Source organism: Clarias gariepinus, chromosome 25 (genome assembly GCF_024256425.1).
Source record: "Clarias gariepinus isolate MV-2021 ecotype Netherlands chromosome 25, CGAR_prim_01v2, whole genome shotgun sequence".
In the NCBI taxonomy this organism is placed as follows: domain Eukaryota; kingdom Metazoa; phylum Chordata; class Actinopteri; order Siluriformes; family Clariidae; genus Clarias; species Clarias gariepinus.
The window spans coordinates 9,505,877-9,793,500 of NC_071124.1; the positions used below are offsets into that span (position 1 = coordinate 9,505,877).

Genomic DNA, 287,624 nt, shown 5'->3' on the forward strand with positions numbered 1-287,624 from the left:
TATTAACGATTATTATTTATTATTAACCTTTTAAGACACAAAGGTCAGCTGTTCTGGAACATTTCTTGTAAGAACAGTAGAGTGCTGACTATAGAACTTATAGTAGAGGCGGCACAGTGGTGTAGTGGTTAGCACTGTCGCCTTGCTCCTTTAGGGTCCGGGTTTGATTCCTGGCCAGGTTTGATTAACGTCTCTGTGTGCATGAAGTTTGCATGTTCTCCCCTTGCTTGGTGGGTTTCCTCGAGGTACTCCGGTTTCCTCCCACGGTCCAAAGACCTGCTAATTGACATTCCCAAATTGCCTGTAGTGTGCAAAAAAGTATTTAGTCAGCCACCAATTGTGCAAGTTCTCACAATTAAAAAAAGATGAGAGGTGCCTGTAATTTTCATCATAGGTATTCCTAAAAAATCCAGCAAATCACATTGTAGGATATTTAAAAAATTTATTTGCAAATTATGGTGAAAAATAAGTATTTGGTCAATAACAAAATTTCATTTCAATACTTTGTTATATACCCTTTGTTGGCAATGACAAAGGTCAAACGTTTTTTCTAAGTCCTTAGAAGGTTTTACACACTGTTGCTGGTATTTTGGCCCATTCCTCCATGCAGATCTCCTCTAGAGCAGTGATGTTTTGGGGCTGTCGCTGGGCAACACGGACTTTCAACTCCCTCCAAAGATTTTCTATGGGGTTGAGATCTGGAGACTGGCTAGGCCACTCCAGAACCTCGAAATGCTTCTTACGAAGCCACTTCTTCATTGTCCGGGCGGTGTGTTTGGGATTATTGTCATGCTGAAAGCCCCTGCCACAGTTCATCTTCAATGCCCTTGTTGATGGAAGGAGGTTTTTACTCAGAATCTCACGATACATGGCCCCATTTATTCTTGCCTTTACACAGATCAGGATGTTCCCTTGGCAGAAAAACAGCCCCAAAGCATGATGTTTCCACCCTCATGCTTCACAGTAGGTATGGTGTTCTTTGGATGCAACTCAGCATTCTTTCTCCTTCAAACGCGACAAGTTTAATTTTTTTACCAAAAATTTCTATTTTGGTTTCACCTGACCATATGACATTCTCCCAATCCTCTTCTGGATCATCCAAATGCTCTTTAGCAGACTTCAGACGGGCCTGGACATGTACTGGCTTAAGCAGGGGGACACGTCTGGCACTGCAGGATTTAAGGCCCTGGCAGCACAGTGTGTTACTGATGGTAGCCTTTGTTACTTTGGTCCCAGCTCTCTGCAGGTCATTCACTAGGTCCCCCCGTGTGGTTCTGAGATTTTTGCTCACAGTTCTTGTAATCTTTTTGACCTCATGGGGTGAGATCTTGCGTGGAGCCCCAGATCAAGGGAGATTATCAGTGGTCTTATATGTCTTTCATTTTCTAATGCTCCCACAGTTGATTTCGTCACGAAAAGCTGCTTACCTTTTTCAGATTCAGTCTTCCCAGCCTGGTCTACAATTTTGTTTCTGGTGTCTTACTCTTTGGTCTTGGCCATAGTGGAGTTTGGAGTGTGACTGTTGTTGGTATTCACATCATGAAACAGATGCCATTAATACAGGTAACATGTGTAGGACAGAGGAGCTTTTTAAAGAAGAAGTTACAGGTCTGTGAGAGCCAGAAATCTTGCTTGTTTCTAGGTGACCAAATACTTGTTTTACCGAGGAATTTACTAATTAATTCATTAAAAATCCTACAATTTCAGGATTTTCTTTTCTTATTTTGTCTCTCATAGTTGAGATATACCTATGATGAAAATTACAGGCCTCTCTCATCTTTTTAAGTGGGAGAACTTGCACAATTGGTTGCTGACTAAATACTTTTTTGTCTCACTGTATGTGTGTGCCCAGGGTGTACCTTGCCACATGCCCTAAGTCTCCTGGGATAGGCTCCAGGCCCCTGCGACTCTGAAAACAAGTTCAAACGGTATAGCTGATGAGTAAGTTAGAACTTGTAGTACTGTATAACTGAAGCACCACCCCATTTTGGTCCTACTGTGCATGCATGGTTAGGCAAGCATTTTTCAGGATGCTGGCTGGAATTGCACACGCCTCATGAATGGACTCCAAAATGTTCAGATCTCACTCCATGTGAATTTTTTCCTGTGCGGCTACACAAAGGAGAAGGTGTACAAGAGAAAGCCTTGCACACTGCAGGACTTGGATGCATGGATTCCCAAACAACTTTTTTAACAAGACAGCATATCTCCGGCCACTTGAGGAAACCGGTTGACATCACCGGTGCATATGTGGAACTTTATAGATTTGCTTTCATTTCCCTATTTATGAAAGTAATGAATAAAGTTTGTATTAGAAATATGGACTTTTTTACCAGGGGATTTTTTTCTCCCTAATTGAGTCAATTGGGGGGGGGCTCCCACTCTAAGGCCACTACCACCTCAAGTCAGTGAGGAAGACTGTCTCGCGTTTCCTCCGAACCACAAGGCACCAGCTGACCCCATCTTTTAAAACTGCTTGCTCACGCACCAGAAGGAAACAGAAATGGGGGTCAACAAGCCTGAGTGATTTACCAGTTCACCAAAAAAAAAATCTATGTCCATAAGTCCCTCAGATTGGCACCTTTACCTAATAGAAAAAAACATTTACAAAATGCATGGCTAAATAAATAGGTTTTCGGTCTAGACTTGAACACTGGAAGGCTATTCCATAACTTTGGGATTGGTAAGAAAAAGCTCTGCCCCTGATGAACTGTAGTTTTTATAATGTGTAGTACTGACAAGCAGCCTGCACCTTTTGATTGAAGTAGGCATAGCGGATTGTAAGACACTAGCAGTTGGCATGAGACCATTTTGAAGTGCACTCATATCTTCTGGTTGTAGTGAGTTCTTAGCTGAACATTTAGACAGTAAGGCATTACAATAATCCAACCTAGAGGTAACACAAAATTTATTTAGCTGCTAAAATCAACTTTTTTCTGTGTGCCTGAACAGCCAGCTAATGCATTGTTTAAACCAAAAAATGTTGTTGGAAGTCAGTGACCACTTGGTGAAGTTGTATCGCTAAAAATTGACAGTACTGTATAAATCAGAGTTATTTAACTTTAAAAGTAAGAGTGTTTCCACACATAGTGCACACATAAGCAAACTACTTGTTAATGAAGCTAATTAGGAGAAAATTTATTTAATTTGCTAGGGGTCATGAAGGTTGAACTTTGGGACAATGAAAAAAAGTCATGTGGTTTGATATGTCCAGACTTACCCTATTCAGAAGGATGGGCTTGGCAGGGTAATAAGATAAGAACTTGAAGTGATCCACCCATCATGTGCAATATGGTGCCTGTGTATAAGCCTCTGGTTGCTTTTGTTGGTCAGGTCTAGGCTCAGCAACGCTATGTGGCAAAAAAAACAAACAAAAAAAACAGCTGACAATCTGAATGTACTGAATGATCAGATTATCACATTAATAGATTTTTTTTGTCGCTGATGGCACGGGTATATTCCAGGAACTCAAAGTGTAATCTACTCACCTTTGCTCTCTCTGGCACTAGATGGAGATGTTCTTAAAAAGCAGTGTGATGTGTCTTTTTTGGGCATGGCAGTATACAATATTTTATTGTACTGTATTTTTTTTATACAGTGGTGTGAAAAACTATTTGCCCCCTTCCTGATTTCTTATTCTTTTGCATGTTTGTCACACTTAAATGTTTCTGCTCATCAGAAACCGTTAACTATTAGTCAAAGATAACATAATTGAACACAAAATGCAGTTTTTAAATGATGGTTTTTATTATTTAGGGAGAAAAAAAATCCAAACCTACATGGCCCTGTGTGAAAAAGTGATCGCCCCCCTTGTTAAAAAATAACTTAACTGTGGTTTATCACACCTGAGTTCAATTTCTGTAGTCACCCCCAGGCCTGATTACTGCCACACCTGTTTCAATCAAGAAATCACTTAAATAGGAGCTACCTGACACAGAGAAGTAGACCAAAAGCACCTCAAAAGCTAGACATCATGCCAAGATCCAAAGAAATCAGGAACAAATGAGAACAAAAGTAATTGAGATCTATCAGTCTGGTAAAGGTTATAAAGCCATTTCTAAAGCTTTGGGACTCCAGCGAACCACAGTGAGAGCCATTATCCACAAATGGCAAAAACATGGAACAGTGGTGAACCTTTCCAGGAGTGGCCAGCCGACCAAAATTACCCCAAGAGCGCAGAGACAACTCATCCGAGAGGCCACAAAAGACCCCAGGACAACATCTAAAGAACTGCAGGCCTCACTTGCCTCAATTAAGGTCAGTGTTCACGACTCCACCATAAGAAAGAGACTGGGCAAAAACGGCCCGCATGGCAGATTTCCAAGGCGCAAACCACTTTTAAGCAAAAAGAACATTAAGGCTCGTCTCAATTTTGCTAAAAAACATCTCAATGATTGCCAAGACTTTTGGGAAAATACCTTGTGGACCGACAAGACAAAAGTTTAACTTTTTGGAAGGTGGGTGTCCCGTTACATCTGGCGTAAAAGTAACACAGCATTTCAGAAAAAGAACATCATACCAACAGTAAAATATGGTGGTGGTAGTGTGATGGTCTGGGGTTGTTTTGCTGCTTCAGGACCTGGAAGGCTTGCTGTGATAAATGGAACCATGAATTCTACTGTCTACCAAAAAATCCTGAAGGAGAATGTCCGGCCATCTGTTCGTCAACTCAAGCTGAAGCGATCTTGGGTGCTGCAGCAGGACAATGACCCAAAACACACCAGCAAATCCACCTCTGAATGGCTGAAGAAAAACAAAATGAAGACTTTGGAGCGGCCTAGTCAAAGTCCTGACCTGAATCCTATTGAGATGTTGTGGCATGACCTTAAAAAGGCGGTTCATGCTAGAAAACCCTCAAATAAAGCTGAACTACAACAATTCTGCAAAGATGAGTGGGCCAAAATTCCTCCAGAGCGCTGTAAAAGACTCGTTGCAAGTTATCGCAAACACTTGATTGCAGTTATTGCTGCTAAGGGTGGCCCAACCAGGTATTAGGTTCAGGGGGCAATTACTTTTTCACACAGGGCCATGTAGGTTTGAATTTTTTTTCTCCCTAAATAATAAAAACCATCATTTAAAAACTGCATTTTGTGTTTACTTGTGTTATCTTTGACTAATAGTTAAAAGTGTTTGATGATCAGAAACAAGTTTGTGTGACAAACATGCAAAAGAATAAGAAATCAGGAAGGGGGCAAATAGTTTTTCGCACCACTGTATATTACCTTTAGCAGGTGTGTGCTAATACAGCTAAATAAGTGAACAATTGATAATTAATATATCTACCTCCCTAATCTCCCTAACAATATCATCAAATTTATGGCTCCTGCACTGAGCATCAAACCCTCCCGCATTTAATCACCAAAGTATATCGTTCCCTATAAAGTTTTCATTTAAAAATTGTCTGAATTTTTAACAAAGGCCACAGTAGTTGTACTATTTCTCCCCAAATCCTCTTACATCCTTAGATTTCGCTACAATCGATTGCTTATGAATTTAATGTCCTTCTGATAAGGACCTTCCTCAGTTCATTTTGATAAGGACCTCATCTCGGAAACTTACAATAGGTGTTTTTCCAAAACTCCTCTATATTCCAGGTATTCACAAGGGTACAACCCATTTCTTATTGCACCGTTGTTTTTCTGTGTATGCTGACTGTGTGTTCAAAGGTAGACACATCCTTCCATGTGGTTCTGCTCTCTCAGGTGGCCTGCTAAAAGAAACTGTGTCTCCCTATGGAGAACAGAGCTGAAGTAAATTTCCCACAGGTACGGTGAGGTGTACATCTACACTCAAGTCAACTCTGCACTGAAACAAGCTATGAGCTGTTTTTTTTTTATCTAGTTTTCATCTGTGTTTATCAGTACATAATTTAAAATGTGAGATTAGGGTGGTATCACTGTGGCGTTTACCTTCCAGGGACAAGGTTAATTTTCCTGTTACTCATCTGTGTGTGTGTGGAATTTGCATGTTCTAACCATGCTTGGTGGGTTTCCTCTGGTTACTCTGATTTCCCATAATGGGCTGGCACCCCATTCAGGGTGTACGCCATTTTGTGACCCAAGTTCTCTGGGATACAGTAGGCTCCAGGCCTCCCGTGACCCAGTAGATAATAAGTGGTATAGACAATAAGTGAGTGAGAGAGATATACAGTAGACTAGATTTTTTTATTAACTAATCTCTGTTAACTGATCGCTCTCTTTGCTTTCAATATAGAACAATTAATTCATATACTGTATGTATAACTGCATTTTTCATGGTTGCGGATTTCCTGGGTGCTCAATAAAATTTAATTAAATTTTAGCGCCTTTAACAGTAATCAATGTTGTAAAGCATTCTTACAGAATTAAAAAGAAAATTAGGGAAATGAGCTTGAAAAGTGTAAGAAAATATGTATGAATCCAAATTATCAGTTACTAATGAGCAAGCAGAGGCCGATGGTGGAAAGGGAAAAGCTCCCTGATATGGCAATAGGAGGAAACTTTGAGAGGAACCAGACTCAACAGGGAACCCATCCTTATTTTGGTGATATCAGAAAGCATCTGCAGTCACACAAAGTGTTAAGTGGCTGGAAGTTTAGTATCACAGGAAAGGTGGTTAAATACTGTATGAAGTTCCCTTTTGTTGTTTTGTTGATATTGGGGTTTGGGTTGAAGTATTTGAGTTAAACTATCGATTGACTGCAGTCACAAGCCATAAGAAAACAGCTGTCTGCATCAGCCGAGTCCAAGACCATCTTCATGGTCAAGTGGAACTGTCACCACATGCATCCCAAGCAATGAAATCTCCAACCAGAGTCGGGAACCAGCATGAGTCAGACAGGTCAGGAGGGCAGAGAGAGTCTGGATCACTGGCAGCACACAGGTACCAGGCACACACACGACCAGTTTTTGGTTCTAATTTACATTTAGACATTTGGCAGATGCGCTTATCTAGAGCGACTAAGATTTTTATCTCATTACACATCTGAACAGTTGAGGGTTAAGGGCCTTGCTCAAGGGCCCAACAGTGGTGACTTGGTGGTTGTGGGGTTTGAACCTGGGATCTTCCGAACTGTAGTCCAATGCCTTAACCACTGAGCTACCCTTGGCCCCAGTCCGTTTCCAGTCCAGACCGTGTACCTGACCAGTTTTATACACTCAGTAACCTATAAATCATTCACACTTAACAAACATCTAACATAAGGCATGAACCAGTGAGAAACAGGTTCAGATGATAACAGATATTGTATACTGATGACGCTGAATGCTGAGTGATTGGAACAGATAAGAGGCGAAATGAGGTTGCTGCTGTGGTTGTTCCATAAACAAGCAATTTTTAAATAATAAATTTAGGCACTTTGCAGCCTGTCACAGCAAAACATTTTTTGTCACTTTTCTTTAATTCGATCTCTTACTCACCGCCTATTCCGCTTTATCCACGGTCGCGAGGGGCCTGGAGACTATCCTAGGAGATTTAGGTCACGACGTGGGGTACACCCTGGATGGGGTGCCAATCTATAGCAGGGCACACACTACAGGCAATTTGGGAAGGCCAATTAGCCTAACCTGCATGTTCTCGACTGTTGGAGGAAACTGGAGTACCCCGAGAAAACCCACCAAGCACAGGGAGAACATGCAAACTCAATGCAGACTCGAGGTGGGAACTAAACCCAGACGCTGGAGGTGCAAGGCGACAGTGCTAACCACTAATCCACTAATTAGTCATAACATTATGACCACCCTTTAGCCACATATATTCATTAAAAAAAAAGAAATCACAAAATAATTTATATTTATCTAAAAACCAAGCTTGATTTTTAAACCATTTTCATTCTTTCCTCATGACAGATTACAAATGATTGTTTACAGTCACTTTAATTGTGATTTTTCAGGGAAAATACAGATAAAAATGTGGCTCCAGGAGCTGCATGCTTTTTCTGTCTTTTAATTCTGAGCGTAAACTTATTACTGGAGCTTTTCATAATGCAGTAACATAACCCAGCTCTAAAAACTGCAGAAGAGAAATTTTGGTATGATTTAGTGTCCCTGCACATATTCGTGGTTTCCATTTCTAACCCATCCAGTATTTTTTTTTAATCCACAAGAAGCACTTGGTGAGGAGGTGAGTCAGGTGTTGAGGTTGGATTGGTTAGAATACTCCCAAGTAATCCCGCATGTCCTTATCAGTGCTCATTAAGCAATTAGACCTGCACATCATTAGTTCAGGTGCGGCACTGATCTCCTCTCTCTCTCTCTCTCTCTCTCTACCTTTGCTGTTTTTTTTTTTTTTTTGCGCGCGCGGGAGGCGGGCACCTCGGCTCCTTTAAGGCGCTATGGGAGGGATGAGCGGGCCGTGGAGGAAGAGGAGAGAGGAAGGAGCTTTCTTACCCGTGATGCTGTGAGCCCGAGAGCGCGAGCGCAGCAGAAGCCAAGGCGATTAAAGCGGATGCGGGAGGAGATGCATGCGCGTGCGTGTAGCCTGCGGGACGGCGAGAGGCGCGTGAAGATGGTCTGAGTTCGGCATCCTGCGACCGCTCGCTCTCTCCCGCCGCTTCTGCTTTTATCCGGATTTGGTTTATTTTATTTTCCCCTATTTTCCCCTTTATAAAAGAAAAAAACAAACAAACAAACAAACTATGATTTATTTATCTTCTTCCACATCCCACACATGCTTGTTTTAATTTTTCCTTTAAATGCGTTTGGCTTTTTTTCCTTTCCGCCCCCACCCGGTTTGGTTTTCATTTCAATGACGCGCAGGAGTGCGTCTTCTTGCCTCTTGGTGTTGTTTCCGAGTTTTCTTTCCCCCTTTGCGTTTCTCCTGGCGCAGAGACGTTTTTGCCACTGAACGACCCGGACTCCGACTCCGACCCGGACTGGGACTCAGACTCCGCGTCGCAAGCCGCGCGCGCAGGACAAACCCGGGACTACACACGACTGGATCGCGGAAGCGCACGACGCACGACGCTCGTGCCCAGCGCGCGCGAAAAAGATAGCACACGAAGAGAACCAGACCGAATCTTACCATACCATCGGCCTAGAGAAGTGGCAACAAACGAACGAACAAACAAACAAACAAACAAACACAAACAACAGTGGAGAAAGTGAGCGGAGTGCGAAGAGGAAGCATAGGCTGGGGATTGAACGGAGCGGGGCATGTGGATATTTGCATTTCTCTTTCTCCAGAGCATCTCAAATGGTTGGTCACATTTATTTATTCTTCATAAAAAAAAAAATCTCATTATATGAAACCTAATTAAGACTTAATCTCAATTAGGGTTGATTAGCATAAGAAATGATCAATAACGAGTAATAATAGGTGTTCCACCATATTCGTTTAATAATCTAAATTTAAAGCAGCCACAACCTCAACTGCAGCTCTAATTACTGTCTACCCGACACACACACACACACACACACAGAGAGAGCGTCTTCTAGGGGGGATTTGGCGCTAATTACACAGGTTGCGCGTTTCCTGCCATTCACTTTCCGCTCGATGGCGCGTTAATGGACCCGAGCTCCTGTTTAACACCTTAAGTGATTTAGATGGTATTTGATGATGCGTTGAGATTTCGGAGAAACATTTTATTTAAATTGGAAAAAAAAAAAAAAAAAGCATGGTGTAGCGGCCTGGCCGGTGCCTTCCCCACGCATGGCGTGTCTGCTGTCCTGTCCTCCCTCAGCCATTCCCACTAGTATGAAGTTCATTACATTCTTTCAAGTCCTTGCATTTCCTATGTATTTTTTTTTAAGCAGCAAAACTGTCTGCTAATAATTGCTATATAATGTACATATTAATAATGCCGAGTCTACCATTTCAGCTGATGGGGTGAAAAAAATCTTGCATTCTGTGTGTAAGTAATCACTAAATCATGATATGGATAATAAAAAAAAAGACTTCTTGTTTAAAGCAATGTCGCTTTGCTATTTGTAAAAGGTGTGCGTATGTCTATCCTACCTATATACATGTACATAAAATGGCTTATGCATGCACAATCTAATCCTTGTGGAAAAACACACATTTTGTCATTTTCAAGCTTCTTATAGATAATTAATCAAGACATAACACAAGGTCGTAGATCAATAAAACTGTAATTTTACGAGCCATTTTTTTAGCAAGTTAAAATGAGGTGAAATAGGACTAAGACTGGAAAAAAATGGTTAAATACGTGTTTTTGTCTGGGTGTGTGTTAGTTATATATATAGTACCCCTGCATTCAGGACCAATTGTGTGTGTGTGTGTGTGTGTGTGTGTGTATGCATGCAGTGTCGAATTAAAAGGCAGAATCTTATGCATTGCACGACTTTTAACAAAAAATCAAATATTATATTGGCGAAGGAAATAGAATGTGGTGATTATTTTTTTTTGTCTATCTGCAACCGATGGTCAGTGGGTATAAACATGGTTGGGTGTGTACAGAGACCAAAGGAGGGAGTCTCCTTGAAAAATTACACACAAACGTTGCAGAATGGAGGTTACTATGCAGCCTCGGGAAAAAAATACCATGTAGCCAAATGACGGTGGGTTTGAAGAGATTGAAAGTGAAATCAGATTTTGGTGTAAATGAAAAAGATATGGCTGCGGATGTGGATACGGATACGGACATGGACATGGCGGCTGTCTTTTGGGACAGTAGCATTGGGTTGTATATCTGCTCGCATTGTGTGGTATATTAACTGCAAAAATGTGAAGGAAAAAAAAAACAGTGCCTCTGTATTCCCCTGCCTCAGCTGCTGAATCTCATAAAAGACCAATAAGGACAGATTATTCATCATACACCAGGTTAGACAGCGGGATGAGAGTCATGTGAGCCCTTGTCTGTTTGTACATTCTGTACATCATGGTGTGTTCCTATTTTTCCAGCAGTAACCAGTGTGAAGTGTGTTCCCACAATGCCTGCTAAAAAGGTTGTGTTTGTGTGTGTGTGTTTAACACATCTTCAGAATAAAGTGTTTGAAACAGGTTGATAATTAGGATAAGTCTCGTTATCAGGAATAATGTATAAGCAATGATTTTCCATTTCTTATGCTATAATGTATTGTCAGCTTGCTCTTAGAAGCTGGCCTGTTTTCTTATTTTTTTTGTGGATCAAGCCTATTCTAGAAAATTCTAGATCTCTACAAGGTTGCACATGCTCCTTGGCCTGTCTCTATGGAAACCTCCATTATGAATGCCATGGCTGGGTGTTTCATCAAATAAGGCCATAGCGAGAATGATCCTAGAAGTGCAATGTACATGTAGAGCTTTTATCTCTGCACTGCCTGGTCATAATAAAATCAGAGTAAAAAAAAAACTAAATGTGAGTAATCAGATAATTCGTGATATACATTACACAACATTTTTCTTCATGACCAAAGACTGCTCAGATAGTTTTTTTAATTTCTGTTTGTTGGTATAAGTAGCATGAAGGTGGAATGGTGTGGAATCACAAACAGTGCTGTCAGTCAGAGCTGGGCAATGTAGCAAAAATAGCACGTTTATGTATAGCTGTTCCACGTTTATGGAAAAATATGACATGTGTCATGATTTTTTTTTGTTTTTGCGAACATTGAAAAACCGTACATGTAAAAAAAAAAAAAAAAAACGAGAAATTTTTCAGTTCAGAAGGAAGAGGAGAAAAATCCAGACAATGGATGGAAATAAAGATGCTTGTTGCTGTAAGTAAAAAAAAAGGAACTGACAGGTTATAACAGAAAAGATGTTGTGATGTAATTTATCATAATAACAGAAAGATGTCTGAACTGTAACATGTCGTCCACATCTGCTTTCAGCATTTAGCTATACTAATCAATAGAAGTTCGAATAGATCCTACAAAATAATTATGCTGTAAATTTAAAAAATAAAATAAAAAATAAAGCTGTCTGTGGTAGAAAATAGAGCATGCAATGCATAAAATCAGGAAAATTATAAACACTAACAATCATTTTAAAAATAAATATTTCATTCCTCTGACCAGACCAATTCATATTTATACTGTAGCACAGAAATACTTATCATCATCCTTTTTGTGTTCACATTTCATCACAATCTAATATATATATATTTTTTATACATTGTCCTAGCTCTAATTGAGATGTTTTTTTTTTTAAACCATCAATCCTTTAAACTTTTGCTGTTTAACTTCAGGGTGGATTTCTTGCACTGATTTATTTATTTTTTTAAATATGTCAGTCTAAAATGTACTCAATGCTAATTTTGATAGACGCATTACAGGAGCTTTGGGAATTTGCCCCTGCTTTAACACCGAGCAATGCTTCAGGCAAAGTGTGTTCAAATTTGAATGTGTACAATTAAACGGTACAATCGCTGTCTCGGGAGGGGAACCCAGGCACCAAGATGTTCCAGATTTGCAGCTGAAATGGTATCAGTTCCAAGCTGCAGTAAGATAAGTAATGGAAGAAGAGTAACGGTGGATTATAATCACACGCTAATCCTAATCCTAATCTGAAAACATACCCTGTTGTTGTTATCGGAGATTATCCAATGCAGTACGGACAGCATCTCGTTCCTGATGAGATAAGTAAAGGTTAATAAGTAGAAATAGCTATAAATAATCTGTACTATAACACAGGCTTTTTGAAAATGGTTTGAAATTAATATCGGCGAACAATTTCAGGTGGAAAACACCAGCGCTAATTTGACTCCATTTGGCTGCTTGGAAGTGCGTTTCGTGGGAGTTAATCTACTGGGGGCAATTAAGCCACTGTGCTGATTAAGGGCCCATCTGTTCAAGTTTTTGCAAGGTGCTCATGAAAGTCTTATGCCTTTCAATCCTCTATCTATTTAAAGATTCTCCCAAGTTAGCGTGGCCTCATTCAGGTGCTGGATGGAAAGCTTACACAGGCTAATTGGATTAAAATCAATTATTGCAGTGTTTGCTCGACATGCTGTTTGCGTACGACCATGTGTCATTCGTCTTTTCCACAGATCCCACTGTTTGAAGTCAGCACTAGATCTCCATGAACAATTATTAGGATGTCTCAGTTATAGGTTTGGACAATCAGTGGATTGTTTGCTTTGTTATTTACGTAATATCCACTTATCATGACCTGTTCGGTGGCTTAGCTTGGTTAATGGCTGTAGTGGAAATCAGTGATTTACTAAAGGAGAGAAAAGGAATAAGAATAAGGGAGAACCTTGCTAAAGAAACGGGTAACATTAGGGTTTGTTCGATTTGATAAAAAAAAAAAAATCACATTGCGATTATTTAGACACATGTTCCAACCGCGATTTAAACTGCGATATGGAACTATTTAACGTACCTTTAGGTATTCGATTCCTAAAAGATATTTTTCGAGGCTGAAAGCAAATAACAGATCCAATGATACAGTATTTTTAAAAACGTTTAAAAGGTTTTTAAAAAATATAAATTCTTAAATTACTGACAAACCTTACATAATTTTTTGACTATGCAGGCTTTACCTTTAAATTGCAGGCTTTTGTGATAATAATATGCACATGTCCATATTGCATGTTCGATATTTATGCGATTAACTGTGCAGCACTAGAGAACATGTTAGAATTGGTTGGGTATTTTTTACACCAATTAGGGCATGAAATTGCTGTTTGGTTACATTATTTTCTGTATGCAGAATGTTTCTGGTTTTATAAATTTTCTTATGAAGCAAAGAAAAACAGGATATCTTCTCTGTAAAAGGCATTTTATGTCTGGAATCTCTAAACATTTTTAAAGCTAAAAGAAAAATATTTATTTATTTTTTAAATGTAAAATTAATATATATATATATTTTAATTCATTTTAAATTCATCCTGTTTTTGGTTATATTGCCTTCTTCATGAATCATTATATAATCAACAGGATTAAAAAAAAGATTAAATGCAAAATAAAAAATAAATCAGCACAGTTTTCTATTGTTTTTCTATACTGCATGTATTCATTTATTCTAAACCTTATTAGCAGCCTTATTTACCTTACATCATGAGCATCAATAAAATTATCACTTTTTGTCAGATTATACACATGGCATTGAGAGCGGGTGATCTGCCTGGTTATACACAAATATAGTACATACATGTATATGCACCAATTGCCAAAACCTCTTAAATGCATTTAAATGTATTAGCTAAAGATGTACTGTAGGTTTGTTACAAAAATAAAGACAGATAACAGTATTACAGTATGAAACATTCACATTATTTATGAAAAGTTAATTATCTTATACCTTTGCTTATTACTTTGAGCATTCTTTTAACCAAAACTTATAGTTCACTCCTAGTCCAGTTCATATCTAAAATCATAACAAATACTGCATTATTATAAAATAATTAATAAACTAAACCTTCAGTAATCTGGATTTATGTGTGATCATTTAGATCATAGAAGAGGCGGTAAAGACTAGAGCTAGATTGCGTTTAAGATTTGCCTCCTTTCTGCTTTTCAAGTTTAATTTATTGAGCTTTAAATGAATTCAATGAGACTAAAATCACAGTGAATCCTCGGTGTTATGTTTACACTTTGGTATTTTTAGATGCAAGTAATACATGAAAAGCCAAGATATTCCAAGATTTAAAAAAAAATAAAAATAGCTCTGTTTTAATGCTTGGAATGAAATAATTAAAAAAATTTTTTTTTAGCTGACTGTGTGCTGACTGTGTCTGACTTAGCGTGAATTCGTGTGACCTGCAAAATCAAAATAGCAAGAAGATTTAAGTCAACACAAAAAAACAACATAGTATAATGCTTAGTCTAAAACCAACAGGGTGACACTTTCTTTAGACAAAAATTAAGGGGGTTAAACTGCGATATTTAACCTTTACGTGTACCATTTTGTATTTAAACATATCTATCTAGGCACAAATGATCTTATTAAAAGGATGTTTGCCAAGTCAAAAATTATATACAGTATATAAAAAATTCAATTATTAACAAACTTTACATAAATTTCTGACTTTACATATCTTACCTGTGGTAAATTGCAAGCTTTTGCGGTTAAATAACTGCCCAGGTCCATAGTGCGACCTCGATTTTTGTTCAGTTAACTGTGTAGCATAAAAGCAACGTTTTTGTGATTTGATGCTTTGATGCTATACGCTTTGATTTTGAAGCCTTTGATCATTTTCACATAGGTTTAAGGCACCTCACTAGCCTATTGAATCATTTAGATTTCAGTTTAAATATATACAGTATATACACAATAATAATCAATTTATTATCAGGTGTAATCTACAGGCTTTTCAATTTCTTGCACTGGTCAATCCAAATCAGTTATATAAGAATCAGAATGAGAGTTAGAAACAGAATGCCTGAACACACAAGGAACATGACTCCGGTTCTCACTTTTCACTCGTGCAGCCATACACACATTAATTATTAATGGGAACAGTTAACATCGAACGACAATGACAGTAAATTAGTTGTAAGTAACTCTTTCTAGTGTGGGGAAACACTGTGCCACCTTTTATTTACTGTTTACTAAAAGTTATAATTTATTATTCATTCATTCTGTCTATTCATTCTGTCTATTTTTAACATTTTATCCCGTTACAGTGATCCTTTTTATATGACACAAACAAAGAAAAAATTAAGAAAAAGAAACCCTAGTGAATATAGATGATAGAGTTGTCCCTAATGATTTTAGGTTCATAATCATCTGATTGCCTCTAATGTGAGGACAATTGAAAATATGGCCATAGCTGCCAAAATCCAAAATCATCCTTCACCTCCTTGCATTATATTCTACAAATATCCTTCAATAAACATTACCATCTGATGAGGATCGCAGCGAAACGTTACATTTTAAGTGTGTTTTCGCAGTTAAACGTCTCATTAGAGCGCCAGTTGCCCGAGGTTTATCGTGTGTTCCTTCCTCCTCTCTATCATCCTTTCCCCAGAAGTGATTATGCTAATTGCTGTTTGATCAGATGATTAAATTATAATTCGATTAATCCGGGCTACTAAATGCTTTGAATACATTTGTGTCTCCGTGGTTGGCTGGTCCCCCTCTCGTCCAAACTAGAATTCACAGGCGCGTTGGACTGAAGGAGAGCGAGCGGAGGAGACGAAGAGGGGATTAGAGGACAGCTAGGTTGAGGGGAAGACCGTATAAAAAAGGGGCAGCCATTATGTCTCCTGCTGAAGACCCTACAGCTGCAATGCTGTAAAATGGGCACACAGGAGGCACTCGAAAGCTGTAGACTTACTGGTGTTGACGTGTGTGATATATATATATATATATATATATATATATATATATATATAGAGAGAGAGAGAGAGAGATAGAGAGAGAGAGAGAAAGAGAGAGTTTGATATGTGTGTCTGTGTGTATATATATATATATTTTAATATTTTTTATATAAAAAAAGAGCTATGAGAATGATCAGCTGGATGTGTGGAGTGTTATTGAATTAAAGAAAGTAAGTAGTTAAAATGTAGTTAAGACCACGTTTACATCAGCAGCCTAAATAAATCAATTCCAATAGTTTTAGCCTAATATAACACGGATCTTATATGTCGGTGTTAATGCACAAATCTGATATTGTGGATCATTTTCATATGTGGTCCTAGAGCAGCGGGTAATAACCTATATGTGGTCATGCGACTTAAATGAGAAAGGGTACTTCGGAATTCCTGTGACTTTTTACCTCTGTGAATCCCTAGGGCGCTCACTGACGTCAGTTCTAGCAGTTCTAGCAATAGCTGCTAAAATAGCTGCAGCGAGGCATCTGGCTTTTTTCCTTCTTTTAGGCCTCACATCCGTCATTTTCGTCATTTGAAATAAACGAGTGGTCGCACAAATATGATGTGTTTTGACCCAGATGGCGTGAGCAAAGACATTGATGTGTGCATGTGTTTCATTTCAGAGGACATACACGTCCACATTAGAGTCAGAAAAAAGTCACGTGTTAATAAGAATGTGAACTACCACGACATGCAAATTCGATCTGACCAAAAAAAACAAAAATAAACAGTATGACTTGTAATGTAAATGTAGCGTAAGTGAAAAGGTTGGCCTCATTCCAATTAGTGAAATAGTCAGAAGAAAGCGGTTAAGATGATTTCATTACAGAGAAGATAGTAATTGGTTAAGAAATTGGTTATGTTATGACAGTGAATGACAGATGACAGATGAGATGAGAAATATGGGTTTAATGTTTGGCAAAACAAAACGAAATGTGCTACATTACCATATTTTTATTCATTTCCATGAATCTATTTTAATTTGCTAATAATAACTCAAATAGCCAATTAGTTCACATTGCAGCATTTTAAAAGTTATGAGAGCTTGAATTGTCTAGCTTTACTCAGATGTACAGTCTGTTCGTTTAAAGTCCTTTGTTCTATGCAAACCTTAGCTAGCTATGTTAGCTAGATTAGACTAAACTTCAGCTTTAACTGAAAACTCACCTTTTTAGTTAAAGGGAAATTATCAGTGTATAAAAAGTCACTTCAGGTTACAGTCTGGACATTGGGACAACAGTTTGGGACATCAGTTTAATCAGGACGGTTTATCTTAGCCGCATTTATTTTCAAGTAAAAACTTGCTTGCTATTAAGCGCGTGCAGGGAATCTGTTTGATAAAAGTTGTTCTGTTTTGAGTTGCTCTTGTTAGGGGTCACAACAGATCAGTCAAACAGTCTTTCTGTCGCACATTACTCGTTGGTCTTCCACGTGCCAGGCAGAATTACTTTCCCTGTACTAATGTGGCACTTTTTTGAGAAAAATAACGACTTAACTCCCATGACGTCACATAAACAGCTAGTTGTCAGCTTTAAGAGTATGGAGACTTTGGTTTGAGGATGACCAGGTCGTGACTGGGTTTAAACCTTTTCTTTGAACTTAACCTTAATTATTTTAATAATAGTGAAGGGTATTTAAAGAGTCCTAGCTATTTTTCTTTTCTTTTTTTTTTTTTTCTGGGGGTGTCCATCCTCAGATTGACTAACAATCTAATCTCTCTCTTAAGGAAAGCAGACATTTCTTTAGAATTTACACTTCATGTAAGCTTAAAAATGGGTCTATTCCAATCTCACAGGAAAGAAACATTTAATATATCCCACATTAATAAACATTATCTGGAATCGGGATTTAATATGTATTAAGTTGTGTTTTTTAATTAATTCTGTGTTGTGCTGAGATACTGCAAGAAAGATTTTTTTTCTTTCTTTTTTTAATTCTTTTTTTTTTTTTTTTTTACATTTTTAAAAAATTATTATTCTTACCTGTTTAAATTTATTATTAGTTATGAATTTAGAAAACATTTCATAAACCTTATTATTGTTATTATTTGCTGTAAGAAATGATTGTGTAATTCTATTTAGGTCTTACATTTTATAGTAGGATAATTTTACTTTCAGTGTGCTAGTGTTAGTGACAGTTCTTTTCAATTCTGTTATTGGTGTTTAATTTATTGATGCCCTGAATAAATGAATAAATAAATAAATAAATTTAACTAGTTTTCTAAACAGATAAAGAAATGTCTCCTAACCATGTAATTTCAGTCAGGTTCTCAGAAAAACGCGAACACTTTGTGGATTACAGAAATGTCTTATCTGTAAGTGTATTTTGTTTATTAATGCCAAGAAGACTTAGATATTTAAATTTCAAAATCAGCTATATCTGTGCATTTTATTTCAATATGTTAGGAAAGATAAGATGTTCTTTGCACAAGCCATCAATGACCTTAGATACTATGAGTTATCTTTAAAGAGCTTACATAAGATTTCTGGATAAGTACATCTAGAACAACCTGAGCCTACAGCACTGCATGGGAACATATTACATCCACGTGTAATATCTACAGTACATACTGTAGAAGCTCAATGTGGCTAAGGGTTTTTATCTCTACCAAGTTTTACCAAACCATGCACCGTAACCCTATAGTCACGTTCCATGCAACATAACCTTATAAGGGCTTTTTGTGTATGATTTAATAGGTTATGGGGTTACAGGCTTTACACCTTTTTTACTTTTGGTGCTGGAGTTTTTTTTTTTTTTTTGAGATGTTATATAATTTAGTTTATGTTCCAGACTGAATTCATATTGATGATGGGGATAATATCAGCTTTATGCTATCTGCTATGACGGAAGAATCTTTTTTGTATGGCATAAAAATCTGTTGATATATTACAAAACAGATTTTGATTGTTTACATTATTAAAGGGTGGCTTTGTTGTGTGTGCATGTATTTTTGGCCACAACCTACAAATTTGCCCAAGTAATTACTGACATCCTTCCTGGAGAATGTCCTCCTTAAGCTCATTACCTCAATACAATACATTTTCTTCAAGATGAACTTCGATATAGATATAACAGGCATGCACATATACACACCCTGGTTATTACATCAGTATGTTGGGACATTAGCATGTTTAACTTTAACGAGACTACCTTTAACATTTATTTATGATCATTATAACTGCAAATCTCCTGAAATTGGGTTCGAAGATGGAATCTGTTCTGAATTTGCAGTTAAAAAAACAGGTGGACTGGGCACTCGCCTTAGCAAGTCAAACCAGACGGATGTGCCCGAAAGACATGGAAATCAGCACCTGCACCTCAACAAAGGCGACACTGAGGAGCTAATAAGCCTTCCTTTCTCTCTTTCACTGAAACCGCAGTAGTCTGGCTTGGCGGTGAGAGAAACGCATCCCTATCCGGAGCCGAATTGGTGCACACTAATGGCCCTTGTTGATCCACGCTGGCACCAATGAAGACCGGATACTTACTTGTGAAGATGCTCACATTAACCAAAGAGAGCCAGTTCGTCCGGACTCGGGGCTCATAGACTTCTTCTGTCTTCTTTGAGCCACTTGATAAAAGCCTTTTTGTGACTTGACAGAGACGGTTTTTGACCTCACACTGAAGGTGTTTCAGCATCCTAATCTCATTTCTATTCACAATTCACTGATAGGCCTTTCTTTGGAGGACACCAGGATTTGACTGGTTTGATTAAAAACAGTCCGATAAGACTTCACACAGGCTAAATCCATAAGAATGTGCTTATCATGGGTTAAAATCAGGAGCAACAACATGATTTTGAAATAATACTGGTTATGATACTGATTAGATCATATTTTCAAAGTAAACTGTAAAATGTTTTGCGTTCTAATTAGAAGTCCTGTAGGCAACACTCATTCTTTATCTTTGAGGTTTGTGGTAGCCTAAGTAGTTGTTTTCTTCTACCATTTGCGTTTTGGCATCTCACTAACAGACTCGTTTGTGCAGCTCAAACTCCAGCTCCAGTCAACGCACTGCAGTTTCTACGTGCTCTTAACGAGCCGCTCACGTTCATCCGTTTAGAATGTGACAACGGGAATCAGAGCTCCCCCATCCACACACCCCCCACAGTTAACATCAGAGCGCCGATCTGTCTACACAGATCACAGACGAACAGACGGCAGGCTCTTTTTTTTGTCTGTCATGTCCTGCTTAATATTCATGAAAGCAAATTGGGAAACAGTCATTTGACAAGTGCCTGCGCGAGCTCAGGCCCGTGGGGGAGCTGCACGCAGGAAGAGTGTGCACGCGTTGGATGAAACGTTGTCCTGTTCACTCCAGACCTGTTCCTTGTCCCTTATCCCTGCTAGCTCCCACTAGTCCTTGCTCAGTCGACCTAAAGATCCCTTAGGCTGTGTGCTGAGCATCGTCTTAATCACCCCAGGCCCAGGATCTGCCTGATGTGGTAGAACATCTACGCCATAGTGGCATCGCTGTTTATCAGCCTTTATGTAGAGCAGAGAGGCAGAAACCAGGCCCAAAAACATGAAGTAACAGGAAATGTCCAGTACATGATTCCTATGTAGTTATTTGGATGCCATGAGGATGATGCAATTAAAGATATAATTCATCATTTGTGTTGATTTGTGTCCCATTGCTCCACTAACCCTGTCAATTTTTTTTCATTTTAAAACTGTCACGCAAATTCCCGCCTCATGCTTGAAGATCCTCCTGATACCCACTCATCGTCTATACCCACTCATCGTCGCTGAGGGCCTGGAGCCCAGACTTAAGGCAGAGTACATCCTGGACAGGGTGCCAGTCCATCGCAGGGTACACACACATACATGTTCATTCACATACAGCAGGCAGTTTGGGAACGCCAGTTAGTCTAATCTGTGGGAAGGAAACCCACCAAACATGGGCATAACATGCAAACTCCATGCACACAGACCTAGTCCGGGAATCAAACCCAGGCCCGGGAGGTGCAAGGCGACAGTGCTAACCACTAAGATAAAATGTTCTCCGTTCTTCTTCTTCTTCGTCTTCTTCTTCTTTTATTATTATTATTATTATATCGCACATAAAATTCATATATTTTCTTTTTTATTTTTATAAATTAATTACATGAAGCCAGATAATAACAAAATAATGATAAAGCTAGAAAGGTATATGATATGAATAAAGCGCACAGATAGATGCAAACACAAAGACTGTTGACAGGAACAGGAACTAGACTGTGAACTGTAATCACGACTTTAAGCAAGCATAAAAACATGCTAAACACAACAGAAGCAAGGCAAAGACACAGGCTGTGTTCCATTCCACAGTGTACAGCACTTTAAAGGGTTCTCTCATGCTCCCTGTGTAGAGAATGTCGATTAAAGGAACGTCCTTCAACAAAATCCCTCTATTCGGAACACCCTTTGTCGCCACCAGCACATACGTCACTTTCTCTGTACGTTACCCTGGTAACATAAGCACCTCAGATATCTGTTGCTGCTATTGTGGAAATTACACACTACTGAAATTAAATACTGAATATTTATTGAAACAAAACTGATACGATTAGCAACATATACTATTTAAATGTGTATAACGTATGCACCAATTATTTGATTAAATTAAAAGATGTGTGGAGAAATAATTATTTTATACAGATAACTAGTCTATGTAATAATAAGTACTCATTAATTACATTCATTTTTTTTTTATATTATCTTGGTTACAAATTCTTATTGTGCCATATTAATATTGTGTTATCCTGAAAATAAATAAATAAAATTATTTTTAAACTGAATTTTTATCTCCCACTTCAATGAGGAGCAATGACTGATGGGAAAATTTAACAAGTCTACTTCTGGCAAAGTGAACTGACCAGTTTCGCTCCCAGTGGTTTGAAATTGTACTTAATATGGCTGATTTTCCGTGCAGTCTAAATCGCATGGAACTAAGTTCAGGCTACTTAGAATGCAGCTAAAGTGAAAAACCAGGTGTACGTACAGGGCCTTCCTAGAGCCAAGATCCAACTCCCAACGCACAACAAATAAAGTCCCATGAGGGTCCTGGACAGTCATTAGAAACCAGGGCATCTGACCCCATGAAGCAAACGGGGGGATTGATGTCGGTTGTGAATAGGGATGTAATAGTGCGAGTATCTATTACCTACCTTTCGGTACAGGGCTTTAGTTCGTGTTGTGCATGTTATGATCTTAGGCACTTACAGTATAGTCAGTCGACCGAAATGTAAATAATATAAAATGTAAATAAAATAAGGTTTCATTTTTAAAATTTGCGTTTAGTTGAAATGAAAATAGTAAATGAAATAATTTAAAACACAAAGTACTTGTTTTCATTCTTCACGAATATTGCTCATGTCTTTTGTTCGGGAACATTTTGGTTTTCCGATGAACTACAGTAGCAACGGGCAAAGACAAGTGGATGAAACAAAAGGAGTAAAGTTGACCAATATATTAGCCAATCAGGAGTACTTGACAAGGAAAGTGTGCATTCATGTCTTTTTATTGTGCCCTTTTTTTCCACTTTACTCTACTGAATGTACCAAACCATGACGTTTGAGGACGATTACACTTCCAAGATAGTTGGAACTATCTTCCATCAAAGTTCCCTGTGCAAAGCAGTGGAGCGATGCCCGCCAGAAGAGTGGTGAAGTGGCACGAGGTCCTGAGTCAGGCAAAAAGGCAAGGCTATCAACAGGCGAGTGAGGTAGATAAACGTTCTCAGCAGGTCAGTGTTAGAGACAGAGGCTGGCTAGACACATGATGCCTCCTTCTTGTCTTCTGGCTTTGCTGGGGATTCTGCTTTGTTGGCCTCTTGTTTAGGCAGTGCTGGTATGTTATTGATTGTAGTGTTCTGATTGGCACACTTGCTTTACGAGGGCTAAATTCTTGTCCGTTGGTCTGGACAGGGCTAGAGAGCCACTTTCAGTGGTTGGCCATGTCCCTTCGGCCGATATACCAGTGGGAGGTGTAGTCCAGCGCCTTCCTGGCGCTTCCATGAGAAATAGAACAATTTTTAAATGCAATTAAACCATTAACCTGGTTACAGGAACATGAGCACCCAAGGATCACCCATACCCGTGCGAACCAAAGGTCAGATTGTTCTGTCTAATACTACAACAATAATAAAGCATAACTTACTGAAAAAAAGTCTGTGCTGGCCACAATAAAAAGGCACCCAGTGCACCACAGCCTGCAACCTCAGTGAACGGGGTCCTGCAAACAAAGAACCCGAGGCTACTCCAAACTTCCCAGATATGTGCTGGTCACAATAAAAAGGCACCAGAACACCCAATGCACCACAGCCTGCCACCTCAGTGTATGGGGTTCCGCAACCAAAGAGGCCAAGGCTACTCCGAACGTCCCAGATCTCAATCCAACAAATGGAGTGACCCGGACAAACAAGTCCAATCAACGGAGGCTTAACCCCACAACACAGACCACCTAAATAGACCACCCCAAGAGGGCTTGTGTCGTCATGCTCTGAGGTGGCACAAGGGAGGTGATGTATGTGGGCCAGGGGTAGCTCAGTGGTTAAGGCATTGGACTACGGTTCGGAAGATCCCAGGTTCAAACCTCACAACCACCAAGTTGCCACTGTTGGGCCCTTGAGCAAGGCCCTTAACCCTCAATTGCTCACATGTATAATGAGATAAAAATGTAAGTCGCTCTGGATAAGAGCGTCTGCCAAATGCCTAAATGTATGTATATAAATGTGTTATGTCTGAATTTTACTTGTTTAATTGTCTAAATTTTCAGTTCTATTCCCATTCTTAAATCTTCCATTAGATAAAATGAACCAAGCACATAAAGCTTTATAGAAAACCATTTAAGTATTGTTTCTAATTTGCCGTCCCCCCAAAAACTTAAATAGTCTGGTGTAGAACTGTTTCGTACATGCATGAGTGCAGCTTGTTTAACTGATTCAAAATAAGCCATTTCAACATTATAGTGCCCTCATTCCACCAAAACAGCTTGTTTAGTTGCGTGTGCATATGGTGCATACCATATGGTTAACAGTGATAATGTGCAATCTAAGACCGATTAGCTTTAATGCTCAACAGCAGTGACAGGATTCTGTAATAAACGATAAGTACTTGCTCAGTCACACACACTGCGTTTTTATGTTCTTTCCTTTTTTTTTTTGCAAGCAGTCCTATTTCATGCAAGGATGGTTATAGTGTAATTAAATGATGCTGTTTTTAAAATAGTTACACATTTTGGTTAAGTAACAAGATTGCAGATTGAGTACAAGGATTTTTCGATGTCCTTTCTCCCTTGCTGTTGAAATATAAAGAAACCTTTGACTATAAAATGGTGAAACTGATCTCAGCAGCCCAGAAATATGACAGATCAGTGAATCGTAATGTAACTCAGAGCCAAGATTAAGGCTCGCTGTTTAATGTCGGCTTAACTTCATGGCATATGCTTTTCTGTGCTAATGTATATGCTAGTTTGTGTAGGTGCACTTAATACAGTCTATTTGTTTTCATCTCATCGTTGTCCATATAGTTTGTTGGGTTTTGTCACAAAAGCAAGGGTAAAAAGCATCAGCAATGCCATTTTGTCCACTGTGATTAAGGATGCTAGATATATATTGTAGTAAAAAGCCAAAAATTGCATTGAACAACAAGTAGGGTCAAACAATTTGTAAAGATGGTCTTTGCTAAAATGTATGAGGGGAGTTTAAGTGAAACCAGGATTTTTTTTTGTGAATGAATGCGTCAAACTATTTGACATTTACACAAGACAGCACAGTATGGTGATGAGACTCTTAGTCGCAGTAAAACATTTGAATCGTGAAAGCGTTTTTTTCAGAATGCTGTATATCTGTGAATGACAATCCTGAGCCAATGGATAACTTGTCGATGGATAACTTGTCGCCCACTTGCAGAAGAGATGCATCTTTTTGTGGAAACTGAACACACTGTCATTCATGAGCACTACATGCACATTACAGGAATGTGGCTGGGAGTTATTGCCAGATCTCCCATATAATCCTAACCTTGGTCAAAGCTATTTGCACATGTTTGGGCCACGAAAGGAGTTCCTGGGAGGCCAGCATTTCAGATGTAAGCCATTTAACCCTAGATGGGATGCCAGTCCAGAACAGGGCACTTATGCATATACACATTCATATATTCATTTTTTTGAGAACGCCACCCTGATGGACATGATGGATGTCCACATAATTTAAAACCTGAAAATCTAAGCCAAGGAGTTACAAAGCCTTCCGTAACTGCAGCAAAATGTCATTGTCCATCTGTAAAACATTCCATCCGGGATATGAAATTATTATCTTCTCTTAAGCACCTTCCAATAACACCGTGCAGCTATGGCAAAATAGTAAGCTAAAAGCATTCCTGCAGAGTCCACTGTGAAGACAAAGGTAAGCTTCCTTTGTTGTGGTGCAGCATCAGGAGCAAAAATAGGCAGAAGATGAGGAACTTTCATCAGACATGGATCAAATGTAAGACCTGTTAGTAGAAATGCAACAGTGAATTAAAAGTGCATAGTTCACCGAGGCCAAACAGAATTCAGAAACAGACTCTAATGTGTTTCAGTAATCAGTTCCAGCAGTTCATTTCTGGACTTGATGGCCACATCAGCAGACAATGCTGGTAACTTGGCAATGAAGAAGAAAATTTAAAGTGGAAATCAGCAGAAGTGCACATGTTCAAGGCTACAATTATGGCTAAAGTTTGAAACCTTTATCAAAGTTGGCTAGACAAAAGCTTAATCTGTTTTGTGGTAGATCAGCCCATGTGAGTGCATACAGTAAGATGTCTGTTTTTTTTTTGTTAAATTTTTTTTCTTAAGAACATTTGGAATCTGCAACTTGATTAATAGACGGGCGTACAGTACTTCCTTTAATGACAGATGCAGAAACCCTGTACTCGAATCATTATTAAAGCATTAAACATTCGCCTCCTTCTGTCTGAGATAAGAGTAAAATATGTGACACATTTATGTCTTAGCTCATTATTTAAAGACCACAACAGCAGATGGAGTGGGCAACACAAGGTGGCTCTTTCCTAGAACAGGTCATGATCAAATATCTAAAGCAAGATATTTCCAAAAAAAGCCAGCAGATCCTAGTGACAGTCCTGAAATCACATGGTGAAGTGGCTGGATGGCTTTCTCCTTCGCAAATACAGCATTGGAGCTTTTTGACACCAGACCAATAGTACAAGACCCAAGCCCAAGAAAAACTGACTGAAGAAATAGTACATGATTCATTTTTCTATACCAAAAATGGAGCCAGGCCAACTAGCTTCTACCTTAAGGCTGAATCCCAAATCCCTCTCTAACCCCTTATCATGGGCCCTTATTGGTGTTTGAAACAAGTTCCTAGCCAAGTTCATTATCTATTAATTGGGAAACTTGAAATGTACATGTTAGGTAATACTGTATTGCCTTGTTTGTATATCAATTCTCATTTGCAACAAGAATATCCTTACAAAATGAATGTCCTTATTACCTTCTTTACCCATCATGCACTTGTTGCTCGTTTGAATAATCACAATGTGACTATACATGAAAAAAAATCAGCAGGACAGAAGATCTCATTTGCTAGGTTACTCTCTTGTCTGTGTGGCAAAGCATCAGGTAATGCAGTAGGTAATCAGATAATCACCAGGTAATCCTTTTGTGTGTTTTTTTTGGCTACTTTGAGCATAATTATCAAGAAAAGTAGGTAGTAGCCTAAAGTCAGTTAAGTATGCTTTTGCATCCAATGTTGTGATTGATACTGTAATATGGTAGCCATGTGATTGCAAACGATCTATAGTCTATACAGTACGTGTGACTCGACTACACTACTAGTACTAGCGATGAGAAAACAGGAAAACTCCAGGTCCAAGTTACATGGAAATCACCTTGGCCTTTTTTTCATTTGCAGAGCCATCAGAAGATTAAGGTTATGTTTTGGTGTAGATGGGAAGATGACCAATTACTCTGTTGGGGTTTATCATAGTAACCTCAAGAGCACATTAATGAAAGCAGCCTAAAACACCTGGTTAGATCTTATGTGCAACTGCTTGCTTGGTTTAAAATCCAGGCTGTTTGACAAGCCTTAGGTTTGCACATTTAATTGCATTTTCTTTTCATTTCTTTTCTTTTCGTTGGTCCTTATACAATTGTCTTCTACTATTTTTGTAAATATTCGATGACCTCATTATTTTTACCAAAGCCAATATCAACTCTGCATAACCTCTAAAAAACAACGCAGTATTTTAAACCAGTTTATAACTTGCTGTATACATATTTTTCACATACTTAACTGTTGCTTGCCTTGCTTTTAGAATTCTGGACTTAAACAATGGCTGAATATTCACTTTGAGGTTGGCTAGGACTGGCAGGCTCTCAGGCTCCTGGCATAAACAAACCCTGCTCTCTTTTATCATCAGTACAGTGAAAAGCACTTTGATTCCTGCAGTCAGAATTTTACATCAGTGGTGAAGAACAGCCTTTCCAAGGGTCGATACGCTTTCAGAATGAGCACTGGTCCTCCACCTCATCATATCACACCAATCTTGTTAAAGTATTTCAACAGCCCAGCTAAATTGTTGAGTATTGTGACCATAAATTCTTTCGCCATGTATTATATAAAACATGTGATCCCTTTTAAATATGTATCAATTTCAAAACAATGTCCGCCAGAGTAAAGTGGTTACATTTATAATGTAAAGAACGGGCTTGTTCTACCTCCTGATGTTGTTAATTATGTTTCCTTCAGTACTATGCTTGTGGGGAGTTGAAGAAATTAATATAAAAAATGTCAAATATAGAGCTCCAATCCATTACATGCTTGTTAATAAAACTTTATTACTGGTATATCTAGACTATCAAAAATAACAAAGTTTGCACTAGGGCTATGTGACTTTGCAGTCGACTTAATCTATTTTTTTTTTTTTGGTCAATTTAAATAAATATTTAAATATACCACATTATTTGCACACTTCAACAAATATTTTATTTTCTTCTTCTCAATTTACTACGCTACCTACTGGACTGAAGTATGGTGCAGAAGTTTGTCAGGAAAAAAATATGATCACTTTTCATGAGACGTGACCTTTAAACAATTGGCAACAGAAAAAAAACACAACATTTCAGTGTTTCTTAGAATCAGGATCTGACACTTTTATTAGTGTAAATAACATATAACAGCTTTGGACGGCTTTGTGCTATTGATTTGAATCGAAAAATGCAACGTCCAAAAATCTAACTGAACTGGATCAACAGTCTACCTGTGATTCACAACCATCGTTGACTGATGCAGTACTTATGTAGCAATAATGCAGTTTTTTTCTGGCTTCATGTTTGATTAACAGTGCTTGCACTGTAGATCTATGGCTACAAGCAGAACGCTGACGTGATTACTACATCTGCTACTCATAAGGAGATTCTCTTTTTGTTGGCTTGACATCAGCTGCTACTGTACTTAAGATTGCCTTACCAAAGCTAAAGTGTAGGAGCAAGGCAAGACCAAGATCTTTGTGCTTTCCCATCTCTGTGTGGTCTTGAACCAGACTGGTCTTGCACCTGAGGCAATGGGACTTAACACCAAGCATGAAAAAGCTTCTTCCCTAGAGTGTTCAGGTTATTGGGATAAAGGCAGATGCTCTGGACTCTCTTGATTAACTTTCGTAATGAGATCTCTATTAGTTGTGATGCAAACCAACTGTCTGATACAGACAAATACAAAATGGGAGATTTCAAACATAACCATGGTCAGTAGGACTGCCAAAACAGAGAGTGAAAAAGAAAAGCCAGGGGACGAGCATCACATAGAGACATCCTATGTAACCTCAAGGTCATGAGCACAAGGTGATAGATCCTTTGTTGGTTCTCTGTAAGGAAATCAACACAAAAAGTCTTACTGGGTAACATAAAAAAGTCATTTTCATAATAAAATGTCCACAACATTTTCTTTATTTGACAGACATTTCCAGTATGTTTTTCCTGGAAGCCATAAAAATATTGTGAGGGTTTTCTTTTTGCTGTATGTCACAGTAATGTAATTCTTTTATAATTTTCCCAGTTTTTCCAATAAATCAGTTAGACTTGTAATCTCAGTGGTTTACCATCACATTCATCTCCTGTAATAAGGCCACTTTTATTTACCCATCCCTCCAAAATTAAAGCGTTGTTCACAGATACCCTTACTATTCTAAAGACAATTGTTTTATTGCTAGGTTGAACTAAAAATAGGTTTGAAATCTTATTTAATAATGGATGCACCTGATGCATTATTGAACAGTGTCACTTTAATGTCTTTATGGTTCGGCACGTGAATAACGATGCCAATTTCGAATATCTCCTCAGGGTGCAGCAGCAAGGTGATGAGTTAAGACATGGCTGGTCTTTGAAGAAAGATCATAAGGATCATCGGGCTGTTTTCGTTGGACGTTTGTTGATTTACAGTAGTTCGGTTGTGAGGTGTGCCCCCTGTTAAGTGAATATTTTGGGTTTTGGTCTCGAAAACATGTCATGTCAGATGTCAGCATAAGTGAAGGTGAAGTTTGTGTGACACTTTAGTAACTTAACCTCGTTATGTACTTTGCCTTGTGAAATGGTTTGTTTAATTCTTTGTATAAAATGCATTCTTTCACGAAGAAGTATGCAAAGTCATGGGCACTCACAACACATAAGCACTTCACAACACATGAATCTTGAGGGAGATGAGCTATAATAGCAGAAGGCCACATCGGGTTACACATCAGCCAAGATCTGTGATTAAAGTGTTAACTGTAATTATCTGTGTAATAAACAATTAATCAAGGACAGGTTGAACAGTGTTGAAGATAATTTACTGTGTAGTATTGACGCTATTTGGTGCAAGCTTAAGCTGTTTTTAAGTTTATCGTTGATAAAATACCATTTTTTAATGATGTTTAATTTAATTTTAATATTAGCAAGTGCACTTTGCGTGTATATTTAATATTTATTATTCACAGATTGGGAAATGCTGTTGTGCATAATGGCATGGCTTCTGTTATGGGAACCTCAGTTGCCCTTGATAAAAAGCTCTGCTTTTGACACCAACTACATCATTGGGCGAATAAGTCTGTAAAGGTTTCGAAACTCCTCTGAATTCTAAATGTTCTGAACTCTATTAGAACATGAGATGAGAAAGCATTATAAACATGTTTGTAAAAGTGAGTGTATTCCCAGTGCCATCAGTCATAAGTTGTTTTGGATATGTATTTCTGTCATGCCTACTGTATATTCATCCATGTTCATGCATTTTAGTGTATATTACTTTATGAGTGCATGCGGCTGAGGGGGAAAAAAAACGGATGGAAACGGCCGCAATTTGAAACCTTGTTAGAAATTTATGAAGTGCTAAAATGCTCTGTCCCCAGGGAGAGCGCTGCCAGATGTCACTGGCGAGACATTTACTGCCAAGCTGAGAGGAAAGCTCTGATGGTGGCACTGTAGTATGTCCACCGAGTGCCTTTTGAACAACAGACAAGCTAAACAATTAGCAGCTGGGGAAATCGTTTAACTCTTCTGCTGGTAGTTTCGCACATTAGAGCAAGACAGGCATCATGCTCAGTGGTTTTGAAACACTGAGGGTTCCTTGGACCAAGGAGGTTGAACCATGACTTTTTACCACAATTGAAATTCCATTTTCATTTTTAGGGTTATTTCTAGAACATCTGAAACTTTAAATGTTGCTACTAGTTTCATCGCAGGTGTCTCATGAATGTTTACTTTAATGCAAATACAGACAAAACATCAAAGACAGATGTTTGCACTGTGTGTGTAGCTATGCTAACTATTAGTTGAGCTAACACATTAGCTTGTTTCTATCTAGCCGTGACAGCACTGTACATGGACAGGAACCGCCGCTGTTGATCAAAGGAAGCTAGGATACAAAATACACACATGCTTTTTCAGAAAACATCCTAGCAAGCCACTGAGACTACATTGGATGAAACTGGTTAATAATGACTGTTAATAAGCTTTGATTTATAATATGTATCTAGAAAATGAAACATGCATGCTATGTAATGTAGTGCATGCTCATCATCTAAATGTCATATTCTACAGTTGCTCTTAGTTCTGAAGGTGTATGTTTTTTTTATTGTTACTGTATTTATCCATATAGGCTTATATTCTTTTCATACAGTATGCCCTGACTAAGATCTAAATCAAATGTACATCCATGCTGTAAGACTATAATTATAATTCTAACCATGCACTACATAGCATTTCTGTTACATTTTGTATTCTTTCTAGATACAAATCATAATCCAAAGCTTAATCAGCAGAGATATTTGCATGGTACGTTAACTAGAACAGTTCAAGAAAGCATGAAATTGGTACATACATACTGTACATACTCCATGTTACATGAACAAAAACATAATGGGCATGAGCATGCATGAAATAAAAATTGCTTTTTATTTGTATAAATGAATTTTCTATGGATTTCCATGGATCACAAACTCTGTATCTATTCACTGTAACCAAAATATTCATATACAGAGATGACCAAAAAGGAAACAGTACAGAAATGTTTGCATAAGTAACAGCAAGAAATAGAAAATAACAGTTTCAGCTAGCTAGCTACTTACACTCCATCCATAAATTGATTTTGTTTTTTTGATTAAGTAGTCACAACCATTATCAAATCAGGACACTAAGAGACTTTTTAATTATTAGACATTTTGTGAATGTAACTAATATAGCAAGTATATAGCATATAATTAGGTGTTATAGCATCTGACTGAAGATAAAGTTAATAAGTGTTGGGGATTTAATCTGCATTTTGTATTATATATACATTTGTAATATACAGTATACTGTACAGATATTTAAAATATAATTTTTTTAGCAGCCAGTTAATGTAACAAATAGATTTTAGCTTCTATTCTATATGTTTAAAACTTGCTTAAAATAACAAGGAGCTGCTGCTGTGAATGTTAATTATCTTCACTAACCCTCGTTGGTGCTCATTGGTTCTTGCTGCATTGAACAATAAAAGAGACAAAAAATAAAAGCTACTTGGCTGAACCGCAAAAATATTTATGAGTTTTAAATCAGGGAGAATTCTCTAACATTACGGAAACCCACATGTTTCAGGTATATCAGCCCAAGATCAGGGTGTGGTGCGTCTGATAAGCCACCAATCAGAAACAAGGTTAGAATTATAGACGATGTAGAACCAGTAGACGATGTAATGCAATAAAGTATAAGAAACAATAAAAATGCAATAAAAATATGAACACTATATTATTGTCAGTACTTACAGTAAAGAAAAAATGGTATCACAGATTTAAATTTTAAAAAGTAAAACTCATATTCTAGATTATTACTTGGGGCCTTTTTTTGTTTGTTTTTATTTTAACTATTACAACTTACAGCTCATGAAAATATCTCCAAAAAGAATATTACATTTTGAGTTTGAGTTCATGCAGAATAGGTACAGTCTATCTCTCGGGTTAGTTTAGTACATGTAACCACGATAAGTGGAAATCAGAGCTGGCCAAATATTTAGAAAAAGAAATATGACACTGAACACTGAAAAATCCTACTGTACCTTATACTAGTGTTTTTAACTGTACATGCAGATAAACTTTTTCACACTTTTTAATGTGATATGCACAAAATAAATTGAAAGTGGTGTCCCAGAGTCCATATGAACAAATGATCAAATATTTAACACTGCAGATCCAGTCTGTCACATCGATCTATCAATGTGCAGTTTCTCATAGAATTCACTTACCACTAAGATAAAAAAAAAAGAAATATGTTAAAAATATTATGTTTTTACTATTTACAGTCATGACATTACTGAATGAATAATAATTGCAAGCAGAAGGACCTCATATAGCATCATATAGCATTTTGTAAAACAAAAGTGTTTAGAATGACAGATCACTGGACTGTAAGTTTTTTTTTCAAGGAGAAAAAGGAGGAGATTTTTTAAAGACTTTTTTTTACAATCTTCAGATACCAAAATTATTTTATTCATGATTTTTTAGACATAAAGGTATTATCAAGATTGTAGCCTAATGTCATTGTGCAGCACCACAGATCATTCAGTTTTGAAGATTGTTTGGGAAAAGGCTAACATGTATATAATATGAATTAATATAATATGAATCCAGATATTCATATGAATTAGATATGAATTCTACTGAACTTGACTCAGGTCAAGTTCAAAAACTTAACCTGAGTAGCCCTCTATTGTCATAATATGACTAATGCATGTACATTAATGCACTCTCCTCTTTTTCTGTTTTCAGTTTTTGGTGAAGATCTACATTCCAGCTTATATTTTGTCAATGCATCTCTGCAAGAGGTAGTGTTCTCCAGCACTACAGGGGCACTTGTGCCGTGTCCGGCAGCGGCCGTGCCCCCCGCTACGCTGCGCTGGTACCTGGCCACTGGGGAGGAGATCTATGATGTGCCAGGCATCCGACACGTGCACCCGAATGGCACGCTGCAAATCTACGGCTTCCTCCCCTCCAGCTTTAGTAACCTAATCAATGACAACACCTACTATTGCACAGCGGAGAATCCGTCAGGGAAGATCAGGAGCCAAGACTTGCACATCAAGGCTGGTGAGTTTTTTTAATATAAAAAAAAATAAAAAATTATGAACTTGTTATAAATAATTAACTTGAATGTTTTCCTAATTGGTCAGAATAAGCAATTTGGGCAGTTGTTTATATCCTATAGATATTCATACAGTCCTAATAATGTACACTATCAATTCATTATGATTAATTAATCACAGCATGCATTTCACTAATACAATTTATTTTAATTAAAACAAAATGAAAAAATATGAAATAGTATACTGTTATATTTCATTTGCAATAAGAAATATTATATATATATATATATATGTTTATTATATCAGTATAATTATGTACAAACCATTCAATATTAAATCAAACATAACATAAAGATAAAAAATAGTAAATAAACAAACATAATAACAGAAGAATATGTGCATGCCTTTAAAGTAAGCAACATATTAAAAGACAGACCGGTTTTCTAATGTAATGCAGGCTCCTGGGTTTTGCAAGAAAATAGAAAGGAGCAAGTGTGACCTTCAGCTGTTTAACTTACAAAAATGCAGAAATCTCTATCCAACACCACTGACTGTTTTCTAAAATAACTTATGGAATTTGTTTGTGTGCGCAGTACTGTAGGTAAGACAGCTGTTAGTTTTTACTGAGTGTGCTTAATGAGATTAAACGATTAATCTAATAGTTACAGTAAATAAAAAAAATTCTGTTTAATGTTAGCAATTGTTTGTTGCTTCTTTTTTTGTAGTATTTTGGGAACCGTACACGGTCCGTGTGGCGGACCAAAGAGTCATGAGAGGCAACACAGCGGTCTTCAAGTGCATTATCCCAGCCTCAGTAGAGGAGTACGTCACTGTTGTATCATGGGAGAAAGACACTGTCTCACTTGTCTCAGGTAAGAATCCAGACGCAAGTAAAATGAGTTAGATATTACTATTTTTGTACCATTTTTGTACAATTCCATGAAGAGAGATGTCATTTCAGAAAAGATACAATTACAAATAAAGTACTGTTGAAAGATCCTCATTAAATAGTTTATGAAAAATCATATTTATTCACCCAAAGAACTTGAGTATACTCTTACTGTTTTGAGGGTTATTGCATTTTTACCTCTCACTATATTACACTTAAAATCGAATTTGATGTTTAAGAACTCAGCGACAGAACATAGGCATGGTTAAATAAATTTAAAATTAAAATGATAATGAAGGTCACTGGGCCATTTTTACAGTTTAAAACATATCTTTCTATAATGTGAATTCTAGTAAACCATTAGATTGTGTGAAAGTTCTGCTGGTGTTTGTTGATGGAGATCAGTATGCGGACGTCAATCTGTGCATTTGGGTGTTCATATATGTTGTGTATTGTCAAAGTTATCGTTATATTTAATATGCATGAGTTTTACTCAATATATGTATATCGATATATGGAATTATTATTATTTATTTTTTTGGGGGAATTGAAACAACCGGAAGCAATCATATGTGTATTTCTCTGCCTAGGTGACCCATTTCTTTTTCTTTTTTCTCTTTCATTTTGGCTCAATATAACCAGTTTATATGGTTGGTTAAAATGAAATAAAATGAATTTCATCATATTACCTACTGTAGGTTGTGCTGAAAAAGGGATACTCCATATTGCAGATACTTTGTTTTAGTGTTTAATGTGACTTTATTGGTTTTATTTTATACTAATATTTCTCCTTAGTTTAACGTTTTTACATTATATGCTACAGGGAGTGAAGGATCTGTTACTCATATGATACATTTTATACAGTTCAATACAACTGCTACAGTCCTTCATATACTAAGTATCTCACTGTATGTCATGCAACTAATGTAGGACTATTGAGACAATACAACTATGTTGATGGTTATTTAAATAATTATTGAGGAAAAGTTAACGTAACATTCCTGATTTGTTAAATATAACACTGAAAGGTAATGTATACAATTAGGAAGGTGCAAATAATGATGGTATTACTGAATCGTGTTTCCACAGAGAAAGACTGACACTTAAGGGGAATATTTGATATCTGATATAAATAATAAATAAATATATACATTAAATTACATTACATAACTTAGTACACATGCCCATGTCTAAGTCCCCACAAATGGACCGCGGAACAAATCGCGGAAGTAGCTCACGTGGATTGTACATAAAATATACACGGCAGTGAACCAGATATTAATATTTATAATTATATACAATATTTCCAGGATCGAAATAGCCGATCCCGCTGCGCGATTTAAAGTTTAATGACTTGAAGTTTAAAAACTCGCAAGAGTTTAATGAGGACCCAAAAACACCAAACCTGTTTGTTTGGTTTTTTATGCTTTACATTTTATATTTGTGACAAAAGTTTAGACTCACTGTATCAGACTTACGATCGAATCTGACTTACAAACGTGCTCCCGGAACGGAACTCATTCGTAAGGCAGGGACTTACCGTAATTCTTTTGATTTTTAGGTAAAGTTAGTTAAAGTCAATCGTAAGTTACTCAGCTGATCTCAGGGAAAGCTTTAGTATTTTAGCATTACCGCAGATACTTAACTGTAAAACACAGCGGAGAGCATTGCTTTACATCCTAATGCATACTGTATATAATGAAAGGCTGAGGATTTTAAATGTTTTTATTAACCCTGTTCATTAGTTAGAGCCAAGCAAGAGAAGAATCCTAAATAACTCTGGTCTGATGCTTTGTTTTTTTTTGTTTTTTTTTTAATTACTATCTATTCTCTTATAAGTTCATGACTGAGAGTCATGAAAATGTCAAAACTTGGTGCACCTGCTAAGGAAGAATCTTTTAAATTAAAGCACATGCTTTTTAATAAGTGTTACAGCACAGTGTTTAGTAGTAAACATTCAGCAAGGGAAAAAAAATGACTAATACTGATTTCATGACTAAATAAAATGGTAGTTTTATTAAATGAAAGAAATCCACAGTTAATAAAGCAGTAATTATGAGCACTTTCTGCATTGTCTTGTATTGCAATTGCATTATGCTGCATTGAACAGGATGCTACACTAAATTAATGGCTCTCGAGTTCCCTGAATGTGGTACAGTAGGTGCTAAGAACCAGAAGATTATCTGAGACCACATGTATCTAAGTTACTGGAGCTGGAATTAAACCAGTGCCACTGGCAGCATACATAGAGGGAACAGACTGTTAAGCTGTGCAAATTTGCAGTGAAAAAGCATGCTCTGTTTGGGGTCATTTTACTGATTTCCTGAAGTAATAGGTAGTTATTAGATTCGTTAGCGTACATTTGGGCAGCTGTTGGGTTTCCACATGACGTCGTAGTGCATTTAGGTGCATAGTGAGACAATGATACTCGGGATTTTTCTCTGGGATTTTTCAAGATTGAGTGGTCAGTGAGATAAAGGCAAATATTAAATTATGTTCTGTTATTTTGTATTTTATATCCAATGCTGGGATTCTTTATGCTTCAAAGCTTAGATTAGAAACCAGGAGCTTGCAAAACTGTATGTGTCAAGTTTATTTCCTCAAACCAAATAATGCGAAAGAAAAGCATTTGCCTTGTCGCCATCAGGTTGCCGGTGAGAGCAGAGCCATCTGTGCCCAGGAGTTAAAAGGAGTAAAGTTATTTCCTGTTGTCTGGGTGTTAAGAAAGGCACATGGTATGTCTCCGGTCACTCACTAGCTATTTGTGGGTGTCTGTGAGCTCATGTAAGTACAGTAGAAGTGATGGCTGAATTGCTATGCATCTTATGTCCCTTGTTGCCATGTTTCGAGTGCTGGTTAGTGGGTATGAATTGGCAAAGTGAAAATAATAGAAAAATCCATTTATGGTCAATGTCTTTATAAATGAACACATTTCTTTTGCCTTTATTTCAGGTCCATACTATTGTGTAAAAGACCATTACAGTGAACCAGATAGATAGATAGATGGCTGGATGGCTGGATGGCTGGATGGATGGTTGGTTGAATAGATAGATAGATAGATAGATAGATAGATAGATAGATAGATAGATAGATAGATAGATAGATAGATACAAGTATAGCTACTTGCGACTGAGATATTGGGGTTTTCATGTATTGTATGTTAACGCCTACAGTAATGTCTCAGAATGTTCTAATTGTAAGCCATGACTGATTCCAAGAATAGCAGAATGAAGTTACGGTTTGAATTCCTAAAAGCTCATTATTATATACTGCACAGTATCATGTAGGAGTCTTGAGTCGCCCATTTTCACCTAAATGTTTTTCACAGAGCCAGACCAGGCTTCCTGAAGGACTTTTTTTTGGCTCTCATGTTCAGTCCACTCCCTTTACTGATCAGTTTCTGAGGAATAATTACATTTTGTTAAAACACACAGTGACCTATAAATCATTCAAGCATAAAAAACATCTAATGTGAGGCATAAACCAGTAAAAAGCAGGTTGCTGCTGATGACGTTTAACTTTTGTATCATTTTTAAACTGTATCTTTAGATCCGGTCGTAGTAAACCATTTGTTTCAATTTCTTAAATTAAATTTAAAGAAGTGAGGGGTCGCTAAAGACTTTTGCACTTACTGTATATAAATAGCAGAAAACAATTTGGTGATGATGACGTTTACATCCTGTTGTATTTATATACTCTAACAATATTTTAATAAACCTTGATAACAACCAAAGAAAGTAAAGTATTTAATTAATATTATACTTCTAAAAACAACTTTCTTGTTCCTGCAAAATTGCTGGATTTCCATGACACTAAGATTGATGCCATGATGATACATACAGTTCTTGGTTCTAGTCTTCACATGACCGTTAAGCCACTAGTCAAATAAACCAGTTTAATTCATCATATGTAATTCTGCTTAAAGAACAGGCAATATTTCTCCCACAGATGCATAGACAGGATAAAATATTCATCTCTGCCGTTACTCTGGCATAAATCAGCATTTAGAATGGACGACACGAATTATCCAGCCGTACAATCCCTCTGACGCTGGTGATTTTCCAGCAAATCATGGAGAAGATGAAATGCATAATTACATGGACGGGCTTGTCTTAATTAATGAAATGTGATTGAAAATATAATTACAATATGAATTACCTCTCAAAATAAGGACTGCTTAGTAGTCATTTGAAGCGGACATGCTGCTTTAAATGTGAATGAACGGAATCTAATGATGCCACTAACTTACCATTAACCTGTCATGCATTTAAAAACTGAGCGCGATGGGCGCTTTCGAATTCACGACCACGCGCCCGTCTCCCGCCCCTCTCGGGCTTTTGATAAACAATTGACCATGCTAATGAAGAGATGAAAGGGCCTGCAGGTGAAAGGGGTGTGTGCGCTTTCTGTTTGGAGTTTCCTGAGTGTTGTGCGCAGTCTAATGCATCTCACAGGAGCTGCTTTATTTTGTGCAGAAAGTGGCATAGGAGCTGAATATGGAAAAGCAACATGATGGATCTCTCTCTCTCTTTCTCTCTCTCTCTCTCACTTTTATTTGCTGCCCTTTGTGGCTTTTGTTCTCCGACTCATCCATTTGATCTGGTTTATTGTGCGGGATTGAATGATGCAACACGAGTATTGATGTTTTTGTTTCGTATTGTTTTTAAATGCTGGATCAGATGAAAACGAGGTGTTCTGGACAACATCCCAAACATTTCTCTTTAAGGTTTATTCGGCGAATAATTACCATTACATAGCCTTTTCTTCTCTTTTTCAGTGCAATATATTTATCCTAGGTTAGTTGGTACGATAAATGAACAAAATAAAAAGGATCGTGCTTTAAAATGAAGTGTTGACTAGTTAATAAAGCTTGTGTGTTTTTTAACTAGTTTGCCTAAGGTTTCGGATCAGATTGTGTCAAGGATGTGATTATAGGTTATAGGACTTAGAACGACATAAAGCAAGGAAACTCTTGCACATTATCATGAATAAAACCAACAGTGAATATGTACAATCTTGAAATAAAATCTTGAAATAAAATATGCTATATTCAGTTATTAAATTAAAGTGCAACATAAGCCATAATGAAATTGATGACTAAAAGAATAGACAGCTTGTATATGTAAAATAAAGTGTGAGCGATATTTAGAGAAAACATCTTAAATTTAGTCAAATGTATCAAATGTTTTTAATATCAGAAATACTAAATAAATAGTAAACCAAATTTAAAATATATTTAGCCAAAGTATACTACTTTTTAATCATACTTTACATATTTCTTGTTCTATTGACACATGAGTCATTCAATAATCTAGTGTAGAGTACACATATACATAAATAAAAAAAAGTAAATTAAACAAATAGTGGATCAAGTTAGTAAATTCCTCCAGTGTAACATATCTGCTTGATGAAAGGCTTAAAAATTAACACTTTATTATTTTTTTTGTGTTAAAAGCGGTTTCACTAATTGGTATATCTACTATGTTATGAACAGAACAAAAATGATTTACCCCAAAGCCAAGTGACCTGCATCAGGATCAGCATAGCAACACGCCCTGTGTCTCCTCTTTATATCTACTGTATATAAAACAACTGGATGTCTTAAAGGGGGAGATTATAACAGCTGTTGATAACGGTAATGATGTAGGAATGGTGACTGATTATTACAACCCATAATTTCAGTGGCACGACTCGCCTGGCTGACCACTTTCATATTGATCATATTTTAACAAATAGCTTAATTAAAAGCATAAAGAATCTGTGGACATTAACAGTTTACATAATATAGTTGACGGTCAGTTAATACTCAGTGACAACAGCTATTATAGATCAAATGTATGTTATATGTTAAATATAATAAATGTTTATATATATACTTTTTTTTGAGAGAACATTTACCCCAGTGTGTTTGAAATGTATGCCACAGTGAGGAATGTTGTCAGCAGTTTGTGTGTGTGTGTGTGTGTGTGTGTGCCCAGCGATGGATTGGCACCCCACCTCGTGCCCTAAGTCTCCTGAGATAGGCTCCAGGCCCCCCATGACTCTGTATACAAGATTAAGTGGTATAAATCATGAGTGAGTGCGGAAAAATTATTATTTTAAAACCAAGAAATTTGAAAAAGCGGACATGGAAAAACAGTCAATTTGATGACATATTGACAATTTCCAATCTATGTTAAGCATGGGATGCACATAATGTTTGTGTGATCATATAACATGCTTTCTCTTAAAAGGTAAATTATTAATTTTTTAATAAAACAAACATGTAATTTATCTTATTTCTAGAATGAAATGCTTACAAAAAGCAAAATCATCTGTGCATATAATATGAAATGTATGCTGAAAATTTTAGAAGAATATGCCTAGGAATAGGCATAAAAGTATTACTTTGCTATTATCTCATGTTAAGAAAGTGTACTGTAGATAAAATTGACTTTGATTTAAGATATTGTCCTCGTAATATTCATTTTTTACTTTAAAAATAGCGGAATTTTTCAAACTGAAGATAATCACAGGGTGATTTTATTTACAAATTATGTTGTAACTAATAGGGAGTAAGTGGCAATTTTAGACACCATTGGAACTATTTGTTAAAATACATTTTGTAGTAATTAACTAGGTTTTGTAAACTTTAACATAGTGCAATATATTTTGAAACAAGATAACAATAGAGCTTAATCTCGGCTGGTGCAACAGGTAGAACTGCATGGCTGGAGTTAAGTTTCAAAATTGACTAGGAGGGGTGTTCATGTTATACTGGGACTTATGAAATTTCTTGTGAATGAAGGCATAAAACCAACTGGCATTTACAGAAGACTTCAAGCACAGTACGGAGATGAGACTCTTGAAACAGTGTTGCAGATCTTTTAAAGAATGCTGTGTGTCTTGAGAATGAAGATCCCAGCTGAATACCTCTGCAGTCATTCTTCTGAACATTCAGTAAGTGGGAAATTTATTAATAACTTGTCGCCAACTTACAGAAGAAGAGATGCATCTGCGGGAACACAATTGTTCACTGCCATTGCTTGCACTTTACAGGAACTCGGCTAGGAGTTATTGCCTCTTCCACTGTACAGTCCTGACCCTACTTTAACATGTTTGGGCCATTAAATGAGTTCCTGGGAGGCCATCGTATCAGAAGTAAAGCAGGCAGCTTAATCATGGCTTTGGCATACTTTGATGGCATGTATGGCCCAGTATAATGCTGGAATAAGTGCGTACATACATACTTTATATGAATGTATATTTGCAGTCAATTGCATATGTCGCATGGTAATAGCTGATTTTCATTATTTCCTTTTCTGTTAAATTGATTGGTATTGTTTGTGATGTACCAGCACGCTCTTATAAGGTAGAAGACTTCACAAATATATAAGTGAGAAATTTTCACCTCTTCTGCAGTGTCATCGCAGGCACAGGCTACACATTGGGTTGTTAGTTCTGCAATATTTCTGACATTGGAGAGCCATCTGGATGTGTTGTCGCTGTCTCAACATCAATGTGTTAATTAACGACACACTTTTTTTGTCCCATCACAATTTCAGCAAAGTAGCCTTCTATATTAGACTACAGTAGGAATCAGACCAGACTGCATGGAGTAAAAGGAATAAAAACACATCTGTTTTAAACTGGAAGATAAATGAAACATCTTCATTTCCATAAAACGATTTTTTTATGATAAATGGTTGGTGACACTCGTAATGGGTTTGACACACAGGTGGCGCCACAGACACACAGGCACTATGCGAGGTCTTAACGGAAAAAGGGTAGTTTTGTTTAGAAAAGCAGGGACCGAAAGGGTTTAAGGAGGGAGGGCATGAAAAAGGGGAAGGAAAGTGGTGAGAGTGTGCAGGCGCGGGTCTGGAGGCAGTGCCCCGCTGGCATGTGGGCACAAGGCTGGTGAGCGATTGTGGCAGGCCGAGGGGCAGAGTGGGACAGCTTTTCTGCATGCTTCCTCTAATGGCTCCTCTCACTGTCTGTGCTGGCCTTAATGAGGCGATCAGAAGGCGACATTTCATTTTACCTTTAAAGTTCCTGGGGCGCATACCATCACCCCGCTCGTGTACCACTCATCGTGGTTTTCAGTCTGCCAAGCGACTCTGCTCTAAAAGAGCATATCATAAGATAAGCAGATCGTTTTTATAACACCCAGGATCCATTAAAGATGATTATTTACCAGCCATGCCCTTTCCACCCCCCCCATTTCTGATCTCTTGGTTATGAACTAAAAATGTGTCTTAGAAATATCTCGGGGCCTCCGAGTGGCACAGTTGTAAAGTGCTCTCCCTATCACCGGGAGATCGCAAGTTCGATTCCCGGGTGATGCTGTAACCTCACGCAGCCGAAGGCCTAGAAAGAGCTGATTGGCCGAACTCCCTCAGATGGGAGTGATGAGAGGTACTCAGTGCTCCCACATTAATCACGGCTCTACAGCCAATCAGGGACGTCTGTGAGTGCATGCAAGCGAAGGAAACAGATAGCCCTGTCCTCCAAGTGCGAGTCCAACAGTGCGTGAACAAGCAGCTCGAAAAGATGCGGCCGGCTGGCGTCACTCCCGACTGAGTGGTAATAGTAGCTTAATGTGGGAGCCCCCTAATGACTCGGTGGAATTGGACACGACTAAATAAGGGAGAAAATCTCAGAAAAATCCCCAAAAAGAAAATGAAATATCTCGCTTTACTCATTCTTGAAAATCAAACAGGAACAATACTGTGGCATAGCCAATGGGCAAAAAGTTAGAGGGTTAAAGTCCAGTGGTTTCGTTGACCTTCTGTTGGAGAGCCTACTGTCACTGTTTGTCTAATCACATGCATTCATGTCAATTATTTTCACCAGAATGGAGACTAGCTACATGGTAGACACATTAGGTCGGAAAGCAAAGAGTGTTCACAGGCTTTCACAGATGATTTGTTTTATTTACCCCCTCTATTTCGTAAAAAAATAAAATAGACTGCCAACACAGTGTTTAATGAGGAAAAGGACAAAAGTAATCATCTTATTTATAGCAGCAAACAAATCACTTCATGTTTAAGCATTAAGCAAATAACTATTTGTTGATCATGATATGGTCTCGACTTCATTGCTGCTGTCTGCAGTCAGCCTCAGCTGTTACACAGGCCATTGCACATCCCCAGTTCGGGCATTTGGCCACAAATTTGCTAGATACGAAGCATGGAACACAGGTACCGCAGGCGTAGTTTGCTCTAGGAAATAGGCGAGTAAGAAATCCAAACACAAGTGTTTTCATCACTGTGCGCGAGACAGAGGATTTGTGCACTCGGAGACCAAAGTCAGCACAACCTTCAACACAGAGCGGGAGAGGAAAGAAGCCACCGAAAAAAAGCTCTTTATTGCTCCTTGCTCAGCCGAGAGTGACACACGCACAGCAGACAAGGCAAGGCGGCACTCGGCAACTCAGATGTTGTGCAGAGTGAGCGCACGAGGCCAGAATATTCCTGTTGTAAATAAGACACACCATCGACTGCACCATACAGGCACCAGTGTTCTTTTACATTCTTATTCTCTCTCTCTCTCTCTCTCTCCCATACACACACTTGTTCCCTCTCCTTCACTTCCAACCTCTGTGCCTCCCTGTGCTGGCAGGCTTGGAAGTAAATTAGGTCAGGGCTCAAGGAGAAAGTGTGATCTCCCCATAAACAGCAGCGCTGCAGCCACCAGCCAAGAGTCAGTGATTCACTAAACAATGCACACAATAAAAACAATCAGATGAACATGCACATGTACAGTATGTTTAGAAATATATAGCATAGATGAAACATTGTATACTGTGCTAATATCTTTCATAACAAAAAATGTAACTTTTAAAATAAAGTTACAAATGTATCAAAGTTACTTATGAATATTTAAAATAGATTATCATACTTACATTGTGTAAGAATTACTTTTAATATCCAGGATCAAAGAGGAGACTATCTACAACCTTGAGCATAAAGAGCTGGTCACAAAAGAGTTAATTGAAAAAAAAAAAGACATAAACACTAAAACTGCCATTAAGTGTAATAATTAATTTGGTAATGGTAACTTGCTTTCTGTAAATATTTTATTTCGAACAGTAAATTATTACGTACCAATAACTACACGCTCACTGATAAAAAAAAAAAAAAGGGAACAAGCAATATCTTGAAAAACAGAAAAAGAACCTAAAAAACATCAGTACTGCCTTGTGCATCATTAGTAATGAAGAATAGAACTGGGAATACAAAGCAACAAAGGAACTGAGAGAGTGAGAGAACAATAGAAGGAGATGGTAGGATTTTGATTTTGCTTGGAAAATGGCGTACCTCAAGGAACCATACCTGCTCCGGTTTATGTTTGTGGTTTCTATTAGTGCTGCACAATCAGTTGCATAAAAATCGCAATATGGACCGGTGCAATCATTTCATCACAAATGCTGCAATTTATTGCAGGTAATATACTGTACACATAGTTATGTAAGAGTAAAGATTTGTACTTATTTAAGACCTATATAAGTATTTATTTATTTTGGTAATAAATAATTATCTTAATAAAATCATTCATCCAACTTTCTGTCAATTTAAATAAATATGATTGGATACATGGAAATAAATGATACATTTAATAATTTAACAATATCTGTCTAAATAATCGCAATGTGATTGTTTGGGATCAAATCGTACAGCCCTGATTTATACAGTATCTTAAGTTAAATTGATATTGAAATGCCAGTAAGACAAAAAAAAAAGAGCTGAATTGAGGGGTTCTTGCATCACTTTGTGCTCCTTAATAAGACTGGCACCTCATGTTGGCATGTTGGATGAAAATGATTACTGAACAAGATGTGTAGGCCACTAGGAACTCTGCGTTATTCTTTAATAAGCACTGATGGGTTTATGGAATGTTGCTATTTGGCAGTGCATGTCAAAGCAGGACTTTCCTGGCTTATGGATTACACCCCACCGGTGCACTGGACACAGTCCAGAGCCCAAGATGGCAGCGCTCCAAACGTCAGATTAGCAATAACTGTGGCATGAGCTAATTATGGCTAGAACAACCAATTAATTTCGGTTTATGAACTCCTGTATGTTTTGGGCTCGTGTTTACCTCGGGGCGGGGGTCAGCTCTGCTCACCTCTGTAAATGGAAGTGACAGGTGTTCTGGGCCAAGGTGGAATCTTTCCATATGTTGTTTTAAACATGGAGGGAAGCATGGGTTGATTTGGTGAATGATCAAAAGCAGCTTCTGATGTTACCTTAGAAGCATGCGGTGCAAAATAGGCTGAATGGAAAGGAGGGAAGAAAAGGCTTGTAGGCATGGGTTCTGTTCTATCTAGACCATGTGCATGCTATTTAAAGGGATGTCTATTGAGGCTAGTCTCAAAATGTTTATTATTATTATTACTTATTCTTACATACTAAAGATTCACTATAAAGATAATTTATGTCATACTAATGTGCCACATTGGTAAATGGTAAGAAATCATTAGCAACATTGTAAGAAAGTAAGAAATCACAAAGTAATCAATCATTAGCAACATTGGATAAATATGCAAAGTTATGGCTTTTGCCTAGTGTACGAACTGATCCGGGGCAAGGTGCTAAGGACATTCAAGTCAAACTGTTACTTTTGTTTCTGCAAAATAACAGAACACAGTTATGAGAGTCAAAACTCCCTGCTGAGTTCCTGTGATGTGAATGATTGTGATGATCTGTCCATTTTCAAGAATCAGGCGCTACACTCGGAATTTTCACAGGAATGACATCACCACACTGTGATTGAAGTCTTCTGTAAATGTCAATCAGTTTTACAATTCCATTCACAAGAAATTTTTTCACAAGTTCTGATTTGACTTGAACCGCCATTGTTTTTACCTGCAATGTAAACGTTGATTTAAGCAGAAAATTCTAAATTTAGTATTTAAATTTAAACTGGAAGTTTTAAAATTGAAATATTTATTATAATCCTGGTATAGGATTTTATTTATTTATATTTGTTTTGGTATCATATTCAGTTACATTCTTACCCTTTATGCAGACTGTAACCGAAACCATATGTTGATATTTAGAATCATTATAATTGTGCGCAACCAACTTGATCGAGTTTAAATGGCTTATAACATAGTAGTACATCATCCAAAACAACTTAAAAAATGAACAACTAGAAAAAAATATTTTATTATCTGTTGCCTAACCAACTCCATGTGCCGAACCTGAGCTTAGGTGACTGGTCTATGTGAATTTTCTGCGCTTCCCATATCTGAGTGGGCATCTCTCTGGCTTTTCTGGTTTCTGCTCAGCTCTCTAAAGACATTCTGGTACATGAGATAGCTTGCATACTCTAAGATGACCCTGGATATGAACAAATTTGTAAATGTACAGTGTGTGTGTGTGTGTGTGTGTGTGTGTGTGTGTGTGTGCATGGTCTAGTCCTCCATATAAGCTATATTCATTTCTTACACCTAATGTTCCAGAGCACTCCTCATGTGGTTGGTAAAGATAGATCAGAACTGGACAGCTAAATGTAACCAAAGGCACATGCACACTTTCCTTACTCAGGCATGCTGCTACTGTACTTATATACAGCACGTTAATGCAGTGATTCAGTTGCATATCCAGTATTTTTAAAACAATTGAAATGCATTTAAAACACATTTATTATCTCTGACGTATGCCTGTAAATGCACTGGTAAGTATTTAGAAATGTTAGTATGTGGCTTCAGGTTACAAACACTGCGCCATTCTCGCAAAGACTTTGCATTATAACGTGTATTATATCCTTAATAGGTCCTTATAAACGTATTATCGACTAAATACCCTGACGTTATAAAATCATGCTATGCTCATATAGCAAAATCTTATGGATAGTCTTTAAAAGCATTTAGAATATCCCGGATTCAAAGGGAGCGTTCCCAGACTCTGTAAAATATATTGAATTGCATTTCTGTCTCTGCTCTGTTGCTGTAAGCATTAGTAGACACTTTATAAAACTCAGAGGTGCAGCCTACCAAGGTGAGGTTTGCTGTTTTTTATTCATTAGCTCGCGATGTAACAAATGCAAAACTATTTAACATTCCAACATTCTGTACATTCCGTATTATGTCTAGACATAACAGTGTTAAATGTTCTGTTCAGGATGATTATGGTTCCAGTAAGTTACCCATACTGCACCACACTCCACCATGGCTTGCTTAAAAATGAAACACTTGCATCATTTGTTCTGTTGTCAAATGGTACACAAGTCGCACATTAACATTCAGGTCCTTTTATGGTTATTTTCATAACCTCACCGCAATAACTGCAGACTGTCTGAAATGACCTTCCATCTCTTTCATACACAATATTAGTCATCAACCTTAGTGACCTTATTACCTCCCCTCACTCTCTCTTTTACTTTCCTCTTGACACTCGCTATTCCCTGCGGCCACTTACACTCCCCCCGCTGTCGTTCTGTGAAGGTCGGGAGATCCGGGATGCACTGTACTGGTTCCATTTTGTATTATGCCGTAAAGGAACGTACGTCAGATACTCCATCATTTACTTTGCAGTTTCTAGTGAATAAAAATCAGCCAGGAAGAATTTTTTATCATGCTCATAGGTTTCATGTTATGAGCACCAAACTAAGTGTTTGCATTAAAAAGCACAACCCTTAACACTTACAATGATGAAATGTATGTGCTGCATGTAAAATAAAATGTTCAAGTCAAACCAGGATTTTTGATTAAACAGAATAACACAACACAGTTACCGTATAAGAGTTGAAAACTATCTTTATTTGTCCATATAATACCTTGATACACCTACATACAGGTAAAAATAATTCTCAGTACGCCAGGGCCATGATCGGACTTGCCTGCTGAACATTAGGAACCCTGGCCTCCCAGGAGCTCCTTTAATGGCCCAAACAAGGTCAGGACTGTACAGGGGATGTGGCAATAACTCCCAGCCGAATTCCTGTAATGTGCAAGTGGTGTTCGTGAATGATTGTGTGTTTAGTTCCCACAGACAGATGCATCTCTTTCTTACGTTATCGGCAAGAAAATCTGTCGATTTGTAAAGATTAGGAGTTCCACTCTCCGAAGGTTTATGGGAATGACTGCAGGTGCCTTTAAGCTTTATTATTACTTTTGATTTAACATTTGCATCATTCAAATGTTTTATTTCAGCCAAGAGTTTCATCACTTTACTGTACTTGCAATCTTCTAAAAAAATGGCCATCAATTTTAATCTTTCATTCACAAGAAGTCTCGGTTTGACATGAACGCCCCATATACATTGAGAGCATCAACCTTTACCAGGTTTGAAACATTGCTATACATTAGACACGTATTTACAGTGTGACTTGTTTAATTTGGTTATGTTTTTAAAGTAAGAGGGAAAAGTAAAAAGAGCCATTCTGTTGCAATGTTTTGTCTTGTAATAAATAAACAAGTATCTATATGTATATAAATAAAACAATATGAAAAATGCAACCAGGTGCATGGTGTTTAAATGGAGATCAAATTAAAAACATATTCAGCATATTTTATTGTAATTCTCTTTTGCAGTGTGGAAGATGGTAAGTAAGAGTATTTTTAATTTAACATAAAAGTGCCTGCTGTGGTTTCTAATAATAACACACCGCGCTGTGGAGAGAAAACACTAAAACTATCAGACTAAATGAAAAATGATGACATTTTTTACTTAAAATTATTAAAAGGAATGATGTGAATAATAACCTGAGCAAGGGCTCAGTATAAAGCAGTTAGTAGTGTTTATACCCTACTATTGTCTATCTTCAGAGCATGTTTTCCACTACAGAATCTTAAATAGTTTTTTTTTTTTTCAGGCTTTATGACAACATACAGTACTGTACATATTACATGACAGTATTATCTTTGACTTTGTGATTAGTACTGATGTTGATTTTTTTTTTATTTAATTGCCTGTTTAACCGATTTTTATTTCAAATTCAGATCTCTTTTCTTGAAAAATAAACTTTTTTAATAAGCACTGACAGTCATTACTAATTTCAGGCCTAGTGTGGGCGCTCCATCAACCAATCAAAAGACTTCCCAATGATGGTATACTTTACTCAGCCAAGTTTGGCACACTTTGCTTGTGTGTCAGTTTTCGTCCTCCCCCAGACCTCCTAAGGCAGGTGTAACTGTTATCTGTTTCTCGAAGACACAAATCAGCATCATGTTTTCAAGGACATTTTGAAGGACAGGGGTTCGATTTGGTTAGTAAGGCGTCTGTTTCAGACCAGTAAACAGCGCTTGTTACTAAATCCATGCACATGCATCCTTCAGCTCACAGCGACTGTATAATACGCATAAGCTTCCTCATGTGGAAAAGTACAAACAGTTGACATTACCCTTATGGGTTGTAGTGGTTTTAAACAGGAGTCATATTTTGCACTTAATCTCTGCTAAAGTACGGCTGTTGTTAAAAACAGAGCGCCAGTCGTTTCTACGGCAAAGCTCGCTGCTTCAGGAAAAACATGACAATAAACAGAAAGGGGTAGAGACAGAGAGAGAGAGAGAGAGAGAGAGGAGAACAGAGGGAGGGAGAGCAGGAGCTCCCGTTTTCCTTCTGGAGTAATTAAGTGGAAGTGTGGCAGGCAGCTTGTCCTGAGCGTGCACTAGCTCAGCAATAAGCCAGGCTCTTGAAGAAGCTCTTTTCAAATCAAATAGTCCTCTGGCTAATGTATGATTTCTCAGTATTCAGCAATGTGGCGCCCTCACATTCCCTGCACGTCTTGTTCAAAATCTCTTAATTGTTATCCTCTATATCAGAGAGTCATATTCAGTCTTTGGCTTGAGGACCGTTTTGTTTCATTCCTCCTCCTGACCCGACTGAAGACTTATAGAACAGACAGTGTCACCAGGTCCAAAGCTCTCAGTGGCATTAGAAGCTAAGCTAAATGATGACCATTCCAACGTCTGGCATATATCACCCTTACCATGTAGGCTAAAGAGGGCAGATAGTGTTTTCGTCCATTGGTGTTACGCTGTCCTTTGATGCTTTATGAGTAGCAGTACACGAAGATGATATTGCCTGGCTTCACATGTCTTGGAGAAAGCACATGTTCTGATAGCAAAATACAGTAAATGTTGTTTCTGACTTTTCATCACTGTTTTTTATTCTCTAAAACACAAGGTTGTCTATAACATTGTTTAATTTGAAAACATTATGAATTATAGAAGGATTAAATGTAAAAGCATGACATTTAGCTACTAGATTTTCAAACAAGCAATGATACTTCCTGTGACACACAGTGGCTGTCCGAAGTGGGTAAAATGTTTTCAAAGGGTTTTTGGAGAATATCGACGCTAAGAAAAAGATGGAGACGTTAATGTCCTCGATACCGTCTGTGAAATAGGACATTCGCAGTTGGGATGTTATTCGAACACCCTGTTATATACTTAACAGAACTATGTTGGATACTGTAGTGTAAGCACTGCGGTGAAACAGAGAAATAATTTAACACAACGTAAAATATCCACAAGCAAATTTGTGTATAAGAGACATACAGTAAGATGCATGCATTGTGTGTGCGAAGCCTTTGGTTAAATGATGCATACCTCAAGATCACAAACAAAGCATGACTTTGCTGTATATTTTTATTAAAACTATATATACTGGAATTTTTTATAAATATTGTGCACTTTAACCCAAATAATTTCGACTAAAATATTTTGACATTTGTGCTTAAACAACATTGTGATTCAAAGAAAATATGCACAAATGTTCAAATTTAGTTTTAAATATTTCTTTCTTAATTAAAAAAAACTAACAAAAAAAACCGAGTCCTTCTGAAAACTGCAAAAAATGGAGGTATCTCAACTTGCTGTCAAACTGTTTAAATATAATCCGTCGTGCTTCTTGGGTGATATCTGTAGTGATACAGGAGACAGTTGGATGGGGAGCGGGAATTGGCAGATGTCCAAATTGGGGATGAAAATAGGGAATAAAAATAGTCGTTCCATCTCACCCTACAGTATGTGTCTTGCAGCTGCGTGTGGACTGTGGACTTTCCTTCTTTCTTATGATAACAAATTTCCCAAGAATTTCCACAAAAAGTCTGAAAGCGAAGAAAGTTAGCGCATAACAAATTAGTGAGTGTTAGGGCTACATTTGTTAGCTAGCACAAAATGGACAAAATGGTGTCCAGTAATTTAAATCTAATTCAAAAGCTTAATATGACTGTTTTCTACAAGATAAGCATTTAATTTATTTTAAAAATCCTTCCATGAGGACAGTTCCGCATGTCTGTTAAAACGTACTGTACAATGGTTTGGGCGCGGTTGTTCAAAGAAGGCACATTTGTACTCGGTTGTGCCATCTTTCAAATGTGACTAGAGGATACAGGTCACCATTAGCAGAGCGCAGATGGGTCATGCTACCCAAAGATTTTGCCTGAATTGATGCACTGCTTGGCTGTGGCTGGACAAATGACCCCGGATGTACTACACAAATGACTCCTGCAGCCAAAAGCACCAGTCAAACGCGGTGTTGTTATAGGTCAGGTTAGTATGAATCACCCCAACATGAAGTAGAGAAGTCTTATGAATCAGTGAGGGAAACTTAAAACCTTCCCCGTGAGGTGTACCCCGCGCTTGTACCCGAAGTCTCCTGGTACGGGCTCAGGCTCCCCAACATCCTGTAACAGGATAAGCAGTATGGAAAATGTATAAATGAATAAAAATATGATTTTATTACTTATTAATACTGTTTATATTCATTCGTTATATTTTCCTAGCTCCATAATAGGGTGCTGTGGACAATAAAGAGAGGCATAGTTCCTTCACCTGACCTGATTAAAGAAAAAAACAAAATAAAAACGTTGGTATATCCATCTATAGAAAAAACATCTTAAGGGAGCCAGGGTTTGTTTTAATCATTCAGTCCAATGTTTCCAAATCTGCTGTTAAAATACAAAAAGCACAAACCCCACATTTTATCAGAACTGACTATTATTCTTTTCTTTCTAGTGAGCCCTGGCCTATTGGTGAAACAATATTGTATTTTGGCCAGCAGGGTCTACTAATATTAATGACATATTAACGTTAATTGTGGCTTTTATATAGATGCATGTAAAAAAATGTTGAAGGAATTGGGATTTTGTAGTTGCTGTGATACAAGAAGAAAAAACACTTGGATGTTGTAATATGCCAGGTTACATCACACTACCCCATCAGTTCTTCTCCACCACACCCTGTTTGTGTGTGTGTTTTTATTCAGTTTATAGCACTACCCAAATATTGGTATAACAGCAATATGGTTAATTAAACAGCTTCGCCTGCCGGAAACGCGGCCCTCGATTCCAAGTCCGTTGTGGCAACATTAACGCGGAGACGTACAGTACAGTAAATTAACAGTCGGATGAAGCCACTGTGTCAGCCTGGCACTGAGACGGTCCAAATGTTCCCTTCTTTAGCATGAGGCAGCGGTGATTAGCGCTCATTCCTGGGCTAATTGTGGGGTTACTGGTTCAGTGCTTTTCCACATGAGCCTATTCACACACAGACGATGCAGGCCTGTAATCACCCGCATCAGCCATCACTGAAAATGTCTTTAGTTTCTAGCTGGCCTATATTGAAGTGAAATATCACTCTTGCAATTTGCAGACATTTCCAGGCAGCGATTATTTATCTGTATTTATTTATTTATTTATTTATTTTTAAAATGAGAAATCGAAAAGAGGTTCTGTTTTTAACGTGACAAACTGCTCCAAAAAAAAAAAAAAAAAACCTGTATTTAAACCCAAACCATTGGATGATGTCATAAACTCAACATTAAGGAAACATTCTAGAGAAGACCAAAATGCGAAATTATTCACCAAGTTTAATTTTCCACACATTAGGTTTTGTTAGATGTAATTAAATGTAATGTATAATGTCTATATACTGCTTTTGTAACGGCACTTACAGTATAAATGACTGAAAGATTTGCAAGGCAGTATTCAGCAGAGCACCATTTTAAACTGCCACACGTACATGCACACACACACACTGACACACACACACACACACCACCTCATTACCTCCTTTACCTCTGAAACAAGCAAAACCGTTTTTTTTTTTTTTTTTTTTTTCCCGAACCATCTTTTGTGAATGCCCGGCAGACAGATAGCCGGGTGCATACAGTAACTAGCGATTCTTCTGAAGTGGGAGAAATCTATTTGCTTGTGGAAGCAGCTTGCATAATCCTTTAGTTACACTTGCCAGCTGTGAGCAAAGATATGGTGCAGTAGGTTTTTTCGCACAAGTATCATTGGGAGGACAAAGAAATGAAAGCGATAAGCATGCATGTTCAGGGTCCTTTGCATAATCCAGGCTAATCCATAATCTGAGCTCCAAAAAATATCACTGAAATATAAATGTGCGTGCGTGTGCGTGTTTATGCGTGTGCGTGTTTATGCGTGTGTGTGTGTGTGTGTGTGTGTGTGTGTGCACGCTCACGAGAGAATAATATAAAGCATTTTAATCAAAAGATTTTTTAAAGTACCTGTCTGTATTTCAAATTTTTCTCTCAAGAAAGATCTTGTTGATTTAAGTGTGCGTCTGGCTTGAGCTCTCGATCAATACGGCCTTGGAAGTGTCATTAGTGACGTTTCAGGGGGAGTAACACGTCTGACGCTGCGATTGGACAAGGAACTAAAAGGCAGGACCCGACTGCAAATGGAGTCCGGGCCACGACGGTGTGTTAGCGAGGATAGGAGGGATGAGTGCACAGTCTTACCCTGATTCTCTCTAAAACGATTCCATTTTACATTTCAAATCATATTATTCTATTAATTGTCTCTGTAAAAGTGCTCCTTCTTTTTTTAAGCTGGTGTATGCACCATGGATCATTTCTATTGTTTTTTTTTTCTTTTTCTTCACACCAACAAAAATTCTAACACCGATATGGTTTTCTCACTGGCACCCGAAATGAAAATGTCATTCAATGGAAATTCCAAGCGAATACCTGCGAAGTTCATTTTAGGGTGTGTGTCGGGTATGTGTCGAAAAAATGACTCAGTGCGATGCATTTATTCTCCTTGATAAACTGCCATCATCGCCGACTGTGATGTCTGTGTCTACGCGTGTATGCGGCTCATCCTTGGTCTGTGTGCATACGTGTCTGCGTGTGTATGTGTGTGTGAGAGAGGCTGTGCTTGTGCACTGCAGTATCCTGTAAATTGAGGACATCAATATAACAACAATATGGACCTTTCTGCTGCTATTCAGCCCCTGTGACATGGCTAGTGTTCGCTGATAGAATTTACAGACATCAACCAAATGCAAAATGAAAAATAAATAAATAATAATAATAATAATAAAAAAAATAAATAAATAAATAAATAAATAAATAAAAAAAAAAAAATATATATATATATATATATATATATATATATATATATATATATATATATACACCCTTTTTTCTTTTTTTTACAAGATGTCTCCAAATAAGGAATCCTTTTTATATTTAAGGTATTATAAAATATCCCTAATAAAATATGACCAGTATATTTTTCACACAAACAGACTGTGAATCAGCTCACGGAACACAATAAAAATATGTTTTTATAGTAATAGCCAGTATTGCGGTAGTAATTAAAAAATCTGATATTTTGCAGTCCGAGAGTTGATTCTCCTTGTTTACCTTCATTTTTAATAGCTATAAGTAACGTATTGTACGGTAGTAGTGCTTTAGAAAATGTTCATTACCATTTAAACTAGTTATGATTCTTCATCACTTTGACTGATTTACGTTCAGATCTTCCTTTGAAACATGAGAGAATAAAAATAATAATAATAAAAAAATTTGAACCTACCCATGAATCTAGTAGAATTTGAAATGAAGGCTTATAAAATTATTATTATGAGATTTTTGCCATTTTCCATACACAAGGCTTCTGGGTGGTGCTACTGAAAGACAGATATTGCTTTTCTCTCTCCCCTGTCAATCAGAGTGCGTGTGTGTGTGTGTGTGTGTGTGTGAATGAAAAGTAAATAGTCCACTTTATTTGCATTTATTATAGTTATGGTTATTTGCTTAAATTTATAGTCTGGACTCAAACGAAATCAGCCCCAGTGTGCCTTCTTCATACCCGCCTGTGTGTTTTTCTCTCAACCTTTGGTATCACTGTTGTGCTTATTTCCAGAAAAAAATTAAATAATCTTTAAAAAATATTTTGACCCACTCAAAATAAAGTCTTATATACCTTATATATATTTCTTATCCATGAAGGCAGTAGCTAGACTATGATCAGGATCAGGATCACTCGACTAAGTTGAATCCAGTGATTAGCAGCTGTATGGTTTCAGCAGCCTTTTTTATTAAACAGATACATTTCTATATTTATGAAAATAGTTTAGCTAAATATGTTCTGTTGTGATTATCTAACCCTATGCATATCAAATCAATTCAGTTTTATTAACATAGCACTTTTTTAACAAAGGTCATTGTCATAAAGATGTCGCGCATAGCTATACAGACTAAAAAAAATATGGAAATGAGTTTGAAGCGCGTGATGGAAATTCATATAAATCATAATTATCAGATTGTCCCCGATGAGCAAGCTGAGGGCGACAAGAAAAAACTCCCTGAGATAACAATGAGAAGGAACCATGAGAGGAACCAGACTCAACAGGGAAGCAAATGATTTTAGTTCATTAGACCAGAGCATCTTTCCCCCGAATGGATAAAGTTCTCTTAGATGTTTATGGACTTTTTTAATGTTATTTCTACGCTCTGGTCTGAATAGTGAGCTTAAAAAAATTTACAAAATAGAATTTGATCAAGAACGTATGCATTTATTCTCGAAACAAAGCCGAGCTGCTTCCAATCAATCATGGTGGTTTATTCTGACCTTCATTACTATGACTGTTTTTTGGACCTGGACCTTTTAGTCGAATGCTCCTTTTAAGACTAAAGTAAATCAGCTTCGTTGTGAGCTGGAAATGCTCACCCTTTTCTCAGACTTACCCTTAGCAAGTACTTGATTTAAATAGTGAGTCATTGAGATGAACACCATGCCTCCTACTGTCATGTCGTGATTTCCGTTACATGTTAAGTCAATCGGGCTGAGCGGAATCTATGGAAAATGTCCAAAACAATGCTGGTATTACATGCACTGTTAGGCTGGACAAGCCTTAGCGTCGACACTTTGTTAGAAAAGGTATCTGTCGTGTCTGATTAGGTTTAACCCTTTAGACAGTGTCTGGTATTTGCGTCACTCCTTCTCTTTGCTCTTCTCCTTTTCTTTCCTCAGCTTATGAGTTTCAGGCAGCTTGCTAGGACAATATACCCCCCCTACAAGGCCTACCGCCCTTTCCCGTGGGTGCTGTTTCCTTGGAAACCATGTCAGGGTTGACTGGGGGAGTGCAGATGGATTGCCTTTTATCAGGTTACACGATTGGCCCATTAAAAAGATGCAGGCTGCCACTCTTGTGGTGGACCCAGTCTCATCCAGACTGCAGCCAATGGAACATGCAAATCCAGATAGTATATGGAGATGTGAAAATGATTACAGCTGAAAAAAAAAAAAAGGTCATGAATACCTGAGCATTCTGCATTTTAGAGAGAGCACCTGATGTTGTCGGAACTGGACAAAGAAACTCAGGCACCTAATCAGGGTTTGAAAATGATGGTAACCTCATTTGCATTGGGCCTGAGTGGAAACACTGACAGAAAGTAATCACCAGCCCAGCACTGTGATATTCAAATATCTACTCATTCTCAGGGACAGCAAAAATAAGGAGCAGGTATCAATTGAATTCAATATCGTTTTCCTCTCACATTTTAACTCAGTTACACGGAAATGCCTGATTATGATTATGATTATGAGCTATGACTCTGTTTTTTTTTGTTTTTGTTTTTTGTGGTGACCAGTTCATGTGTGAAAGTGATTCCTCATGCTATTCCCTGTAAATAGTGAATCAACTCTTTCACTATTTGATTCCTAGAATATGCCCGTGCCATCAGGTAAGGAACAAAACATCCAATGATGTGAGTGATAACCTGGTCATAGTGTACACTCAGGTCATCAGCTGACTTGATTTTATTGCCACGAAATGTTGCTGAACCTAGACCTGACCAACTGAAGCAACCACAGATCATAACACCGTCTCGGTTAGTGTGTGCAGGGTACACTATACATATTTGCTTCATGCGCTTCCCTTTTTACCCCGGCACACCCATCGCCCTGGAGTAGGGTCAGTCTGGACTCAGCAGACCACATGACCTTTTTCTGTTGCTGCAAAGTATAATCGTTATGCTCCCTGAAGCCTGTTTAGTCTCAAAGCTGTAAGTTTTAGTTGCCTTGAGTATGTGGAAATGCTTTTATTTCATGATCAAAGTGTTTAAGTTCTGATGTGAAAGTTCTGTTTAAGTTCTGATGTGAAAGTTCTGTTTTAGTTCTGATTACAGTCATTCATGATGTTTTTAGACCACATTTCCCTAACAAAATTAACAGTTCAGCACACTTTGGTCAAGTTTTAATAATGAGTTGGACCCATTACCTTCAGCGATCTCCTTAGTTGTTTTCTTTGCTTGATGCAGGCCAAGAATTTTACTTTTCTAAAAAAGTTTTTTTTTTTTTTTTTAAATAGTAATTATTGGGAACAATGGTTAAATTAACTTTATTCTACTGGATGTTTATATACACTCACTTGCCATTTTATTATGAACACCTGTACACTTGCATTGCATCCATGCAGCTTTCCAAACAGCTAATCATGTGGCAGGAGCTCATTACATAAAATCATAAACCGGTAAACACAAGCTCACAGAATCTGGTTATTGAAGAGAAGAAAAATGTTCTTGTTATTGTTCTTGGCTGGCATGAGGGTAATGATGTGCTCTTCTGCTGTTGCAGATTATCACCCTTAAGGTGTACAGTATGCTCTGAGATGCCTTTCTGTTCACCACGGTTGTAGAGTACTCATTTGAGTTACTGATGCATTCCAGTCTGGCCATTCTCCTCAAACTTCTCTCATCAACCCCACATTTCTCCTTGCAGAAGTAGCAATAATGGAGTTTTTTTATTGTTACAGCTTTTTCACACCATTCTGTTGTGAGTGCTATGAGTGAAAATCTCGGGAGACCAGCCACTCCTCAAACCAGCCAGTCTGGCATCAACAAGCATGACATGATCAATGTTACCAATAACACATTTATTTCTATCCTGATGTTTAATGTAACCCTCAACCGAAGCTCTTTGCTTTTTTGATAGTAATGTCAACAAGCAAACTGATGCAAGACAAACTCACCATTGTTTGTGAAAGTAGGATATCTGAAGGACGTTACTTCTAAAGTGACATAATAAATGACTTGTTTAAGACCAATTAGGTGATTTAAGACCCAACTCAAAAGCTGAGCTAACATCAGGAAGTCGTTATGCTCAGACAGTTGTTATGGTAACGTTGACACAAGGTGCTCCTCTTTGCGTGCTCATACGTGTGGTTAGGACTACATACAGTATATCTTGTAACAGAATGCCGATTAGAGTGCAAATGTAATCAGTTCATTTGGGATCTGTGAGTGGAACGGCTTCATTCATATTTATGAAATTATTTGTATCTAAATTTATCCGCTGGTGACAGTGATTCCCATTAGCCAAGTCACTTAGCTTGCTCTTTTGACAATAATATATCTTTTCCAACCTCATCTGCATGGCCGAACAGTGGCTTTTTTAATGCCTAATTAGGATCTAATGAGTGGTCATATTATGGAGAGTGCCTGGGTTCAAGCCTATTAGTTGCTTGGCTGCCCATAACATTTCATTCCTCCCTTAGTACTTCCGTATTGTGGGGCATGATTGTGAATGAGATTCTCTCTCTCTCTCACTCCCTCTCTCTCTCCCTTTATATTAGAAATGCTAAAAATAGCCCCCCATTATCCCGAACGCTCGGTAGAGTGTGTCAGCAATCAGTATAGCAAGCATGCTGTGCAGAAATTACAATAGCCATCTCTTATGCACATTTCTTCTCACTAAAGCTTTGCCCTCTGGAGAGACAATAGGGGCTAATTTATAGGAAAGAGAGGCTTATAACCACATTTGATCTCATCTGGTTTTATATTGTTTTGTGAAGTACACACTGGCTTAATATCTCCAGCATGATGTTTAGCAAAAATCTGGGACAGAAGTGGTTGTTAAGTTAATCAGCGAGATTGGTGCATTTTAGTCAAATGTGTTTTTACATTTATTTATATTTCTTTTTTTTCTGGGATTGTTTGCCCTTTGACAAAAGTAACAAAGATTTTATATTTTCCTATTTTATTATATACACTCATCAGCCTATTATCCAATTAGTCAATAGCTTGGTGAAAGGTCAAAACCGTTTTGTCAGTCATAAGATTTTTTTATCAAACAAATCTATCATGGTTTGTCGGGGCCAATGAGATGGTTTGAGGATTCAACAAACTCCTGATCCCCTTAGAATGTCCATGCAAAACCATTTTATATAGAATTATACAAAAAACTAAAACATGTAGGCAGAAACTTCCTGTTAATAAACGAGGAGAATAACAAGACAGGATCTATAATGTAACTCACATAAGCACTCTTTAAAACCATGATGAGCAGAAAAACGTTACAACATGCTGACCCTTGAATCTGAGGGCCTACAACAGGGGCTTAAACAGATTTTTTTCATTAATTTGACCTGATATTAGTGAAGCCTCCCTTGGTTTATTACTCAGCTTTGAGTGGCGTGGCTCAGCAGTCGCTCATTTAGATGATCACTAAAACATTGCATTTGGTGATAGGTATTTAACTAGGAGTATACACACACACACACACACACACACACACACACTTCAGGCGAGCTCTGCTATCTGCGTTATTTTGTTGCAGAAGTGGTCAATACAGGTTTGTTGCACTTTGAGGGTCTTCAAACTCTTAGCAATTTTTTTTTGTATTTATATAAATAAAAAAAAACCAATAAAAAAACATTATATACATATGGTACTATAACTACATTAAGTAGTTACTGTTAAAACCTAGACAAAAACAGGCAGCAGATCTGTAGTAAACATTTTTTTGTTCAGCAGGCAGTGTCCCTGACCATGGTCCTGAAACATATGTTTTTCTTGAAAAAGACTATAGACAAAGCTTTAATATGCTTTGATGGACGTTTGCCGGTTTCAGAGTCTATAGCAATACCTTTGGTTGCATATCTAATGTAGAAACATTTTCCATCTGTAAAAATATGATAAAAAATCTCACTCCCACTCATAGCGAAGCTAGACTTTACACAATTTCATTTAAAGGCTTGAAGAAGTAGCTATTTTTATGTAAAGATCATAAGGCACCCAGTCTTGGTTAAAAATTTAACATAAAATTACACTAACCTACACATCACAGAACAAGGCCCACAGGTTAAAGGCCCAGTATCACAAAGGAAATGAAAGTTAAAATAATTTTAAATGGTATAGGGGAAATCAACCAAGGGCAGCTCATTCATTTATTATTATATTTTTTTATATTTAATACTTGATCCTGGTCCTGCTGGGTCTGGAGCATATCCCGGGAACACTGGGCGGGCGTGTCTGTTACACTTTACTATACTGTACATACAGACAATCAAGTTTTTGGGACTATTGAAGAAACACATGCATGGAGTTATAAGTTTGCAGTGCTTCCTGTTGTGTTGCCACCTACCTACCTCAAATATATTAATTTAAGAAATTGTGCAAACAGTCAGTCTTATCAATTACGTTTTATGATCTTGTTCAGCCACTTCTAACCTATGTCTGGTGTGTTTACTTCTGCCCGCTGATGATAGCTAATGGCAAATGCTTTTAAGTCCTTAATAAGCCTAGAATTGTTTACCAGTGATCCCAGTTGAAGCAAATGGCTCTCTGGGGGTGAATGAGAGTCCCATAGGGCGTCAGCAATTAGCAGCAGTAGAAGGAGGCTGTTCTGGCAGCTTTTTTTTTTTTTTTTTTTTTTACATTTTCTGATTGTAATTCTGTAAAAGAAACAGACGTTATTGCCCCAAGGCAACAGTTGACATTGCATTACAAGCTGCAGTGCTGCTCAGCACTCACCATTATTCTCATGTATATATACATCATGACTAAAAAGAAAACCCTGTTACTAATTCATCTACATAAAGGACTACAGTAGCGCCTCAGGGCATGAACAAATGAGAGCAGTTAGCAAAGCACCCTCCCTCCCTTCCTGCCTTACCACCCCTCCCTTGCGTGCGCACCCACTGTCGACTGCTCTGTTAACTTGTCACTTGTAATCGCCAAAAATGCAAGGAACCATATGCCATGCTGTTTGTTGGAACAACCACCCCCAACCTCCCTACACGCTGCTGGCATGCTACTTCACTAGCGATTGGTGGCACGTCTCTACAAAGGGACAATCCCTCGAGCAAAGTGACAGGCGGCACGGATAAAAGCGTCGCCTGCTCCTCTCTGCCGTGTGATTCCACGATTTGCCATCTGTGATCCGAACGGAATCCCTGCGTTCACTTTCATTTGTTGCATAATAGAGGAATGCTCCGATACTGTAATGGTGGGAAGCATGGCACGTGCTAGCAGGCACCTCAGGCAGCGTCAGAGATTCCGGTATGGGGAATTCCCCGCTCCCGTGCGATGTCATGGCGCTCCATAGCTGGCTGTCCTCATTTGCAATCAGTTATGAGACATTAGCTTCTGCAAATTGGCCGAACTTGCAAAATGAGATTGAGCTAGGCGACAGAAACGCATATCTAATGCCTGCTGTGCATGACCCATGCACATTTATCGTCAAGTGGTTACAGTGGAAGCTGCATTCTAAAAGCCCTTACTCCTACAGCATTCATGTAGGACTCTTATATCTGTGTGGTTGGTCTCTGTGTAGCATGACATTAAATAGATATATTGTATAAATATCGTCTGAGATCCGTCCATCCTGCCCGGCTACTCATCACCCTTCTACTGGCGAAGTCTAATGAATGTTAATGGTGTGCTGGAACATAAAGAGTGGGTTGTGCAGACATTCATCTGGCAGCTCAACGCGCATGCACGTGCATGGGAAGGCTCATAAAACATGGCAGTGTGGGCCTTCTCTTGCAGCTGCTACTTAATCTGATTATCTCTTATTTAGTCTGAAGAGAATTCTGTCTCACTCCTGGACCTGACCCAACTTGCTCAGTCGACAGAACCTGAGCTATGAGCATGAGCACTGCTTCATCGTATATAGTCACTCATCTGGTCATATAGTGCATATAGTACACATTAAAGGCACAAACAATGTGTATGAGACAAGGAAAAAAGGGGATAGTGGGTAATTAGATATTAGGAGGACAAAACAGATTACAGTAATCAAAAGCCTTCACTATACTGTATTATGTATAATATTTACACACACTAATTTAAATCTGAATACACAGATCCTTAATGGTTCTAGGCTAGTTAACAGGTTCTTCATCGCATTAGCACTTTAAATAGATAAAATCGTCATCCTACATTATACATCAGTTAGTTTTAACCGAGTAATCAGATTAGACGAAGAAGCTTTCCACGAGAGGTCAGTCTGTGCAGCTGCCTGCCAAAACACACATTCAAAACCAGTTATGGAAGCACTTTCAGGAAGAAAACACATCTAATAATGTTATGTCATCTTAAACAACACACTTCGTCTCCTTAGTAATTGCGTCTAAGTCGTTCTGAATTGCCTCTGATCCGTCCATATTGTGTTCTGTCCACGCCTAATGCGAGCTACAAGGCTAACTTGATTCTAACACAAGACTGAATCACAAATCTCTATCTAACCCCTATCTAGGGCCCTACTTGGTGTATGGAACAAAGGTTTCTGCACCCTACATAGTGCATTAGCACCATGTAAATGTTGTAATTTTCTTAGCATGATTTATTCACCTGCAGGATTTATTTTCCTCACCTTTTATTTGTTGGTAATGAATAATATTCATGGAACTGTTGTATAAAAGCTATATTACACTCAAAGTGCTGTAAAGTCAGGTTTTGCTAGTGAGATCCTGGGAGCCAGCTTATTCTTTTTAAGGAAAAGAAAACAATCGCAGTGACTCATTCTGAATTCTGTTTTCTTTATGCGCAGCTGCAATGGGATTTAAAGGAGCGGTTTGTTATGTTTAGTGCCCTCTGGTGCTTGTGAGCCGAGCTGCAACTGCTGTGAAAGCACTGAGCAGCCTTTCCCTTTTCCCAGCTGACCCCACCCGCTCTGCTGCATGAGTTGCCTTTGAAGAAAAGGGGCAGGGCTGAGCAGCTCTGTTCTTGCTGGTGCCAGGGCTAAAGCCTGAAATGATTAAACTTACCACATACGCTGCATGCCAATATTGCACAGTTTCTCTAAAGCGTATGTGAAATAAACCCGAGGCAGGTTCATAAAGACAGGGTTTTGTTTCATTTAATTAAAAGTCTTGACATTTAATAGCAAATGTGTCCTTTTAAAGGTAATTTTTGTTGATTGTCAATAAATAATTGGACTAAGATTTTGTTTCTTTCTTTATTTATTTAATTAAACATACCATTTTAAAGTGGTTGTTAATGCGCGCAGCCAGGACCAAGAAACTATATACTATATGTTATATTAAAAAGGAAAAGGAAAGCTGATTGATAATGTAATTTAAAAAAATGTAAAAGAAACTATTATGCATACACTGAAATATGACAGAAAGGCAGCTGCATTCCTGATTGCAAAATGCCTTACAGGTTTGTCATGTTTTTTTCCCCCAAATATCACACATGACATATCAAATGACAGCAAGAACAACAAGATAAAAAACTAAACAAACAAAAAAAAAACACTAAACTTACTTAAAATGTGTCAATTTTGTGTATTTTTTCACAAAATAATTAAACAATATGTGTTAATTTTTCTATTTAATCTGTTCATCCGAAGCATTCTCAAAGAAAAGTCTGAAACAATAAACGATTTACTTTTCACTGTTCGCATTTACTATACCCTTATACACTTATACTATACACTTATTATGATGCAAAATAAAGATGAAATGTAGGGGAAGGTTCACTCTGACATGACCTTACATGGCGGATGCATGAATCTAGAGTCTGGACTAAAAGTCAATTAGCTTCAGTCTCATTTCTTCATACCATGCTTCATATGACAACTTGGGGTGCCATTGAGCTTGCAAAACACTCTGCTTTAAGGCATTTGCTAACAGACATGGATGTGAAAAATTAACCTAACAGTGATGTCTTTTTTTAATTAAAAAAAAAAATCTTTGCATGGTATGAAGCTTAACACTGGTTCCCCATTTAGACCAGTGCTACATATAGCATGAGTCTACAGTATGTTCTACAGTACACAACTATATACAGTAAAGGTAACCCTTAACTAATGCCAGAAGCATGACGGGATATGTTTGTCTCTGATTTTGAGATTATCTAACATGTGTTTTCTTGCATTGGCACCTTATTGTTCCTATTTATTTGTCTCCTTGTCTTCCTTGCCCTCACTACATCTGTTAGTTGTTTCAGACATTGACTGTAACTAGAATTAAAAAGGGACGCTTTTAGCAACTACATTTGATGATGTTACGTTCGCTCCATTACACAAGCAGAAAGTAAGTCCAACCTCTTACAGTATCACTGGTCAAAATATCATCATGGGTTCGCGTCATGCAACCACATGCGGTTACTGTACATTTTATTACATTTTTTATATGTATACTTATAGTTATAGCTATTAAAAGATGTAATTTAAGGCAACAGATGGGTGTGTACACTCAACAAGCATACAGTACCTGACACATCCTTAGATCATCGACGCAGCATGAAGGTCATCCGCTACGGCAGGGGACAGTGTCTCCATTTCATGCTGCCTCCCGAGTCGTGCTCTGTCCTTCTGCTTTGCCCCCCGGCATCACATGGTCTTTTCATACCGGCCTGGAAAAAACACCAAGGTGACGTAGAGGCCTAAATAATAAACATACAGTACAAGCAGATGCAGAAATATGTTTTGAAAAAGTTGACATGGGAAAAAGGTTCCTGAAATCACATAATCAATTGAGTTAAATACACTGGATTCATTGGATGCGTCTCTGGAACTATGAGACTTTATCCCCAAAAATCTGAACCGATCATCCGACATGTCGTAATTCTTTAAAGAAATACCTAATAATTTGGTGCCCTGCATGCGGTGTTGAACTGAAACATGCATGGTACACACGCACACACACAGCACAAGCATCTCAAAGGAAAACACAGCGTTTCTCTCGCAGTTGCTTTTCCGTCAAGACCCTTGAGTGAAGATTCTCCAGAGCCGATGCTAACAGCTAGTCTACTAACACTGCGTTCCAGCATATGGGCGGGTTGTTACAGTTTGTTTATATATGTGGGCAAATAATGACGTAGTGTAAAAATTTGAAATGGTTGCTTCTTACATAGATTTCATGTTGAAAAAATAAGGGGTTAATGCACAAGCATTTTTAAGAGGAATGCAGTCGATATTATTTCTAGATTTCGTGTTTTTTTGGGAGGGATCTCATGACGAGGCCAGGCTGTGTGCAAGTTTTTTCTTTCTAATTAGTAAAAAAAGAATTTTACTTACATTTAAAGAAATCTATTATAATTTATAGCAACAAAAAATCTATTGAGTAGGCGATTAAATAATAATAATAATAATAATAATAATAATAATAATATATTTCTATCACCAACAAACAGTAATTAATTTCCAGTTTGTTGGTGTATCAAGGTATTTTGGCCCAATCAAATGGAGTTTTTAAACAGAATGTGAGGGGTGGTGTAAAAATTGTTAGTCATGCAAATACTTGATCTGACAGTTTCTTTCTAGCGGGAATAAATAAATTATTTTTGCATGTTTGCCCAACATGGGAGTAACATTAGATGACTTGATGGGTTCCAAGGAAAATATTTCGCTTCCATACCTATTCAGTAAACAACTATGAACAACTTCTTTCCATCTGTCTTTGCTTTTGACTTTTTTCATTGGCCCCTACTGTAACTTAACCCTAACTGTTTGGATGTTGATGAATAAATGCATCATCCAAGTTTTAATACAAATAGTTACAGATACTAAAATCCTAAAATGAGCTGGTTTACAAAACTGGTAGTTTACCCACTTAGTTATATAAACTTGTTTGTAACTACATATTCTTCAGCAATAATTTAGATTTCCTGTATGTCTTGTCAAGTGCACTTTAGGACTAAAGAAGCTTCAGTATCTCCTACATCGCTGTAAAAGAGACACATTATCCCAGCATAGAGATGCTAATGGCACTTTAAAATGCAGGGTTAATCTAAAGAAGACCTGTGGTTGTCTGAGTTGGAAATGACGTGATGGTTCGTATTTCACCTAATAGAATATTGTTCAGTGGTTACTCTGAAATCCAACCTCAGACCACACTGCTGGAATGGGATTTTGTTTCAGACCTCTTTATTTAATTCATCCTAGGCACTGGAAACCCAATACACTCCCATCTTTCCTTGCTAGGTATGCATTTATTTTTAAAGAAATGTCTGCTTGTGATATTTTATAAATATTGAAATTACGGTATACATATTCTTTTTTTTTTTTTAACCCTATTTGTTTGGAAATTTAGAAGCCACTTCAACATTGTTCATTTGCTAATTGTTTGTGACCGTCCATCCTCCTTGAGGTTATTGTGTAATTTAAATAATATTTGAATGTTAGCAATAGTTTGTTGCATTGAATTTGCTCTATAAGTCAATTAGTTTTCTAATGATTATCTTTTATATAAATCATATGCATAGTGGTCATTCACATACAGTATACACCGATATACAGCCACAACACTAACGCCACCACCAGGTGAATTAAATAACAATGATTATCAATTATATACCAGATACAGTATAATAAATATATATATAACTGGTAACCGAATTATGGCCAGTCCCGGCTCAGCCAGTGCAGCACAAATTGCTACATAATTCCTTAGCGGTCAAAAATTTCAAGGTTGTTGACTCTGTCTCCAAATTCTCCAGACAAACACCTCTGATCCACAGACCCATCCGAGCCACACAAAGCACCTAAATGATGCACCTCTAACTTCCCTGGGCCAGACATGGCCAGAGTTACCCTGGTGGTGGTTTTGGAAGGTCGCTTATGCTCAACTCTCTTAAGGTCCTACCACAGCATTTCAGTTGGGTTGAGGTCCGGACCTTAAATACACGAAGAGCCATTTGGAAGACCCACCAAACCCTTTTGACATCCAAAATGAAGATAACAATGCATACAGTATGTCGTTTTTTTACCTTTATACTATGTATAAAAAACTATAGTGTGTTGCATTTATGAAATCAATGAACTGCTACAGAGAAAAAAAAAATTCTGTATGCAACAAAAAACATTTTAAATTCCAAAAAAGGGATGCTGGATTGAAGGTTACTTTTAAATAAAATACTCAATGTCTATATGAATCCTCCTCGTAGTTATGAATTTTCTACCTGCAGCAAACCAAAAACTGTCTGCTTATGTGTGCCACCATTCTTTTATCACGTGTACTAAAGAATAAAAACCGGGGGTCAAAAAGCTCAGTAAATTACATGCCGACGGGAGTCACACATCAGCAGTTGCGATACATATTTTGAGCGACAAAATGTTTTTCACACTTTTAATTTTAATGTTATAAGATCACCATGTTGTTGTTGGTTGTTTGGCTGCTCCCAGCAAGGGGTCGCCACAGTGGACCATCCGGTCCGCACATACAAGCTTGGCACGGGTTTTGTGCCAGATGCCCTTCCTGACGCAACCCTCCCATTTTATCCGGGCTTGGGACCGGTACTGCATTTAGTGGCTGGGGATTGGGCACTGGCTGGGAATCCAACCCGGGCCTTTTGCGTGGCAGGCGAAACATAAAACACCTACCACTGAGCCACTAGTGGGTATCACCATAATCTATCATAATCAAATTTAAAATAACAAATTTAAAATAAAATACATTTAAATTAAATACTCATCATTTATTTTCCAAAGCCACAGGAAGCACCAGCAGAGGGATGAAAAATCTACATGCGGCTCCAGAGCCCAGGTTCCCGACCCCTAGATTAGGCCATTAGAAAACTTTAATTCTTTTATTTTCTTTTTACTGTAGATTTACTGGTGGGCTTCAAATTGTTGTTCTGCTGCATAACCGAATTTAGCCCAAGCTTTAGCTGTCAGACATTTGCAACTCAGTGACTGCAAGGTCCCAGGTCTTGTGGCAGCAAAACAAGCCAAAATTATCGTCCCTCCACCGCCAGTCTCAGGTAATTCTGCTGAAATAATGTTCGTTTTTTTTGCCAGATATTGTGCTGGGAATTGAGGACAAACAACTCCACTTTGGTCTCATCTGTCCATAGAACATTGTTTCAGAAACCTTGTGGTTTGTTCAGATGTATAGAAGTTTGCGAGCACCAGTCATGCTTCCGTTTTCTTGGACATGGGAGGAAAGCCTATGAAGCAATGCATCCATCATGCAAAGTGGCCACTGTACAAGCCCTTGAAGGCAGTGATATGATCTGGTGTTGCTTCAGTTGGTCAGGTCTAGGCTCAGAAATGTTATGTGGTAATAAAATGAAGTCAGCTGATGACCTGAATGTAGCTATTTAACTCAATTTTATTTGTCATTGTCGCAAAGCAGGTTTACACAATCAAAATAATTATTTAAGTCTGTATGGAATTTGAATGTGTATGAATCAAAATGGTCAGATTGTCCCTGGTGAGCAAGCCGAGGGCGACAGTGGCAAGGAAAAACTCCCTTAGATGGTTATAAGAAGAAACCTTGAGAGGAACCAGACTCAACAGGGAACCCATCCTCATCTGGGTGAAACAGAAAGCAGGAATTAATCTGCATTCATACAGTTATCACGTCAGTATAAATTTTCTTCTGTAGGCACGTACAGTAGGCATGAAGTGAAAGACTATTTCTGGGAGCATGAGGAATTATCATCTTCAATGGAAGTCATTTTTTCTTTTGGCCTGGTAGTGTGCAGTTACTGTAGTTTGCGCCAGCTTCAGTAGACAAAGGCCAGCCCTGTGAGGATTCTAAGGCATCCAGAGAAGGTCCAGTTCCAGCTGGATTCTGCTTCATGATGGTTTGGATCTATACATGCTGCTTCCTGAGCTCCCAGTGATCCAGATCCCCCTCTACCATCTGCACCTGCTGACTCATCCCTGTGCTGAACTGGACTCCATGTTAACTTAGACAACTTCTGTTATATTGAGGATGGGTTCCCTGTTGAGTCTGGTTCCTCTCAAGGTTTCGTCCTATTGCCATCTCAGGGAGTTTTTTCTTGCAACCGTCACTGATATCCCTGGCTTGCTCATCAGAGATAATATCATTATTATCTAGAAAAAAATTATTTTTTACTCATACACACTTCCATAAATTTTCTTTTCATTTTGTGAAGCTGCTTTGAGACAATGACCATTGTTAAAAGCACAATATAAATATTAAAATTGAAATAGTTTACAACTTACATATAGTAACATTTCTAACATACAGTACATTTCAGTATGAATGCAGTAACAGACTATTAAAGGATAAACAGTGGCCTAAAAGTCGGTGTGTGTAATTTTTAGCCATGTAATGTAACTTGGGGTGGAGTCAATTTCCAGGCCAGAAAAGTATAAACAGTCTGAAAACGTCCAAAAAAAGAAAAAGACTACCAAGAGAGATTCCGTTACAGTAGTACAGTAAGCGTATTATTCCTTAACTGTATTTGACATTATCTGATTAACACACAAAAAAAAGTGTAAGGATTTTAATCCGATAATGAAGAGCGTGTTTTAATACTGTGGCGGAACACCACGCGGGATACTGAACGCAGGCAAGCTGAAATCGCGTGCGTTGGTGGGGAAGAATGAGTCGGCTCAAATGGAGGATTCTCCATCTTGCTCAGGAGTGTATATGGTGGGTTAGGGGGGGCCGGGGTGGTTTGGTGGGGCGTTCGGAGCAGTTTTGCTTTCATGGCGGTTGCTGTGACAGCACAGAGGAGTGATCGCTCAGGCTCCATTTTTCCATGGCTGACGTCTTTGTTACGTTTCCTCGCTTTTATTCCTGCCACATGAATAGGATACACACTAGTCACACACTTGCCGCATCACTCTTATGTGCCACAGATTCACCAGCTTTTCCTTCCTTCTCTCTCTCTCTCTCTCTCTTTCTGTCTGTCTCTCACTCTCTCTCCATATCCCCCCTTTTTTTTTGGTTGTCACAGTAACCATCTCACCTTCTCTCTCCAGTCACACATAATGAGGTGAGTGTGGTGAGAGAGAGAGAGAGAGAGAGAGCAGGCGAGAGAGTAAAAAGAAGAGCTAGAAGGTGTTAGCATGAACAAAAAAAAAGGTTTATTGAGAGGATGCCAAATATGTGTTTTTTGTGCATATATTCTCTCTCTTCTCCACATATTGCATGTTTTTTTTTTTTTTTTTTTTTTGAGTGGAAATAAAAAAACCACAGTGCTGTCACCTATTCCTCATGTCTCCTGACTGGTGTGTGAGGCAGAGAATAGACAAAAAGGATAAGCGAGAGAAAGCAGGCAAAGGGGGAAAAAAAAGAAAAGGAGCGAGAAAATGAAGGGAGAGGAAAGAGAGGGACAAGAGCGTCAGTGACTTAGCATCTGTGGTCTTGTCATCTTTATGGTGTTGTTATTCAGTCTAGAAAACCCTCACAGAGCTCTGTTTTTCCTCCCACGCACACGCGCACACACACACACACACCCTTCTGTGTCTGTCAGCGCCTTGTACACTCTGTGGCTATTTTCTAACCAGCAGCCTGCCTTCAGACAAAAAGAAAGCACTGCAGCTCATATGCTTTCTCTCTGCGTGCTGTAATTGCCTTTAACTCAAAGGCAATAACATAATCATTAACAGTTAATCACTATGCACTCAACACAGTTATGATGATGATCAAAAATTGCCATAAAATCCAAAACTGCACCTTGTGCTCGTTATTCTGCGGTGCTGGTTCTGTACATAACATTTAAGACTTTATTAAGCGATTTAATTGCGCTGAAGTGATCTGAAGTTTTTATAGATGCGACATATGCTGTCGTTCATCAGGAAGGAGCTTTCAAAAATATATATATATACAGACTTACAGCTAGACTCAGTGTAATAATACATACAGCGTCTAATCTGTTACGACCTGACTGGGGAGAATGAAATTCTGTCCTTATCTCCAAGCAAAACAGCCACCACGCCAAGTCAGTGATGTAATATTGTACAAAGCAGGTTTAACCATTGCCTCACCTTGTATTTTTATTTAATTTTTTTTTACATGTAGTCTTGATTGTAGGGTTATTATTTCCTGTGTCTTTAAGCTTTTAGCTTGTAACATAGAGGTTATGCATTTTAATATGTTTAATGGACGCGTTAACAAACCTTAACAACAGCAGAAGAAAAAACCTACACCGATGTTAAAGGTAGGTCCTTATTGGACATTACATGCTCGCTGCTGATTGGCTATAGCGTGAATCAGTCTGAGAGACTGTGGGAATACAGAGATGAAGGTTATTTCCAGTAAAGCCTCGTTTACACTGCAGGTCTTGATGCCCACTTCTGATTCGTTGCTTATATCTGATTTCTTTTGGCCGTCTGTTTACACGTTCTTTTAACTATGACCCATATCTGATTTAAGTCTTTACACTTGCCATGATGGACGAAGGTGAAATATGCTTGACGCTCTGTGATATATGCAACGTTCGCGAAACGTCACTATGGTTTTGAAACGGAGGCAGAGGGAAAGACGCTATAATTGCAGCCTGTGCATATGTTTTATTCACCAAAAACTGATTTCTTAATGTTTTTTAGCCCAAATAAGCATTAACACAAGGCGGGGGGCTTTTTCCTGTTCCATGTCACCTGTGATGTTATCATTTCACACGCGCTTCCACCGGAGAATAACATTACGTCTTTAAACCGCGAAGAAGTCGCTGTTTTAATGACGTACAGAACACAATGCCTCAGGAAATCCGATCTGTCTGTTTACACGACAATCACATTAGCACATATCTGATTTATATCTGATTTATTTCCACATGTGAAGGAGGCCTGAAACTGATCTCGAAATATCGGAATGCATGCGTTTTTTTTCTGTTTACATGGACATAGAACATATCCGATATGTGTCACATAAGTTCAGTTTATATGCATTTCAGGCCCAAGCACCTGCGCCGTCACCGCCTGTATTTGCTGAGCCACTCAGGCACAACCTGAGGGAGAGGTATCTATTGATATGAGGTCACAATAGGGGAAAGATCTAATTGGTTTGTGGAAAAGGACAAAAGCAGTGAATATCTTAAAATTAATGTCTAAAAATGATTAAATGCGTAAAAAAGTGCCATTTTTATAGTAGATCTCCTTTTAGAGTTAAAACAAAAACTTAGTCATACTTACATTTTGAATATTCTTCAGGGATTAAGAATAATTAAGGGCAACTACTTTTACACACTTTCCTGTGTTACTCATAAAAATGATACTTTTTCTACTCTTTACAGTACATATTAATTAGACCTTTAGATCATGCAGTGCAAAATAATGTAACCTATGCAACTTTTCGTAAATAGTCTACAAAACTACTAAAAAGAAAGAAAAAATGATGTCATTACCATTTCACTTTCATGTACAACCAAAACGTACTTTTGGCTGAGTGAAGAAAGTGTTGACATACCGTACAGTAAGAAGACACACACTACAAATTGGCTATTAAATTAGTGGCTAGCCGGTACCTGTTTTTCCCTACATTTTACCTACATTGATTTCCTGCTTTCTGTACATACAGTAGACTGGTGGGTGTTCATTAGAAACTCATTTAAAAACCATTGTAGCAATCTAGCCCTGCGGTGGAATGGTGTCCCGGTGTCTAGTGTGTGTTCTTGCCGCACTCTCAGTGTTCCGGGGAAAGAATTTGGATCCTCCGCAACCCAGACCAGCGTAAAGCTGATGTCTGACAGCTGATTTAATCAGTTATCTTATTCTGCCAACAGAAATTCTTCTGTAACTGGCGGAACAAGCTTACCACGACTAGTGGAGCTGGTGACCCCTAACTAGTGTAACTAAAAAGGCGAAAGTAGTTTAAAATTTAGTACTATGTAGGCAAAAGGTAAGGAGAGTTAACCATGCAGTGGTGGGCAGTACTAACAAATTTAATAGATTCATTTGATATTTTTTCCTATTCCACTTAGAAATATCACATTCCATGTTTGGGGGTTGAATACCAAATGGCGTTAAATGGTAAGCTAGTGCACTAGGGTAAACAAGTCCTTGTCCCACACACCAAGTTGCGCCATTTATCAGGGGTCGGAGAAGGATTTAGGATTTAGTCTTGTGATAGGATTTGGTTACTTTGTACTGTAGCTTGCATTAGATGTGAATAAAACAACATGGAGGGTTAGGAGACAGTTTGAAATAAAGCATTTACTAAGTAGACAAAGTGTTGGCTTCTTGCTAAAACTGCTTTAATGACTGGTTTTAAATGTGGGTTTTGGCAAGCAGCGGCTCTCCCCATTTCCCAGTACAGCAGACCATACTGACGTAATTACAGTCATAATGGTGACCATCAGTTAACAGTTGTTAGAACACCTGTAAAGCAGAGCGATAAATACAATTAAACGTCCCAGTTCTTTTATGCTATTTTATCACAACTTGTAGAATCCCTCTCTTCCAATCAGATTACACATGCAGAACTTAATGTTGTATAATGGAAAAAGCCTGTATGGCAGTTCTGCCTAATGTTAGCTATTCTACTAGCATATTGTGCGAAATAAGTAGAAAGCTTATTTTAGATGTTTCTTCAATGATTAGATCAGTAGTATCTCTTATTTTTACTTTTTTTTTAAATGCAGCCTCAATGCAGCATGTTAATAAAATTACTTCTATTGTAAGTAAGCTAGTTAGCAATAAGCAGAATATTGTTTTACCTGTATGTATTTCTGTTCAATTCATGCCAATTCTTGTAGCATTCCGCATGTACTGTAAAAGACAGACACATGCCTTTGGTCCATGTTATCGGCAAACCAAAGAATATGCAATATCCATGCGTTACACTTGTTTGATGCAATCATTGAATCAGGACAATATTTACTGTCACCTGCATGTTTTAGCATGGGGAGTCAAACACTTTCCGTCTTTTTTTGTTCGTTCCTCACGTCAGCTTAATTAGTCGCATCTGATGTTAATTACATGAAGTATAGGAAGTAGCAATCTGAAGTAGATCAAATTAGGTGCTATACAGAGCCTGAAGTGTGTTATTTCCTCTGTCTGTGAGGAGACAGGCAGAAGTATGACCTGCGAGAAGGATGTGCCTGAGTATCGTCTTAGCTACTAAACTGGAACTTAATAAGGAAAATCGCCTCGTTGGAATAGTTACATGGCTGTTTACTTCCCAGTGAGAGGCGTCTCTCCACTCAGCATGCAACTATATTGCATCAGTGATTATAACTGTCTGTAACTGTGTTCTGGTTAACAATGACGCAAAAATGAACTCTGCTATTTACAATTATTTTTATTATTTTCATTTGATTTTTTTTATCCTATTTAGTGCACAAGAGCTAACAAATCTACTCTGGGATTATGTCTCGCCCTCTCTTTTTAAGGATGGAGAGGAATTCTTTTAGACTCCTACACTAGGATGGTGTTATCTTGCTGAAAGTACTGTACTTTCGTGAATCGAAATGCACGTGCATAAACCCACGTTTAAATGTGGGTTTTGGCAGGTAGCTGCTCTCTTCTCAGTTCTGCAGACTGTACCGACCCACTTTTATGGCACATGGTGCTACCGACTGTAACACCTGGGACACAGAATGATATACATTATATAGTTCAACATCCCAGTGCTGTTATAGTCCATTATCATCACTGGTTGAAGGCCTCTCATCCAATTTTTTGGTTGGAATTAACTGTTGCTTAATAAATGGTATAAAACGCTTTTGTCTTTCTCTCTATCACACACACATACAGTACACACACAATATAGACACTTTGCAATAATATATTTTTTTCTGTTTATAATTACTTACAAATGGTTTTCTGATGCATGTAAGCAAACACCCCCACTTTCACTATTAAACATATCTGTCATATCTGTTATTTCTAATGCAACATCACAGTCAGTCATTCATTCACAGTCATTTATTCATTTTTTCATTCATCCTAAAAAGCTTTAGCACTTTTAGGTTTTAATAATGCATTAGACAGTTCTTAACCCAAGTCCAGTAAATGTAATTTTTTTCTGTGCTTAATGCAGGGCAATAATATTGTGTATGTATATAATCGTATCGTATCATTTTGTTTTTTTTTAATGTATTGTTTTAATTATACATGTACAATATACTATATACATTTACAGAGAAAAAATCCACTTTCACGAAAGTAAAATTCTGTTTTAATGACCCACTAAAAATAAGTTATTTTCTGCAATTAAATTAATATATAAAACTGTATATATAGTATGTAGTTGTTTATTATTACAAGCCTGGACCTGGAGCCTATCCCCTGAGGGTGGACAGGGTGCCAATCCATGCATTGGGCACACACACACTACAGTCAATTTGGGAACACCAATTAGCCAATTAGTAGGGATGCACCGAAATTTCGGCCGCCGAAAATTTTCGGCCGAAATAGCATTATCGGTTTCGGCCGAAACGTAAGAAAGCGCCGAAAATAAAAGCCGAAATTGTCGCCTCGCCTCTCCCATCCTCCCGTCTCGTTCGCGCTGTCATTACGCATCAAACACGGAGTATGTCGGCGGTTTGGAAGCACTTGGAAGCAAGTTTTGTTATTGTTAAACAGCCTTATTACTGTTATTTATTATCAATAACAGTTTGATTGCTTAATTAATTTGTAGTTTTTTTAATACAAACAAAAAGAAAATATTTTAAACATGTTTTTTAATGAAGCCATTTTCGGTTTCGGTATCGGTTTTCGGCCAAGTGCATCCAAAAATTTCGGTTTCGTTTTTGGCCCAGAATTTTCATTTCGGTGCATCCCTACCAATTAGCATATCTTTGGACTGTGGGAGGAAACCAGAATACCCCAAGAACATGCAAACTCCATGCACACAGAGACAGAAATCAAACCCGGACCCTGGAGGTGCATGGCGACAGTGCTAACCACTACACGACCACCGCCTCTTACTAAACCACATGATTCTAATTCTGTCATTACCAGTTTTGTGCACCGAAAGAACAATAAGGCTTTAAACAGGATTAATCCAAATTTTGAAATACTAAAGATTTACATGTATTGTGAATGCACAATTTTGGATTAAAAGAAATTTATGACAAACTGGTTCGAGAGGACATCTCTTGAATGGTAAACTCCTTGCAGCAGCAATCAGATTGTAAGCGCTGTCTGTTCCTATAGTGCTGACCATGTCTGTCATCTTCTTTTTAACTTGACTAGTGAAATTGTCCGGCACATTCTTCAGCAAAATCTTTTTCGTGTCTTTTTAACACACCCAGAGTGAATGAGTGAAGTTGTCATGTGTCATTGATTAGATGCGCTGTTACACCGAGGTAGTTATGGATACTTATATACTCTGCCGATATCCAGTGGTCTCTAGTAAGTGCAAAAAAAGTAGCTTCTGCCAACTGCCTCACTTTCACAGGCACAACCAGTTTTGACAGATTGTCATGTTTGTTTTTTTTGTCACATGTCTGTGTCTACATTATGCTGAACAAAGCTTTGATAACGCCTACACCCAGCATTTTTTACCCAGCAGAGTGCCTGCTATGAAAGGTCAAATGGTTTTAATTTTGGTTAATTTGTAATAACTGGGTCTCCATTCACCTGACGAGACAGGCAGAAGAAGATGGTATGAGGGAGTGAAGGGAGCAGAGGGAGGATTATGGTTCCGGGCATCACAGCAGTCCAGGAGGGTGCTGAAGGCAGCCTCCATATGTGCACTCCAGGGACTCACAGTGGTGAAGGGAAATGAACAGGAAAACATATAGTGAAGTCATAGGAAAACAGCTGGAGGCTTGTAAACATGCACCAACCTTTATTTAGCAACAGTAAAACTTAAGCAGATCCTTGCTTTTTTATTGATTTGATTGCGCAATGCAAAGAATCATATGTCATTATGTACAGGATGGTCATGTGATATGGTGGAGTGTAAGAGTTATTTCCTTCTCTGCGTTCTTACACAGCCGGTTGAGTTGATTGAGATTTAATGAGTTAATGGCATAGAAATTAACACAGATTCCGTGTAATTGATCCTGCCGGCTGTAACTAAGCACTAACAACCTAAAATGGAAAATAAGTTTATACAGCTGACAGAAACACATGCAGGACCTTCAAAATAACCTGCAAAAGAAGAATCATGCTTGTTAAATGATGGTTAATAGAACTGGGAAAGGGTTTGTGTTGTGCAAGCATAAGTGTGTGTGTGTGTGTGCGCACGCATGTGTGCGTCTATAAGCAGTATTAGTAGATTTAACAACCAGGGCTTTGCCAAAATCCTCGAGGGAAGAGTGGGGCATTGTTGAAAGTTATATCTGAAATATTTCAAAGGATCATACCGCTGAAGACTCATTAAATTTCAGATACTGGGCTGATATGAAACTGCGTACTTGCATATATACAGTTTAAATACTGTATAAAAATATGAATAGAGTTCAAGTCAAATTGGGACTTTCGATTGTGCCGAATAAGAAAACCTACAGTATATATAATCCCCTGCTACACTAATGAACCTTTATTTCATAGCGTTTCACTAGTGCTTAGATACTATCATGATAGAAAGTTTTCTCAGTACACCGGAGTCGTGATTGGACTGCCTGCTTCATGTCTGAAACTCTGGCCTCCCAGGAGCCCCTTTAACCAGTTCCTGTAATGTGCAGGTGGTATTAGTGAAGCAGTGTGTGGGTTAAACACAGCATCTCTTCTGCAAGTTGGCTACAAATTATCTGTTGATTTTTAAGGATTAGGCGTTCCACTCGCTGAATGTTCACAGGAATGACTGCATTGGAAGTCATCTTGGCTGGGATCGTCATTCACAGACAAATGGCCTTTAAAACGTTCTTCCATTTTTAAACGCACCAAACAAATGTTTTTTTGCAGTTAACATTTTCATTGCCACATTGTGCCTGAAGTCTTTCGTAGCAGCATTAATACAGTACATTAATTACTGTACATTAATACAAATGCATTAATATACTGTACGGTGTAGGTGTAGTGTCATGGGTAAACCCTCGTTATAGTCTACTGTATAAAATTCTTCTGGTAACTTTGTCACACTCGTTCCATTCTATTTTTATGCAAATCCCAGTAGCGTACATTAGGTTTTTTGTTTCGATCTGAAAACTGGTCTGTCTTGTACTATATACGTAACAAACATATAGAAAAAAATTGGTACAGCCTAAGACTTTTGCACAGTACTGTATATATATCTTGTCTCTATGGCACATAGATAGCCAAGAAACAAATCTGACTTTAGTGTGTGAGGATATCACACTTAACTAGCAAGGTTTAAGACAGACTGTTGTTTTTACTACTGCATTCACAAGTGAAAAATAGTATGCTAAGTACAGTGAAACCTTGGATTACGAGCACAATTTGTTCCAGAAGCGGGCTCGTATTCCAAAACATTCGTAAACCAAATTAGATTTTCCCATAAGAAATAATAAAAACTCAAATTATTCATTCCACAGCCCCAAAAATAAAATAACTACATAAAAATAATTAATACAAAATTTAAAGCAACATCGCTAATGACACTCGCGTGAGCGCATACTAACGAAATCACTGCTGTAAAGTAAACAAAAATAAATAAATAAATAAAATTAACCTACACACTTTACCTTTAAAAAGAATCACAACAGAGCAGAGTTTCTGTGTAGGGCAGGGAGTGTGCGTCTGCAAGAGAGAGAAAAACCCTTGGCTCAGTTTTGATCACGTGACGCTCGGCGTCAAAACAAGAAGCGTTTGCGTGATACATGATATATGAAACCAAGACTTGCTCATTTTTCAAGTCAAAATTTATTAAAAATCTCTGCTCGTCTTGCGGAACACTCGCAAACCACGTTACTCGCAATCCAAGGTTCCACAGTATATTAAATCCTAGCATGCCAAAGCATACTTAAGTGTACTTGCTCCAGACTAATGACTAGTATACTTGAAGTTTGCTATTTTGGAACAACTAATTTGTACTACTGTAAGTGTATTTAAGTTGTAATTAAATTGTACAAAAGCACAATTTTAAGTGTATTAAGTATACTTTTGTGTGCCAAAGTGGAACAACTTTAAGTATACTTAGTACACTTAAAGTATATGGCTGTGTGTGTACTAACGTACATACCTGACAGTAATTTCAAGTATAAATTTAATGTATGATAAGTACATCACAGCATTTTTTACTGTGTTACAAATACATGTTTAATATAGTCTTGAGTATATTTTTATTGCAGCAGTAGCTGTTATACATCTGGCCAATGACAAATACTAAAAAAGTACACTTTGTGGTTAATATCATACATTACACACAATCTTCTATACTTCAGTATTGCAAATTTGTTACCAGTACAGTAAAGGTGTTTGGGATAATTTACAAATGCTGAATGCATTTTCTACACTATAACCAGTTTTTGACACACATTACATTAGTTATTATAAGGCAGATTTTTTTTTATGAGTTCAACAGATTTAATTTGAGCACAAGGTACTATAAAAAACAGTACTGTAGTTTATTTTGTTCATGTTGTGTTGTGCAGATTCCGGTCTCTGATTGGCTGTAATAGTTGCAGTGTTATAATGCTGTTGTAGTTTGTGCAAGTGCTTTATGATAGTCAGCGCACAAAAGAGGGAAAATGCAAACACATAAATTATTTTGAACACGGAAAAGTGATTTTTAGCGCGCAAAAACGAGTTTGAGAGCGAGCGCGAAAGAGAGATTCAGCGTGCAAAAACATGTCTAAAGAGAGTAGTGCACTAAATATAAGCATGAATAAATACATATGAATAAGTACGTTTAAATTTAACTGAAAATGTACTGAGACTACCGTATATTAAAAATTGTGCATTCTTCTCCGAGTGCCGCAGTGGTAAAGTGCTCGCCCTATCATCCGGAGATCGCCAGTTCGATTCCCGGGTGCTCCCAAAATCCGGGGCGTCTGTGAGCTCACGCAAAGGGAAGGAGCGGATAGCGCTGTCCTCCGAGTGTGTTACGCCGCTCCTAACGATGCATGAGCGAGGAGTTCGAAAAAAAGGGGTCAGTGATGTCACATGGTTCGGAGAAAAAACACGTGATAGTCTTTGACCCACCCGACTGAGGTGTAGTAGCTTAATGTGGGACCTCCTAGTGACAGGGAGGAACTGGACATGACTAAATTAGAAAGAATAAAACAGATATATAGAAAAAATATATAATGCGTATTCTAATGTATACTTTCTGTACATTGGTACAACAATTATTTCAAGCATATTTTTTTAAATATACCAACAATAAATTGAAAAACATAGTTTAAATAAGTGTATTTGGAAATTAGACCAACCTTTCACGTAAAGTATATTTTCCTATTATATATTATTGGAAAATGTACTATAATACAATTATTTTGAAGTACGTTTAAAGTTTAATTCCGAAATTTAGTAAAAGCATGATGTGAGTATACTTTTTATATATATAACTTTTATATATTAACTTTTTGTTAGTATATTTGCAATGTACTATCGAAGATTTCAATATATTTGTAATACACTACAGTAAAGTGTATTTCTTTTAGCTACACCAGCTGCTTTTACAGCAGAACATTTTTGCAGCTAGCAAACATCCGAGAACAAAGGGGTACATAATATGTTGTGTTGCTGTGTTGTTTTTTATGGTAAAAAAAAAAAAGAATTAAGTTCCACAATAAGATCAACATTACCACACATACAGTATGCACGTACATTAAACAAACAAAAAAAAAAACGCTTACTGTACTTAAATTTTACAGCGCATAGCATGTAGAGTGTTAGCAATACATAGTGTTGCAGCTATGTCAATGTGAATGATTTAGTGTCATGAATCTAAATGACAGGCCAGTTAAAAGACAGGTAGTACACCATGTTAGTCGTGGAATATGTGTGCATTCATGTAGGGGGGTCCAGTCATATAAGGAAACTGAGGTTAAAAATTATGCGCCACATGAGCCAAGCTTAAGCAAATAGCTGCCTTTATCAGCGGTGTCCCTGCCACAAGCAGGCAGACACACCAACACACACACACACACACACACACACACACACATACGCGCGATGAGGGAAAGAAAACAATGTGCGGCAGATATGACATTCACAAAGGAAAAAAAAAATGAAGAGAGAGACAGAATATTTTTAAGGAAGGTCTGGTATATTTTCTGCCTGCTTATCATGAAACACATGCTTGTAAAAAGGAAACAGTTACAAATAAACAACCAGAAAACACTGAAAGAGGAATAAGGGTTTAAATGCTATGAATAATTTCTCATGAAAATGTAAATGGAAAGCATGCTATTCTTTACCTGCCCTTCATAAGTTCACTTCTGGGTGTAAATATGATTCTGGTGCTTGTCTTCAAGTCCTATATAAGTATTATTAGAATAATAAAGATGCAGTAATTTAATGTCAATAACAGTATCAAGAATTGTGTAATTTTAACATATCTAATGCTGGATCTAAAAAAAAGGACAAAATACATTAAAAAAAACGTTTTTGAACATGCCTCGCACTTTTTAAATCAGTGTTAAATACATACCATATGTTGATAGTTTTAAACAGTGGTAATTATAAAACTACAAAAATGTGTTTTCTGACAATAATGCATCTATTTATCTACACTCCCAGGTAAAAAAAATAAATAATAAAATACAGTTTTACACCAGGTTTAGCTTTGATTATGATTAAAAATCACTATGGCATTGTATCAATAACCCTATGCAATATCATACATTTATTTTTATGAGAACGTGCCCTAATGCCTCAAGAACCACTGTTTCACAATTTGACCCCTGGAATATGTCTATGCCATCAGAGAAGAAAAAGTCTATAAATGGAATAATTTGGTCGTTCAGTAGGTTGTCAGCTGACTTCATTTTATTACCCCATGACATTTCTGAACCTCGATCCGACCAATTGAAGAAACTGCAGATCATAACGCTGCCTCCAGAGGCTGGTACACTGGCCACTATGCATGATGGGTACATCGGTTCAAGTGCTTCCCTTTTTACCCTGACGCACCCATTGTTCTGGAATAGGGTAAATCAGGATTCATCAGACCACTCCTTAATTGTTTAAACGCTTAATTTGCTTGATGCAGGCCAATAATTTGACCCTTCTAAAGCACATATTGCCCATTATGAAGCACTATGTCTTCTGACATACTGTAGTGGTTTAAGAAATGAGAAGCTGCTTGCCGCATTAGGTAAGGTTAAAATAATTGTTGTCAACTGAAACATATTAATCACTGCAGTAATTATTTAATCAAAGGCTCTTAAGTATTTATTTATTTATCTATTTACTTATTTATTTAAATCCAGATGGTGACTTTTTATGATGGCTAGATAACTGGGCAGAGCATGTCTGAAACAGCTGGGTTGTGGTGTTGATGGTACGCACTGGTTAGGACATACCAAAAGTGGTCTAATGAAAGAGCTACTGTAGCATAAATTGCTACAAATATGATATGATAGACTTTGATAGAAAGGTTTCAGAATAAGACACAGTGCATCGCAGCTTGCTGAAAATGGGCCTGTGTAGTTGCAAATCAGTCAATGTTTAAAAAAGGGTTGATCCTTGTCCAGAAGTTGACCATGGAGCAACAGGAGAATGTAGTCTGGTTGCATTACAAGAAGAAGGAGAGCCAGTGGAGGCAGTGTGATGCTCTTGACAATGTTTGGCTGGGAAACCTTGGGGTCTAAGCTAGTCATAAGGTCCTGGCATTTATGTGAATGTTAAAACACCTCTTCCTGGCAATGGTATTCCTTAATGGCAACTGACTCAAACAAGTGTTCAGGAATGGTTTGAGGAACAGGACACAGAGTTTAAGGTGTTGACTTTCACGTTGGCGTTTAAATTTCTCAGGTCTCAATCTGATCAAGCATCTGCAGGATGTGATAAACTAAAAGTCCTACATACCGTATGGATGCCTCACCTTGCAACTTACAGAGCTTAAGGGATGAATTTTGGTGCTGATTTGTGTATAAAAAAGGCATGTAAAAATTACATACCAGTTCTTATATGAAGGCATCTTCTTTCAGGTTATTTTTAATTCTAAATAAAGGGACTGTCTTGTGTATTACAGTTAATATACTATTCTGGCTTTGACCTTTTGTTAATGTCATACGTCATACAGCTTTAAGTCTCTCTTGGATTATGTGACCCGACAGGAATTTTCAGTTTTCATTTACAACTACCCGTTGGCTCTTTCGGAAAGCAGTATGGTCAAAGATCATGGAAATTGTGGAGGTAAAAAGTGGGATAAAAGACTGAAACACAGTTAATGATTTGAGCAAATAAACTTGAAATGGAGGAAATGCATGATTTCTTATGGTATCTGTTTCGATGCACTGTACACTAACAATTGCACTGTTTATACTTAAGATAATTCGTTTCTTTTAGTCATGTGCTTTAAATTGGGTGAATTTATGTAAAGGCGTATTAAGAGAAAACAGCAATTAAGAATCATTTCCATGTAGAGCCTGTATCAGACCATTAGACAGTACTGATGAAGCAAGTCGCCCTCAAGGGTGACCCCAGTTCTCATCTAGCACACATGGTTTTGTGAGATAGCATTCAGACGACAGGGGCGCAACAAGAGGCACATAAAGTGCCTGAGCAGATGATTGCTCCAATCAGGTACTGAGGTGCAAGGCTGTGCTGAAAATAACCGAGGTCCTGTCAGACAGACGGGAAAAGTGCTGGTAAGATAGATATGGCCCCAAGGTACCAGGATAGTTTAACGAGTTCCAGCATAACGAAGTCCCATGTGCTGTTTGATTACTCTCCCTTATTTTCTCTCGTGCTCTTGTACTCTCTACTGTCTTTTTTCTTATTTTTTTCCCTTCCATTTTCTTTCTGTCCTTGATCCTCCTGTCATACTGCCTCCATTTCAGGTGGGCAAGACTCTAACATTTTGCAAGCTCATCTGCACACTGGAGAAGGGGGAAGGGGCATCAGATATTGCTGTGTGAAAACCTTTACAAATGTTCATAATATTCATGTATAGATTAAGTATGCGCAAATGACTGTAGCAGAAGGGCTTCTACTGTACAGTACATTACTTTCATTTAAAAAGTATGTAAAATTTTGCAATCAGCATGTTAGTATTTGTGATCCTAAGAACAATCATGTTTTATTAGATATAATGTCACTAGATAACATCGTTGTTAGAGCATAGCAGGTGAAAATACAGTACATTGGTATATTGTGAATAGAATAAAAAAAATATATATATATTGTCCCTGTTCGATATTCATTTTAATTAAATTCTGTATTTTCAAATATAATTTAATTTAAAAAAAAATTCTATAAAAATTAATTTTAATAAAATATGTAAAGGAAATTAAATTATAAGTATCACATCTTCCTTTTTTGTGCAGCTGCTACCTACTGATCTTTGGAGTGTGGAGCAGAAGTTAAACAAGCTACACAGCATTTCATTGTTTATTAGATACTTTTATTATATAACAGTCTAGGTACTGTATGATTCACAACTCCAATGTGTAGGCATTTTTTCTTAAACAATATCTAGTCTTCATTTTTATCTTTAAATTTAGAGGACTGTACATGGTCATACACTGTAAAGTATTATTATTAGGCTGGGAATTACCAGGGACCTGCTGATATGATGTTATCACAATTAAATTTGTATTGTGATTGTGTAAGTATAACTATTTTATAAAAATGCGGATTTAATATTTTTTAGATTTTGTAAAAATTCTAAACAAGCTTAGCTAATAATTTGCTCCAATTATACGAGATGCTTTGCTGGTGCGGATGTACAGTATGAATGATTTAGAGTACACTACCTGTAGGATTATAGAGGAACATTTTACCACCTTAAATGTAACCATTATACATTAAAATAGTTGTTTTTTTAAATTTTGTTTAAGGTAAGTGTGGCGATACATACTGTAAATTGCCACAAAAAATATGCGTAATTGAATTGATTTTATTTCCCACCTCTATTAAGTTTACTGTATACTGTATATTTTCCTGAGACATGTAGTTATGTGTTTCGTAATGTCATCTTTGCTTTAAATTCTAAATGGCTAAATTGTTCTGTATTTGTTAGGGGTTTGGGGTTACCCACTGTTGCCATGATGATGTAGGCAGCTGTCAACACATCACTCTAATAGTGACAAATGGTACTCATTACATCAGCGTTAATTTGCCCTCTCGATCAGCCTGGGATGCAGATACTGAGGCTGAGCTGATCGAATTGTCAGCGTAATTACTGGCATAAGACCTTATTAAAAGCCTGGGCCTCTGGATCTAGTGTCAGTCACTATAGTCAGGCTTATCACTCACTGGCATCTCGCTACTGCCAGAGATATTCTAGACATTATTTTATAGACATGTCACACAGTTGTCTTGCATAATCTTATTTTCGGAGACTAGACTGCAGTATTTCGTTACAAAAAATTGTTTTGCTATAAGTTGTTTTAATTAATAATAAAAAATATGTTAAATATATTAAGAAAAAAAAAAAATAATAATGATTATAATAATAATAATCATAATAATAAAAACATGAACTCCAATAAGCGAAAAAAAAAGAAGCCAAATCTGTGTCTGAATTCTGGATCAGTCACAAAGACAACACCAGATCCCAGAGTCTATAAGGCAATGCACTAACTAGCTTTACCTAGCTTTACTTGTATAATACTTTTAGCAATACACATAGTAACAAAGTAGCTTTACAGAATTCCAGATGTTGAACTGGGTCTCTCACAAGCAAGTACGTAAACTCAGTTTGTGTTTTATAAAAATTGTTTCTAGGATCATCTTCAAAGTTTGTAGCTGGGTTAAAAATACAAACAAATGCCATACTATAAGAATATTCTGTTAATAAAGTGTATATAAGCGACAGTCCAATCAGGAAGGACCAGGAGAAAAGAAGATCAGAAAATATTTAAACCTGTGTCATACTCCAAGGCATGACATGATGCATGGAGGAACAGTAAAAACATTTGCTTGAGTAATCAAGATTTAGAACAGGTGAACACATTACTGTAATCAATTCATTTCTGTGGAGACAGGAGCAAAATTAAGAGAAAAGCACGTTATAACAACCGAACATGAAGTGAACTCCAAAACATAATTAAACAAGAGCAATGCTGGTCACGCTGGTGTGAGAGGTCCTACAGTGGTAAGCAAAAACCAAAGAAAAAAAAAACCTGTACATATTTTGAGTGGAATTAAATACATTACAATATACTGAAGAAAATATTATAAGGGAAAATGAAAAAACAGTACTAAATGTGGACTTGGATTATGATGTTCAGTATAATAATGGTGTGAATAAATGCATGGATTTGCACAGGATAATCTTTAATGTGTCTCAGTGATGCATTCATTTGTGCATAACAGTACGAAATTCAAGTATTTTTACATGCCTACTAACCTTCAAGCAATCGACATGCCAGGATCTGATGTTGAGAATTTCAGGAGGGTGGAATGCGTTGAGTCACTGCAGTGCATTTAGATCAGCCTCAGAGCATGCCTTAGATATTTAAAGGCTCAGAAATATCTGACTTCTCAGTAAAACAGAATGAAATATATAGCTACACTATGCAGGCATAAGTGATTTATTTATTATTTTACATTTACGGTTAAAATCCTTATATTTTGTGTAATGCTTTCATATGCGAGATAATTTTCTACCAATGTGAGAGCTTTAGTCTTGACACATTAGGATGACATTCATGTTCGTAATAATGTGGTGTGATTCAGCTATACAGGCATTCCAGTGTGATTTCAGTGAGGGTTGCTCAGAAACAAAACGTTTGAAAATATTAGACCTTAAAGTGTGACATCACACATCAAAATGATATGTTCAGGAATAGACACACTGAGCTGGAACGATCACTTTCATATTCTTCTTGAATATGTTGCTGCTTTGGAATAACTATGTATGAGACTTGTAATTGTTTAAACAATATCACACAAGAGGAAGTGTTTTTGAGCTGAATCTTGCACGGCTGTGATGCGGTTGTTGGCGTGGGGGTCGGCACTCTGTAGCTAAAAGTTAAGGAGAATAGTCCATGGATGTGGAGGCAGTTCTTCACATTCTTTAAGTTTTTAAAAGTAAAGTGTACCATCACTTGTTCAATATACCAAGTCTTTTCTGTCTTTCGGCTCTTCCCTTTCAGGGGTCGCCACAGCGAATCATCTGCCTCCATCTAACCCTATCCTCTGCATCCTCTTCTCTCACACCAACTAACTTCATGTCCTCTCTCACTGCATCCAGAAATCTCCTCTTTGGTCTTCCTCTAGACCTCCTGCCTGGCAGTTCAAACCTCAGCATCCTTCTACCGATATATTCACCATCTCTCCTCTAAACATGTCCAAACCACCTTAGTCTGGCCTCTCTGACTTTATCTCCAAAACATCTAACATGGTTTGTTCCTCTGATGAACTGATTTTTGATCCTATCCATCCTTGTCACTCCCAAGGAGAACCTCCACAACTTCAGCTCTGCTACCTCCAACTCTGCCTCTTGTCTTTTCTTCAGTGCCACTGTCTCTAAGCCGTAGAGCATCGCTGGTCTTACCACTGTCCTGTACACCTTTCCTTTCATTCTTGCTGATACTCTTTGATCGCACAACATACCTGAAACTTTTCTCCCCCCATTCCAACCTGCCTGTACCCACATCTTTACCTTCTTTCCAGACTCTTCGTTGCTCTGTCCTGCACCTTCTTTACCTATGCTCCCTGTAGCCTCACCGTTCCTCTTGGGTTCCTCTTATTTACACACATGTATTCCATCTTACTGTGGCTAACCTTCTTTCCAGTCATCTGCAAACATCGTAGTCCATGAAGACTCCTGTCTAACCTCATCTGTCATCCTGTCCATCACCAGAGCAAACAAAAAGGGGCTTAGAGCTGATCCTTGATGCAGACCCACCTCCACCTTGAACTCTTCTGTCACACCTACAGCACATCTTACCACTGTCTTACAGCTCTCATACATGTCCTGCACCACTCTAACATACTTCTCTGCCACTCCAGACTTCCCCATACAACACCACAGCTTCTCTCTCAGCACCCTGTTGTACGCCTTCTCTAAATCTACAAAGACACAATGCAACTCTTTATTACCTTCTCTGTAATTCTCCACCAGCATCCTCAAAGCAAATACGGCATCTGATGTACTCTTTCTAGGCATAAAACCATATTGCTGCTCACAAATGCTCACCTCTGCCCTTAACCTAGCTTCCACTACTCTTTCCCACAGCTTCATTGTATGGCTCATTAACTTTATGCCTCTGTAATTGCCTCAGCTCTGCACATTTCCCTTGTTCTTAAAAATCGGCACCAATACACTTCTCCTCCATTCTTCTGAAATCCTCTCACACTCCAAGATCTTTCTAACAAACTAGTTAGAAAGTCTACTGCCACCTCTCCTAAGCACTTCCATACCTCCACAGGTACTGTGATATGTCATCAGGACCAACAGTCTTTTCACTCTTCATCCTCTTCAATGCCCTTCTCACCTCACTTTTATTAATATTTGCTACTTCCTGTTCCACAAGTCACCTCTTCTACTCTTTGTTCTCTTTCGTTTTCCTCATTCATCAACTCGTTAAAGTACTTCTTCCATCTTCCCATTACCCTCCTGGCATCTGTCAGTACATTTCCATCTTTATCTTTAATCACTCTAACCTGCTGCACATCCTTCCCATCTCTATCTTTCTGCCTTGCCAACCTGTACAGATCCACCTCACCCTTCTTACGATCCAATACGTATATAGCCTGTATACACTTCTGGACTTCCTCGTTCCGCCACCAAGTCTCTTTGTCCACTTTTGCTTTACCTGATGATACACCAAGTAACATCCTACCTGTCTCCCTGATCACATTGGCGGTAGTTGTCCAGTCAACAGAAAGCACCTCCCATACCATACCTGTCTCACCCATAGCCTGTCTCAACTCCTCCCTGAAGACTACACAACATTCTTTCTTTCTCAGCTTCCACCACTTTGTCCTCTGCTCTGCCTTTGTCCTCTTTACCTTCCTCACCATCAGGATTATTTTACACACCACCGTTCTGTGTTGTCTGGCTACACTTTCCCCTACCAACACTTTGCAGTCACTAATCTCTTTCAGATTACAACGTCGACACAAGATGTAGTCCACCTGAGTGCTTCTGCCTCCACTGTTTGTGGAAGAAAGTATTTACTACTGCCATTTCCATCCTCTTTGCAAAGTCGAATTCTGGGCCTCCGAGTGGCACAGTGGTAAAGTGCTCGCCCTATCATCCGGGGATCGCTGGTTCGATCCCCGGGTGATGCTGTTACCTCTCACAGCTGGAGACCTAGGGAGTGATGAGAGGTACTTTGTGCTCCCACATTAATCACGGCTCTACAGCCAATCAGGGGCGTCTGTGAGCTCGCGCTTTCCTCCGAGTGTGTTACTCCGCCCCTAACGGTGCGTGGGCGGTCGGCTGCAGTCACGTGGTTCGGAGGAAACACATGACATGATAGTCTTCGCTCTTCCGGCTGAGTGGTAGTAGAAGCCTTAATATGGGAGCCCACTAGTGACAGTGAGGAATTGGCCATAATCGATTATAAAAAATGATCGAGGCAAAATCTTCTGCCTCAAAGCTTATTTTTAGGGATGCACCAGAAAATTCTGGGCCGAAAACGAAACCGAAATTTTGGATGCACTTGGCCGAAAAACCGATACCGAAACCGAAAATGGCTTCATTAAAAAACATGTTTAAAATATTTTCTTTTTGTTTGTATAAAAAAAACTACAAATTAATTAAGCAATCAAACTTTTATTGATAATAAATAACAGTAATAAGGCTGTTTAACAATAACAAAACTTGCTTCCAAGTGCTTCCAAACCGCCGACATACTCCGTGTTTGATGCGTAATGACAGCGCGAACGAGACGGGAGGATGGGAGAGGCGTGGCGACAATTTCGGCTTTTATTTTCGGCGCTTTCTTACGTTTCGGCCGAAACCGATAATGCTATTTCGGCCGAAAATTTTCGGCGGCCGAAATTTCGGTGCATCCCTACTTATTTTAATTAATCTAAAAGCGTGCGTTATGTTTTTGCGCAATTATTTGTTTGGCCAGTAAACATCGACGAAGAAGAAAAAGCGCTTACGTCACCCAAAATAAGCGGAAGGAGACGCAAACAGTTCGCCGTGTATTGATTTGATGGAGCGTTCTGTTGCGGGCTGCAAAATGAAAAGGAGCGATAAAAATATCAGCGAGCCGAGGGAAGACAAGTGTTTTTGTATCACGACTTAGTGTTTTTGTATAAGTATTTATTTTAATGTGTGTGTTATGCGCTAAAATGCCCCCTGCCACAGATTGCCCCCCCTACCTAATTTCTATAAAATATATTAGGACACCACAATCAAAAATTCATATTATTATTATCAAATATATTATATTATTATTATCATCAAATATATTATTAGTATTATAATTAACCCTAGGCACGTGACAAATTAATACACGAAAAGTAAGACATGTAATACAGTACAAATTCTTATATAATGTTATAAAACTAAATAAACATTGTTTATGATAAAAAATTACACAAAACGATTTTTATTATAAAATAAGCATGTTATAGGTGAACATTATTTAGCGCATAACAGTATGCATTCATTTTTTTAATACTTAAAGTCATTTAAAGTACCTTTTTTTGTTTGTTTTTGCATCTGAGAAAAGGCTTTAAAATAAGAATGTATGGCACTGTAATGCATTTAATTCATCTCAGGCAACTTTAAGCTATTCCTTGTATTGTGAATAATGACAATGTTTTTTTGGGGGGATAAAATGCTGTATGCATTTAAAAAAAGGAGATTTTTATAAAAAGAAAACCAATTAATCTTGTTGCTGTTTAATTAAGCAAAAGTAAATTTTATCCGATTACTCGATTAATAAATCGATAAAATTTTTGGTAGAATACTCGATTATTCGATTAAAATATTCGATAGCTACAGCCCTAAAGTGAATGTATAAAATGTCTGGTATATTGTACGTGTGTGGGGGTGTGGGAGAAATAAGTCGCACTGAGTTCACAGTCCGAAACAGCTCTGATACAAAATGGCGTCCGCTTTTATTCGCGCGGTAAACACCACATAGCGTTATCCTCCCCCTGACATTTTTGTGGGTCACTTTAAACAAGTTCAGCTGATGCCTCTGTGTCACCGGATTTCCGCATCTTAAAGGCGCAGTTTAGCGAACTAAACCACCAAACCACCAAACCTGAACTAAAGCACCAAACCTGTTAGTTTGTTTTTTAATGCTTTACATTGTATATTTGTGGCAAAGTTCAAATTTTTGGATATGCTTGGATATGACAGATAATCTGTCTTAACAGCTTATCATTGTACTGTAGGTTGTGATATAGGTACTGTACTATAGGTATGTAGGTGTTAGAACCTATGCACATGTAAATATAGTTTCTAAACTGTAAATACTTCATATTAAGCATAATTTTAAAATGCAAAACCTTTGCAGACAGGTGATTTATCTATATTGTGCTTGTTTTTTTTTTACATGTATTTTTATATAATAAATTATCTGCACTGGCATCCACCTCCATCATATTTCTGAACCCCTGTTTTACAACATTTAACATTATATATAGTTGTGCATCCTAATGTATTATAGGTCTTTAATTCTACACTAAATAATACAAATAGTATGTGGTATTATCTACAGTAACAAAGCACAACCAATTTATTTAAGTTGTGTCTTGTGATTGAAGACCAGAATAAAAGTGCTGTGCCTTTGTCAGCTGATCTGGAGTTGTTAGGGTGGGGAGTTTCAGGTTTAAGGATCTTAATTAGCAATGATAAGGCTTCTTATCCCCTGTACAACTGCCGTCTGGATCTGGTATTTAGCTCTGATTAGTTTCAAACAAGCTAACTGGAATTCCAAGAGACAATCATGACATTCTATTGCTGTGTTCTAATGTTTTATAGAAAAAAGAATTTACTTAATTAGAAATTCCTGGTAAAATTTCCAAATGCTTAAAGAAAATCAGTAGAGCTGTAAATCATAGGTAGACTGTCAGTTCGATTCAATTCAAGCTTTGGGCATTGCGATTTTATGCTTAATTTAAATTAATAGCAGTAATGTTTACTGTCTGATTTGAATCAAGCTGCTATATTATTACATTAAAAAACTCTATATATTATATTGTATAGAGTTTTTAATGTATTAAAAATTTATGTATTTAAAAGAATTTAAATACCTTGTAACTTCTTGTTGCTGATTGTTCAATGTAACATCTCGTACAAAGTGACATTTTCTTCCTTGGCTGCTCCACACTTCAGTCCTATAGGTGGCAGTATTGTACTAACCACACATAAAAATAAAAATAAGAAGAATGATACTCTCACAAAACCTGAGTATTTGTAGAAGATTTTATTTATTGCACAATTCTGTGGTATTTTTAAGGAACGTGTTGTTTTTAGATATTTTAACACTTGAAGTCATTTTAAAAATTTGTTTATTGATTCTAAATTAACAGTTGATAGCATTTTACCAAACACTGAGCACATAAAATTCCTGTGTCAGTTCGCTAGTATTAATCAGCAGAAATAAAGAAACCCTGTTTAGACTGTTTTTACAACAAGATCCTTTCATGCTTCAGTCAGCTGCTTTTAGGCTTTTAGGCAGAACTCTTGGTTTGTGCCTTGTTTTTAATCATTTACAGTATGTGATGTGCTTGCACTGTACTGTAACTGAGCACCTCGATATGATATTGGTTTACAGAATAAAACCGATGGCTGTTAAATGCTTAGGAATGGGAATCTGGTTATTACTCACATAATTAGTAAACATAATCCTTACTAGTCTCCTTGGCCTTTTGACACTGAAACACATACCCTTAATGTAAGGTTTATTTTATCAATAGTAGTGGTTTCTCACACATCTAGCTTTAAATGAGGAGCCAAACCCCCCATAGGATATCAAATCTTAAATGCCCATTCCTAAGTAGGTCATTGCTTACAATAGCTGCAGACTCTTTTCCCCCTCTCCTTCCCTCCCTCCCTCCCTCCTCATCTTTCACCCTCACACCCTATATGCCACAAGCTGTGTTCGGCAGACTGCATGCATCAACACACAATTTCAAGCTGCATTGGCTTTTACACAAAGCTTCTGAATGAACGGTGCAGGAAAACCTAGAAAAATAATGCTTTTTCATTATAATCATTATATTCTTCTTACTCAAGACAAGCTGTTGAATCTCAGTACATCAGACTTTATACTTGAGGAAAAAGCTAAATGTAAAGTGTGTGCCTTTAACTGGAAGAAATGTACATAAAATCAGTATTTTACATATCATCTTTTTTTATTATTATTATTATTTAATAAAATATTGTAGCATAATGGTCCGGTTGTAAATATTCTATGCGTTTGTGCACGCTAAATTAATTATTAAGATGACTGAATACGATTATACTGATTCCATCTTTCTGATGTGTCTTTTCTTTTTTCTTTCAGGATCAAGATTTCTTGTTACATCCACAGGAGCCTTGTATATTTTGGACGTGCAGTCAGAGGATGCGGTGAACATCTACCGCTGCACCACACGGCATCGCTACACAGGAGAGACCAGACAAAGTAACAGTGCTCGATTACTTTTATCAGGTGAGGAATCAATTTGTCTCATATGATGAACAAGTATGTTGCATCTGCTTCCACGACTAACCATGCAGATTTTTTCATTTAAAAGTATTCAAGTTTTGTCATATGCGTATCAGATGGAAATATCGTGCTATCCTCTGGCCACTCTCAGCAACCCATGTGATCAGCTACCCTGGTGGTCCATCAGTGAAATATCACATAACCAGGTTTACATACAGTTCTGCTTATGTTTGTTCGGGACCCCCAGGGCAGAACTAGTGGAAGCCATATGTTAGAGTCACCAGGAGGGTTTGTAACACATCCTGATGGAGTACAGACAAAATAGTAGAAATATCCTAATTAAGATGTCTTTATTGAGACACAATGAGTCTTAATACTATATTGTAATATTTTTTAATTGAGGCAATGTATACCAAATAGCCACAACATTAAAACCCAAACTGTTAAGGCCAATATACAGTAGTGTAGGTTCCTCTTGTGCTGCTGGGGCAACTCTGGCCACTCATGGCATGACTCCACAAGACCTCTGCGGGGATGCTGTCATGTCTGACACCAGGAGGTTGGCGGCAGGTTCTTTGGGTACTGTGGGTTGCAGGGTGGGGCCTCTGTGGATCAGACTTGTTTGTCTGGCGCATTCTGTGGATGCTTGGTCTGACGGAGATATGGGAAATTTAGAGACCAGAACAAGAACATTGACCTCTTTGCCCGCTAAGAACTATATGTGGTGATGCACTGGGTGTTCTAATACCTTTCTGTCATAGCCAGCATCAATTTCTTTTGTGGGATTGCGGACCAGACCAGTTGGCATTTGGGCCTCCCATCCATATAGTAGAAGAACCTTGGGTGTCCATGATCTTTCTATCAGTTTACTGGTATAGCATTGATAATTATTGTTATATAGTGTTGTGGCTGAACATTATAGAATGAGAGTTTCATTCAACTGTCAGAGCATTGACAAGTGAATCTTTTAGGCAGCTAGTCGACTAGTCGAAACAATTCCTAAAACAAACTGACACGATTTCTCACTTGGCTGCATTTAAGTGCCGCATAGTTGCAGCATGTACACTCACAAGAGTGGCTGATGCTGGAGTTGCTCCCATGGGCCAGAGCATAATTTCAAGGTTTGTGCTCAGCTATGCCACAGTGACCTGTTTGTCTCGGACTGCAGGGCATGGCTGGCCCATCAGTAACATTAACAGGTGAAACAATGATCTTTTCAGATTCAACAGGGGTATCAACACAATGATTACACAGTCTGCCAGAAGCACTGCTGCGTCATCCACATCCATTATGCCCAATAATGCAGCAACACATCCTCGTACAAAGTGCTTATTTTTGTCTCTGCCCTGTTCATGAACCGCATCAGACAGGGAGTTTTCTGTTTGTTCACAAAACAAACTAATGCTCTGCTCCTGTGGAGATGTTTTCATCTTATTTTAACTACCTACGTTGCTTATTAAATCCCCTTGAAGGGCACTATACAGTCTCCTACTTTGACAAGAAAAAGGTATGCTGGACCAGTATAGGGTAGGCACACAATCAGAACAGCCCTAACAAAATGAATTCATGCCCCCAAAACACACACCCCATTGCAGGTGCTGCAGGGAGAGTTGTACACGCTTGATGCCAATGGACTTCACTGATCTTAAAGCGGAAAAATCTCTTATAGCAAGTATATGTATAAAATTAGCTTTCTGGTCTATGAACACTAGCTTTGCAGGATTATGGTTATGGCTATACTGTATATGTTTCATTTGCAAATAACTTTGTCTTTTTAATCATCGCTCAAGTTTAGGGAATCCCATGTGGGTTCAGGTGGTCCAAGCTGGAGAGTTACAGATGTTTAGTACATTAAGCAGTATTGACAGCAGGTTGCACATTTGAACAGTTCATAAACAAATCATTTGATAGAATAGAACCAACCATCAATCCCATCGCTCCCAAGTGGCCATTGAAAAAGTTCCAGGGAGACCAGCGTTTCAGACGTGAAGCAGGCAATTTGTTCATGGCCTTGGCGTACGTAGAAAGTTTTCCCAGTATGCAAGAGCCATGGACGGATCACAATTGAGTCATTTCACATTATGTCACTCTGCTCACGTTACCAGCCTAAAGTGACACATCTGATTTTTTAGGGCTGTTTGTATGCACAAATCTGAAGTTTTAAATATTGTATCAGAGTCACTGAGTGCATATTTTAAACCAGATACAGTTTTTTGCCTCCGTGCATGTATGGGGTGCTCAGAGATTTCAGATTTCAAAATCTCAAACATATTTCTGCTAAAATCACATTCATTGTTAGAAATAAATGAGTGGTGACACAAACTCATGACGTGTTTGAACTCCTGACATAAGGGAAGACGTATGGTAGCCGTTACGGAGGACAAGCGTCAACATTAGAGACAAATAAAAGTCACTTTGAATGCCATTTATCATGTTATATAATCATATTATAAAGTATATATATACTCATCTAATGTTGTATTAATACTCTCATCTTATAATTTACTACATTTTATTATCTTTATAAGTTATTAATAATTTAACTACTGACTGCAGACAAAATTTTCTTTTTTTGTTTCAAATGATGACATTTAGAAACAGAACCCACTCACTTTATATCTCTCTTTATCTTTGTTTCCCACAGAACCGGTGGATTCTGCTCCAGTGATTCTGGATGGCTTTGAAAGAAAAGAGGTCATGGTTGGTCATCGGGTTGAGCTGCCCTGTAAGGCATCTGGTCATCCACCACCACGCTACCGCTGGCTAAAGGATAACAGCCCCCTAGAGGCAGATAGTCGCTACCACCAGAGTGTCTCAGGCCTCCTGATTGAGGCCACACGACCAAGCGATGGAGGCAACTATGTGTGCGAAGTCTGGAACAGCTTTGGCAATGCTAAGGTGGTGGGACGGTTGGTCGTCAAACGTGAGTTCCGAGTTTGTAGTTGTTTTTTTAAGTGAAATATTTAATAATGATAAAGTCTTAGTTTTAGTCTCTACTTCTCTACTTCAGGTACTGTAATTTTCCTTTCGGGGATTGTGCTAGCCATAAAGTACTAGTGCAAGTCACAAGATTCAGGCTGGATTACGGAAAAATGGCTAATTTGATGTGTTTTGTCTGTCTGCGTCTTCCTCTCCAGAGCCCCTGAAAGCAGTGGTGAGTCCTCGTAAGGTGAGAGGTAGCGTGGGAAGTCAGGTGTCTCTGTTCTGCAGTGTCACTGGCTCTGATGAATATGAAATCACCTGGTACAGAAATGGAGAGAGAATCCAGTCAGGGCCCAATGTCCGCATCACTGGCCTCAGCCATGAGAACCTGGTGATGGAGGGCATGGCCAAGAGTGATGGAGGAGCTTACCAGTGTTTTGCACGTAATGGCAAGATGTCCACACAGGATTTTGTACAAGTCATTCTGGAGGGTGAGTTGTTTTCTTTTTCACACCATACACCAATTTGACACATTTTTTTGTGTAATGGAAAGAAATCTTCTAGAAACTCTCAATGTTTATCCTCCTTCTAAATGCCTTTAAACACAATCACCTACTCATCCAAAAACCCACCTAGTCGCTTAAATCTAAAAAAAAAGTTGTGTTTTTCAGTTTGGCAATAATATGTGGGAACATGGGCCAAAAACCCTCAGTGCTTTACATGGTGTATCTTTTCATGTTAATCTCTGTGAAAAAGCATTACTGATATCACTTAGCTCAAGACTGACATAGTGTCAGATATTACAGTAGTGATCATGTGCATGAAAAGATTAGAGTCTATCAATAAACAAGTTACAAATAACACAAACAACACAGCATGATATTAGCACATGTGTACCAGAACATTTAGGCATGATTCACAAAATAAAAACTGGTATTTCAAAGAAAGCCACTATATTAAACCCGTTGGAAATAATAATAATAGTAATACTACTACTAATAATAATGCAAAACAATCCACTGTTGTAATTCTTATTTAAATCATTGAATTGAATAACATTTGTTATTTACTGCAAAACATTGCGAAACATTTGTTGTTATATATGGTTAAATCTAAACTCGATGTGTAACATGTTACTTGTGGTATTAGCAGTATCTGTACTAACAGTGGGTTTCAAACATTACTAGACTAGTATAAAATGCTATAAGCTGCTAAAAAAATGCATACAATTTGAAAAACAGATTGACAGTTTCATATTTCATAGTATAAAATAGTGAGTAATCTGAGGCTTTCCACAAGTTGTGGTGTAGAGCAAAACAGCACTGGGCTGTATAACTATATCTCACGTCGCATCCCAGATTTCTACATTTGTTGTAGAAATTACACTGTAGTATTACACCAACTGATGGTCGCAAGCATTGGTGAAAGTAGGTCGGTACGGTCTCCAGTACCGTAAATAGGGAAGAACAGCTACCTGCCAGGTGCCTTCTACCTGTCTTGGAAGCAGTTTCAGCAAGAAATCACATCCGATAATGTTACGTCATCTTAATACACAACACATTGTCTCCTCAGTAATTGCTACTAAGTTGTTTTAAATTGCTGAACCATCCGTGTTGTTCTGTTCATGGCTAACACAAGCTACAAAGCTAACCCCTGATCATGTTTTGGCAGAGCAAAATAACTGGTTACATAGGCAAATCCCTCTTGTACCCCTCATGCCCACAACCGCATCACAGCTGTGTTGATATTCAGTACAACAGCACTCTCTCATGTGAAATTGATCATTTGATCACAGGATCCAAAACCTTTGACATACCTCAATCAGAAACCATCAGTGCTATGCAGTTTTGATTTTCAAGATAAAATGCTGCCTCTGTTCAACTCTTACGAATGTCAACGCACTACAGGGAAAAAGTAATAAGCTAATAGCAGAATGAAGATGTACTTCTTTATGTTTCAGTCTTTTAAAACAGCAACTAGTAGGGTTTTCTGATTGGCTTGTTTCCTAGTTGGGAACTAAAATCAAATTCGTGACCATGACCTTACATCTTACCATGCCCATTCTTGTACTGCTGAGGAAGCAGAAAAAGCAAACTCGATACATAGTCTTGACCTACTGTAATTGCACCTTAATGACAGAGGAGGCAAGAAAAACACACCTCACAAAGGAAGTATACAGCATGTTCAACAAACTTTTGTAAAGGACAGTACTAGGGACTGCATACAACCAATGTGCCTACAAAGCCCACTAGAGAAGTGCAGGCAGGGTCCGCTTTGGCACAATCCAAGGAGCAAGAGCTTAGAAAGTAATAGCGGTTCAGCTCTTCAGCACCATTGAGAAAGAACGTACACCGTTAATAAGTTTGAGCACAACAAAGATTCCATGGCAATGCAGGAACTGCAAAGGGCCCAGGTTCAGATTCCACCAACACCAAGTTGTCTCTGTTGGGGCCTTGAGCAAAGCCCTAAACTGCTCAGGTGTGATGAGATTAAAAAATTTAAGTCTTTCAGGGAAAGGGCATCTGCCGTGTCATGCATGTCGTAACTGTAAAGAGATGCTATTATTGGCTGTATCTATTCTCAAACCTTTAAGCTCATTTAAATAGATGGCCCTCCTTTCTTGCAAATGGAGCATTTGGAATGTCAGATTGTAAGCCCAGTGTATGACATAGTCATGGATCATTTGTTTCGAGCATGCTCTAGGCTGCCTTGTCAAAAGTAAAGCTTGATCCTTTACCTAATGCAGTGCATCAAATTCCTGACCCATTTGTGGTATATCAGCATGAGCTGGAATAGTCCACATTGTAACAGCTTTCTAAAGAAAATTTCATACTTTTAACTTCATAGAAAGCAGGAAAGCTTCGACTATAAGAGCACACATAAGGGCTTCAAACCAGCACACATAATGGCTTCAAACCAGGTTTGCAACTAATGCCCCCAGAAGTGAGAGAGAGAGACCTCTTTGGTAGTACATGAGAAGAAAGCATTGTAGGTAGATATGTGTTGTGCAAAACCTATAAATTTAAGAAGTTAAATCTTGTGAGAACACTATGCTACATTTCTAACCCCAATTCTTTTTCCTACTCTAACACACCCAGTTTACCTCTAAAAGGGCTGTTATGTTTGTTTGATAAGGGCATGGTGTTCTCCCAGATCAGCCTTGGGAGCCTATTCTCTAAGCTATTGTTTAAAAGCCATGGCAACACCTCATGCAAAATCACTGGAGGTCTGTTAACACAACTTGGAAGGCATGTTTGGTGTCATTGCCTGAATCTGGTTAAATAGTTTTCTCCACCTGATGCTGGTGTAATTGGTACTGTATGGAGGTTTAAGATGCAATAGGTAATTGTCTTAACATGGGACAGGATTTTTCTTTATGTCGTACGTAGAAATTAACCCAAATTGGCTAATTAAGAGTGTTATACTGAATACACCACACGCCACATTGTACCACAGCAGCAGAATGCAAAGGTACTGTAGGTCAAGATAAAACAACGACTAACCCAACACTAGTGGGAAGTTTGATGTTTATTTTTAAAGTTGATTTTTATTTCTTTCTATATTGTAAAACAATGCTGAAGGCATCCAAAATATGCAATGATCTCCTTGATAGTAAGATGTGTTTGCTACTTATGCTCTATAAAGCCTTCATATCGGCTCTAATCTAAGGTGCTGTTAATTGGTGATTTTAAAGGCTGGTAACTCTAAATGAACTTCTCTGCTGCAGCAGTGGTAAGTTTTGGTTTTGCTTTCCTGGAATGGTCTTCATGAGAGTTTTATACAGTTTTATAACAGTTCTTGATGGGTTTTGCAAATGCACTTTACAGAACTGTTCTTGCAGGAATTATTCCAGCTGACCTTCATGTATTAAAATAACAACTGACTGCTGATATAGTTGTTACTTAATTACAGTACCTGAAGCCATATACGTTATTTCATAGTTTTAAAATCTCCAGGATTGTTCTAGGATGTAGCTAAAAATTTGGTTATTAGAACTTATTAAATGAGAAGGTTTCTCCAAAACTTTTTACTGGTCCTTTTGACACAGTCGACAGTGCTATCTGCTACTTAAACAATGGACAGTGATATTATTTGATCAGTTGCTACTGAGTGCTAAGTCCAAAGCATCATTTACAGTTTGGTCTCAGATAAGTGCACTACCCAATTAAATTACCCATATTGACTGTGAAAATGGAGTTGATAATAGAGACATAGGCAGAGATTTTATATAAGACAGAGTTTTTTATTTTTATTTTTTCCAAGACATTTTATGATTGCAAAAAAGGAGGTGGAATACATCCCATTCTAAAGCAGAAATATGCATATTTATATGTTCCCGTTGCTTATTTTATCTGTGTGTGAGCCACAGTGTTCTCTGCAGCCATGTCTGTTCTCTGATAACAGCTTTGTGCAGCATCTTCAGACCTGAACCAGCCTCATAAACAGGCAGGTGTCAATTACAGTGTTCACTGTTTCTGGCATTTTCAGGTGGAAAGATTAATATCGCACCGACCAACTGAAACATGTAGACAGGTTTTCTAGCACCCAGGGATGTATAGAGAGTTTATGGACGTTGCCCAGAGCCCTTGAAACACTAAGGCTTATGTAAAATTTCTTATCTAAATGTTTGACTGCTATACAGACAGTTTTATGAGTAAGAAACAAGACGGGTTCACATCTAGAACTCTGGGGCTAAAAGTCAAGTGTAAAAAGTGCTGTCGAAACTTGTGCAGTTCATTAACTTTACCCTTGAGAAGATATTTTTAATGAAAGACAGTGCAGCCTTGATAGAAAACAGTGAGGGAATTGCAAAGGACCACACCTCTGCATGGTGCAACCTTTGGTGGGGATTTTGGTGAGAGCAGATCTAGTAATACAAGTAGGAATGTGGGATCTCATTCTCATGAACATATACCTCAATTAAAAACTTTGCACATGCTTCACAGCTCATGCCCCAGGCTTTGACCTGGAAGTCGAACAAAATGCAAAACAGAGGGAAGAAGCCGTTAACAGTAGAAAGCCGTAGTCTAGCTTGGCATAACACCATAACCACAAGGCACAGCAGGCATCTCATTTGTACAAAAAGTAAGGTCTACAGTATGTACACTCAAAAAATATATAAACGCAACACCTTTGTTTCTGCTTCGATTTTTCATGAGATGGACTTAAAGACCTAAAATTCATTCCAGATACACAATATTACCATTTCTCTCAAACATTGTTCACAAATCAGTCTAAATGTGTGATAGTGAGCACTTCTGCTTTGCTGAGATAATCCATCCCACCTCACAGGTGTGCCACATCAAGATGCTGATCTGACATCATGAGTAGTGCACAGGTGTACCTTATACTGCCCACAATGAAAGGCCACCCTGGAATGTGCAGTTTTTTGCTTAATTGGGGGTCTGGGGACTCAGAACCGGTCAGTATCTGGTGTGACCACCACTTGCCTCATGCAGTGCAACACATCTTCTTCGCATAGAGTTTATCAGATTGTCAATTGTGGCCTGTGGCATGTTGGTCCACTCCTCCTCAATGGCTGTGCAAATTTGTTGAAAATGAGTGGGAACTGGTACACGCTGTCGTATACGGGAGTCAAGCACATCCCAAAACATGCTCAACGGGTGACATGTCTGGTGAGTATACTGGCCATGCAAGAACTGGGACATTTTCAGCTTCCAAGAACTGTGTACAGATACTTGCAACATGGGGCCGTGCATTATCTTGCTGAAACATGAGGTGATGTTCATGGATGTATGACACAACAATGGGCCTCAGGATCTCATCACGGTATCTCCGTGCATTCAAAATGCCATCAATAAAATGTACTTGTGTTCTTTGTCCATAACAGATGCCTGCCCATACCATAACCCCACCACCACCATGGGCCACTTGATCCACAACATTGACATCAGCAAAGCGCTGACCCACACGACGACACACACGCTGTCTGCCATCTGCCCTGAACAATGTAAACCCAGATTTATCCGTGAAGAGAACACCTCTCCAACGTGCCAGACGCCATCGAATGTGAGCATTTGCCCACTCAAGTCTGTTACGGCGACGAGCTGGAGTCAGGTCAAGACCCCGATGAGGACGACGAGCAAGCAGTTGAGCTTCCCTGAGACGGTTTCTGACAGTTTGTGCAGAAATTGTTTGGTTATGCAAAACAATTGTTTCAGCAGCTGTCTGAGTGGCTGGTCTCAAACGATCTTGGAGGTGAACCTGCTGGATGTGGAGGTCCTGGGCTGGTGTGGTTACACGTGGTCTGCGGTTGTGAGGCCGGTTGGATGTACTGCCATATTCTCTGAAACGCCTTTGGAGACGGCTTATGGTGGAGAAATGAACATTCAATGCACGAGCAACAGATCTGGTTGACATTCCTGCTGTCAGCATGCCAATTGCACGCTCCCTCAATGCTTGTGGCATCTGTGGCATTTTGCTGTGAGACAAAACTGCACATTCCAGGGTGGCCTTTTATTGTGGGCAGTATAAGGTACACCTGTGTACTACTCGTGATGTCACAGGTACACCTGTGTACTCTCAGATTCTGCATATTTCTGCACACTGTTATGAGGGGTGCCACAAGGGATTGACCGTTGTGCTGTACACCATGGGCTTTAACACATAGAAGAGGGGCTTAATTTTTATTAACCAGTGAAGTGCCAAGCGCTATGCCATAGGATTGATTCTTCTTGTGATCTTAAATGGGCCAGTGTACTGTTGGGCCAGCTTTCTCAAACTCTCAAAAGCTAGACTCGTTGCCCCAACAAAAGGGGGGCTCCAACCGTTGCTTCTAAACTTTTAAAGGGTTCTAAACTTTGCTTCCAAAGAGTTGATCTGCATGTGGCAGCCTGTACGGTGGCCCTGTCCTTCCTCCAGGTCCAACGACACCTCTGTACTAAGTATTGCGCCAAGGGGACCCCAACCCTTGATTTCTCTTCTGGAAACATGAAAGTGGGATACCTGAATTGACACTCGAAGGGCGACATACCCAGAGAGGAATGCCACAGGGTGTTACGGGCATACACCACCCACATTAGGTGGTTGATCCACGACGATGGGTCAGAGGAGGCCAGGCATCTGAAAGGGGTGCCCCAGGTCTTGCTTTATCCTCTTTGTCTGTCCATTGTACTCTGGATGAAAAACCCGAAGTCAAGCTGGCTGTGGCCCCGATTAGTTTGCAGAGAGCCCCCAAAACTAACTTGCCTATTGTGGACCTAGGTCTAAGACTAGGTTGGTAGAGAGGCCACATGCGGCTGGCATGTTTGGTAATGGAATGGATTTGCAGGCATTCAAATTTGCATTACGCATTTAAGAAGCGATCTACTACCACTAGTATCACTGTTTTCCTTTAAATGCAGAAGAGGTGGGACCATGGACGTGATGGTATTGGTTAATGGACGTAGTGGACTGGGTGGCCAGGTGCAGGGCTCTTTATTCTGTGAGCAGACAGAGCAAACCACCACATAGGTCTGACCATGTAGTTTTCTCAAGATCTGGTGCTTGTTGCTTTGCCTGCCTGATTTGTTGCTTGACCATCCAGCATACCGGAGCCAAGATACAGCGAGCTGGGCAAAGCTTTTCACAGCTTGGTCCTTCTAGGACTGTCCCACTTGTCCAAGGGCATTGGGCCTGAGGTTCTATGACCCCAGCACATAGTCGAATTAGGTGAAAAAGAGGGACCATCTGGCGTGTTGGGGGTTTGGGCGTTTGGTCAACTACATGGTCCACATGGTCGGTCCATATTACCACTTAATGTTTAACCCTCTCCAGCCAGTGTCTCCACACTTTTAGGGTCAACGTTATGGTGAAGAGCTCCCGATCTCCAATACCATATTTTCTTTCATACTGCAGTGCTCCTTAATATTTAAAATCAGTGCAGTGGTAGCTCAATCGGGTAAATCTGAGGATTACTGATTGGAGGATTTGAGGTTTGAGCCCCAGGCCCTGCAAGTTGACATTGTTAAGCCCTTGAGCAAGGCCTGCTCCAGGAACACTGTATCCTGACCCTGTGTTCTGACCCCAGCTTCCTAACTGAAATATATAAAAAGATCATGTTAAAGTGCTACATGTGACAAGTATTTGAAACATCATCATCAGTTGGTGCGAAAATTCCGTTATGAGGGGCCAATTCAGAACAGCGCCACTTAATATGTTATTAAATGTGGAGGCCCCAACACAGGATGCAGAGGTTCAACTTGGATTTTATGGCCTCAAAGCCCCGCTGAACAATTGTTCCCTGCTCTGATGCGGATCAAGTTATAAATAATGCGCAGGTCTAATGCAGTAAAGTGATTGGTTTTTGCAAGCTTTCAGTGGCTGAATTTACCAGGGTGAGGGGATAGCAATCTTTCATGGTTATGGCATTCAATCCTTGTTAATTAATGGCGTTGAACCTTTTGCTCAGAAAAAACCTACGCCAAGTCTCAGTAGTCCCTGGAAACTGTTGAAAAATCAATCAGATGAAAACTGTCCGAACATGGGGTTCGAATCGTCTTTAGACTGCATGGGTCCTCCGAGGTGGACCTCCATTTCTGGCTCTTTAAGTGCAGGGAACACCTTGGCCCTATAGCTGCCTGCACACTCAGCCCGGTGCTCACAAAACAATTTTTGTGGCCAGCCTATAGAGCCCCTTTTGGGTGTGGCCAGCTCGTACTTGAGCCACTCCGACAATCCCTGGATGTGAGCAGCCATAAGTGCTAAGGAATTCCACGCAGAATCAGCGGCCCAGGTGGAACTCTACCATCAAATCTGCGACAGACCGACCTCCTTGACGAATACGAAGCAGTTGAAAGACTACACCACTAGCCACATGCGGGAAGTAAAACGTAGCCTTTAGGCATCTAGGGTGGAATGCTCCGATAGAAAGTTCTGCCATACTGCAATCGCCCATTCTAGCACCCTGCCTGTCAGCAGGGACATTATGAAAGCAATTTTAGCCCTTTCGGTGGGAAACTTAGATGGTTGTATTTCAAATACTGTACTAGTGAGCCCTGCAATATGAAAGCATTGCATTTCTCTAGTTCTCTCCCATATAGCTGGGGGTTCGTAATCTGGTCACAGCCACCAGACCGTGGATGTGTTTTAGGCTGTTTGATATGCCCTTTATCTCCGAAAACAACTTTATTAACACTTGCTTATCCTTATCTTTCGCACCCGCTCTAAGTCCACGGGCTTCTCCTGGGTTCCTTCCGGGCCACTTCCGGATCATGACTGACCAGATTAGACCAGATTACCCACTCCCCAGCTGTAAGAGGAAGAACCAGAAAAATGCAATGCTTTTATACTGCAGTGCTCCTTAATATTTGAAATTAGAGCAGTGGTGGCTCAATTGGTTATGGATGTGGGTTACTGGGTTACTGATTGGAAGGTCTTGGGTTTGAGCCCCAGCCCCTCCAAGTTGCCACTGTTGAAGCCTTGAGCATTCTAAAGGAGCGCAGTATCCTGATCCCAGCTTCCTAACTGGAATAAAAAATTATTTCAAAGTGCTACATGTGACAAGTAATTAAAACATCATCATCCTGAGCTGGTGCGAACATTTTCTTATGAGGGGGCCCTTCAGAACAGTGCCACTGAATATGTGGAAGCGCCACTGAAGTGTGGAAGCCCCAACACAGGTCCGGGAGCATTGGGCAGGGGGAGTAATTGTGTGTGCATTGGCGGGAATTAACTGGTTGGGGAAATCAACACAGTAACAACAGTAGGTATCACATGCCCCTCTCACTTTTTATCAACTAAAGTTTATTTATTTTTATAAGTCCTTTTTTCTCCCCTTTCTCTCACTCTCTCAATTTTTTTTTTTAGAAACTGTGCTTATTGTGAGTGCTTTATGTAAACCGCCACCTTTATTCTCTGTCTCTGCACCCTTGCTTGGGCGTCTTTAACTCCTCTCTCTCTCGTTTGAAGACGAGACCTTGTCTTGGTCCCTGCGCTGGCGGGGCTGTGACTTTGCCTTTGTCCTGCATGGAAGCGACTTTGTACCATAACATACCGTGTGCTACCTAATGTTTGCATAAGGTGCACAAGTTTTTGGGGGCTTAAGTAGCCTACCAGCCAGGTGTCACATGTTTGGCCTGATTTCTGCCGTTGCCTAGCTACCATGCCTAGCCACTGCTCTGCATATATAAAAAATTGCAGATTTGCTAATAATAAGCTACTTGTTCCTCACTTACAAAAGAAATTAATAGTTTGAACCGTTTCAACATTAGCAGAGTACTGTAATGAGATTTTAAGTGATTCTTTGCTAAGATCATTATCCTGGTTATTGAGTGATTTTCACCTTAAGCACCACCTTGCATGTATTTTCTATACTTAGTAAGGTGAGACTGGGTGATTGTCATTATTTATACCCAATTATAGGTTACAGAAATAATATACAGTGATGGAGCAACGTGTTAAAAAAGAACTGTGTACCTTTTGTTAGTACGTAGTAATGTAGCATTATTTTTAGCGTTATTTTTCAGTATAGTAACACAGTCATAGTAATGTATTAGTTTTTTTTAATAACTATTAACACTGATGTCTTTCATATTGTCTGATCAAAATCACTCTTATTTGTGTATCATTAATTAATTTATTAATTTCTTATTATAAAACAAAAAACGATTATGGCAGTGGGAGCCTTTGTTTGTTACATGTGAGGTCACTGTTACATTAATGAATTGCTTCAAAGTAGTAGTTTTGCTCTTAGGAAGGACTCCAGTTCCAAGAGAATGCCACCATGGTTGCCCTCCATTTTGCAAGAGTACCATAAATACATACAGTACTGTATATAGTCCATTGTAGTCCGGTTTGAATCTATGAACCTAAAACACATAGATAAAGTATAGGTTCGAAATATGAAATGTTTTGTTGTTCCTTATTTAACCACCTTAACTCCCAAATATTGAAATAAAAAATTCAGTTGGCTACGTGAGATCCACATAGAGGGACTAGTAAAGGGGGGCTGTTTAGGATGTGAAAAGGACTCTATTGAAATACTGCCTATATAATGTTTTGTGTAACGTTGAGACAAAGCTGTGCTTACAGTAGCTTTAACTTGAGATGATCGAATCTTCAGCCAGAAGATTCTTACCTGAGCCTGGTTGCTGGGGCAACTGTGTCCCATGGCAATGGAACTGAGTAAAGAGATATTGATCACCCATAATGATGTGGAGTGAGTCTGCACAATCAGAGAGTGGTGATGAGCTATGACTTCAAAGGCATGAAGCTTGGATAACAGTCTTTGTTTTAACGTCTTGGTTGAAAGAAACAAAGAGCAATACATTTCTGGTTTAGAAGGGCAACATTCTTTTTTGAATTATATGATGGTTTGTTTAAACCCACTGTTTTTATTTTTAATTTATTTACATGTTTATTATTTTTTTTAGTTTTTACCCATTACCATTTTCTTATGCTTGAGTTTGGACTAGTGGTTGGCCCCGTGGCCTAGCAATATCAGGGTTAGGGTTTGATTCCCATGACCCTGTACAGGATAAGTGGTGTAGACAATGTATGAATGAATGAATAAATGAATGAATGAGCCCTGAACAATAATTTCTCCTGATACACATGCGATGAATATGCACTTACATTCTGTCTTTAACTCAGTAAATGTTTAAAGTCTGACTATTAAATAGTTTTTATGTATATATTTACTTGCAATATGAAGGATATGTTAGCTTTAGAAGTCATCTTAAAGTATATTATGTTTTTCTCTGTTTTGGTATTATTAAACTCTGTAATTCCAGTTTGACTATGTAAAATTGTCAGGGCAGGTAAAGGCATTTATTACATGTAAAAAAAAAATAATAATACAAAAACAAAAAAAAGTTAACACCAAATGCCTTTCCTAGCTTTTTAGGATTAGTTTCAACTTAAAATTTTCTAAAAGTCAGTGAAGTGATTATTATCCATATTAGGTAAAAATGTTCCCAAAGTGTTTAGATAGATAGATAGATAGATAGATAGATAGATAGATAGATAGATAGATAGATAGAGGTACATTCACTCAAAAAAATACTTATTGTTCTAAAAAAAGAGGTACTTGAGGTACTGATACTGGCACTTGCAAGTTACCAAATGTGGGTCTTTGCCTAACTAAGGGTTAAAGTATATTTTACAGCAGATACACAGTGATGTATATGCATTATCATTTTATTTTTTTCCTAGTATAAGGAATTAAATTAAAACTGATTGGTTACATATTAAATTTGGACTTTTAAGAATGTGAATATTGTTGCATTGTTGCACTGCCTAAGAATGTATTATATTAATAGTGCTGTTTAGTGTAATGTACAGTACATTTTAGTACTCCAGTCACATCTAGAATGATCGGTCTTGTGCATTGTGAATATACAGTATCTAAGACACTCATACTATGAAATAAAAACACAACAAAAATAAAACAATACTTGTATATATACAATTTTGCATAACAAATCACTGTGGAGATGCGAAAATGTTTGAAATTTATTTTATCTTCTCTCCATATCTCCTTCTCAGACGGCACTCCAAAGATCCTGTCAGCCTTCAGCGAGAAGGTGGTGAGCCCCAACGAGCCAATCTCCCTAGTGTGTCACGTCAAAGGCACCCCACTCCCCAGCGTAACGTGGACACTGGATGATGAGCCAGTCATCAAGGACAGCCACCACCGCATGGATCGCTTTGTCACAGTCGAGGGTCACGTGCTCAGCTACCTGAATGTCTCACATACACAGGTCACCGACGGCGGCGTGTACCGTTGCACCTGCAACAACTCTGCCGGATCGGTCTCCTACCAGGCGCGAATAAACGTAAGAGGTGCTTGTCAGATCAGCTCCTCCGACAAAAACAAACAAAAATGCACTCACATTACACTTTATGAAGTTTGTGTTTAAGATGTTTTTTCTTTCTTCAGTTCCAGAGAGGCAGTCAGTATATTCATGTATTTGATGTTGTTTTTGGAATGAGCTTACTTCAGAGTTGAACTAGTTTTTCAGCTAAACCTACCATATATCTTTTTTATAAGAAAGGATGTTATTAAATATTTAAACACCCTAAACAGCATGCTACTTTGGCCATACTCCAACCCAACTGATTACTTCAGTCAAACAGTTGCTACAATGATGGAAGCTCAGAATTGCACTGGATGTCCCAGTATGCTATACCAGTGGTTCTCAAACTTTCAGGCCAGCGACCCCTAATTAAATATCGACAAGATCTCGCGACCCCCACTATCAAAAACAAGCAATAAACATAACAAGCTGTTCACAGTATTTTGACTACATTTACTATACATCAAAATAATTTTGGCTTACCTTTTAATAGGAAGGGTGTACTTGTTTTTTTGTTTTTTTTGCTTGTTAAGCAATCATGTGTTTTGCCGTGCCTCAGTTTTGCTGGGAAACAGATTGAGGGAAATCTACATTGTCAATAGTAGAGCAGGTGAATCCATACTTTATGAGTTCTTTCTGATTTTCGACGTTTCCTACTTTGGTCTGACGGGGTCTTGCTCTCATGCTTTGTCGATGTACATGGTTCCGATGACTCCGTCAAACTGTCCACAATTTCCTCAACATTTTTAGATTTGCGAATAACAAATGTATTCATTTTGGCAGTTGCGGTTTTAACGTGCAGTTGTGCGCTGTAGCAATAACTAGTGAGCCAGTCGCTGCACAGTAACGTCATATCTTTGAGTCGCAAATGAATTTTTTTTAAACACTCACCCTCAATCAGTAATAGCTTTACAAATCAGAAAATATTTATTTATAGCATTTACTTGTAATACTGAAAAGTGTGTATTATAATCACAAAAAAGACATCTCCCTCTCGCAACCCCATCGAAATTATTTCCCCAGTTTGAGAACCACTGTGCTATGTCATTACAATTTTTAAAAAATCCAAAATCCAGTATCTCAGATCAATCAAAAAAGGATTTACAATACAGAATCCTATGAACAATATGTTCACGCACAGTGGGGCAAAAAAGTTTTTTGCCCACCAATTGTGCAAGTTCTCCCACTTAAAAAGATGAAAGAGGTCTGTAATTTTCATCATAGGTATACCTCAACTACAAGAGACAAAATAAGAAAAAAAAAATTCCAAAAAATCACATTGTAGGATTTTTTTAAATGAATTAATTGGTAAAATAAGTATTTGGTCACCTACAAACAAGCAAGATTTCTGGCTCTCACAGATCTGTTACTTGTTCTTCAAGAGGCTCCTCTGTCCTCCACTTGTTACCTGCATTAATGGCATCTGTTTGAACTCGTTATCAGTATAAAAGGCACCTGTCCACAACCTCAAACAGTCACCCTCCAAACTCCACTATGGCCAAGACCAAAGAGCTGTCAAAAGACACAAGAAACAAAATTGTAGACCTGCACCAGGCTGGGAAGACTGAATCTGCAGTAGGTAAGCAGCTTGGTGTGAAGAAATCAACTGTGGGAGCAATTATTAGAAAATAGAAGACCTACAAGACCACTGATAATCTCCCTCGATCTGGGGCTCCACGCAAGATCTCACCCCATGGGGTCAAAATGATCACAAGAACTGTAAGCAAAAATCCCAGAACCACATGAGGGGACCTAGTGAATGATCTGCAGAGAGCTGGGACTAAAGTAACAAAGGCTACCATCAGTAACACACTGCGCCGCCAGGGACTCAAATCCTGCAGTGCCAGACGTGTCCCCCTGCTTAAGCCAGTACATGTCCAGGCCCGTCTGAAGTTTGCTAGAGAGCATTTGGATGATCCAGAAGAGGATTGGGAGAATGTCATATGGTCAGATGAAACCAAAAGAACTTTTTGGTAAAAACTTAACTTGTTGTAGTTGGAGGAGAAAGAATGCTGAGTTGCAACCAAAGAACATCATACCTACTGTGAGTCAGTGGATACTAGGACTGCAACCGTTTAAACATAACCTATTTCCTGGAGACGTCTGTGAATGGTAGCTTTTGATGCACTGATCACAGCCTCACTCCACTCATTGTGAATCTTTCCCAAGTACCTTTAATCAGCTTTGTTTGCCAATTTTATTAAGGCGTCAGTCATTCCTGTTGCTTTCCATAAATTTAAACTAGACTTAAATTCAAACATACAGTTTTCATACTGTATAAATAGTAATTTACTCAAACTTGAGAAATTAAATAGTTTTATATTTTAAGATACTGGATTTTTGTTTGAGATTCGTGAGCCATAATCTCAAAATTAAACAACAAAGTCGTAAAATAACACACTTTACAAGTAATGAATCTAGAATGTAGGAGATTTAAATTAAATTACTGTATATCCACAAATAATCCACAGTATAATTTTTTTTAGATACTGAATGGATTGTTCAATTTCTCATCTGTCCACCTTAAGACCTTAAAACAGACAATATATGTACTATATATAATATAGTTTGGTTGGTACATCTGCAACATCTGCACATTGGACCAACAAAGTAGATGTATCTAATAAAGTGGCCACAAGCTGTAATGTTAATCTACTGCATTTTTTATAGTTTGCAAAATTTGCATAATGTTAACATAAGGTATTAGGTTTATATGCTGATTATACCGTAATTGGCATTATAAATAGTTTGTTATATGAATAGTAATTTATATAACTAATTTCCATGATGAAATTTTATTGTATACACAGCAATCTGTGTGTAACAGAACACAATTGTAATTTTATCCCTGTGCTCCAGTACAATAGAGTGAATGTTATTAGATTCAGGTGAATAATGCCTTGTAATTTTAATTTAAGCTCTTTTTTTATATAGTTTTTTTATTTTAAGTGCATAAATAGTTGGCTGCTAAGTTGTTTCTGTATTTAAACTGCCTGATAACCATGATCAGATTAGAGAATAGACTTTATTATACAGTAATTATATTTTAAAATGCATGACAGTTCTAGTTCAGGCACTTCTAAGCTTTGAAACTGTTTAGTGCTTAGTAGTGCAACTCAAACAACAAAGGGTCAGCATTCAACACGAGCATAAGCATGTTGACATTCCTGATGTTTTCTTTTCCCTAACAGGTCCTGCCAGTATCCGCCCAATGAGAAACCTCACTGCCATCGCGGGGCGGGACATGTTCATTCACTGCCGCATCATTGGCTACCCCTACTACTCCATCAAGTGGTACAAAGATTCCAACCTCCTCCCGTTTAACCATCGCCAGCGTGCCTTTGAGAACAACGGCACATTGAAGCTGTCTAATGTGCAAAACTCGGATGAGGGCGAGTATACGTGTTACGTTCTGGTGGACCCCGAGAAACAGATCCATAGGAGCGTCCACGTTACTGTAAAAGGTCAGCCGGCAAGAAGTGCTTAGATATGTGCTTCATTTCTTAACAGGTTTAAGAGGGAAAAGAAAGATATCAGTTTATTCTATCACATGAACATAATACTATAGGAGAAGGCTGTTTTGACAACTAGTTGGATGAGATGGGATTGAGGACTGGTAAGAGAGAGGATGGCTGGAAATTAAAAACACTTTAAATAAGCTAAGCACAATCTAACCAAAGTATTAATGACATTTTTTCCTGTTTGGCATGTCTGGTATATGGAGCGAACGCGAACCAGATCGAGTAAGCCATTGCAGACGTAAATAATTTAAAATCACAAAATACTGCTGAGTTTCTAGTTGTGTGTGTAGTAGTATATCTCACATCGTTCGCTTATTATATTAGCAATAAGATCTCATGACGTATTGCATTGCCCAACTCATTAAGCTATTGAAAGAGATTAGATTTGGGCCTCTTTCCGATATCTCAACCAGCCATCACTAAATTCGACAATAAGGACGATGACTATAATCGTCCTTATAAAAAAAAGGTATGCCGGTGTAATGGTTTATCCACGGCACCATAATCCAGTCCAACTTAAAAAATCATCGCCATCCGTATGCGCTCAAGTAGCATCGGCAGCATCCTCTCAGTCATCTTGTTACTCTTTTGAGTGGATGCCATCAGTGATGGAAAGGGGGGAAAAAAAGGAAAAAAAAAAAACATCTCCACGATTGAGTTAGCTAATTTGTTCATGCTTAAAATTCTGAAGCAGCTAGGAGGGAATCCCTAGAGTCCATTATCCCCACTTTGTTGTGAATTAAATAAGCAGTGAAGTGCTGCTTTAGTTCAACGTTATTTTAACTCATTGATTCTCGCGACAGGCTGATGCACACCATGGCTGGGTCCCCTGAGAATGCATTATGCTAAATTTGCCGGGAAAGGAAATAACCCTTTTATAGTTGTCTTTTTCCTCTTCACTGCTCTGCTTCTCCCCTCATTAGCTCACATTATGCCTCCTCCACGGTGAAATCTGCAGATTTCGAGCCACAGCGGCTTGTGTTCCAGGCAGAGCGGGACCTCGTACTTGAAAATTGCCAATTATATTACATGTGATGACATGTACTTGGTGTTTGTCTCGTCATCACATGGTATCTTATGGTTTTCATAGCGTTCAGTGGTAGATTCTTGATAACACTTAGAATCAAGATTTGTAGTAGTTTTAAATAGACTGCATAATGAAATGCTCCATTAATTCACCACAAACAACTAGAGGATTTCCCTGTTAACCATGAAGTACGAGATAAAGCAGTATTATTCTACTGCTTATAAAAGGCCTTTACTAGACAGTAGGTTATATTTGTAGATAAGGTTATATTTATGTATTTAAATATATACTGATATATGATATTCTTCAGAAAGTCATAAAGCTTGTGAATACAGTATAAAATAGCATGTAAAGAATAACAAGCCAAGAATATAACATGATCAGCTGGTTACAAGTTGATTTTGCCTACAGTAGCACATCTGAAGAGTTACGTTAAGCAATAAGGCATTAGTTATATAGGCATTTACTTTAGGCATAAGGCTGCAGGGTGATGAGTGATCACATCCATGTACAGTAATATCCGGAATTCATGATTGCAATTTTACTTTATACAGCAGGTATACGAATAAAAAAATGAGTATCATGCAAATTACATTTCAGACGCCCTCTCCCTCCACACTCATTGTCTATAGTGCCGTATCCTGTATACAGGGTTGAGGCGGGGTACACCCTGGACAGGGGTGCCAATTCTAATTAGTCCACACACATAACACACTCATACACACACTCATTCATACACTGCTGTCATTTTGGGAACGCCAGTTAGCCTAATCTGCATGTCTTTGTGACTGTGGGAGGAAACCAGAGTACCCAGAGGAAACCCGTCAAGCAAGGGGAGAACATGCAAACCCCATGCACACAGGCGGGAATCGAACCCGGACCGTGGAAGTGCAAGGCGACAGTGATAACCACTAATTCACAATATGGCTAAATGTTTAATCCTAGCTCTCAAATAGAACTAGATTGTGAAAAAGCAACTCTTTATTGGTAGAACGTTCTCCACTAAGAAGTGGAATTTTCCCTGCCAAACATCATCACAGAAGAGGGATACACACGTTAATACATCTGAGTGTGGTTCTAGGAATTATAGCACTCTAGCAATGCCGCTTAACTAATCAAATTAATGGACCAGAAACAACTGTTTTATAATTGCTGCCTCTCAATTTATCAATGACTTATTTTATTTTATGAATTAAGTAATGACTTGTGATAGTAGTTATATGTTACATTTTTATATTGTTACATTTAATGTTTTGGAATGTCCATAAAACAATCTAGTTCTTTGCATTATAGCAACCATGAACACTCCTTGCCTTTCTTTGTCTAAAAATGAATAAGACAAGAATGCCACAAAACATAACACTGGCTCGAAGACATTTTCTTCAGTAAATATTATTTTCTGTATATTAAATAACAAAACATTTAAATGTGTTCATCACTGATCATGGAATATTTACAATCATGACAATGAGTGTATTTGGATATGCTGGTGAATTCTCCTTCAACAACCAGAGCCATGCTGTTGTAGAAAATTACTAAACAACTTCTGACAAAACAAATAAATGTTAGTAATAATAATGTTCTACTAAATTCAATGTTCTTTCTCGCTCCTCAGTTCCACCGCTGATCCAGCACTCAGACTCCCAAAGTGCCTCCATTGGTCAAAGAGTCTTCATCCCCTGCGTGGTGACCTCCGGCGACCTGCCCATGTCCATTACCTGGCACAAAGACGGCAAGCCGATCAATGCCAGCTTAGGAGTCACTATCGACAATATCGACTTCACCAGCTCACTTCGCATCTCCAACCTGTCCGAGATCCACAACGGAAGCTATACCTGTATCGCCCGCAACGAGGCAGCTGCAGTGGAGCACAGCATTCAGCTTATTGTTAAAGGTCAGAGGGCAAATGGAAATGAATAAAAAACCAAGCTTTACAGGGGTAGCAGTAAGCCAAAAGATGGAATCTAAATCGTTTCCACAAATCTGTTACATTATAAGTCTTAGATTATTGAACATCCAACACACAATTTTCTGAGAATTTCCTGTGAACGTTTTTAAAACACGAATGAGTTTTTTAGGAAACTTGGGAAGTAGGAGCCTTGTAGGTGGCAGTGCCCAGGAGGAATGTAGGATGGCTGTTGTAATACAGCTGTAACAATGTGGTGATGACGTTCACCTTCAGGACAATGTCGAAAGAATGTTGTTTTTGAAAGTTTTCATATCTAAAAATCACTTTTATAAAGAGTTAATCAATACCTTATGATTAATCCAAGTTAATTATAGAGTAAAATCGAGTACTACACATTTCTGTAGTTTGGGTAATCCTTGTATTGGGTATATACTGTACATAATAACTGATGTGGACTCTTTTTTTTTTTTAATAGTCCCACCACATTTTGAGGTGCAACCTCGGGACCAAGATGGAATCTATGGGAAATCTGTTATTCTGAACTGCTCGGCTAAAGGAAACCCGATTCCTACAATTGTGTGGAAACATTCTAAAGGTAACTAAAACATCAACGATGTAGAAGTGTGTGTATACTGTAAAGGCGTGTGTGTGTGTGTACAGTTCTGTGCAAAGGTCTTATCCACATGCAAATAACTTCTGTAGCGCAAGAACACCTTCAAAAAGGTTCTGCTTTCAAAACATACTATACAAAGTAACAGTAATTAATCAATTAAAGTCAATAATGATGTGACGGCCCTTTGCATAAAATATAATTTCAGTTACAATTTGTACAGTTTTATGAGAAAATTAGCTGCTCAATTTTACTGAACCTGTGCAGAACCACCTAATAATTGACGTATGAAATCACGTGATCCTTTTTTTCTTTTTGCCTTTTTTGCGACGCTGTGTTCCCCAGGTGCGGGAGTTCCTCAGTTCCAGCCCATCGTGCTGAACTCAGGATCTCGGGTGCAGTTGTTGGAGAGAGGCTCACTGCTCATCAAACATGTGCTGGAGGAGGATAGTGGCTACTACCTGTGCAAAGTCAGCAACGACGTGGGCGCTGACATCAGCAAGAGCATGTACCTCACCGTCAAAAGTAAGCAGCTTCATCCAGCTGTGTGTGTTTGTACATTTAGTAAAATATTTACATTCATTAATGTTGATGTGTTTATAATATTGTTCAAATGGGCATTTAAAGTTCTAAAGCTGATTAGTGAACAGGACATGAGGACACTTTGTCCATTTCGTTCTTTATCATGTGTCTTCATTACCGAATTGTGAAACAAAAATATAAGTAAATGATAATGTAATAAATATTAAGTTATTATATATATTAATTATAATATATAAGATAAATATTGTACTTTATTTCCTGTAAAATATATCATAATCAAATGAATTGTACTTTTCCAGGCCGATGATTCGTGTGTGTGTGTGTGTGTGTGTGTGTGTGTGTGTGTGTGTGTGTGTGTGTTCAGCATTACATTGCTGGCCTGCAGGCAGCTTTCAGCCTCTTTGAGTGTTGTGGATGCACTATTGTGCTCCTCAATAAATTATATTGTTAAGGAACAGACTTACATCCCCTCCATTACTCCTCCACAACTCAACTCAACACTGATAGCTATGACAGACAGAATACAAAAGAAGGATGAGTTGTTATTTTTTGGGCTACAATTTATCTAACCATGATCTAAAACATATTGGTTATCACTTTGTTTATTGAGACCATGAGGTGACATGAATCAAAGGTAAAAACATGTAAATTTGTAGTAATTTTTGTTATTTTAGGAGTTACTTTAAATGTTTGTTAGACAAATATTGCATTTTGGAAACTGCTTGCAATCAAAGGCTATATAAATTTTACCTTCCCAGCCTAAAGTAACTCATGGATCAGATGTATATCCAATCCGTGGTGATGTGAATTGAATTCCTACGGTCAGATAAGGATTCACTGCAACTTTCTTCGCGTCTGCGCATGTGTAGACTGCTCGCTGATCTCATTCAGTATGGGGATTTTATAGTCATGCTAGCAGAAGATGCTAACACTAAAGCTAAAGGGAGATGTCTGGCTTTCTAACTTCCTCCGGATCTCATCAAATATACCAACTAACTGCTCGAATCCAAAGCATATTCAGATGCGTCCACATTGGAGTTAGATAAGACTTGCTTGTAATTATGAATGTGAACCGTAATGACATGCAAATATGATCTGACCAAAATATTAAAGTTGTAATTAGCTGTAATGTAAACGTTGTCGAAGTGATGATACCTGTGATATCTCCAAAACCGATTTTTTAAAATATTATTATTATCATTATTAGCATTATAATGTTATCCTGATATACCTAGATAATAATAAAATAATTTTTAGGATGTGTAATTACCACATAGAATTTTTTTCTATGAAATAGAATTTTGTGTGTTTTTTAAGTGTTTAGTAAAATTGATATAACTTCATGATAATTCTTAAATGTTTTTGTTTTTATGAGCACACCAAAATGGTTTAGTTTCCACTAAATACATATCCAAATGTTCTTCTCACACATCAGCAGTAAGTCAAGACCAACAGTTTTTATTTGATAAACAGAAACATATTATACTTTTTAATCAATTTATACTTAGATCTAAGTGTAAATCTAATTTATATTATTATTTAGAATATTATTATGGGATGTCAAATATCATTTCTTTTTGGTTTTGTTGGTTTGAAAATTGTAATATCTAAATGTTCTTCTGGGGTGACGTCTAAACTTGAGTACAATTTGTTTCCCCAATTGTAATTTGTTTACAGCCTGTATATGAACTATTAGAGAAAAATGGAACATTATGCATTAATTTAAGGCTGAAAAAATAGTTTGTATATAAAAAGTGGAATTACATTACAGCTAAAATTACTGGAGTACTATTGGATCTATTGGGAATAACACATCTCAGGCTGTGCTGTATCATTTGTGGACTTAACAATTATTAAGTTAGCATCTGTTATAAAACATAATAAACGAACGAACAAATAAATAGATAACACTTTGTGATTCAAAATCCATCCTACTTACCAGTCGCTTAAAAATTAGGAAAGAAATATTAATATAGAAATATAGGGAATGGATGAGCACTATTTTACCACTTATTCATTACGTTGCCCAAAAAATTATGCTAATATCCTGTATTGTATACAGATTTTTACCCATCTTTATTTTATTTATTTATTTTTGCTTTCTATTTTTCCTTCTTTTTGTTTCCTTTCTCGGCTGCTCACTGTGAAAGCTCTTCCCTCCGCCTGCAGTATCAGAAGGGAAAATGTGCAGCCTGTGACCAATTGTGCATGGAAAAGGGGGAATCACTTTGGCATGGCAGCGTGTTACACACACACACACACACACACACACACACACACACACACACACACACACACACACACACACTTACTGCCCCTCCCAGCATGAAGAAAAATGCATTTTACTGCACTCCATTGGACAGCAGGGAGGAGGTTAGGTGATACCATGTGAGTGTTTAGGAGGGGGTGGAGAGGGTTGTACATAGCCAACTAAGGCGCAGTGACGTGGCCTACTTTTCCCAAGGTGCCCCTGCAGCTGTAGTAAAAAGAGGGGTATTCGTACAGCTCTGCTTGGGAACAGATATGACCACCAGAAACGCATCACACCAATTGATTCTGCTGTGGCCTAAATGTAAAAATACAATAAATAAATAAATAAATAAAATAAATCACAAAATATCTAAGCATTGTCCATCTTTTTCCCATCTGGCACCTCAGGCTAGTAGCTCCATAGATTTTATTGCAATGATTTGTTTAAACAACAATGAGCTGGTTGGTTTTTATCATCGGAAGATAAGCTCTGCATTTTGTTCACGTATTATTCCCAGATCTACTGTATGCCATCACCATACAGTACATGTACTCCCTAGTATGCTAGTAAGGCTGATTTACTCCAGTGGTTGAAAAGCAACAGAAACTTACTCATTAGCTGTAAACCTGGTACTATGAGGGAACTCCGGTTTGACCCAAATGGAACCTGACAGTGGTGTAAAGAAAATGCTACAGGTAGTTTAGGAAGATCTTGACGATCCTAAATGACTATCGTGTCATCCTACTTGTGACTATTTAACAACAACCATTGAAAAAACCTGCTTGAATAATTTGGTAGGCTAAATAAAAATGCAGGAGGGTAATTTAGGCTCTAATGGTGTATATTGCTAATAGTATGGCTTAACAGGGGGTGTGGCCAGATGGGTGGCACAAACACGCCTGCATGGACCATCAACTCACCAATTAACTGACCTAAAATGCTTTTTTACTAGCCCCAGGCTGTTGCTTATGTAAAACCCTGACCTAAGTTATATATTATTAAATATGCACATTATTTAAATGGGTGCATTCAAGGTAGTGATTTAATTTCAGAACTTTCCATATACAGCCGTAGACAAAAGGTTTAAGACTAATAGACGAACAGTGCCTTTTCCGGCATGATGGAGCATCGTGCTATAAGGCAAAGGTGATAACTGAGTGGCTCGGGGAACAAAGCATCAAAAGTTTGGGTTCATTGGGTTTAGGAAAGTCCCCAGACCTTAATCCCATTTAGAACTTGTGGTTATTCCTCAAGAGGCAGGTGGACAAACAAAAACCCACAAATTCTAACAAACTTCAAACAATGAACAATGATTATGCAAGAATGGGCTGCCATCAGTCAGGATGTGGCCCAGATGTTCCCAGATGTTCTAGTGCAAATCTTTGCATAAACTCAATGTAATTGTCAATAAGTTACAAGTTATAACTTATAAGTTCTTATACTTACAGTAAGTAGCAGACTTTAATATTTGTGTCATTTTCAAAACCTTTGGCCACAGCTATAGGACTCATGTTTTTATATTTAAGTTGTAACCACAAAAAATTATTCCAGACCACCTAGGTCTTACCCACTCAAGCTCCATTAGGAGTCTTGTCACCTACGGTACCCCAAGCATGTCAAACAGGAATAACTGTATATTTTTTTAACATAGTGCGTTTATTGTCATATACATATTATATGATTACTGCTCATCTGTTTAGAAACTAGCAGGTATAGGTTTGCTGGAGAGCTGGAGCCTATCACAGGGGACTGGGGGCTCTAGGCAGGGTACACACTGAACAGGGTGCGAATCTATCACAGGGCACACACTCTTACACTCGCTTACACACCAAGGGCAATTTGGATATGCCACTTAGCCTAATTCGAATGTCTTTGGACTGCGGAAGGAAACCAGTGTACCCTGAGGAAACCCACCAAGCACGGGGAAAACATGCAACTTCCACACACACAAACCCAAAGATTAGTTACCTTTTATTTTTTCATGTTGTGTTATTCTTTTTTATCCTCATATATACATACAGTAGCTTGCTATAAATTTAAAAACCTGTTCAGGTGCAGCTGTTCCTCTCAGACCACCAGGTGGCACCCTGCCAAAGCCTTAGAAATAAACTAAATACTCCGGTAGCATGAGTGCCCCAATGATGACAAGTGCTTTAAAAAATAGAAGGAATTAGTATTATGTAAATATGCATTAATAGACAAATAACAACAGTTAAGCGTGATAATCATGAAATCACCATCAGAATCCAAAAAAATCGTAGTAAAAAGTAGTACGGATCATTCTCGTCGTAAATCATAAAGCATATCAGGCTAAAGGCAAGAGCGGACACAAGCTCATCCCTCAGTCAGTGATAAATAGTATCTCAGCCTTCCAGACACCTGCCGTGACATTTTTATCCCCACTCAATGGAAATCAAAAATGATTAGTTGATGTTATTATGCTGGTGGTTAATCGGACACACACAGCCTTCTGTCCTGCTCCTGAAATCCTAACAGGTGTGTGAGCTGTCTTGCTTGGCCGTGTCTACCCAGCCACATCACAACTGATGAAGATCCAGATTTTTTTTTTCTTTTGATGTTTTAAAATCCTCAGTTTTATCTCCAGTTAACAATTAACTATATACAGTGCTTCAGAAGGAAGTGAGGAAGTGGAGACAGACAGACAGACAGACAGATAAACAGACAGACAGTTAGTTAGTTAGTTAGTTAGTTAGTAAGTAAGTAAGTAAGTAAGTAAGTAAGTAAGTACTGTAAGTAGTGGTTATAAAAAATATATATATATACACTGAGGTTTTATTAGACCGAACACTTAAAATGCTATTGCTTGGGGATGAGATTAAATTTGTCCAATGTTTTTAGTTAATTTATGTGCAGAAAATACATTTTATTTCAACATTTTTATGAATTTGTGTGCATGAGATACAGAAGGAGGTTTGCCATTTCCACACCTTTATCATTATCATTGTAATGTATATTCATGTTGTCAAACATTAACTGATCAAGAGATGATGTGGCTGGTCACCAAAGTAGACACTAAATGCTGAATAAGCTGCACAATATAGAGTCCATGACATTTTGATCTGGCAAAACAATATAAATAACTGGAGTTGAACTATCCTAGGAATAACTTTAGCAACTGTATAGCTGTGTAAATGCTTGTCAGATGTGGGTAAACTCTGGTCAGAGTTGGATGAACTCTAGTCAGATGTGGGTAAATGCTAGTCAGGGGTGATTAAATACTAGTCAGAGGTTGACAAACTCTCCGTTCATTAGTTAAGCCTCCATTACAGCCCTGGAAAGAAACGCTTCTGGCAAGACAGCATGTAGGTGCACGTACAAGCTTTATTGCTTTTTCAGATGATTAACAGCACAATTTACTTATTCTTTCCTCTCATTGAGGACGTTATAAACACGGTTTAAGTATTTAGTGTATACGTTTTCTAGTTCTTTCACTTGTTTTACTAAATTTTGTGCAAAATGAAATAAAACGTGAAAACATGTCAGAGATCTGGTCGAGTGGAGAAAGCAAACCACTGTCATGTGTTCTGGGATTGTACATGTTCAGAATAATGTTGGTTGGCAGTAAAAAAAAAAAACCAGTTAAAAAATGCTTAAATCAAAGGCCAGTCAACATTAGCAGGTTCAATATTATGCGCGAAATTTTTGTGATGGAGTTTACATCTACACTTATGTTAAGACTCTTCTTCTTTATAATTTTTAGAAATGCTGGATTGAGTTTAGCAAACCATTTGGAGAAGACTTTACTGTATGTAGAACAGTACATGGGATCACCCCTGAAACCACAAGGAGTTAGAATGAGCTCAAGACCTTAACAGAAATATTCTGTATGTCATTTTGTGATTACAGAATGTTTTTTCCCTTTATTTATCTCGTGTATTTTGTTCAATGTTAGAACAGTAAATGTGTAAAATCCTTGTAATTTTCTTAGGCCCGAACAAAATGAAAATTACAACAACAAAAAAAAGAACATAGAAGTTAAAACCGAATATGACCACGATGGCCCTTGATTTAGATCTTAATATATGCTGTTATTTTTCAGCCCATTTCAGTGACACATCTGTTATACGCTTTTTCATTTATATTTGTTTTTTTTTTCAGTAATGCTCTGGAAGGAGAAAACTAAGTAAAAAGACTAAAATATACTAAACACAGATTGTCTATTTAAACTATAATTACACGACAGGACAGATGCTAGAAGTGTAAAGTAGATTTTTTCAGTTTTTTTTTTATTATTATGGAAACTATACAAATTTCCTTTTTGGTATAACCCATACATAAACGTGACATATGGGCAAACGGTACAGTTTGTCCACATATTCGAGAATATTCGAGGTTTTCGTATATGCCATTTGAAACGTATACCTCAGTACCACTTTCATATATTCTATTGTGATGTTTGTGTGCCACCTATATGTTACAATTATATTACACAAGGCCAAATTATTTTAAACCAACTTTATTTTTTTTTTTATTATTCTAAACTGGATGTATTTTCTCAGTGCTTTAACATTATTAGTTTTTTATAGGCTGTGTAGTGAAGGAACAAATTTCAAATAAGTTAAACAGCAATTAATGAGGCAAGGTCAATAATGACCAGCATTTGATGCTTTTTTTTCTAACTCCCAAAAAATGAAATAATAACAATAATAATAAAAATAAAATACACTTACAGATTTTATAAGAAAATAATTAGTAGTGGGTGCATGATTTCTATTCAAACTATGCGGAACAAACCTTTGCTGTTGTTTCATCAGGTTCTTAGCAAGCATTTACTGTATTGGTTAGACTGGTGCAAACAGCACTGGAAATCATTAGTGAAGGGATCACATCGGTACAAATACAACATGTCTTAGAACTCCATAAATTTCACACACGGCTTTCCCAAAGGTCCTGCTTAGTTTGTTTAATAGTTACATGGTGCGCTGGCTGCTGAAACAAATAAAGGAAGACGGCTCCGTGTGAGGTTATAGCTGCCATCAGCGCTCCTCTTTTTTACGAGCTCATAATATTACTAGATATTAAAAATATAGATCAACTTAGCTGTTATGGGAATACCGTTTAGCCCCTGCTTGTCTGGAGCCCCATTTCTGCTGACAGTGGAAGCTGAATCGAGATTATTAGCAGTCCTTTGTTCTTAGTTGCAATCATCTTACTTATTAAGTTAGCTCCCAGGGAAGGAGGAGTTTAAGTTTGCCTGAAGATTCTCTCCATCACTAAGTTTATGGTTTTGCCCGTGCAAAAATGTGTCATGGTTTAGAAAATTTGTAAATCTGTTGCAGGCATCTAATTAGTTACACTAGTGAATTGATTCATTTTTTAATTGTGTTATATCTCTAGACATATTAATATTTTGCAGACATTCAATTTTAATGAACAAATTGCATGATAAAGATTTTATTTTTGTTACAGTATATAAAACATAGTGTGATGGTGGGGCAAGGTTTTGGTTCCTGCCCCGGGTGTGTGGAGTTTACATGAGGTGTATTTTGTTCTATTCCAGAATATAAATTAAGCATTATCACTGTGGGTTTCATGTAAAAAAAAAAAATTGTGTTATTCTTACGTTTTAATCAGAGCCTTGTAAAAATTTGTTGCATCAAAAGTCGGACTTTGCTATTGTTGTTTTTGTTATTGTTGCTTTGGTGTTTCCTGCTAATTGTTTTGTGCTATGAAAATGACAAATATGTTTTAAATTGTAAAACTTTTCTTTAAAAGAAGTACATTTTAATACTCGCCTGTGGTTTAAATCTTAAATACGTTTTGATATTCCATCTATTTAATATTGTTTAACTTAAACATACAAAATTTACCATTATTTATTATTATTTATTTTTGCTTTATTTTTTTACTCACATATTTTACTTGAATGGAAATGCTGCCCTTAAGTTAAATATGTTAATACATGAGCCCTTTTGTCAGTATACATATACAGTTGATATGTTATCTTTATGCTTTGTGGGTTTTTTAAACCACTCTTCTATGCAGAATTGTTCTAATTCAACCACAGTGGAGGGGTTTGAGCATGAATGTCCTGCTTAAGGATCTCAATCAGATTTTGACGAGGCCACTCTAATACCTTAATTTAGATTTTTTATTAGCCTTTCGGAGGTAGACTTGCTGGTGGGTTTTGGATCATTGTTGTGCTAAATAACATGTGCTCTTGAGCTTGAGGTCACAAACTGATGGCCAGACATTCTTTTTTAGGATTTTCTGGTAGAGCGCAGAATTCAGGGTTCCAATAATTATGGCAAGTTGTCCAGGCCTTTAAGCTGCCAGCGTACCATGATAATTAGTTTGATGATCTGATTTAAGTGTGACCTATATGCAAAATAAAATAAAAAAATCAGGAAGGGACAAATACTTTTCACTGGACTATACACACACAAACATGTACTGTATGTATGTGATATGTGTCAATTAAGTTTAACAGATGTTCTGCAAAAAAAAATCATGTTCTGTCCCATGTCACCACTGTGTGGGGCTCAAGAGTTGTATAAAGATTTAGACTTAAATGTTCATGGGCTCATACTGACACACTCGATCACATCAGCATACACTAACCTGCCCCCACCTCCGGCCCCTATCCACATCTCTGTGTGTGTGTGAGTGTGTGTATCAATGTGTGTGCAGTGTAGCGGAACGAGAGCTACATGTCTACACTCATAATTTAATCATAGCAGCGCTTGTTGGATGGAAAAACAGTGAAATCGTTCTCTTTCTGCTCCAAGATAAGAAGTTCTCTGGCAGAAAAGCGATCCTTTGAGATTGTTTAAAAAGATGCAAATAATTATTTTATATTGTTTCCTATTACAACCTTATAGTGCTATTGTACGGGTCATAATAGTGTGTGCTTAGTTGTGCTTTGTTCCCCAACCTCACCCAACATTAGATGCTTAAAAAAACTCTTATTTTTCAAATCTGACATGTGAACTTAAAAATAGATACTAAATTTTAGCTGTCAGGGTAAAACACCTGGCACTGATGTGGTGGGTGCATTCTAGGGGGTGCATCAACCTTTCCTTAACTGCACTTAAAAAAAACAATCAGACCTTAGGGATCACAGCTATACGTTTGAGATAGGGTTAACATCTGCAGGCTTTGTACTGTGAAAAACAAAAACAGTTGAACTTGACACCTGACAGTGAACTTAATTTGCATGCATGCATGTTACTGTAGTGTCACAGAAGTCCTCAGTTTTATCTTTGGCATCTTTGGGTGAGAAAAGGAGTTCATAATATTAGCAACTCTGTTTTTTTCCGGCCATATCGATTATAAGAGTCCAATGCAGAAGTGCCAAAATGTACAGTTCCTCGAATGACCAGTAGCAGCTATCTCCAAAAGTGAGTCAGTTACTATGTAACCCCATGCTAAAATGTCTAACTTTACAACAGAAATAAACATTTTGTTTTCCGTAGCTATATTTTCCATCCATGACAATTTTACAGAAGAGAACTTTTCTGTATCTCATTGGTTAAAATTATTATTATTAACGTTAGCCACCTTAGCATTTTACCTAAGCTAAAGCTAAGCTAGCTAGCTTGAGGTGACTGAGGTATGTAGAAAAATATCCAACCAACAGCCAGACTCTGTTCATTCTGCCCATTTCTAAATTAATTTCTGTATTTTTTTTTTATCAAAACTTAATTGGTTTTAAAAAGGATTTCAGAAGCAGTCAGGATTAAAATTAGTATAGATGATTAGAAATTTTAGCCTATTGGCTAACATCACACACACGGTAACAGTAGCAATAGAAAAAGAGGTATAGAGCTCACTGGCACCACAAAGTGTTAGGACTGCGAGTTCGATCCTCAGCTTACAATTGGCACTGCGTCCCACCTGTTCTCCCTGTGCTCAATGACCTGCACCATGCCATCTGATGAATTGTCCCATCTGGGGTGAATGCGCCTACCTCTAGCCCAGCATTGTGAGCTTAGAGGGTACAGATCCATCACAACCGTGGCTTGGTTGAAATGGTACCTGAAGATGAACAAACATGTTAGCTGGCTAAACACTGCAGTGTTGATTGGTACATCACTTTAGATTAGGACGGGGCTTAAATCCTCTCTAAAGCCCAGCTCTCTACAGATTGCTCTGAATGGGTAGTTGTAGTCAAATCATGGCTATACCAGGGTGTGTCGGGGTAGCGATTTGCACCCAGCTGCTTTGATCTAGGTAGGGTTAAAGCTTTTTGTCACCCTGGAGATGTGAGATGACCACCCTACCCACTGTGCCACCATAGCACCATTAGAAATGCATAATGTGGTAACATTCTTGTAAAGAATGTTGCTGTTAACTAAAAATAACAGAATTTAGAATAATAATCATTTTTCTCTCCTCTGTATAAAATTGTGTTTTCTTGGTGTCACTCATGATACCTTTCTTTAAAATATCCACTTTATTTTGTTTCGTAGAGCCATGTTCTTTTGTTCTTGTGTTTTGTTTCAAAGAGTCTTTTGCTGCTTGAATTAAATGCCACTTGTGACTAATTGAAATGATAAAGAGGTCATTTTAAGACGGAAAAAGGGCAAACCTGCTGTATGCAAATGAAGGTGGTGTGCACGCAATGATCATATCATGCAGAAATGTTTGTGACAGCGCGCCACTTAAACCATGAAATAAAACATGGTTGTCATATCGGTAATGGGAATTTAAAAATAAATCTCTTAAAGTGTCTCACTCGCTCTCTTTCCCTCCCTGCCAGTTCCTGCCATGATCACATCCTATCCGAACACCACTCGAGCAGAACAAGGCCACATGACAGAGATGAGTTGCACAGCGCATGGTGAGAAGCCCATCAAGGTTCGCTGGGAAAAGGAATCTCACATCATCAACCCTGATATAAACCGCTATGTGGTGAGCGTTAAGGAAGTGGCTGATGAGATCATTTCCACATTACAGGTGAGCAAGTCACAATGTCATCACAGAATACAGAATGCATACTTGTTACCATAGTGTATATGGAAATGTTAACATTAACTTAAGTGCATCCTTTATTTTCTGCTTCCTCACTCAGATCTTGCACACAGTCAGAGAGGATTCTGGGTTTTATTCCTGCATTGCCATTAACTCTTACGGTGAAGACAAGGGAATTATTCAGCTGATAGTACAAGGTAATGTCCCTGCAATTTAGATCTTATTAAAGAATGTTGGTTAAAGGTAAAAAGCATAAATATATTGCCTTACTGTAAATGCATGCTACAGTAAGCCAGGTGTCTTTGTAACCTGTTGCATCCTAATAGGAGCCTGTTGTTCTGTCAGGGATCCAGGAAGATTTAAGATTCTTTATTGTCACTATACTACTGTAAGTACAGCGGAATTAGAGAAGGAGTCCAGGATGAGGATTTTGCATATGATGAAAGGGAGGAAAGGATGCAAGCATATGCTTTATTTCACTTACATGCATAGTTCTAGTTATTAAGCAATTTATTGGGACGCAGGTTGTGAACTCTAAGTATAAGCTTATATTAAACAGAGTTAGAAACAGAGACCCAGTGTAATAGGGGATATGAATCATAAGTATAATGTCACTAACACTGTGCTTTGTTCTTCTTCCCACCCACAAGCATCAAATGTAACTTAATAGCTGTCATGAATAAAGAATTTTATTGATTTTGACATTAACATACTTCTGTAAATGCATGCGAATGTATTGCAAAATTCTTATCAACATTGTGCAATGCTATAATTTTATTTCAATTAATGTATAAAAGTTTAGTTGTGTTTGATTTTCTTATTTTTGTCAAAGCCCAAAATGCTATTTATGCATATTATACAGTAGGACATCCTTTTTTGTCTTTTATAACCTCAGATCGTCCGGACCCTCCCGAAGTGGAAATAAGAGAGGTGAAAGATCGGACCATTGCGCTGCGCTGGACAATGAGATTTGACGGCAACAGTCCGATAACAGGATATGATATCAACTACAAGAACAAATCAGGTAAAGAACATAACTATACTGCTTCACTAGTAGGTATCAACTCATTATATTTTGATTTTGTAACTGTGGACAGGGGAATTGGTTCAGTGTAAACACCATGTTATAACTGTGTTCTTCTTCTCCTACAGCCTCTTGGGCTTTGTCCCAAACCACCAAAGACGTCTCACCCCAGCTGAACCAGGCCACCATCATCGAGTTGCACCCTGCTTCCACCTATAACATCCGCATGTTTGCTAAAAACCAGATTGGAGAAAGCCCTCCCAGTAACGAGTTCACCATCACTACAGATGAAGCCCGTGAGTGGCTTCTCAGCAAGCATGTCTACCTACTCTGTGTCCTGCTCTTTTCTAAGTATAGCCCGAAGATTTATGATATATACTACAGTATGTTAAATCAATTGTAAAACGGATCTTAGTCCTGCAGGCAGCAGTTACTAGTGTTTTACATTATTTAAGTGATTGGATTTATCTTGTGTTTCTCCGCATGTGAGCTGTTTCCTTCCAGTTATCACTTCTATAAAGACGTGAAGATGTTGCCCTCTAGTGGAAGCTTTTTTTATGGAAAGCATTTATCTTTTATGTAAATCTGTTTTCTAACCAGCTGTGATGTTTGTGATCTTTGATTTCCACAGCCCCTGATGGCGCTCCCCAGGATGTACAGCTTGAAGCAATATCATCCCAGAGTATTAAAGTCACCTGGAAGGTAAAAACTCCATTCTTATGGACTGCTCCTGTAAACTGAGTAAACAGAGCACTGGTTGTAATTGAAAAAGACAAGTTTGTCTCAAGCTGGCTGGTGTTATCAAGCTACGTAAAATTATTTTTGTTTGTTTGAACTATGCAAGTTAAACTTGTTTGTTCTTTTTAAAAAAAATCTGTTGCACAGTCCTCAGTTTTTGTAAATCAGTTTACTTCTTACTGTATGGCCTGACAGATGCTCACAGCTGTGTTGATGCATATTAATAAAACAATTCATTATGTTAATATATTGTTATGTCAACTGTTCCATCACAAGGGAAATGTGTATTATTATATTATAGCATCACTTTGAAGGACGCTGTTTCTTTATTAAATAGAAGGAAGAAAATGTATTGGTAAATTTATAATTTATCAGTAATTAGGCCCCTGTCACACTATGAGGAAGGCCATGAAGCTTCCTTAAAAATGTTGAAGAACATAGTGGGAACTGGGAAGAAATGGAAAAATGTGCATTCATCCAGTTCATACTACTTCCTAGCCACGTCGCTATCAGGTTCTCAATTCATCCATGTTCTCACAAATTTTTTTGACCAGGTCAGATCACATGCTCACCTGGTCCAAGAAGATCGAACCAAATTATTAGTATGTCTCATCAGATCGCACAGCGCTCTTACTGAGCATCTACTGTACACTGCGACACATGCTGTGCTTTTCGTCATGCAGTGATGGTGTGATGACTTTATATATAGTATTTATACAGAATTTTCTGAACTTGAGATGGATGTGCCGATAAACTACTTCATTGTGCGTATGTGCGTAAATGTGGTAGGCACTAGAAGAAGTGGAACCTTGGATTACGAGCATAATTCGTTCCGGAAGCGGGCTCGTATTTCAAAACACTTGTAAACTAAATCAAATTTTCCCATGAGAAATAATGAAAAGTTAAATTATTTATTCCACAGCCCAATAAATAAATACATAAAAATAATTAATACAAAATATAAAGTAAAAATTAAAAAATTATCCTGCACTTTACCTTAAAAAAAAAGTGCAAATAAATCCAGACAAATAAGTGTTTCTGTTTGTGCGTGCAGGCGCTGTGTGTGTGTGTGTGTGTGTGTGTGTGTGTGTCTGTGTGTGTCTGTGTGTGTCTGTGTGTGTGTGAAGCTAAAGTAAAAAGCCCCTCCTCTCTCCCCCTTCTTGTCTTACACAGTTACTCTTTCTCCGCTCTTATCACACACGCTCGCACACAACGGAAACCCAGTTTTATCGGACAAATAAACAAGAAATCTCCCTAATGACACTCGATTGAGTGACACAATAACGGAATCACTGCTGTAAAGTATAAATAAAACAAACTAACTTGCACTTTACCTTTGAAAAGAATCGCAATAGAGCAGTGTTTCTTTGTAGAGCAGAGAGAAAGAGTGTGTGTGTGTCTGTGTGTCTGTGAAGGCGAAAGTAGGAGGGGTCTGTGTGTGTGTGTGTGTGTATGTATGTGTGTGTGTTTGGGCGGGCACGGTGTCCAATGACGCGCGTGCACACAGACACAGAGCAGGCTGATACAGAGAGAGTGGAATCAGAGAGAGTGGAGTAAAATGGATCTTTAATCTCTCTCCTAAGACTTGCTTTTGCTTTACATGAGCTGTACACACACGCATAAAGACACAAAATAAAATATGTTTTACACACACACATGGTCATAATGTTATAGTAAACAGTACACACATGTACAGATGTTGATTATATCTGTAAGAGACGCGCACTAAGACCCAGCAGGGGAGACGATTACCCACAATTCCTCAGCGCAAAAGAGAGAAAAACGTTGGCTCAGTTGTGAGCACGTGACGATCGGCGTCAAAACAAGAAGCGCATGCAAGATACATGATACTCGGTACTCGTAAACCAAGACTTGTTTGTTTTTCAAGTCAAAATTTATAAAAAATCTTTGCTCGTCTTGCAAACATGAGCATAACCGTGTTGCTCGCAAATCCGAGGTTTCACTGTACTATGAACTAAATGCATGTGTCTTTCACAATGTGGTATGGACCTACAGTGGCCTACCTTCACATAGTACCAACACAGTGGCATCCCAATGACAACTCCGACAAAATGCTGTCTTATCTTTCCCATCTGTGCCCTGCTCGTAGCACATTAATGAAGTCATGAAGAGGTGTTAATAAGGCTGTTAACAGGTAAATGCTGTTTTTTGGTAGTACATCCTCTTTAAGTACTTCCTGCGTCTTGCTATGATCACGTCTTTTCCAGGCTGGCATGGCAGGTCCACATCAAGGGACTACATCCTTACCGGTTTCTACTGAATCCATTTTTTTGGAGATGTACTGGGAATGTGGATCTGTGTGATGGGGCCTTAGTCAGAATATACTGAATAATGAATATCGAGCAACTTTATTATTTGTAATCATTATTTAGGCATAGGTGCCAGCCTTCTTACTACTAATCCTTCCATGAAATTGATACAGGCAACTAATTAATACAAGCATTAATTTATGTCATTTTTTCCCCACTCTCAGGCTCCCCACAAGCACCTTCAGAACGGGTTGATCCGGAGCTATCAGGTGTGCTATAGAGAATACAGCACAGGAGGAAGCCCCCAGTACAACACCATCAATCTGGACACAACCGGCGACATTGAGGCCATTACTCTGGACAACCTGAAGAAATACACACAGTATGAAGTGCGTGTGCAGGCTGCCAATCGTGCAGGAATGGGGCCCACATCCGAAGAAGCCATCATCACCACACTGGAAGACGGTTAGTCTGGCCATATCACCTGAATATCACAATGAGGTGTGGCGTCAGATTTCAAGTTATTACAAAGGTCAAGAAGCAGATAAATTAAGAAAGAATAAAGCTAAAATGTTTATAGATTACACACTAAGCCGTTGAAGTTTTAACTTAAATTTTCAATATGTTTTTCTGTATCACGCCATTCAGGGTATCTATTTTATTTGTAAAAGGTCATAAATAAGAGATCAAAATAATAGCTAAAAGACAGATTTGTTTAAACTTTTATTTACTATATCAGAGGTTCTGTGGGTTAAAGTTTCAGTGGGTTTGCATAGATTTGTTAGTACTGTATGTGATAGTATTGTTTTAAACTTGTTAAGTTTTTGGGCTCTGAATCCCCACCAAACACCCAGTTTTTTAGATTAAAAGTCTCACTCTTTTTTTTCCAGCCAAAGGAAACCACAGTTTCATGCCAGTTCTTTACCAGGAATCATTTTGGCCTATTTAAATAAACAGTCAGCTTATCGTGCGTAAACCTTTTGACTAATTGGAATATTTAAGATTTTCCCCCGAAACACGGAAGTGCTTAACTGCTGGTGTGCCACACCTCCCTCGTTCAAAACCGCATCTGAGCCAAAGAAGCCACGCTCCTTTAGTGCTGTAAATCTGCACTGGGGTCCTGCTCCTCTAACTCTCTGCCTCGGCTGACAGAAGCTGTAATAAATCTTGCTTCATGCAAGTGTTTTTTTTAATTACCTTTAATATGAACAAAGTAAAAGCCCTAATTGGCATGCCAAAGAAAAATATATAGCATTCTTACAAATAACTACTGTACATCGGCCACTACATTATCAGTTATATAGCAGTAAACTGATAACAGGATCATAAGCAAACACAGCTCACCCATGCGCTTAGGAAACAAAGGCCACTCTGTCCAGTCTGATTCTACAAAAAAAAAAAAACTGTGCAGCACAAATCAGCAAAGAATTTAATGCTGGCCACAAGAGAAAGGCATCAGAACCCCCAGTGCACCACAGCCCTCTGCACAAGGGGCTCTGTTATGGTTGATCAGTATACAGTATGTTAACACAGTTTTATTTCTAATGTTATAAAGGTGATATCTCCATAGGTTTCCTCTCTTGTCATAACTCTCAGCACAACTCTTGTCAACCCTTCTAGTTCCAAGCCGATCTCCTGAAAACGTTGTGACCACAGCCACGACCCCAGAGACCATCTCTCTTTCCTGGACTCCTCTCCCAAAGGAGGCGCTGAATGGCATGCTTCTTGGTTACCGAGTCATTTACTGGGCCAACTTACCAGATGGAGGTGACTCATTCCTGCATACATGTACAATAATACAGAACATAGAGTACAGCATATCACCTCAGGACATAAAACAGGACATGCATGAACAAAACAATATAAGATTTAATATGCATGCAATTGCATATACAGTATCAGGCAAACATATGGTAGAAGGCTTTGTAGGATCCTCACTAACCAAGCATCATTTATAAGTTCTAGAGATGCGGGCTTGATATTAGTCAGTAGACTGTTTCTCAACGAGATGTTTTATTGCTACTCTACCCTGACCCAGTCATACTAGGAGCCGCCATGGTACATCACTAAGAATGAACCAGTGATTAAATAATACCTGGTCAGGGGTGGTCATATAATATCCTTCTACTCTTGGACAGGGTAGTAGGAGGTACAATAGGTATCAGCTACTGTACAGTAGATGCACATTATAGTGGCCAAGATCATGTCTAGATAAAAGGCTGGAGGTAGAATTTAACCTTTATTAATGGATCTCATGACACTACTAGTCCATTTATCACTAAGTCATATCATGCATTCAACTAAAGGATACATAGAATAATTGTGGAATTATGAAAAGTGTAAAAACTCTGCAAACAGCCTGATCCCTAATAATAATAATAACAATAATAATTAAAAATGCTAATTTTATATATTTCTTTTTATTGATACTACAATTGGTGTAAAGTTCTAGAAGCATGTGACCTGTAAAATGTTTTACTTAAATTGTTTTTTAGTACAGTAAACACATTTGTAACCATGTAAAATTCATGTTGCAATATCTCTCACATTTTAGAATAAAACACTTTTTCAGGGTTTTTTTTTTATGTAAAATCTCAATTGGCCAAGTTCAATCTGAATGACAATTAAAGATCATTGAAAGATTATTCATATTATTATCTACTGAAAATATAAATGTGTATGCATATTTACAAAAAAAAAAAAAGCATAGACCGGAAGATAAGAAGCATTAAGTATTGTGAGCACTTTTTAGCACCAATATCATGTTTTACCTAATAGGAAGTTCTATAGGAAGAAGGAAAGGGTTTCAAGAATGGCCTGTATCTCAAATCAAATGAGAATAGCATATAGTACACATTAGTGGCTTTTAATTCACAGACTCGTCAGGCTTGGAAAGAAGCAATATAAATATTTTATAGACTTATTATTCATTTATAGTTCATTAATAATAATATAAAATTCTACTGCTTCATTTCTAGTTTACACCTGAAGAGGAGGCTGTTTTTTGTTTTAATGCCTCCAAGATTCATGCAGGAAATCAGAAAACTCCCAGTGGCTGTGTGATATTGTCACTTACATTTTGCTAACGAGTCACTCAGATAAATAGAGTTTCTTCTCATCTTATCACCTGTGTCCTATAATGAAACATATATTTTTATATATATACTGTATATGTGGTCTAATCCTGTGTGGTCTGTTGGTGTTGTGTTTTAGCTGTTCACAGAGTAAAATCATTTTTTAGTTTTCATCCTGTAGTAACATGACATGCACGCATGTCCTCACAACAAGCAACATACAGTACTGTAGTAGTGAGCATGGACCATGGTTTGTTTCTGTCTTGACTCAGAGCTGGGTGAGATCAGGAACATTACAACCACAAAGGCCTCTCTGGAGCTGGAAGGGTTGGAGAAATACACCAACTATAGCATCCAAGTGCTGGCCTTCACCCGGGCTGGGGATGGAGTTCGCAGCGAGCAAATATACACAAGGACCAAAGAGGACGGTGAGGAAGGAAACACACACACCTATACTTATACTCATAAATTCATAAAAATAAAAAGTAATCTTGTTTGCGATAAGTGCTCAGCTGTATTTGTCCTGTTTTCTTGACATTTGTAATGGCACGATGCTTAGGCCTTAAGTTTTCCTTACAACAGAATTGTTTATTATTATTATTATTATTATTTCTTGCCTTATGTAAACATTAGATTATAATCAATGCCCAAAGGCGTCCAGCCTGGCAGAAACTCACATGCCACCAATGCGTAAAGATGTTCCACCCATCACCCTCTTTACAGGTCACTCAAGTAAATAAATGATGTCATGAGGGTATTCCAGTATTTTGTTGGTTACAATGGAACTCTTTAGCAGAGGATATTTTAGGCAGAAAAGGCTTTCTGTCTAGTGGACAGATCGGTTTTCAGTTGTACAGTATGTTTACTGAAAGTGTTTGTGTATATACATATTTTTACACATATTGTGTAGTTTACAAAGAAGTAAACTTCTCTCTGCGGCCGAACTAGTAGATTAGATATTGCCGTTTTTTACTTAGATTATGCTTTAGTAAGCAGCGAGTGTGAGTCAGAGTGTGGCTACAGCAGGAGCAGCGGGATCAAAAGTGTAAAGTGCTCGCTTCATCTTCCAGAGATCGTGAGTTTGAATCCCGGGTTCCCGCTCCCAGTGGTGCACCAGCAAGCAGTTTAGCAGGAAAAGATGTGGTTGGCTGGCGTCACATGGCAAGTGATAGCCTTCGCCTCCCTGGTTGGTGGTTGTAGCCTTGATGTGGGAGTTGCCTCATTATCCCTAATTATTTTTTTAAATAGCCGGCCCCAGGATTCTGCACATTATAAAATATGTGGCAGTTTAAGCGTTTACATTATAACACAAAACTCCCTATTGGTTACAACTTTTTATTTATTTTTTTAATAATTGCAATTCTGTCAGTAGTCTATTTTAGTTAAACCATGTAAGGTGTAAGAAAAAAATAATTCCAAATGTTGTCCTGTTCCCCGAACAGTCCCAGGTCCTCCAGCTGGTGTGAAGGCTGCGGCTGCATCGGCCTCAGTTGTCTTCGTCTCCTGGCTTCCTCCATTAAAACTCAACGGAATCATCCGGAAGTACACAGTCTTCTGCTCCCACCCTAATCCCATGGTGCGCAGCCAAACCACAATACTGATATGTTTTCACTCAATTATCATCTTGTCTTTTGTGAGCTATAAATTGAAAAGCTCTGAAATTCTGATGTCATTTTTTTGTTAAACATTTGCCTTGATATGGCACGTAACAAAAGCAGCTCCTTGTATACGTTTCTGTAAAGTTACAAAATATACAATAATCTCACTGAAGAAAGACTTTTAGTAATGTACCACTATATAATGTTTAACAAGCTCTTTAAGAGATCATGCAAAAATAATATCTACTTATTGGAAGGCTACAGGAAGTAAAATAGTGATTATAATTAACGATTAATTATAAGAAGAAGAATTATTGCTTCACCTCTACACACTTATGAGCTGAGTCTGAACAACCGGAGAAACTTCACACGCCCTCAAATATATTCACACACACACATGCACACACACGCAGCCATGATGTCTGAAGATCTCTGTTTATTATCAGGGAAGTGAACATATTTAAGCATTTGACCAGGTGCCAAGTGTCACATAAGGTTCTTCTTGTACATCAAAAGAACCCGTTAACATGTCAGTCATAGGGAGAACATAGGAAGACAGACAGATAGGAAATGCATTTGCATTTTCTAATTAAACTAAATACAGGCTGTGGGAAGAGTTACCATATAAGGAGTCAGAAAGCACAATAGGGAGGTTGTTTTATGGGATTAGGAACTTTCTGCTTATACTACAGTATAATACATTTGAGATATTATTACAAGTCAAATCAAGTAGGCTTTTATTGTCATTTCATCCATATACAGTTCCGTACACAGTGAAATGAAACAATGTTCCTCCAGGAACAACATAAATTCGCAAAATAATTACAGTACCAAAACTGTTTTATTAGTACTACAATACTTTTGTATTAGTACTAATACTAGTACTAATATACAGTGTATTTTGAATATTACGTAATGCTCCTGTGATCAATAAGCCACTTTCTCTCTACTCCGTATCCTTTAAGGATTCGCAGTTTTCCTCTATACTACATAAACCGGCATACAGTACAGAGTACCACAAACTTATGGTTGTAGCTTTGGAATTTGGTGATGAGTATAACTGGCTGAAGAAGAAAATAACACACACTAATGTAAACCGGAATATATAAACTAACATCCATCCTGTGCTGTTGTTGGTCCTCCACACTGCAGGTCAACAGCGAGTTCGAGGCCGCGCCTGATGTGTATTTTCGTCGTGTGACCAATCTGGAACAGAACTTGAAGTACAGTATTTGGGTGGTGGCGGTGACTGCAGCCGGTCGAGGGAACGCGAGTGAGATCATCAGCGTGCAGCCGCAAGCTAAAGGTACAGATGTAGAGAAATTTTGCATTGTGAAAAGTGACGCTGACTAAGCTGAAACCTTAACTTGGGACAGATGTTCATCCAGGTGTGATATATAATGAATTTTAAAAGGAAGTTTCTGTATTCATGAAAAAAGGTGAAACACTGTAGGCAGATCTAAGCATGTAAGATATGTGCAGAAGAATTTTACTGTAACTTCTACTGTATATAGGAGTATTTAGTACAATTCTGTCAGTAGTGGTATAACATTGCCAGTGGCTGTGGATGTTCCAATGGCTTACTTAGTAAGTCTAATGTTAGTTAAAAGTGTGTTATAATTTTTTTTTACATTGTTTAAAGTACACTGTATAAGAGTTATTAGTAGTTAAAAAATTGTACTAAAAGGAAAATAGGACCCAAATGTTACTGCATATTAGTCTTAAACAGAAGAACATTGTAAACATGATTTTAAATGCAAGATGTAACTGATTTAATTTCATTTTCTCTATTAGCTCCTGCTCGAATTCTTACATTCAGCGGCACAGTGACCACACCATGGATGAGGGACATTGTCCTACCCTGCAGAGCTGTTGGAGATCCTCCTCCCACCATCAAGTGGCTGAAGGGAAAGTGAGTGTATTTGAAGGCATCTTATCACATCCTGAAATGCGTAGATATAATAAAAAGTCATAATTTGATTGCATATACAGTATTTAATGCAAACAAGCCAGGGTATTCACTGGAGTATGTCTAGCGGAAGTTTGCATTCGTTTTGTCTTTCAGCAACGGGACACCTGCTCCAGTCTCTATCGATGGCCGGCGCAGTGTCCATGGAAACGGCAGCTTCGTGATCCGCACTGTTAAAGCTGAGGATTCTGGGTACTACACTTGTATTGTCAGCAACAACTGGGGCTCAGACGAAATCACGCTTAATCTACAGGTTCAAGGTGTGTGTGAATTTACTTTATACTATTTTTTTAAATCATGCCAGAACCATCAGCAAAAAGATATTAAAGAAGTGATTAGTATAAGTGTGACCCTCATACAGAACACAGAAGTGACTGCAGCAGGACAGTAGGGATGGTTGGCTGGAACCAACATCCATGCCAGTTTCAACTTAAATCACTTTTCTTACCAGTTCTGATGCCCAGTTTGAACTCCAGCAGATGGTCTTGCCAACGTCTACATGCCGAAATGCATTGAGTTGCTGTCATGTGATTGGCTAATTAGTTATTTGCAATAACAAGCAGTTGTAACAGGTGTACCTAATGACGAGGGTGTGAGTTTGTGCATGTGTGTAAATAATCAAATTAAGCACACTTTACTGAGTCTGTGCTTCATGATCTTTTAATTTTGTATTGTTGGTGTTGTTGTATGTACTTCCAAAATACTTTGGGATTTGAGTATTTTAACTTAAAACTTGAAACCTAAAATATCATTTCTTGCTGTAGTACCTCCGGACCAGCCCCGTCTCACTGTAACTAAAACCACCACCACATCTATCACTCTGTCCTGGATTCCTGGAGACAACGGAGGAAGCTCAATCAGAGGTAGTGCTCCTGTGCTCGCTGCTTTCACTCTCGTCCTTAAGCAATAACTACATTCCTTACTTTAAATATTAACAAAAAATCACTATGTCTCTTTTTCCTCTTGCTTCTGCTATCATTAGCAGTGGCTTCGCTGCATTTTATAGATATGATGCACTTACAGTAATGCACGAGTATTTTGTCTACATAAGACATGAGATACACACACTGTGTTTGGGAAGCTCACAGTCAGAGCATGAGTTTGGGGTTTTTTTTGGTATTGGGTCGTCCACATGCCATCCGGCACATCAGCATTGGGTATTCAGCACCCTGGATATATGTCCATGGCAGTTATTTAAGGGGCCGGGTTTCCAGCTTAAGTGCAAGAAGAAATTGCAAACTCCACGCAAACAGACCCGAGGCAGGAATCGAACCCTGACCCTGGAAGTGCAAGGCGACAGTGCTAACCACTAAGACACCATGTCACCAGAGTAACAGTTTACTATATTGTATTTTCATAACCAACACGCTGTATTATTGATACGAAATTGCATAACCAAATGAACGCAAACACAACTGCAGGCTGATTTATGCCTCAAGGAAAACATGAACGAACTTTTGCCTATCTGTTTGAAAAATATTGTCACAATAGTAAAAAATCAATTTTAAAATCATTAATGTAATTATCTGCGTTCTGCCTTTAAGGTTATATTCTGCAGTACTCAGAGGACAACAGCGAGGAATGGGGCAGCTTCCCCATCAGCCCCAGCGAACGATCCTACCGGCTAGAGAACATGAAATGTGGTACCTGGTACAAGTTTACCCTGACTGCGCAGAACGCCGTGGGCCCAGGCCGCATCAGTGAGATCATCGAGGCTAAAACCCACGGCAAAGGTAAGAAGTCGTCAGGTAGGAAGGTCGTAGAGCTGCACTGTATCATGGTTAAGATGTTATTATTGCATAGAACGCTGAATTCCAGATGGACATTTTGTAGTATCTACTCAAGTTTTCAAGAAAAGCTTGATATCAATATTTGTACTACTGTATTTGACCAGCAAGGGATCATACGTTTTTCTACGTAGACGTTTTTCCTGTGAGTTTCAATAAGGTTTTTGACTTTTGAAATATATAAATTTATTTTTTTATAAATCTAAATTTCTTGAAGCACCCTATACTGGTAATAAGTGGTATCACAAACATGAGTGACTACATACTGTATGTGAACATCATATTCAAGCTGATTCTCTTTTAGTTTTCCAGAAATTTTCAAAAAATCCATAGTTTTCAATATTGCACCTATATAATATACTGTAATAATTAGGAGTATATCAAAACAGAAGCATAAGTATATAAATCATATTTTGCACATTGTTTTTTAATTTAGGATTTCGTAGTGCACATTAAGCCTTTTGTTTGCATAATGCAACTGTTTAATTTTCATCTATCACTGGATTGCCCAAGTTTGGTGTACGGACTGCCTCTAGTGGGTGCGCAACGCAAAACAATGTACCGGTTGACATTTAACACGTAAAAATAAATACATAAATAAAATAAACTATTTGAAGTGTATTTTGTCTGCATTTATTTAAAAATAGTATTCAATTTCAATATAACGTAGTCAAAGAAGTTGACCAGACGTGGACCGAATATCAGTGAGGCACCCCTGACGTTAATGATATTTAATCTTGAGGCATTTTTTATGTCGCTCTAAATATTGAAATATATTTCCCCCCTTTTAATTATAATATATCTCCGAACCTGTGCGTGTTCCTCAACTCACTTAGTCTGTGAATGCATTTGACTTTTTTTTATTATATGGTCGTTCCCCTCAGCACTACTTATGGCCGTTCTAATTATAATCCATTCCTTTGCATATGATTAAGGGGCAATAAAAAATATGCGTCCTTTAGAGCTCACCTTCTCATGGTTTCTCTCTTCTCAGAGCCACAGTTTGCCAAAGACCATGAGCTTTTCTCAAGCATCAACTCCACACGCGTGGAACTCAATCTGATTGGCTGGAATAATGGCGGCTGTCCGATCAGCTCGTTTATGCTGGAGTATCGACCGGTGGAAACAACACCATGGACCACAATGCAGCGCACCTCTTTGCCCAAGAGCCATGTGCTGTATGACCTGCAGGAGGGCACGTGGTACGAGCTGCAGATGAGGGTGGGCAACAGCGCGGGTACTGCTGAGAAGAAGGTGCTGTTCGCAACGCTGAATATGGATGGCAGTAAGTGTTTTACCAAACACCAAACAGAGAATTTTGAAAGAGTAATGTAATTAGTACTTTTTAGTACCTTTAGTACTGATAAAATGGGGCAGACCATGGCTCCCAACCTGAATTGTCCAAAAGAGAAACTGATCATGTTTCCTAAATAGGAAGGAAACACCTAAAATGAGTAGAGTAAAATGGATACTGGAAAACATTGCAAACTCAAATTCCCATTTTAACCCAAATCTTCAGGTACTATTGCTCCACTGCTGAAGATTGTGGACCCCAGCCAGGAGAACATGCAAGGCACTGAGGGTCTGAAAATGATGGTAACCATCATCTCCATCCTGGTGGCCATTGCCATGGTTTTCATTGTCCTGCTTGTTATGAGGAGGAGAAGGAGGGAGCAGAGGCTCAAAAGATTACGCGGTTTGTGACCATACAAAACCTAAAGCGTGAAAGCATGTTATGTATAGCGTTCGTTTCATATGTGTTTGTCTTATAGAAGCATTCTCTTCTTTATTCACAGATGCAAAAAGCTTGGCAGAAATGCTGATGAGGTAAATAAACCTTAGCATGCTCGATGCATATGAAGTCGTTATAGTTATGAAAACTTTTAGATATAACAAGTTTAAATATGTGTTTTTAGCAAGAACACACGAACTCCAGATGCCGTGAACAAGCAACAACAAACCCTCAGAATGCACATCGACATCCCACGAGCCCAGCTGCTCATTGAGGAGAGAGACACAATGGAGACGATAGGTAAGATCTTACTTTACAAGCGCTTCCCAGATTTGAACAGTTTCTCCAACTGTTCATAATCTCCTTAATACCTAATTCATAATAAGGGAACCTAATTAAAAATACTCCATGATTCGCTCCTGCTTCAAGGCCTGCATTCAACATGAGTTCACTTCTGGACTACAATATCCAGTTGCCTTTGGATATACGCACAAAAGTTATCCAGGACACCTCCTTATAGATTAATTCAACTATTGTATTGGGAATGTTTTAAATCTTATGTACTTTGCATGCGTGTGCAAAGGCTTTTTATTGCACAGAGTGATCCATCTTAACATAAAACCTTCTCACTGAGTTCTTGGCATGCTGGCACTGGTTATAAAGACCTGCTTGAGGCTGTCAAATCTCTCAGTTCATTTGGGACTAAAGCTGGATTTGTCAGGCATTTTTAGGAGAGAATAACTAGCATGGGAGGAAAAGCATATGGTAGATGATGATCTAGGCCTAGGACATCTAGACCGGTGCCTCCTGTCCATCAGGCTACCAGTTAAACCCCCAACAGGTACACTGTCCTCAGTGAAACTTACCATGCTTAGTGTTACTTGAAGAGATTCCTTCCAAGTAAAGGGATCCTTTTGGCAATATGCCTCATTAATGGACTTGGGGTATATGGACCATGCTGTGTTCTAACTAGGGGATGTGTTCTGATCTTGCAGCACTTTATGAACCAACCTGTAGCAGCACCACATTGTACCACAGCCTGTAAGAGAAGTAAGCTTTTTCCAATGCAGCGCTGCACTCTCGTTGACCCCCTTTATTACAAAAGAATGAGCAGGTATCATGGTGATTTTCACTGGACCTGATGCCTAGTTTTAAATGGCCAAAAGGATATAGTTACCTGACCGTGACTACAATATGGGCCATTCTCACACTCTTGTCAGAACGTTCGAGACCCATGATTGTCTAGAATGTGTCTCTATGCTGCAGCATTAAAAATGTTCTTCATTAGAACTTAACTTGTTCCAGCATGGCAATGCCCCAGAGCACATGATCAGTTTTCTGCCAAAGTTGGTTTGGAAGCACTACAGCGCCCTGCACAGGGCCCTGACCCCATTCAACACGTTTATGATGAACTGGACTGATTGCGTGCCAGGTCTTCTTGCTGAACATCAGTGCCCAACTTTAGTGGCACTTGCTTCTTGGTCGAATTGCCAAAAGTCCCCAGGCAACATTCCAAAAACTAGTGGAAAGCCTTCCCAGTAATGTGGAGGTGGATACGGGGTGAATAAATCCATATTAATCCCATGACTTTGGAACAGGATGTTCACCAAGCACATGCGGGTGTCTGGACAGCACATTTCATATATTATAGGAGACACAGTGGTAATGCTTGTTCATAATGTTAAGGTCATTGCAATTTTTTTCTTTTTCTTCTACATCAGCCTGTATATACTGTATACTAAAATCAGTAAATGAAATCAGAATCATTTTCCAGGTATTAAATAGTTAATACTCATTGTTATAAACGTACTGAATACATCAGTAAATCTTGATTTGTGTTTCTCTCTCAGATGACCGATCAACAGTGCTGTTGACAGATAATGATTTTGGGGAAACGTCTAAGCAGAAGTCCTCCACAGTCACACACACGGTTCATTATCAGTCATTGTCCCAGACAACTGGCCCACTGGTGGACGTCTCAGATGCTCGACCTGGTACAAGTAAGTTCTGATTTTAATAAGGCAGAATTATATGACCTTAGGGAAACTATGTACAGTATTGTACCTTTAGCATTAGTAGTACATCCTATTCAATTCAAAGATGAGATCAACAGTGTGCTGGCTTTAAGTTACGTAGACATTCGTTTTAAATTAAATGTTTATTAATCATGCTGTTGTCCCGTAGATCCCACTGCCCGCCGTACAGCTAAAGCAGGTCCTGCAACACGGAGCCGCTACGCCAGCCAATGGACGTTAAACAGACCTCATCAGCCCATGTCCTCACACACACTCACTACAGATTGGAGGCTTCCCACCCCACGTGCCACAGGCTCAGTGGACAAGGAAAGTGACAGCTATAGTGTCAGCCCCTCTCAGGACACAGGTATGAGATAAAAGAAGTCCGGAAACATTAAAAAAGATTAGACGTTAGCCATGACTGGACAGACGTAAAATTAGAAAAGGTTCAACATTTAAATTGTGCTGCTAAACCCGTCTGAAACATTTACAGGTTTCCTATTCAATCGCTGTGCATGTGTGTGTCTGTGTTTATAAAAACCTGTATTTTTCCTCCAGACCGCGCCCGAAGCAGCATGGTGTCCACAGAGAGTGCTTCCTCTACTTACGAGGAACTCGCTCGAGCATATGAGCATGCCAAGATGGAAGAGCAGCTACGCCATGCCAAATTCACCATCACAGAGTGCTTCATCTCTGACACATCCTCTGAGCAGATGACAGCCGGCACCAATGACTACACAGACAGTATGACATCCAGCACGCCCTCCGAGTCTGGCATCTGCCGCTTCACCGCCTCTCCACCAAAACCACAGGATGCCAGCCGGGTCATGAACATGGCCGTGCCCAAAGCACACAGACCTGGTGAGTTTAAAAACATCATTGATATGAAGATGAAGATGTGTTCATCATGTTGATGTTTCTCTTCCATACTCAGCATTGGATCTAGTCTCAGGTCACTTCCTCTCATTTTAGAGCGGAAGTGGAAGAAAATTTCTTTGATATCAAACCAGATGCCGTTTAAACTCGATTTATTAAGCTACATTTCACATGGGCTCATCAACACTGGCCAATAGAGGATTGGAGAATGTCTCCTGGTCTGATGAGTGTTGATTTCTGCCGTGACATTTAGATGGTAGGGTCACAATTTGTCAGAAAAAAAAGCATGGATTCACCCTGCCTTGTATCAACGGTTCAGGTTGATGGTGTAATGTTGTGGAGGATATTTTTTAGACATACTTTGGACCCCTTAGTAATAAATGAGCATTATTTAAATGCCACAGCCTACCTGAGTATTGTTGCTGGCCATGTCTATCCCTTTATGAAGGCAGGATAACGTGCCACGTCACAAAGCTAAAACCATCTCAAACTGGTTTCTTAAACATGACAATGAGTTCACTGTACTAAAATGGCCTCCACCAGGGCACAGCCAATCCAACAGGGCACCTTTGGGATGTGATGGAACAGGAGATTTATATCATGGATGTGCAGTCGAAAAGAATCAGCAAAAACTGAGATTCTAACTTGTGAATATGGACCAAAGAGAATGTTTCTAGCATCTTGTTGAATTTATGCCACGAAGAATTAAAGCATTTTAAAAAAAAAGCAAATGCGTCCAACCCAGTCATAGCAACATGAGCCTAATGAGGTGGCCGGTGAGTGTAGTGTGAGATTATACAGGAGGCTTATATCACTATCACAAGCAACAAAATGTTCAAAAACCATGATTAACTACAGTATTTAGGCATAAGACCCTTAGGTATACTTTTTCATTTTATTTTATTAGTCACCAGGTTGTTGGCTAACATTTTAGCCATGAAACAGTGTTGAGTTCAAGTGTGCATGTATTAAGTCAAGTCAAGTAGGCTTTTATTGTTATTTTAACCATATCCAGTACAGCTCAGTACACAGTGAAATAAGACGGTGTTCCTCCAGGACCAAGCTGCTACAAACATGTGACATAAATTAACAGAAACTAACTAGCTAACTAGGACACCTAATTATATATTTCGCCAACGAAAAATAAAGATGGAAATTATTCGTTGACAGCATTTTTTCCTGGGACTAAGACAAGACAATGACGAGACGTTACAGGTATCTATGAGGCGCCGTATACGGCTTAAATCAAACTTCACTCAAACATACAGAAACGCACGTCTCATAGGTGTGTGTGTGTGTGTGCGCGCATTTGATTTGTAGTTGTTTAAGCAGTTAGTAGTATATGTGTGTGTGTGTGACTGTTTCATATATGTGTGTGTACATGCCAGTGTTTCATGTGTGTGTGCATGAGTGAAGTTTCATTAAAATAAATATAATTAGCAGAAAACATCAGATGAAAAGATGCTTTTTAAAATGTTAAGATAATTATTTTGTGAAAAACCTTTAAAAAAGTGTTTTGGCTAGACTAGATTGACTGTAGGGTTAATTAATAATAATTTTTTTACAAAAACGTTCCGTTTTTATTGACTAAAACTAGACGAAAATACTTACAGGTTCCTCAGGCTAAAACTTGACTGAACAAAAATAGGATAAGGTTGACTAAATATGATAAAAACTAACAGGGACATTCATCCCAGGACTAAGACTAAGACTAAGATTAAAAATAGCTGGCAAAATTAACACTACATGACCCGAAGGAACAACTAAATCACAAGCTGTGCCATCTAACATGCTTGGTTCCTGCTTGGTTTTCATGCCCTGCCATGTTAAAGTAAGTGGCACTAACCTTCTAGATCATGTTACCTCCGCCTCTCAGCTGAATATCAGGTAGCTTGTTGAGTTGCACAGACTCGCCTAATTCAGGGCCTTTTTAATTTACTAAGGGGCAGCTCTTCGGTTTGAATGCACAATAAATTATTCAATCACAACCTCTAAGCTGTTTTGAATCACAAATTAAAAGGAAGTTCCAGACTCCTTTGATGTAGGTTATACAATTTGATTAAAATTGTATCATTTGAATCCTTTTTTTTTTCATAGATATATATTTTTTAATTATTAGCCTTTAATTTACAGACTTCAGACAAAGCATGCCTGTTGGTGTGCGCGTTCTCGAACTCATTAAGCATTATCTCAGTGAACCCTGTCACTCTTTGCCTACCTGCATGACTGGGTGTATCGATTGCTCCGTTGTTGGCTCTCTGTGTTGACAAACACACACACACACAGACACACCACTGTGTGTGTCCATTTGCGTCCATGGAAGTGACACACAGCCTGGGTGTTGGACTCTCGGGTTACCCGTCTCAGATTAGGCCTCATTGTGAAATGTGTCACTGTGCCCCGTGTGCAGGGGGTGAACAGAGGCCACTGGTGCTCGTTATCGGAAAAGGTTTTTGTCTGCCCGTACAAAATGGCAGTTTACTGTCACAAAGGACTCATTGAAAGTGAGATGGAATGAGCACACGGCCTTTTTATGACTGACTGGTGTGACAAAACACCGTCGCTCCCTCAATGCCTGAAACCAGAACAAACCAGTGCACTTGTTCTTGCAGGACCAGGATTAAATCAAGGCTGAGGACTGTTAAACCAACTGAGAGGTGGTGGTCTATGGACATGTTATTTATAAGAAAAACCAATGTATAAATGTATAAAGAACCAAGATTATAGTTAGTGACGTTTTGCTGATTAATTATATGTCCAGAATTAAGCTCTTCTGTATCTGGTTTCTTTTACATCCAAAGGCCGTAGTATTTTTGAAGTGTTATATATATACTCATCATCTAAATAATTAGCTTTAACCTCTTGGGTAATTAGAGAAATTCTCCTCTGGCAAATAGAACGATGACATGCCGCTGAAATTTACTCATTTCGAACATTACGGCTTTAAAATAGATTAGATATGACACCTAAGAAAAAGCGAGCCACACAGAACATTGTGTTTCTTTTTATTAAAAAAAAAATGTCTAATTTTGGATTTAAAAGATTTTATTTAAGAACTTGCCACGTCATTTAAAACTGGAGTTCATAACATTGCCTCCAGAGGCTTGTACAGTGAGCATGATGCATGTTGGGTGCACTTCCATTCTTAGCTAACTCTTAGAGCGTTCTTAACCCATCTGTAGGACTCTTAGAGTACAGACAGTGTATACACATCATGGGAAACTCTTCAGTAAAAAAAGACTTTTCATCTATCTGTAATCAAAAAGGCAAATCTCTGTGGTATAAGAGGAAATAGATGGAACACAAAGGGACATGCTGTTACTGAACATCCAATACCATGAGTTAACAATACTGTAAGTGAAAGTAACTCTTAGTCTTATTGGGACTTAGTGCTACAGTCTCACCTACTGTAAGTGTAGTGTCTGTAACTTCTTTCAAAGATCGTAATTGTCATTTAGATTAAACTTAGATTTTACATGAAAAAACATTATTGTGAAAAAAGTGTATTATTCTAATATGCAAAATTAAGGTATTCAAATATGAATTTAACATGGTTACAGACACTACTTTTTTTATTTCGGAAAAAAAAATTCTTTATTTGCAAAACAATTTTTACAGGTCATATGCTTCTATAAGCTTACACCAATTTTAGTATCAATACTCATAAAGAAATATGAATACAGTAATTTGCAATTTAAATTATTATAAAGTAGTTTGCAGCGAGACAATATAACACTGAAAAATTGGCATATTTGGGGCACGTATAAAATCATCTCTTCAAAACAGCTACAGAAATCACAACGTGAAATTTTTAGGGAAGAAAAATAGGTCACTTCTATGTTGCATAAACTTCAGAAGTAGCTTCTTTGGCAAACTAATTTTCTATATTGTATAACATAAAAACAAATTAAATCAGCACCCATGCTGTGTTATGGCTGATTGTATTGATGTATGTGTAGCGTCTATATGTACATACAAAACCATTTTGATTTTAACCTTTTTATTGTCGTTTTAAACATATTCGGTTGGGTACACAATAAAATGTAAAGCGTTCACAATAAAACCAAAGTGCTACATACTGTACATACAACATAAATGAACAAAACTAACTAGCGAACTAAGACACCTACTTAGCTGACTGGCTGAGGCAAAACAAATGAACACCATAAATTAGCAAAAAAACTACTCGATCTATACAAAACTATGCTATGGGAAAGACAATATAAAGTGCATATGCAAATGTACAAACTACACAATCCAAAGCGCTGTGATAATGAGGTAATGAGTTGAGGTAGTGCAAGTGATGGCGGTGGTATATACTGTACAAACCATGTGTAGCTGTAATGTAACATTATAGCTTTGTTGATATTGCAATGCTTTCAAAAACAACTCTTTAAATTAGAAAGTTTCCAGTAGACAGAGTTTCCAGCGAGCTAACCATGAATCCTCTGTACAGGAGGCGAACTGGTCCACCTGCCTCCATATCTGCGCATGGACTTCCTGCTGAACCGGGGAGCTGCTCATTCGAGCCGGGAAGCCACAGGTCAGACGTGTCTGGAGCCACAGAGAAGTCGCACAGCGAAGCGGCCGGCCGTGTTAGCCCCAACGCCCTCCGAGACGCCTTCCACTGCAGCTGCCTCCTCCGGCCCACCCAGCAGGGAAGCGGTGCAGCAGTGGCAGCCAGGCTCGGCCTCCACGCTGCCCCACCGCGAGCCGGGGGACCTCGCCCAGGCCGCCAAACTCAGCAGCTCCCAGGAATCACTGTTAGACTCTAGAGGACACCTGAAACAGAGCAACAACCCATACGCAAAGTCTTATACACTGGTATAACACAGGACTATAAAACATGGACCATTGGGCACAGCATTACACATACACACACATGCGCACACACATTTGCACACATGTACACACACACATGCACATACAAAACACATTTACATACTCACACACACAAGCACACAAACATAAAAAAGCTCTGCTGCAAAGAGGAGCACTTTTCAGAGACATAGATGAGCCCTGTATATACATATTTCAGAATTCTAAAAGGCAAAATTGATGTTCTTTGCATCTGTTTTTTTTTTCTTTTCATTACGTATCACTCCCCTGATATATTCTCTTCTTTTTTTTCGCACTCAGCATTTCTCTCAACTTCTTTTCTTTGTCATTATTTACTTTAGCTTGCATTTTGGAATCTTTATCATTATTTTTAAGAAAAAAAAACACCATTATGAAGATTGCCAAAATTATTTATTTAAATTGACAGAGGTACTACTTTTGAATTTATATCAAGGATAATTCTATAGTCATTATTATTATTATTATATAAAATAGATGAAAAATATCAAAAAATAAAAAAGAAGGGTGGAAGGGTACAGAACACACTGGGAAAGTGTTCTATTCTTTATCCATTATTTTGTTTTTTCTTTTTTTTTATTGTTGGGATGTGATCAATGAATGATTAGCGTTTTACCATGGCATCATGTTCAAAGATTAAAGAGGAAACGAGTGAATACAGTGAGAGTGATACGGACGGAAGATGTGTGTCCGGTTTCTCCGATCTCTTCAGATTGTCGAGCTTTCCGAGGACTGCATGGGGACCTGAAATGTTGAGTAAAGTGTCGGGTCTAAAGAAAAAAAAAAACGTTTTTATTTGTCATACTAAGGAGTTCTATAATGATGTTCATATAAATATAAAGAGATCACTTTTATTTGTGGATAATCCAGGGAAAATGGTTTGGTAAATAAAGTCCTTAGTCATGTTTGCACACATCTGGTTTGATTTGGCAATCAAAATCGGGTTCGCTTGTTTTTTTTTTCTCTCCCTCTTCATGTGTTTGAGTACCTGGTATGATCTCAGCCCGCCTGGCACCAGCAGTGCGGGACATTTTGAAAAGGTGAAAACTTATAAAATGAAACACCACTGGCTCTACGTACAGTAGATAGTAAGAAGGGGTGTAATGATATAACAGTTTCAGACACAGAGGCGTCTCCGTACATACGTACAATAAGTGTTTCTGGAATTTGTGCATTAGGTCTTTATTTTCAGTTGGCAAAAAAAAAAAAATAATCCACACTAAAAGTACTGTAATTTAAAAAAAAAATTGTAGTATATGTGCTTTCTCATTCTGACTTTAAAACATAAAGCTGTGCATTACAATATTAGACAGTTAATGACGGCTGTCACAGTGGTGTAGTGGTTAGCACTGTCGCCTTGCACCTCCAGGGTCTGGGTTCAATTCCCAGACAGGCTTGATTTCTGTCTTTGTGTCTGGTCTTTCGGTACCTACTGTATCTCTTACGAATCACCAGTCACTGCACGCTGCTCTTCTTACAATGAAAAGACGAGGCATCCATTTTTACTTGCACCGCTGTTACAAATGAACTGATGTATTTTCACACCAGCACAGCAGTGACTGGAGAGACAGTAGCCTTGAACAGAAAGCTATGATAAGACCGATGATGATTTGACTCGTACACATGTTATCAGACAAAAAACATGCCGATGCTTAAGGAGTTTAGGTCCATGTCAAAATTTCAGATGGTTCTTATTCCCTCCAAATGTTTTGACATTCATATTTGTCACTGTGCGGGTAAGGGTAATTGCAGACCTGGTTGCACTTCTCCTCGAAAGTTTCCTATGTTTTTTGACATGCCTGCTAATTAAACTATTGTTTACATGCATATTGTATCTTGCTTGCAGTATGCATGTAAACCAAAACAAATGCAGGACACGTGAGGCAGCCATCACACATGCGTGTACATATAGTTTAAAGTAAGTATATTTCCAGCCTGAATCAGTGACAAAAGGATTCCTGACTGCAGCTGTGTACTGTACGTGTGTTTAGTCAAATTCAAATTTTATTTGTCACATGCACAATCATACAGAGTACAATATGCAGCTAAATGATTTTTGCGACCACAGAGTCGCGACGGCAGCCACCTAACCGGCGCCATCATAGAAGATAAGGAATAAGATACATTAGGATAACGAGGGTAAAAAATCCCCTCCCAGACTGTCCTTCGAAAGGGCAGTGTGTGATCAGGGGTACAAAAAATACCTCAGCATCAAGCACAGAAAAACATGTAATCACAAGACATAAACATTGCAACGATGAGGGTACAGGGGATAGGAAATGTCCAATGTAGGCAAACAGCTCCAGTCCCTGCAGCTAAAGAGCGCTGGTCCCGATTCCGCCTGCCCACACTGAAGGGAATAAGCACACGAAGGCGTTGGATATGGGGAAGGTAGAGTGTCTATCTGTAGCTGTTCTGTGAGTGCGTGCGTGTCAGTTGTAAGCCTGTAACATCCCGTAATAGAATGCGCCAGGTGTCCTTGAAGGCGGGGGGGGAGTAGGATTCCAGAGTGTCTCGTTATCTTGGTCTTCTTTGACTCGGTGCAGATGCATAAATGTTTTGGTACTCAGCACTCACTGGTCGTCAATTAAAAAAAAAATCGAAGGCTGTTTTTTCAGCTACAGATAGTATTTAACATGAGGATGCAAGAGCATTAAAAGATATTCTGATTTGAGATTTAAAAAAAGCAATCTACTTTTTTTAGAGGAGAGAATGTAGGTTTGATTTAAATGCAAAATTTTATTACACATCACATGATATGTGTTTTTATAATATATGTTCTTTATGTAGTCTGCTGAACTTATCGTACAATGCACAGACGTATTGCATTAAGAAAATCATATCAAATGATATGATATGATATTATATGCCATATCATTACACCCCAAATCGTAAGACCTGTTCGGGTTCAAATATTTAGAAAATAAAAAAGGGGAGGAAAGGTTTAAATTGAGCAATATGAAGTCAACTGATTTACTAATAATTTCTTACTTCCTAAACATCTTGAAGTACTAACAGATAAGACTGTATTGAATAATGCAACGTGAAAAATAAATAAGAATAACATGATTGATAATAAAGGGACAAACTAGTCTCCCTTACAAAAAAAACATTAGTTGTAGAAAATGGATCATGTTATTGATCTGGGTACCAACAGATGGTGCTGGATGTGCTTGTGAAATATTTATAAGAGGAATTGATTGTTTTTGGATATTAATATTCCAATATATTATTATTAATCGAAGGAAATCATTTATAAAATAACCTAAAAGTAATTATAATCATAGAAATCAAATAAGTGCATAGTTATACTTGCACTGACCTTTTCATTGGGTATACCCATGTAGACAACCTGCTGAAGTTCAAACTCGGTATCAGAATGAAGAAGAATGACTTTGAACATGGCATGCTTGTTGGTGCCACCTGAGTATTTTTGAAAACTGCTGATCTCCTGTGATTTTTTTACACACATTCTCTAGGGTTTACAGAAAATGGCCTGAAAAAGAGAAAATGTCCAGTGCGGAAAGTTCTCCGAGTATAAATGTCTTTATAATGCCGGAGGTCTAGTAAGGACGGTCAGCCTGGTTAGAGCTGATAGAAAGGCAAAAGTCACTCAAACAACATCTCAAAAAGGGGTATGTTGAAAGGCATCTCTAAATGCACAGCACATCGAACCTTGACACCGAGGAACTACAGCAGCAGAAGACCACACTGTGCACTACTCATCTTTGGTAAGAACAGGAATCTCAGACTACAACGAGAAAAAAAGAAGATTGGAAAAACTTTGGTCTGGTGAGTCGCGATTTCTGCAACATTCTGATGGTAGAGTATGGTGAGAATTTGGCGTAAGCAACATGAAAGCATCCTTGCTTTATATAAATGTTTAGGCTGGTGGTTGTAGTGTTGTACTGTAGGCCCCATAGTACCTGAGCATTGTTACTGACAATGTCCCTCATTTTATAACTACAGTGTACCCATCTTCTGATGCCTGCTTCCAGCAGGATAATGTCCAATATCACAAAGCTAAAATCATCTCAACTGGGTTTCTTGAACATGACAATGAGTTCACTCTACTCAAATGGTTTTCACAGTCAACAGATCTCATCTGAGATCTTTGGGATGGGGTAAAACTGGAGATTCACATCATCGATCTGCAGCAATGGTGTGATGCTGTCATGTCAAAATGGACCAAAATCTCTGATCAATGTTTCCAGCACCTTGTTGAATCTTTTGCATGCTACAAAGAATTAAGGCAGTTTTAAAGACAACAGGAAGTACTAGCAAGGTTTACCTAAGAAGTGGCTGATGGGTGTATAATATTTCAGCACTCTATATAGAATATATTGGAACTACATGTTATATATTCTACTCATACTGTATGTTGTTTTGCCCACAAGGATAAAGTTGTAGCTCAGAGGGCACAATAATGTTCATGTGACAAGGCATTACAACTTATATAGGATGGTATAATATAAGCATTAAGTGGAGCAAACTAATTTAATCATAATGCATATTATTCAAGTAATCTACTATCATATTAAATTATACTATTTTTCCAGAGGGTACACTATACTGGGTACGCTTTCCACTGGATTTTTGGGTGTGGCTATGGGGAATTAGCGACTAGAGCATTGGTGAGGTCAAGCAATGATGTCTATCAAGGAGACCTAAGACATGTAAGGTAAAGTAAAGATGAGTAAACTGTACAACTGTCTATTAAGTTAAATAACCAAAATTAAGTCTCATTTACAGTTTTTGCCTATTGCTTACACACTAAAAGTGAATGCTTACACCAAAGCCTCAATACCTAAACTTCTAGGATCTTATCTTAAACACAGTGTAACAATAGCTTAAACACATGTTCAACTTTGCACTTTGTTTACAATTCTGTAACACACTTATTGCGAAACACTACACACGTTTTCTTACATTAGACACTTTGTTCAAAAACTAAATCACCTGTTATCACTGGGAAAACACTCTGTTCAAAAAGCAAAACTCATCTGGCAATTGTACACACTTAGATACACACCTGAAATCACTTTCACAGAAAACAGAACACCAATCTGTCTGAGCCTTAGCACTACAAATAGACCTCAGGTGAGACATTTAGAGAACTTTGCAAGCATGGAGGCAATGAGAGTGAGAGGAAGATGAGGACAAAGACAGAGAGGAGTCGGACGTGGAAGAGGACGAGGACAAAGACGAGGACCAGTGCGGAGACGTGTGTCAGATGACATCAGGGCTACTCTGGTGGACCACGTGATCAATCATGGCCTGTCCATGAGGGAGGCTGGGCAAAGAGTCCACCCCAATCTCAGTCGCTACACAGTAGCATCGATAATATGGACATTTCGACTGGAGAACAGGTATATCTTCAAGTTTCTACTCCAGACTGTACCTACTGTATGTGTCACATGATTCTGTATCATATTACAGTATTACTGTACTAACTGTACTACATAAATGTACTAAATGGGTAGAAATACCATTGTGATGTTACAGTACTGTGTACAGTTGTGAAAAAAAAGTACAGAAAGTACATTATGTGAAAAAGAACCTAACCAATGACATCTTGTGGTGGCATTTTCAACAGAATGGTTAGACGACCGCCTCAAGGTGGAAGGAAACGGCTCTTCACTGAACAACAAGAGCTTGCCATCATTGAAATGGTGCGAGAAAATAATGCAATCCGACTTCGTGAGTGGCAACAACGCATAATTGCTGAGAGAAATGTATTCAGCAATATCAACAGGGTCAGCACTTCTACACTAAGTCGCATCCTACAGAAACATAGCTTCAGAATGAAGCAGCTGTATAGGGTGCCATTTGAGAGAAACAGTGTCAGGGTCAAGGATCTGCGCCCTGATTATGTGCAGGTATGTGTCACTTTACTTTACATACTATATGTTGTGATGTGGGAATGAGGGTTTATGCTGCCTCCTGCCCTGCCTGCAGCTTGTAGTTTTTGTCTATAGTGACCCAACCCAGCCCCTACTTGTGTGAAAATATATACAATATGGTTTTTTTTACAGTAGTAACACTATTCCATATTTTCTGTTACAGACAGTTCTGGATTTTGATGCCGCCGAACTGCCACAGGAGTTCATCTACGTGGATGAGGCAGGCTTCAATCTGGCCAAAACCAGGCGTTGGGGCCGTAACATAGTTGGACAAAGGGCTGTTGTAAATGTCCCTGGGCAGCGTGGGGAAAATATCACCGTGTGTGCTGCTATTAGTGTCCAAGGAGTCCTGCATCACCATGCCACTCTAGGTCCCTACAATACAGGACAGATCATTGCATTTCTAGATGCACTAGATGCAGTTGTGCAGGACAGACCAGAGCAGTCCAGGTTTGTTGTCATCTGGGATAATGTTAGTTTCCACCGGGCAGCTCTGGTCCGAGATTGGTTCAACAACCATAACCATTTCACAGTTTTATACCTGCCCCCTTACAGCCCCTTTCTAAATGCAATCGAGGAATTCTTTTCAGCGTGGCGGTGGAAAGTATATGATCGGCAACCACATGCCCGAATGACTCTTCTGCAAGCAATGGAAGAGGCATGCGGAGACATTGAGATAGGATCAATCCAAGGGTGGATTCGGCACACAAGGCGAATATTTTCCCCGATGCCTAGCCCGTGAGGACATCGCCTGTGATGTTGATGAGGTCTTGTGGCCAGATCCAAACAGAAGGCAGGATCCATAAGCCCACCCCCCCACCACAAACACACATGCACGCACGCACACACGCGCATGCACACACACACGAATAAAGTATATGTTTTTCCCCCAAGAGCAATTTCTTCAGTGTTTTTTTGTTTTGTGATAAAAAAAATTTTATTTCCGTAAGAATGTTTGTTTTTTTTGTAAAAACTCTTGTTTAATTACTGCAGAAATTCTACTTTTGAGTTTTACAGAAAACTGAGTCTGAGCAAACTACAAACACGAAGACTGCAGTGTTTTATATAAAGCTCATCAGTGTGTTGTTGCTGATATGAAAGAGTAATTCAAATGGTGCTTGTGTGTATGGTTTTGTTGCAAGAATTAGATTTTTAGAAAGGAGTGTAAAGTTTTGATTGCAGTGTTTCATTTTGGCATAGATGTGAGTTGTTAATCTCCAAGTGCTATGTCTGATGGGTTTGTGTGTAGAGTTTTGACATAATGGGCCAAATTGTGCAAAACGTGTGTAAGCAATAGGCAAAAACTGTAAGTTGGTTGCTTTTTTGCTGAAATATATTCTGAAGTTGGTACATACATGTTGGGCACCATATGTTGCACAAATACAGAAATCACAAGAATAACAGCTGATGTTAAAGTCTGTGAGTTTTATCCATGTGCCATTTTTTAAATGAATTTTTCAGTAAAAAATAATCTGTTACACTGAGCCCACATTTTGAAATCCGATTTGCTCTCTATCCAGATAGCATAATTATACAATAGGAAAACTCCACTTCAGCACCACTGGTGAGGACAATTAGGTTGAGGACAGAGGATCGAGATTCACAAATAAAGGAGGCTAGTCTCTGGTAACGCTTTTTTTTTGGGACAGGTTCGATTCCCACCTCTACGTGCATGGAGTTTGCATGTTCCCTTGTGCCCTAAGTCTTCTGGGATAGGCTCCAGGCCCCTGTGACCCTGTATATACGATTAAGCAGGATAGACGGTGAGTGAGTGAGCTGATTTGAGACAAAACCTGTTCGTCCTCCGGTCAATCAGTCATCATGACCTTAATGGACATGCTTAACGACTTTATTGTCATTCATTATTTGACAGAGCTGCTGATCCCCTATCGTAAGAGTGCTTATCACAAGTGCATTAGAGGATTGAAGGTGGGCTCCCATGCTGAGAACACACTCCTGTCCAGCAGGTGGGGGCATTGTTGTGCTGTGTTGCTGCTATACTGTAGATTTCATAACTTCGGCTGTTTGCTGTTGTGCAACATTCTTGTGTGTGTTTTCAGCAGTGTGCAGTGACAGAATGTTAAATGAATATTAACAAAAAATTGGTGTTTTCGTGTGCATTTTGCCTTTTTTTTCTTTAAAGTTTTTGGCTGGGAACTGGCAACTAAATGCGGTAAATAATTTTAGCTTCAGAACGTAAAAAGTCCTGACAAAGGTTTATTCCATCCATCAACTAAACCAGTTGATTCTAATTAGCACCACAGTTCAGCCAGACGCTGGTTTTAGAAAGGGATAGAACAAATATATGGCAAGACCAGTTTTTTGGCCAAAATTCCTAATATAACAAGCGGTTTCTCCAAAGTCAACACAAAACGCTATTTTAATGACTACTGCAGTATTGAAATTATTTAATCTTGACTACTTAGTAAAGTCCCTTTAAGCTACAGTATTATGACCTGCTGCAAACATGATGTAGAGCCAGACACTAGCATCTGGCAGTGTGTCTGAGGAACCTTAGCCCATTCCTCATGGACAATGGCCTCTAGTCCAGTAAGATCCCAAGCAGGAGACTGTTATGGCCACTCTAGAACCCTCTAGGACTTCATCTCAACCAACCCTGGGTGGACCTTGAGGTATGCTTGGGATCATTGTCCTTTTGGAATGTCCAATAACACGGACGTTTCAGCTTCCCCAAGGATCATGGCATTTTCCTGCAAGGTTACTTGATTGAATCGCTTTTGCTCCACATTGTCTACATGGTGCAGATTTCCAGTGCCAAAGGAAGCAAAACAGCTCCAGAGTATCACTGAGGGACAATCATGCTTTACTGTGGACAGGGTGCACTTTCCCACATATGCTTCATTCCTTTTACTCCAAACATACCGCTGATTCATAGGCACAAAAAGTTCAAGTTTTAGTTCATCAGAGGATAGGACAGAATTCTAAATCTGTCTTTTTACATGGTTTGTAGCATATTGCAGCCAACTTCACTTGTCTTTTAGTATCAGTAGCGGGGTACGTCTTGAGGGGACCTTTGGTGGTTAGTTGCTTGCTTTTTGCCTGCTGCTACCAAATCTTTCTGTAGGTCCTTTGCAGTAAATCAAGGGTTTTTCAACATGTACCTCCTCAAAAATCTGGTAGTTAAACTGTTTCTTTAACTTTAAACTTTGAACCTCTAATGATTTTATTCAATGAGTTGAATAATTCTGAAACTGGAGTAATCATTAAAAGGGGCCCGTTGTGTTGAATTTGGAGAAACCACTTGTTAGTTGTGTTGAGCTATTTAAATAGCTTTTGTTACACTGATTTATTAAAAACAGCTAAGTGTTTTAGCATGTGCCTAGCGGTTTAGCATATCCAGACAAATGGCAATGTTGTGTCGTCCTATAAGCCCCGCCCCTGATAACCTACCCCCCCCCCCCCCTCCCCCGTTATTCCTGCTGTTATACCCCTATCTCACTTATGCGGTTTGACTATGCGAGGACCGGCTTACGGCCACCGCGAGAAACTGCGTAGGTGAGATATGGGTATTAGTAGTTAACAGATTATGGGCCAAACTTCGCTGAGTGATGATGGTAGAATAATTATAAAGGTCTTGACTGAAACAACATGCATGAGGAATCACAAAAGAGTTTTAATTTTCTGCAATGGAAAAGTGCTTAAACTAGTTACTTTTATCAAAAAGTAACGCTGTAATGTAACTGATTTTTTTTTTAATGTAATTAGTTACTTTAAAAAGTAACGTCCCCCAACACTGGTCCCTGGTTCAATCTTAAGCTTGAAGAAAAAGACAAAGTCTCTATTTGTCACATATACATTAAAGCAAAGTGAAATTATTTTCTTCACATTTCATCCCAGCTTGTTAGAAAGAGCAGAGGGCCAGATATAAGATTGTGCTCCAGTAATAAGGGCCTTGTTTAAGGGTCCCAATAGTGGCAGCTTAGTGGAACTGGGGATTGAAACACAGAGCTTCTGATCAATTACTGAGCCTTAATCTGCTCAGCTACTCCTGCTTGGTAACTTCATGAATCTTTTGTGCATATTCTTTCCATGAGTTCTTTCCAGTTTTGCCTCTCCAAGCCAAGCTGGTGGTAACTGGCTACTTGTTCCTAATGAATGAGAATGAGTGTGTGTATTAAGGTGTGTATAGTATGCTGTTATAAATTAGCCTCCCATACAGTATGTATAAAGATGAATGAATCAATCAAATGGATTAAATTAAGTGTTCATTATGAACCGAGCTAGAAGATTTTATTTATATAGCCTGCGTTTGAAGATAATAATAAAAGACACAGGTATTCCAGAGACTCAAGGATATTTATTAACAGGTTTACTGATAATCCTTAATTGCATGAGGAGCAAAATACAAAAATAGTTCAAGGTTTGTCCAAGCTTTGACCTCAAACAGATAGAGGTAGTAACAGATTCAAGATTTACTGATCAGTTTAAAAATAAAATTCAGTTAAATTGAACAGATCTGCACAACAGATTAGGATTTAGGATTAAGATTAATAATTTATTAATTTATATCTAGTGTATTAGGATTTAAACCAGAAAGTATGATAACTCTATTAACCGTTTCATTTTTGTGCTGTTTTATGACTTCAATGGTTTGTTATTTTGTACGTGTTTTGCATTCGACCTTTTAAACAACCCTCTTCAGCAATGTATCATGGCTATAGTGCCCACTAAAATATAAATGGTATTGAGGTAATAGTAAATGTGGAACGTAGTGATCCCAAAACCAAATCTGCAAATGGGGAAAAAAGAGAGAAATTTGTCAACGCCAATAAAAATGCTCTCGTTTGGTAAAATTAGCGATACATTTGCAGGTTGTAGGAACACAGGAACATGAGTCTACAAGAAAATGTTTCCATAGTAGTTGACTTGCATAATACATTTTCTTAGAGGTTGAAAGGTTATGACTTTGCTCCAGCTCCACCCCCTTCCTTGAGTCCGTATAGAATGAAGTTTCTTTCACATGCAGCATCACACCACATCTTCCTGGTGCGTCAATCAGAAGAGGTTCCCTCTCCAGCCACTAGGACTTGTCTTCATTCTTCTTCTTCTGGAACCTCCTGAACTGGGATTGAATAGCAACAGCTGCCTTTTCTGTTTCAGGGGCGTCCATGTCGATGTCGAAGTCCTCTGGGACATCCTTTTTGGAGGAATCTGGAAATGAAAAAAAACATTTTTTTTTTTAATTCCCAAGCTTTATTATTTCATTTTGTCTGCAAGGTTTTTATATCATTGAATTAAATAAATAGATGAAGTGTGGTCAGGATCAGGAAACGCAGGTTAAAGCTCAGTTAGACAATAACCTTTTTGCTTTTTGCAGAGGGAAATAGATCTCTGAGTATATTTATACACCATCTATTCTTTACAGTCCTGCTGAGCACATCCTGAAATTACATAATATGTTGATCTTTTGTTTTTCCAACGGATCATTTAGCATATGGCTTTTAGAACATCTAAATGAGGACCATATGCTGAGTTGAGCACATGCTGTTTAGGAAAAAGGATGCTCAGCTTTATGAGATCACATTATCATAATGATATGCTAAACTTAGGAGAAGAATTGGATAAGCTAAAAGACGAACGTTATTGTACTAAGCATCACTGAGTTTATAAAGAGTGGGAATAGAGACAGTATCAAATAACAATGTCTCACATGTTTAAATTTGCTCCACAGTGTTGACTTAAGAAAATTTAAAAATGGAAAAAGTTAGTATACATTAAGGAATGCTTATAGCTTTTTATCTGTATGTTATTCATTCTCACAATGCAGCTTAAATATCTGTAATAGTGGCAGCTTACAATCCACATTTACATTTATAGGCTCAGACATTACATTAAAACATTTATGTGATTTCTTCACTGATTTGGATTTTCAGTGATTTTAATTTTCAGTTTTTAATCGAAAATGTCTCGGATGGAGATAAATTATAAGGCCGGGGAAGAAAAGAAGGTCAACAGTGTGTGTGTGTGTGTGTGTTTGGGGGAGATTATTTGTTCTGTATTAAATATATGCAGAGATTGAAATAGCAAAGTACAACCTTTTCTGTACTTAAGTCTTAAATTTTAATCTAATTTTATCTAATGCTTTCTACCTTTATTTAAGCAATATCACACGAGAGGGAGTGTTGGTGTACTGGAAATCAGCCCGGCTGTGACATGGCCGAAGATATCACAGCCATGCTGATATTGAGTACAACAGCACCACCTCAAGCAGGAGACTTTTATATCATTATTTTTATATCACAAACACCATTAATTCTCAACACCTTAGGATTGGTTTGCTTATTGTTTGCTTTACCAATTTATTTTGCTCCACCAATAGATATCCTACTGCAACTAACTAACCACAACTGGTGAACTTGAGGTCCGACAGTTACGAAGACAAAGTCAGTTACAGAGCCATTTTACATCATTTTACAGGCGTACGGCCTTCTTTAAGATGTTTGCAAATGTTCAAATGTTTTATCGACAGAATCTTCTGTAAATGGCAATTGTTTTATGCCTTTCATCACAAATCTCGGTTTTACAGATTATTGTTCAGAAACACCTTCAAGAGGAAATGGATTTCTGGATTTCAAGAGGAAAGAGTTTCTAGTTGAGGATTGGTCTTAGCCTCGATTCTTCCATAGATTCTTCCGTGTTTAATAAATTCTTCCATTATAAATGGCAAAATCAAATGATACAATTATTAGATGGACATTATAACCTGATTATCTAATTATATAATCGCCCCATCACAAGCTTTTTAAGCCAACCTTAATTAATACACAAATTTCTGTAATCATGTTACTTCTGTAAATTGGTTTAGCTTACTTGGTGGATGTATATGTACTTCTGACTCACCAGAAATGTGATGTAGTGAACAGAAATAAGTTGTTTCCTAATTGTTTGATTTAAGATGCTATAACTGACTTAATAAATAAATGCATAGTATTATAAATATGAAAAGTTGTGAAATTTGGCATGTATAGAAACTGTACTGTGAACTATGAGCCTCAGTTGTATTTTTAATAATGGAAAAAATATATTATAAAGTACATTTTTATCCTCAGTCTTTAGCTTTAACAAATTTCTTAAAAAACATTTTAACAAATTAATTAGAGTGGTAATCAAATTTATTTTAAAACGCATCATTGTATTCTTCTATTGAGTACACTTTGTATTATTAACCATGCTATTTAGCATTTGATTTATTTGATTTATTTCCTCCAGGTTTGTGATCAGAAATCACAATTAGTGCAATGAATTTAATTAATTATTTTTTTTTTATTATGAGTATTTGAGTCAAGAACTTCAGTGCTTTTATTAACTATTAAAATTCGACCATAATCATCATGTTCTGAGGGTCTCCCTGTTTGGCTTATTTAAAGAAAGTAGTGGAATTGTGGGGAATGTTGTAGTGGAGTTTGCTACGTCACATCAAAAACAATTTGAGTCTACCTGAGTCTACTGCCAGCACATCAGCATTGAAAACGGCTAGCTGTTCTTCCCATTCTTTAGCCCATAAACATGATCTAGGTTTATCTAGTATATCACGGCCACTGACTTTGCCTCACAGGTTCTTGCCGGGAAAGCAGTTTACTTGATGGACATTGAGGAAACGTAATATTATTGATCTGTCTGCTTTAATCTAAGCGTGGCCCTTTCGAGCAGCATACATGTACTGTAAGAGCTGCGAATGGCATGTTGCCAACACTGTAAATAACTGTAGTAAATGTTCTCAGAATCGACTGAAGAGCTGGATTGGAGCCAAGTTCTCTGAATGCCAATGCCTTCACTTAAAATCTGTTTATTTGTATTCAATCAGTTTTTTTTCTTCCCTGGACATTACACACATAATTGGCGCTCAAGCGCAAAAATAACGTTACATTTTTACCTGAACTGAGAATTCCTGCTGCTCTGTAGGATGTATTACAAAATATATGCAGAATTCAATTGTGCATTAATTAGTTTTTTTCCCTGCTTCTTTGAAATAAATGCCATTAATTTAAAAGCTGAACAAAAATAACACATTCAAGCCATTTCCTAAAAATTAAAATACAATGTTCATTTGCATTTTAGTATTGTTCATACTAGGAGCTGTTCATGCTGTGAAACTAATAGCTAATGATGAATTATACATAAGGGTGTTTCAAAACTGCGCTTTACTTAATGAACATCAATCACATGGCTTCCTCCTATTGAGACAAAAAGTCTGCCAAACAAAACAAACACATTTGGCTTACTAACGATCCCACTTAATTGTATTACAGAACACCATAAAAAGCCCACTGAGTGAAGGATGTGATTGCACAGGCATAGCTAGAGATGCATTCTTATTATACTTAAATGCCATTTTATGTGCATCATGGGTATCTCCTGGGTATCTGGCTCTCACTTACAGATAGCAATTTTCTCATGGCCTACTTTCCCCAGAGTCACAGTTGCTTTATTACACCATGTGAGCTCTGTGGTGGGTTTGAATGACTTTTACATCCTAAATATTAGAACCTTGAGCAATTTGTAACCCAAATAATGAGCATTTTTAATACTTTGAGCAACTGACTCCAAATATTAGAGAACAGCAAAACCATTTACAGTACTTGTGTTGTTGAGATTTAACACGAGATCGGGTTATAAATCCAAGACCTCAAGTAGGCACCAATGAAGAATAATGCTGAGTTGGAGAACCATAATTACAGAGTTAACTACATAAACTATGCCTTTGAGAGTTTTTGGAATTTGGTGTTATTATATAATATGATATTATATTATAATATTATATTATATGATATAATATTTGCTCTTAACATTCTTATTCCCTGTAATGATATAGTATATTTCTCTCCATCAGTGACATAACACATCTTACTGAGACGCCAAATACTGCAGCAAGTTTCCTTCAGCTTCTATACTTATATTATGCATATTTGACTAGAAGGAAGGAAAAAAGTCAAGAGCAAGCCGAGGCACCTTTGTTGCAGTCAGAACTCTGCAAAAATAAAAAAATAAAATCGATTAACAGGATTTTTCATTTTCTTTCACAGATTTAGCTTCCTGAGGGCAAAATATCTCGCAAATGTGCCTGGTATGTTTGTGCTGGGCCATTCAGGAATGACAGTTATGTCGGTGAACTTATTCGTATATGTGCATGATGACAAGGAATGGTGTTTCAGCAATAATATTTCCAGACAAATGGTGCCAAAATTCCCTTTCTGTAATTCTTTGTTCTGTGCCAAGATAAGCAATACATATTAAATAGATAGATAGATAAATAGATAGATAGATAGATAGATAGATAGATAGATAGATAGATAGATAGATAGATAGATAGATAGGTAGCTTTATTGATCATATTTTACTTTTATGTATACACAGCAATACCTAAGTCAATATTTTCTTTTTTGTTTTTGAGTTCTTTAATTTTTTTTATCATAATTAATTACGGTTTAGCATTACCTTGTCCTCCAGAAGTTTTGCTGTTTCCACCAATTGCTGCAGATCCTTTGGTCTGCAAAAAAATAAAAAATGATTTGTTATAGTTTTCTTTCTTTATTCAGTGATCTGGTTATTATTTACATCAATATACACACAATCTTCTGCAGAAATATATAATCCAGTGACATGAAATGTAATCCCATGGCATACCTCAATTAACCACATTTACCCTTAATACCACAGGAAAGCAGAAAATTTGACATCAGACACATAGAAGAATATGATACAGCTTAACACTGAATAATTGAAAAGACATTATATTATTTTACCATTTTTACATAGTATTGCTTGATTGACTTCAGTAAGTCAATTAAAAAGTTCCATTCTCAGTTATGTGCAGTAAGTTCGAGTTCAATGCTCTGTCGACGCGGTCTAAACCAGAAAAAATGTATCATCTTCTCCGAGAGCGACACTAGCCAATCATGGGTGCCAGTGAGCTCATGCATACAGAAGAGACCAGATAACACATTCCTTTGAGTCTTATCCCACCCCTTGATGTTGCATGAGCTGCAGTTTGAAAAGATTTGGACTTGACTTGCCTCAGAGCAAGACCGTAATAGCCTTTGCCTGTCGCGCTTGGTGATAAGTGATCAAATCTGCCAAAAGGAAAGAGAATCTGGCTTTTTTTCATTAATACACTAAGATTACTGGACTGCAGTGAAGGGCTACAGGAAGACTCGTGGGTGAAGAGTATTGCATGAGATACTTGTTTTCTATTTGCACCAGAGACACTTCTATCAGTATTTCACTGTGTAATATGAGTGTTCTGTAACCATTTAAAGGTCTGTGTGCTTCGTTTAAACGAAACTTATTTTTTCTTATCCTGAAATAATAAACCAAATATGTCTTTAGTATTGTATTCTCAAGATATTATGAACTGAAATCACATGATGGGAAAAGGGATGCAGTACAAAACCTGTCCAATAAAGGCAGACTTAGTGGACTGGTTTAAATCCAATATCAGTTTAATGTCATAAAATCCAAAATAATTTTAACTTAAAAAAATAAAATCAAGGCACATGTTGTTGTTTTCATTTTTTTGACATTTTATGAAGAAAGATTTTAATGCATTTCACTTCTTCATGCCTGTAAGTTTCCGTTACTGCCAACACAACCAATCCCCATATAATGAAGCTGTAAATATCTTTTTATAGATTTTTATCTAGAGATTTGCATCATTGCACTGCCTCAGCAAGAGAAGGAGCATTTAAAGAGCATAAAATTTATTGTTTGTGCTTTGGTAGTCAAAGAAAAAAATATATATGGCAAAGCATAATTTATCCTCACAGCGATAATGTACTGTACATTTGTGTGTGTGTGTGTGTGTGTGTGTAAGAGAGAGAGAAAGAGAGAGCTGCATTGTGATTTATATGGCACTTACTAAGGTACATTACAATAATCATTTTTATATTCATTAACTATTTCATTGTGTATAGTTTAAGTCCAAAATTGAACTGCCTCAAAAATAAATCTAAATATATATGTGTGAGATAAATGATAATTGATCCATAACAAGAACTGAAAAGGACTTTGGCATTATGGCTATTTGGAGATCAGCTTTGCCATAAACTCTTAAATGGAGATGAAGATTTAATAACCCAACTATTGTAATTTATTTCCCTTTTCAGTTTCATCATTGGCATTTTCCAGCTCCCAGCTCCTATGACATGTTTCCCCCCAAGAGCTTAATAGTTATGCAACATAACTGCATGAACTGATGTGAACTGCCTCTAGGCCAGATGCCATTAAAGAACACTAAGCTGATATAATATCTCTGTGTGTTAGAGAACAATAAATTATTAAATGTATAATTTTAACTTTTAACAATGTAACATTTTAACAACACGACCCACAGGTGACCCATATTATTTTGGCTCAGTGTCTAATTAATATAATATATAATGCCTATTAGGAAATCCTCAAAAGATTATTATCAAGTTAACTTGCATTTTACAAAAAAAAAAAAATGTCTGTATTGTATTTTAAACAATAGACAAAGACACCAGATAACTTTGCAGAAATTTAGAAATTTTAATTATTTTGATTTAAATCCTTAATGTGTGAGACAGAGGAGAAAGTGACAAGGAAAAACTCCCTGAGACATCATGACTGAGGCTCTAATTTTGGAGTAGGGTCAGAAATATCATATTTTAATTATAAATTCTTGTTGTTTCTAAGGCAAGAATTTATTATTAAAATATTATATACAGTACATGCATCACAAACATGGTATTTTTCTTTTAATGTTTGGATTGAAATTGTTGTTGTTGTTTATTACTTTCTTGGATAATATGCATTTTCCATTAATTCTGATTAGTAGTTTCCTATTTATATTAGGTGGTTCGCAGTAATTTGGTTGTTGTGATTTGCAAATCTTTTTTTTATTTTTATGAAGTTTACGCAGTTTTCGTCATCGTTGAACCCAACTTTATAATCCTCTTTGAAAATCCCCTTTGTCACAAGTGCACGCCTCCCACTGCGCTATAGAATGTTTATGGACAAGAATGATGTGCACAGATGGATGAAGAAGTTTATGGAAGGGTAAACCAGCGGTGAAGACAAATCACGCAATGGGAGACCATCTGGGATTTTCAAATGCATCGGTTGTGATGGAGACTATGTTAAGTACCTTTTTATAGAGAAAGAGTTACTTTACCAAGATGTGCATTTTAAACAACTTAAATCAGTTAATAAAAACTTTTTTGCATTACTTCTGGTACAGCCTTTAGAGTAATGGAGTTCTGCGTGTTCAGTGCTTTTTGTAGCGATTGCAAAAATTTTCCTAATCCTTGTCAAGATAGAGCTGAAGCCGGAGCCTATCTTACAAACATGTGACATGTGATTTAATAAAAATGTATTTAACCAATTCTAATAATAACAATAATAATAATAAGAAGAAGAAGAAGAAGAATTGTGCTCCAAAGTCGATTAGCCAAAGAATCTATTATTATCTAAGTCATTTAAATAAAAGAAATATGATCTTTATGATTAACATATCTTTCCTAAACTGGAAATTTTATTAAAAATAAATCACTATTAATCAGCAGCAAGCATGGGATTTAATTCCACAATTCCAAGTCAGCACAAAATAGCAGGATTTAGTATTTTATTTATAATCCAGACGCTGATGTGGTGCCTTTATCCTCATCATTAACCTAAATGCTTAAAAGTTAAGCACTTGGAAATGCTGATATAGAGTACATTTGAAAGTTAAATGGATGGTCAGTAGATACATATGCACAATTCTAGATAACATACTAAAGAGAGAGAAGAGAAAAGAAAAGGAATGGCATAGTTTAGTACGATTTCTATGATATATTAGTAAAGTAAATCTAGTATAATACTGAATTGTACAGTATAGTGTAATATAGTATATTATAGTATAGCATAATATACAGTAGAACAGTGTAGTGCATAATGCACACTTAAGGCTCATTAAAATAATGTAACAATTTAACATAATAATAATAATAATAATAATAATAATAATAATAATTATTATTATTATTATTATTATTATTATTATTATTATTACTATTATTATTATTATTGTTATTATTATTATATGCTGCAGCAGTTTTAATCCATTGATGCCAGCATTTCACAATCATTTATATCATGCCTTATAAATATTAATGTACCTTATCTCAATTAAACCATTTAGACAAATAATGGAAAAGGCATAATAGTTAAAGAACCAACATTAATCCCTGATTAAATCTCATCAAACCTACCTCACTCATGGTAAAGCTGTAATTTTCTGTATGGATTTTCTCTCCTACACCGACTGTAGTGCCCTCCGTCTTTCCCCAGTGTGTGTGAGAATCAGACAAGGAGCTTTATAAAGTATTAAAGCCTGCTCTTCTGTCATCATGTTTCACCCAAACCAATAAGAGCTCCTTCAGCAAATTTGCATCAGAGATACCGCCCACCCCTTTATCACTGGCTCTTTTCCAAAAGGCATACATGTGCACTGCATACTGTATACTGTACCCCCATACTGTGCGCTATTTGCTATTTCATCTTTGTAGAATGCAGTATGTAGCAATTTATTATCTAGAATACTATCCAAGTGAATGTCTGTTAGGTACATTCACCTGAAAGCCATTCCTTCAATATTACTTCAGCGTGTTTCATTTTAGTGCAATTTACTGTCACAAAATCTTATTCATTTCTGGTTGGAGCTAAATAGCAGTAGAAAACAGCTTTAAGCCAATAAGGCTTTAAGCATATTCTTAGGGCATAGCTGTTATTTATGAATTACACCCACCAACATAATAGCAAAAGGAATAAACCACAAATTTAATAGAAGTCTGCAACATTTAATGTAACAATCCCACAAACATTATACAAGCTAAATATTGCGTAGCCCCCACAGGCACTGCAGAAACAGCATGACCTTCGAGGCATTTACTCCTCTGATCGTCTGCTGTAGTATCTGGCACCAAGAAGTTATCAGCAGTTTTTGTTTTTTTTTCGTTGAGGTGGGGCATCCATGGATTAAACTTGTTTGTTTAGCACATAATCCTTAAGCAAATGAATATCCGGGGAGTTTGGAGGACAAGCAAACATTTTAAACTGTTTGTTGCGTTCCTTAAACTATTCTTGAACTTTTTTTTCAGTGTTGCAGAGTCTCATATTGCATCCTGGAGCCATGTCTTTCATAAGACATACAATCTTTCATCAGACCAGTTCACCTTCTTTCTTTTTTTTTTTTTGCTCCATTTTTGGTGCTCACTTGCTCACTGTGGGTGCTTTTGGTAGTGGACATGGGTCGAATAGGAACTCTGAACAGTCTGTTGCTATGCAACCCTATTTGTTTTTAGCAATTTGTAATATAGTACCTGTTCTAGCCCAGATAGGATAGAATTAGCTGGTTGTTCTTTCTTTAAATATTCTTTGTAGGTACTAGCTACTGCATAATGGGAATTCCCTACAAGACCTGCTATGTTGAAGAAGATCAGATTGTTCCCAGTCATATAAACGTCACAATCACTTTGTTGAAGTCATTCAGGTCGTCATGCTTGCCCACTTTTTTGGCTCCAACACATCAATTTGAAGAGCTGACTGTTAATTGCCTAATATCCTTTCCATCGGCAGATGCTATTAAAACAAAACAAAACAAAAGTAAAATGTTATTTAAGTGACCTCTCATACTGGTGTATGCAGTAATAGTTATTCCAGTCATTCCCTCATGTTGCTGAGAATCCTGATGAAAACCTACTGTGATTCTTATAAAGCACTGTTAAACTGTAAACACCATTGATGTTCAATTAACATCCCCAAACAGAACAAATCAAAATATCAATAATTATACATTTTTCTTGATTATAGAGCAACATATAAGTTGATACTATAAACACTTGAATGCATTAGAACAAACCTGTAAATATAATAAACCTTTAATAATAAAAAACTTAACAGTAATGCAATAAACCATTGTCAAAATAATACTAATAATTATTTTTTATTTATTTTTTTTTTTTTTTGCTGCTACAGTCAAAGAGGAAATAAAACTTCAGCTGCATCACAGCATAAAAATCTGACCAAAACATTAGAATGATGCAACATGGGTCACAGGTTCAAAGCTCAGCACTACCAAGCTGGCATTGGTATAACCTTGAGCGGTGCCCTCAACCCTCAACCGCTCATGAGATAAATCTACGTCATTCTGAATAAGCGTATCTGCAAAATGCCATATAAATATAAAACAAACAAATAAACAGTAGGAAATGGAAAGATTTAACCTTTTTGGAAAATTATACCACATCCCTCATGCAAGCCTTTAGAGGAGATTGGCAGAATACCACTTGTCATAGGCAACATAAAACCCTCAGCAAAGTGAGCGTCAAAGGAAAGCTAACACTGGTCTGAAAAGAAAACATAAACAGCAGGGTCAGGTAACAGCCTTCTCATATCACGGCCACTCTGTGCAACCTACTGGTGGTATGTCTAATTTATTCATCAGCTCCCCATTAAATAGACGATTAACTGAAGAATAGGTTGGTATATTGCTATGGCCACGGGGGAACCTTTACCACTGTGAGATTTGCTTCCTATGAATGCTGATTGAATGAATGAAACCATTCAGCTAAATGGTTTGTAGTATTTGTAGTCTTTGGAGTTGCTCTATTTGATTATCAGCCAGAACCACAGAATCTTTGTCATGCTTGTTTCAAGTTTCATTCATTAGAAATAACTGTCTGCTTTAAGGCAATACATTAAGACAGATACTAATTCCTTTCTGATTCAGCATTTGAGGTTTTTATTTGTAAGCCTGTTCCTGTAATGTGTACGTCTAAAAAATTCAGTGGCATCCTGAAAAGATGGGAGAGCAGCTAAATACCAAAACCCACATTTAAAAGCAGTCACGGAAGCACTTTTAGCCAGAACGCTCACCTGCTAGCGTTATGTCATCATAAACATTTTTTTAAGCGAATTGCTTTGAAGTCATTTCGAGTTGCCTCTGAACCACCCGTGTTGTGATTTAATCTCTCGTTACTGTTGATTAACATGGGCGTGAGCGACAACACTCGGACAGGTTTGTGACTCACCTCAACACTTTGTTCATGGCACAAAGCTAACTAGCATCCAACACAAAGGCTGAATCCCAAATCCAACTCTAACCCTTAGTCAAGAGCACTATTTGATATGTGGAACAAGGGATTCTACACCTGGCTTCTCCCTGACTTTGACCAAAACATACATACATACATAAATAGACATAATACTCCACTCTTCTTTACTCTAGATAATAGCATTAGTGAGATCTGGCACTGATGTTGAATAAGACCACCTGATGCGCAGTTCAGGTTCAAGGTTTTCCAATGGGGTTGAAATCATGGTCTGTGGGGACCACCCAATTTTTTTTCACACAAACCATGTCTCATCACTTTGTGCACAGTGGCAGTGTCATTCTGAAATATGTTTGTAATGACACAGCATGACAATGCATGCTATACAGTTGGATACTTTTAACTTTTAAACAACAGAGGAAACGTTTTCTGATTTCTCTACCACACAAAACCATACCTTTACCTTCTGCTCATCTCATAATGTGCCTGATGGGCTTTTATCTAATCTCAAAGCAAACAAGGTCACTTATATGATGAAGATGACCCTGATGCCTAGACTGCTGCGGCCCAGAAGATGGTGTATTAGGTTACTTGGGATATAGTGCCACTCCAGTGTCATGTTAAGCAGTGTGAGTCATGTTGAGCAGGTTAAGGTTCAACCACAGCACAACCAGGTCTCCCTCTTCCTCTTCGGCTCACATGGTCAGTGTGCTCTAGCTTCTGGTATCCCTGCTTTCTGAACTAACGTTAAGACATCCTTCAGGGGAAAGTGCCAAAGTACATGTTCTCTTCTACACTAAACAAACTCGGCATTATGAGTAAAAGCCACCATAGACAAAAGAACACAGCAAGCAGCCAGAGTAGGCCCAGTTGGTGAGTATCTCCACAGGTAAATCTACCAGTGTCTATGAGTATGGCCACAGGTAAATCCACTGGTGTGAACTACTTGCAGGCAGAGAAGTGGCGACACATGCAGGCTTCTCTCATACCGCCATCCTTGGGCCTTGGGCACCCACGAGCTTTTGAGTGGTACCTGCTTCAATTGCTTTTTCTCCAAACAGACCTAATGGCATTAGGTCCATTTTTTTCATGGTAGTCAGCCTGGTGCTGGTTCATCTAGACTGATGGTTTAGAGCATGCATCATGCAGTTCACCTAGAAACATAATTAGTGATGTGACATATGAGCGTTGAGTGTTGGGTGTAACGCATTACGAAGTAACACATTAGAGTACTTGGATTACGTTTTTGATGTAACAAGTAATCTAATGCGTTAGGTCCGCCATTTAAGTACTCAGTTATTTAGTTATATTTACAAAAATGTAATCCGTTATTGAGACAATTTATGTAATCTGTGAGCCAGACAGCAGACATTCGGTTAGTGTATCTTTTGGGTTCGAAGATAGCGCAAAAGTCCTAAAAGTCCCGCCCCCAATAACCCACCCCCACTCTGTTATTCCTGCTGTTATACCCCTATCTCACCTATGCGTTTGACTCGCGGTGGGAAGTGGTGTTCCGCCCGACGTTCCACAAAGTTCTGCAAGGTCTGCGAGCTTTCATGAGGACTGACACGCGGAAAGATGAAAAATCTAATCACAGGGCCAAAACTCACAGTAAATCATAATAAACCGTACTTACGGCCACTGCGCATAACCGCGTAGGTGAGATAGGGGTGTTAGTAGTTAACCGATTATGAGCCAAACTTCGCTGAGTGATGATGGTAGAATAATTATAAAGGTCTTGACTAAAACAACATGTATGAGGAATCACAAAAGAGTTTTCATTTTTTACAATGAAAAAGTACTCGAACTAGTTACTTTTATCAGAGAGTAACGCTGTAATGTAACTGATTACTTTTTTAATGACGGTAATTTTGTAATGTAATTAATTACTTTCAAAAGTAACGTCCCCCAACACTGCATATGAGGAATGAAACACTGTTATTTAAAATTAGGAATACTTCACAGTAACAGCATTAAAAGGGATGCCGCTTCTGCCAAGAAGTATAAACCTTCCTCTTCCATCTAAATCACATAACCCAATAATCGTAATCAGAATATAGTCCCAATACTAAAGATCCGCTAAAAATACATTTGAGAGAACATGGAAAGAAATGAATGCATAATAGTGTGCCACATTATTAATGCATGATATTTTGCCAAGTCATTATATGATAATAGCCCACCAGATGGAGAAGATCGGTGATTACTCCAGAACCATAGAAAAAAAATTAAGATTTATAGTATTCATAATATTAACTTGTCAGAAGAGCCATTTTTACAGAGTAATCTATCAGGCTCTAAGGTACAGAACTAAGAGACGATATTAAGCTTTGCAGCCTCATAAGACTGGCTGTCTTTGTCGACTTTCTGCAGTGCTTTTTCAATCAAACTATGCTTTTAATTTTTATGATACAGCATTGTAATAATTTTACTCTTGCTTAATAATGAATAAAAGTGTAATGAGAAAGTAAAGCAGAGAAATGAAACTGTCGTCATGACTTACAGAGTCAGAAAGAAATTCTCCCTGACTGTGTAACCTTTAGTGCTGCTTAGATACTTTATAGGTATGGTCTGTTACAAAAGCCAAGGGCAGCACTTTCAAAACCTTATTGCTGACAGCTCATGCACCAGAGTGTGCTGCTGCTGATGCATGAGTGACTGGCAGTAATGAGTGGCATTGTAGATCAATTATCTTTGGCATATATTGTAAATTGTCTAGGCAATTTTGCAGTGTTTAAGAGGGGCAAGTATGGAATGGAAAGTTTAGTGGAAAAGAAAAGCATTTTTTGCATGCACGATATAGTCGAAACTTTTGCAACAATACAGTATGCAATTTTGACCATGTCATTCCACATTGGTCCCCCTTTTTAGACATAATACTCCACTCTTCTTAACACTAGATTTTGGATCATGGCTGTGTGGATGCGCCCATTCAACCACAATAGCATTAGTGAGATCAGGCACTGATGTTGGATGAGACGACCTGGTGGTTAGTTTTTTTTACCTTTAGTTGTTTAACTTTTGGCTAATAAAATCTATGTTGGTATATATACTGTACACGTACATGTTGCTGGCTGGTTGACACGTACATGGCTCAACTCAACCCACTGCTGTTGTGTAAAACTTGAATGAGCGGGCATAATTTCCCAATGACCAATCACTGATCACCACTGTTCCCAATGACCAATCACTGATCACCACTGTTCCCAATGACCAATCACTGATCACCACTGTTCCCAATGACCAATCACTGATCACCACTGTTCCCAATGACCAATCACTGATCACCACTGTTCCCAATGACCAATCACTGATCACCACTGTTCCCAATGACCAATCACTGATCACCACTGTTCCCAATGACCAATCACTGATCACCACTGTTCCCAATGACCAATCACTAATCACCACTAATCCCAATGACCAATCACTGATCACCACTGTTCCCAATGACCAATCACTGATCACCACTGTTCCCAATGACCAATCACTGATCACCACTGTTCCCAATGACCAATCACTAATCACCACTAATCCCAATGACCAATCACTGATCACCACTGTTCCCAATGACCAATCACTGATCACCACTGTTCCCAATGCAATCACTGATCACCACTGTTCCCAATGACCAATCACTGATCACCACTGTTCCCAATAACCATTCACTGATCACCACTCCTCCCAATAACCATTCACTGATCACCACTAATCCCAATGACCAATCACTGATCACCACTGTTCCCAATGACCAATCACTGATCACCACTGTTCCCAATGACCAATCACTGATCACCACTGTTCCCAATGACCAATCACTAATCACCACTAATCCCAATGACCAATCACTGATCACCACTGTTCCCAATGACCAATCACTGATCACCACTGTTCCCAATGACCAATCACTGATCACCACTGTTCCCAATGACCAATCACTAATCACCACTAATCCCAATGACCAATCACTGATCACCACTGTTCCCAATGACCAATCACTGATCACCACTGTTCCCAATGCAATCACTGATCACCACTGTTCCCAATGACCAATCACTGATCACCACTGTTCCCAATAACCATTCACTGATCACCACTCCTCCCAATAACCATTCACTGATCACCACTAATCCCAATGACCAATCACTGATCACCACTGTTCCCAATGACCAATCACTGATCACCACTGTTCCCAATGACCAATCACTGATCACCACTGTTCCCAATGACCAATCACTGATCACCACTGTTCCCAATGACCAATCACTGATCACCACTGTTCCCAATGACCAATTACAGATCACCACTAATCCCAATGACCAATCACTGATCACCACTGCTCCCAATGACCAATCACTGATCACCACTAATCCCAATGACCAATCACAGATCACCACTGTTCCCAATGACCAATCACTGATCACCACTGTTCCCAATGACCAATCACTAATTACCACTAATCCCAATGACCAATCACAGATCACCACTGTTCCCAGTGAAAATCACTTTCAAATTTTTGTCTTGGATATATTTACAAGTAATAAAAAGGAGTTATTTAATTCATAATTAGTTTGGTGCCATGAACAAATACTTCTTCATTGTATTATATTTGATCTTCAGAAAATCCTACTTTTGGTTTGCAATTGATCATAATCAAATGAATATACAATTAGTCTATGGCATCATCTGGTGAATTTTAACCTAACCATGGTATGAGGTGATTATTTATTTATTTATTTATTTATTTATTTATTTATTTTTCATTTGTTGTCCTGATAGAACCTTAACATCTTAACTTTAAATCACTATTTTCCCATAATTCATTTTGATCGCCAAATCTCCATTTGGATGACATGATATTTGCAGCTAACCTTAAAATGCAATGGATTTGGGGCTGCCTAGGACAACACTTAATCTAAACAATCTATGTCTTGCCAAAGCTTAATGAAAAGCTTTGTGAGCAATCTTGCTGCAGGAAGCTGACGCACATTTAACCTGCTCTGATTTATACCAGAGGCCTTTTTCCTTGAGCAGAGAAAACTGATGAGCACGGTACAATCCTGTGCAGTGTTATCTTTCAGAGTGCTTTGTATTACTCTCCTTGTGGGGACCTTGTGAGGACTGTATGTATTTCTGAATATTTTCAATACTGAGCTGCTTACACTTTCCCACAGACACACAGGTTAATGTTTAGACCATTTCAGAGCGGTTTTAATATGCTGTACAATATTCACAATTCTCAAGAGAACTCAAGTGACCATGGGCTGATCACCTCCATACTATGCCGCATTGATGCAGTAATTAATGCTGCATCCCAGGATTCCTGACCAAATACTGAGTGCATACATGAACATACTAAATGTTTTTTTAATGTAAATAATCATTCTTTAATGTAAATAAAAATTCTTTATTGTAAATAATGATAGTTATAAAGAAACATTCTAATATTTTGAGATACTGGAATTTATTATTATTATTATTATTATTATTATTATTATTAATAATAATAATAATAATAATAATAATAATAATTAATTATATTATTAAGTTGTAAGCCATAAGCATCAAAATTGAATATAAAGAGGCTTGAAAAATTCTACCTAACATGCAATCAATCTATCAATATTATGAATCAATGTACAGTATATATGACATTTTCACTTTTCCATGGTTGTTTGATTTGCTACAAGCACTGTGTATGTATGTACGTATATGTATACGGTGTAAAAGTTTTAAACCATCAATCATTTCTTTGTATTAGTCAGACTTTCTTTTATTGATTAATGTAGTTTTAAAGAATCATTCTTAAGCACTACTTACGTACTAAAACTTTAGTGTACAGGTAAGTGCCCAGGATTGATCACTAGATCTAGCAACATTGTAGTCATCTTTTGAGAATTGACTTAATAAAAAGACCAGATTTTAGCAACCGTTTGGCCTTGATATGACTCTTCAGCTCACAATAAAGCTGCTGTTCATGAATCCTGAGAGAGCAGTATTAGTCAAATCTCTGCTGTTGTGTGAAAAGGTATTGAGCAAGCATATTTCCCAAAGACCAATCCCTGATCACCACTCCTCCCAATAACCATTCACTGATCACCACTCCTCCCAATAACCAATCCCTGATCACCACTCCTCCCAATAACCATTCACTGATCACCACTCCTCCCAATAACCAATCACTGATCACCACTCCTCCCAATAACCAATCACTGATCACCACGCCTCCCAATAACCAGTGTTCCCAATAACAAATCACTGAACACCAGTGTTCCCAATAACCAATCACTGACCACCAGTGTTCCCAACAACAAATCACTGACCACCAGTGTTCCCAATAACCAATCACTGATTACTATTGTTAACACTGACCAGTACCTGATCACCACTGTTCCCAATAAACATCCACAGATCATCACTGTCAACCATGACCAGTCACTGATCACCACTGTTCCCAATAATTAATTACTGATCACCTTTTTTCCCAGTGAACAATCGCTGACCACCACTGTTTCCAATGACCAATAACTTTAATCTACATAATTCAATTTAATTTAATATGAAGAAATGAGAGATAAGTCAAGACATTTGCACAGGACTGTATATATCACATCACTTAAATATACTCACTGAAGCAGAGTGCTGATAATGCTGCTGATGAATTAGAATGCTTGCCATCCTGTATTTCTGCAAAGCTGGCAGGATTCTCCAGCTGCACCAAGCTGAGGAAAAGGTTAAATGATTCTGTAGTGTTTAAAAATTGTATGGTTAGGGAGGAAGAGAAAGCATTGACATAAATGTAAAAAAAAAATATAATTAAAAAAATATTTATAATTAAGATAGGTTTGAATAACTACCAATGATTGAAAATCTTCACCCTGGCAGATGTCTTTGCAGAGCACACAGCATCATCAGAGACTCCTCCCACCCAAGTCACAAACTTTTTGATCTCCTTCCACCCAAAAGAAAGTATAGGAACATTCGCACCTGAAGCAGCAGGTTCAGGTTCAGCTTTTTTTCCACAACCATCACACTGCTAAACTCTACATAAACCACTAAAAACACTTATATATATTGTAATACTGTAATATGCACAAATGTAACTGGATAGATTTGTACATATTTGTATACTGTAATACGCACAATAATACATACTGTAGCTGCTCTTTTTTGCATAATTTTGTGTATTTTTGTATATTTAATTTATATATATTATATGTATATACAATATATATATGCAAGAAAACCAACAGTTAGTTGTTATTTTAAGACACAGAGGTCAGCCTTTCTGTAATAGTTCCTGCAAGAACAGTATTGTCAAGTGCATTTGCAAAATCCGTCAAGCACCATAATGAAACTGGCTCTTATGAAGACCATCCCAGGAGGACGAGACCAAAACCTACCTCTGCCACAGACGAGAAGTTCATTTAGAGTTATCAGCCTGAAAAATGACCAATTAACAGCACCTCAGATTAGAGGCGTTATGAAGTCTTTACAGAGCATAAGTAGCAGAAACATCTCAATATCAACTGTTCAAAGGGGATTAATGCACTTTTTGGACGCCTTCAGCAGTCCTTTACAACGTAGAAAGAAATAAAAATCAGCAACCATCATGGAGTTAGAAAGTGTGCTAAAACTTTTGAACGGTAGTGTATACAGTATATATGTATTTTATCCATTCCACAATGTTCCATTTTAAAGTTAGCTGGGAATCTCACTGTATCCTGAAACTTATTGAGCTGTTGTGGGAGCAGCTTGACTGTATGGTAATGAGGAAGACTCTGTCAAGCCAAACAATCTTAATGAAGATGCTCCAGGAAGCATGCGGTGAAATCTGTTTATCCTGAACAGCTAGAATGCCTATGGTCTGCCTGGCAGTAATTGCTGCAAAAGGTGTTTGTTTGTTTGTTTGTTTGTTTGTTTGTTTGTTTGTTTGTTTGTTTAGTTTATTTTTATGAAGGTAACATACTGTATAAAGAACACATTCATCATTTCCATCAAAATCATTATTTCTAACTCTGATATCTTGTTCTTTTGCTATATTTTCTACTCAGGCTTTTGTTTTTTGTGTATTTTGTGTGTGTATAACATTTCCAACTGATCCCAAAAGTGATCCCAAACTTTTGAACAGTAGTGTATATATATTAAATCTTACCTTATAATTTGCACAATGTCAATATTGCACTGATGTATATACACTACTATTTACACTTCTGGTAGATGCTAAACTGCATTAGTACCCATATTATTCAATATAATTTGATTAATTTCATACTATTTTTCTTTTTCTGAAGTGTGTATACATTTTTTTGGCTGACTGTAAATACACACATATGGCAGCATTTCAGACATGAAGCAAGCAGTCACATCATGGCTCCAGTGTACTGAGAAAACTTTCTACCTGGACGGTATACAAGCACTAAAACGTTGGCTTAATATTTGCAGTCATGTGTGTGTATTTACAGTCAGCCAAAAATGTATACACACTTCAGGAAAAGAAAAATAGTATGATGTATATCATATTAATATAATATTAATTATCATATATATATATATATATATATATATATATATATATATATATATATATATATATATATATATATAATTCAAATTTAAATTTTATTTGTCACATGCACATCCTTATCCATAACACAGTATGATAAAATATTTTAACTACTATACTTTACCTAAAAATTAAAAGAAAAATATTCTAAATAAAGAACATGAAGTGAAAATACAATAATAAAAAGAAAAATAGAGTATGCAAATAAAATAATAAGGAATATAAAATATGAAATAAGAATATAATTTTAAAAATCACAGTATAAAAATATAAAAAACTTTTAGCTGTAAAATGTAATGGAAATAAAATGTACATGGAAATGTCAATTTATGAGCATAGCAGCATAACGGTGCGTAAATGGATTAAATGTGCAAATGTGCATTGATGTGCAAATGTGCTGAGTGGTATATGAGTAGGAGCAGAGTGTTTAGTCCAGTGCGGTTTTGTGATTGAGAGTCCGTATAGCCTGCGGGAAGAATCTTCTTCTTGGTCTCTCTGTGTTGGTCTTCAGGGAGCAGAAGTGCTTTCCTGACCGCAACAGAGAGAACAGTCCATTGTTGGGGTGGCTGAGTTCCTTTACGATCTTCCTGGCCTTGGTGCAGCGCCGCTTGCTGTAGATTGAGTACAGATCAGGGAGCTCGATACGGATGATGCACTCAGCTGATCGCACCCTCCTCTGAAAAGCTCGTCTGTCCTGCTTGGTGCTGTTCCCGAACCAGAACTTTTATGTCTGGGTAAAAGTTCCTGAGCACCTTAAAGGGAAATCGAAAGTCTCTCAAGTGTCTGAGGTGGTCGATAAGCTGCAGGGCCACATTGCGTAATGTGAACAATGAGGTATCTAAAGCTGTCCACGCTTTACACTCAATATATTATGTATAGCAATACATTTATTATTTAAATATTTATACAACTTTTTATTTTTCTGAAGAATAAGTATATTGTTAAAAGCGCTCTATATATATGAGAGAGAGAGAGAGAGAGAGATTTTTTACAAAACAGAAAGCTTCTAGCCTCAACCAGAAAGTTTATTTATTTATTTATTTATTTATTTATTATGTTTATAAAGCCATCTATTTGTATTCGCACCTGCTTAGAATTAATTTTGTATCATTGTATACATAGAATTTTGTCACCTACACTTTAGAAGCATTCAAATCAAATTCCAATTTTATTTGTCACATACACAGTACAATATGAAGTGAAAAGCTTAATTCTTCACATATCCCAGCTTCCTCGCTGGTAGGCAGGGGTCAGAGCGCAGGGTCAGCCATTTTTACGGCACCCCTGGAGCAGACAGGGTTAAGGGCCTTGCTCAAGGGCCCACAGCGACAACCTGGCGGAGCTGGGGCTCGGAGCGCTAATCTTCCGATCCGTAACTCGCTTTCGAGTAAAATCTTCCGAGCGTTAACACACTGAGCCACCACTGCTCAAACGTGTCTAGACAACATTTAAACTTGTCTATTGGATTGCAGAAGGACAAGGCCTATAATAGAATAGAAACATACTGATTGTAATGTCTACTTTTCTGAGACACTCTTCTGAAACAGAGTGAGAAATCAACTCCTTGAGAACACGATGTATGGTAGATTATGTTGTCGGGGATATTTGTGTATAAAATGGCTGACATCTGTTTGCTGTATGAAACTTTCAGTAAACCATTTGCACTTACCATTGCTCTCACCCAGTCGATGATTTGCTTTTTTTTATATATAGTTTTTAGGATTTTTACCAACAATCTTCATAATCAAGAAAAGGAATACCACTCATTTTTATGTGTTGAGGGAATGACGTTTTTTTTTTTTTAGCAGCCTGTGCTGAGAAATGACATGGGCCCATGGATTTCTGGCTCTCCTCCAGTAAAATATCTGACACATAGTACCACAAATCTTGGCCTTGGTTACTGCTTGTTAACTGCACTTGCCAGAATGCACAGATTTATTCAAAACTTCTGTCAGAAGCGACCGCTACCCAGCGTCCTCAGCTCAGTGATATAACACACATTAATGTTATTGAGTGCATGTGCTGACAAGAATTTGTAAGACGAGCAATAAAAAAGCCATCTCTTTAAAGTATGGTTTTATTGCCCAGGATTTTAGCTGAGTTTTAAAATTCTGTTTCAACAAACAACGCAGTGCTTTTTATAGCAGCAGATGTGTCAAATCAGTCTTTTATTATCTCACTATATACTGTATGTCTCTACATTTCAGTAGCAATGAGCAGTCTAAATAAAATGTTTATTGCAGAAAGACAAATGTAAAGTTGAAAACAGAAATTTGATCATCATAAGATCAAATTAAATATGTTCATTAAAAATAATGATTTTTATTTTCTCCAAAACTGGCATTACTATTGGTAAGACCTATTCAAGAAGTCCTCATAAAGGGGATGTGTTCCATTCTAACACCTGATTGACTGATCTGCCTTTAAAGCCGTCTCGTAATCTTTAATATACACTAATAACACAAACCAATAAAAGTGACATCAAATTGTCACCTGGATTGTTACTTAGCAACCACTGTTTGGCGTATCAGATTGTGGTTGGTGTGAGTTATAAATTCATTATGTGTAAAAAATGACATTATTATTATTATCATAGGTAAGGTAGGTTTAGGCATGAGACACTGAATATAGTATGATCACTGCAACTCACTTCTAGAGTTACAGAACTGAGGGACAAAAATAAGTGAATTATACAGATAATAAAGTAAACCAGTTTTGAGAAACAGTCACCTGTTCCATAGTAGGTTTGGATTCTAGAGCATAAGAATGACTCATAAGTAGGAAGTGGAAGGTTATCTCCTATCAAAGTCGAATTCTGCTCTTTGTGTTTCTGTCCGTTACCCAGCAGAAGTGCTCTGCATTGGGAATTAATGGCACTGCACAATCGATTCTCATTCCAGAAAGCTTCTTCACTGGCATCAACACTGTCATACCCCTTAACAAATATACCTGAGCAACTGTCTCCATCCCGCCAGGAGCAAATAAATTCTTAGTAAAAAATGTCTTAGTAAGTGCTTGCACCAAAATGAAGAAGAAGAAGAAGAAGAAGAAGAAGAGTTTTTCTAAAAGCAGCAAAGATTTAAGTAAAGGCATGCATGTGTTGCAACACTTGTTCAGTGTATATATATATATATATACTGTATATATATATTAAGGCCATCTCTAGTTTCTTGTTTGTTTTTCAATATAGTATAAAGTATATATATATATATATATATATATATATATATATATATATATATATATATATATAAAGTATATATATACTTTATACTTTATACTATATTGAAAAACTACAAAAATTGTATCATTAAAATGGATTAGATGGATACATTTGGAATTTATTTTTGAACCAGGCTGTAAGTGATTTTGTGGTGGCACATCTGTGTAGAGGTTAGCGCTGTGGCCTCACATGTTAAGGGTTTGATTCCTGCCTGCCACCCTTTTCCTTGGCTTGATTTTTTCCTCCCTTTTTTTTAAAGCAAGCAAATCTGTGGTGACGTAGGTGCAGCTTTGGTCTGTACATAAAAGACACCATAACCACAGCTCTCCTATCATCTTCACCTGGATTTATTCACCTTTACAGTGTGAATAAAGGCATCTTCAGCCAGGACAAAAGAGGGCGTGATGTCCCATACGATATGTGGTTTACCTCGTTTCTCTCCCTCATAACCATGACCATTCATTTTATCATGACATGTTGATCAAGTTCTTGCCTGGCTCATGCCAAGTCATACCAGCCTGTGTGCATTATCCAGGAGACATTTATTTTTAAGAGACTCTTAAGATTTTTTTCATTCTCTTAATGGTTTGTCATGGTTGTGTATTTTGGTCTTTTCTCTGAGTGTTTTACTGAAGTTGTAAATATTGGCTTAATTTCATATTTCTTATTCTATATCTTAAGTTTCCATATTGAGATTGGAAAATAAGACTGGTTTGACAAAATGACTACAAACATAGGAAAAATGTAACTCATACACTAACTCACTCATTCTCTACACTGCACTTATCCAGTACAGGGTCGTGGGAGACCTAAAGTGGATATATTATTCATATCATTCATATAAATATCATTCGTGGGAGGCACTAGGTGTCTTTAGACAGTTCCGTTAAGAACATACAGTGCCACCCAAAACGTAAATTTATTTACAAAAATCCTCTGTTTCTATAAAAAAAAAAGATCCTCATCATTCTTTACATTTTTGCCTTTTCAATGTAAACCACACAGTCTAGAACTCATGTTAACACATCTGGTGTCATGCATGTAATTGCACTTCCTTAAAAGTATATTTGTTCTGTATCTTTTCCTCTCACAACCTGGCCTTGAAGGGATCATTTCCATTATACATGGATAATTTTGTGGACACCCTGTATTACCAAGAGGATGTTTCTCGTATGAAATAAACCAGTAAATAATGAAGCAGAGTATCTTACGCCACAGACGTTTTAATGGCATTCAGTTATTTTCAGTAATTCATGTTAAACAAAAGTTCTTTTCAGTTCATACATGACTACAGCAGCCTACAGCCGGAACTTACACCTTAAATCAAAAGGAGATAGAGACAGACAGGCCCCTGTTAATAACAGAACATTATGGGGTTTTTTTTTGTTTGTTTTTTGTTTTTTCCTTTTTTTTCGAACAAGACTAAGAATAGGTTTGGTTAAATAATAGGATATAGTGCACATTCAGAAATCAATTCACCTGTATGATTTTCTGGAAAATAGATCTTATTAATGACATCAAGCTGCAGCCCTGCAAACCGAGCCAGCAAGAAAAATAGAAATGATCAAAATTATGCAATAATATCAGTGCTCCTGTGGTACTTCATGTACATAACTACATGATAATAAGACCACAGATAGTGATTTGAAAGAGCAGTTTACTTCCAGCCATCAAACTCTCTGCCTGCCTACAAGTAAAAAGTTCTGCAAGATTGTCAGTATTATTTAAAAACAGCAGTTCTTCCTTCTAAACATGAAACATGCACTGAGAAGAGCAATGCAGAAGCACTTTTGCTAACCGGTAAATCTTTAGATTTTACAAAATCTCCTTCCTTTGAATTCATCATAGTAAAAAAAAAGTACTAAAGGTAGATAAAAAGGAAGGAAAACAGCAGTTTCTTTCAAGTTTGGTGGTGCTGATGTTCATGTCCAAGTTCCAGAAAGTGTCCATGTGAACATGCACTCCAGGACCATTGTGTGGAAAATGTCCTGTGCTAAACATCTTCATGGTCTTCAAGCAGGAGCTGTCACGGTGGGTGGGGTGGTCAAAATTTGTGAACCTAAAAATCTAACACATCATCGGAAAGTTGGTTATTTTTGATGTCAGAATCAATGTATAATCATAAGAGCGATTGATTGATTGATTGATTGATTGATTGATTAATTGATTGATTGATTGATTGTTGTAAATTTCAAGCAATGCAAATTGTATTATCTTAATTGATATTAATTCTAGCCATTACTAGCAATTAAGATTATAAACCCTGGTAGTGCAAGGTGATGGTGCTAACCACTAAATCAGGCTGCAATGTTTTGATTTAATTGACCCTGTTGCTCCATCTAGTGGTAGGTGTTAAAAACAACTAATACCTCAATTGTCCTGATCCTCTGTGTCCCATCCTCAGTCTTCCGCCTCCTCTTCCTCCTGTAGCACAAAACAGATCAGAATGGGTCTAACTCAAAATAAGGCCTGTTTTAGTTAAGGTCATCAGTTGTCATGTTTGAGGAAAGTTTAAAAGGATGCAAATGTTTCAAATGAGGGATTACAGAGGGGAAAAAGAAAGTCCATGTAGTTGGCACAGTCCACTTCTTCCCTGGGCATTAAGGATTGATAGGGAAAGCGTTCCTGACTCATCCATCCGGACAACATTTACATTTTCAGTTTTGAATGGTAGATAGTTCAGGGGTGTCTTTGTCTTAAAGCAAAAACTTTATTAAAGGCGCAAAACCTTCATGAGTAGAGAAAGAGAGACATTGGGTAATGGAGTCATCATGTTTATCCCAGCGTTCTGAATTAATATCATTTGCTAGTAAAGTAGTTTGTGATCTGGTCCAGATCTGTTAAACTTTAAGGGAATCTGATTAAAGCAAAAATATATATATATCATGGAGGAAGTCATATACAGTGGTGTGAAAAACTATCTGCCCCCTTTCTGATTTCTTATTCTTTTGCATGTTTGTCACACTTTAATGTTTCTGCTCATCAAAAACCGTTAACTATTCGTCAAAGATAACATAATTAAACACAAAATGCAGGTTTTTAATGAAGGTTTACTTTATAAAGGGAGAAAAAAAACTCCAAATCTACATGGCCCTGTGTGAAAAAGTGATCGCCCCCCTTGTTAAAAAATAACTTAACTGTGGTTTATCACACCTGAGTTCAATTTCTGTAGTCACCCCCAGGCCTGATTACTGCCACACCTGTGATCAAGAAATCACTTAAATAGGAGCTCCCTGACACAGAGAAGTAGACCAAAAGCACCTCAAAAGCTAGACATCATGCCAAGATCCAAAGAAATTCAGGAACAAATGAGAACAAAAGTAATTGAGATCTATCAGTCTGGTAAAGGTTATAAAGCCATTTCTAAAGCTTTGGGACAAATGGCAATATCCAAATATCCACAAATGGCAAAAACATGGAACAGTGGTGAACCTTCCCAGGAGTGGCCGGCCGACCAAAATTACCCCAAGAGCGCAGAGACAACTCATCCGAGAGGCCACAAAAGACCCCAGGACAACATCTAAAGAACTGCAGGCCTCACTTGCCTCAATTAAGGTCAGTGTTTACGACTCCACCATAAGAAAGAGACTGGGCAAAAACGGCCTGCATGGCAGATTTCCAAGGCGCAAACCACTTTTAAGCAAAAAGAACATTAAGGCTCGTCTCAATTTTGCTAAAAAAACATCTCAATGATTGCCAAGACTTTTGGGAAAATACCTTGTGGACCGACGAGACAAAAGTTGAACTTTTTGGAAGGTGCGTGTTCCGTTACATCTGGCGTAAAAGTAACACATCATTTCAGAAAAAGAACATCATACCAACAGTAAAATATGGTGGTGGTAGTGTGATGGTCTGGGGTTGTTTTGCTGCTTCAGGACCTGGAAGGCTTGCTGTGATAGATGGAACCATGAATTCTACTGTCTACCAAAAAATCCTGAAGGAGAATGTCCGGCCATCTGTTCGTCAACTCAAACTGAAGCGATCTGAATGGCTGAAGAAAAACAAAATGAAGACTTTGGAGTGGCCTAGTCAAAGTCCTGACCTGAATCCTATTGAGATGTTGTGGCATGACCTTAAAAAGGCGGTTCATGCTAGAAAACCCTCAAATAAGGCTGAATTACAACAATTCTGCAAAGATGAGTGGGCCAAAATTCCTCCAGAGCGCTGTAAAAGACTCATTGCAAGTTATCGCAAACGCTTGATTGCAGTTATTGCTGCTAAGGGTGGCCCAACCAGGTATTAGGTTCAGGGGGCAATTACTTTTTCACACAGGGCCATGTAGGTTTGGATTTTTTTTCTCCCTAAATAATAAAAAACATAATTTAAAAACTGCATTTTGTGTTTACTTGTGTTATCTTTGACTAATAGTTAAATCTGTTTGATGATCAGAAACATTTTGTGTGACAAACATGCAAAAGAATAAGAAATCAGGAAGGAGGCAAATAGTTTTTCACACCACTGTATGTTTGCTGTGAGGTCTTGGTTTAAAACAGATTCTAAACGATCAGATCTTGACTTGATGGATTCAAACATAAGGTATGTTACTGTGCCTGTAACATTGCACTAAGATTCATCACAAATTTAACCTGGATCAAAAGTCATGTACCCTTGAGGAATAGTTCTTCATGCTTCCTGATGGACCTACTGGCTCTCACATTTTGAATCCAGTTCCAGTATTTGACCTGTTTTAGAGTAATGTTTTTGTGTATTAAGCCACACAGTGACTTAACATATAAAAACATCTAAATTAATCATATGAGAGATAATATGAATGATTGACAGGCAGGTGATTAGTATACTGGTGATGCTAAATGCAAAGTGGGTGAAACACATGAGAAGGGAAATGAGGTTGCTGCTGGAGTTCTTACATTTATATTTATAAATTGTATCTTATTGTCTCAAACATTTTGTGATCAGAAAAATTATTTTTAATTCAGAACAGAAAAGAATTGGAATACAAATTAGATTTTTGTATTTAGATTTTTGTATTTTTGTATTTAAGTCTTTTATTTTAACACAGCACAAAAAACCTGTTAATATCCCTGCTCTTTAAAATCACTACACATGCAATACAATGAGGCTTTATACCTCTGATGCTTGCGCCTCTTCTTCTTCCTATTGAGTCACAGAAATAGCAGCAGAAAAATCGATTAAAAAATGCAAAAAAAAAAGGTTTTTGATATTAAATACAGTAGTGCAACAATGACAACAACAGGAAGCAAGCTACAGACACCTACAGGCAAGCTACATGAGATGCTGTGTGTGTGTGTGTGTGTGTGTGTGTGTGTGTGTGTAATCAGGCTAAAATGGAGGTCTGTTTCAGTCACTGAAAAAAAAGCACAATGCAACACTGAACGAGTGTTCATGTGTGAAAAAAGAAACTGCGTCCAGAGACAGATGATTTTTTCCCCTGTAATATGATTAAATGGGGAAAAGATGCATGAGAGCAGTTTGAGCAGAGAGAGATTTCAGACATTGATTGACTAGAGACACCAAAGAGGAAAGCAAAGCAGAGATAATAAGGTCCAGAATGAAAAGAAGAGGAAGAGAAAAAGAGAAAGAATGAGAGAGAGAGAGAAATAGAGAGAAAGAGAGAGACAGAGAGAGACAGAGAGAGCAACACCACAAAATTGCCATTGTTGGGCCCTCGACCAAGTTGCTCAGATGTATAATGTAAAGTGTAAGTTACTCTGGATAAGGGTGTCTGCCAAATGCCGTAAATATATATATATTTTTTTTCATTTAAAAAATTAACCTTGACATGATTTTTATTTGCTTTGCTAAATAATCTTTTATTCACAAATCCCCTTGAATGAGTTTGCATTTATAATGTAATTAGAATAAGCAGATGAATAGGTACCTATAATTTGCCTTGTACAGTAGCTCACACTACATCATAGGCATAGGGTTATAGAAAACTAATCAACTTCTTCTGACTAATCAGATTGCAGAATTCAGCAGCACAGTGGTTTAAGCATTACAAGTATTTATGGCCCTTTATTAGGTTTGGTCCACAACCATCACTTTGACACATTACACAGGGAGATGGAGAGAGAGAGAGAGAGAGAGAGCAGAGAGAGAGAAAGAGAGAGAGAGAGAGAGATGGGGGAGTGAAATCATGAAGTGTTGTGTTCTACCTCAAGCTGTTGAAGTTCTTCCTCCTCCTAAGAAAGAACCGCAGTGGGTCAAAGGCATTGCTTGCATGGTACAGTAGGTAGCAAAAAAGAGAAGATACACAAACACACAGACACATGACACACACAGGACACACACATGCAGTAAAAGGAATAAAAGAGTCCTTTTGTGTATGGAGTGTTTGGAAGAGAATCAAATCAGCAGGCTAGGAATAGAGGTGGTTAGAGAGGAGAAAGGTGAGGACTATGAGAAATAAACCCAGATCACGGTGTCTACTGTAAACCAAACCCATACAGTTTTTAAAGAAAATAGTCCCACACAAGTCAGGTTACCTCAGACGCCAAGTCCTCTTCTTCCTGAAGGAAAGTAGATGGACAGAAGGGGCAAAAAGTGTTTAAAGATGTAAAAAGCTATGAACTGTTCTTTTTATGTTTCTATACATAATACAGTATGACCCAATTTGAGGGTTTAGCACACCCTGCTCCACAGAGAGCAAGAAAAGAGCAGTCTTGTAAGGGCAGAAAAGTTAAAATAAAACAAATGCAAACCTGAAATAGATAACTGTTGAAATTTAAAACATTTAGTTTAGACAGAAATTGGCCTTCCCAAATTGCCCGTAGTGTGTTAGTGTGTGTGCCCTGCGATGGATTGGCACCCTGTCCATGGTGTAACCCGCCGTCTAATGGCATAGGGTCCAGACCTCCCCGCGACCCTGAATACAGGATAAAGCAGTACGACAATGAGTGAGTGAGTAGTTTAAAACGAGTAATTTGATTGGACAAGAGGCATTCCATGAGTGCAGATAAAGAGCATAACAGCACTGGAACGTTTAACTATACGCATCACTGCGTGCCACAGGTGTCCTAACAATCGTTAATTACAACTGTTGGTCGCCAGCATGGGTGAGAGAAGCTTGTTACAGTCCACAGTAAGACTTTATTTATTTTATTTTTTATTTATTTCAATGTTTTATTTAACCTTATTTTACTTTCACCTCGTTGATTACACTGACGGTTGACAGCTCAACGCTAGTTTTGCAAGTCTCAGAGGTATATGTGTTAGTGGAGTAAAATAACAAACATAATCTCTTGATAATAAATGGCTTCTATGAGATGTGTCCTCATGGCTAGGCCTGCTGCATGATTAATGCCTCAGGGTAAAGAAATCCATTCACACCGTAAATGGAGTTTTCCTCAGGGGTACAGTGATATTAAATCATCTTTCTTGAGAAAATTGTATCATCATGTGAACACGTGAGTCATAAGATTTAATATTCTAATCATTACACATTTTTTTGCATTGTATTATTAAGACGGTTTAAATGGTGCCTTTCTGATGCTGATTTTTTTTCTAGTCGTTACCATATTTGATCCCCCCCAATTTACGACCAGTGATTAGGCCAGTGATACTCAAAATAGGGTCTAGAAACAGCCAGGCATTCGTTTTTTATGTTTCATTGTTGAAAATCGCAACCCACCATAAACAAATTTATTATTATTATTATTATTAATATTATTATTATTATGAGAGTTGACTGAAATGCGTTTAATCTAAACTGTATTAACTAATAAACAACTAGGCCCATTGGTGGAAAAATGCTTTAGACCCCCAGCAGCCAGAATATTATTTAACACAAATTAAATAATGACTTTAACATGAAGGTCTTTTAATTAGGTTCATATACTGAATGAATCTGAAAACTAAGAACCTGAGGCAATATCAATTAAACAGTAGAGTAAATTGCAATTCTAACAGAAAGATTAACTAAAATAAGCCTGTGGTCTGCATGTATGATGTGCTGAAAAGGAACAGTTAAAAGCCAATTCCCAATCCATGTAGGATCCATATAGCCCTTGTGGAAAAACAAATGTATTAAAGGAGAGAAACTTGCAAATGAGAGGCTAAGGAAAGAAAATAGGGATGAGACACAAGACCAAAAAAAAAAAAGAAGAAGCTGGAAAAAGAAACAAGCTGACAGAGTGCATGCATGAGGTATTCGCTCCAGGTATATGCTCCAGATACGCTCTGGTGAGAGGAGTTGAAACAAGTTTAAACACACTTTAGTCGTTTATATCTGAAACAATAGGTTGATTTTTCCCCCTGGAAATAGCTAATAAACTAATTAGTTTTTTCCTGAAAGAAAAATAGAAATGGAGAAAGCATTATTTAATTAACTATCAAACAAATAATCATTACTACACACACTTCTGAGTACTGACGCAAGTGGCAGCCATCAAGTAGCTCAGTTAGCAGGTCTTTTCTGGAATTTCCTTCAGGAACAATAAAGCATTCATTCATCGCTCATCCATCGCTTATCTATTCAACCATCCACCCCTTCATCCAACCATCCATCCATCTATCCATCCATCCATCCATCCATCCAACTAACTGTCAGTCCATCAGTCTGTCCATCCATCCAACCAACCAACCAACCAACCAACCATTCATTTATCCATCCATCCATCCAGCTATCCATCCATCCATCCATCCAACTAACTGTCAGTCCATCTGTCCGTCCGTCCATCCATCCAACCAACCAACCAACCAACCAACCAACCAACCGTCCATTCATCCAGCCAGCCGTCTAGCTATCTAGTTATCTATCTATGTATCTATCTATCTACTAAACTAATTAAGAAACCAGTCCTCATTTATAATGTACTGCAGGTCCTAGACTTTTTTTTGTTTAAGATCATGTTACCTGTTCGTATTCTTCTTCTACTTCACCTTCCTGTCAAAGAGGCAGAAAATACAGTGCTGTCAAAAATTACACAAAAAATAAATTGAACAAATTTCCTTAATTTTTTTTTATCTTCCTTTGTGGACTGAGGACTCTTTTTACACTATATTAGTAAGTCCTACAAATCATCTCCCATCATCTATCTTCTGTCCATTTTGGATTACATCCAGACTCAATTTATGATGCAAAATACTTTATTTCTGGTGCTAGGTACACTCACACCTTTCCTGTCGAGTTCATTGGGCCAATGAGTACGCAAAAACTCCCCTCATTAAGAGTAAATAATGAGAATCTGATTCTGTACTTTACCTGCTCTTCCTCCTCAGCTAAAGATGTTTTCTGTTGGAAAGATAAAGATAATTTCTCCATTAGTATGCAATTCCTGTCAAGAACTCAGAAGTCTTTTACATTATCTCAAACTTAAAAACCCGCTAATTAACTTGATCATTTATATAAAACATATAAAATGGTGCTGCTAATCATGCAGTGAGAGATGTGTGATGACACAAAGGGAAAATGAGGAAATGGCTACAATTGGAGATGGAGGTACTGTACATCCAACAAACCTGAAGAACAACAAACTCAGAATTAATGTGTTACAGGTAGGAAGTTAAGGGAGAAGTGTGGAGAAGGCAAATCCTTGGAGATCAGGGAGAGGGAAGGAAAAAGTATGCATTGTTTAGAGAGTGGATGAGATGTAAAGGGAAGAAAGCAATGCACCAGGAGGAAAGTGTTTAATAATCAACCAGCTAAATTACACTCTCTTGTGCTACTTCTGTTTCCTCCTCTTCCTCTTTTGCTTCCTCTTCATTTTCTTCTTCTTCCTCTTCTGCCTCTTGTTTTTCCTCTTTATGCTCGACCTCTTCCTTAATCTCTTCTCCTCCTTCCTCCCCCAGTGAAGTCAACGCAGGTGTGTTTTCATTCTGTTCCTCTTCTGTGATTGCCTCTTTCTAAAGGTATAGAGATCAGCATCCACCCCAAAAGACAGGTATATATATATGATAATACTGCTGATACACGCGATCCAACTGATTAGCTAAATTTCAATTTTTGAATCAGGTGTATTAGCAGTAGGGGATTGCCAAAGACGGCCAACAGGATACCAAGCAAACCTGAGAGCAAATATAAAATAATAATGAAAGTTAATGATATGAAGATAACGGCATTATTTTCCTCATATGCTGTTTCCTATTTTGTTTAAATTAAAAATACATATACTGTATTAGTGTCAATACAGAGTAAAATAGTGTGTGGTTGGGAGAAGAAAAAAAAAATGTGAACAGCAATGTTCCATTTGCAAATCAGCTGAAATCTTAACTTTCTGGGTAAGGTATGCTTGATGGTATTCACATGAATGCTTCAGTGTTTTCAGGCAAGACTTCATCACATGTGTAGTGCCTATATGATCACTAAAAGTTTTTTTATAACTAAGGGCAAATGATGAATTCCATTAATAAACAGACAAAAAAGATATTTTGTTATCTCTTTCTTTGTCTTCTGTTGAGCTGCACATGGCGCTCCTGAGTTACCAGATATCCCAACAACATCTGCTGACCTCTGGACTTGTCCGACACATCCTGGTGCCCAGCTTTTGATTGTCACATGGAGGTCTCTGGCTAATTCTGAGAATGGTGCCATGTGGTCTGTTTGGGGATGCAGGTGCTGAATGAGGATGATTCCCCTTTTTGGCCATGAAAATGACCTTGGACTGGGCTTATGCTGGCAGTTATTGTGTAATGGTTTGTACATTCCTAATTTAGGCTTTAGGACAGAAATCGCCAAAAACCTTATAAACAAAACCTTATTGACGTAAACACCTTTTTTCTTCCATAATTGAATTTAGACCTTATAATAAATAGATATAGCAGTGATTGATTTATGATGGTACTATCTGATATCACCCAAATGAATATGGATTAACTTTTAAGTCTGGTTTCTTTCTCTGGTCATCTCCGGGAGTTTCTGCTTGCCACCATCCATGAGTTGCTCATCATGAACAATTGTTTTTTTTGTTCATGTGTTTCAAATGTTCCATTTTTTTTTTTTCCGTAAAAGCTCCTTTGTGACAATGTTAAAAAAAAAAAAGAATGGAACTGAAAAGTTTATCTGGCTGTCCAGCCAAAGTGTGTACTCAGGGCTGAAGACAGGTAACCAAGAGCCCAAGGGTTATTATAATTGAGATCCTGAGTTCCCTTGTTGAAATGGGAGAGCCTTACAGAAGGCAGCAGTCCACAAATAAGTCCTTTATGGAAGGCTGGCCTAACAAAAGCAGTTCCTCACTAAAAGGCACATGAAGCACCTAACGGTGATCAAACAATGAGACTGAGCTATTTGCATAAAATTCCCCATGCAGTGTGTCGAGGAAATCACAGTGTGTACTGTGAATCACCTCATTAAAACCATCTCTTTGACAGCATCGTGCTTTGGTGATGTCTTTCTATGATTGTGACTGGGGGACTGGTCAGAATATAGGGGAAAGTGGATGTATATGAAAAATGGTTATGCCAATCCACCCTGGTTGAACTTGAATGATTCTGTGAAGAAGTATGGAAAAAACTTCCCAAAGTAAGGTGTGGGCTTGAGCTTGTCAATTGCTATAAAATGTACTTTTAACGGTACTAAGTGATGGGTTTGAATACTTCCATAAATTGAACATTTCAGTCTTTATTTCTTAAAAAACAAACAAAACATTCTAAATACTGTTTTTACTTTGTCATTGTGGAATTTTGCGTGTAGAATGAACAGAAAAAAGGATTTAAATCCGTTTTAATTTGAGTGTGAAACATAAAGTATAGAAAACTTGAAAGTACCTGACAACTTTCTGTCTGCACTGCAGAGCTGCAAATGTGAATCATTTTGAGCTGCGAATTAAATTTTCTCTATTATCCTGTACTACTTATTCATGAAATTGTGGTGTGACCTTTCGCTACCAAAATAATAGACAAAAACAATCTGCTTAAAGTCATGACTAACCCTAGGTTCTACACACAATTTAAGCATATCAGAATATTTTCTGGACAAAAGAGGTACAAATAGATAACCCCATCCCAAACATGAAGCATGGTGGAGGAAGCATCATTGTTTGAGATATCTCTGCTGCCTCAGAGCCTGGAGAGCTTGCAGTCATTGAAAGAAAAAAAAAGTCACCACTGCATAAAGAACCTTTAGCAGAGGTTGGATAATGCAATCGCAGTGACCGACAACATGCAAAAATTGTGTTAGGAAACGATAATAGTCCAGAGTCCAGACCTTAATCCAACTAATATGGTGTGGCATGACCTGAAAAGACAATTTTTGCAAGAAATAAAGTTCTCATAATCACAGTTACAGTTATAAATACAGTACAAATTCCAGAAGCACTGTTTTTATAGGAAGAAATTTCTTTGTTTTGAAGGCATGAACATAACATCTATAGGAAATATTTGGGTGGAGGTTATTGAACAACAAAAAAGAAAAATTATTTGTGTGCTATTTATTTTGGCAGAATCAAAAAGTTTAATTACCAATTTATTCCAATGTTATCAGTTTATTCATAAACCTTCTACAACTGGGTATCAAGCAAGACAAGAAAACAGCAACTTCTACAAGTATAAGCACATCTAGAAATCTAAATGTCTCTTCAAAACATATACTCATAAATCAAAAATACTGACCTTGAAGCCAGGTGGAGGGGCCAAACCCAAGAATTCGTAAACTGAGTTGTCCTCCTTAGCATCAAAGAATGTGTCATAGTCCTGTAACACATGACATTGTTTCTGTAGATTTGTCTTGATGAAGTCCAGCAAAATATTTTATTAACTATATTTCAAGGTATTTTACCAGGTTAACTACAAGAAAGCTCCACTACAAGCTTATGCAAATTCTTGATCTATAGATCTAATTCCTGTAAGTACACCATGGCATCAGTAAGAGACTAACCCCGCAGTAGTTGTCCTCATTGAAGATCTGAGGTGGGAGTGGGATTCCATTGGATGGCTTCTTGTCTCCAGGTACATTCTCTCTCATCCACATGCGATTTTCTTCATTTGAAGCAATGTCAAGCTGCGCATATTCAATTTTGAGAGCTTCCAGAAACCCAAGCACATCTTGCTGCTTCTTTTTGATCTGTTGAAATGAGTTCAGTATATATACACAAATGAAAATGCACCAATCTACCATTTTCCAGATTATTTGCCAATACCAACTAAAAATCCAGATCTCGTTCTCTAAATTACAAGAAGCAGTACAGATATAATCATAGCAAACTTGAAGATAAGACATCCTCATATATTGGCTGTTGCTCTGATTGTAATCATTGTTGCAGTTGTTGGTCTTTCGGCTGCTCCCAGCAAGGGGTCGCCACAGCAGACCATCCGGTCCGCACATAAAAGCTTGGCACAGGATTTACGTCGGATGCCCTTCCTGGCACAACCCTCCCATTTTATCTGGTCTTGGGACTGGCACTGTGGCTGTGGTTTGGGCACCAGCTTGGGAATCAAACCCTGGCCTTTCACACGGCAGGTGAAACATCTATCACTGAGCAACCAGTGCCTTGGTCAGATTATAATCATTAACGGACTAAAATATCACCCAATTCAAGAAGACACTGTCAAATAAATCCAAATCTAGTTCCTTTAAAACTGTGACATTTTCTCTGGTGTTAATGTATTTGTATTTGGCACATACAGCATTACACACAATTGTATCAGAACCAGCATCAACCTTTTCAGCAATTTGCGAAATTTGCAAAAAGTAGCGATTCTTTTTTTTTCTTGTGGATCGGACTACAGTATGTGGGCCGGTCTTTACTTCCCATGTGCATCAATTAACCTTGGCCACCCATGCCCCTGTCACCAGTTCACCAGTTTTCCTCCTTTAGACCACTGACAGATTGAAAACATTCTGCTGTTTTCGAGTTGCTCTGACCCAGTTGTGTAGACGTTACACTTTCAGGAAAAAAAGATGAAAGCAAGATGTGTTTGAAATGTACACACACACCTTGTTTATTCATTATCACAGGCTCAAATAAAGTAATTGGATTGGATGCAAAAACTTCAGTCTACAGAAAACGACTTCCTGAAGTCCAGAACCGATGATCATGGACCATGGACCAAACCCTGAGTTCCCTTACTTGAGCTACCCTCAGGTGCTCCTTGTCTCTGGGTCTTTCTGAGTTGAGTTTTGTGTTTGGTTATGGTCCATCTGTACTGTAAAGCATTGTCCAGTTATTATTTTTGCAGGAATCAGAGCAGTAAGTATACCTCTATACACTTTTTATTCATCCTGCTACTTCTATCAAAAGTCACATCATTAATAGACACTAGTGAGCCAGTTGCAGCTATAAATGCCTCATAACATTATCTCCATTATGTTTAACAATGATTTGATATGGTATAATAATATACTGTACTTTGGATCATGAGCCTTTTCTTTGCTTCTTACTATTCTTCTCTTTCAGTAATTCTTGTTTTAGAGCTGAGCTTTTAAAAAGATTTTTCTCTAAATCTGGGCTTTTGGTTCTTCAGTGTTACCTGTGGTTCACATCTCTAGATTGACCCTATTCATTTATATTCATGAAAGTGTCTCTTAACTGTAGATAGTGAAAAAACCTACATTATATAGATTTTGACAATTTTTGATACACCTACATATATCCTCCTGAGTGTTCTTGAATTGGTTGCGTAGATTTTTTTTCCTTTAATAAGGAAATAATTCTGGTATAATCCTTAGTTGTTTTCTGTGATCTTCCAAGCCTTTTCGTGTTGTTGAGGTCAACAAATCATGCCTTCTTACCGATGAATGTACTCCTAAAGTTTCTGCCACTTCTCTAATAGGTGTATTTATTTTATAGGCCTAGCTATTTAGGCTTCCTTGCACATCATCACTTGTATCATTACCTGTTTGGACGGCGTACTGAGAGTTCTCGTGAACAGCTACCAAACACTGAATTAACTCCTGCACTTTTATCTCCTTAATAAACCTCTGTATCTGCTAATGACTTTAGAGCTTGTGAAAAAAATGGACGTAATTCCAAAACATTTATGCAAAAAATTTTTTGAATTAACACTGATAGTATGCACTTTAAAAGCATGTTTATTGCATTATTTAAAATCCATTCTGATGGTGTACGGATACCATTTTCACCTGCTCTTTCAGTATCAAATATTAATATTAATATTTATAAATATTTTAAAATCCCTTACACATAGGGTTAAATTTACCTAATTATCAGGGCAAAGGCCACAATAAGATAACATACAAGAAACAAATGCACAGTGTAAAATCAGCCTTATAGTGAATATGAAAAACATTTATTTTTATGAAAAGCTGTGCCTTGTACTGTATGTTCTACATGCTCCTGCTAGGCTAAGTGTTTCTGCAGGTTTGGTATGTGATCCAACTCTGACTGCACAGATATATAAGGAAACTGGAAGAGGGCTAAGAACTGCACGGTGGCCTCAACTCTTTCAGAATAATTAATCCATCTTAAAGCTTAATTTTATTTTGGATTTATACTCATAGAGACCCCTGAACTTTCAAGCTGCTCCTACCACTAATATCGCCTACATATAGTGAAACATTATATCTATGATCTATATTAAAAATAGACCCATGGCCAAGACATTAAGCATATAGTTTACAAATAAAACTCTTCCTGACTTACCGCTGTGGATCCTGAGGAAGAGGCCAGAAACACTTTAATAACCATGGTGAAGTTTTTGGGGAGAGGCTTGTAGGTTGTTCACACGGCTCGAGCGCACAGAAGGCACTGAGTTCTATTTCTGTCCTCCAGTGATTCACGATAGTGGCTCTTACTGAATGATTGGCAACTTCAGCTGTCTATCTGCACTGAGGCGCACTTTAAACTCGCTCATGGACAAAAATAGCAAATTAGGCCAGTCGAAAAAAAGTTTGAAGGCCTGCAGTTAATGAATAGCTTCTTTGAAAAACAGGATATTTTTAATCACCTTTAGAGACAGAAGTAGAAGTGAGGTAGGTTGCCAAAATTTATGCACGCTGAAAGCATTAATGTAGCCAGAAGTTCATTTCAGAAGAAACTGAGGAAATATATTAAACACAATTTTACACAAATTTGTTATTTAATTCATTAAGGCAACACTTTCCAATTAACCAATCCAGCCCTATTAATTAAATTGCTATAAAATAAACTTATGATAAGGCCCCTGTCATAATAATTTAAATAAGATTCTACTAATAGGAATTATGTATTTTATCTTATAAAGCACTTAATTGAGGTTTATATGTTGATTTGACCTTTGACATGGTTTATGATAGGGTAGTGATTGCCATTTATGATATATATGGAAACATGCTATTTATTACAATTATAATCAACTGTGCTAAATGTGTGCTTTTTTATACATCTATAACTATGAGGGGCTTTTAAGTCAAAGTGGGATTTTTGATTATGCAGAATAAATGAACAGTTATTTCTTTATAGAATCCTTTGCTACACTAATGCACTAGTGCTTAAATACAATCAAGGTAGACAGTTTTCTACGCCGGTGCCATGACTGGACTGCCTGCTTCTTGTCTGAAGTTCTGGCCTCCCAAGAACTCTTTTAATTCTCTAAACATGTGAAAATAGTTTGAAGCAAGGTCAGGCCTGTATGGGGGATGTGGCAATAACTCCCAGTTCCTGTAATGTGCAAGTGGTGTCCATGAATGATTATGTGTTCAGTTCCGATATTGTGTGTACGGGATCAGGGCAGGATCATCTTTCACAGACATACAACCTTCTTTAAAATACTTGCACCATGAGATCACTGCCACTCCCACCGTTCTTGACACTGGTACATATGACTCATCGTTTTTGGGCCAGAAGCCACATTATCAGTGACTCAGCAGCCACAGGCAATAGTGAGTCTAAGTAAATATTGAGCCCTGCAAAAAAAAGGTCAGGTAATATTGAGCAGATATCTAAGATTAAAGTTGGCACTGGCACAAGAATCTCAAATCCAAATAAAACCTCCTTTATCATTCTGCAGATCAGAAATTATGTCACGGTTAGAGTACAAATCCAACCCGTTTAATCAATATGTTGCTGAATTGTATATTTATATGTAAATAATATGCAAAAATAAAAATGCTGTTGATCAGATATTGTGTTTATTTATTGAAACTGAACACCATGAAGCATGAATGAGTATAATATACTGTAGATATCCAAATTCAAACAAAAATACAGGGTGCAGAATGATTGTTTTTTTTCACAGTGGACCAATGCTACCCGTTTAAATAACTGAAAATTAAAAAAAAAAAATTAAAAATCAACAAATACAGTCACAATTCAATAAATATAAAGCAGGTTCTGTTTTACCCATTAGTCCCCAGGGCTGGTGAATATCACCTGGATACCTTCTTGTCATGTTGGCACAGATGCCAAAATCTTTTTAAAAAACCCACCACGTGACATAGTAGTTGCTATAAATAACATACAGTATCTGTTCAGCCGAAAGTCTCGGAAGTGTTTGCAGGTGCCTCGATCATACAAGTAGCCAGAGGCATCAGAATACTGCTGCATTTGAACGAAGGGTCCAAATTTTTCAAATGCACTGACTAATGAACAGGCTATTCAGGACAACAACCTGCCTTACAATCACTTCACAAGAGATGCTTAACACTGACCAGGCCACACAATCTATAAGAGTGCAGCTAGATTCAGTGAGAATGCTAGCCACACTCTGTTGTCTCAAAGTGCCCCACACATTACTTCCCTTTGCTAAGGTCAATAACTACTAGGTCCCTTATTCCTGTTGGAAATGAGGAACTTTAAGAAGTCACTTAACCACTAAGTGCTAAGCACCACAGACTGTTATGTGTCCTCATCTCTAACTTGCTGCAGAAACAAAGCATTTAATACAGTAGGGGTGTTTTGTGGGTAGTGGTGGAGGTATTGGCTGCCCAATTGCAGTGTGGTTACGGACAGTGTGGGGTCAAAAGGGGAATTCCAGCCACACTGCGAAATTAGCATGGATAAGAAGAGCAGTTATTCTTACTGGTTCTAAGATACTGCCATATACTGGTCTATTTTGACACAGATGTACTTTATTTACTTTATGATATAACAATCATCAGGAGAGCCCATGGTTGGTGATGACCACCTTGCATAAAAATTCACAAGTGGGTCCACCTGCGTTTAGCCACACCATCCTTACATCTGCACCAGGGGTTGTGTCCCAGATCTGGGAAAAGTTTGGCAAAACACAGTTGGACCATTTCAACAAAGGCAAATTGAACTCGAGTCACTTGTCTGTGGTGCTTTTGGACTACATCTAGGCAAGGCAACTGAACAGTCCTGGCTCATGGTCCCAAAAATGACCAGTAAGGCCCTGTTTTTTAACGCTACTCTCACAAGTGGTCTGAAATCCTTGGCAAGTTCTTTGCTATGCCAATGAATTTGGGTCCTCAGATTAAAGTGCACGTTGAAACACCAATGAGATCTTCCGTTGTTATGGCGCCCTTTAAGCTCTCTCTGTAGGAGCACATGATAAACGGAAATGAGGTTTCCTAACAACTCTCTTAGCTCGAGATTAGCTCAGCCTGCCAGGGTGATATTCTTCCATCGCATGCTTTGGTGGGCAAGTGATTCTGGAATACAACCAGACATGAAAATCAGGGTTTTGATAAAAACCTATAAAAATGGTTTGCCCACTGGATAATGGACATTACTGCCATATCCTACAAACAGGCTTCACAGCCGGGCCCTTCATCGAGGGGCCTCTACGTTGCGTGGACATTACTTAAAAGCAAGTTGAAGAAGTCTGCACTGCTGCTACCAGGACTACATGCATACAAGAATGTTTCCACATGACAATCTCCATCCCTGGTTTTTATCCAGTGTTTATAGAACCATAGTTACATTAGGTCACTAGTGTTTTCATTATCCAGTTCTAATTGTTTTACTATGTGTTCAGGAATGTTGATTTCATTAGCTGTAATCTACCAGGAACCATTTTTTTTGTATTTATGAGATATACAAGTACAATAGACACAGCTGTATTTACAGTTTTGTTAACCATAAACCCCTCACATTAAACACATCTTAAAATGTGGTGTTAAAAATGTGTAATGATATGTAAAATCAAATTACAGTTATGTGCTCAAAATGACAAATTTCCAACAAAAAGCGATTTTATTTGCTGTACAACTGAAAAAAGGGACTGGATTTATCAGTCTTACTTAAACTCAAAGTGGGCAATTTAATAGCCAAAATAATAATAAAATTTAATAAAATAATAAGTCTCATTAACAACACATTTTGCAAATACATTTTTGACATCTTGTGAAAAATTTCCACAGGCATAGACAGATGTCAAACAGCAGGAATTAGCTAAAAGCATGAATGCCAATGGCTACCACTTTGTTGCAGACCACCAACCAGCATGTTATTCCAACACCACCTATACCGAGACAAAGAAATGCCAGTTGAGTTACGTAAAATATCTGTGTGCAACAAAAGTATACTCACAGTAAATGATGCAGTTGTATGCAAAAGTTTAACAAGTACTTTGGTATACCAGGAGGTAGTTACTAAATCCTTGATTAATTACAAACAAAGAACAAAAAAGAAACAGTAATGGTGGTATGAAAAAATGTTTGACATCCTACTAAATCAGTACTTAGTGACACCACTTTTGCAGAAAGTGTGGCTTTGGCTTTGATTATGCTGGCATTAACCATTGCAACTTTACAACTTTGTGCAACGTCCCATCATTCATTTCTGACAGGGTTTAATGTTTCCCCCGAAATCTTTTATTGACATTGGGAAAGTCAAACCATCTCGTAAAACCTCCTCCAGCAAAACAATTTAAGACTTCTTTCCCAATTTGAGCCAGATGGATCTTGTCATTGTATTCCTGCTAAATGCCTGTGCCATCAGGGAGGAAAATTTCTCCTGACGTGATAACATGGTCATTAAGTAATTTTAACTAAGGCAACTCCAGATCATAACACTGCTCATGGGCTTGTACGTCTACTGCGGAATATGTACCATTTTTGTAGATTTTAATAATGCGTTGAACAGTTTTTAACCCAATTCCAGTAATTTCAGCATTTACTTTAGTTGTTTTTTTTTGCTTCATACAGGAGAATAATTTGGCCATTGAGAATCCACTCACAGCATCAGTCAGGATTATACAAATTGTTGTCCAATAAAATTCATCACTGCAGTAACTGTCCAATTAAAGTCTCTTAAGTATTTGCTCATTGAAATTCAATTTCTTCTTTTCTTTGCTCCGGGCAGCGCATGTAATTTGGGGTGTAATGGGGTGGCCAAACCTTTGCACATAGCAATATAAATTAATGTTTTGTTGCTGATCCATCTGTCCTTACCTGCCACTCCAGACGGAAAAGCTACAAGTCTTTCCAGTGGTGAAATCCACTTGCTAGGAACCACAGTGACCGGGTCTGCATAATACTTCCAAATGAGTGAGATCATGAACGCCGCCTAGGATCATACAAAGAGCAAATTTTACATTCTGAAGTAATAAGTCTCACATCTGCTTATTTACTGTTGTATACAAAGTTTTATGTATTTCTGTTTATGTATTTTTGTTAAAATTATTACTATTCATGAGCTAATTGTCCTGTAAAACAGTTAAAAGGGGTGTTCAAGTCAAACTGAGACTTTCACATGTTACAGGAGTTCCTGGAAGGCCCGTGTTTCAGACGTGAAACAGATCAATCTTCGTGAAAGAGTTCAATCTTGGCCCAATGTACAGAAAACTACCTTGATGGTATCAAAGCACTAGTGAAGTACTAAAAATATTTGTGGGATTTCTGCTGGAATAAGAGCATTAATGTAGCAGGGAATTCTACAGAGAAATAAAAATAGTTTTTACTCTCATAACTGTGTTCTGTTATTCTGCACAAACAAAAATCCTGAGTTGACTTAAACACCCTTTGTATATTTGCTTTTACATTTTTGGTTTCTTTCTTAGACAAGCAGTATACAAAGTTGTATCTATTTTGTCTTCGAAGTCATGAATAAAATATGAATGTAACTTACTTGAAGAATGTAGAAAATGATGTTAACAATCCATTTCATTTTAGCTTGTTGAGCCGTTCTCGATTTCACTGTATGACAAAAGATAACATTTGAAAAAAAGTAAGAAAATCCATGAGTTTACGGAGCTACGGCGAGGTTCAAATTTAACCTAAAATTAGAATTAAGCCATAGGTTTTTAAAAAGTTTAAAAAAGCAAATGTGCCTATTTAGTGTAAGCACATGTGTGATCCTGATCATTTTAACCAGAAACAAAAATAAACGAGTCTAAAACGAGTCATTTGGATCATTAGTTTTTTCACACCAGATTAGTTCACCTGGTGTGATCAAATTTATTATACACTGATCAGCCATATCTTTAAACCCACCTAGGTTTTGGGTTTTCCTTTATGACACCAGGACGGATCTGGTCCCTCTGAGAGTGACTCCGCAGGGTCTCTGGGGGTGTGCTATTGTGTCTGGCACCAGGGTGTTGGCAGCAGATTCTTTGGGTGCTGTGTTTTCTGGGGTGGGGACTCCATGGAACTGACTTGTTTCTTTGGCAGATCCCATGGGTGAATATGATTTTTTTTTATTATTATTAAAGCTGGGTCAGAGGCCTTGGGCTCTTTGCTTTTGATTCTGAATGATTATTGTTAAAAGTTGAACTGAATTGAATTTTGCCTGCTGGGCCCCATGCAAGGAGAGGTTTGGGCTGTGGTACACTGGGTGTTCTGGTACCTTTCCATTTTAGCTAGCATAGATTTTTGTTCAGTTCACCTGGTTGTGGTATTAAGGTTATGGCTGATCGGTGTATGACAACATTATCATACTGCTCTGTGGAATTTAGCGCTATGAATTTAGGGGTATTTTCTATCTTTACATTTTATTTGGCTGCGTCCGGTTCTCTTACCATGAGTTTTCAGCTTGTCTGTCATCTTGTTTATTTTGCGCTCCAGTCTTGCATACCTGGCAAATTCATCCATCATGCTTATCGATGAAAGCTCCAACCTCATGTTCTGGATTTCTGTTCGCATCTCCATTTCCTGATCAGCATCTTTCTGCAGGATTTTCGACAGCTTCCCATGCAAACAGTATAAAAAAAAAAGAAAAATCTTTTTAAAAATTGATGCTTATATGGAAATCCTGCCAGTGTTCAGACATCACACTGTGCATTTAGGTTTCTGATATGTCATGTAAAACAAAAGCGATCATTATTTTTCTAAACTTATAAATTTCCCTGCTGCTGGAATTTTTTTATTACTAATTGTATTAGTTATTGTTATTATTATTTGGTTACATAAAAAATGAATGATCTTATGAATCTGTGCTAATTCTTTCTTATCATGTGTGTATGGCTGGTAAAAATGAAATTAAAATTCAATTCATCATATTGCCTGGGTTGTGCGAAAAAAAGGATTTGTCTAAGGATTACTCACTATTGCACAATCCTGACCGCATATGCTGTATATTTATTAAAACACATTAATTCAAAAAAAAGTTCAAATGCTCTGAGTTTTAAGGGTCACCTGCTTTGACAAACAGTGCTATCTCTGTGCACAAGAGTGTTTAACTTAGTCTTACTTTTCACATGCGGGTAGATGGAGGGGAGGGTTTGTACTGTAGGTGTGTAATTAATAAAATGTAAAAGTAATAATAACTAATAATGTAATGTGAATATCAAATTAATCTAAATATTAAAGTAGTAGTTTGTTGTATGCAGTAGACCATTTTGCTGGCTACCACTGCAAGTATGTTTTAGAAACACTGTTGTACATTTTTTACAAATGCGTACTATGTGAAATCTCAACTTTGTGCAATACACTTCCCTCTCTTACGTGCATTTGTTGTATGTGCTTTATGTTAACTGTAAGAGCATGCAACTGTCTATTCATCCAACCATCCATTCATCACGACGTCACTGAGCTACGGCTGTCCACAACAAACTTTGACTATACACCAAGGGCCACTGTTGTAAGGGAAATTACTTTGCTGACACCCAGCCTCTGGCAACCTACCGTACCTGTGTGTACACACATTCACACAACCAATCGCACACTATTTTGACAATTTGGAAATGGCAATAATCCTACAACAACACACCTTTAGACTGTACTGTAAGCGCCAAAAAAATATGCAAAAACTTCATGCGAGCAGAGTGGAGAAGAGATTCAAACTACCTCGACCTGGGGGTTACTATCAAATGTATTTAATGTGTACATAACTTGTCATCTAAGAATGCAACTATTCAATGTACTATATATCAATTAGTAGCAGCTGCTTTTACAAAAATTTGAATTCACAGAATGTCATATTACCTACAGTTTATATATACTGTATTATATATTAAATACATGCATTTAATAAAATATTGATATACTGATCAGCACATTATTATTATTATTATTATTATTATTATTACAACATGTGTGTGATGATATCAGATCAGATCTCTACTCAATTGTTAGAGATTGGACTAAATTTATAACATCATTGCAATCAGCCCTTACACACATATAATAATAATAATAATAATAACGATGATGATAATAATAATAATAACGATGATGATAATGATGATGATGATGATGATGATGTAATAATCTATGATGAATGATGTAGAGCTGCTCAGCCCTGGACATGCAGTGATGGAGAGCCACTGACACAAAGCCTCATTACACTGTACCACACAGCTCCTCCTCACCATACTAACAACAGTCAAACATGTCCCTCAGGACAATACACGATACATCGATTCTGTACTTACGAGTGAAGAAATGGAAGGTAATAATATTTTGACGAGATTACACAAAAACACGGAGCTCAGGACCAGCAGCCAGTTGTACCCGACGGCAGCCATGTTCTTTGTTTATGACACGTTAATCAATCCGGTGGCAACTAGGACCCAGGAGCAGGTCTGGCGCCGTAAAACCGGAAGTGGATGCTGTATGTCTCTTCCGTTAAAATAAAACGCAGAATTTATATATATATATATATATATATATACAAGTGTGTAATAAAAGCATACATTATATGCAGTTTTAATAAAATAAATCAATCAGAGTAGTTGCATATGTCTGTGAATAGTTTTTTTTATTATTATTAATAATTTTTTTTTAATTGAAAATTTGCTCAGAAATACAAATGTAACAAAACACATACTAAGGCAAAGATCCAGGGGTTCAAGAATAGCCAAACAGTACATAGCAATAAACAAATCGCATAACTAACATAATCTTTCCTCACAACATAAATAATCAGATACAAATTATACAAAAACATAAAAAAGTGAGCATACATTTAAGGTTTTAATTGCCTTTTTGTTATAGGAGGTAGATAAAGATTCAATATAGATTTTAATATCTTCTTGAAAATAAGAAAAGTTCGGGGTAACTTTCATAACTTTGCATTTGTGGATAAAAAAATTTTGCAAGCAAAATAATTAAATTGCAGAGAAAGTAAATATCTCCATATTTCTTCTCAAAAGTGAAAATTCCAAACAGAACATCCTTAAAGAAAAGCACAAAGTCATTGTCTATAAAATTTACAATGAACTGGCAAATTTCTTGCCAAAGTTTTCTTGTATAAACACAATGCCAGAAAAGATGCAAGACAGTCTCTGGTTGCGAGTTACAAAAAGTACAGTTCACATCTATGCTTAAATTGAATTTTGACATAATAATGGTTTTAACAGGATAGTACTGATGAATAAGCTTAAAAGAGATCTCTTTAACCTTATTTACCAATAAATACTTGTTAGGAAGCGTCCAAACCTTTTTCCACGAAATATTTTCCACTGATCTATTCCATTTTGAAACAGCTGAAGGAGTGGACACCAAGTCATTAAGAAAAAGACAGCGAATATTTCTGTTATTTTTCAAATTTTTAGATTTAAAACATATCCCACCTACGTATGTGTCAACTGGGTCTGGGAGAGGCATTTCAGAACTTATCAAAGCACTGTTATAGCCCTTAAATAACATAGTTACACCATTCAGAATAGCACCAAACACAGTGGCAAACTGTTTTGGAGTAACAGGAAAATTATAGTGAGAAAGAAATTCGTGATAAGTAAACAAGTAACCATTTTGATGAAATAACTGACTAACCCGATTGATACCATTCTTAAACCAGTTCTCAAAAAATGGGGATTTATGTTTATAACATATTCTTATTATTCCAAATGAAGTAACTAGTTGGAGAAAAATTGTGTTTGAAAATCATAGACCATGCTAAGAGTGCTTGTTTGTGGAAATTAGAAAGAGCAATAGGGATCTTCTCAATACTGTAGTTACATAACAAATCTGGTATAATATTCCAAATACTGGATGGTTTTTTCAAGTAATTTCTCAACCAGTTAATCTTAAAGGTATTGTTTAACGTTGCAAAATTAACAAAATTAAGAGTCTTATTTTTCCATACAAAGTTACATAATTGTTGATCAATCTTTTTTACATATTGCTTTATCGGGTTCTAAAGAGATGGCTGCGTATGTTAGACGTGAAATGCCTTCTGCCTTTGAAAGGAGAATCCTTCCTTTTAGAGATAAGTCTCTCTGAAGCCACTGATTGAATTTTCTTTAAGTTTTCTCTAAGATAGGCAAGAAGTTTAAATTGCATCTAAGTTTTGGATTTTTGGATATTACTTTTCCAAGGTAGGTTATTGTCTCTTTGACTTGGATATTACATACACTGGAAAGAGAGAGTTGTTTAACTGGCAATAATTCATATTTGTGCATATTAAGAAGAAGCCCAGAAGCATTGGAGAACAATTTAAAAGTATTAAGAGCTAAGGGAATCTGATCTGAATTTTTAAGAAAAAGGGTAGTATCATCGGTCAGTTGGCTGATGATGATCTCCCTTCCCATGACACTAACCCCTTGCAAAGTGCTATTATTAATGTGACTGGCTAATAATTGAGTAGTCAAAATAAATAAATATGGTGAAATGGGGCAGCCCTGGCATATTCTCTGTTGCAGATCAAATCTTGGAGAGGTACCATATTTAAGCTTAATTGAAGAATTGCCATGAGCATATAAAGTTTTAACAGTTTTAATGAATAGATCTCCGAAACCAAATTTTTCTAAAGTTTTAAATATATAAAACCATGTTCTATAGAATCGAAGGCTTTGTAAAAGTCCAGAAAAAGCATATAGCTGTTATCCTTCACTAACTCTGAATAATCTAACAAATCAAGAACCAACCGAATATTGTTTGAGATGTGTCTGTTTTTTAAAAAGCCTGATTGCGTTTCATCTATTATGTCCTGTAAAATAATTTTTAAACGTTTTGCAAAGATTGTAGCAATAATTTTATAATCACAATTTAAAAGACTGATTGGACGCCAATTGTCTATTAGTGGGTTAAGTCTTTTTTAGGCTTGGGGATGAGAGTTACTAAACTTTGAGTTAGGGTAGGTGGGAGAGATTTCACCCTAATGCTTTCATATATAACTTCTAAAAAAACGGGGCCAAATCTTTTGCAAATTTTTGGTAAAATTCCGAAGTAAGGCCGTCTATGCCTGGCGATTTATTAACCTTTAAAGACTTGATTGATTGTCTGTGAATAGTGTTGGTGAGGTGAAGCCTCATTTAGACGTCGAGGTTGCCCAGCTAATAGTTTCACCAAAAGGTTAATTTCATGAAGCTTCATTCAGAGGCTCGTTGTACTGCCATCTAGTGGACAGGAAAATAATACAGTACTACACATTGCGGCCATTAAAATTTAAGTCTTAAAAGGGCTTGGATAAGAACTGTTAAAATATACAACTTTTTGGGCCCCTCTTGTGACTATGTATTTTTTCTGTATTCGTTTCCAAAACCAAATGAAAAAAAAAAAACTATAACCTTTTATAACTTTTTATTTTTCGATGCTATACCCCGCACTGCACCACAATCCCTCTGATCCCACAGCACTGCTCGACTGGTCCCACCACCTCTCAGGGATCGAGAAAGACATGCGTCTAGACTGCTTTCTACCAAAAAAAAATCCTTTATAACTATTTTACTGATGGTACTTCTAGTTAGTAACCTAGTGAACATAGGATATATTTATTGATGGAAACTTTAAAGCACTTAAACATAAATGCACTGTAAATGTGTGCCCACTTTTTTCATTTTTGTTTTATTGTGTATTTTTCTCTTTAGTATCTTTAGTAACCCAGGTATTACTAAAAAAGAGCACAAGAAAAAGTTTAATGAACGCTCACGTGTCACATTTGTCACCCATCGAGTATGATAACAGTATTCTGTTTAAGGGAAACAAAAAATGATCAAAGAGGGAGACATGATTGCCAATATAATCTTATTTATAAAGCCTGTGTAGAGCCTGCGTAGATGTACCGTTTACTATTAACGCTAAATGCTGAAAAGCCACACCAGTAAATAACACATGCAGCTGAATAATTCTGCTTTTATGCTTGTGTAAAGGTGGCACTTCAGAAGTTGACATGGTTTACTTCCTTAGGCTAAATGTCACAAAAAAAGTTAAATTAATTAATTAGTTTTTTTTTTTTTTTTTAAACATTATATAGCACAACCTGTAAAAAAAATAAAAAATAAAAACTTATGGGTCACGCCTCTTATTTTTTTTATTTTAGTTTCCAAGAGCAAATGAATTAATGGACAACAGCTCCTTTTCCGATTTCCAATTGTGGCGTCAAATAAACGCAGCTTAAAGATGCAGCTGTCTGCTACGCATCAATGTAGTTAACCAGCTAACTGAAATCAGTAAACTTGAAGTCTCAGTCCTTGCAGATTATTGTCATTTTTATTTTAGAGATAAAATGGCTTGCTGTAAGAATTCTGTGCTTTTTTTGTAAGAAAGTAGGTGATCCTAACAACAGCCAGGCTCAGTTTACTCCACCTATTTGTATACAGTATATTTATGGATTAACCCGAGTTTAGGCGAAGGCAGCTCCTGCCAAGATAGCGACGACCAGAACACCCACGTTTGAGTTTTTATGCCATTCTTGAAGGTGATATTATGGTGGGTTTTGCAGTTGTTTTTTATACTATGGGGTTGAAGATGATTGACCATTTATTCAGAGTTGGGTCACACCTTCCTCTCAAAACAGACTTAGCTCTTAATTGCAAGAAATTGGTAACAGTACTCTAAGATCCTGGTCCATGTTGACATGACTACAACTATATCACACAATTCCTGCAGATGTTCATGGCCGACTACAGTGAAACCTGACATGGTCTAGTTCCCACCCCAAGAGACTTGGAAGATATTCAGTAAGACACACACACACACACACACACACACACACACACACACACACACACACACAGTAAACAAAGAAAATAACGCTTCCTTCCCCTTCACCATCTGTGACAAAATGGCTCCCAGAGCACCATCTGATGCTTCGATCTGCAGAAAAAAAGAAAGAATGAAATCAGTAAAATGTGACAGTTTTAGGAAGCATTGTTAACACTGCTCCAATCCTTGTACCAAGTCTAGTGTTTCTGTCAGTCTTAAAAGACAAGAGGTGGGTGACATCTGTGTCTGTAAAACTAGTGATAACAAGGTTACAACTGTCTAACATCATTTTGAATGTTGATGGTCCAGATATCATACTCTACATTCATCCACCTGATCGCACACTTCCTACAGTATGCAACATGTCCCGCTTGACGCAAAGATCTCAGGATAAGTCCTTAGATGATATCAGCCTTTACAATAGCTAATTATTTCCAAGTAGGTACTGAGGTGCACTTGTAAAAGAATATGTTCCCACTAAACAATTATTAATCATCACTGTTCTCAGTAATCAATCACTAATCATTATTGTTCCCAATAACCAATCACTAATCATTATTGTTCCCAATAACCAATCATTGATCATCACTGTTCCCAGTAACCAATAACTGATTATGCAATAACTGATCATCTTTGTTTCCAATAACTGATCATATTTGTTCCCAATAACCAAATCACTGATCATTATTATTCCTAGTAACCAATCACTGATCATATTTTTTTCCAATAACCAATCAATGATTATCATTGTTCCCAATAACCAATAACTGATCATCTCTGCTCCCAGTTACCAATCACTGGTCATTATTCTTCCCAATAACCAATCAATGATCCTCATTGTTCCAATAACCAATCATTGAACATCACCATTGTTTTAATAACAAATAACTGATCATCTTTATTCTCAGTAACTAACCACTGATCATCATTGTTTGTCATTTTTGTGTACATTCTCAGTAAATAGTCAAGGTGACTCCTTCTAAGATGTCAAAAACTATATATTCCTTTCTATCCTGTTAAAATTCTAAGTGTTTTTAGACAACTTAGAAAGCATCCAAGTGTTTTCTTCATGCACTGCATTTTGCTATGCAAATGATAATAACAAATGAGTGTCTATGCAAACTGTTCTACAAATTTGACAGGCGACTTTAACCCACATTTGGGCATGCATTATATACCCTTAACCCTGAAAAAATATGAGCAACACTTCTGTTATCCTGATTCTGGATTATTCTCCTTTCCTCGTCTGATGATGTTGTTGCTCCATGTGCAACTGCATGTAGTGAAAGCAGGCACAAGACTGCAGTCTGAGTATGTAGAGCCATAAGAACAACCTGCTGCTGCTACTGCAGGCATCTCCTGAGAGCAATATGACACTGGGGAACTAACACACACATACACATTCATTGCGTATCATGTGAGTCAAGCCAAGTGGGATTTTATGATTATTCCTTTTGTTGTTCCTTCAGAAGCATGATGCAACGTGGACGATGATGCCATCTTCTCCAAGAAGCATTGGTCAAACTCCACATCAGGTGATTTGTGCTGGAGCATGAGCTCCAAATGCTGGGAAAATTAAGAGAACTATCAGAACCCATAGTGAATAATTAAAAGAACTTGAGATTAGCAGTGTGCATCATCCCTGCTGAGCATTAAATAAGAAAGATTAGTGGATTATCATATTTAGTATTTTATGGATTATAAACAGTTCCCTGGCAGAACAGATCTGTTGAAAAAAAATGTATTCATGACAAAAATGGAGGGCTGTACAACTTAGTAAATATCAATTTGTGTATAATTACTGTAGAATTTAAAATATCACCCAGGGTGTGTCCTGCTTTGTGCCTTGAGTGCCCTGTTATAGGCTCCAGCCCTCTCGTGACCCTGTACATGATAAACAGTATAAGAAAAGGGTGAGTGTGTGAGTAAAATATAAACATTTTAAAAATATATATCGTTAAACTTTTCTGCTCATCACATTTGTAAAGAGTGCTAATTTTCATTACCAGGCAGCTCAAACCAGTCTGGCCATTCTGTTCCTCGGATCTCTTGTCTTCAACAAGGAATTTCTGCCTGCATGTTTCCTGTTTTTCCCACCATTTTGTGTAAACTCAAAATGGTTATGTTGTGCATGAAAATCCCACATCAGTGCATTGTGTCTCAAACCAGCCCTACTAGCACCAACACCCATGTCATACTCAAGGTCAAAAAGATAGCACTTTTGTCTTCATTCTGGTGTTGTCTTTTGATTTGACTTGATTTAAACATTAACTTAAGACCTGTATCTGCATAACTCTTTGCATGGTGCAGCTGCTACAGTACAGTAGATGATGCTACAGGTGTACATCCATGCTTAATCAAGATCATGGTAAGTGTATTTTTTGAATTGTAAGTTATTTACATTGGCCATGTAATCAAATGCTTATTGTTATAATAAAGGTGTTCATGTGCACAAATCAAGAATAAGGATTTAATAAAAATAAAGATATTTAGATGTACCATACTGTTAACTGTTTTCTAGGGAATATAAAATTTTATGTTATATCCAGTATATACTGTCCCCTCCAAAGGTATTGGATTGACAAGGCTCACTGTTAAGAGGAAAAGAAAAATTGATTTTTTTAGAGGTTATTAACTTTTTACCAATCTAGAAGCATGCAGAACTATGTTTTTTAGGTGCTGTAAGGGAATATTTTTTTTATCATCATCACTTTTAACGTGCATGTATTCTTTGCTTAATAATTTATTAAATTTATCGTGCATTATCACTATACCAGTGATACTTTGAATTTAAACAAATTAAACAAACAATTTCATTATAAATCCTTTTTCCCGATAACCATAATAGATACTATTTTTGATGCTTTATAAATGATTACTTACATAAGCAGGCCCAGTTTGTTTCATGTGTTAGGAATTTCTCCTACTGGAAATATTGTGATAATATTTAACATATCTAACACAAAGTGCAGGGCAAAACAACACTAAGTTCAGTGATGCTATACTTAGTGTATAGTTTTTTTTCCAAACAGCATAAACTACAGCATTTCTGTAATCAGACCTTAAAACTTGCAACTTATCATAAATCTGACTTTATGTATTTACCCACTTCCAAGATTTCATGTTAACATAAATGTTTACAGGTAGATTATTTTACCTAGAAGTTACTATATCACAATTGCAATGGGTCAGATGTTTACATACACTGTGCCTGTTTTCCAGTAAATAATGTTGTGACTTAAGAAGCTTCTATTAGACTAATTAACATAATTTGTGTTAATTTGGGTGTCTAAAATCTAAGGAAATCAGACCAGACCTCACAATCTGGACCTTGGACATGTTTGGTTTCACAGGTACAACATTCATTCGTACCAACAATACCATGCAAGTATAAAAAATATGGGACTACACAGTCATCATACCACTCAGGAAGAGTTTTTTTTACAAAAATTAACAACAAAGGATCTTGTAAAGACAGAAAGTATCGACTTGTAAGACTGATATTGAAATATCTTTAAAAGGGAAGAAGTACTGCTCCGAAACTGAAGAAAGAAAACACACTTCGGACTGCAGCTGTACATGGGGACAAAGATTCTACTTTTTGGAGTAATGCCCTCTGGTCGGATGAAACAAGCTCAGGTTGGCATCATTATGTTGTGGGTGTGTTTTGCTCCTGGTGAACTTCACAAAATAGATGGCTTAATGAGAAAGAAAGGGTATGGGGATATATTGAAGCAACATTTTAAGACATCAGCCAGGAAATTAAAGCTCTGACACAAATGGGTCTTCCAAATGAACAATGATCCCAAGCATACATCCGAAGTTGTGGCAAAATGACTCAAGGACGATAAAGTTGAGGTATTGGAGTGGCCTTGGCCTCAATCCAATAGAACATTAGTGGGCAGAACTGAAAAAGTGTGTGTGAGCAAGGAGGCCTACAAACCTGACTCAGCTGAACCAGTTCTGTCAGGAGGAACGAGCTAAAATTCCAGCAACATATTGTAAGAAGCTTGTGGGAGGCTACCCGAAACATTTGACCCAAATGAAACAATTTAAATGCAATGCTTTGTATGTTTTTTTTTATGTCTCATTCCCATGTCCGTAAAAAACAACCCCCTCGTTGAGTTCCTCATTCCTTATATGGTAACACTTCCTAAAGCTTGTGTCTAGACGGATATACATGCAAATGGCTCACTGGAACCCCTTTTGTCTAACCAGAAATGCTAATGTCTTTCCTAAAATCTGTCTGTCTTATCATCTTCATCATATGACTTACATGTTAATGACTTTAGATGTTCAAAAGTTAGATGAACGAGTTTATGTAAAATATATTGCTGCATTACGTTCTGTATCTCATTTAACCATCAAAATTGGGTCATTATTAATCTCTGCACATTCAATAGATACAGTGGGAAACTGTTGTGTTAGCAAGCTAGCATACATCTCCAGGGCCGTGCAGAGACGTTTAAAGGGGCGGGTGCTCAAAGTTAAAAAAAGATAGAACAGGCTGAATAACAACAACTCACATTCATGACGAATCTAATATGGAATTGCATCATAATGTATGACTGTCTTTAGCAGCCTCACACAGCTCCTTTTGTAGCTGTTTCTTTCTCCTCCACTTACGAGGCATGTCTAGAATATTTGTTATATTATTAGTAATAATTTCAAAAAAATCTATACACATAAAACACACAAACATTCTGCACCTTCCAATTAATTTGCCTAATTCTCCTCCAGCTCCGCACCAGCCAGCCTGCAGAAAATGCGCGAGCTCGTACCCGGTTCGTAACGAGCGCGCTCTTCCCTCAAGGGCGAGCATTGGTTAATGGCAGTCATGTGACTGATGCAAGCCAGATCCTTTTATTTAGCAAAATTGAGATAAATAGTTACATTTTATTGTTGAGGGGCAAAGACAGGGCTCCATACGCACATACACATAAAAAACAACAACAACAACAACAACAAGAAAAGAGCACTTGAGGCATCCTGGAGGAAAGGGGCATCTCTGTTTACCATATTTCGGTGTTTACCATATTTAACAACCATATTCAACAACTAAAAAATGCCTGTATGTTCAGGCTAGAGCTAATGCTTGTACAGTACAGTATTTACAGAATAACTCATTTAAAAAATGTACTTTAATAAATTGTCAATATTTTCCATTTTCTAACATATAGAATTTGAACTGTTGTGCTATAGAGGGTGGGCTGACATATCGACTCTTGGTGTGGTTTTCAAGTTGCACTAGGGCAGAACAACAGGCACTACAGCGGGTGGTGAAAGCAGTGGGGAAAATCTTCGGCACAAGTCTTCCAGGCATAAGTACTATCTACACTACACGCTGCCTTCATCGAGTACGCAACTTCCGGAGGGATCAGCATCACCCTGCACATCACCTGTTCCAGCTACTGCCCTCAGGTAAAAGATACAGGTCCATAAGGGCCAGAACCACCAGACTATCCCACAGCCTTATTCCTACTGCTGTGAGGCTGCTGAATAATCAGGCTCCCACCTCTCGGACCTTGCTCCCATCTATTCTTACATATCACACATCATTACAATAACTGTGAACTGGACTTTGCATTGATGAAGCACACGAAATACACACATGGGGCAAAAAAAGTATTTAGTCAGCCACCAATTCTGCAAGTTCTCCCACTTAAAAAGATGAGAGAGGTCTGTAATTTTCATCATAGGTACACCTCAACTATGAGAGACAAAATAAAATAAAAAAATCCAGAAAAAACATTGTAGGTTTTGTAGATTTGTAATTTATTAGCAAATCTTGGTGGAAAATAAGTATTTGGTCACCTACAAAAAAGCAAGATTTCTGGCTCTCACGGACCTGTAACTTCCTCTTTAAGAGGCTCCTCTGTCCTCCACTTGTTACCTGTATTAATGGCATCTGTTATCAGTATAAAAGGCACCTGTCCACAACCTTTAACAGTCACACTCCAAACTCTACTATGGCCAAGACACCAGAAACAAAATTGTAGACCTGCACCAGGCTGGGAAGACTGAATCTGCAGTAGGTGAGCAGCTTGGTGTGAAGAAATCAACTGTGGGAGCAATTATTAGAAAATGGAAGACATACAAGACCACTGATAATCTCCCTCAATCTGGGGCTCCACGCAAGATCTCACCCTGTCGGGTCAAAAAAATCCCAGAACCACACGGGGGGATCTAATGAATGACCTGCAGAGAGCTGGGACCAAAGTAACAAAGGCCACAGTACCACACTGCGCCACTCAAATCCTGCAGTGCCAGACGTGTCTCCTCGCTTACGCAAGTACATGTCCAGTCCCATCTGAAGTCTGCTAGAGAGCATTTAGATAATCCAGAAGAGGATTGGGAGAATGTCATATGGTTAAATGAAACCAAAATAGAACTTTGTGTTTGATGGAGAAAGAATGCTGAGTTGCATCCAAAGAACACCATACCTACTGTGAAGCATGGGGATGGAAACATCATGCTTTTAGGTTGTTTTTCTGCAAAGGGACCAGGATGACTGATCCGTGTAAAGGGAAGAATAAATAAGGCCATGTATCATGAGATTTTAAGTAAAAACCTCCTTCCATCAGCAAATGCACTGAAACGTCGCTGGGTCTTTCAGCATAACAATGATCCCAAACACACTGCCCAGGCAATGAAGCAGTGGCTTCGTAAGAAGCATTTCAAGGTCCTGGAGTGGCCTATCCAGTCTCAATATTTCAACCCCATAGAAAACCCTTGGAGGGAGTTGAAAGTCCGTGTTGCCCAGCGACAGCCCCAAAACATCACTGCTCTAGAGGAGATCTGCATGGAGGAATGGGCCAAAATACCAGCAACGGTGTGTGAAAACCTCACAGAAAACGTTTGACCTCTGTCATTGCCAACAAAGGATATATAAGAAAGTATAGAGATAGAATTTTGTTATTGACTAAATACTTATTTTCCACTACAATTTGCAAATATATTCATTAAAAATCCTATTTTGTCCCTCATAGTTGAGATATACCTATGATGAAAATTATAGGCCTCTCTCATCTTTTTAAGTGGGAGAACTTGCAGAATTGGTGGCTGACTAAATACTCTTATGCCCCACTGTACATAAACACAATATATGCATTTTTTTTCTTGTGGTTTGTGCCCCCCTATATCCTATCTATATTCTACCTTACATAGCCGTTATGGTTATTGCATTGCTGCACTATGGTTGCATTTTATTACATGCCGGGAGATGTTGCCAAATGATATCTTGTTGTTATTTATACTTGTTATTTTTAACAATGACAATAAAATGAAATTGAATTGAATTGTATAGTTTTACTCTGTAGTCCAATTTATATGCATTCAATTTAATTTTCTTAATAATTATTTTCATTTATTTTGCCTTGCTTGAATTTATTGAAACATTTAATAAATCAATAAAAACATTTTTGGATTATTATAAGAATAAGGCTGGAGTCAGTGCATCAAGAGCCACCATGCACAGACGTCTACCCAGCAAGACTTAGCACCTGCCAACACTGCCAGAACTATTACTAACTGGTTTGCTAATGTGCTTAATAGGCCCGCAAACTCGTCTAACTTAACGCCTATAGAGAATCTATGGGGAATTTGTCAAAAAGAAGATCTGACCCAATAATACAGGAAAACTGAAGGCTACTATCAAAGCCACACAGTCTTTAATAATGCTTCAGCAGTGCCACAGGCTAATCACCTTAATGCCATGCTGCATTGATGCATTCATTCATGTCAAAGGAGTCCTTTTCTGAATTGTTAATTCTATTTGAATGGCTCTTAGGAAATATTATAATATTTTAGGATACTAGAATTTGGTTTTCATGAGCTATAAGCCATCATCATCAATATTAAAACAAACAATGGTTTGGAATATTGAACTTTACATGTAATCAATATAGAATATGATAGTGTAACTTATTTAAGTAAATACCAAAAAAAACTTAAAGTTCTAACAACATGCAAATAATGTCCTTTAAGTCTGTTCTGCTAACCTAAAATGATTAGCTTATTATTTTTAGATAAGTGATACATGTCAAAGTAACACCCACAGGACTACCAGGATACAAGGTTTTCCACCAGCACATCACCCAGAGTATCATACTGCCTCTGCCACCTTGTTTTCTCTTCCCATAGTTAATTCTCATAACATGTTAATTCTTATGCCAGATAGGTTACACAGACACAAACAACCGTCCACTAGATGTACATAAAAACAGGATTTATCTGTCCAGGCCATCTGCTCACATGGCTATTGTAGGTGCTTTTGGTCAGCCTGGCCATTCTGAGCTGTCTGATGCTACACAGCAAGCTGGGATGCACTGCGTGTTGTGACACCTTTCTGTCCTTGCCAGCTTTTTTAGCCATTTGTGCTACCAAGTCTCTTCTGTGGTATCAACCCAGATGGACGACAGCACAGCCCAGATACAGCTACACATACAATGTTTTATAATTTATAATTCTACTACATGTAAAATGTGTTAAGCAATAATACGTGAAGTTCTTTAATACTGCATGTGTAAATTCACAGGTAAATGATAAACCTGGTAAGTATATGAGGATGAGTCAAAAAGTATCTGCACTTCAGTTATATGAAAACTTCTGTTGGTCACAATGGCTTATCAGCACGTTTTGATCAAAGCCACTGCTCCCCCGCCATAACGCCCCCCCAAACCCATCACGCGCAGCATGGTTCATTTGTAACTGCGGTGCAAGAAAAAAATAGATGCCCCACTTCTGACTTGCACAAAAGCAGGGCAGCGCCATTAATTCGTTTTTTGTGGTCTGAAGGTGCACCTGGTGCCAACTCACAGAAAACCATAAACAAAAGCATTTGGAAATCCACAAACTAAATTTGGACCGATGCTCTAAGGAAGGTAAAAGTATCTTAAAGAAAATCATTAGTGGTGACAAGACATTGACTCATCACTACAAGCCTGAGAGGAAATTATAAAGTATGAAACGAAAACATTGCCGGCCAAGAAAAAGTTTAAAAGTCAACTAATATCTGGTTTATGTGGACATCTTGTGCTGCTCTTCATGCTTCTCAAATGTTTCTGCAGCCCTTACTTCTTCCTGTCATATGCGCCATTGCTGTAGACACATCGCAGTCTGTTTCGAGGTTTCAGTAGCTATGGCCTTTTTTCCCTAATGTTACAAATGTTACATTCTCACAGACGAAATGACGTAAAAATTTATAGTGAAGCTGACTATTATTCTCCTTCTCCCTATTTATGTATGCTACGATTCTATGTGCACGTTATCCACCTTCTCTGGGTACTCTGGTTTGCTCCCACAGTCTAAAAACATCCAGATAAGTCTAATTGGTGTTCAGAAATTTCCTATAGGGTGTAAATATGCGTTTAAATGTCAACTGGAGGTCTTAAATACGGTAAAATTCCTATTTTATGGTTTTAAAATGGGAATAAACACAGTGGTAATCACACTTGGCCTTCACAGTCAATAGTTGAACCACAGAAGTTCCTAGCTAAATGAGTGGATATATATGAAAAGTTGTCGACAGATGTGTATTAAGGATGCACCGAAATGAAATTCTTGGCCGAAGCCGAACAATAATGAAATGCTTGGCCGAAGGCCGGAGGCAGAATACCGAACGTGGTGTTTCGCATTTTTTTCCATTTATTTTGCCAATTTATATTAATTATTTATTAATAATAAATTGCTTTTCAGAAAAATAAATCAAATAACAAAAATACAATTTCAATATATTTATTTAGCACTGAATTTTTTTTTTAACATTCCAGCAGATATTATACAAACAAAGCACAATATAACTTAAAATAAATAAATTAGTAAAATATATATATTTTTTAATTTGGCCATCTTTAAAGCCCCCCTTCTTGAATAGCCTATGTTAGGCCTATAACTGACTGCTGAAAGAATGTAACTCTGTATGTCTACAACAACAAATGTGCATTGAATAGTGCAAAAAATGTGGATTCGCTGCTGCTGTTGCCGTAGCCGCCGCCGTGTCTTTCTCGTACTCTGCATGATGTTCGGGGTGTCTTGATTTTAAGTGATAAATTAAACTTAAAGTGCTGTACGTTTTTGCAGATGCACCCCCTCTGAACAATTCAGCAGAATAGTGTCTGCAAACGCACCTCTCACTCTGCGCGGGTTACTATTTGATTGTGTCATTAAAAATGTCATTGTTCGGCAACCAAAATTATTCGGCCGAAAATAGGCAAAAAATATATAAAAATATAATTTCGGTTGCCGAACATTCGGTGCATCCCTAATGTGTATTGAAAAGCAGGATTATGTTGAAAATTTGGTATTTGTCTTTTTAATAGGTAATTCAAATAAATAATCAAGTGCGGGTAATTTTGACTCACCCTCAATCGTATTGTATTGTGAAATTCATTTTAACACACAAATCCAAATTCATCTTTTGCCACAACTACAGGCAAGAGGAATAACCAGAAGCTTACTCACTCATCTTCTATACCGCTTAATCGTGTATTCAGGGTCGCGGGGACCTGGAGCCTATCCCAGGAGGCTTAAGGCTTGAGGGCAGGGTGTACCCTGCACCCTGTCACATTGGTACAACCTGGACAGGGTGCCAATCCATCACATGGCACACACATACATACACACTTTGGGCAATTTGGGAACGGCAATTAGCCTAATCTGCATATCTTTGGACTGTGGGAGAAAACCGGAATACCCGGAGGAAACCCACCAAGCACACACAAACTCCAAACACAGAGAATCGAGCCTGGCCGGAATCGAACCCAGACCCTGGAGGTGCAAGGCGACAGTGCTAACCTACTCAGACATACCAGAAGCTCCATCGGTACATTTTGTACTCAATGTTTGAGTAGGTGGCAGATTTTTTATTTTTTTTAAGTTATTAGTTTACTTGACTATATTTGTTCTTTATTACGTGAAAATAAGGCATGCTTTGTATGTATTTAAGTTTTCTTTTAAAAATATACTGTATTTACTCCAAAATAAACCGAAGGACAGATTCGGTTGCAAACGCAGTCGCACGTGCTGTGACGTCATGATGTAGCTCACGCGAGCAAGCGCGACACAATCGCACAAACATATATCCTTTTGTTTCCACGACCGTAAATGTCGGTTATATACGGTCGATATCTATAAGCGAAAACCGGTAGATATATAAATATTTTTTTCCTCAATGACATTTCAACTCCCTTTGTTTGACAGGGAGACTTTTTACTCCCCCAACCCCCCATTTCCGCTTGTCGGAGCGGAAGTTGCTCTGTAAGCCGAGGCCTCGCACTTCCAATGGCGACTGAAAACTGGCTTAACGGAAAGCGGGAGCGAACTCGAAGGGGACCCGAACCGTGCAGTCAGAATTAAATAAATAATATCCGCCGCGAACAGGACATTAAAATAAGTTTGAGGAGTAGCACGTCGGCTAAGTTATGGCTGACACAATGGACAATAAAGGGAGTATTTCGATTCTTGAATCGGGTAAGACACAAGAAAACTAGTTTAATGTTTTGAACCGCTAGCATCGCCGCTTCATTCGTTTAAATCACATTTCACTCATTTATTTTTGTCTTTTTGCAGAGCTTTATTATCTAATTTCACGTTTTCTAACCACCGGTCCGTGTCAGAGAGCGGCCGAGGTGAGAGCCTTGTGTTTACTACTCGGTTCTGTGCCTGTGGTTTGTGTCTAAAACGCTATATTTTGGTTAAGAGTGCTCATTATAGATCACCTCTGATCTCTTGCAGATTCTCGTGAGTGAACTGGAGGAACATCAGGTGTGTGTTTGTGTGTTTCGTAATAAGCACAAAGCCTGGTTCGGGTGAATCCGACAAAGAGCAGGATTTCATGCTTATCAGTTTTAATAGCTCGCCCTGGATATTAAAGATAATCTCCTTGATTAACTTATCAACAATTTGATCGTGTTTAAAGTCCTGTTATTTCTCATCGGCTCTCTGTCCTCGGCAGCTCCTTCCCCGCAGAGTGGACTGGCAAGGAAATGAACATCCAAGATCGTATGAAGACGTGGTATGTTTTCATCTTTCGCCTTTAATCGCTCCATGTGTGCATGTTTCTGATGAATGATAGTAATTTTGATCAGATTTGGTTAATCGGCGATCCGGAAGAATCGTATGCCGCCATTTCTATTCCAAACAGAATAATTCTACCATTTCGGTTTTAATGCATGCACTCTTCTCTGTATCATGCTTTACACAGAGTTTTTTAAATCATATTTTTGTTTTGTTTTTGACCGCACTCGCTTATTTAGTGTCGTATTGCAGTGAGGGTGGAGAATCACGAGCGGTATGACGTCACCCCTGTCCGGACCAATCAGCTTCCTCAAACAGCAGCTCGCGTTTTATTTTTTTTATACTGTACCCGCGTTCTGATTGGTAGACGCGCGTTCTTGATTTGCATAAACGCGTCATTTTCAACCCACTTCCTTTTCAGACACTCTATCATGAACAGTATGGTTAATTACTATTATTATTATTATTATTAGATGTGTTTGATTTTTCATTTTATATATGAAATCCTATTCCATGCATAATTGGTGTGTGTGTGTTGAGTTGAGCTGCAAAGTAGTCAAATTAACAAGTGCATGCAACCAAACCTCCACCCACACTGAAATACATTAAACATAATTATATTGAAATCTTTGAAATTGTGTGAAGTGTTAACGTTGCCGGCGGCAATGGTAACACATGTTTGGGATTCTATTCCTGCCTCAGGTCTGTGTGCATGGAGTTTGCGTGTACTCCCCATGCTTAGTGGGTTTTCTTCAAAGACATGCAGATTAAACTGATTGGCATCCCTAAATTGCCCGTGTGAATGAGTGTGTGAGTACTGTATGTGTGTGTGCCCTGCAGTGGGTTGGCACCCCATCCAGGGTGTGGTCAGCCTCGTTTCCCAAGTCTCCTGGGATAGGCTCCAGGTCCCTCTGCAACCCTGTATACATTATAAAGTGGTATAGATGGCAAGTGAATAAACATTGCACTGGGAACATTAATAGTGCAGCTGTAGTGCCACTTAAATATCTTAAGCATAATCATTGCTGTTGCCTCCTACAAACAAACTTCTTACCAGTTTTCAGTGATATTAAATGTCCTATTATTAAAAACTCCAATGCATATGCCAGGCATTGGTCTCGACACTTCAGAACAAAGTGCAGATATACGAGGCAGTCATGGCACAAAATTTCAGCTGGTTAGCAATCAATGACATGAGACGCGTGGTGGTGTCGATGATGGTAGTTTAATTTTTAGGATCTTATCTTTTTAAGCAACATCTACAGATAAGAGAGGCCTAAAGATCCATAAGAGAGGCCTAAAGTGCTGCCGCATTGCTCTTTTTAATCGAAAAATGAAGCAAAAACTAAATGCCCCTGGCACCACTATGAGCAAGTAGTTTACCTGCATTTTAAATAAGGTAGGAACCAGAACAACATGTTGAAGAAACAAGTTTAAGCTAAGGGAAAAAATAAGCTTAAAAATTCATTATAAAACAATCCTTATACGTCACTAGGTCTGGCACGTTAATTACGATTTGCATTATGCAGCTCATTCGGTGTGAACATTGCCTTAAAGGACACATTGCTCCACTTGTGTGCTCTTGTTGAAACTTAAATATAGAATGCATTATTTTCAAGCACTGTCTTTAAATAAGCACTGAAATGTAATAGATTATTTCATGCAGTCTGTTCATTTTATTAAAAGATGTGTATATATAAATTGTTTTTATCTAGTGACCTCACACTGACTGGGGTAAGCTCTGGATCCACTGTGACTCAGGATGTCAAGTGGTTGTCAAAGATTATTTATTATTGATTGATTATTTAACTAAACCAGTCAGATCAAGTTGGATCTTATAAAGGAGCTTCTGTTTCATGCAACTGACATCTGCCACATGTCGTTCTTTGATGATCCGTCAGGTCGCCGCCAACAAACATATTGCACCAGACCACTTGCTGCAGATATGTAAGCAGATCGGTCCGATCCTCGATAAGCAGGTGCCCTCAGGTTTGCCTGGGGTGCGTTCTTTACTTGGAACAGGGAGACACTCCTTACTTCGTACAGCTAAAGGTGGGGTAGTATTAACATTTATATCATTTTTTAATCTTCCTGAAATACACACATTCTTTTTGCCTACTATTATCTGTTGATGTTATGCAGATTGTGGCCATAGCCGATGGAAAAGCTCGACTTTTGCTGCACTGCATCGAGGGAGACCACCGGAGAGGCCTTTGAGCTGCAGGGATGCCCCAAATCTGGGTAGGTAGCGGTGCTGTTTTACTGGATAACGATGTTTTGAACAAACCCTGGTTTCAATTAAAACCTGGTGGTTCCTTTTTTCCCACTTTCTGTTTGCTACTTGTGTGTAGGTGAGAACACAGCACTCACACTTTGGTTGAGACCAAAATAACTAGTCTGAAAATGTGTGGATGAGAAGGCCTCAGTCTGATTGCAAGCAAAATCTAGTGTGGTTTGATCGCAGTGGTCCAGCTCTCAATCGAGCCAGTTTCAGGAAGTGAACCAAATGTCTATGGTTTGACTATCAACAATATTTTGAAAACTATGTTGCTGAACAGTTATCCAGGTCAAAAATATGACTTGTTTTGGATAGATGGACTCTCAAACAAAAAGACACACCAGTGTTAATTTATTAATTGTTTATTGAGCACTAGTGTGGTGTTCTGAGTGTGGTCTGAGTATGATTCGAGCCCTACAGGCTTCCCGATGACATTATTTGCTTTGTTGTGGTTTGCGTGTGCGGTGTGAAACCAAACCAATTGCTAACCAAATTAGGAAGGTATCAGATTCACTCAGATTTGGCAAACAGGGTACCAGCAGGGAAAAGCTGGAACATTTAAAAAACCTTGTTAAGTAAAAAGAAGTTGTGAATTATTCAGTTTTGAAAAAGTTATGGAAAAGCACTTCCTGCCAGAAAGAGGAAGCTGTGAATGATGCACGAATGCATGAACACAGCCTGGCAAACTTCGCTTCTGTGTTTTTATTTATTTATTCTAATTTTTATTAAGCTTTTGCTGAGTCTAAGCATTAGGTGTACTAATGACTTCACTTCAGCACATCTTGGCTACTTGAGATTGGAGCCTGATCTAAAGCAAACAGTCTTGGATCTCTGTTGTGGTGCTAATTTTGTGTGTGTGTGTGTATATGTGTGTGTAGTGGAAGTATGCAGAGGCAGGGAGTTGACAGGCACTCAGCGGTTCAGTTTTGTCCATCCTGTCAGTGTATATCAGAGCATCAAAATGCACAGGAGGATTCTAGGACATCTCTCGGCCGTTTACTGCATTGCCTTCGACCGGACAGGATCCAGGATTTTCACGGTGAGAGCTTTCTTTAATTCTGCAAGGTTTACTCTGACTTGCTTTAGGTGTTATGGATGTGGGGAAAATCGATTTAGTGATGTATTGCGATTCTTTCTGTAACCAAGACTAAGCAATTTTTCTCTGGGATTAATAAAGTTCTTTGAATCTTGAATCTAATGCTATAGCCTAACTGAGTGTGAGTGCTATTACGTCCATCTGGGTTCTTTCTGATACCGAGATTTCAGTACCTGTTGGCATCCCAGAGTATGAGGTGAAGAAAAGTTTTAGGAAAGCCCCTCATCTGAAGCATATCATTAGATGCACCTGCTGTTGCTTTGCTAGCGCATGAACCCTGAAACTGCTTTGCATGTAGAACAACTTCGTGCAGAATAAAATATTTAGCAAAAGAAGCACTATTAAATGAAACGCTGAAAGGCTCTTTGATGTGGTTCTTCATGAAGTCAATCAGCTTTGGTTGTACTTTTTTTTTCTTTTCTTTTCTTTTTGCTTCTTTTTTTAGGGTAAGATATAGTTAGTTAAGATATAGTTTACTATACATGCCATTGGACGTTATAAAAAATCCTAATACTAATTTCCTGACTGATCATTCTAAATAACAGTAAATACATTTTATTGGGCTGGAACTTACCTCCTTTCCATTTATGTCCTTCAGCACCTTGGCAAACCGCTTATAAACAACAGCGTCACAACAAAAACTGCACAAAAATACTTAAAATTTTAAGAAAGTACATTTAAAAAAGAATCTAATTAATAGAATCTGCATGTTTATAAAGGACATACACTTGCCAGGAATAAATATTAGAAATATTAATGACAGTGTCAGCTAAGCTTTTGTTTTTATATTCCTGTATAGTTTGCAGAAGCAAACAGATACCATCTGATGATATGTAATAATATAACATTCAATTATTTGCAACTTACGGGACAGTAAAATAATTTTATTTTATTTTTTTTATAATTTTAAAAATCTCTTTTCCTTCCTCTTCAGGGTTCAGATGATGCCTTGGTCAAAATTTGGTCCTCTTTTGATGGGAGGCTCCACTCCACTTTGCGAGGACACCACGCTGAGATCTCAGACCTCGCTGTCAACTTGGAGAACACGCTCATTGCAGCGGGAAGCTGCGACAAAACCATACGAGCCTGGTGCCTTCGTACCTGTGCCCCGGTGGCGGTGCTACAAGGTCACAGCGGATCAATTACCTCTTTACAGGTACGCTACACGCCGTTTTTACTCCAAGTTTATGTAACGGGTGTGATTTTGACCCCAGTGTCTCGCCCCTCTTAGTTTTCTCCATTTGCCAAGGGCCCCAAAAGGTTCATGGTCTCTACAGGAACTGATGCAACTGTCTGCTTCTGGCAGTGGGATGTAAATAACACCAGTTTCAAGTAAGTGTGTTTATTTTGGTAAATTTATTCTCTAACTGTTAGACAAAGCCTTTACAGAGATTTCCTAGTACCACAAAGCCATTGTTGCTTCTGTAACAGAAAACTTGTTGTAACCTGTAACTTGTTGCAGTAAATCACATGTAGCTCATCAATAAAGGAAGAAAGGGGAGAGTTTTCAGATTTTTGTAGATTTTTTTTTATAACATTACTAACTTCTGTGGTCTGATTAATAAAATAGCTTGTTTAAAATTAAGTGCATAATAAAGGGCTAATAGATATGGATTTGTTGTACATTTAAAATGCTCAATCATCGAGCCACTGTATCTCTTGTTAGACATTTTTAGAAAATGATGTATGAAATCCTGTTCTGTAATGTGTCTGTTTTAGCGATCGTCCCGTGAAGTTCACAGAAAGATCGAGACCCGGTGTTCAGATGGTGTGTTCCTCATTCAGCCCAGGTAAAGCTAAAAAGTTGAAGGCTTCTGGAAAATAGCTTCCCAGTGTGGCTGAACATTAGCAAGCAAGTAGACAAAAATTGGGACCAGTTTCATTCCCATTTATTTTAAACTGTCACACAGTGAGCACCTGGTGTTTTCAATTGTTGTTATGGGGGGGTTGACAGATGTTAGTGTCGCCTTGACCTCAAAGATGTCCCGAGTGGTTTATTTCCTGGCAATTTACCTCATACATGATACAATAAGAAATTCAGTTGGATAAATTTTTATCTAACATGCAAAGACTTTGTAGCATCAACTCGTTTTTAACCAAGCGTCCTGTTTTTAGGTTTAAAAGACTTTAATGTAACTGAGATAAATTGTCTTTTTTGATACAGGAGGCATGTTCCTAGCCACAGGAAGCACGGATGACGTAATCAGGATATACTACTTGGGCAGTGGGACCCCGGAAAGAATAGCAGAGCTCACGTCCCACACGGTAAGAGCATGATTTTTAAACATGGATGCGTCATTTGCTGTTCTGGGATTTAACTGAAGGTAACTGGATGAGATGTGATGTGCGGTTTTAATTTTTAGGACAAAGTCGACAGCATTCAGTTCTGCCATACAGGAGAAAGGTATGTGGTATTGTATTATTATTTATTAATTCATTTATTTTTAGTCAGATTGGTGAAGATGGTGAAGTTAAATGCATGTCTACACTGTGTAAATTATTACATTTTTTTGTTCCCCACCTTTTAATAATCCATTACCATCATCATGTGGTGATAGCAAACCTTTCATGTTTTTATTTATTTATTAAAATTGATTGCTTCCAACCCAGGCACTGAAGACCCCTGGGTGGTGCTGTCATAAAATGATGTCGCATTGAACTGCATATTATTTGTTTGTCTCAGGTTTGTAAGTGGCAGTCGTGATGGCACCGCCCGCATCTGGAGGCTGCATCAGAAACAACAATGGAGAAGTGTTTTGCTGGAAATGTCTGCTACTTTACCAGGGTATGAGTACCCCAAAATTGACAGTGAATCAGTTTTAACCTATCTATGCAGTTTAAAGAAAACCATTAACATTCTTTATGCCCTTTTTTTTCATGAATATACTCTTTTGTGTTACAACCACAGGCAATAATTTGGCCATTTTGCTATATTTCCTCCATACAGCTCATTAAAATGTTTATTAATGCTAAGTAATAAAATAATTTTCATATACACTTAAACAGAATAAAATTCCTCAGGGTTTTGTGATTAAAAAAAAAAATAACAGTCCTTAGTAGTTTTGAAATTTTCGGCCTTGACTTATAAGCTAGATTAATTTATGCTGATTACAGAACTGTGCCTGCGGAAGAGGAGAGCTTCTTCAAGCCGAAGGTCACCATGGTGTCATGGGATCGTCATGATAACACCGTTATTACCGCCGTCAACAATCATCTCCTCAAAGTGTGGAATTCTTACACAGGGCAGCTGTTACATGTGTTAAAGGTACAAACCAAAAATGTAGCGAAAAAATTCTGTTTTTGTGAAATTTATTTGGAAAAGTTTACACTGTGATTTGAGTCACACAATAAATCACCCAAACACACATTTAAAACACCCAAAAAAACACCAAAATATTTTAAACCACTGTATGGGATGTGGTTACATGGTACCACTCTGTAGTTTTAAATAAAAGTTTATTATCTGGTAAAATGTTGTATAGAACGTTTCTGAAGTTTAAATGTTATGTGGCATGAGGTTATAGTAGAGCCACAGGCAGTAAATATGGCCATGTTTAGATTTTAGTAGAGGTGTTATGATCCAAAAACCTCTGTTTTTTTCAAGTAATTAATTCTGGATAATTTGAATACACAAATAACTGGGCTGTTTACTTTTAAACAGATTGTAATGCTGTGTTCTTCGTTCTTTGCAGGGTCATGAGGCAGAGGTGTTTGTGCTCGAGCCACACCCGTATGATCCCCGTGTCATGCTGTCTGCAGGTCATGATGGCAACATTTTCATATGGGACCTTATACGAGGCACAAAGATTCATCACTACTTTAACATGGTGCGGTATTCTAGTACTGCTTTATACAACTTTGACACATGATGGCTGTATTAGCATTAGTATATCCATACATCCAGGCATTTATTTAATTCCCACCTTAATCAGTGGGCAGAACTTTAACCTGAACAGTAAGAAGTTAATCTTACCTAAATGTATTTATACTTCTTTATGTGTAGATTGAAGGGCAAGGCCACGGTGCTGTTTTTGACTGCAAGTTCACCCCTGATGGTCATCGCTTCGCCTGTACAGACTCTCATGGTCACCTGGTGATTTTTGGATTCGGGAACTCCAAGCCTTATGAAAAGGTTTGTGCACACACACACACACACACACACACACACACACACACACACACACACACACACACACACACAAAAAATCTCTACACTTTTAAAGATTGTTATTCATGACGATCCTGTTTGCCGGAAATGTTTTTTTATATGTAATGCGGTTAATAAGGGCTTTTAACAGTTCCATTTGCGTTTGTGCTCCTATCATGTTTACAAGATGTATAACACGTCCCCAGGGTGTCCCATATACTCCAAACACTTTATTTGGCAAAAATGCGCTTAATTTTTAATGCATCCACTAAATGATTGCCATTTCTCGTAAACACACGAGTTGGTTGTCTTTCTCCCATTTAAAATGTAATCACGTTAACATGTATTATGCAATTTAATACTCTTTGAATGCGTTTTCCCAAATTGATCTTTGTTCTGTATCTATTTTGTGGTACACCATGTCCATAAGCACGCTAAAAAATATTTTTTCGTAGTTTATATGGAATACTAGAGGGTAATCGCGGCTCCGCCCGCGTGCAGATCCTGACGCATTTTTTAGTAAACGATGAAGCGAACGATTGAGTTTACAACAAAATTAAGTAATGTGTAATTTGTTATTTTTAATATTCTGCAGAAGAAAGAAGTCATCTCTCTTGTTTTTGATGTGATGAACTTGCACATTGTTAACCGACAACTTCAGGTTGTAGTAAAAAAAAGTTTTATTTAACTACTGTCTTCACGTGGGACAATGACAGGTTGGTAAAACATAGAGTAAAAACAAATAGGTAAACCATGCTGTTTGTAAATAGGTTTATAATTTTATGATATGAGTGACTTTAAGGCGCCATGGATGTCTAGTGGTTAGCACTGTGGCCTTCAGGGTTGAAAGTTTGATTCCCGCTTGGGATCTGTCCGATGTTGTTTGCATGCTCTCCCCATGCTTGGTGGGCTTCCTCCAGGTACTTTGGTTTGTTCCCACGGTCCAGAGTCATGCAGATTTGGGTAATTGGCTTCCCAAATTGCCTATAGTGTGTGTATGTGTGTGTGTGTATGTGTGTGTGTGTGTGTGTGTGTGTGTGTGTGTGTGTGTGTGTGTGTGTGTGTGTGTGTGTGTGTGTGTGTATGTATGTGTGTGTATGTATGTGTGTGTGTGTGTGTGTGTGTGTATGTGTGTGTGTGTGTGTGTGTGTGTGTATGTGTGTGTGTGTATGTGTGTGTATGTATGTGTGTGTATGTATGTGTGTGTATGTATGTGTGTGTATGTATGTGTATGTATGTATGTGTGTGTGTGTGTGTGTGTGTGTGTGTGTGTGTGTGTGTGTGTGTATGTCCTAGAAATTAATAAATGAATTTAGTTCAACCGTTCGCTCGATAGTTCATGACTGGAGTTTCCTACAGTCTACCCGAGCCTCCAGGAACGAACTGGACTCAATTTTAACTCAAACACATCTCCTGTTATACTGAACTTCCAGTCTCACACAGTATGATGCAGATCAATCCCTGCTAGCCGTTATCACGCAAATGAGGATGGGTTCCCTGTTGAGTCTGGTTTCTTTCAAGGTTTCTTCCTATTACTGTCTCAGGGAGTTTTTTCTTGCCACTGTCGCCGTCATCCTTGGCTTGCTCACCAGGGACAGTCTTATCATTTTGATTCATACACATTCACATTTCAGACAAACTTAATTATTTTGATTGTGTAAAGCTGCTTTGCGACAATGTCAATTATTAAAAGCGCTATACAAATAAAAAATTAAAATTGAATTGAAGACATTGTCGCATTTCAGTTATGTAATCATGCTACTGCCGCATCCAATCTGGAAAGATTTTAACTATCTGGAACTTGTTGAAATTACTTTCAGCTTCCTGATCAGGTGTTTTTTCACACTGACTATCGTCCGTTGATCCGGGACTCCAACGGGTTCGTGTTGGATGAGCAGACCCAACAGGCGCCTCATCTTATGCCCCCACCTTTCCTCGTGGATGTCGACGGGAATCCTCATCCTCCTAGATATCAGAGACTTGTACCAGGGAGGGAGAACTTCACAGATGAACACTTGGTTCCTCAGCTTGGATATGTTGCTACAAGTACGACTAAAATCTCTGTTCTAAGTAGCAGCCTTTTCACTTTAGTGTTCTGATTATGTTTATAAATGTTTTCTAGGCAATGTTGACTTATGATATATTTTTTAAAATTAACCAAGTAAGCAGTATTGGATATTGATCCAACTCTCAAATAGTTAACAAAGCATCAGTGGAAAATGTCTAGTTAAGCTTTTTTAAAGGCATTACTCAGCACATTCTTTGGTTTTGAAGGTGACGGCGAGGTCGTGGAACAGGTGATCAGCCAGCAGCCAGCTGAGAGCGAGGATCCTCAGGCACGCCGTAGTGTCTTGGATGATGCCATCCGTCAGCTCCAGGAACAACAGGACCAGCAGGCCACGAGGCAGCAGGGTACACCCAGAAGAGGTGCGTATCGCTAATTTCTTACTTTTGTGTGTTTTCTTACTAAGCATAAATCATATTACGATTATGCAAGCACATGCATCTACATGGAGCTCAAATCATTTAGCAGTAACTAGATAGTTGTGTGTGTCAAAAATGAGTATGAAATGTCAATCAAGCTGATCCAATTTTTTCCTGATTTTGCTGTGCAGTGTCTCTAAATGAGCGGATGGAGGTGCAGTCTCCACCCAACGTGGGCCTTCGGCGCAGCGGACAAGTGGAGGGAGTGCGTCAGATGCATCAAAACGCCCCACGCAGCCAGATGGCAACAGAGAGGGACCTGCAGGCGTGGCGGCGCAGAGTGGTAGTGCCTGATCTCACCACCAGTGCATATAGGTAAGGACTTTAAATAGCAGGAATGTAGATTATAAGATAAATATTTACTAATCCTTCGTAAAATTTTCGTCCTGCAGTAGCATAGACGAAACACTAATTCATACACGAGTATTGGGGGGAACAAAAATAAAAGGGATAAAATATACCAAGTACACATAAGTACTATTCATATATACATCAAACATATGACTTGCACGAATACTGTGTGTGAGATTGTCCAGAGCTGTGAGAATAAACACAAGTGGCAATTCACTTCCCATCAGCAACAAGGAGGTCGACAGTACCCTAGTGTACAGGGACTTATTAAAGAGTTTAATGGCTGCAGGTATAAACAACCTCCCATAACGCTCTTTAGGGCAGCGAACCTGTCTCAGTCTATTCCTGAATGTGCTCTTTATTTTTTGTTAAGAAAGCACAGAGTGGGTGAGATTTATTGTTCAATAAAGTCTTTATTTTATTTTTATTAAATGTATTTTGTTTGAACACAGTCTTTAGCGAGTCCATTTTGATTCCTACGACCGAGCCTACTTTCCTGAGCAGCTTATTAAGCCTGTTGGCATCTCTCTCACTCACCCCACTGCCCCAGCACACCACAGAATATAAAAATGACACTGCATAATAAAACACATCCAAAAGAGGCCTGCAAACACCAAAGGACCTGAGGCCTTCTGTAGTGGTTTATAATTTCATAATTTTATAAAGTGTGGCTTTAATGGTAATGACTGCTTTTCTTGCGATCTCCAAATTTGGCACATGCTTGATAATTGGATGATATAAATGGGTGTTTCATAGCAGCAAGCTACGTTGCTGTGACGACCTATCTCAGGGGGCTTAAACTAGTGGAGCCCAGAGTTCATTTCAGTAGACATAGCGGAGTAGTCGCATACAGCAGACGCAATACTGTAACAAAATAAACTGGCTGTAGGTCAGGGACTCCATTACCTATACATGATCTAGTGATGCTTTTTGGGCTGAGTCTGTTGTGGTTACTCTTTCAACCGCATTGCATTAATGTACATTATTGAGCTGAAACCCATCAGCTCATCGAGATAGACAATATCTACAGACCCACTGACAGACTTGTCAGACTTGCACTGTTTATTTCCATAGACCGGTTAAATAAGCAAGCTGTAAACATGGCTTGTTTATAGGAAAACAAGGGGCGGGGGTGAGAGAGAGAGAGAGAGAGAGAGAGAGAAACACTTCACATTGTTTTGTTTATAACTCATCACTTTGAATACATTTTAAGCATCATTTGTTAAATGTTTAGTCATGCTTATATATAAAAGTATCTATATAACTGGACCTTTTTTTTAATTTTTTTTTTTTTTTTAAGTAAATGCCTCTGATCTTACCCCTGTAATGGAAATTAACAATTTGTTCAGGAACAATAATAATGACTAATATATAAAACTTTCTGTTGCAGGGATCAGGAGTCTTACAGAATTGTTAAGGGAGAGGAAGAGATCACCCTCTACAATGCCAAGAAACGCAGAATTGCACAGAGCACCTTTAGGGTAAAATATTTTTTTATGTCGACGTAATATATTACAGCTATACTTAATATGCTGTAATATAATGTACTGTATATACTGCAACTTAATATATATTCAAAGCTTATTATTGCTAGGCTATAAATATACTTGCAGTAAGTACTTTAACATTTATTTTCACTTAAAGTAATGTTTGTTTTTATTTCATGTGGTAGCAACTAAGATTTCAGTAACTAAGAGTAACTAATTATGAATAATTTGATAAATGTTTTGAATTGTCATATGTGACTTGACCTCTTCTCACTATTTGTGGAATTGGTGTAAATGCAGGACGACTCTGATGATGAGACACCGTGCACTAAGCGCGCACAGCCACGTAAGCGACATCGCAATTTGGAGAACGCAAACAGTCTGATTGAGTTTTCTTGTGAGGAGGGAGAGGACACTGCGTCATCTGAGGTAAGTTGCTTGTTTATTTCTTGATTTAAATTTTTTTAAATAAATTTAAATAAAACATTGTTGTTTGTGATGTGTGTTGACTTGTGTCATCCTGCTGTATGTGGACATTTAGGATAATGAAATTGAAGCAAGTGAGGAAGACTCATCAGTTGAAGAGGAGGAGGAGTGGAGAAGTGACAGCTCAAGGTACAAATCCATAACTTTCAAGTGGTTTGCCTCAGTGTAATGTCATCTTGCTTTTTTTAAAAAAATTGTCATGTCATTAGACATTAAGTAGCCCTGCCATATTACCTCAAGTATGTCAAGGCTGTTCAGTAATTTCTGTACGTCTGTTTTTAAAGTCATTCGTCAAGCGAGTGTTCTGATTGGACAGCTGATGCTGGCATCAACGCACAAGCAGCCATGTTCTCCCGAAGACGTGCTCGCAGGCAGATTAGCAGCTCTGATGAAGAAGAGGAGGAGGACGAGGAAGACAACACTGCAGAGGATGAGCAAACTGAACAAACGCAAGATGAAGAGGCACAGTCCTCATCACCTCAGAAATCGAAAAGAAAAGCAAAAAGCAAAACGCCAAAGGTAAATCAAAGTGACAGCAGTGTTCTTTAGCAGATGCTGACAGTCAGTAGCGAAAAAGGCATCTTAACTAAGGGTTTTCCAATACACAGTGGAACAGAACTGCCTCCCAAAAACAGTAAGCAAAACATAGACAAGACTTAATACGAGTGTTATACTTCTGGTTCTAGGCGATTAGTTATATATTTAGAACACATCCCGTTGATTCGGTGTATGTTAGGGTTAGAAAAGTTTAATAAAATGACTAAGTCGTATAGAATTTTTATCACAGCTGTAAATGACATGGAAGTACACTGTGATATTAAATTGTTTGTTTCCTGGACCCTAGGTGTATGGTGCACATAAGACATAGACAGTGCTGACAAGTGCAACCCTTCTCTTGCAACCTGAGAGAAGGGTTAAGGGGACATTGGAATAGTGGTGTGATGCATATAGTTGAAAATGATTACAGAAAATATTGTTTATTTTGATTGTCTCAGAGTCCAAAACCCCGGCCCTCCCTGAACAGAGAGGTGTCCAACGAGTTTCGTCCCTCTTCCTGGATTACTGATGTCATCCCTCGAAAGTCTCCTTTTGTACCACAAATGGGAGACGAGGTTTGTTTTCACTGTCCCATGTAACTACATATCCCACTTTAACTTGTGTCCAGTATTTATACTCTTTTGTATTTGTGCTCTGTAGGTGATCTACTTCCGTCAGGGGCACGAGGCCTATGTGGATGCAGTGTGCAGGAATAATTTGTATCCGATCAACTTGGACAAACAGCCCTGGAAGAAGATGGATCTAAGAGTCAGTTTTGGTTTTGTAAAATTCAGTCTTAAAATGTCATTTACTATTTATGATAGTTGCGCCAGTTTGATACTTAAATGTTATGTTTTTCTGGATTTTATGTGCTTTTTGTCATTCTTGTGGTCATTGGTTAATTTTATGGATGGTTTTGGTATATCACTACAACTGTCACTGTTTGCTGTTTAATCACCAGGACCAAGAGTTTGTTAAAATAACTGGGATCAAGTACGAGGTGTGTCCTCCGACACTTTGTTGCTTGAAACTGACACAGATTGACCCTGGAACAGGCAAAATAACGAACAAGTCATTTTTTGTAAAGTAAGAGCCAACATGTTTCTATTGTTTCCATCTTGCTACTGTAACATCTTATTTAAACTCCCTTGTCATGTTTTGCTTTGTCTTGCTTTCCTTCAGGTATCATGACATGCCCTATGTAATTGACTTCCTTGTGCTCCGTCAGAACTATGACGAAGCGCGCAGCAGGATCTGGAAGCCAAGTATGTCACCTTAATGCTTAGCACTTTACAGCTACTACAGTTAGTTCTAGTCTGTTGTGTGTGTGTTTAATCCTGGTTTGTCCTTTAGATGATCATTTCCGGTCAGTAATAGATGACGCGTGGTGGTTTGGGACCATAGTCTGTCAGGAGCCGTATCAGCCTGAGTATCCTGACAGCCACTTCCAATGCATTAAAGTCAAGTAAGGCACAACCACAACCCATACCCTCTCTTATGTGTGGTGTGTTCGAATGTTTGTTTGTTTTTGATAAGTCTTGTTGATAACACCATGTCCTCTCTGCAGGTGGGACAATGGAGAAATTGAAAAGCTTAGTCCGTGGGACATTGAGGCTATTCCAGAGAATGGTAATTTTCTACTGCACCCACACACAAGATCCCAAAGTACTTATGTACATAACCTAATGATTTTGAGTACATAATACTGTTGGAGGAACACTCACACTCTGTACTTTTCATTATCTGTAATTGTCCATTAGATTCATCTTCAGCCAGATGCACAGCAGCAAAGTGTCTCTTACTGTTTGTGTTGTAGTGAGCGAATCAATTAAAACTAAAATGTTTAAATGGATGGCAGGATATGTGCATATTTAAAAAAAATCTATCAGACCTGGTTTTAAAGGGTGGTAGGTATTGAACACTAAAAGGCATGTCTTTTTGTTTCATAATTGAGAGCCTTTAGCTCCCAAGCCCAAACTTTAATGAGGTCCTGTTAAATTTGACACAAGGGCTGTGTAGTAGTGATGCGCGGGTCATCTGGTAACCTGCGGACCCGGCGGGTAATCCGTGGGTCGGGTTGGGGCGAGTATAAAAAAATTGTCACTTTATTTGCGGTTTGGGGCGGGTCATTAAAAACAAAATTAAATAAATAATCCATGTATGTTGCGTGCAATGCCCTATAGCCTATATTTAATATTTGGGAATATTTATTTTCATATTTTATTAAGTTCTTTGACAAGTCACAAAAGCGCCAAGCAGGCACCGCTGCCAGTCACAACAAAAACAAAGAAATAAAAGTGAAGATGGAAGACAAGGCGCGGGAGAAATTGAGGTCGGGAATTTACATCATTAAAAGAAAAAAATGTCAGGCTGCTAAATCTAAATGTTTTAGCATTCTTTTTTTGCACAGCGAACGTAAAAACTCTAAATTAACATTTCCGTGTGATAAATGAAAAAAAAAAGTCAGTGGTTATTTAGTGTAGGCTGTAAACTATAGGCCTGCCCTATACAAATAAAAAAAAAATTGTTTAGCCTAGATTACAAACGCTGCTTTGTAAATGTTTAAAATGTTTATCATTATTATCAATGACCTGATTTATCGTTCATAATCATATGTTGTTGCCAGTTTACAGGATGATGTTTCCAAGCACTTTCAGGCTGAAATAAAGGCCGTTTTCTTTTGAATTACAACGCCTAATATGTTAATTTAATAGTTGCGGGGGCGGGGCGGGTTGTAAAAATAGATACATTTGGGCTGGGCTGGGACGGGCCAAATAATTTCATAAAAGCGGGACCCGCGGGTTTGAAAAATACTCGACCCATGCATCACTACCGTCTGTGTAGTTCACAGTCTGTGTTTTTTGTAGCTCAGCGTCCAGAAGCGGTGGGTGAAAGTGTGCCAGTCACAGATGAAGAAAGAGCCGACATCTTGTACAAACCACAGGAGGACGAGTGGGGAGGGAGAAGCCGAGAAGACGAGTGCGCACGCATCATTGCCGGGATCGACCAGCTCATCACAGTAGGTAAGTGTGCTGAAAATCTTTTGACCTTAACTCCTCTGATTACTCTTGTATCACTTATGAGACCTGTGTGGAAACTGTACCAAGTATTTTTTTGTTCTTAACTGCAATGATTTTGCTTTTCTGTTTGGTCCTAACAGATATCGCTGCACCCTTCTCTGGCCCAGTGGACCTCATTCAATATCCCACATACTGTACTGTAATCGCCTACCCTACTGACCTCAACTCCATCCGCACGAGGCTGAAACACAACTTTTACAGGTGAATCTTGCATGTAATTTCCACTATCTTGTCTAACTAATAAACATTCCAATAGAGGTCTCCACTTTGAATATATGACTTTTAGGTATTATAAAATAGTTAGATAGTAATAATAGTTAAATGCAGTAAAATAAATAGTTATCTGCAGTAGAGAGCAGAAGGAGTGATTTTCTTTTTATTATTTATTTATTTATTTATTTATTTTATATGAACCAAAATCATGTTGCTTATATAAAGATTTTCTCGTCTTGTTTTGCAGGAGACTATCTGCACTAATTTGGGAAACGAGGTATATTTATTACAATGCAAGGACTTTCAACGAACCACGTAGCAAGATTGCACAATCAGCAAAATTAATTACAGACGTCCTTTTAAAGTTCATTAGGTAGGTATATTGGTAATATTTGTATATTTTTCAAGAAAGTAGTTAACCTTTTCTTCTTTGTAACGTGTGTATTTTATTCCACAGTAAGCTTCATTGTACAGATATTATGGAGATTTACAATGCGGTCGAGAACATGGAGTACACTGAGGATGAGGTGACCGTGGCTTTTTTTATTTCTGTAGATGACAAATTGTGTGTTTTCTGTCTTCATCAATGCTTTATACTGTTTCAGGATATGGAAGACGTTGATGCGCCAGGCACGTCTACTGGACGAAGGGCACATCAGGTAGCGCTTGTAGTAGAGTAAAATTAAACAGTTAAACTTGGACTGATTTCAAACAGCCAAACATTTGTGGACACCCAAGCTTTAGTAGCATGTTGATCATGATGATGATAATAAAATTAACAGTGCTGTTTGTCTGTCCTATATTTGTTAAGCAGATGGAGCTGGTTCAGGACAGGGATGCATGGAAGGATTCATGCAAACAACTGCTGGATTATATGTTCGAGTGTGAAGATTCTGAGCCTTTCCGCCAGCCTGTGGATCAGAATGAGTATCAGGTACGATAATGCAGTAGTCATAAATCTATGTCTTAAAAAGCACAATCACTATGTATATTATCCTGGAGGTAGTCGGTGCAAATTCACAGTGTAGGCATAATAAATTCTTCTGCTCTGAATTTTTCATTTAATTTTTTTTGTCATTTAGATTAATATGATTAAATCCATTACATGTGGTTGTAGTAATTTGTCATTATTACATTCATTATGTCAGTGGGAAAAGTCTTTTTAAAGAAAAAAGTCTAAAGGATTTTTTGCCTCAAAAAGAGCACATGTGCATCAGAACTGAAAAGGTTTTTAGAGCACAGGGTGCATTTCTAGCCACGTTAGTAAAATCTTAAGCAACAAGCCAAATAATGTAATGCTCACTATTTTACAGACTGCTACTTTCATGTAGATTAGTTTTGTATACTGTATGTGTATAGAGCAAGACTTTTAGGTGACCAGTACATGTCTGTTCATGAACCAAGCAAATGAATAGAATCATGCCAGTACAGGTCTTGGGCTTCAGTAAATGTTTACATGAAACTTCAGACTGTGGGGAGTGATATCTGTGACTTTTACTGTAGGTCTCGTGGATCTCAACTTTATACTTGACAGTTTCTAAAGTTTACACTGAATTGTGTGCAAAGCAATAAAACATTACGTGAGCAACAGCTCTGTAGGTGAATCATTTTAGCATGAAACATGCAGTGGATAAGCTAGAAGAGAACATAACCAGGTTATGTTATGTTATGCTCTAGGACTATTCAGAAATCATCGACACTCCCATGGATCTGCAGACCGCACGGCGAAACCTTGAAGAAGACCGCTATGAAAACCCCACGGAACTATGCAAAGACACCAGACTTATTTTTGCTAATGCTAAAGCCTACACACCAAACAAACGTTCAAAGGTAAATTGGCCCTTTTTGGGGAATAATTAATACTTAGTCGTTACTCCTTGTATACTTTAGTGATCTGAGTAAAAGCAGAAAAAAAAGTTTTTTTCCATTTTTCAATGATTTAGTCCTTAATCAGTAATGACATGGTTTGCTCTGTATTAAACTCCTGCACAGACTATGTTCAGTCAGTTTTTTTTTTTTTTTTTTTTTCTTTTTTTTTTTATCTTTCAGATTTACAGTATGACTCTGCGGCTGTCTGCATTCTTTGAGGAACGAATTCGGAAAATCATATCTGACTACAAGACTGCAGTTAAAACTAGTTCGAAGCTGAGACGTAGTCAGAGGTTTAAAAAAAGAACCCAGCAGCAGGAACCTATTCGTCCTCCTTGTCCCAGGGGTGAATCCACTAGGTGGGCTTTTCATAGGACTACTGATTTTTTTTTTTTTTTTTCATAAGCCTATTTAAGAGTTATTGTACAATTGTTTTGTCAATTCACAATTGTCTGTGATTTTCTTTTGGTCTTGACAGCCAAAAAAGGACTGCTGTTAAAACTCAGGAACAAGTGGAACCACCTACAACCAAATCTACCTCGGCTAAGGCCTCTCCAGCGGATCGCCATCGCAATAAGAAGCGAAGGCGGCTCAGTTCTACCTACTCATCAATGGAGGACTCCAATAAGAGTGCGTCATCTCTGTCAGGTATGTCTTAAATCATTACATCATTACTGTTTAAACAAGAGGATATGCTTATGTTAATTTCTACAGCAGGGTGACATAACAGAAGGACAAAAAAAACAAACATAAAATTGTGTAATTGCAGCATTTTTCATTTAGGCATTTGGCAGACGCTCTTATCCAGAGCGACTTACATTTTTATCTCATTACACATCTGAGCAGTTGAGGGTTAAGGGCCTTGCTCAAAGGCCCAACAGTGGCAACTTGGTGGTTGTGGGGTTTGAACCTGGGATCTTCCGAAGAAGCTTATTCTGCTGTACTCACATATTATGAACTTTTATTTGGTGGAGTTGTACAGTTCCAAAAGCTTAATGTATTCTTACAGAAATAAAGAATTTTATGTTAATTGTAGAAAGGTGTATACTTTGATATATCCTGGCGCCATCCAGTGTTTAAACAAGGAACTTAGGTTTACATTTGACTTCCCTACCGTACTATGTGTAATTTCATCACTACCCACCTTTTTATTGCTTTAGAATCTGAAAATGACGGTGAAGTCTCATTAAGTGAATCGAAGGAAGAGGAATTCCCATCGTCTTCTCAGCCATACAGACGTGAAACAAGAGCGACACGGAGAGCCATGCAGAACAGAAAGGAGGGGAGAAAGAATGGTGAGGTGATTGTGTGCAGTGAGGTCAAAGTGAAAATAAGTAAAATTAAGAAATCTGAAGTGTTCCTCGAATATTTAATGGATTTACAGTCACTGAAAGCAGAAGTGAGATTGACCATTCAACTGGGAATGATGATGACGACGATGATGATGATGACGACGACGACGATGATTATTCTGGAAAGTCCAGCTCATTAAAACGAATGCAGTCAAGCAGAGCCAAAAGCAGGAACACCAGAGTCACTCGGAGCGCTGAGAAAAGAAAGCTAGGTAAATACCAGTTCGAAAATGCCATTTGCACACTAACATTTATAGATTTGGTAGGTTCTACAACCTTGGCTTGAGTTCATCTCTGTTGAAGTAAAATCTGCTTTCACTCCCTCTGCATAATACAAGGTCACTTCCATAGGATAAAGGAGTGTGTTCAATTGAGGCTGAGAATACAATGATACCTTGTTTAGTAGCCAAACATCTCAACTAGTGATGGTCGGGTTGGGGCGGGTAAAGAAATTGTCACTTTATTTGCGGGGCGGGTTGGGGCGGGTCATTAAAAACAAAATTAAATAAAAAAATCCATGTATGTTGCGTGTAATTCCCTATAGCTCATATTAAATATTTGGGAATATCTATTTTCATATTTTATTAAGTTCTTTGATAAGGTTATGTAATGTGACAAGTCACGAAAGCGCCAAGCAGCCGCCAGTCACAACAAAAACAAAGAAATAAAAGTGAAGATGGAAGACGAGGCGCGGAAGAAATTGAGGTTGTGAATTTACATTATTAAAAAAAAAAAAGGTCAGGCTGCTACAAATCTGAAATAAAAAACTGTTTAGCCTAAATTACGCTGCTTTGTAAATGTTTAAAATTTGAAAAAAAATTGTAAATATCTTATTAATATGACCTGATTTATCGTTCATATTTATAATCATCTGTTGTTGCCAGTTTACAGGGCGATGTTTCCAAACACTTTCATTTGAATTACAATGCCTAGTATGTCTATTTAATGGTGCGGGCCAAATAATTTCATAAAAGCGGGACTCGCGGGTTGGAAAAATACCCGACCCGCGCATCACTAATATCAACGTAAGGGGGATGTGATGTTTTTTTTTTATTTTTTTTTTTTTAAAGTTACTGCTGCTTATTATAATGTGATCAAAACACGTTGATGTATCATGTTTGCTAATTAAATGGCAGTAGGGTAAAATGTCGCTAAATTTTCCTAACGAGAATCTTGTTGTGTGGTCAAGTGAATGGGTTTAGCAGCAGATCCATCCGTGCAGAGCGTAGAAGAGTTCGTGACAGCAGTGCCTCTGACCTGGAGCGCTCTGAGGATGAGGAGAATACAGAAAATGCAGATGACACCGATCAGAATCGTCAGCCCAGGAAAACTGCTGTGGATGCAGTTAATAAGATGAAGCTGATGGATGCATCTGAGGAAGATGATACTTCAGAGCATAAATCTCGATCCAGAACCGGCAAACGTGCTGCAGTTATCCAGAGCAGCTCAGAGTCTGAGGAGCATGACCAGCAGGGTAGGAGACGTTATATACGTTAAGATTTACCTTTTTCTATGACCGTTTGTTCTATGGGATGTTTTGTTTAGTTGAGATGATTAGATTATTAGTGATTAGGAAAAATCTGTCTTTGAAGTGTATGATTCTGCTGTAAATTTTTGTTTGAATTGGCATCGTCTGTTTTTTATGACTAACATGAATTAAAGTAAAATTTGTTCTTCCTCGCAGAGTCGAACAAAAGTGAAGACTGCGCCAGTGGGGAGGAGAAGAGTGAGGCCAGTCCCGATAGCGATTTCTCGGTTTCATGTCGGAATGGCGAAAGTAAACGAGTCAACCATAGACCGTCTAGGAGGAGAGTGGTGAAAGAAGGTGAATTCTTTTTTTTCTTTGATTTGAAGCAAAATACAAAGAAAGAAACAGGCAAATTTATCTAGGGTCAAGGTGACTGGTAAATGTCATTAGCAGTGATTCAGAGACCCCTTGCAGATTTTCGCAGATATTTTCTTTCTCCATTTTGAAAACCGAAGTCTTGACAACATTCACTAAAGGAAAAATTTGGGTGTAGGATTTTATTTAATTAATTCCAATCAGTTTGTTGAAAGACAAGATTAACTAATTAAGAAGGTAGTATATGGTGTGACATATACTTGATTGAAATGAAGATTGGCATCCACTTTGCCCCCTGTGCAGATATGATGGCCCGCTTTACTGATGTAATTAAACTTTATACACAAATATACCATTGATTGATTTATGGTCGTACCACCAGGTATCCCTAAAATGAGGATTGCTTCCCTCTTAAGCTTGCAAGGTTTCATCTTTTTTGTCATCTTGGAATTTTTCCTTGCCACGTCACCCTTTGTCATCAGGGACAAATTGCTAATTATATTTTTTACTTTCTTTCCCTAATTTCTATCCATTATTTTTTATTCCTGTAAAGAGATAACATGTATAAGTGCAAGTGTTTATGAGCTAAAATGAGATGAGATGAGACTTCTCCTAGGGGATTTATATGAGCGCCACCAAACCTGGCCTAGGTGGCGCAAGGTGCTGGGCCCCGATCATCGTTGCTTGCAACTATATTTTTACTTTGTCGATGAACTGTTGATTTGATTTGTTTGATTTATGAACATAATACAAAAAAGTAAATTACCTCTTTAACAATATCAAAGAAGATCGTACTATGTTGTTAATCTAATAATTGATGAATATTAATAAAAAATAAAATAAAAAAGCCACATTGACATGATTAAAATGTTGCAAATGTAAGTGCAGTGTTTGTGGTTTTTGGTTATGTAATTTTTTTTAAGAATTTAGTGAATTCTCTTGATGGCAACAAGGAAAAACTCCCCATCATCATTTGGGTGATAACAATCCGAATACCACGACTAGTTTTGCAGTCATACTGCGTATTAAATCATCTTTTATATTTTCATTTCAGGTGATTCTCCACATATCAATGGGCACAGAAAGCACAGCCATGAAGAGAGTGAGGACAACAGCAATGAGGGAGAAACTGAGAATGAAAGTTGCAATGAGGAGGAAGAGTCTAACAGCAGGAGAAAGCTCATCAGGAAAACTGCACGAGCTGCGGTTTGTAAAATGAAACAAATCAACAATGTGAGCGACGAAGAAGACAATAACTGCAGAAGCAGACGACGCAGAAATCATCCAAGCAATCTGAATACCTCAGAAATGTCCGAGGAGGAAACTGAGACTCCACAGGCTGAGAAACACCCTCATCAAAATGGAAGAAAAGTAGACACACAGGACCTTAATAACTCTGAGAAAATTACTCATATGACGTCAAAAAGCCAAGAACTAGAATCTGCCTCAAAAGCTCGTATAGTTCCTGGAGCCATAGCATTAAAGTCAGGTGTCAAGGAATCCAGTGCTTCAAGGAGAAAAATAAAGTCTGAAGATGAAGAAGATGGAAAGAACAAGGAGAATGAGAGCAGTAGTGGAGAAGAAAAAATCTCGGACAAAAAAAGCCCGCCGGCAAGAAAGAACAAACCAAGAAGACCAGCCAAGTCTCAGAGTTTGGATAGTGCCTCTAACGCTTCTGACTCTTCTGATGAGAGTAAAACGGCCTTAAATCAGAGACGTAAGAAAAAAGATGATGATTCCTCTGAAGAGTGGCGACAAAGCGATGAATCAGAGAAGGATAAGAAAACGTTTTCCAGAAAACCTAGTCTAAGAGCCCTCCCCAAGAAGAAATACATCACGGACTCGGAGGAAGACCTCGATTCTGAGGGAGAAAAGCAGTCATGGAACGGAAAGAGAAGCTCCGTTGCAGTAAAAGACTGCACCAAACGTCGCTCGCAATCATCAGGAGGACCAAAAAGGAAACATATCAGCACTTCAGAGTCTGAAGACAGAGAAGAAAACGGTAAGCCCAGAGATAAAAGCGGGAGAGGCAAATCTTCAGGGAAGAAAGGGAAGCGGTTCAAGAAACTTTCAGAATCTGAGAGTGATTCTGGAAGTAGGGAAAAGGCAGCGAATGGTCATCAATCTGAGGACGAGTTCTCTGGAGGCGCTGGGCAGCGAGAAAAACTGCAATCTGGGAAAAGGAAGCACAGCAAGAGCTACAGCAGTAATGTTAGCGCAGACTCTGAGAGCCAGGAGAAGTCCAGCAATGAGTCCAGCTCGGGATCACAAAGCAGTCCAAAAGGATATGCCAAGGGAAGACTGAGGACTCGAAATCGAGGAGCGGTGCATCACAAACCATCTACTTCAGAGCCGGAAAGTGACAATTCACGTCGTAAACCGTGGCGAGCAACGCGAATTCGGACCCGTAATCTTGGCAAACGGACTGTAAACTACAGAGACAGTGAGTGAAAGAGTTGGCTGTGTAAGAGACACTAACTGGAGAACTTGAAGACATTTGATTGTCCCAAAAAAGTAGTAGCACTGGAGTCCTCTACATACTGTGAATTAACTTCAGGGATATTTATATTTTTTGTTGGGGAGGGGGAAGCTATGTATAGATATAAGATAGGAGCTACTGGTTTGGCTGCCCCTTTCTGTTTCATTTGCCCACCAAGAATGATTAGAGGTGCATTGTCTGTCCGGGTGCTATCTTAATATACCTCCTGCTTAATTGAGCATATTTTTGCTGGCTTGCACTAAATGGCACACTGTACTGAGGTATCTCATACACTAGTTCTGTTAGAAACTCAGGGGTCAACTACATTTACCGTTTTCAGACTTGTAGGGTTCTTTTTTCCCCTTTTTTTTTAGGGTTTTTCCCCCTCCATTAAGTCTAATTGTAATGAACTTTCTTTCATCATTCGAGACTTGCTTCTTCTTTTTTCTTTGTTTCTCTTTTTTCTTTCTTTGTTTCTTTTTTTTTTAAGCCACATGAATCTATTGTATTTGTCAAAGGAATTATTGAGCCAATATGTACAAAGTTTGCTTTTCCCATTTAAGTTAGGGTGTACATACATTGTGTGGATTTTTTTTTTATCTGCATCTTTCCAGAGTTGTCTGAGAATTGGTTTGTAGCAAAGTTTTGCATATTTAAAATTGTCAAGCATTATTTTGTATTAAAGTCAAATGCATTGTCTTGCCATATAGTATAAATTTGGTACATGTTTGCAAAGTACAAGAAATCAGTACTTGCTGCGAAATACAGTAATTTCTCATATTGGGAAGATGTTTCAGTCACCTGTTATGTACTTTTCAGTATTAATTTTCTAACTTAAATTATGAACGGTAAATAACCTTTGTACCCACTGCATTTGAATTTATTCGTGTTGGAGATAAAGTACACCCGACCTGACATTATTTCTTAATGTCTTTTGCAAAAAGCCAACTCTTGAATTCAACTTTTGCAGATGTTGAGTCTAATGGAACATGGATGGAGCAAGAGATAAAAGCATTTGATGAATAAAATAGCCTACTGCTTAATGGCAAGACTGATTTCATATTTCTTTTGTTAAATTTCTATTATGTATTTCATGTCGTCCATTTATCTATCCCATTTTGGAATAAACTCTTCTTTTTCTCTCGAAGACACGATCCAACAAATCACCAGCTGGGTAAGGACAACATCAATTAGTATAGCAACCAGGAGGCGAGGGGCAACTCTAAAGGTTTCACAGTTCAAATGGAAAATCCCATCATGGGACATCCAAAGCCCCGACATTCCAGTGTACTTAGTGTTTTGGAAGAGTGGCAATCAATATGAAATCTTGATTGGTATTGGAGAGACAGCAAATGTGTAGAAAAATGTCCTACAGTTGCTAAAGTGTTACATGTGACAAAAGCTCAACATCACTCTGTGATCACCAGCATGGTGTTATAGCATTGCAAAATGGGAATACTTTATGAACTGGGAAACTGATCAGGGTTAAGAGCAAGATGATTTCCCACCAAATATATAAAGTGTAAGGTCCACTGCAATATTAGAAATTCTCATATAAATAACATTAGAAGCTGATTCTGTTTACAGAAAGATCTGTTTTATAGAAGTTTATAATATTTCCATAAAGATTTATGTAGCTGTTTACGTAGTATTTTTTAACTACACATTGCTGAAGTAAATGTAATAATTGTTATATTTTTTTCTTTGCTCACTCCAACCTCCTGCATGTCCTCCTTCACTTATTCCAGCCAATAGTTTCACCGAAGGCGTTCATTTCATAAAGCTTCAATCAAGGGCTCGTTGTACTGCCATCTAGTGGACATATTTTGTGTAGCAACTAGATCGTAACATCGCAAGCAGCACAATTAATATGGACAAACAGCTGCAAGTACTGTAATGTTGCATTTATAATTGACAGTTGGGGTTGTGTGTTTGAAATTCCACTGTTCAAGGAAATGTTTGTGCACATAATCACTGAATAGTTGAAAATTAACTGAAGATCTAGAATAGAAAAGAAATGTGAGGAACAAATAGCGAAGTCAATTTCTTTTCCTTTTATAAGTTAAACAGCAACATGAATACAGCTAACAAGCCACTGTTTGGAATATTGAATCAATGTATATGGGTCATTGACGGATAAGACTTTTTTAAAAACATAGCCTTAAAAAAGTCATCTGGGGCGACCGTAATATATCTCAGAATTCACATTTTTATGTATCATTAAGACTAGTTGAACTCATATCAGTAAGTAGATAAACTGATGAAGAAAGAAAAACTTTAGTGCCCTTTCATTTTATGAAAACCATTATTTCACAAGTTTATTCTATAATATCAGAGTCTCCTTCATTATCCAGTTAAAATAAATGTTTATCCCTATAAAAGGAATGGAAAATGGCTAAATTTAGAAAAAAAGATAAAATATACAAATAATTATACTTAAACAATTAACTCTACATATATAATTGATGTATAGAATATGAAAACTACAAATATAGGACATATATCTATCATTTAACACATTTAGCAGTGGTCGCCCCACATGATACTCGGTCGCCCCATATGATGTTTTCAAGTTTACTCAAGTATAACAAACAAGCTTCTTCTAGTGACTATTAAATGAGCACTATCAAATTTATCATCAAAATATAGATTTGTGGAAAAAAATTATAATTCACAGTTTTGGGGTGGTCGCCCCACATGATGACCAAAAGTGACTACGACATTACAGCAGTTAAAAAACAGCTTTTTCTTACTATATGAGAGAGACTGATTTACTATCCAGTTGTTTCCAGGGGGTCTTCACTTGTGTCTGGCGGATGCAGTATCCCATCCTTGAGATGTTTTTTAAAATAAAGGTCCCAAAATTGTGTTTTGTTGATGGTCGCCCCGGATAAAATGGATAGAATCAACATAATTCGGACAACATTTGTTTGTATATCATGATAAAAATATATGAGCAAATGCTTTACAGTTTTGTCAATGGATGTAAAACATGTTTAAAATTATGCCAACTAGGAAAAGAGATATATTTAAGTTGATTTAAAGTGTTTTTAAACCAGTTGTCCTAACTAAAGTCAAGGCCGGACGGTCGCCCCATATGGTGTTTTGGCACTTCGGATAGCAGAAAAATGATGAAAAACTTAAAAATTTGAAGAAGTTAGAGTGGTTTAGTAGGTAAAGAAGGTATAACAAGTAGATGAGAAATTTTTATGTATTTTTTAGTTTTTTCTGCAAAATAAAATTAACCCGGACAGAAAAAGGGGGCGTCACGTCATTGACCCATATAAACCTGCCAGTCAGTGTTCAATACAGAGATCAATGATTAAAACACACAATAAAAAAGATAATAGAGGAGGGAAAGAAGATAAAAAGAAAAAAAAATCCTAAATCTTGATCAGAACAAATATCTGCAATATAATGATTCAGTCACGTGATTCCGACAAACTCGTGACTCACAGGGAACCGACACGCGCCTCGTAGCGAGGCTTCATTTGGACACGCCCCCTTCTGCTCAAGGGTTAGAGCTTCTGTGTTATAGTAGCATCACTAGTTACGTGTGTTTGGTGTGCTCATTAAAATCACTCAGTTTTCATGAACATATTGCAAAATAATATATATAAGGTTTTATTATAAATGGCCAACATTTAGATATATTAGTACGATTATAAGTCTTCCCTCATTTTCCATTATTTTCTTGATCTGAGTATTTTCTTTGATAAAATATATTTATATAAGCAAATATTTAAGAGCTTTTTATTGGATAATTACTGCCGTTATTTATATGATTTAACTGGCAAAGTGTTATTTAACCCTAACTGATGCAGTGAGTAGCTTCTCATTTCTTAAACTATCATATTTACAGAAAACAAACATGTCCTGTGGTCATAGCAAAAATGTTACTCTATTTCAGAAAGGTCAAACTATTAACCGCATCAAGCAAAGAAAGCAATTAAGGAGATATCTGAAACTTACTAAGAACTATAAATCATTATTATCACCTGTAAGGATAGTTGTAAACCATCATTTGAAAAACATCCAGAATGAGCGTGATGGAAGATTACTTAAGTGCTTAGTGAAATCAAATTGTAAAAAACATGACAGTAGAACTTTTTTATTAGTAAAAGTATAGACCATTTCCATATGCAATCTGAAGAGAACTTATAGGATTGGGACTAAACAGCAGTGTAGCATTTGTTTGACAAGTCCAAATTTACTCTGTTCCAGAGTGATGGGCGCATCAGGGTAAAAAGAGAGGTGGATGAAATGATGTACCCACCATGCCTAGTATCTATCGTACAAGCCTATGAGGGGAGCCTATGGTGACTTTGACAAGGGCCAAATTGTGTTGGCTGGATGACTGGGTTACAGCAACTCCTAAACTGCAGCTCTTGTGGTTTGGTTCCGGTCTGCAGTGGTCAGGACCTATCAACAGTAATCCAAGGACGGAATACAGGTGAACTGGCAACAGGATTATGGGTGACCAAGGCTTACTGTTGCTGGCCTGTGTAGTCAGATCCAATAGATGTGCTAGTGCAGATAAAATTGATGAAAAAATGAATGGTAGGTGTGATATAAAGGTGTCAGAACACACAGTGCATCACTGTTATGATGGAGAAAAAGGGGGAACCACTCACTATTAGTTGGTGGTATTAATGTTATGGCTGATCAGTGTATACAGTATTTCCTCCATACAGCTCATTAAAATGTTTGTTTTTAAGTAATATGATCATTAATTATCATATGACTAAACATAATAAAATTACTCAGGGTGTTGTGATTTCAAAAATAAAACAGTCCTTAGTAGTTATGATATTCAGCCTTGAGTTCTAAGCTTATTGCTAATTTAATCTTTGCCAGTTACAGAGCTGTGTGTGACATCCTAGTAGGAGTGTTAGGATCCAGAAACATAATTTTTTTCAAGTAACTAATGATAGATAATTTAAATACACAAAAAGGTGAGCTGTTTGCATGCAAATGTAATGTTGTGCTCTTCATTCCTCGCAGCATCATGAGGCAGAGGTGTTTGTGCTCGAGACACACCCATATGATTCCCGTTTCATGCTCAGGTCATGATGGCAACATTTTCATATGGGACCTTATACAAGACACAATGTGTATGAAGACTTTTTAGGACACCTGGTAGATTCCAGGAATATATATTATGGACTGCCCTAATGTAAAATAAATTTCTGTTAAATATCTCTAAACTGTTATGATGAATAGAATTATTTTTCTCTTTTAAAGTAACAAGGGGTAATTTACTAATTAAATTCTAAAGGTAATTGGTTTAAATCCAATTGGCTCTTAATCAACAAAGGACAATTTAGAGATTTGAATGGCATGCATGTAGATTATTTGTTGATTGTGTAAAAATTACCATTTTTTTTCAGTCCAGTTATTTTAGCTCCTACTACGCATTTGAAAATATTCAACGTGTTAAGTAATCTCTGGATCTGCCCAAATGAGAAGAAAATATGACTTGCGAGATTCCTTCTGTGACGTCACCCATAGGTTTTCTGAAGAGCACAAATGTTGGCGCTCTGTTTGTTGCCATCTTGGCAGGAGCTGTGACTCCTTATTTTTTCCCCCGTTTCTGTAAAGTAATTGTCAGTAAAGTGGAGCAAAACCGTTATGTGCCATAGTAGAGACTTGTCAGATACAGTCTCAAAACATTATTATTATTAGTAATAATAATAATAATAATACGAGATAATTTGCATTTATTGTGTTTGATATCAACTCACTAGATTACAAAATCACATATATCGGAATAAACTCCTACTTCCTTTTAAACTGCATAAAAAAGTACCAACGAAAAAGATTCCATTTGTTAAATAGCATAGAAATCATGGGTTGTGTATAAAGTGATTAAAAACAACACAACGCAGGTTATTATAAGGAAATTCTGCGTCTCTTCCACTCCAGGGAGTAAAAAACGGTAACAAAGTCAACTTCCGACTCCGTACAAACTCAGTGGTCCGCGCGCAGCCTCTCTCGCGGGCGAGCCTTTCTCTGAATACGCCGTGTTCACGGGGTGCGGCTTTAAAATAACACATCTCGATGGGGGAACAAACTGCGACACAACACCGGAACGCCTATTCGACTGCAAGAGAGACAAACAACAGCCATGTTCCGCGCATCGTTCAAGTTCGCATAACGTTATAAAAGTTGAGAACAAAAAGAGTTTCTGCCTCAATTCATATTAATAAGGACTGCGCTGTGACTGCGCTGTTAGCAGGTAATAACGTTGAGTCTAACTTTATACTGTTTCATTTGGTAATATTACCAGACGGTGTTGTGTATTTAAACAGCCGTCATATTTGCATGCTAATTGTTTAGTAAACGGCGAGCCGAAATGTTACAAGTTTACAAGAGTCCCAGAACTGTTACAAGCCTTTAATGCGCAGATAATAAACACAAGTCTTCACTCTCTCAATTTACATTATCTCTAATATTCGGTAAGCAGAAGAAAGAAGTCATCTCTCTCTCTCTCTCTCTCGCTTTCTCTTTTACTTTAATCAGCTATGAAGGTGAACCCGTTCATTTTTGATGTGTTTATTTTATTTTTTTTAAACTACTTGAGTGAAACCTAAAATTGTAGTGTTTTGAAAAGTGAATGACCTTGAGTACTTAAACAAGACAAGGAGCTGAAAGGATATGTATGGTAAGAAGAAGAAAGTATCTTTCAGAAACCATTGTATCTGAGTCAAGGCAGTGTTTCCATACATACAGTACTACAGGTTACCTGTGGCTCCGCCCACATCCGTTCACCTTATCAGGGACGTGCACAGACATTTTGAGGGGAAGGGGCTCAAGTGGGGAAAAAAGGGCACTTCTTATATTTATTTACTTTTTTTTCTAAACAAAACGTTACATATACTATACTCAGCAAAAAAAGAAACGTCCTCTGACTTTCAACTGTTTTTACTTTCAGTAAACTTAATGTGTAAACATTTGTATGAACACTAAAAGAGTCAACACCATAAGTTTTCACTATAGAAAATTTTTGACTGAAACACAGCCCTATGTTTACATAACAGAAGCGCTGCAAGGGCCGGACTTTGGCTCGTTTCAGTTGTGTAATCATGCTACTGCTTCAGCCAATCTGAAAAGATTTTATCTGATTGAAACCTCTCGAAATTACTTGCAGCTTCCAGATCAGGTGTTTTTCCACATTGACTACCTTCCATTGATCTGCGATTTCAGCGGGTTCGTGTTAGATGAGCAGAACCAGGTGGCGCCTCATCTTATGACCCCACCTTTCCTCGTGGATGTTAGGGAATACTCATCCTTTCAGATATTAAAGACTTGTACCAGGGATGGAGAAATTCACAAATGAACACTTGGTTCCTCAGCTTGGATTCATTGCTACAGGTACGACAGACATCTCTAATCTGTGGCAGGCTTTTTGCTTTTGTTTTGATTATATTTATTAATATATTTCAAGGCCATGGTGATTAAAAAAAGCATCAGTGGGAACTGTCCAGTTAAGCTCCTTTTAAAAACATTACTCAGCACATTCTTTATATTTCTGAAGGTCATGGAGAGGTCATGGAACAGGTTATCAGCAGGCAGACAGCTAAAAGCGAGGATCCTCTGGCATGCCACAGTGTCTTAGATGATGCCATCTGTCAGCTCCAGAAGCAGATGTGGCGGTGCAGGGTGGTAGTGCCTAAACTCTCCATCAGATACAGGTAGGGGCTTTAAATTGCAGGAATGTAGAATCTAAGATAAGTTAGCATCCTGAGGAAAATTCCAGTTCTGCAGCACAGACGAAACACTAAAACATGCATAGACACTTAGAGGGACACACAAAAAGAATGCCAGGGGTAGCTCAGTGGTTAAGGCAATGGACTACAGTTCAGAAGATCCCAGGTTCAAACCCCATAACCACCAAGTTGCCACTGTTGGGCCCTTAACCCTCAACTGCTCAGATGTACAATGAGATAAAAATGTAAGTCGCTCTGGATAAGAGCGTCTGTCAAATGCGTAAATGCAATAAAATAAATCAAGTACACAAAAATACTATTCATACTGTTCACTGAGGTAGTATGTCTTGAGATTAATTGTTGAATATAGTCTTTATTTTACTTTTATTAAGTGTCCTTTGTTTGACCACAGTCTCTAGCGAGTCCAGTTTAAGTCCTACAACTGAGCCTACTTTCCTGAGCAGCTTATTAAGCCTATTGGCATCTCTCTCACTCACCCCAGTGCCCCAGCACACCACAGCATATAAAAATGACACTGCATAATAAAACATATTCAAAAGTGACTTGCTACAAAGGACATGAGTTTTCTCAGGACTTCTGGATTGGTTTAAAAGTTATCTTACGGTTTAAAGTGTGGCTTTGTTAGTATTAACCGCCCTCCTTGGCACACGTTCATAATTAGTAATAAGTAAAAACGGGTGTTTTATAACAGCGAGCAAGGTTTCTATAACCTTTTATCTTCTATTCTATGCCCAGAAGCAGGTTAGTTCAGTAGACATAATGTAAAACTTACACAAAGCACATACAATACTGTAGCAAAATAGTTCTGGGGCTCCATTATCTAAACATGATTCAGTGATGATTTTGGACTGGGTCTGTTGTGGTTTCTGTCAGCTGCATTGCATTTATGTACGTTAATGAACTGAAGCCCATCAGCTCAACGAGCCAGATAATATTTACAGAGTCATTGACAGACTTTCCGGACTTGCACAGTTGTTTTATTTTATGTCCATGGACCGGATTGATCAGCGAGCCAAAGACATGACTTGTTTACAGGAAAGTGAAGAATGAAATCAGAATGTTTAAAGATGAGTTGACAGAAAAGTATTCATTCATTCTCCAAGCATAAATGTTTGATCAGGCTTATATATAAAGGAATCAATGTAACTGGATCGTTAGAGAAAACAAAATACCTCTGATCTAATCCTGTTATGGAAATTCAGATTAAAAAATAAAATAGTTTTGTCCAAGAACAATAATAATTTCTGTAATATGAAACTTTCTGTTGCAGGGAACAGGAGACGTACAGAATTGTTAAGGAAGAGGAAAAGATCACCGTCTACAATGCCAAGAAACAAAGAATTGCACAGAGCACCTTTATGGTAATTATTTATTTATTTATTTATTTATTTATTTTTTATAAAGTAATAAATTGCAGCTATACTTAATATATATTCATAGCTTATTATTATTGCTATACCATAAATATACTTGCAGGAAAAGTAATTTTACATCTTCTTTATTCTAGTAGACGACGTAACTATAATTCAGTTGATCAGAAAATGTTTGGAATTGTTATCTGTGAATTGATTTGCACTCATTATATCTTTTCACTATTTGTGGAATTGTTGTAAACACAGGACGACTCTAATGATGAGGCACCGTGCACTAAGCGCGCACAGCAACGCAAGCGGCATCGCAGTTCGGATTTTCTGATTGAATCTTCTTGTGAGGAGGAAAAGGACACTGCGTCATCTGAGGTAAGTTACATGTTTCTTTCATTCTTTTTTTCCTTCTGTTTGTGATATTTGTGTCAAATCGATCAAACTGAATAAACACAAGATGAGGACGCACAGTCCTAATCACCTAAAGCAAAACACCAAAGGTAAATAGCATTCAAGTGACAGCAGTGTTCTTTGGCAGAACCGTCAGTGGCAAAAGGCATGTTACCTAAGGGTATTCCAATACACAATGAATGAGAAACTACGTCCTGTTTCTGGTACCCAGGTTGTAAGTTACATATACAGTGCTGACAAGTGCAACAGGAATAACAAGCATGCAAGAAAAGGATATAAGAAACAGTGGGTGTGAAAAGGCAATAGAGCATAAATGCACCAATCACCAATGCAATGAATGCAATTTAGTACTAAGTGACAGTACAGTAATAATTACTATTGCAACCTTGGAGGAAGATTTAAGGGACAGTGGAGTACTGTGATGGATCAGTACAACAGTATGGGTGATGCAAACAGTGCAAAACGATCACAGAAAATATTGTTTACTTTGTCTCTTGTGAATACCACACAGAGTCCAAAACCCCGGCCCTCCCTGAACAGAGAGGTGTCCAACGAGTTTCGTCCCTCTTCCTGGATTACTGATGTCATCCCTCGAAAGTCTCCTTTTGTACCACAAATGGGAGACGAGGTTTGTTTTCACTGTCCCATGTAACTACATATCCCACTTTAACTTGTGTCCAGTATTTATACTCTTTTGTATTTGTGCTCTGTAGGTGATCTACTTCCGTCAGGGGCACGAGGCCTATGTGGATGCAGTGTGCAGGAATAATTTGTATCCGATCAACTTGGACAAACAGCCCTGGAAGAAGATGGATCTAAGAGTCAGTTTTGTAAAATTCAGTCTTAAAATGTCATTTACTATTCATGATAGTTGCGCCAGTTTGATACTTAAATGTTTTGTTTTTTTATTTTATGTGCTTTTTGTCATTCTTGTGGTCATTGGTTAATTTTATGGATGGTTTCGGTATATCACTACAACTGTCACTGTTTGCTGTTTAATCACCAGGACCAAGAGTTTGTTAAAATAACTGGGATCAAGTACGAGGTGTGTCCTCCGACACTTTGTTGCTTGAAACTGACACAGATTGACCCTGGAACAGGCAAAATAACGAACAAGTCATTTTTTGTGAAGTAAGAGCCAACATGTTTCTATTGTTTCCATCTTGCTACTGTAACATCTTATTTAAACTCCCTTGTCATGTTTTGCTTTGTCTTGCTTTCCTTCAGGTATCATGACATGCCCTATGTAATTGACTTCCTTGTGCTCCGTCAGAACTATGACGAAGCGCGCAGCAGGATCTGGAAGCCAAGTATGTCACCTTAATGCTTAGCACTTTACAGTTACTACCGTTAGTCCTAGTCTGTTGTGTGTGTGTTTAATCTTGGTTTGTCCTTTAGATGATCATTTCCGGTCAGTAATAGATGACGCGTGGTGGTTTGGGACCATAGTCTGTCAGGAGCCGTATCAGCCTGAGTATCCTGACAGCCACTTCCAATGCATTAAAGTCAAGTAAGGCACAACCACAACCCATACCCTCTCTTATGTGTGGTGTGTTCGAATGTTTGTTTGTTTTTGATAAGTCTTGTTGATAACACCATGTCCTCTCTGCAGGTGGGACAATGGAAAAATTGAAAAGCTTAGTCCGTGGGACATTGAGGCTATTCCAGAGAATGGTAACTTCCTACTGCACACACACACACACACACACACACACACACACACACACACACACACAAGATCCCGAAGTACTCATTTACTCAAAATCATTAGGTCATGTACATAATACTGTTCCTTAAATTGGAGGAATGCTCACACTCACACTCTGTACTTTTCATTATCTGTAATTGTCCATTAGATTCATCTTCAGCCAGATGCACAGCAGCAAAGTGTCTCTTACTGTTTGTGTTGTAGTGAGCGAATCAATTGAAACTAAAAATGTTTAAATGGATGGCAGGATATACACATATTTAAAAAAAATTATCCTGGTTATCTATCTAAAAACCTGGTTTTAAAGTGTGGTAGTTATTGAACACTAATAGGCATGTGTTTTTGTTTCATAATTGAGAGCCTTTAGTTCCCAAGCCCAAACTTTAATGAGGTCCTGTTAAAATTGACACAAGGGAGGCCACCGAGTGGTGCAGTGGTAAAGCGCTCGCCCTATCATCCGGAGATAGCTGGTCAAACCCCGGGTGATGCTGTTTTCCTCTCACAGCTGGAGGTCTAGAGAGATTGGCCGAGCTCTCTCAGAGGGGAGGGATGAGAGGTACTTGCGCTCCCACATTAATCACGGCTCTACAGCCAATCAGGGGCGTCTGTGAGCTCGCGCACGCGGAAGGAGCGGCTAGCGCTTTCCTCCGAGTGTGTTACTCCGCCCCTAATGGTGCGTGAGCAAGCAGTTCGAAAAGATGCGGTCGGCTGACGTCACACGGTTCAGAGGAAACACGGGATAGTCTTCGCCCTCCCGACTGAGTGGTAGTAGTAGCCTTAATGTGAGAGCCCCATAGCGACGGGAAGGAATTGGCTACGACCAGAAAAAAAATTTAAAACCAGAGGAAATTGTAAAAACCCCAATATATATATATATATATATAAAAAATTGACACAAGGGCTGTGTAGTGCAATTCACAGTCTGTGTTGTTTGTAGCTCAACGTCCACAAGTGGTGGGTGAAAGTGTGCCAGTCACAGATGAAGAAAGAGCCGACATCTTGTACAAACCACAGGAGGACGAGTGGGGAGGGAGAAGCCGAGAAGACGAGTGCGCACGCATCATTGCCGGGATCGACCAGCTTATCACAGTAGGTAAGTGTGCTGAAAATGAAGTTAATTTAAATTAATGAGTTACGTGAAGTTCTTAACTGCAATGATTGCTTTTCTATTTGGTCTTAAAGAGGTCATACAGGCCTACATGCACTTTTTTAAGCTGTTTGGACTGAACTGTGTGTTAGGAGAGTGTGTACACAACCACTCTACGATGATAAAGAGCCGCCCAGTGGTTTTCTTTTCATTTATTACAATAACATGCCCCTTCTGAAATCAGGCCAATCGCAAATGCCTGTCGATGTGACGCCACACCGCAAGAGGCCGCTCCTACACTAGTTGATTGACACTGGTGTTTTAGCAAAGACCTGCCCCGAGTGAGAAGAAGCTGTCGACCATTGTTTTTCGCCGCTAAAGCAAAATGTCGCCTAAGCGAGTGTTGTGTACAGTTGTTGGGTGTAATAGCGAACACAGCAGTCGTCATTCACTACCGAAATCTGAGCCACTGAGGACGCAGTGGCTGAATTTTGTTTTTGAAGCTAACGTCCCCGCCGATCTACCTAAATGCGTTCGTGTTTGCGCTAATCATTTTTCACTAGACTGCTTCATAAACGTGGGTCAATATAAAGCAGGTTTTACTAGGAAGCTGCTCCTAAAAAATGGATCTGTACTAACTTCGTGTTCCTGCTTCATCTTCACCAGGCTTGGTGAGTGTAATTCCTTTTTTCTATGAATCTTTGCAGATCGCCTTTTTAATAATCACGATGAATGCGGAGTGTAAGTTAACTTATACTCTCATAGAACGTCGCACTGCGTTGTGGGCAATGCTTTGTGGGTAATGCAGTCCAAAGCATTGCCCGCACTGGACTACACTCCTGTGGCTATACCCCACATGTGTTGTGAAGACACGCCCCAGAGAACTGGGGGGGCGGGCTCAGCAGAGATCATAAGCATTTAAAGGAACATGTACTGAAATAGGTTGCTGAGAACAGAGCTAGTTTTTACCAGTTAAAAGTAGTGTTTTTTTTACACAACCATTGAGAATTTTTAATTAAATATATTACAAACTTTTCATTAGGACCCTAAAGATCATATTAACATTTAATGAAAAATGTGTCTGGATGACCCCTTTAACAGATATCGCTGCACCCTTCTCTGGCCCAGTGGACCTTATTCAATATCCCTGTACTGTAATCCCCTACCCCACTGACCTCAACTCCATCCGCACGAGGCTGAAACACAACTTTTACAGGTGAATCTTGCATAAATAGGATTTTCCACTATCTTGTCTAATTAATAAACATTCCAGTGGAGTCTTAGCTTTAAATATGAGATTTTTTCAGGCGTACGGTGTTCAAATAGTATCTGTAGTAGAAAGCAGAATGAAGCATTCAAAAAAGCATCTGCCTGAGCATTCAAAAGAGCATCTGCAAGTAATGCATTAGTAAGCTTTTTATCATGGTAATTTAAAAATGTTTATGTGAACTAAAGTCTTGTCACTTTTAATTATTAAAAGTTTTTTAGTAACTGTCAACACAGTACAGTGAAACCTCAGATTGTGAGCAAGACGAGCAAAGATTTTTAATACATTTTGACTTGCAAAATGAGCAAGTCTTGGTTTACGAGTACCGAGTATCATGTATCACGCAAGCACTTCTTGTTTTGACACTCATGTGATTACAACTGTACATATTTTTTTGGGCTGTGGAACGAATAATTTGAGTTTCGATTAGGGATGCACCGAAATTTCGGCCGCCGAAAATTTTCGGCCGAAATAGCATTATCGGTTTCGGCCGAAACGTAAGAAAGCGACGAAAATAAAAGCCGAAATTGTCGCGACGCCTCTCCCATCCTCCCGTCTCGTTCGCGCTGTCATTACGCATCAAACACGGAGTATGTCGGCGGTTTGGAAGCACTTCAAAGTTTCAGATGAAGACAGCAAAGTTGCAATAACTTTAATTAATTTGTAGCTTTTTTCAATACAAACAAAAAGAAAATATTTTAAACATGTTTTTTAATGAAGCCATTTTCGGTTTCGGTATCGGTTTTCGGCCAAGTGCATCCAAAAATTTCGGTTTCGTTTTCGGCCCAGAATTTTCATTTCGGTGCATCCCTAGTTTCGATTATTTCTTATGGGAAAATTTAATTTGGTTTACAAGTGTTTTGGAATACGATCCCACTCCTGGAACGAATTATGCTCATAATCCAAGGTTCCACTGTATTAATTTCATGACAATCTGCACACTCTTTCAATGACTAAACCCATTTATGATTGCTCAATTTAATTCAGTTTTATTTGTATAGCACGTTTAACAATTGACATTGTCGCAAATCAGCTTTACACAATCAAAAGAATTAATTAAGTTTGTATGAGATGTGAACGTGTATGAAGACTGTCCCTGGTGAGCAAGCCGAGGACAGTGACAGTGGCAAGAAAAAACTCCCTGAGATGGTAATAGATAGGAAATCTTGAGAGGAACAAGACTCAACATGGAACCCATCCTCATTTGGGTAATAACGGATAGCAGGTATAGATCTGCATCATACTGTGTGAGACTGGAAGTTCAGTATAAGAGGAGATGTGTTTAAGTTAAAACTGAGTCCAGTTCATTATTGGAGGCTCAGGTAGACTGTAGGAAACTCCAGCCCTGAAGCAACTCTGCATGTTCAGTTCGGTCATTTTTGTGCTCTCAAGATTCAAGATCATATCAATTCAACGTCCAAGACATTCTATTGAGTTTTTCAGCAGAAGATTTGTTAGGCAAAGGTGGACTAGTTTTAATGCTTCCAAAAGACTTAAACTTGATGCTTTTGATTCTTTGGATCTGACTTGCTATGACTTTGGTTATATTGCCTTGTCTTATTTTGCAGGAGACTATCTGCACTAATTTGGGAAACAAGGTATATTTATTACAATGCAACGACTTTCAACGAACCACGTAGCAAGATTGCACAATCAGCAAAATTAATTACAGACGTCCTTTTAAAGTTCATTAGGTAGGTATATTGGTAATATTTGTATATTTTTCAAGGAAGTAGTTAATATGTATTCTTCTTTGTAATGTGTGTATTTTATTCCACAGTAAGCTTCATTGTACAGATATTATGGAGATTTACAATGTGGTCGAGAACATGGAGTACACTAAGGATGAGGTGACTGTGGCTCTTTTATTACTGTAGATTATTCTGTGTGTTTTCTGTCTTCCTCAATGCTTTATACTGTTTCAGGATATGCAGGACGATGATGCACTAGACACGTCTACTGGACGAAGGGCACATCAGGTAGCGCTTGTAGTAGAGTAAAATTAAACAGTTGAACTTGGACTGATTTCAAACAGGCAAAAGTTTGTGGACACCCAATCTTTAGTAGCATGATTATGATGATGCTGATAAATGAACTGTGCTGTTTGTATGTCCTATATCTGTTAAGCAGATGGAGCTGGTTCAGGACAGGAACACATGGAAGGATGCATGCAGACACCTGCTGAATTATATGTTTGAGTGTAAGAATTGTGAGCTTTTCCGCCAGCCTTTGGATCAGAATGAGTATCAGGTACATTCAGTAATGCAGTAGTCATAAATCTATGTTTTAAATAACAATGCAAAGCTTCTCACAATGTATAAGATCTGGAAATATCTGTATCTGTATCCTGGAAGTTACTAGACGTAGTTTGTTATCAAGTATTCATCAGGCATTCTTGCTTCTACATGAGGTCAGCGGAATAATATGAAAGAGAAAAGTCTTGTCTGACTTTTCTGGGTTTTTGCTTTAAAATGAGCACATGTGCATGACTGAAAAGGTTTTCAGGGTAGACTTTACTCTTGCGTGTCTATGTCTCCTGGGAGTTTCACATACAGTACGACAGTTTCTAGAGTTTACACTGAATGGTATTCAAAACAAAAAACATTACATGAGAAAATGCTTGTTGTGGGTGAAAATGTGGGTGAAAATGCTTTGTTGATCAGAGAGTGCAAGAGGAACATGGACAGATTGGTTCAAGGTCACAGAAAGGATTATAGTAACACAAACATTTACTATTTACAACCAGGGTGAGCAGAAAAATATCTTAGCATGCACAATGCTTTAAAACAGGCAGTGGACCAGCTACAACAGAGCACAAGAAGATCGTGTTCCGCTCCTGCCATCCACGAACAGGAATATGAGAATTATTTTTTTTTTGCATATCTCTGCTCTAGGTCTATTCAGAAATCATCGACACTCCCATGGATCTGGAGACCGTACGGCGAAACCTAGAAGAAGACCGCTATGAAAAACCCATGGAACTATGCAACGACATCAGGCTTATTTTTGCTAATGTTAAAGCCTTCACACCAAACAAACGTTCAAAGGTAAATTGGCCCTTTTGGAGAATAGTTTCCTTAATCACATCCATGTGCCTGTGACATGCATTACTCCTTGTGTAAGCATGTTTTTAGGTAGAATACAATTAGTCACCTATGCATCAAATATATTCACGTTATTTGAGTATCTAATATATAGTACGTATATACTGTAAATGAATGTTTGCTATTAATACTTTAAAACTCATATGGGATGAATTAAAAGACACAGAGGGCTCAGGGAAAACGAGGTACCAAGTGACAAAAGCTACACTGAATCATAGTGGTGTGAGGGCAAAAGAACAAGATATGAATAGGTTTTTGTATGTCTGGTAAGACTTGTGATTGTACTGAGCACTCATTATTTCATATCAGGTAGAAGTTGAAAGAAACCACAACAAACTCATGACATGTGCATAAGTATACATTTAGACATTTACATTTAGGCATTTAGCAGACGCTCTTATCCAGAGCGACTTACATTTTTATCTTATATATATATATATATATATATATATATATATATATATATATATATATATAAGATAAAAATGTATAGTTTATTCTGCTACAGGGATAGAAAAGGGAAACATATAAATAGTAATGGAATAGTATATTGGCTAATATAAAACAAAGAAATATAAAGTTGGATAATAACAAATAAAAAGAGATATAAGAAATGCATATAGCACAGAGCTTAGAAAAGTATAAGAAAAAAATAGCTCAGAACCACACCTAGTGGCAATTCAGTGTGGGGAATGTGGACAGTATAAAATGAATAAGATTAAAACATTGAGAATAAATGAATAGCACAGAAGAGATGCCTACCCAGGCTGTGTCAACTAGTATAATAGCTTATGTTATTAGAAAGGAAAGGGGAATAGAGCAAATCAGCTTAACCCGGTGCAATCAGTGTGTAAGGAAGCACAGCAGAATATACCCATTGTGCTGCACCTGCTGATGAAGTAATTGTTGATAAAGATATGAGGGATGCGTGGCGAATCATTCTTTGGTTAACAGTATACAGTATAAGGAGTGTGCATTCAACTGCTTTTTAGTCTGTTCTTTGCTTGTTCTTGAACTTGCATTGGGTTGGCTCACTTGGGCTTACTTTATCCAGATCATTTGACTGATAAGTCTTTTCTTTTGATAGCAGTGTAATTTGAGTTATGTTTTAGCACTAAAATGTAATTGGCTTTAACAGTGGAAGACAAAAATGTCCCACACGTAAGTGGTATACTTAAGTGTTGGTTTGAGTAAAAGCCTATACAGGTTTTACAGGGTAATTAAAAAAATATATATTATTAAATGATTTAGACAGTTTGCTTTGAAGTGTCTCAGCGGTAATGACATGGTTTGCTCTGTATTAAACTCCTACACAGACTATGTTCAGTCTGTTTTTTTTACGTTTCAGATTTACAGTATGACTCTGCAGCTGTCTGCGTTCTTTGAGGAACGAATTCAGAAAATCATATCTGACTACAAGACTGCAGTTAAAACCAGTTTGAAGCTGAGACATCAGAGGTTTCGTCCTCCTTCTCCCAGGGGTGAATCCACTAGGTGGGCTTTTCATAGGACCACTGATTTTTTTCATAAGCCCATTTAAGAGTCATTGTACAATTCTTTTCACAATTTTGTTTTGGTCTCATCAGCCAAAAAAGGACTGCTGTTAAAACTCAGGAACAAGTGGAACCACCTACAACCAAATCTACCTTGGCTAAGGCCTCTCCAGCGGATCGCCATCGCAATAAGAAGCGAAGGCGGCTCAGTTCTACCGACTCATCAATGGAGGACTCCAATAAGAGTGCGTCATCTCTGTCAGGTATGTCTTAAATCATTACATTATTACTGTTTAAACAAGAGGATATGCTTATGTTAGTTTCTACAGCAGGGTGACATAACAGAAGGACAAAAAAATCTAAACTTGTTTAATTACAGGATTTTTATTTAAACATATGGTTGAGGATATGTGTAAACTTTAGGCCCATTTCGCTGTACTCATTTTTACACCTTCTTACACAGCAGTTTGACACACACACGTTCCTTATGAACTTTTATTTGGTGGTGTTGTACTGATTTAAAGGCTTAATGTATTCTTGCAGAAATAAAGAATTTGATGTTAATTGTAGAAAGATGGTCTAATATAATTTTTTAGTTTACGCTTGACTATTACTTTACCCTACTATGTGCAATTTAATGTCTACCCCTTTTATTGCTTTAGAATCTGAAAATGATGGTGAAGTCTCCTTGAGTGAATCGAAGGAAGAGGAATTCCCATCAACTTTTCAGCCGTACAGACGTGAAACAAGAGCGACACAGAACAGAGAGAGAGCCATGCAGAACAGAAAGGAGGGGAGAAAGAATGGTGAGGCGATTGTGTGTTTTGTCTACCCGAAAGTGAAAATCATTAACACTTAAGAAATCTTTTATTATTTCTATTTTTAATGTTTTTTCAGTCACTGGAAAAGGAAGTGAGATTAACCATGGGAATTTAACTGGGAATGATGATGACGACGATGATGATGATGACGACGATGATTTTTTTGGAAAGTCCAGCTCATTAAAACGAATGCAGTCGAGGAGAGCCAAAAGCAGGAACACCTGCTGTGACAGAGTCACTCGGAGCGCTGAGAAAAGAAAGCCAGGTAAATACCAGTACAAAAATGGCCTTTGCACAAACTAATAGATTTGATAGAGGTTCCTCAAACTTAGCTCGGGTTTATATTTGTTCAAGTTAAGACTTAGGACCGTGTTGAACTGAGGCTGACAATACCATGATACTTTGATGTTTTACTTGTTGGTACAAGAAGAATGGTGTTAATTAGGGATGCACCGAAATTTCGGCCGCCGAAAATTTTCGGCCGAAATAGCATTATCGGTTTCGGCCGAAACGTAAGAAAGCGCCGAAAATAAAAGCCGAAATTGTCGCCACGCCTCTCCCATCCTCCCGTCTTGTTCGCGCTGTCATTACGCATCAAACACGGAGTATGTCGGCGGTTTGGAAGCACTTCAAAGTTTCAGATGAGGACAGCAAAGTTGCAATATGCAACATTTTTTTAATACAAACAAAAAGAAAATATTTTAAACATGTTTTTTAATGAAGCCATTTTCGGTTTCGGTATCGGTTTTCGGCCAAGTGCATCCAAAAATTTCGGTTTCGTTTTCGGCCCAGAATTTTCATTTCGGTGCATCCCTAGTGTTAATCACTCCTCTACAGTTACAGAGACTCTGTTAAGCTGTGCCAATAAAGCTATGAATGAACAAAAACTTTTATATGCATTTAAGCACAGAAACTGCTGTGTAGCATGAATCTCCATAAAGTCGAAGGAACCTGTGTGTGAATTATACCAATAATGGTGCATGCTTACAACACAGTTTTGTATGGCTAACTGGGAACGAAGAGTTTAATTTGTACTAAATTAACGTAGCTTTAAAAGATAACAACTCGTGCACTCATGTGTAAATATCTTTTTCAGTGTCCATACTACCATATCATATATTTGTGTCTAATACTGTTTTATTCATATTTTACATTACATGTTTACTAAACATATATGCTCACACTGTAGATATACAGTATATGCTTATACACAGTATGCAAGTTACAGTATCTAATAAATAACATGCAGTTTGTAAAACTTACAATAAACAAAACCTGTTGTAATCTTCAGAGGGGCCCGATGTATATACACTTCAACATGAAAAATATATGCATAAAATTTGACGGGCACATGGTACCATCAACAAATGTACTACGACTGACATCTTTAGAGGAAACATAATATTACAGATTGCTGACATAACTCAATTTGTGTTTTAAAAGAGTGCATAAATAACTGTTATATATACAATGTAATGTATATGCACCTCAGTTTCGAGAATCAAAACACTATTATGCTTGTTATTAGCATTGTGTTAATCTGATTATTAATAAATATTCATGGATAATTGGGTAACAACAAAAATCTGCCCCCAGCATTAATGCTGAATAAAACATGAGTTACAGTTGCAGAGTTTTCTGTCATTAGTTTTATGATTCATGAGATTAGTAGTGAATGCTCTTATTTTTTGCGATTTGTTTATATGCTGTACATGGAACCTTGGATTACGAATGGTTCCTTGGTTTCAGGAAGCAGGCTCATATTTTAAAACACGCGTAAATCAAAGTTTCCCCATAAGAAACATAGAAAACTCAAATTATTCATTCCACAGCCCAAAAAAACAATCAAAACATAAAAAATATTATAAAGTTAAAATAAAACAAATTAACCTGCACTTTACCTTAAAAAAAAGTAAAAATAATCCAGACAGATAAGTGTTTCTGTTTATGTGTGTTTGTGTGTGGGGGTGTGTGTGTTTGTGTATGTGTGTGAAGCTAAAGTAAGTAAAGCGACCATATGTGCAGACATACAGAAGACTCTAAATACCATTTCTCTACTCTCTCATCAAGTGGTTACATTGTCAATGCAATATAGAAAGTTTGTATAACAATATCAGCAGTCAGTGCAATATAGAAACAGATTTTTGTATAAAGGTTTCAGCAGCGCACTTGTAATAAATAGAAATAAGTAAAACCAAGTGAATATGTCTTGTAAACATCTGAATGAATATACATCTATGTAAGGGTATACAGTGAATTGTGTTTCATATACAAATATACATTCAAAGTATACAGTATGTAAATATTCTGACGTTCTGATTATAAAGGTATTTGTAAAATGCAAGACAATGATATGAGCATTATGACAATAAATAGGTTCCATTAAATAGGTTCATGTGTGCAGATTCTGCAGAGATTATAAAGTGTCTTATGTGCAATAAAAGATGTAAATGGGGTGAAGAGCAGCGGGCTGAGCACGCACCCTCTCTGTGCTTAGCGTGACAGTCTTAGATGTTTTTTTCCGCCACGTTTTTTCACATTTCTGTGGTCTCTCTGATAACAAGTCTAGCACCCAGTTAGAGAGAGGGGAGTTGAGTTGTTTATTAGCTGCTGAGGGATGATAGTTTTAAAATCCAAGAACAGCATTCATACATAGTCTTTGGAGTCCAGGTGTATAAGGGCTGGATGGAGAGCGGCTGAGATAGCATCTAACGTGGACCTGTCGGTTCTGTATGCAAACTGAAGCGGGTTGTGGGAGGGAGGAAGAATAGATTTTATGCTTATGTAAGTTCTGTGGTTCCCTCACAGACACTTTGAATTATAAATCTGTTTTTTATTTTCATTCCAGATGATTCTCCACATGTCTCTGATGAGGAAACTGAGACTCCAAAGACTGAGAAACACCCTCATCAAAATGGAAGAAACATAGACACAAAGGACCTTAATAACTCTGAGAAAATTAATCATATGACGTCAAAAAGCCAAGAACTAGAGTCTGTCTCAAAAGCTCCTATAGCTTCTAAGTCTCAAGATGAAGAATATGGAAAAAACGAGGAGAATGAGAGCAGTAGTGGAGAAGAAAAAATCTCGCCAGCAAGAAAGAACAAACCAAGAAGACCAGCCAAGTCTCAGAGTTTGAATAGTGCTTTTAATGCTTCTGATGAAAGTGAAACAGCCTTAAATCAGAGACGTAAGAAAAAAGATGATGATTCCTTTGAAGTATGGCACCAAATTGATAAATCAGAGAAGGATAAGAAAACGATTTTCAGAACACCTAGTCTAAGAGCCCTCCCCAAGAAGAAATACATCACGGATTCGGAGGAAGACCTCGATTCTGAGGAAGAGAAGCAGTCATGGAACGGAAAGAGATGTTCTGTTTCAGTGCAAGACTGCACCAAACGTTGCCCGCAGCCATCAGGAGAATCAAAAAGGAAACATATCAGCACTTCAGAGTCTGAAGACAGAGAAGATAACTGTAAGCCCAGTGATAAAAGAGGGCATGGCAAACATTCAAGGAGGAAGGAGAAGTTATTCAAGAGCCAGGAGGAGTCCAGCAATGAGTTCAGCTTAGTTTCCCAAAGCAGTCAAAGAGAATGTACCAAGAGAAGACTGAGGGCTCGAAAACAAGGAGCTGCACATCACAAACCATCTACTTCAGAGTCGGAAAATGATAATTCATGTGGGAAACCATGGCGAGCAACGCGCATTCTGACCCGTAATCTTGGCAAACACACTGTAAACTACAGAGACAGTAAGTAAAGGAGTTTGTAATGTCAGGGGTCAACTACATTTACTGTTTTCAGACTTGAAGGGTTGTTTTTTCCCCTTTTTCAGGGTTTTCCCCCATTAACTCTAATCGTAATGAACTTTCTTCCATCATTCAACACTTGATTCCTCCTTTTTTTGATTTACATTATTCTTATATCGTATTTGTTAAAGGAATTATCAGCCAATATGTACAAAGATTTTTTTCCATTTCAGTTAGGGTGTATATACGTTGTGTGGATTTTTAAAAATCTTTTCAGAGTTGTCTGAGAATTGGTTTATAGCAAAGTTTTGCATACAAGTAGTAACTTCGAGTTATGAATTTCCGCACATACGAACGGACCTCTGGTGTATGAACATTTGTAGATGCGAACAAATTACTGAAGTAGCTCATGTGTATTGTACAAATAATAGTCACTGCAGTGTACCAGGTACTAATATTTAAAATGATCTACAATATTTTCAGAGTGTTAGTGAGGTATGTTGTGAGGTATGTTGTCTGGTATGTTGTATGTGTGTGCGTGTAAGGGTGCAAGAGAAATGAGTTGACCTCACCGGTTTCAATGCATCAGTCTGGAAGCAATGTTACATTTCACATTTCACTGTGAGATTCATTCCCCTAGGCCCGATTACAGTTTTTGGCCACATTATGGCAGTGTGGGCAAAGGATCAGAAATTTAAATTCAAGTGAATTAGTATGCTTTACATTAAATATTTGCGTCAAAGGCTTTATAAGACTCACTTTGTCAGACTTGGGACATATGAATGTGCTCCCAGAACAGAACTTGTTTGTAAGTAGGGGACTACCTGTATTTAAAATGATCAAGCATTATTTTGTATTACAGTCAAATCTATTTAAATTTATTTGTGTTGCAGATAAAATACATTTGAACTGACATTACTAGAATATTTCTAAATGTCTTTTGCAAAAAGACAACTCTTGAATTCAACTTTTGCAGATGTTGAATTTATAGAATTGAATGTTGTTATTTCCAGAAAGATGGTCTAATATACTTTGATTTTCATATGATGGCAGCATTCAGTGTTTAAACCAGGAACTTTATTTTGGATTTGACTTACCCACTGTACTAGGTACAATTTAATATCAATTTTGATCCCTTTTTATTGCTTTAGAATATGAAAATGACAGTGATGTCTCATCGAGTGAATTGGAGGAAGAGGAATCCCCTTCGTCTTCTCAGCCGTACAGACATGGAACAAGAGTGGCATGGAGAGCCATGCAGAACAGAAAGGAGAGGAAAAAGAATGGTAAGGTTATTGTGTAAAAGTGAAAATCCCAAAGTGTAAATCAGTAACAGTCAAAAGTATTTTAAGTGTTCCTTCTATATTTAAGGAGGAAGAGAGCAGCCATGTGTAAAGCCAGGTAATCAGTCAACGTAGCAGACAATTCCAAATCGTAAAGCAAAAAGACATAACCGGAAAGACAAAAGGGGTCAACAGCATGAAAGACAACAACATATTCTAGGCAAGAACTAGACACGAAAAACACTTGTGAGCTTGGAGCATGCAATAAAGGGCTGTGTACCAGTCGTCTGAGTTGCGAAACATGAAACGTCGGGTTGATGTGGCGCATAGTGAGGGATAGGAAAAGCCTGATGGAAACAGTCGGACTTAAGAACAAATCTGACTTACGACCATACTTAAGAACAAATCTGACTCACGAACATGCCCTCGGAACTTGTATATGCATCTCAGCTTTGATTTGTTTTTGATAAACAGACTTGAACTGAATGATCTCTTTAAGAGATTTAAAGCATCATTGTTCTGTGTGGTTAAACTGACTTCTGATTAATATTCATCGATAATTGGGTAAAAACAAAAATCAGCCACAAGCATTAATGCTGAATAAAATATACAATACCTATAACCTGCACAGTTTGTATGATTTTTGGTGAGGTTGTTTTGCATGGTTTTATGAGATTAGTACAGTAAATCCTTGGATTACGAATAACCAGTAACGAGTTTGCGAGTTGAGCAAGATTTTTAATAAATTTTGACTTGAAAAATGAGAAAGTCTTGGTTTACGAGTACCAGTGGAGTCTCAGCTTTAAATATGAGATTTTTTCAGGCGTACGATGTTTAAATAGTATCTGTAGTAGAAAGCAGAAGAAAGAACAGCCTGAGCATTTAGAAGAGCATCTGCAAGTAATGGGTTAGTAAGCTTTTTCTCATGGTAATTAAAAAATGTTTATGTGAACTAAAGTCTTGTCACTTTTAATTATTAAAAGTTTTTTAGTTACTGTCAACACAGTTCAGTGAAACCTTGGATTGCGAGTAATGCGGATTGCGGGTGTTTCGTAAGACAAGCAAAGATTTTTAATAAATTTTAACTTGCAAAATGAGCAAGTCTTGGTTTACGAGTACCGAGTATCATGTATCACTTTTTCGCTTCTTGTTTTAAGGCCGAGGGTCACGTGATCACAACTGAGCCAATGTGAAAATGGTATAATCAACATCCATGCAAGCATGTACTGTTAACTATACCACTGTGACCATGTGTATGCGTGTAAAACATGTTTTATTTTGTGTTTGTAAGCGCGTGTACAGTTTATTGTTTAAGCATGTACTGTTTCTTATAACACACGTGTGTGCACGCGTGTAAAGCAATAGAAAGTCTCATTAGAGTGGTTAAAGATTAATTTTCTTTCTCTCTGTTTTAGCGTAATTTAACACCATGCCCATTCACACCCCCTCTCAGCTTCACACACACACATGCACACACACACTCTTTGCTTTACACAGAAACACTACTCTGTCGCGAAGGTAAAGTGCAGGTTCATTTGTTTGTTTGTTTTACTTTACAGCAGTGATTCCGTTAGTGTGCGCTTATGCAAGTGTCATTAGCGATGTTCCTTGCTAATTTTTCCGACATATTTTTTAGTTAATGTGTGTGTGTGTGTGTGAAATTCAAATAAGAGAGGAGAAAGGTTTACTGTGTAAGATAAGAAGGGGGAGATGGGAGGGGCTGATTCCTCCTCTTACTTCACACACATACATAAACATACACACACACACAGTGCCTGCACGCATAAACAGAAACACTAATCTGTTGGGATTTTTTTTTAAAGGTAAAGTGCAGATTAATTTGTTTTATTTTTACGTTATATTTTGTGTTAATTATTTAAAATAATTTTTTTTGGGATGTGGAACAAATAATTTGAGTTCTTATTACTTCTTATGGGAAAATTCAATTTGGTTTACGAGTGTTTTGGAATACGAGCCTGCTTCCAGAATGAATTATTTAAGTATTAAATTCTCTTATATTTTTTAAATAATTTAATTTTTTAATCTGATAATTTTTAAAAATATACTAGAAAATATATCTTATACCTGCTTATTTCGGTTCAATACTTTACCATTTAATCAAAGTGTATCCTGAAATCTCTGTGGAAGTGATTATGCAAAGAAATTAACCAACCCAAGAAATGTAAGATATTTATAGTTAGAATCTGTATACACATGTAGGTTCTGTGTTTCCTTTACTGACACTCTGGATTATAAATCTCTTTTATATTTTCGTTTCAGATGATTCTCCACATGTCACCGGGCACAGAAAGCACAGCCATGAAGAGGGTGAGGACAACAGCAAAGAGGGAGAAACTAAGAATGAAAATTGCAATAAGGAGGAGGAGTCCAACAGCAGGAGAAAGCTCATTGTGGTGTGTGAGATGAAACAAATTAACGATGTAAGCGAGGAGGAGGAAGAGAATAACTGCAGAAGCAGACGACGCAGAAATCATCCAAGCAATGCAAATATTTCAAAAATGTCAGATGAGGAAACTGAGACTCCAAAGGCTGAGAAACCGTCTGACCATCCGTCTGACAGAAAAAACGAGGAGAATGAGAGCAGTAGTGAAGAAGAAGCAATCTCAAACAAAAAAAGCTCACCAGCAAGAAAGCTCAAACCAAGAAGACCAGCCAGGTCTCATAGTTTGGATAGTGCCTCTAACGCCTCTGAGTCTTCTGACGAGAGGGAAACAGCCTTAAACCAGAGACCTAAGAAAAAAGAGGATGATTTCTCTGAAGAGTGGCGACAAAGCGATGAATTGAAGAAGAAGAAGAAAACATTTTCCAAAGGACCTAGTCTAAGAGCCCTTCCCAAAAAGAAATACATCACAGACCTCAATTCTGAGGAAGAGAAGCAGTCATGGAATGGAAAGAGATGTTTTGTTCTAGTGCAAGACTGCACCAAACGCTGCCCTCAGCCATCAGGAGAATCAAAAAGAAAACATATCAGCACATCAGAGTCTGAAGAGAGAAAAGGAAACTGTGATAAAAGTGGGCATGGCAAACATTCAGGGAGGAATGAGAAGTTATTTAAGAGCCAGCAGGAGTCCAGCAATGAGTCCAGCTCAGGTTCCCAAATCAGTCCAAAAGGATGTACCAAGAGAAGAATCTGGGCTCGAAAACAAGGAGCTGCGCATCACAAATCATCTACTTCAGAGCCAGAAAGTGACAATTCATATGGTAAACTTTCGCGAGCAACGCGCATTCGGACCCGGAATGGCGGCAAACAGACTGTAAACTACAGAGACAGTAAGTAAAGGAGTTGGCTGTGTAAGATACACTAACTTGAGAAGTTAGAACTTCAGAGATAGTTATTTCATTTTTTATTGTTGGGGTGGCACAAAGAATGATTAAAGGTGCATTGTCTATCCAGGTGCTATCTTAATATATATCTCATACACTAGTTCTGCCAGAAACTCTGGGATTAACTAAATTTACCTTTTTTCAGACTTGTAGAGTTGTTCTTTTAAGTTTATTAAGTGTAATAGACTTTCTATTAAGTGTAACTGTAATGAACGTTCTTCTGTCATTATACATTTGCTTATTCTTTTCAAAGGAATTATTGAGCCGATATGTACACAGTTTTGCTTTTCCCATTTCAGTCCGGGTGTGAGATAAGATATACTGTACGTTTATTCGTCCCACAGTGGGGAAATTTCTCTATATACTTAATTTGTATATACATTCTGTAGATTTTTGTGCATCTTTTCATTGTTGTCTGAGAATTGGTTTGTAGCAAAGATTTGCATATTTAAAATTGTCAAGCATTATTCAGTATTTAAGTCAAATGCATTGTCTTACTATATAGTATAAATTTGGTACATATGTGCAAAATACAGGAAATCAGTGATTTCTCACAGTGGGAAAATGTTTCTGTTACCTGATAGGTACTTTTCAGTATTCATTTTCTGACTTAAATTATAAACAGTAAATAACTTTTGGACCCACTGTATTTACATTTTTTCTTGTGGGAGATAAAGTACACCCGACCTGACATTATTTCCTAATGTCTTTTGCAAAAAGCCAACTTTTGCAGAATTCAAGTTTTGCAAATGTATAATTTAAACATATTTTCATATGCATTCAGTTTTTAAGCCAGGAACTTGACTTTACATTTGACTGACTCTAATATGTGCAATATTATCTCTAAGAGAAATGAGAGGAGAAAGAATGATAATGTAGTTGTGTGAAAGTAAAAATCCCAAAGTAAAAATCTGTAACAGTCAAGAAATTATAAGTTTTCCTTCTCTATTTACTGGGTTTACAGTCACTGAAAGTGAAAGTGAGGTTGACCATTCGACTGGGAATGATGATGACGATGAAAATGACGATGAATATTCTGAAATGTCCAACTCTTTAAAACGAATGCAGTCGAAAGCCAAAAGCAGAAACACCAGAGTCACTCGGAGCGCTGAGAAAAGAAAGCCAGGTAAATACAAAAATGTCATACCTTGTTTAGGAACCCAACATACCTGTAAGTTTGATGTGTAAGTATTTTTTTTAGATCTCTGCTGCTTATAATATTGTGCTAAAACTATTATGATGTATCCTGTTTGCTGATCCAGCAAGGCTATTAAATGGCAGTAGGGTAAAATGTTGGTAAATTTCCCCAACAAAAATCTCTGAAATTAGGATTGCTTTCTGTTTTAAGTTCTTTTCAAATTTTTTTTTTTTTTTATCATATTAGGGAGTTTTTACTTTTCATGTCGCCCCAGCTTGCTCATTAGGAATATTTTTAGGCTATTTTCTAATTTCTAGCCATAATTTTTATTTCTGTAAAGCTGCTTGGCAACGATGACTATTGTTAAAACTGCCACACACATTGAGTTGAATTGAATTAGATTGGTTTGGATTGGACCCTGATTTATTTGTTGACTTGTTGGTCAACGCTCTTCACAACAAGCAAGAAAACACCAGTCTTCAGGTGTTATTCACTCCTCTAGAGTTACAAAGACTTGGTGAACCTGTGCCAATGAAGCTGAGTGAACAAAACTTTTAAATGCAATCTTGTTGAGACAGTCATTGACTATATATTCGCCATTTTGCATGTTTTTTTTGGTGTATTTAAGTAGCTGCTGTGGGTATGACTAACGGGAAAGAAACGTTAAATTTGTACTAAATTCACAGTAGCTTTGAAAGATACCAACTCAATTTATCCAAGTGGGACTGCAGGAGCTTCATATGAGTTTTAGGTGAACTTTGGACTGCATTTTTGCACAGAACGAGGATTGTGGCCCAGATTACTTTTTACATTGTACTTGTGTTCCAGATGATAAACAGGAAAACTTTTAAGATCTATAGAGAGGCCCAATGTATACACACTTCAACATGAAAAATGTTTGCATAAAATCTGATATCACAAGCAGTAATGAAATATAAGAGTAACACCTGAAGAGTATGTGTGATTTTTTGTAATATTATTTTGCATGGTTTTATAAGATTAATTTTGAATTCTCTTATATTTTTGTGATTTAAAAAAAAATATATACTTGATAATCCATCTTATATCTGCTTATTTCGGTTCAATGCTTTACCATTTAATCAGAGTGTATTCTAAAATCTCTGTGTAGGTCAGGGTGCTTCACTAACCAACCCAGGAAATATGAGACACTTACGGTTTGAATCTGTATACTTATGTAGATTATGTGTTTCCTTCACTGACACTCTGAATTATAAATATCTTTTATATTTTCGTTTCAGATGGTTCTCCACATGTCACAGGGCACAAAAAGCACAGCCATGAAGAGAGTGAGGACAACAGCAATGAGGGAGAAAATGAGAATGAAAGTTGCAATGAGGAGGAGGAGTCCAACAGCAGAAGAAAGCTCATCAGGAAAACCACAAGAGCTGCGATGTCTGAGATGAAACAAATCAACAATGTGAGCGACGAGGAGGAAGAGAATAACTGCAGAAGTAGACGACGCAGAAATCATCCATGCAATGCAAATACTTTAAAAATGTCAGATGAGGAAACTGAGACTCCAAAGGCTGAGAAACACCCTCATCAAAATGGAAGAAAAGTGGACACACAGGACCTTAATAACTCTGAGAAAATTGATTATATGACGTCAAAAAGCCAAGAACTAGAATCTGCCTCAAAAGCTCGTATAGTTCCTAGAGCCTTAGTATTGAAGTCAGGTGTCAAGGAATCCAATGCTTCAAGGAGAAAAATCACGTCTGAAGATGAAGAAGACGGAAAGAACGAGGAGAATGAGAGCAGTAGTGATATGAACAAACCAAGAAGACCAGCCAAGCCTCAGAGTTTGGATAGTGCCTCTAACGCTTCTGACTCTTCTGACGAGAGTGAAACAGCCTTAAACCAGAGACGTAAGAAAAAAGAGGATGATTCCTCTGAAGAGTGGCGACAAAGCGATGAATCGGAGAAGGATAAGAAAACGTTTTCCAGAAGACCTAGTCTAAGAGCCCTCCCCAAGAAGAAATACATCACGGAAAATTTAGATTCTGAGGAAGAAAAGCAGTCATGGAACGTAAAAAGATGTTCTGTTTCAGTGCAAGACTGCACCAAATGGAAACATATCAGCACTTCAAAATCTGAAGACAGAAAAGTAAACGCCGGAGCCCAGAGATGAAAGCGGGAGAGGCAAACCTTCAGGTAGGAAAGGGATGTGGTTCAAGAAACTTTCAGAATCTGAGAGTGATTCTGGAAGTAGGGAGAAGGCATGGTTATTTAAAAAAGAATCAATCTGAGGACTAGTTCTCTGGCGGCGCTGGGCAGCGAGGAAAACTGCAATCTGGGAAAAGGAAGCACAGCAAGAGCTACAGCAGTGATGTTAGCGCAGACTCGGAGAGCCAGGAGAAGTCCAGTAATCACAAACCATCTTCTTCAGAGCCGGAAAGTGACGATTCACGTGGTAAACCGTGGCGAGACAGAGACAGTGAGTGAAAGAGTTGGCTGGAAAGTTAAAGACATTTGATTGTCCCAAACAACTTTAGGGAGATATAGTTTTTTTGGGGGGAAGGAGGGAAGCTATGTATAGATATACAATAGGAGCTACTGGTTTGGCTGCCACTTTCTGCTTCTGATTTAGCCACCAAGAAAGATTAGAGGTACATTGTCTGTCCGGGTGCTATCTTAATATACCTTCTGCTTAATTGAGCATATATTTTTTTAAATTCACATTTTTCCAGAGTTGTCTAAGAATGAATTTGTAGCAAAGTTTGGCTTTAAAATGGTCAAGCATTATTTTGTATGGAAGTCAAATGCATTTTTTTGCAAAATACAGTGATTTCTTATATTGGGAAGCTGTTTCAGACACCTGATATGTACTTTTCATATTATATATTTTTTTACATTATGAACAGGAAATAACTTTTGTACCCACTGCATTTGAATGTATATTTGTTGTAAATAATGTTCACCCACCCTGACATTATTTCTAAATGTCTTTTGCAAAAAGCCAAATTTTTAAATTGCAGATATTGAGTCTAATGTAACATGGATGGAGCAAGAGATAAAAGCATTTGATGAATAAAAGAGCCTACTGCTTAATGGCAACACTGATTTCATATTTCTTTTGTGATATTATGTTTTTATGTCGTCCATTTATCTGTTCCACTTTGGTAAAGACTTGTCTAGTTCTCTCTAAATGTCACTGGGTTGGTAAGGACCACAAAAATTTGTGAAGCAACCAGCAGGCGAGGGGCACCTCTAAAGGTTTTACAGTTTAAATGGAAAATCAGTTCATGTGACAACCAAAGCTCAGACGTTCCAGTGTACTTGGTGTTTTGGAAGAGTGGCAATCCATATGTAATCTTGATGTGTATTGAAAAGGGAGTAAATATTTAAAAAAATGGTCTAAGGGGGCACAAAGGGCTATATTTGGCAAAACCTTGTGTTTTAAGAATTACGCTGAATGTTATAGTATTTAGAATTGTACAATAGGGAAATTTTCGTTAAAAGGGAATGGGAAACTGGTCGGGGCAATTTTAAAAGAAAACAGTTACAGTGGAATAGATGGAAAAGTTACAATATATAATTTAAAAATATATTCAAATTATGTATAAAATTATAAGATGCACACCAACATTAGAAATTCACAGATACAGTGGTGTGAAAAACTATTTGCCCCCTTCCTGATTTTTTATTCTTTTGCATGTTTGTCACACAAAATGTTTCTGATCATCAAACACATTTAACTATTAGTCAAAGATAACATAATTGAATACAAAATGAAGTTTTTAAATGATGGTTTTTATTATTTAGGGAGAAAAAAAAATCCAAACCTACATGGCCCTGTGTGAAAAAGTGATTGCCCCCCTTGTTAAAAAATAACTTAACTGTGGTTTATCACACCTTAGTTCAATTTCTGTAGTCACCCCCAGGCCTGATTACTGCCACACCTGTTCACAATCAAGAAACCGCTTAAATAGGAGCTACCTGACACAGAGAAGTAGACCAAAAGCACCTCAAAAGCTAGACATCATGCCAAGATCCAAAGAAATTCAGGAACAATGTGGTGAACCTTTCCAGGAGTGGCCGGCCGACCAAAATTACCCCAAGAGCGCAGAGACAACTCATCCGAGAGGCCACAAAAGACCACAGGACAACATCTAAAGAGCTGCAGGCCTCACTTGCCTCAATTAAGGTCAGTGTTCACGACTCCACCATAAGAAAGAGACTGGGCAAAAACGGCCTGCATGGCAGATTTCCAAGGCGCAAACCACTTTTAAGCAAAAAGAACATTAAGGCTCGTCTCAATTTTGCTAAAAAACATCTCAATGATTGCCAAGACTTTTGGGAAAATACCTTGTGGACCGACAAGACAAAACTTTTTGGAAGGTGCGTGTCCCGTTACATCTGGCGTAAAAGTAACAGCATTTCAGAAAAAGAACATCATACCAACAGTAAAATATGGTGGTGGTAGTGTGATGGTCTGGGGTTGTTTTGCTGCTTCAGGACCTGGAAGGCTTGCTGTAATAGATGGAACCGTAAATTCTACTGTCTACCAAAAAATGCTGAAGAAGAATGTCCGGCCATCTGTTCGTTAACTCAAGCTGAAGCGATCTTGGGTGCTGCAGCAGGATAATGACCCAAAACACACCAGCAAATCCACCTCTGAATGGCTGAAGAAAAACAAAATGAAGACTTTGGAGCGGCCTAGTCAAAGTCCTGACCTGAATCCTATTGAGATGTTGTGGCATGACCTTAAAAAGGCGGTTCATGCTAGAAAACCCTCAAATAAAGCTGAATTACAACAATTCTGCAAAGATGAGTGGGTCAAAATTCCTCCAGAGCGCTGTAAAAGACTCGTTGCAAGTTATCGCAAACGCTTAATTGCAGTTATTGCTGCTAAGGGAGGCCCAACCAGTTATTAGGTTCAGGGGGCAATTACTTTTTCACACAGGGCCATGTAGGTTTGGATTTTTTTTCTCCCTAAACAATAAAAACCATCATTAAAAAAAAAGCTGCATTTTGTGTTTACTTGTGTTATCTTTGATTAATAGTTAAATGTGTTTGATGATCAGAAACATTTTGTGTGACAAACATGCAAAAGAATAAGAAATCAGGAAGGGGGCAAATAGTTTTTCACACCACTGTAAATAATACTAGAAGTTAATACATATTGCTTAAGAAAATATAATTATTTGTTAGATTTTTTGTCTACTTAACTAGAAAAATATGGAGCTTTTGCATGGCTGATAAACTAATAATAACACTCAAATGTACTGTTACACTAGTATTTGTAAAAATTTAATTCACAAAATTTGTTAATTCTAAGACACAAGGTGGGGCAAGACCATAAAGTGATCTGGAGGTGAAAAGTACTTTTTTGTGAAACAGGGAACCTGTGGAGCTGGGTTAATCTTAGTGCCTTTGGTGTCCTTATCAGAACAATCTGAGAAAAACCCTTATCTAAAAAACACTCTTAATGAGGGTGATGGGAGATTACTTAAGTGCTTAGTGAAATCAAATTGTTTAAAAAAAAAACGTCAGTAGAGCTATTTTATTATAAAAAAAAAAAAGAGAATTTCTATATGCGCAATGTCAAGAGAACTCAAGGGATTGGAACTAAACAGCGGTGTAGCATTTAGAAAAACATTTCTCATAGAGGTTAATCAGAAAAAAGGCCTCAATTTGCTAGGAAGCATAAAAAATGGACAGAGGAGCATTGGGCAAAGGTCATGTGGTTTGGTGTGTGCAGATTTGCCCTGTTCCAGAGTGATGGGCGCATCAGGGTAAAAAGAGAGGTGGATGAAATGATGTACCATCATGCCTAGCACCTACACGCCTGTGGGGGCAGTGATATGATCTGTGGTTGCTTCTGTTGGTCAGGTCTAGGTTCAGCAACATTATTTGCCCAAAAATGAGGTCAATGAGTATTTAAATATACTAAATGACCAGGTTTTTTCATTAATTGACTTGAAGGTCCTGTTTGCACTGGCATCTGCCATGCCAGTATTCATCAAGTTCAGATTGTGAAAGAGTGGTTCAGGGAGCACGAGGTCATTTCCACACATGGATTAGCCACCACAGAGTCCACCACATTTGGATTTGGATTCTTTGGAATGTTCAGAATTTCAAAATACATGTGATAAACAATACATAGTCACCTTCAACAGTGAATCACCTTTCATGGCCTTGAGATTTCATGTTTCTGGTCTGCAGTGTTCAGGACCTAACAAAAGTAATCCAAGGAAAGAAATGACGACAGGGTGGCCAAGGCTCACTGGTGCACATAGGGAGCGAATTGGGCCGAGTTGTCCGATCCAATAGAAGTGCTAGTGTAGATCAAATCAATTAAAAGGTTAATGCTGGTTGCGATAGAAAGGTGTCAGAACACACAGTGCATCACTGTTATGGTGGCAGAAGGACGGATCTACCCAGTATTAGGCAGGTGGTCATAATGTTATATTTCTGCATACAGCCCATTAAAATGTTTATTTTTAAGTAATATGATCATTTTAATATAAGCTTAAACAGAATAAAATTACAGGGTTTTTGATAAAATAAATAAATATTATTGCACAGTAGAATTAAATAAAGGTTTATAATCTGGTAAAGTGTGGTACAGAACGTTTTTGAAGTTTGAATGTGACCTGGCAGTGACATCCTAGTAGAGGTGTTATGATCCAGAAACACCTGATTTTTCAAGGAACTAATGATGCATAATTTAAATACACGAATAAGTAAGCTGTTTGCTTTCGAATCAACAGATTTAAATCATTTCTCGCAAGGTCATGAGGCAGAGGTGTTTGTGCTCGAGCCACACCCGTATGATCCCCGTGGCATGCTGTCTGCAGGTCATGATGGCAACATTTTCATATGGGACCTTATACGAGGCACAAAGATTCATCACTACTTAAACATGGTGCGGTATTCTAGTACTGCTTTATACAACTTTAGGAATAAAGATTACTGATAATACAATTACTGATGGTTTGCAGCAAAATAAAAGCAGAGAATGGACATTTGCACTTGATTTCATCTTCAATATTTCTTTTTGGTTTCTGGTCTTGAAAATATCAGTTACTAAATGTAAATCTCAAACATAAGGCGTAACAGTTGAGTGAAGAAAGTAATGTGGATAGATGTAACGTCCAAAATGTATAGCAGATACAGTCAGGGCCATACATTTTGGAGCAAATGTCCGCTTTTTTATTATTATTCTTTTTTTTATACATTTTAAAATTATACAGCTTTAATTGAATTTAAATTTAAACACTCAAGTGAAACACTTTCAGCTTTAATTAAAGGGTAAAACTCGGCATGTGGCCATGTTAAGGGTTGCTAGACTTCAGGCCGTCACTGACTGCAAAGAATTTTCATCTAAGTACTGTATTAAAGGCAATCCTCATATTTTATGTATGTTGATTTGTTGTAATGGTGGTGTGTGTGTGTTTGGCGAAAAATGGCTGCAATTCCTAACTATTTAATGCCACACTTTTGTCAAACACTTTGGATTAAAGCTGAAAGTCTTGACTATGCTCACATCTTGAGTGTTTCATTTCAAATTCAATGTAGTAGTGTAGAGTGTACAGGGAAAAAACCCATTTGTTCCAAAATTTATGGACCTCGCTCTATATAAATCGGTGTGGAAATGCTTATATTTTCAATGCATATTTTATTTAAATAAGAGCATTTAATGTTTCCATTTGCGCTGATGTATAACATCTTCAAGGTGTCCCAAATGTCTTCATACACTCCCAACACTATATTTGGTAAAAATGCACTTAATTTATAAAGCATCCTCTACATGATTGCTTTTTCCATGTGAACACACAAGGAGTTGTCTTTCTCCCACTCATGATGTACATGTGTTAACATATCAAAGCTTATGCAGGTTATTGCACTTTGAATGCATTCCCCTAAAATGATCTTTGTGCTGTAACTTTTCCTGATACACCATGGTTATGAAAATAATTTTAATACTTTATAATTTTACCAAAAGGCTTTTTGAAAATAATATTGTAGCGTTTTATCGCCGGAAAGGATGTTGGAGAGACAAGTGAGCTTAATTGCTGCCCAATGCAATGGCTGGGAGTACTTTATTATGTACACAGCATGTATAGCATGAGCAGCACATTCACACGAGAACCACATCCAATTTAGCCTAAGCATAAACCGGAGCACATTCAACACGTCACACACACACAGAAACCCCCTCAAGGCATGCTGGTCGTCAGCCGCCGCCCCACCCAAGCCACAATATGGTGTGCGTATGAAATCATTTTCCTATTCCTGTGTATAGAGACTTTTACCTTCCCAAAGGTAATTGGTTAGATTTTTGACTGCATTTAATTGCCAGATGATATGTATTTTATATATGATTATATATATATATATATATATATATATATATATATATATATATATATATATATACCGATTTAAAATGCTTGTCATATACTTTATCTGTAATTAACTCTATGCTACTTATCATGTCTGTAGATTTGGATTTTAATGACATGCATGTAGGTTATTTGTTGACTGTGTCCAAATGACACAAGAAAATTTTTAATTCCAGCTATTTTAGCCCTTACTATGCATTTGAACATATACAACGTGTGCAGTGATCTTTGGATTAGCCCCAATGAGAAGGAAATATGACTGGCAGCATGCTGTACTTCTACATTTACACACTTTGTAAAAAGAACTGGATGAACCTTCTGTGACGTCACTCATAAATGTCCGACGTTAAACTAAAAGGCTTCCAGTTGACTGGTTATTAATGTAACCACACAGCCGGTGGTTTGCAATGCAGCTGTCTCTTAAACTGGGCATATCCCACCCTCTCTCAGGGGTCGAGGGTGCCATTCATCCAGGCTCTTTCCTGGCACCTAGGGGGTGGAATGAACTTCCTCTAGATGTCCGTACAGCAGAGACTTTGACTATCCTTAAACATGTGACAAGATCTCCAACCAGAAGCGGGGCACCAGGATGGGTCAGACAGTTCCGGAGGAAAGAGGGAGTTTGGATCTCTGGCAGCTCAGGAATGACATGTGTAGCTCGACAGAGAGAGGAAAAGGGAGAGAGGGAAGAGAAAAAGGTTAGGGCTGGTCACAGTCACATAATGTATAATGTGAATGTATATTTACTGTAGAGTGCAAGCAGAGACTCAGGCAGGACTAACTATTACAGCATAACTGAAAGGGAGAGTGTGGAAAAAAAATTATTGATCTATTATTATTATTCGAGTGAAAGGTACCAAATACCCAGAAGGCCTTGGTTCAAGAGGCTTTTGATTGGTACTTGTTCAAAGAGACGCCTGCACAACAAATTGAGGAAGTGAGAAAAACATGCAGGCAGAAGGCAAGGGTTAGGAACTTTATTGGAACGGAAAATACAGAAAATGCAGGCAGTGATCCAAAATATAAAAATAAGCTTTCGGTTCTGCTTTAATTGGGACAAAGTGCAAAGAACCAGACTTCTGCTTTAAAAAACAGATAAACAACATAAATCAGACTTATCAGATTGGGAAAAAAAATATAAGAAGTAAATCAGTTAAATCAAATCACTGATCTTCAGCAGTATCATCAGATTTAATCTGATTAAATTCATCTCAATACTTATCTTAGTTAAAATATATGGGCAAAATCATTAAAATAATCTGTTAAAATAATTAGTTATAGAAATATGTTAGAAGTATAATCTAAATAAATAACCAGAACATTTGTTAAAGTACTAATAGACAAATAATCTCTATAAATGGGAAAAATATATGTAACGGACAGTTAAAGACAAATAAGACAAAATATACCGTGATGGAATAATAAAAATAATTAAATATAATTATTTAAATAGAACACTTACACATCTTAATGAGGAAAATTCATAAAAATTGATTGCGGCTTTAACAAAACCCAAGTCACCAGCGGTGGTCAATGGTCTGGTCAAGAAAAAAGAAACACGCCAAATTTTCTCCAAAAAAGGAAAGCATAAGACTTCTTAGGCCTAGACTTAAATAAATAAATATGAGATGGGGAAAAAAAGGAAAAAGAAGAGATTATGCAAATTGGGAGATGCTACATCAATCTAACCTAAGCAAAATTAGCTTACATCTCATGAATATTAAGTAATTTCTTGACTTAAGGAGGAGCAAACAATGATGTAATTGTTAAATGAAGGTATATAAACCATGTAAAATTAGGGAAGTGAGAGGAGGTGAGGGAGAGACAACTTTGCAGTTTGTCGGTTTGTCTTTTGTCTGGCTGGTCCAGTGCTGTCCATTTACTTTTGGCTGCAATAAACTCTTTTGCTATTTCAGTGCTTGAGTAGTTATTGGTTTTGTTTGGAAAAATTGGCATAGTTCGCAGCAAATTTGCCACGACAAGAGGGCTTCCTGAGATGTAAAGAAAATAATCACCTCACCGTCAACAAACCTGAGTGATCAATGAGAGTGAGGAAGACAGCATCTAAACAAACTAGTTCACCATAATACTCTACGTCCATAAGTCCCCCAGATCTGCTCCTTTACCCCAGGCAAATCTATTTATAAAAATGCTTGATTAAATAAATAGTTTTTTAGCCTGAATTTAAACACTCAGAATGTGTCTGAGTCCCGAACACTATTTGAAAGACTATTCCATAACTTTGGGGCTTTGTAAGAAAAAGCTCTGCCCCCAGCTGTAGTTTTTTATAATACACGGTACTGACAAGCAGCCTGCATTCTTTGATCGGGGTAGTCGTGGCGGAT

At 37.8% G+C, this 287,624-nt stretch overlaps 5 protein-coding genes across 13 annotated transcripts; 2 read left to right on the plus strand and 3 right to left on the minus strand.

Moving 5' to 3' along the window:
* The first annotated feature begins 7,999 nt into the window (after positions 1–7,999).
* On the plus strand, positions 8,000–151,713 carry dscamb (Down syndrome cell adhesion molecule b). Of its 2 annotated transcripts, XM_053486677.1 has the most exons (33): positions 8,002–9,174; positions 33,433–33,750; positions 34,472–34,618; positions 94,212–94,358; positions 97,000–97,278; positions 97,493–97,768; positions 109,764–110,060; positions 113,266–113,538; positions 116,238–116,516; positions 117,007–117,126; positions 117,487–117,666; positions 128,658–128,854; positions 128,970–129,066; positions 129,765–129,893; positions 130,022–130,189; positions 130,525–130,595; positions 133,126–133,366; positions 134,522–134,668; positions 136,248–136,403; positions 137,418–137,551; positions 138,726–138,879; positions 139,368–139,485; positions 139,639–139,802; positions 140,307–140,405; positions 141,087–141,275; positions 142,324–142,614; positions 142,849–143,025; positions 143,126–143,156; positions 143,246–143,361; positions 144,912–145,061; positions 145,246–145,443; positions 145,635–145,937; positions 150,409–151,713. In XM_053486677.1, the coding sequence occupies exons 1-33, from the start codon at positions 9,132–9,134 to the stop codon at positions 150,780–150,782; spliced, it is 6,063 nt and encodes a 2,020-aa protein (XP_053342652.1). In that variant the 5' UTR covers positions 8,002–9,131; the 3' UTR covers positions 150,783–151,713. The 2 variants fall into 2 exon arrangements, with proteins under 2 accessions (XP_053342653.1, XP_053342652.1); XM_053486678.1 differs by lacking the exons at positions 116,238–116,516; positions 117,007–117,126; positions 117,487–117,666; ... (20 more) ...; positions 145,635–145,937; positions 150,409–151,713 and having other exon boundaries at positions 8,000–9,174; positions 109,764–110,053; positions 113,266–113,470.
* A 9,304-nt stretch (positions 151,714–161,017) lies between these two features.
* On the minus strand, positions 161,018–170,015 carry pcp4b (Purkinje cell protein 4b). Its single transcript, XM_053487005.1, has 3 exons — positions 169,942–170,015; positions 166,169–166,220; positions 161,018–161,884 (listed from the first exon to the last, which is right to left on the minus strand). Exons 1-3 carry the CDS (start codon positions 169,948–169,950, stop codon positions 161,754–161,756), a joined length of 192 nt encoding a protein of 63 aa, XP_053342980.1. The 5' UTR covers positions 169,951–170,015; the 3' UTR covers positions 161,018–161,753.
* A 15,761-nt stretch (positions 170,016–185,776) lies between these two features.
* On the minus strand, positions 185,777–200,204 carry sh3bgr (SH3 domain binding glutamate-rich protein). 6 transcript variants are annotated; one of them, XM_053486866.1, is made up of 11 exons: positions 200,090–200,204; positions 197,365–197,550; positions 197,100–197,180; positions 194,205–194,396; positions 193,756–193,785; positions 193,408–193,437; positions 191,039–191,062; positions 190,709–190,735; positions 189,660–189,686; positions 186,941–186,995; positions 185,777–186,638 (listed from the first exon to the last, which is right to left on the minus strand). In XM_053486866.1, exons 1-10 carry the CDS (start codon positions 200,132–200,134, stop codon positions 186,972–186,974), a joined length of 666 nt encoding a protein of 221 aa, XP_053342841.1. In that variant the 5' UTR covers positions 200,135–200,204; the 3' UTR covers positions 185,777–186,638; positions 186,941–186,971. The 6 variants fall into 6 exon arrangements, with proteins under 6 accessions (XP_053342841.1, XP_053342844.1, XP_053342842.1 ...); XM_053486869.1 differs by lacking the exon at positions 194,205–194,396; XM_053486867.1 differs by lacking the exons at positions 190,709–190,735; positions 191,039–191,062.
* A 1,344-nt stretch (positions 200,205–201,548) lies between these two features.
* Positions 201,549–208,315, minus strand: get1 (guided entry of tail-anchored proteins factor 1). The gene is made up of 5 exons (XM_053486872.1): positions 208,200–208,315; positions 206,346–206,511; positions 205,457–205,524; positions 204,781–204,895; positions 201,549–203,849 (listed from the first exon to the last, which is right to left on the minus strand). The coding sequence occupies exons 1-5, from the start codon at positions 208,290–208,292 to the stop codon at positions 203,776–203,778; spliced, it is 516 nt and encodes a 171-aa protein (XP_053342847.1). The 5' UTR covers positions 208,293–208,315; the 3' UTR covers positions 201,549–203,775.
* A 15,509-nt stretch (positions 208,316–223,824) lies between these two features.
* Positions 223,825–279,978, plus strand: brwd1 (bromodomain and WD repeat domain containing 1). 3 transcript variants are annotated; one of them, XM_053486958.1, is made up of 45 exons: positions 223,825–224,163; positions 224,263–224,321; positions 224,428–224,457; positions 224,648–224,707; positions 226,611–226,761; positions 226,852–226,950; positions 227,866–228,026; positions 229,018–229,239; positions 229,315–229,415; positions 229,803–229,873; positions 230,248–230,348; positions 230,447–230,487; positions 230,767–230,868; positions 231,198–231,348; positions 231,776–231,910; positions 232,087–232,215; positions 234,051–234,276; positions 234,505–234,657; positions 234,846–235,029; positions 236,456–236,546; positions 236,853–236,981; positions 237,094–237,167; positions 237,323–237,557; positions 238,034–238,150; positions 238,236–238,343; positions 238,537–238,661; positions 238,758–238,840; positions 238,929–239,040; positions 239,143–239,204; positions 240,443–240,598; positions 240,736–240,856; positions 241,116–241,241; positions 241,326–241,395; positions 263,904–263,957; positions 264,106–264,228; positions 264,873–265,025; positions 266,431–266,576; positions 266,669–266,838; positions 267,238–267,381; positions 267,473–267,661; positions 270,245–271,147; positions 272,296–272,430; positions 274,708–275,718; positions 276,737–276,898; positions 278,170–279,978. In XM_053486958.1, the coding sequence occupies exons 1-45, from the start codon at positions 224,115–224,117 to the stop codon at positions 279,057–279,059; spliced, it is 7,914 nt and encodes a 2,637-aa protein (XP_053342933.1). In that variant the 5' UTR covers positions 223,825–224,114; the 3' UTR covers positions 279,060–279,978. The 3 variants fall into 3 exon arrangements, with proteins under 3 accessions (XP_053342933.1, XP_053342934.1, XP_053342935.1); XM_053486959.1 differs by lacking the exons at positions 263,904–263,957; positions 264,106–264,228; positions 264,873–265,025; ... (7 more) ...; positions 276,737–276,898; positions 278,170–279,978 and adding exons at positions 241,474–241,527; positions 241,680–241,802; positions 242,546–242,698; ... (5 more) ...; positions 245,774–245,914; positions 246,987–249,454 and having other exon boundaries at positions 223,900–224,163; XM_053486960.1 differs by lacking the exons at positions 263,904–263,957; positions 264,106–264,228; positions 264,873–265,025; ... (7 more) ...; positions 276,737–276,898; positions 278,170–279,978 and adding exons at positions 241,474–241,527; positions 241,683–241,802; positions 242,546–242,698; ... (5 more) ...; positions 245,774–245,914; positions 246,987–249,454 and having other exon boundaries at positions 223,900–224,163.
* Positions 279,979–287,624: the final 7,646 nt, after the last annotated feature.

Coding starts and splice junctions, on each gene's coding strand:
- pcp4b (XM_053487005.1), bottom strand. Junction 161,885..166,168: donor CAAAACTTCTGGAGGACAAG/GTAATGCTAAAC, acceptor TTTCATTTCCAG/ATTCCTCCAAAAAGGATGTC.
- brwd1 (XM_053486958.1), top strand. CDS start 224,115: ATGGCTGACACAATGGACAATAAAGGGAGTATTTCGATTCTTGAATCG. Junction 229,240..229,314: donor GATCAATTACCTCTTTACAG/GTACGCTACACG, acceptor CGCCCCTCTTAG/TTTTCTCCATTTGCCAAGGG. Junction 263,958..264,105: donor CTGGACGAAGGGCACATCAG/GTAGCGCTTGTA, acceptor ATATCTGTTAAG/CAGATGGAGCTGGTTCAGGA.
- get1 (XM_053486872.1), bottom strand. CDS start 208,292: ATGGCTGCCGTCGGGTACAACTGGCTGCTGGTCCTGAGCTCCGTGTTT. Junction 206,512..208,199: donor TACCTTCCATTTCTTCACTC/GTAAGTACAGAA, acceptor TTGCATGGGAAG/CTGTCGAAAATCCTGCAGAA. Junction 203,850..204,780: donor TTTTCCGTCTGGAGTGGCAG/GTAAGGACAGAT, acceptor GTCTCGGTATAG/GTGGTGTTGGAATAACATGC.
- dscamb (XM_053486677.1), top strand. CDS start 9,132: ATGTGGATATTTGCATTTCTCTTTCTCCAGAGCATCTCAAATG. Junction 137,552..138,725: donor GCTCCCACCCTAATCCCATG/GTGCGCAGCCAA, acceptor TCCACACTGCAG/GTCAACAGCGAGTTCGAGGC. Junction 145,938..150,408: donor GCCCAAAGCACACAGACCTG/GTGAGTTTAAAA, acceptor TCCTCTGTACAG/GAGGCGAACTGGTCCACCTG.
- sh3bgr (XM_053486866.1), bottom strand. CDS start 200,134: ATGGTTATTAAAGTGTTTCTGGCCTCTTCCTCAGGATCCACAGCG. Junction 193,786..194,204: donor CAGAAGTAGCACAAGAGAGT/GTAATTTAGCTG, acceptor TCTTTCCAACAG/AAAACATCTTTAGCTGAGGA. Junction 190,736..191,038: donor AAGAGGACTTGGCGTCTGAG/GTAACCTGACTT, acceptor GTTCTTTCTTAG/GAGGAGGAAGAACTTCAACA.